The 257,029-nt window shown below is 43.6% G+C and overlaps 1 protein-coding gene across 1 annotated transcript; it reads left to right on the top strand.

The window, feature by feature from the left end:
• Positions 1-28,476: 28,476 nt before the first annotated feature.
• Positions 28,477-241,467, top strand: KCTD16 (potassium channel tetramerization domain containing 16). The gene is made up of 3 exons (XM_016212522.2): positions 28,477-28,886; positions 29,238-30,372; positions 241,013-241,467. The coding sequence occupies exons 2-3, from the start codon at positions 29,541-29,543 to the stop codon at positions 241,465-241,467; spliced, it is 1,287 nt and encodes a 428-aa protein (XP_016068008.1). The 5' UTR covers positions 28,477-28,886; positions 29,238-29,540.
• The last annotated feature ends 15,562 nt before the right edge of the window (positions 241,468-257,029 follow it).

Here is a 257,029-nt window from a genome sequence, read left to right as displayed (position 1 = left end):
TGGAGCCTGTCTCCTGTCCACCAACTAAAGAGCCTCGGCCTCTCTGGACTTACCGTGGCTCGGGCACGTGGAGCGCCCTGTTCCATGACGCCTCAGCCGGCCGCGCTAGGTGCCGGGGAGGCCGTGGGCGCCGCTCACGTGGAGTTGGTGAGGGACAGGGGGAGTGAAACACGTGTAAAGACACATGAAATGGCTCCTCACGTCCTTAGATGCTTCGTAACTGTGTGAAAGGGTGTGATGGTCAGCTGGGAAGAAGGACCGGTAAAGCCACTGTCAAAAGAGTGGCCAGGAGTCAATTAGGGAAGGGAGAAAGGAGGGGCGGAGACTGCAGCCTGCGCAGGGCCTGGGGGGAGGGAAAAGGCCGGGCAAGGGAAGGTGTAAACCCGGGCTGCTCGGCCTGTGCACTGTTAGCATTTCGGTCCAAATGGTTCTTCGTTGCGGAGGCTGCCCTGTGCACTGTGGGGTGTTCAGCAGCCTCTCTGACCTCTGCCCAGTGGATGCCAGTAGCATGGCCTGGCCCACCCGGGCATGACTAAGAGTGTCTCCAGCCCTGGCTGGTTTGGCTCAGTGGTTAGAGCATCCGCCCTGCAACTGAAGGGTCCCGGGTTCGATTCCGGCCCCGGGGCAGTTACCTCTGTTGCAGGTTGGGTCCCCCGTCCTGCTGGATGGCAGCCAGTTGATGTCTCTCTCTCACATGGATGTTTCTCTTTATCTCTCCCCTCCTCCCTTCCACTCTCTCTGAAAAAGCAATGGAAAAAATATCCTCAGGTGAGGATTAAAAAAAAAAATAAAAAAAAAATGCTTCAGCCATTGCAAAATGTCCCGTGGGCAACGTGGGAGTTTGGAAGTGATTGGTCTGGAGGAAGCCACGGTGGCTGGAGCCACAGGCAAGGGCCGGGATCTGGTGTCTCCTTGGATTCTGGTGTTGGCTCTAAAAGAAAAGGGAAACCACTAAAGGTTATGAACTAATGAGCGGCATAGACTGTTTCCTTAAAAAAAAAGTTTGCTCTGGCTGCTGTGTATAATCACTTTCTGAAAGTGGAGGAATCCTAACTGCTTCAGATGCCATAGTATTAACCGATGAGCAGAATTGTCTTCAGGATTTATAGTACTAATATTTATACCGAGAGCCATTGCTTTTGTGTGCAGGGACCAAAATCCTGACAAAAGAAGGTAGGCCACTGCTCTAGGACCAGTTTCCAAAGGAATAATAAAATGTTGGTTAAAATGGAACAATGAAGTAAAAATAGAACAAAAAATACACTCCCCTCTAAACAAAAACAGCCACAGCAATGAGACATAAACCAACATACCAAGGACTCTGCTCTAGAGATGAACAGACAGCTACTCTGAGGTCTTCTACTCCATCAGAGAATTCCTGAAATTACTTATCCAACTATTTAATTTGCCACCTTTTACAAACCATTTTAGAATTTATTGATGTAGATATACAACTCAAGACAGACTGAACATAAATCCTGATTTGCTGGAGATAGACCCATTGTCCTGTTTTATGCATGATTTTTCCAGCATAATTATTAATATTGTCCCTTTTGCACTCAAAAATATCCCAGTTTGATAGATAAGTTATATGATTGTACTATCTAAGCTGAGTTATCAACTTCATAGTTATCAACAATATGCAAGAATCTATCACTTTATCTACTTATGATTGTGATTGTATCGTTGAAAAAAAATCCTAGTCTGTTTCTTCTGATATTTCCATTTTTTTTAATCCAAAAGAGAGATTACTCTCAAATTTGAACTAAGTACAAAAATATGACTATTGAAGTGAAAAAAGAGATATTACTCTCAAATTTGAACTAAGTACAAAAATATGACCATTAAAGTGAAATAAGTCAGACAGAAAGACAAATGCCGTAAGATTTCACTTATATGCACAATCCAAAGAACAAAATAAATGAACAAACCAAACAGAAACATTCATAGATACAGAGAGTAAACTGATGGTTGACAGAGGGGAGGGTGGTTGGGTGGTTGGGTGAAAAAAGTGATTAAGGAATTAAGTACAAATTGGTAAACAAAATAGTGATGGGCATGTAAAGTACAGCATAGGGAATATAGTCAACAATATTATAATAACTACGTATGGTGCCAGGTGGGTACTTGAAATATCAGGGAGATTACTTTGTAAATTATATGATTGGCTAACCATTATGTTTTCCACTTGAAAATGATATAAATATTGAATATCAACTGCAATTAAAAAATGAAATAAAAAATAATATGAGCATTAATAATTATCTGTTTAGGAATGAATTGTTGGATATAGATATTATTCAAGTTCTGCTCCTGTCTATGAGAGTAATTACCATATTTATTGGACTTTTTTTTCCTCTCCAGCCTCTGCCCCAATTGAGAAGCCAAGCAAGAAAATTGAGTTACATGATTAAATCTTCCATATTGTTTGTTTGACTTTGAAACATAAGCCAAAGTATCCCCCAGAAGCCCCTTGGCGATTTTGAGAACACCAGTAAATTTCACAGCTAGTCAGGTAGGCCTTTCTTTTTGGAAACTTATTTCTTTGATGTTGTACCTCCTCACCCCAGGACAGGTTGCAGTGAGTTATAGTAAAGAAACGAGTATTTGGTAAATGTGCTGACCTCTGTTAGAGTCATTGAGTTGGCTTCATTAGAAATAGAAAACCTCAACTAGGTCAGGAGATGATGGACCATGAAGTGGGTTTGTAACAGCTGTCCAGTCCTTCCCTGGAAGCTAGTATGTCAATTACCAAACTTGTAACAAAAAAAGGGAAAGTAATATCTTTTAATTAGTTTGACAATCATGCTAGTATGCGTACTAACACTTTTATATACTTCACAAACACACAAAAACACTTTTTTTTTTTTTTTTAGGATGGCAGTAGAATTGTATTTAGATATTTTAGAGTTCTATTTTTTCCTCTCTGTTTTATAGTAAATATGTCATGGGGAATTGTGCCAGAAAATTATGGTTTGAACATGGGTAGTTTTCCCCTACTTTCAGCTATATGCACAAGCATCAAATAAAGTAGGGATTGACAGCTGTGAGCGTATCGTGTGAAGTTCCACAATGAAACCTAATAATTATGGTAAGAACCATTGTAAATGCCCCAAATATGTTTCACTACCCTGGGTTGTTAATTTTGTAACCCCATATCCCAAATATGACAAATACATTCCCCCCAAGTTATCCTTTATCCCTTAGAAAAAAGTTTCCTCATCAGATTCTGTTCTGTTATTTCAATTATTTTACTTTGAACAGTTATTGTTGGGAGAAAGACACATTTGCCTGTAGCAAAACTGGATACTTTTGGACAGAACTAGTTTTTAAAAGGCAAATTTAGCTTCAATTTAATAATTATTCTTGGGACTTTGACTTCAATATTGCAAGTGCCTCATGTTGCTGCAAAAAAATATTTTTAATATTTTTTATGATTTTTAAAGCAATACTGTAAGTGTTTTTATTGTACGGATCACAAATATCCTCCTAAATAACAAAGACATTTCTAATATTAGGTGAATGGATGCTGTGGTTTGGAATAAGAATTTCAGTGACAGTTCTGGAAGTTTTATACCTGAAATAACTTAGGAGGGGAGATAATGTAAAAAGTCCAGCATCAGAGGACTGGGCTCTAGTGATGGCAGAGCACCTGTGCCAAAGATGCAGGTGAAGCATCTTTGTTAACATAAGAAACATTCAAACCTGTGAAGAATTTTTGTGAGTTTATTTGAGCCAAACTGTCGACATTTTCTGGGAAGCACAATCTCAGCGGACTGAGATAATGCTCTGGAGAATGGCAGCTTTGCACCTTGTTTCATGTATTACAATCAAAGGGGGAGACGTAAGTGGGTTCCATGAAGTTCACTGGTGATAGATTAGGGAGGTGGGAGAAAGCAAAGCGAGGAAACCTCTGGGATTGGATAAAAAGTAAAATGATAGACACACACTTCTTTTACTCAGGTAGGTGCAGGATAGTTAACAGTAACCAATTAACTCAGTAACGAGAGGATGTATGGTTTCTGCAGAGCAGTGCCTTTGCTTTGAGGGGTCCAGAAAAAGGAAAATTACTTTGACATTCCAACGATATGTTATTGTAGATGCAAAAAGACAGTAGACAGGCTCAGTTAAGGTAAAGATTTCCTTTGTCAGGGAAGATACCTGCCTAGGACATAACTACCCACCATAAACTGATTTTTAATTTAAAAAGTTTTAATTTCAGACCATCCTTTGTGGTTAGTTTAGGTCTCTGAGTTTGCAAGGCTACCTGCCATGCAGGCCTTCCCTGCGTTTATCAGGTTAGCATGTGGTCCCTTTTCGTCCACAATTTGAAATCCGTAACAGCTAACACCTATGCATACTTACACCTCTGCAGAGCCAGGCACTGCTCTAAGCACTTTGCACCTTTTAACTCAATTACTTTTCCTAAAAACCCAATAAGGTAGTCACTACATATTTGACACACGATGAAACTGAGAACAGAGTGGTTAAATAACTTGTCAGACATCATTAGACTGCGAAATAGTAGGCCTGAGTTTTGAGCCCAGACAGTCTGGCTCCCAAGTCCATGTGGTAAACCTCTAGACTGCATTATTATTGTTACATAATGTAAATATGGAAAAAGGCAGTATTTCTAATGAATATACTATCTTACCTAACGTGATTATATTTTTATTGTATATATTATAGATACTAAAATTTAATGAATACACTACTTTACCTAATATGTGTTATATATATTACATATATATTTTATATATGTATACAGACTGAAATTGCAGTTAGACAGTTGGTAATTGTATCTATGTCCCCAAATGTGTACATATTCAAGATGATAAAATTTTATTTTTGTAATCTTCTAATTGGGCACATGTTCACGTTTACCATATATTAGTCCTGTAATTTAGTTGATAATGTATAGTGGTTAAAAGTGCCTGTTTTGGAGCCACGGCCTAGATTTACATCCTACCGCTCATTAGCCTTGGATCTTCAGTAAGTTACTTAAGGTCTTTGTGCCTCACTTTTGTCATGTGTAAGAGCAGGATAATGACAGTATTCAACTCCTGTGGTTGCTAGGAATAGTGTCTCCGATGATGCATGTAAGTCTCAATGCCTAAGTATAAAGAGTTGAATGAGTTCAATGAATGTTTGCAGTTACTATCACTGTGATCTGGATGGAGACAGAAGCAATAGGATTTTGTCAGCTACCAAATGGACTTTTGAAAAACTGTAATGATTGAACTTGAACAAACTATGCATTTCTGAGATCAATTGCACACATTCACTCTGATGCTTCCCTGTAGATTCTGTATTATTCTATTATTTGGCTCTTGGTACCGTGGAGTGTATTAAAAATATGTTTTCTTCATCTCTGTCAAATTTTCCAAATTGGTCTTGTCTGCACTGTGTGTTTTAGTCTCACAAATACCTTTTGATATCAGATACTATTGGTTAAGTACCACTCATATGCTAGAGCAGCTGTAATTAAAAACCATGGACAGTGCTAGTCATATTTCATTCTTCTTGGTGTTTTTATGTTATTTCAAACACTAAGGAAAATGTGTTCATCTTTTCGCTTTATCTTCATTTCTCTTTTCTCTTTCCCCAACACATGGAATTTAATTTATTAGGGGACAGTACGTGAGATGAATTACCTTGTGGAAAATATGTTTATTTGCAAAGAAAGAAAATGGCAGTGTCTAGTCATATAAAACATTGCTGTAGAACTTTTAATATATAATATTTCTGAAAATCATAGAGGAATCAGGTTTTATTAAACTCAGTGAGAGAGAAGCCTAAAAATTACTACAAGTGTAATATATTATACTTCCTTTAGGCAGTTCATCTTTCATATTTTTTCAGTTAGAATTCTTCATGACCCTCTCAGTTACAGACACTTCAAGGTACCACTGCTTATCATTATAGTTTAACTCTTTGCTGTTATAAAGAATCTCATGCTAAACTCTATTTTATTATAAGACAGGATTTCTCAGTCAGGCTAGATATTGTTCTCTGGGAGCTTTAAGCCAGATAAATTTAAATATAAATGTAACGCATTCATGGTTTAACTTTATATCTTGCCTTTTGGAGTACATATGCCAAAGCTACAGAATTCTAATTTTTCATTTTGTTCTGATTTTCACATTGATGTCTTGATAATAATGGTGTTTCACCTGAGATAAGTCACTAGACATGGGAGAGGTGGCCATGTGGGAGCCATGCACCCTAGCTTGTAGTCATGGGTAGTAGCAGCAGCACACCCTTTCAAAAATTATTATTATTATTTTCTTTCATTCTTATCTAAATGTTGGAGGATGCATGTTCCCTGAGCAGAGAATGGTTACTGTTTACGGTTACTGGAGAGAGCAGGTTACTAATATCTTAACCATAATACTTTTCATGTACTTAGATATGGCTTTTTGCTATTAAGATTTACTAATTGTAATACTGATCAAACTCTTCCTTAAATGAGGATAATTTTATTTTAAAATATCAGAGGCATGTGAAATCAAACTTATAATTTTCCTTAAATTCTGCAAATTTAGGCCTGGAAGTCATAGACAAACATATTTTTGCCTTTTGGTTTTGCATTAAGCAGTCAAGATGTTTTTGACTCTCCTACAGTCCAAAATTTGCAGAATTTAATGAAAGTCACAAATCACCTACCGTCTGAGATAATGACTCCCCTCTACCTCCTCGGAAGTAAATATAAACATTTCTTGACTCTTGCTAAGATTTTGTTTTTGAAAGATTAACACCATTTAAAAGAATAGTTGATTTTAGGTTTATAAATATAATTTCTTTCCTGGACTTTCTCTAAAAGCTCTTCCTGTTAACTCCAAAATTGACTTCTGTACTAACCATTGTTAATATATACCCCTTCACACTCCCCTGGAAATTAAATTTCTCAGCTTCACGTTAAAATTGGGAGAGGGCCCTAGGAGATTAGCCTGAATTCAGTAAGATATCTTTAAAGTGAACAAAAATAGACTGGTCTTCACAGACAAATGAGGACAGCAAGCGCCTCAGAAAATGACCCAAACACCTCTTGTTTGACTGACTTCAGGTAATGAGAGTTAAAGAGAGCTAAAGTGGACAGGAACTTGGAGATTATTCATTCCCACCCTCTGATTTTACAAATGAGGATCTGAGGCCAAGAGAAGTGAAGAGATATATTCTAAGACCTAACTTTCACGTGATGCCTTGACGTTTCTGACCCTCACAGGGTCCCAAGATCTAGCCATGAGTTCCTCTGCTCTTGCCAGATGTGCCCCCTACCCATTTGGAAAGGCTTCCTACCAGCCTATGTCCCTGATCAGCCACACCAGCTATACACCCACCTGGTTCTCCATCTAATTGGTTTTACCTTCCTACAAGCTGGTGAAATTATTCAAACAAATCCTATCCCCCCCTAGGGGAACCAGGGGTCACCCCACCCTGCTGATACTACGAAGTCTGCCTTTGTAGTATCTAAGTGCCTCACAGCCCCCGCTTGGTCACTCTGTTCCCTAGTGTCATCTCCATGTGGCTTGTGGTGTCCTCTTCATAGGGGCTGTGAGTGTATGTGGTTCATAAACTGCTACCAATCTCACCCGCCCAGTGTCAGGTGTCCTATGTTCAGCCAATCACTCCTTCAACAGGGTAAACGGAAGGTGTTCAGAACTAGGGGTTTGATCAGTTTTACCAAGATGGCTAGTTCCAGATCCATCATCGTATGTTTTCTGTGACTTTCAGATGGTAGATGACAAAGATGAGGTGATAAATGAGTTCTTGTAACCATGTAATTACTTTGGAAACGCTATTAGGGTATCGGCCATGTTATGTTTACTTTTGTGTCTCAACTCTAGGGCATAGAATAATGTGTTTGTGGCATTTATTCATTTAATAAATATTTATTGAGAATCTACCATGTTCCAGTCACTATATACAACAGTCAAGACTCTTATCTAACCACTGGTGTTTTAGGCTTAAGGAAGTCCTGTTGTCCCATCTCCCCTGCAGTCTGGCTGCAGAGTAGCCATCTTCAGCCATCAGGAAAGGAAAAGGGGGTTAGACTCAAGTTTTGATAGGAGACTGTCAAAAATTTTTTTATGTATTTTAAAACTACCACTTCCCAGTGGGATGCAAGTAGAAAAAAGAATAGCACTTTCTTTTGTAATCAGAAACTGGTACACAGTAGGAGCAATAAAGATGTGTAAGTGAAAGAATGAAAGAAAGAATTCTAAATATGTGTTACATCCTGACTGAGTAGAGGCTGCTTCACGAAGAGTGTGTTGCTCGGTGTTTGTCGTGCTAGACGTGGCCTTCCTGTTGCACGCACCTCGGGATGCTGTTCAATTCCTAATGAAGCATTCTACTTCTCACAAGCCATTTTTCTTCAGAAAAACGTCATCTCTAAGTCAAATGCTTCATTTGGGGAATAAAGCGCATTTGGGTAACTGTTCTGTACAGCTCTTAACTGCCAAGATATAAACGTTTGCTGTGTACTTCTTTTTCTCATGATGCAAAAAGATGACTCCTTTTGTCTCTAGAATTTCACATGGTAGAATGTTCATGCCATGCTCATTCGCCCCCTAGTGGCTTCTTATGTCCTCATTCCATATTTACATTTAATTTCAATTCTTTTGGAACGTAAGAAGGAAAAGTATCACTTTGTCCCCCACTGCCGCATGCATCTCCTTTTACAGATGAGGAAATTGTAGGTCATGTCTGATGTCACACAGGTAGCTAGTATTAGAAATTCAGTATTGCTGTCCCATTTCATTAGGAATGAGCCCCAGGAGGGCAGGCGGGCTTGTGCATTGATGGACAAGATCAGTGCTTGGCAAGTGGAAGGTGCACAGTAAATATTTGAGAAATGATAAAAAGTAAATGAATTAATGGATCAAGACTAGAATGAATATCTATGGATTCCGGACTTCACACTTCCGCTGTGTAGTCTTTCTTATTAATTTCATCATAAATCTTTCACGTAGCACTTGATACTTGATTCCGTTTTACTCGAAAAATATTCCAGCTCCTTGAACTACCTCACCCTTCACTTGTTTGTCATTAGGTTTGTTACATTATCCTTCATTTATTCATTCAATGTTAGTACCAGTTGCATCACTACAGGGCTACAAAAAAGTATTTAAAATTTTTTTACTTAAACATGTTTTATTTGTAATTATAGTAAAATACATGTAAAATATATCATCTTAACTATTTATAAGACTACAATTCAGTACTGTTAAATATATTCACATTGTTGTGCAACCAGTCTCCAGGACTTTTTCACCTTATAAAACTGAAACTGTGGTATTCATTAAATAGCTCACCATTACCCCTTTCCCTAGCCCAGCCACCACCACCCTGCTTTCTATTTCTATACATTTGACTAGATACCTCACATAAGTAGAATGAATCATACAGTGTTTGTCTTCATGTGGCTATCTTATTTCACTTTAACAATGTTTTCAATATTTATTCATGTTATAGCATATGTCAGAATTTCCTGTATTTTGAAGACTGAATTATGTTCCATTGTGTGTATATACCACACTTATCCATTCATCCATCAATGGACACCTGTGTTGTTACCACCTTTTAACTGTGGTGAGTAATGCTGCTGTGAACATAGCATACATGTATCTCATCAAGACCCTGATTTAAATTCTTCTGGCTATATACCCAAAGTGGAATTGCTGGAACACATGTTAACTCTGTTTTTAATTTTTTAGGGAACTGTCATACTGTTTTCCACAGTGGATGCATTTCTATTCCCATCAACAGTGCACAAAGGTTCCACTTTCTCCACATCTTGGCCACCACTTGTTTCTGTTTACTTGATAGCTGTTCTAATGTCTGTGAGGTGATATTTCATTATGGCTTTGATGTGCATTTCCCTAGTGATGAGTGATGTTGAGCATACTTTAATATGCTTGTTGGCAAGTGGAAAGTGTATATCTTCTGTGGAGAAATGTTATTCAAGTCCCTTGATACAAAGAGGCACTTTTATCACTTGTTTTCTCTGTATACAGAAAAATCTCAGCAACATAAGAGTCACTTTCCCTTCTTTTTCTTTGATACACTGTATCACCATTTATTTAATATCTGGATAATAATGAAAAAATAATAACTAAAACTTGCATCACATCTGCACCTTTTATGTGCGGGCATTGTTCTGAGTGCCTTACACATCCTCACTTATTTAATCCTCCAGACATTCCTGTAGGATTGTAAGGTGGATACCATCGACATCCTCAGTTTACGCAAGATGACGTGGAGGCACAAAACAGTAAGTGGCTTGGCCAAAGTCATATGGCCACAGAGCAGTAGAGTCAGGATTTGAACCTGGGCAGTTAGCTTCAGAGACCGCAATTAACTGCACATTATTTTGTCTCTCTGACATCCACTCAATCTTTTTTTATATTACCTACATACGTTTTGTAGTACCTTCCTGGATACTTCTTCTATATAAGTTTGGATTGCAGATAACAAAAAATTACATGCAAATGATTGCATTGTAAGAAGAAATTCATTACTTCCATGAACAGCAAGTCTAGGGCACAGCTAGCTTCAGATAAGTTTGAATTTAGTGGCTCAAACAGTTTTATATCTCTCAATGACTTCAAGTATCCTCAAATCACATCTTTTGGTTCTGACTGAGCCCAATACCCGTCACTGAAATAACCATGGTGGCAGGGAACATGTGTGCTCTGGTAGATCTGCCCAAGTGAGTCATATGCCCACACCTAGAACAAGGGTGACGTCCGTACAACCTGAACCACAGAAACTCAGAGTGGGGAGGGGAGTCCCCATGCAGTATTGCTAGACTCCCATTCACATTTTTTTGGGTACTTTTTTGAAGAGAGGAGACTTTTTATCCCTTTGTAACAAATATGCAAGCAAAATTACTGTTTCTAAGAACTTTTTGCATATAATGGTTTGTGTAATAATAAAAGCTAACATTGAGTTAGTGCCTTCTATATACTGGACACTGTCCGAAGCATTTCATATATATTGCTCAATTATTCCTCACAAGAACTCTGTGGGGGAAATGCTCTCATCGCCCCATTGTACTTAGGAGAACACTGAGGTGCAGAAGTGCCTGGGTGTACCTTGAAGAGAACATGGTAATTTGCCCTCAGAGACCCAATTTAAAAGTGATGCAGCCAAGATTTTCACCCAGGGAGATGGGTTCCAGAGGCTCTTCTCCAAAAATGTCACAAGGGCGGTTGTTTGTCACGTATAGAAACTGAAGCCCATGAAACAAACAGAAGAATTGATCACTGTCTCAGTGATGGTCACTGTCAGGAAGGACCTCGGGGAGCCTCAGTTTAACACCCCACCTTACACTTAATTCTGACTCACACTGGCACCTAACGTTTATAGATAAGGAAAAATATAAATACATAGTTTATTGGTCCAAGTTTGCTCTAGAAACTAATATCGAAAAAAAGAATGGCCAACAGTTCCCCTTCAGAGTCTGAGGGAATGTGATCAAAGGTTAAAGCATTGCCCATGCTGTCAGGCAGGAGTATTCGCCCTCATGCGCACTGAACATCGTGTTTGTCAGAATTTGTAACATTCTAGTTTTGCAGTTAAAAAACTCAGCTGTAAAGAATCAACATTTTTTCACTTCTTAAAAAAAGCAAAAGGAATTTTTGCCTAATTTTCTGAAGCAAGCACCATGCTCTCTCTGCAGTGTCCACTGTTCCTCTTCAAGGTCCTCCCCATAGACAAAGCCTCAAGGGCAATATACTAAAAGTATATCAAGGGTTAATATCTTGAAATAAAATTAAGGTAAGAGATGCTTAAATTTCCCCTTTGAATCACCATACTTTAATGCAGTGATAAAAATATTGCAGAAATTGGCAGCTCTTGTTAATAAATTGGAAGGAGGCAGAGGATCTTTCTAGACCCAATTTTACCACTAGACGTGTGGTATTAGCTTTTCTTGGCTTCACTTGCATCAACTAAAACATGAAACCTGGAGTTCATCCACCCATTCATCAACTCTGTGTGACCCTGTCCTTTCAGTATGTACAGTGTCATTGGGAAAGACAAACCCGACTCATGATCACTCGTCAGATAGTCAGAGGGCCCCTTAGGGCTCTTCAGTGCCTAAATTCCGTGCACACATAAAAAATAATGTATAGAACGCAATTGCCTTATGTGTTTATTAGAAGGATGTGATTAATCTCATTTCACTTCTTACACCAGTGTCTTCCAGACTGTTAGCCATGGATATTGCAAACCACCCATGACAGTTTTCCACCTGTGGATGACATAATGCACTGTCCTGGGTCATTATTGTAACAATAGTTACCACGCACATTGAATGCATTAATTTCAGATAATATTTGTCTTAATTTTCATCCCATTCTTAAAAACTGCTTTTTTCCCTAATGGAGAGATTGCAAAATAATAATACCTTATCCTGAAGCCTAATAGCGTCTTTGATACCGATGTAGTCTCCAAATAAAAGCGAGAGTTTCCAACACGATGGGAGGGAGGTTTTTATTCTCATTGCTTTAGCACAATATCCCTCGTGTTTCCCCTTCCCTTCAGGTTTAAATTTGGTTGACAGAACATAGATAAAGATGTGAGATGAAATGTCTTTCCTGAAATTGATAACCTGAGGGTAGCAAGAACTAGACTTTTTAATTGCTTATTGTTTATTGAATTTCTTTGGCAGTTGATCTTTGGATTGCTTTGTGCACCACAGGCCTGGTTGTTAATTAAATCTTCTGTAAAGGTTCTGATTTAATCTGTGTAAACTATCTTACTGTTTCCACATGTCTCTAAGTTGGGCTGAATGTGTGGGGGAAGGAGGCTTTTTATTGAGAGTGAACCAGTAGCCTTGTTTATAATATTTTTGCCAGCAGCTCTTTGACCTCAGGCTGTGATTTCATGAAAAGGTAGTTGCACAAGCCTGCTTCGGTCGCCACCCCTCACGGATGCGGTTTAGTAGATAGGGTCTTCCTTATGCATGCTGAGTCTAGCTTATGCACACTGCTGGTCTGAGAAATTATGCATCTGCAGCCATTTTTTCACTAGGGTGGGCAAGAGGCTCTGATAATCTGCTCCTTGCCACATCAGCAAGGCTGCTTTGATGTAGAAGAGGCTGGGCAAATGTTTTGGTTGATAATGAACTTGTCCAAACCTTAAGATTTCATCTGGGTTTTTCTGTTGATGTGATCCTTCCCTGTACATTTCCCTTTGTTGCTTCTGAAAAGCTAGTAATATTTGCCTTGGATTACTCCCAGACTTACTGTGATCTAGCAGTAGAGTAATCAAGACAAAATTCTCTTCTGAAATTTACTTTTTTCTTACTCCTTTCAATAGAAGGCCCATGAGAATATAATTAGTTTTAACAGTTCAATTTTTGGTGGACTTTAGAGTTATGCATCTGGAGGTGAGCTTTCTAGTCCTAAACTCTTAACCTCTGAAGGATACTTAACCCAAAGTGGCCAGGCCGATGGGTAGTAGCATCTGTCATCAGGCAGCATCACAAAGGACTGGAACAGAGGTTAGGGTGAAGAAGGGATGGGTGGGAGGGTGTGTGCAGCTTGATGATGTGAAACTGTCCTTTCCAATAAAATATTCATCCCTCATCCCTACTACACACACAGAGGCGTGCGTGCACACACACGCATGTACACACACACACACTACTGAACTATAGCCTTGAAGAGCTAACCCTCCCACACAGAAGTGCCAATAGGAAGATCAAAGGTCAGCTGTACACAACATAACTGAAGGCAAGCGCTGAAGTCATGTCAAGGCTTTATACTCATGTGGGCTTTATACCTGGTGGTCCTGCTCATTTGCAGGTACTTGGGTAAATACTAATGTATGAAAGCATTCACTTGGACTTTTTGGACCTTCTAAATTATGCCAGACTCTATATTGTGCTCAAATCTATTGGATTGACAGCTCTCAGAGTATCTAATGTGTAGCTCTTAATTGACTTGGGGAGCACATACTGTTTTAAAATTTGCATGAACTATGGAATCTCTACAAAATGCACAACAGATACATAGCGTTTTACATACAATTTCAGGGGATTCAGAAATTTTGTGAAGTCCATGCATGGACTAGGTTAAGAACTTGATGTTTGAAGCAAATTATGCTAAGGAATGAGGACTTTGTGGAATACAGTTTTCCTGACAGAGGGACTGTGTTGCCAGCCACCTACACAACATAGGACAGCCTTGGGATTTTCAGGTGGGTTGCCAGGATTTTCTCCCTTCTCTTCCATTGTAATATGGCAGAGTCACCTCATTTAAATTCACCTGGTTGTCACATTCCTCACCCTTTCCTGAGAGTAGTTAAGGTAGCATGCTATCTACTTGTTTTTTCTGCCTTCTCCAGAATGACTGGGAAGGCTTTAGGAGGCCCGTGTCAGGATGAGGCTCACCGACCACAACCTGTAGGACAGATGGGAAATCCACCGGAAAGAGGCTTTGAAAGGTGCTGCAGACTCATTCCTTGTGGTAACCAGGCCCAGAGAGAGTAATGTATTACATAAACACAAAGGAACACATCTGCATTTTGATGACCCCCCCCCCTCCCCACCACAGGCATTTAGCCACTCTTTCCTCTGTGTCTTCTTAACCACACCCTTCAGTTGAGCTATTGACAGAAATCAGTGAGGAGTAGGTCCCTTCTCTGACAAGTGAGAAAGGTGATGGTGGGGGAAGGGTGGATGGGTTCTCTGTTACCTTGTAGAAGTGGCTGCTCAAAAACTTTCAATAACTACTCATTGTTGACAGATTTAAGTTCAAACTCCTCAGCAACTCCCTCCTGCTGTTCCTTCATAGTGCCTTCGGCTCCAGCCAAATTGGATCACTCACTGTTCTTTTCCCAATTCCTAGACACACGTGCACACACACACACACACACACACATTTTCAATTGATTTTTTTCCTTCTACACAGAAGCTTAGCCTCTATTTTTCTAGATTCTACTGCCCATCAAGGTACAATTACAATATTGTATAGTCAGGATATTCCCCCTAATTTCTCTCCCATTCCTCTACCTTAAATCCTGAAGACAGCCAGTTGAGTTCTTTCTCAGGTTCCTCTAAGAATGTTTACCTCTCTTTTGGGTGTGCTCACCAGCCTTTCCCCGAATAGATCTCTCGATAGTCTGTTAAATGGTCTTGAGGACTAGGACTGTTTCTTTCTGTTTTTCTATATACACCAAGCATTCAGCAAATGTCTTTGAGTAAGTCTCTGGGTATATAGATGCATATATTTATTTTTCTAGTGGTACAAAAAAAATCTCTAGGGCCCATCTGTTGAAAATATGTTAAATATAGAGCATTTTTTTCATATGGTCAGTACAGGTGTATTTCTTTCACCATCCATTCTGCATAAGGCAAAACAATTAATACTAATGTAAACATAGATCTGGGCTTGTATTTCTTGAGACCACAGTGAGAAGGGGTCATTTTCTCACAAGGCTTGGCAGGGCGACTCTAGGTGGAAGACCAAGGAGGGAACTCATTGCTAATTTTGTTTGTGGGGTTGAGACTTGACAAGTGAAAAGAAAAAAAGCAATAAACCTGAGACTCACTTCCAGATCCTGCATACGAACAGGGCTACTCTGTGTAACTGTTTCCTTCAAGGCATCAAGCCATGTAAGAGACTGTGATAACACTGCCCCCTTCTGTTACTCTGGGTGGTTAATACTGGTGACTTCTCAGGTCTGGTTTGATGATCCTGACATGAATTTCCAATTTCCAAGAAATGCTTACTTAAGGCAGAAAGAAAAGGAAATTATATGTTCAATGTGAGGTGTGATTTTGTTCTATCAGGTTCTCCATTTTTATAGCTAACTTGACCATTAAATTCTGTTTTAAGGTATTAGTTCACTTGCATTGTAATTGGATATTATGTTTCAGGAAAGGGATAAAGTCAAGGGTCATAACAAAATTAACCAGTTTATTTAGGTGTGTTCTAAGGGGTTACTTAATTTCTTCTAGTTACTAGAACTTCCCTTGGATGTTAAAGCATCAACCAGTGGGCTGATGCAACTGTGGCTTTTTCATACTCCCACTCTGGTGCATGAGCCCAACACGGTTTGACCTCTGTCTGCTTCTCAGACCTGTGCTCCCACCTCTGCTCACTGGGCTCCAACTCCCTGGCTTTCTTGGCTCCTTGAACAAAGCCAGCTTAGTCTTACCTCAGGCATCTGAGCCTTTGTTCTTGCTATTCCATCTGACTAGAACACTCTGTTCCCAGAATGTCACATGGCTGGCTTCTCGCCTCAGCTTACATATCACTTCCTCAAAGAGTCCTAACCTGTCACAGCTCATCTTCTTCTCTTTGTCCCCCTAGCCCCAGCCCAAGATATTCTCTTCATATTACCTGATTCTATTTTATTCAAAGCCCATGTCACTATTTTAAATTATTTTTTTACTTATTTCCAATCTGTGTTCCTTGCCTAGAATGGGAGCTGCATGAGGGCAAGAACCTCGTCTACCTTGTTCATCTCTGGGTCCCTGACATATAGAGCTCACACCTGGCCCATGGTAAATGCTCCGTAATTACTTGTTGAATATATGAATCTGGGTAAAAGGTAAAGAACTGGAGTAGGACAGATGGAAATGGAAGAGAAGAGATACCTGAAAGAATTACGGGAGAGAGAAAGTGGATTGATTTAATTATTAGGCATCAGCTGCCAATGGAAAGGGAGGAGTCAAATGGTGGGTTTTTACGTGGACAGTAGAAAAATGCCGGTGATGCCATTAACTCCGGGAGAACTTGGTGGAATATAATGGATGGGAGTGGCAAATGGATATTTGGCTTTGGACTTAATGACTTGAGTATGAGATGCTGATAGGTCCACGTGAGGATGTTTAACAGGTATATAGAAGCTGGGAAGAGGCCAAAGCCAAACATTTAGATTTTAGAGTCGTTTCCATAATGACGATAGTCTACGGAGACTGAGGCAGGTCAACAAGCTACAGAATGCAGAGGGGAGAAGAGAATTTTAAAAATGTGCAGATTTTTGCCCAAACATTCTTGTGTACTAGAAACCATGCTGTAATAAGTGACATCTAACAAATGGGGAACAAGGGCTAAAGCTTTATGGGGCCAGAGATGATGACATGAGAATTTGGCACGAGAGAGTGTGTTCTACAGACCAGGAATATTGTAACACTGCCATATGGTGCCCTTTGATCTGCCCAGAACATCTCTCAGTAGGAGGCTCTGCATCTCACAGGGAGCCTGTGTAACTTCTCTGGCTAAGGTTAGTGATGAGGCTCTACCCTTTGATCTAGGGTATCTAAAACGGGTTGGGGAAAAATGCATTAAAAAAGCTACATTTGTTGAGCACTCACTATGGTGATGAACTAAGCGCTTAATATACATTCTCTTATTTAGTTCTCACCAAATTTCTATGAAGAACTACAATTATTACCTGTTTTGCAGATGAGAAGCTGTGTCTGGAGAGGTAATGTAACCTTCCCAGCTGGTAAATGATGGCGTTGGGATTCAGTCCCAGAACTGACCATCCCAGAGCCCACCCTTTCACCACGATGCCCTAATGCTTCCCTACACAGGTAATAATCATTTTTAGTATTTAAATTTTGTTTCAGTATTTCTTTGTATGTTTCTTTCCCTTTCTGCCTCCGTGTTGTGGATATTAAGTTAATAAACAGGCAAACTTTATTAGTAGTAATGAAAGGTGACTACAGTTACTCATAGGCTGCCCTTCTGTACTGAACAAAAGTAAGTCTTGTTCTTTTATTAGAGCTCCTCTGTGTTATACAATCACATTAAAGAACTGTGTTACTTGCAGAAAGTCAACTTCCCTAAAGATATCCTTAATTACAGGGCTCTTAGGGCATCTGAAATAGAAATAGTGTTTCGGATCTTCCTCCACGCCCACCCCCAGCCTTAAGTTATACGTATACCCCATTTATCGTGGGAACTTGTTCCTGGAAATGATCACATTGCCTAAATTGGTGCTATAAGGATTATTACACCACGATACGTGGGAGATATGCTACTGGTCGTACTTTGGCAACTGTCCTTGTTTCTCTTCAAGTCTTCTGAAGTTGTGATATGCCTCTGGCCATAGATCTCTTCTCTTTATTCTTCATACTGTTGTTGGTCAATCTTTCTGGCTGCAGTGAGGCTTATGCTGCCCTTCCAATGTCAGAGGATTTCTACCAGGTGACAAGAGTCTGCCGTTATGGGTTTCTTAGGCTCTCCTGGGGGCATTAGCAGCTATTGTGGTGAACGTTGTTTGCTGCCACCCGGTGTCTTCCCTGATCTTCTGTAGAGTCCTCAGCATTATAATTGGTCCTCTATCTTGAACCAGTGTGCTCCCTGGGACACAAGTAATGGCAGAAGGAGGGACCTGGTAGAGTACATTAATGATTGGATGGGCCACTCAAATGGCTCTTAGTTCTCATTGGCTGAGAGCCAGATATGAATTAGCCGCACGAACTAGTCCTGCAATGGGCTTACCTTTATATAGACCTATAAAATATTTCTGAGGTCAACAGAACTCTAATGAGTCAGCTCAGTTTGGGGCAGTTCTAAATGAACTCTAAATGAGTGCTTGACTTCATGTCCAGTAAATGTGTGGTGATGCAGGGCGGCACTTTCTTTAGTCCTTCAATAATTGATTAATGGGCACTTTGTGCTAGGCATGATGTTCCTTAGAGTTTCGAAAAATTGACTTCATTTTGGTTAGCTCTGTACCTCGCTCATAAAGCTTTTCCCACTTCTCTTAATAACAGTCACCACTTTCTTCTGTGCATCACTTACCCATTTCTCGCTCGGACACACAGGGAGTGCTCTACTAGATTATCAGCTCGTTGCAAGTAAGTCTTGTGTCTGATTAATTGTTGCATTCTCTACAGAGTTAACATAGTTCTTTGTACAAACAGATATGTAAATATTTGAGTAAATAAATGATAAGAGACATGGAACAGGAGAGCTGTTTTAAAAGAGCTCAATGCTTCTTTTGTTGTTGTTAATAATTGGGGAAAGACTATGTTGACCAGATGAGCCAGCCGCTCTACAGGTAGACTTTAGGAGGGGGTGGTTATTCTTGTGAAGCGCTGATGTTTCCATGTGGACTTCATCGGTCATGTTCAGTGGGCAGTGACTTTCTCTTTCTTTCCTTATACTTAGAAGCATAATGTCCTTGGGCAAAATGACAGTAAAAATTTGGAGTGCATTTGCTTACTCTCTGTGCACATAAGAAATCCATCACTTCTCCATCCTTAGCCCATTTTCTAATTTTTCATTTCGATTTTATTTAGTATTCTATGTAGGGGTAATATTAGCCTCTGTGTCCAGTACAGTGGCACTTTAACAACATAGATGTATGTAACCACCCTCAAGATCTCATTTAAGTATAGAAAAATTCAAGGGGCTGGTCAAGAGATACCAGGTTGAATCAAGTTTCTATCAGATACATAAATCTTTTGGGGGATCGCCCATCTTTTCCCTGATGAATGACAATCAGATTTATAAGGAAGATATACGACACTGGCTCCATTTCAGACAATTGCCTGATATTTTCTGGCAGCCACTGAACCACATGTTGCAACTGAGCCTATCATTTCCAGAGACCCTCGGGGAATTGTGAGATGTGCTTGAGGCTCAGATCATTGTCTATAACGGTAACATGCAATTTCCTTGGCAGGAGCTGTGAAAATCTGCATTATACAGCAAAAGAGTGATGCTTCCCAAGTCACATTTGAGTTGTGTGCTTTGGTCCCTTAGATCTTGTGCCCAGTATGTGTGTCTGTATAGGTCACTCATTACCAGGCTTTCCAACCCCACACCCTACTCCACACACACTTTTTGGAAAGGATGCAGAGTGACTGATGCATACAATGCCTGGGTTAGAATTGCCTGGTGCTTTGGCAAGATATTTTTTAAGTAAATCATATTTTTTTCCAGCATCTAAGCATTTTAAAAAACCTAGGGCTTTATTATTTCTAGGGAGTCTTATTCCAAAAGCAGTTCATTTCTAAAGCTTCTAAATTCTGGAACATAAAACATGTAAATTATATTACTCATCTTTTTGGATTCATAAAGGGCCAGTTCTATGATGCTGTGATTACAAACACTTTTTTCATCTTTGGAATCTTTCTCCTATTTGGAACCAACATCTCAGGAGTAAAGAAAATTAGACATGCTCCATGAGATTAGATTCTTGTTACACCCACTTAAAATTTCTGGGTACCGTTGTCCCACCTGGTAGCTTGTTCATTTGTTTATTCATGTCATTCATTCATTCATTCATTCATTCATTCATTCATTCATTCATTCATTCATTCATTCATTCATTCACTTGTCTGTCCTAACAGTCCTTTGACAGATTCTTATGGAGCACTTTCTCTGTGCCAGGCACTGAGCTAGGATTGGGGAGATGGTGGTGATCTATAGGAATATGGTGTTGCTCTGGCTCTGTGTGATGCTAAGTCCAAATGTTGGGGACCTACTGAGGATATATATTGCTGAATACATTTCATGTAGTTACCAGGGGGCTTTGAGGGTAGACAGACTGGCTGTAACCTGTTGCTAATTACTCAGCCTGTTGGAGGACCTTTTATTCTTCTCACAATGCCAACCAACAGTTGAGGGTTGTTGTGGGATTAAAAGAGATAATGTATATTAGAATGTCTGGCAGAATTAGTTTTATTTGTTAATTTTATTAAGTTGTTTGGCAACAGACACAGGTGTTTTAAGAAACTAGTGGCAGTGAAATTTGAAAGTGGAAACTGTTTGATCATTCAGTTTTCCAAGGATATTCCTTTTAAGGGTCTTCCACTTTTCCATCTCAGTGAAACTCCACACTGGGTACTTGTGTGACCTCTCTGCAGTGGTGAGTTAAGAAAGGCCGGTTTTTGCAGTCAGTTCATTTCTCTGAGACCTGACCAAATGGAAAGGTCTCTGCTAGCAAGGAGTGCTCCATGTTTCGAGAAATAAACTGAAATCAACTACCATGTATTCTCGACCAACAGCACGTTCCAACATGACCCTGTCAGCTTCTTAACACACCATTTTCTCGGGCCCTTCTGAGGATACACTCTTGCTCCTGCAAGTACATTCAGCAGACATTGAGCACTTTCCAGATGCCAGAACCTGTGCTACCTGGGATACTAAAATGAGTGAAAAACAGTTCCTGCTCCAGAGATTTCTTGCAGATAGCTCAAGAGGCAAGGGAAAAGGGGTCTGAATACCAAGCGTTCAGACATGTCTGCAGTTCCCAGCTCTGGCTTCTCAAGTCCACTGGCAAAACAGTCTAATTTGGTCTTTGCCGTTCTCTCTTCCTGCTGGTCCCCGTGTGTAGCTGCCATCGGCAAGATTCATTCCAACCTACAAGTATGACGTGTTTGGATGTAGTTGTGAAAATGCCATCTACAATCCCTACACCAAGGGACTGCTGCATCACTGTAGAATGGCGTGATAGGTGTGAATGAGTCAGCCTGGTCCTGCACTCCTTCCGCTCATCTTGGAAAGGCATAGGTAGTGTCTCAGGCAGGAGAACAGGTTTCTAAGTGAACTAATGATCTATCTCCAAGGACAGAGGTGCTCAGAGTTCCCAGCATCTCTTTCCTTTCTCCTGTTCCCCTCCCAGCAGGGAGAAGCAGAGGTTCAGACAAAGGGTCTGTCTCCTCACCAGCATGAATGAGGAATGTGGTACCTGCCCTTCCATCTGCTCATTCAAAAAACCCATGCAGTTAGGTGTGGCAGCAAGTGGAGGAAGCAGGACAGAGGAGGCGATGGAGCCGAGCATAAATACAATCACATTGCCCATTACTTATTGAGCCCGTGCTGTGGGCCAAGCACTTCACAGAGCATTATCGATAATCCTACATCAATGCTGCAAAGTGGGCATTTTATTTCTAATAGTATATATATGAGGAGACAATCCTCAGGGAGATAAAGAGATTAGCTCCTGATCATACAGCTGGTAGGTACCTCTTTTAAACCCTGCCCTGCCTGATTTGAAAACCTGCCCCTTTTCATTATAACCAGGATTTTTAAACTCTCTTTCTTGCAAGTTGCTTCTGAGGGTTCAATAAATTTGACTTATACATACATTAAACTATTTGGAAAAAAATAAAAATGCACTCTACAGACCACTGACATATTATTACAATTTTTGACTGATTTTTTAAAAATAAATAGGTGTATTGGAACTTAACACTTAAGCTTATTCTGATTTGATACAGCTTGCCTATTTTGGAATGATGACAAAGGTGTCATTTGAAAAATGGGTTTCCTAGGTCAGAGATAAAAATGCGACAATGACTGGCATACAAGTTACGCTTCTCCTTTACCAAGAGATGCATATATAATATATAGCAAACATAATGGGGACTGTACCAACATGCACAATATAGTATACGTAACAAGCACTAAACAGTGAATAGTGCAACATGGTTAAGCAGGCTGCTAGCAGAAAATCTGTAGGGGGAAGCAGGGTCGATCCTGCTTGTTTTTTATAACCATTCTTGAAATATTGCATGAAATATTCCATTTGCTGGAATCAATTGCTTGATAGTTGGGCACCTGCATTCTATTTTTTTCCTTATTGGCAAATCCATTTTAAGAAACAGAGTCTGGGCCTGGCCAGGTAGCTCAGTTGGTTGGAGCATGTCCCGTACACCAAAAGGCTGTGGTTTGATTTCCAGTCAGGGCACATACCTAGGCTGAGGGTTCGATCCCTAGTTGGGCACGTCTGGGAGGCAACTGATTGATGTTTCTATCTCCCATTGATGTTTCTCTCTCTCAAAAAAACCCAAAATCAATAAAACCATATCCTCAGGTGAGGATAAAAAAAAAAAAAAAGGAATGGAGTCTGTATCTCTGTTGCTTAGGTTTCATATTGATGAGGATCACAGGTTGAAAACACAAACAGGGTGGGCAAAAGCAGGTTTACAGTTGTAAGTAAAACACAGAGTTTATTCTTTATTAATTACTGTATTATGTTCCATATGAACGACCGTAAACCTACTTTTGCCCCATGCTGTATGCCAAGTTGGCTTTTCACATCTTTAACACCAAATTGTTCACTCCTGGCTTTGACCACTTGTTCCAGAAAAGTTTCATTGTTTTGAAGAGAAACCTATAAGGTGACCTCACATCTGTGCCTACTACAGAAATATATATCCCCTACACACACACACACACACACACACACACACACACACACACACACACACACACACAGCCTTAGATCATATTAAACAGTCAATAATGTTACCTTCATACCTGAAGGGCAGTACTTTCTTTGTAGATCAACATATACATTATTAAAAGCTCAGATCTCAAAAGGACAGTTCACTTGGCAGAACTTAATTCTGCAGACTTCCGTTTGGAGGCACGAACAACTCTAGATATTATTTGTGTTTTATGAGAGTAGAGTTCATAAGTATTTTCAGGGAGAGACGGTAAGAGAAATCACTGCACTGAATTTTTGCTATTACCTCAAACTTTGAGGCGGGTCTGAGGCTGCAGTGGCTGACCTCTTTTCTTTTTCAACTTTAAGATTACACAAGTCTAATTCAAATTCTTCCTTGTAAGGCTTTATGTAACAAGAGAGATCGCTGTTTGCTGCCTTGTTGTCTGTTTTTTACCTAACAAATTACTTTCTGTATGTCTCTGAAGACTTGACAGCTGTATTTTTCTTTATTTTGGCATCAGTCACAGTATCTTTATAAGGGGAGACAACTTCGTTTTATAGCTATGGAAGCAGGGGCCACCTGAGGTCAAGGGGTTTGTCTAGATCATATTGGAACTATGTAGGACCAATAGCTGAATACAGCAGCAGGCATCTTTCTGCAAATAAAAGGCAGTGCTCAAAAATCAAGAAGTTTTTCATCTTTGTCTTTCACTGGTAGGATTTTGAGTATGAGTGTATGTGCGTTTGTATGTGAGTGTTTGAGTTCACAGATTGTATAGAATTCAATACAATTTTGAGTACCTAGCGCTGTGTTGGTCATAACACAGGTACTTCATGAATCCATGTGGAATGAACGCAAGGATACCAGCAATGTAACCTCATCTGGCGGAAGACCGTGGCATTTTCATTTTTAACTGATTACTCTGTTTCTCATTTTGCCACCCCATCTCCCTGCCAAAGCCTGAAATCACCCCCATTATTAACAAATACATCTGTAATAAGCAGTGATCTTTAACTCGAGCTGCACAGTGGGAAGAGGAAAGATTTTGGAAGTAGAACTGAATTTCTGTCTTTGGTCATCTTTGGTAACTTCTGCATGCCTCCACTTGAGTCTCCCAGCAAACAATGCAGCTCCTTCTGTCGCTGTCATGAATACTATGGTCTTTATTAAGCATTCACCTAGAGACTGAGGGTGTGCTAGGCGTCTTATACGCATCACAGTATTTAATCTGCACAACACACCTGGAAGTCAGGTCAGCATAATAATCTGCATTTTACCCTGGTGCCAGAGATGTTGACTCTCCTGTTCAGTGTCACACAGCCAGTCAGGCAGAGTTGGAAGAGGGGTAACGACTGTTGTGAGCACTCAATGGCCGGCCTTCCATCAGCAGTAGCTGTTACGATAATGCAGGAGTCCTTGGGGCACCTAGCACAATGAGTGCACAGTATCTTAACGTGAGTAAGTTTATGAAATCAATTCTCTCCCTCCCTCACAAGAAAGACAGGCAGCCTAAAAGCTATCTCTGCTCGAGGGAAGAGGAAACTTAAAGATGGGTTGGGGGTGAGAATGTGGGAAGTGATCACATTGTTCTAAAATTAAAATTGTCCTTTTGAGAATGTACTCTTCAACATTCAGCTACGGGGGTGTGTGACAGTGGGGGACAGGAAACAGGCTAAGACACGTTTTATGAATTCCACAGTTACCCGTGCTGTATCTTGATGTGCTATATAGGCTTGACTATTACTAAGAACAGGATGGAACATTCTTTCTTGCTCTGCCCCTAAGGGAAATCTGTTCTGTGTGTTCAGCCTTCGGGCCAGTGTGGCCTCCTGCACTGTTCCAGCAGCGAGATGCCAGGAGAGAATCCTACACTAGCAGCGTTATCTGCTGACACGAAGGACAGGAATACACTTACAGCCTAGACTTGGCTTCTTGCCTCTTGTTAAGGCACCCAACAGCTGGGCTTACTGACAAGCTCCCTGAGACACACTCGCTTACTCCAGCACTACTCAAATCTCTCTATGTGTTATATTGCTTTGTTTCCTTCAAACCTGTTATCTTTTTAATCTCACTTTTCATTTGTTTACCTCCCAGGCCCTAAAGGAACAAAGTACAGGACAGAGGATGTTAACTAATCTTGCACCCCATCTGCCATCTCTCAAGAAGGTGGGAGAGAGAGGCCAAGACATTCCCAATTTCTTGACGCTTCAGGTAAATTAAAAGTAAGTATGCATAAAGGGAGCTAGAAAAACAGTTGTTTATTTTTTCACAATTTTAAACACATACGTTTTATTGGTTTTTGGAGAGAGAGAGGGAGGGGTATAGAGAAATAGTAACATCAATGAGAGAAACATCATAGATCCGCTGCCTCCTGCATGCCCCTCCTGGGGATTGAGCCCTTGATAAATGAAAATTTTAACACAAAATATAAAGCAATACTGTGAAAAGGATATATGCAATGTTTATTAAAAAATATGAGTTCATGCCCTAGCCAGAGTGGTTCAGTGGTTGGAGTGTCGGCCTGCACACCAGAGGGATGCAGGTTCGATCCCTGCCTCTGGTTGGGGTGCATGAAGGAGGCAACCAATCAATGTGCTTCTCTCACATCTGTTTCTCTCCCTCTCTCTCCTCCCCCATCCCTCCTCCCTTCTGCTCTCTAAAAATCAATGGAAAAAATATCCTTACTATTCAGATGAGGATTAAAATATATATATGAGTTCAGGTTGTGTGGCCCAACAATGGGCCCCCAAGATTAAGGTTGTCTGGTGACTGGTTTATTTTTTCAGTCCTCAGAGTGTGTCTCTGTGAGTGTGTGTGTAATCTCATTTCAAAGAGAAGGTTCACAGTAGAAATTTGCAGACTGCTGGGCATGGGAGTGCCCCACCATGTGGCTCCCTGGTTCCTCCCTTTACAACTCTTCCTGAGAGGCTCTGCTCAACATGGAATGTAAACTTATGCTTGTGTGTTCATTTTCTAGATTTCGTAAGATTCTCCAAGCAGTCCATGCTCTAAAAGAGGTTAAGAACTAGCCTCAGAACATAGCCTAACCTATGAAATCCAGACCAATGATCAGAGCTCCTCATTTTTGAAATCAGAATACTCTTTTTTTAATGTAAAATCTTTTAGCCTTGCAATTTAATTTAATGTTAAAAAGTCTTTTAAGTGACTTGCTGTTTTTTGTATTCAAATGTGTAGTAATCTTGAAATTATTATTTTTAATTTGCCTCTTCTCGATCCCTGTTCTGGCATATGTGAGGTTAACAACAGGACACTGAGTAGACTGAATGGCAGTGGTCCAAACCCCACCCTGCTACTCCAAGGCTGTGCCATCCTGTGGAAATGCTTTCCCTCTCTGGACCTCAGTTTCTCTAAGACGAGATGGTGATTACCACTTCTCAAGTCCCTTGTAGCTTTAAAAGGCTATGGTCTTTCTCTCACCCTCCACTTCCTTTCAGACTGGCTCCAGAATATTTTAATATCCAGTCTCCAAAGCTCTTGTCATAGTGCACTGGCCTACTCTGTTTGAAATAAAACATTTGTTTACTTTAACTACAACCAAACCCAATACTTTATAGGCAAGGATTCAGACTTATTTTTCCCTTGACCTGGTGGCAACTAAATTTTTATTTTGTCATCATGGTGAACAGTGTGTATCTGGTAATAGTCAGGCCGCTACAAAAACTTTAAAATAAAGAAAAAAAATATAACTTTTGGCTCAGGTAACTTTTGCCAGATGCAGATCTGCAGTGATAGTGTAGGGACAGTAGATGGCGATATAAGTGCATCAAATAATAAACATTTCCTTGATTGGTCCAGCATTAAGATCCCAATGATTGAGGCCAGGACAGGTTAATACATTAAAGAAACAAAGTCAAATATACTCAGGTGTTGGAGTGTTAGCTAATACTTTGAATGTGTTCGGTAACCTGATAGTCACTGAAAGAAAAGATTGTTAGACTAGAAATTAATTTATCCTACTGCAGAGTCTATTTTCAAGCTAAGTCTTGAGGGAGACTTGGCAATAAACACATGTATCCCATAAAATGTATCTAATTCATACTTTCCGTTTTTGTTTTTTTGTTAATAGCAATTGTTTGGGATGGAGTGTGGCTCACATATATTATTCATAGTGAAGTACTATATCCTTATTAAGAATGCGCATCCTAAGACCCTGGTGTTTTAAAGAGGAAATGGCAGACTTACTGTAAACTGCCGGCTAGGCCATTATTGACTGGCAGGATCAACTGGAAGCACTTTGTTAGTGGATTAGGTTGCCCTGGAAATGCCTTCCTGAAACTCTAATGATGCACTTAGGGGAGTCCTCTGGGACAGGAGTAAACTCTCTCTCGGCTGGCCTGTCTTCCACCGGAGGCCTCTCGGGAGGCGTGGGCGGGGTGGGCGCACGCCCACGGAGATGCTCAGCGAGGAACGGCCCGGGGAAAGGTTGCGGGTTACAGTTCCTTGCAGGTGAGCCGAGCTGATGGCCCGCAGTAAGTCTGCCGTTTCCTATTTATTTATTTATTTATTTATTTATTTATTTATTTATTTATTTATTTATTTATTTCGGGGGGTGGCAGAGGGATGGAGCAGGAAGGAAGAGGAGGGTGTTTGAGAGAACACGGTTAATACCCTTCGGTTAAAAAACAGCCAGCGCCACTTTATAGTCGGACGCCGGGTCCTTAGGTGTGCAGGCTTTTTTCAGCCAAGCTTTAAAGGGGAAATTTGCCCTTGGGCAGAATCCCCGGGCTGTGCAGAGGGTTCTTTGTAGGTGTTTCAGGTGGAAAGTCACTTGCGTTCCGCCGCCCCGGGCTGGGGTGCTGTCCGGGGATGGTGGCGGCGGCGCGCGTCGGGACCGGAGCCGGCGAGGGGCCGGGGAACTCCGGGCTGCGCGCGTCCCCGCCCCGCCCCGGCGCCCGCAGCCGCGAGCCCGGCCGGCGGCGCCCCAGCGTCCGGGACCTGCCGCCGCGGACGGCGTGGCCGGGCCGCCTCCGCGCGCTCCGAGCCCTATTCCTTTAAGATGATGTAATAGGCATTTCCCTGGATGGTTTCTTGCCTGCGCTGCTGAAACAACAGCAGCCCAACTGCACCGGGAACGGTGGAACCGCCCAGCTCGCCGCCCGCCTGCGCCCGAGAAGCCGGCGCCCGGGACCGGTCGCCCGCAGCTCTGCGCTTCGGCTCCCCCGGCTCCCACCCGCTCCACCCGCTCCACCGGCTCCCACCCGCTCCACCGGCGCCCAACGGTTCCCAACGGCACCCAACGGCACCCAACGGTCCCACCTGGCTAGGAACATGGGAGCCTGTTCGCCCTTGCCCGCAGGTGGGGTGGCTACCTGGGACCCCAGCAGGGCGCCTCCGTCCTTCTGCTGCTGGGCTCACTGAAAAGCGTCCAAGTCCCGGTGCCTCTTGCAACTCTCTTCTGTTTTAAGGATTCTTGCTGAAGGTTTGATTTTTCCGCACCTGGAGACACTTCTGTTGAATATTTTTCTCTGCTGCTCAACCCAATCACCTCTCACCACGGTTTAACTTTTTTGTGACTTGTTTTAACTTGAGATTGGAAATGAGTATGTACATACATACATAGAAATATACACTTATATTAATATATGTAATTATTGTTTTCTAAGAGCACATCTCTCTGGCACTTTTCATTGATAGGCTCAGTGTGGCTGTGCCTTCTGGCTGCTTTGCTAATGGCTATTTCTTCACAGGACTGTTTCCAGCACTCACCAAGGTAAGTTCTGAGCCTTATTGATTTTCCTGTCCAGCTGGGGGGAAAAATCCCCTTTTAGAAGTTGAAAATTGCATATTCCTTTTTAATGCAGAAATACAAATAGAAATGTTTCTAATACTAATTGCTAGAGACAGCAGCGTATGGATGAACCTGTAGACACAGAATAGCTGGAGAGAAGCTATTTCCTGGGAGAAAGGCTGAAATCAGTAGTTCCAGGGCTGCTTATGTAAAATAATCTCCCTCCCTGCATCCCTCCCCGTTGCTCCCCTCCTCCCCCTTCCCCTCCAGCAGCTCTCTCTTTTTCTGACTCATGCTGGGTTTGAGGAAATAATTTTCTCCCTTTTCCTTTAGACAGACCTCTGAGTAACTGGGGACTTGGCCTGCCTTGTCTACTGAGCCTGGGGGAAGATCCAGTGAGAGGAGTTGATTATATTCCATGAAGTAATAGCTCACCACCAGCCAGGGCTTCATCTACTTCACCTGTGGACTCTTCTAAATTTTGCTCTCTTGGGGGAAATACCGGGGTAAGAGGAGGTTTTTAACAAGTTAGCTGCCTTCTTCCTCCCTCCCCTACGAGTCGATGTAAAGGATCAGGCTGTGACTCCTTTGGATCGCACCTTCAAGTCAAAATAGGAGGAGACAAGGAAAGGGACCATGGCTCTGAGTGGAAACTGCAGCCGATACTATCCTCGAGAGCAGGGGGCCGCAGTTCCCAACTCCTTCCCCGAGGTCATGGAGCTGAATGTTGGGGGTCAAGTCTATTTCACTCGCCACTCCACATTAATAAGCATCCCTCATTCCCTCCTGTGGAAAATGTTTTCCCCAAAGAGAGACACGGCGAACGAGCTAGCCAAGGACTCCAAGGGAAGGTTTTTCATTGACAGAGATGGATTCTTGTTCCGTTACATTCTGGACTATCTCAGGGATAGGCAGGTGGTCCTGCCTGATCACTTTCCAGAACGAGGAAGACTGAAAAGGGAAGCCGAGTACTTCCAGCTCCCAGACTTGGTCAGACTCCTGACCCCTGATGAAATCAAGCAAAGCCCGGAGGAATTCTGCCATAGTGACTTCGAAGATGCCTCCCAAGGAAGTGACACGAGAATCTGCCCCCCTTCCTCACTGCTCCCTGCCGACCGCAAGTGGGGTTTCATCACTGTGGGTTACAGGGGGTCCTGCACCATGGGCAGAGAGGGGCAGGCAGATGCCAAGTTTCGGAGAGTTCCCCGGATTTTGGTTTGTGGAAGGATTTCCTTGGCAAAGGAGGTCTTTGGAGAATCTTTGAATGAGAGCAGAGACCCTGACCGAGCCCCGGAGAGATACACCTCCAGATTTTATCTCAAATTCAAGCATCTGGAAAGGGCTTTTGATATGTTGTCTGAGTGTGGATTCCACATGGTGGCCTGTAACTCCTCTGTGACAGCATCTTTCCTCAACCAGTATACAGACGACAAGATCTGGTCAAGCTACACTGAATACGTCTTCTACCGTAAGTGCAAAGGGTAGTTTGTATTGTTCATGTGTATCCAGTCTCTTTACAGATATGTATGGTCTGCATGTTCAGTCAATGTCTAAGGAACATTATTTTGGGATTTTTTTTTTTTTATCTTGAGGTATAGCTAGAGTATTAGAGCTTATAATTCAGCTCTCATGTCTTACCTAAGGCAACTTTTATCTGTTTTCCCAGTGAAGTCACAATATTCAGAGGCCTCAAAAATCACAAGATGCAGATGGTACTGGTATAGGTATCATGTGGAATGAAAAGAGGCATGTATCTGTTTGCGAGACTCTGAACTGTGCAGATAGGGTGATGAGCTGAGCTTGGCTGTTGATCCATGGAGAGTGGATGAGATGTTGCCGTCTGTTCTTTTATCTGGACTTTGGGGTCTATTAAGCTGGTTGCTGAAGATTTGCTTTCATCAGGGGCTTTGAAAACACAAATGGATGTTGCAGTGAATGACGTGGTTTTGGCTAGATGGCAGTATAGACTGACGAAAGACCCCCTTTCTCGCTCCCACCCTCCATTCAAGTCTAAAATTTGCTTTTCTATCATAGGCTTTACAAGTCTGCTATTTGATTCTTTAGTATTTTGTGCTGAGACTTGAGATTCACAGCAGACTTAATTAAGCTGAACTTCATTTAAGACCCACCTAAAAGGGGCTAGATCCTTGGGAATTGCCAATCACCGGCAAACATCTAGACGGCTGAGGTGATAGAATTACTGACATGAAGGGAAACCAGAGGGAAAAAAGGAAAGGGAACGATTGTACTGAAGCTTTTTAACTCTGTTTGCTGGAGGTCAGTCCATTTGCTTAAAGGGCACCTTTTGGTACAGATTGCTTTGTTTTATGAAATGGTATTATTTTAGATACATTAAAGCCATTGACTCCTGAAGGGAGGAAAGTCCATCAGTCTGTAAACTTTTGTGCTTGATTTAATTGCTGATATTCAACAGGCCAGGAAGTCGGGAAGCGAATCCCATGAGGAATGTGGTTCCAGTGCTGACGTTGGATCTCCGCGCTTCTTGTTCTAAAGGCAAAGCAATACACCTAGGGGTTAAAATGCCTGAACTTATTTGAACATGAACACATGAATTTCTTGGACTAATTTCTGCCTACAGTTGTGTTTATTCCTTGGGAGGTGGTGCTGGGACCTTGGTGAAGTGGTTATGGGAAGCCTGGTTGTTCTGTACGGGGTCATCGCGCATTCGGTCTTTAGATGTGTGGAAAGGCCAGCCTATGGAGAAACAGGAAGTCAGCTCTCAGTGCTGGCACACATGATGCAAGTAACAAGCAGGATTTGGTCCGATGACCCTGTCTGTGGCCTTTATCTGTAATCTGTATCTTCCCCTGAGCTGGAGCTCAGGGCCAGACACTGTTTTCTTCCTTCTGGTGAATTTCCCCAAGTGCAGAGATAAGACTCTAGCTTTTAGCCTTCTGTAAAGGAACCTGACATTATCTGTGATTATGTAGAACAAATATCTTCTTCATACTTTTGGGAAAAATGCACCTTAGTGTTCAAATCTAGGTTTGTCATTTTTATCTCTTTCTCCAATTTCTGATATTTGAAATAGCATCTTAAAAAGCTTCACATAAAAACATACTAGCTCTACCCCCAAAAGACCACAATAGATTTCTAATCTTGTACATCTAAATGAGACCCAGAACCCAGATTGCATTTACCTACCAGCTCAGTGACATTTCTGTGTCAAAGACTCATGCATCCAGTACTGTGCCCTCTTTAGGATGCTCTGGACAGGCTCTGTTCTTCTGATTGTAGAATTGCTGCTGCTTTGTTGGGCTGCTGAGAGGCTGCCGAGGAGCAGATTGCTGCCATCCCTCCACGGTCAGACTAGCACACACACACACACAGCAGCTTTATACTGCACAGCGTATATGTTGCATATGATATACTTGCCCTTTGTGCCTAACATCCAGAGTTCACTGTTAACCCTTCCTCTGTCTTAGGACCAATGAGACTGACAGCTGGCTTTCTAGGGTCCACAGCAGCTTCCTTGCAGCTGCTTAGCCATAATTATTTAATTAGAAGCTGCCAACTGTGCCTATATAAGCATTAATTCATCAAGCTGTTGTGCTCTGGTTAATGGGCTGAAACTATGGGAGGTGCTGTAAAGTTGACTGTATGCAATCTTTGGGAGCAAGTACTAGCCCAGCTGAGCCCCATGGAGAGGTACATAGCCCCAGCTACAGTGCACCTGTGGAGCTGAGAGCACAAAGGGCAGGAGCCTCAACCTGCCAGATTCCAAAGGGCAGCACAGATCCCAGGGAGCACCCCTACATCCTCGAAAACCAAGCAGCGCACACACACACACGATGCTCTTTGCAGAGCAACTCAACTTCTTCTTAGGTTAAATTATATATATATATATATACATATTATATACATAATATACATATGTAACACACACACACACACACACACATATATATATATAAAATTAACTCTAAGCAGTCAGACTTTTCTAATAACTGAGGGATAATGCAGAGTCACCTTGCCTGGATCCATATCACAGTAAAAAATAAACAGGGAGAAATTAATACATTGTACATAGTAGTCGACAGTCATGGGGAGCGACCTCTTCTTCCTCTGTTTACCTAATTTCCCACTCCCAGGTTTTCAAAGGGATAATTGGGAGATCAAAATCTCCCTGTATTATTAACAGGCTAGATTCTTGCGTCATTTAATCTTCATATAGACCTAGAATTGATGGTCAGCATCAGGTAGTTTTGACTGAGTGTATAGTTAATGTAGAATTATGAACGATTTAAGTCAACAGGTGTTACCCTGGCCGGTGTGGTTTAGTTGGTCGAGTGTCATCCCATGCACCAAAAAGTCGCTGGTTGGATTCCCAGGCAGGAACATACCTAGGTTTCAGGTTTGATCCCCAGTCGGGAGATGTGCAGGAGGCAACTGATTGATGTTTCTCCCTCACATCAATGTTTCTCTCTCTCCCTCTCCCTTCTTCTTGCTCTAAAATCAATAAAACATACTAAAAAAAAGTCAATAGGTGTCTGTACTGTGTATTTAAGAGGGTGATAAGAAATGTGTTTGCATTGTTTACACACCAAAATATGATATGTGAGATGCTATGGATTATGATTCACATATCAGCAACCTAGAAAATGTGATATAGGAACATAGAAATGCCTATCCTAGGACTGCCTCACAAAGTATTTTAGATACCTCCTTTGTTTTAATTTAAAACAACGAGAATTGTCCCTTTCCTCTTTTCCCACCCAGCTAGCTAAGTAATTACCTCTCTTCTGTTCAGATGTTGTATAGAAGGCAATCTCATAAACATCAGAGAATGCCTTCTCGATTCACCTCTGAATGAAATGGGAGCTAAGTAATTTAGAAAAGAGAAGTCTTGATTTTGAACCAGATACTCAGTAGCCATTCACACCACTTAGGAACAAAATCACAGGTGCCTGGAAATAAATCACCCTCTTGTTTAGCCATATTCCAGTCCCAGAGAGAGTGGGAAGATTGTTCTTGGTTGGAGAGAATTATGCACATTTCCTTAATCCTACTCATGAGTCAGTTACTTCAGACAAATGCTGAAAGCACTCAGATTGAAAGGCATTTTGCTCTCATAAAAGCACGGTAACATGACCACAAGTAGGGAGTTTAATTCATAAGGGTGCTTACTCTAAGTTCTGTGAATTATAGATAGCGACACCAATTCTTCACCTTTTTGAACAAATTGCTTCTTGTAGGTGCATTTTAACCTTTCTTCTCTTTATTTCATTTACTTAAATATAAAGGGTTGTTGCCACAAAACTCTCTAAATTGCTTTACCTGCACAGTAACTATGTTCAAGGCTATTGAATGAGAGGGGTGATGGAGAAAAGTAGATCAGGAAATTATTTCTCACTTAGAATTTAGCAGCATGGCCTTGTATTGGGAAGGAATTTATGGTTCTGGCCACTGTGAATTCCCCAACACTGACTTTAAAAGCTTTAATAAGTGAAATCATATGGTACTTGTCTTACTTTGTCTAACTTATTTCACTTAGCATAATACCCTAGAGATCCATCTATGTTGCTGCAAATGTTAAGATTTCATTCTTTTTTTTATGGCTGAGTAATATTCCATTGTATATATTTACCACAGCCTCTTTAGTCACTCGTCAATTGATGGGCACTTAAGCTGCCTCTGTATCTTAGCTATTGTGAACCACACTGCAATGAAGTAGGATAGAGATGCATGTACCTTTTTGAATTAGTGTTTTGAATTTCTTTAGATAAATACCCAGAAGTGGAATTCTGGGTCATCAGTGTCAACTGTAATGGAAACATTTTTAAAAAGCTTCAATAAGAGGGTGTGTTTTTATAGGAAAACAGGTGGGAATGCATCTATCCTTAAATGATTCTAGCTCTTTTTCTCCTGGTTACTTGAAAAATACCAATTACAACTTCAACTTTTATTGCCCATAGAGATAAGATGGTTGGCACCTTCAAAATGAAGCAACAGAACAGTGTAGCCGAAATTGTGAAGGCGTGGTCTTTACCACTGCTGATACCTTTTCTGTGATGACTTTCTGTCTTATCTACCTAGATGTTCTCATTTCCTCCTGTTTTAGTCATTCCTGCTTTCAAGCTCTTTCTCTCTATGCTCTAATCAAGGCTTATCAGTAAAAATTCTATTCTGTCATTATATTTAGAATACTCTTAAGGCATGGTGTTACTTTTCTCAGGGTTTTTTTATACGTAAGAAATATTTTAATAGTTGTGGATCAGATGACTTTGTATCTGGAAGGTAGCTTTCCTAAGACTTGAAATGTTTTAATTTATAATTTTAAAAAAGAGCACAATTTAAGTGTAAAGCTTCATCTTGAAGTCCATTTAGACTTGTGCTTGGGCAGATATTAGATGGTAATGGTGATGATAAAGGGCAGGGGTGGTGGATGTATTTTCTTCTTATGTGTCTTTAAGATGCTGTGCTCTGAGCATTGGTCTCAATATAACAGTGATATAAGCGTGTTAGTAAAATATTTTATTGTACTGTGTTTTTTTTTTTTTTTCATGCCAAACAAGATGTATTATCCAAGCCCAGTCTCTTATGGAAGGCAATTAAAGCCCTTTCCTCCTAGGTCTGTAGCATCACTGAATGAATTTGGCAACAGGAGAAATGTCTACATGAGGACAGAAAAGGGAGGTCTCTGCAAATGCCCCCAAGTGCCTCGATGTGTTAAAAACAAACAAACACAACTGGAAAGAGAAGACCAGATGCTCCTGGCAATCTAATGAGGTTTGAATCTTATGAAAGGAATTAGAAATGGAAATAGCTGATAATGTGCTATAAAGATCCATTTGGAGCACCTCCAAACACAAACTGTGGAGAGGAGAGACTTGCATAGGAGAGATGCCAGTGCAAAGCCTAGAAAAAAGTTCCTTCAGAGACTGATAGATGAATGCTCAGTTTCTGCATCATAAGTACTTTTGCTCTTTTCCTTTGGTCTTTCCTGTAGCTTTCCTCAAGTATTGGATTTCTTGGCAAGTCAGTTAAAAAATTTTTAGCTCAGAAATCTTTAAATGCATCCAAATGTGGAGACACCCAGCTCTAACAATTACAATTATTATTACAAGACCAATCTTGTTCCACAAATATTGCTACCTACTTTCCTTCCTGTCCGCACTGGGTTATTTTGAAGCAAATTTCATACATCAATCATTTCATTCATCTACAAATACTGTACTCTATGTTTCCAAAATAAAATGAAAAAATAACAATGCAATTATCACATGCAAAATTAATACAGTAAGTCCTCCCTTAACATTGTAGATAGCTTCTGTAACTTCAGGCACAGTGTGTAGGGAAACCAGTTTTACCACAGGCTAGTTGGTATGAAAAGGAGTTAAGTTCCTGTGGGATCTCACCAACATTATAACAAAAGTTATGGTGAAAAAACAATGTTATTCGAGGACTTGCTGTAATCCTTTACTATAGTTTAATATCTAGTTGATGTTCAAACTTTTGGTTTTCTCACAATATTAAAGTTGGCTTGTTTGAGTCAAGACCCAAATGAAGCCCATTCATTACCTTTGGTTACTATTCCTTTTCTCTTTAAGAATTGAAAAAATACTGCATATAATTTATATGTAACAAAGTGGTAGACTATATCTTAGGTACCTTTTAGTCTCTCCCTTTCCCCCTCCTTTTTTCTCCTGACCACTTTTCCAATTTCTTTGAAGAAACCAAGTTATTTGTCATGTTGACTGTCCCTTTTTCGAGGTTGTGCTGATCCATCTCTGTGATTTCTGTGATCTCATGAACACACATTTTTCTGAGTCCTGCGTTTTTTGTGAATTTGTTATATCTGGACTCTAGATTCTAGAGACTTGATCAGATTCAAGTTCATTATTTCTGGCAAGAAATCATGAGTAACGGCAAGTTCACATTTAATTCGCTTTGGCAGATTGAAATGCTGTATGTGATGGAGGCAGGGGAAGGGCATCTTCTTATTGTTAGCTTTTCAATATTTATCATATAGACAAGTAGCAATTGGGATCAACTTATTACCTCCATTGTCCAAGTTGACTCTGATGATATGGCAGGAAAAAAAAGAAACACTTATTTGGCTTTCTAGACCTTCAAGAACTTTCTAATATCCCGCTGCTGGACTGAGATATCATCAGGGTGCAGTGAGCCTACCCACGTGCGCACTGGGTCCCATCCACTGGGGGAGGGGTCATTTGGGTGGGAAAGTTTGCATTCTGGCTACTCTAATTTTGCATTCGTGGGTTCTTTCCACTGTGCTATAGCTCCGTTGAGCTCCTTGTCCATTTTTCACAAATTGTTTCTCTCCCACTGTTCTTCATCTCAGTAAATGGCAATTCAGCCACCCAGTTTCCAGGGAAGAATGAAACCTGGGTGTCATCCCGGGCTCTCCCTTCTCCCTGGTCCCTCTGTCTAATCTGTGACAAGTCCTGTTGGTTCTTCATCTCTCTCAAGCCTGTCCATTTCTTTTCATTGCCACTGATACTACTCCTGCCTAGACCGCCAGCATTGCTTTTCTAGACTACTGCAAAGAAGCTTAAATTTCCCTTCCCACCTCATGCCTAGTGGTGTCCCCTTTGGGTTTGTTCTCCCTACTGCGAAAATGGTGAGATTTCTTATATGAGTCTGACCATGCCTCTCCTCTGCTTCACGCTCTTCACTGCCTCACACTCAATACAAACTCCTTGCCCTGAATCACCGCCCTTCAGGAAATGACCTCTGCTTTCCTCCCCAGAATCTTCTGTCGCCCTCCTGCCCCTTGCATTTTTAAGCTCAGCATCTGCAGTTTCCTTCAATTCCTTTCTTAGTTACTGTAGTTGGATTAGGCACGCCTTACCTTTGCCCCATACTGCCCTAAGTTTCTTTACCATGGCACGAATAATACTGTGTTACACTTGCTTATTTAACTGTCTCTCCAACATGAAGACTAAGCTCTAGGAAGGTAGGAACTGTGTCTGTCATCTTACTACCTGGCGCAGCACCTGGTGCACATGTAGGTAGGTCTTCCATGAGTATTTCTCAAAAGAATGAAAAGTGAGTGCCCACTGCAGAGTTGTTATGGTCGTGAGGCCACTGTTGTGAATATACCATGACATTATCTCTTAGCAAGAACTGAAGAGCAGTGATGCTGTGATGGTGCTTTAAATAATAATCGAGCTATTTTCTAATACCTCTGAGTGCTTCTGGTACTAGCTGAGCACTTTACATACAAATTGAAATTCTCACCAAAAGATGCTCTGCGCTTAGCACTGGCACAGAGATTCTAGGTCAGGGGAACTGAGAAAAACACTTAGAAGCAGCAGAGTCTCCTGTGGTCTTCTTTTAGCTGGTTCACCCAAGCAGGAGACCAATGAAACTGGGATGAGGCCCAGGTTTAACTAATAACCCAGAAGGGACTCAGGATTCAGAAAAATGCTACAAAATTGAGAAAATAGCCCTAATAGGGAAAGAACTCTACCAGAATGCAGTGTGCTGTGAGAATGACCTTAATTTTCTTACTGCTGAAGGATTCCATTTCTTCCTTCCCTCCCTTCCATAAACGTTAACAATCATTTTCTAATGTCAGAGGCAGCATAACATGGTTAAGAGCCTGGGTCTTGGAGCCCAGAGTGCTTGAGGTTGAATTCTTAGCTACTTGATCATTGGTTTATTACTTCCATGCCTCAGTTTTCTCACCTGTAAAATGGAGATGGTGACGTTGCCTCGTAGGGTTGTTATGAAAATCAAGTGGGTTGATATGTGTAGGGTGCTCATGACAGTTCCTGGCACCCAGTCAGTGGAAGTGTTAGTAAATCGTTATGAATGCTGGCAAGGATGAGACACAGGTGGCTCCTCTTACTTACCTGATTCTTTCTAATAAGTCCTCTTGGATACTTTGCCCAGTCTGTTTCAACATGATTCTATGCATGTTGAAACAAACAAACAAAGAAAAACATCTTCAAGTGGCTTTTTAAGAGGAAATTCAAGCTATTTATTTTAATTAAATCTGAATAAACATACATCTTCCTTCCCCCTGGCTATTCCCTAAAGGAAGTCATTAATAGTGACTTTTTCCTTACATGGTTTTCAACTTGTGACTTTTCAGAACCTAGGATAGTATGTGGTAGAATTGAAAATTAAGAATACAATTTAAATAGCATATTCAGTTACTGCAGAATTAGAATAACCTTTTATGAATCACATCCTACAGAGTACTCTCCTTCCTGGTGATGGAGAATGGGTCTGAGTATGCTACTGACAATAGAATCATTAAAATTGTTCCAGGAATGAAAGCAAGACATTTTGCTTCCCACTGAGAGTTGCTGTACTGTAAGGTATTAAAAGGAAATGAGAGAGTTAATGGCGACTGTCCAGGCAGCTAAATAAAGGGTAATGAGGCTCTGGTGATGGTGACTGTTCTGTAAAGGGGACCTTAGAGCAGCAGGGAAATTCTAGTGACTGGGAGATGGGAAGTGGGGCATCTGGATATGAGCGGGTAATAGGGGCATACCCTTAAAAATCAAGGGATTACCCTAGACTTGGAGAACCGTTGCAGAGTACTGAAAATACCCCAAACAGAAACAGAACTGGCCTACACGCAGAACACATCAATCACTGGTCAAGCATCAGGGCTGGAAAAATTTTCCTATGCAAATTTACACTGTAATGCAAATGGAAAGTAGATTTCATTTTCATTGAGTTGCTTTCTAGCTAACTAGGTGAAATGTGTTGTTTTCATTAAACAGAGGGCTACCTGTGTGGAGTTGTACAGTCTGTCAAGCTGCAGTGAAATAGGAAGGTGCTAAGGAAAGCACGCCTTAGAGAAGGAGCAGCTCTGCCTGGCTTTTCTGGAGAGACTCCTGCGGCGTGGGGCAGTAATGACTGACGCTATGATGTGTGATACTTCCAACATTTTAAAGGCCATTTTTAGGTCCCTGGATGCTCAATAATGTAAAATATTTATTTGTTTGAAAAGATCTGGTTGCTTCACACTTACTGAGGACCTGCCTTATTATATTAAAGTACCTTTTTTTAGGGTTGTTTAGTTGAGGTGGATAGAAAATACCATATCTGTATGTGGAGAATTAAGATATTTCCCCACATTTACCAAGTGCTTTAAATTTCTTTTTAAAATTTTCAGTTCCAGTTGACATTCAAGTTATATTAGTGTATAGCATAGTGGTTGGACATAATTTACAAAGTGAACTCCCTCAAAGGTCAGTACCCACCTGACACTATATGTAGTTATTACAACATTATTGATTATATTCCCTGTGCTGTAATTTATACCCCCACGACTATTCTGTAACTGCCAGTTTGCACAACTTAATCCTTTTTACCTTTTTAACCCTCCCACGTGGCAACCATTAGTCTGTTCTCTGTATCTGTGAGTCTCTTTCTGTTTTGTTTGTTCATTTATATTTTGTTTCTTAGATTCCACATGTACATGAAATCAGTGGTATTTGTCTTTCTCTAACTTATTTCACTTAGCATAATATTCTCTAGGTCCATCCATGTTGCAAATGGCACAAATTCATTCTTTTTTTATGGCTGAGTAATAGTCCATTGTATATAAGAACCACATCTTTTTTATCCAGTCATCTATTGATGGACACTTAAGTTGCTTCCATATCTTGGCTACTGTAAATAATGCTGCAGTGAACATAGGGGTGCATGTTGTCTTTTCAAATGAGTGTTTTAGATTTCTTCAGATAAATACCCATAAGTGGGATTGCTGGGTCATATGGTAGTTTTCTTTTTAATTTTTTTGAGGCACCTCCATACTGTTTTCCATAGTGGCTGCACAAGTTTGCAATTCCACCAAAGGTGCAGGAGCATTGCCTTTCAAAGAATCAAGATCTTGATTCACTAAGTCCTTATGCTAATGACTTCCTAGCACTTCTCTAGAGTCAGCCAGGGAAGTAATTCACAACGTGCACAGACTTATTCACTGGAAACTGTCGGCACTTCTAACTTGCCTTCATCTGTAAGACAAATATATATACCTTGTTCTCTAACAGATCTTGACATTCCTTCATCAGAAGGACCTCCTTTCATAGGCAGTTTTAGGTCTAGCCTCAGTTACTTGTCTAGAAATCTGTTTGCTACCTTCTGGCCACGTGAGTAAATGCCAGGCAACACTATGACCTTAATATGCCCTTTGCTTGTGTGTGTTAGGTTCCTACCTCTCTGCAATGGTTGGCTCAAACACTCCTTCTAGAAATATTTGCTGAACATTTACATGCACCTGAGACTGCATGTGGTTGCAGGGTCACCTGTGAACAAGAAGCATGTGGACAATATACTCATGGAGTTTATGGTTTAGGAATAGATTAGACTAGTAAGTGGGAGCTTCAATCTAGTGTGACGGGCAAGTGTAAATTGATATGAAAATAGAGAGGCAGCTCCTAATCTGAACTTGGGGTATCAGAAAATTAAACCAGACTTCATATTAATTCTGAGAGAGGAGAAAATGCTTAAATCTTTAATGCATTTGTTGAGTTTAAGATACTAGCTAGCTGACGAAGTCATAAAAGTTACAGCCTCGGATGACTTAGAAGAGTCTTAAGATCATTAGCGATCATTTCATTTCTTATTTAATGAGATTTCCCCCAGTGATAGCCATGTGATTCAGTTACTCCAGGAACTGATATCTTTCATTTTAAACTCTTCAGATCTCTGTTCCATTCAAACCTTTGTCTTACGAAAGTGCACGTGCAAAATCAGAAGCCAAGCGATAGCCTTAGAAGACCAGTAATTGATTTTAAAGGTACTTTATAATTATGTCTGTAGTCTCGTTTTATAATGATTCTCAAAATAGTGTGTATCATTACTATTTTAACTACGGATTCCTGATTTACCTTGTCAGTCTCACACATAAGTCATTTTCAGTAACTACCACAGTGCCGAACACAGGGGGTGCTTAATAAGCATTTGTTGAATGAGTGCCGAAATTCATAACACTGCATTCTAAAGAAAGAACATGTGAAATGTAAAATGAATGAAATTTGCCCCCAGTTTTACTTGATACTAAGTTTTAACCAGGGACTCACCCTATGAGGGACAGTGAGAATGTGGTTGGATACGCTGACAACGTCAGACCTACCTGGATAAAAATCGCAGTTTTGTCACTTCTTACCTTGGGCAAGTGTCTTAACCTCTTTATAGTGCAGAACATTCACCTGTAAAGGGGGAACAAGGAAGCTGCTCTTGTGGCAGCACCGTGAGGATTAAGCCAAGGTCATGCCATCTTCCAAGCTTGTCTCATCAGTAGCCAGGTGGCACTGCCCCTCTCGGCTCTTTTAGTTCATCTTACAGGTAACTGGAAGGAGAAACTGAGAGCATGTGGATCTGTAAGAGCCGATCTTGACCACTGTGGAAACAAAAGTCAAGCTTCCGCCGCTGGTTTCACTCTGCACTGTTACTATGCACACTCATGCCCTTAGAGAAAGGAAACACAACACCCGTTTCTACAGTTCCGTTGGCATGCTCACCCCCTGTGCCCCTCTTAAAGCACTTGCCCCTCTGTCACCCCCACCTTTTGACAGTTCTTACAAGAGGCCAGTCTGTTTCCAACCCTAAGGCACTACACTTGTGTGCCCTCTTCCCAAACCCTCGCTCCCTCGCTCCTTGTCTTCCTGAGCCCTGCTCGTCCTCAGAAGCAGGCTTTAATGGGCTTCCCTCGGAAAGGCCTCCTCCTACCATACCTGCCCAAGCAGCCAGTCTTTCTGCCTATTCTGTATTCGTCACTGTGCTTCCAGCAGAAATAGCTCTGTTCACATGTGTAATTACTGCTCGACTTACTTTATTCTCGCTCTCTCTCGCTCTCTCTCCCCCTCTTCTTCTCCCCAGTAGACTCCAAACTTCATGGGTCCTACTTTGTTGTATTTCTAGCACCTAGTACAGTGCCTGGCACACAGTAGGCACTCAGTGATTTTTTTCTCTATCTTCTCCACCCCACCATGTAAAATTATACTAGTAGGATGGATTCCTTCTCATGGTGAAGGCAGCTGATAATAGGTACAGTTGTGAGTTTACAGTTGTGAGTACGTGAAACAGTTTATTCTTGTATCTTTGTTATTTATTGTATTTTTCATATGAACGACCGTAAACCTACTTTTGCTCCACATGTGTGTGTGTGTGTGTGTGTGTGTGTGTGTGCAGGTGTAGACAAATAATCCCTGACTAGTATAGTAGAAATGAATGAGGGGAAAAAAGAAAAAGGACTTAAACCCTGAGAGGGAGGGTAAAAGGCACAGATAAGAGTGGGGGACTGACTGTCGTGAGTCACTTAACACCTTCAACCCTCTGGGGTCTCAGTTGGATAGCAGGAATAGTGGACCTGTTTAATTAATTGCCTCATAGGACACTGAGTAGCAAATGATAGGACATGTAAAGTGACTCTGTTGCTTGATTAGATGTCTGCTATTAAGGCAGATTTTATCTTAGCTTGAGAGAACTTCTAGAGAACGTCTCAAGGAAAGGTTAACTGCACCCAAGAAGAGAGAGACTAAATCTGCTTATTTAGAAAGTTGTTCAAGCATTTAGATACCAATGGTCACAATGAGCAAACAGGTTTTAATGGGACTGCAGCACCAGCACTATTACATTTAAGGTTGAGCAGCATATAGTCAAAGAGTTGTTGAGTGTATTTTGGTCTTCTCCAATTGTGTAATGATCATCCACTTATGGTCTCAAGGTCCTGGCCAATGGATACCAACAACTCCCTGATTGGAGCCTCATGAGCTGTAATTCTGGGTGGGAGCTTGAAGCACATCTTTTATGCTAGAGAGGGCGCCAACTTGAGTTATAAAATCAAAGCGTCCTGGATGGCGAGGGGAATCTCATGATTTCATGACTGTTTCCTCTCTTTGAGTCTCCAGGCTTTATACATACTCTTTAAAATGGTGGTGTGTTACTTGTGGAGGGGATGGGTGTGAGCGAGACCTTCCTCCATACGCCCCGTTCTCCCTTTGTTCTGGTGGCCCTTAGGACAGTTCCAGGAAACATAGGGCTGAGTGTCACTGTTTGGAAAATCCTAACCCAGACATCCTAATCAAATGGCAAATTTACGTCTTTTGAAAAATTGCCTTTCTGTGTTTTTGGCCAGGTCCTTAGCTTTGTATGCCTTTCCATTTCTTCATTTTCATGTGACTTACATTTAGTACTCAGTATAAGTCTCAGTGAAGGATGAACTGGAGAAAAGCAATTGTGAGAAAAAGTAATGAGCAAAAATTAATTTTGCTTCCGTCTTTGGTATGTTACAGAGAAAGTCACCTTAATTATCCACTTTCCTTTTTTTTTGGTAACAACAAGCAATGGGAGTTATTGCTATGGAAAGAAAGCATGGAAAATGGTCTTTACAACTGACTTTATATTCTTTCTATGTACTAGTTTGGAATTGTTTCCTATACTATGAATAAAGCCTAAGGTTAGTATATTATTCTATTAGATCAATATAATGTATATCTCCTCCACAGAGCTTAAGGGACTGTGGTAAAATTTCTGGTTGGAATGGTTCTTTCTATCCCGACATGAAGAATTAATTGTAAACAGAAAAATCTGTTTTGGGGGTGTTTGCAAATAGCCCCTCATACCAGCTATATTCTTCTATATAAAAACAGTAGGAACACTTTCTTTTTATTATAGCTATATTTTTATATTGTTTACAGCCTGTGATTTGCCTTGGTAATTTGCTTCCTTTTATGGGAAAACAAGTTTTCTTCCAAACAAGCAGATGCAATGTAATCAAATAATTGCTATCTTAATGTGCAGCTGAGGTCCTCCTGAGCAGACAAATAAAACGCAGGTAAGCGGTGGGATGTATTTAAACTCTGAGATGTTAACAGCAGTAATCACTGTTATCCTGTATTAAACTCTTTGTCAGGTATCATGTCAAGTGCTTTCCATTTAATCCTCATGAAACCTCTATAAGAAACTGAGGCTCAGAGAGGTTTCACTTGTTCAAGGTCACTGTTAGTGGCTGCCTCAGAATTTCTGCATGGGGAAAACCTAGTAGTGTTAAGTTTGAGAAAAGTTCATTCATTTATATAAAGAATGTAGTAACCCTGGACTGATGGAGATCAAGGGTGGGTGATAGATGGGGCTGAACTTTAAAAGAACCCCCCCTACCCCACAAACCCAAGCTACTGCTATGTGATCCCCTAATTGGTAACAAGCAGAATTCAAACCCCAGTTGCCCTGACCCCAATTCCGGTGCTCCTGACTGTCCTGTCATACACAGAAATACCAGATGGCAGTGCTATCTTTTCCAGACTGCCAAAAGCAGCTCTTCAAGAGAACTGCTCCCATGATTAAGTGAGATGCCCACACACAGCCTCCAGCAGGGGTGGGATGGCAGAAGGTGCCGGACAGGCCTGATTTCCCATTCTCTCTCCCCTTTAAATTTCAAGCCTTATGAACACGATTTTCCCGTGATACAGCTTAAAAAAAATTAAACCAGATTGGGCTGAAATCTGCAAATCTGTCCTCAGTTACCCACACACAACTTCTGGGATACAATCTCTTCTCCCAGAGACTCCTACACAGCATTATTTTTAAGAATTTGATTTCCTAGGTACCACAGATGCAAAAAGGCACAAGATTTCATAGTACAAAAAGATGTCAAAAGCATTTGAAATGGAATAGGAAAGACCTATCCTTGTCTTCCTTTATGCCACCAAATACCCAAGAAAAGAATAAAGGTAATAAATAATAAAAATTATAAAGATGCATTAGTAGTTTCCAGTTCTAGGATCAGTAGGGAAATGGAGATGAGTGAGGAGGTACCCTTAAACAAGATCAATCCATGTGCCCTGACAAGCATTGGTGGTCCCCAGAAAAAAAGGCACATTTAAGCACAAACCTGGGACTAACACAAAACTCTGTTTAAATAATAAAACATATTGCAAATGAGCTCCTCTTTTAGCAGCTTGCCTAGTTTTACGTTTGGGGAGAGTTACTTAAGAATATAATTTTGGTATAAGTATTTTATGTTACCTTAGAATTATCGTTCCATTATACAACAGCAAGCCAAAAACAAAACTAAGAAGAAACGTGGTTGTTCGTTTTAAAAACAATTGACCCTCTTAACCCCTTTCCCTTTGAAATCTCAATAAAAATCCTAGAACCCTATGCCTGGCTGGTGTGGCTCAGTGGTTGAGCATCCACCCATGCACCAAGAAGTAGCAGGTTCGATTCAAAATGGGGAAAGGATTAAAAAAAGGGGAGCTGGGGGATTCTCCAATGTTTGTGTCATTTGTGTACCAAATGTGTCAAATCTGTCATTCACCAGCATAGATGTATTAAGCGCCTACTAATCCCCAGGGCACTGCACTGTTCCATGTTCCAGGGCGACAGGGATGAAAGTAGCATATGGGACTGCAGTTGAGAATTCAGTTTCAGTTGCTTTATTTGTCAGTGTGAATATGTTTGAAGAATTATTTGAAGATTTTTTTGCATCTTGCCCTTATTGTTTTATAAAAATGAGTAGAGGATAGAAAGTGGAAGTGCTGATATTGATGATAAGAAGCATACATCTCGCCTGGCCGGGCATGGCTCAGCGGTTGAGTGTCGACCCATGATCCAGGCGATCGGGGTTCGATTCCCGGTCAGGGCACATGCCTGGGTTGCAGGCTCGATCCCCAGTCAGGGGCATGCAGGAGGCAGTTGGTCAATGACTCTCTCATCATTGATGTTTCTCTCTCTCTCTCTCCCTCTCCCTTCCTCTCTCCGAAATCAGTACAGATATATTAAAAAAAAAAGAAGCACACATCTCATAAGCTTAGTATAGTTGAGACAAAGATGGAGACCTTTAAGCATGCTGAAAGAGGCAGATTTTTAGCCTCAAGTGGATACCATTGGATTTAAGCCAGTTGAGTGAGTTTTCAATTAGGAAGGGAAAAAAAGATCATAGTTAAATGAAAGGTATGAAATATAAGAACTCTAGTTTGAAGATACTGTCTAAGATGGGAGGTGTAATTAGGCATATTATTATTTTTTCTTATTAGAAAGTGCCCATCAGTGTAGGTCCACAGTGTGATATATGCAACCAGCTTTTTATACATGACTTAAGGGATGTGTTATGTATGAATATATGGGACACTTCTATCATATGGGAATGATAAGGGTATTGGAAAAAACAGAAGAGGAAATACTTAATTCAGTGGGATGGTTGGGGAGTGTCTTTCCCCAGATGGCAATTCTTAAGCAAAGTATAAAGACTGAGGCGTTTACCAGGCAGACAGTACAAAGAATAGTGTAATGGCGGCAGGACACGCAGGCGCTGGGCATGGGAATGAGGCTGAGCGTGGCTTGTTTTCTGAAGGTCGAAGTTGGCACTTCAGGTCAGGGAGCAGTCAGTCAAAAGCTCTGTCTAGAGAGCGAAGTAGAGAGCAGATGGGGAAGGGCCATAGATGACATGCTAAGCTCCTGGACTTCATCCTAGATGGTGGGAGATCTGTAGGCACCTAGTACCCACACAACATTCTCATCGATGTCTTCCTTCTGTTTTCATTGCTGATTTAGCGTTATCTAAATTCACACCACTGTCGTTCGATGCTTACGTAACACCTTGTGATATCTGATTTGTGGTTTACTTCTCTGGGCCCATTTTCATAAATTTCCTCCTTTCAGTTATATGGCTTACTGAGTCTCTCTTCATTTATTCATTCATTCATTCATTCATTCATTCATTCATTCATTCATTCATTCATTCATTTTAAAATATGTCTTTATTGATTTCAGAGAGAGGAAGGGAGAGGGAGAGAGAGCGATAGAAACATCAATGATGAGAGAGTCATTGATCGGCTTTCTCCCTACATGCCCCCCACTGGGGATCAAGCCCGAAACCTGGGCATGTGCCCTAACTGGGAATCCAACCTCGATTTCCTGGATCATAGGTTGATGCTCGACTGCTGAGCCACGCGGGCCAGGCTTCATTCATTTATTTGATAAATACGTATGGAGTACCTGCTTTCTACTAGGTATGTTCTAAGTACTAGGGATTCAGGTTGAACAAAGTGTCTGCTCTCATGAAGCTTATATTTTAGAAGGGGATATAGGTTCATTGGCAAATTCACATACAGATTATATGTTATCTTAAATTGCTGTTTCATACTAACATCGTAATTCCTTTCTAGCCAGGATTTAATCTAGTAATCGAGTTCATAGTATTTATTTCTACTCTGTGGGTTAGAGGAGCCAAAATAGTATATGCTTAAATCACTATCCATAAATAAATACTGCTTATAGAATTTGTATAGGCTGAACTAGACAGAAGTTGACCAAGTCACTTCCTATCCTCTTACCTTTCCTCCTTACCGCTGTCAAGAGTGTTCCAGAAATAGAAGCACCACAGGAGGAAAAGACAAAGGTTTTCCATCATATCTAATTCTTCATTAAGAGAGGGGACTAATCTCATGTCTCAAATGTTCTTGCCACTTGATGGTTTGCCAAAGGAGAGACTATTATTTACTTCTTCGCAAACTCAGATATATGGTCCATTTTCTTATATTCATATATGAATTTTCTCAAGTTCATGTTTGGAATTTCAGATAATCTAATGTTTAAATAACAAAGTTTCTGCTGATGAAAATAGCAATAGTAATAGCTAAGATACAGGGCTGGGCAAAAGTAGGTTTACAGTTATCCATATGGAAAATAATACAATAATTAATAATAATGCAAGAATAAGCTTTGTGTTTCATGGACTCACAGCTGTAAACCTACTTTTCCCCAGCCTGTATTCTGAGCACTTATTTGCTAACTATATTAGATCCACTATCTGAACTCTCAAAATAATGGCCTCAAAGTGGCTAAGCAACTTGTCCCAGGTCACACTGCTAGTAAAAAGCAAAGCTGGGCTTCAGACCTGAGCTATGGGTTTCTAGAACCTGGGCTCTCAATCTCTGTGTGATATGTGACTATGTTGTCAGAAGGCCAAAGTGCCAAACAGTCTTTTCTTTCTGGCAAATAAACACCTTTTGATGTAATCTAAAGTAGATTAGTCCCTAAGGTAGGTTCAGCAGCCTTTAGAGTGACACTTGTCAATAGAAACACTAAGTGAGCCATGTATACAATTTTAAATTTTCTAGTTGCCACATGAAAAAAAATTAATTTGAATAAAGTATTTTATTGTACCCAATATATGAAGAATATTATCATTTCAGTATATTTCTAAATATTTTTCATTGCTTCAGTTTTAAAATTTAAGATCATTAAAACTAAATCAAATTGAAAAATTGAGTCCTTCAGTCACACTTACTATATTTCAGGTGCTCAGTATATTTTATCGTTGTGTTACAGATGTCCCCTGTTTTCTCTGCTTTTTAATGTGAGATTTAAAACATGGAACCTTTGTTTCAGGCAGAGCAGTTTTTCAATCATTGTAGAATTATGTCTTCTGGATTTTAATAAGTACTTTGCAGGTACCTGCCCTATGTCCAGTGTGAGTGGGCCTCCAGTTTCATAAAGGAAGCCATATCAACTGTTAAATAAAGGAAAGTCATGTCAGTTGTGAAAGTTAATTTTTTTTCTTCGTTCTTGTAGACATAGTTGGAGATGAAGGCTGTGATCTTTGTCATTTTCCTTTAATTCCAGGAAACATTCTGATGCTATCATTTTAAATTCATTACCCTATTATGTTAAAATCTTCATTGTGAGGGTTTGATACCATCAAGGTCACCTGTTTCCATCTAGATGTACCACCAACCAGAGTCTAACCTATCAGAGCTTTCTTCCTGAGCCTGGGAAAGAGGAGGAGAGATATCTGAGTGTGCATGTCAGCCCTCCTCACAGCGTTTTTTCTTTTCTCCATCTCACCCCCATTTTGTTTTATTTTATTTTATTTTATTTTAAAGACAAAGAGTTTAGTGATAATAGCTTCAGGTTCTGTCCATCATAGTCCTTTCCCCAAAGGACTGTGCTGTTACATTATTTGCACTTTAAATGGCATCCACTGTCACAGCTGGGTTTACACCCTTTAGAGCTTCCATAAATAGGACAGATGAAGAACATAAAAGAGCCCAGTTTACATAGGAAGATAAGGCAGAATTGCCCAGGTGTTTGGACTGTGCTGACCAGTTTTATCTAGGTGTGATAAGTCCTCTCCAGTCCTGGCAGTCAGTCCTGGGGCAGGGGAAGAATTAAAAAGCACTAATGAGTCCTCTTCATTAATTTCCTCAGTATCTGCTCTGCACCTAGGAAACCATAGTGTTTATTAGACAAAAGCCTCTAAGGATTAAAACACAATTGTAATATTTTCTGCTTAGGCAAAAAATAAATAACAGCAGTAGGAGAGGATCTATGTAAAGAATATAATCTTCAATTATTGTATTTTGCTTTTGTACAGAAGCGTTTGCATTCGCAGTCATCTGATGCCAAACAGGTGCCCTATTAGCAGCCAAGTTTCAGTAATGGGGAGGAAATGAGTTATTTTTGCTTTTGATGTTGCCTTTGAATGTTCCAATTTCAAAAGCGAAGATGAATTGTTCAAACCTCCCTATTTGGTAGACTCTGGCCGTCTATCTCTAAAGCTAGTTCCCCAGCCTCATTCCACAAGAAGTGCAGACTTTCACCCTCTTTTGAAAAGAGTAAACTATAAAAGCTTCACACATTTTTTTAAAGTCAGTCTGTCTAGGTCAAATCGCTGATATTTACTGCGCATTCCTTCTCCATCCAGGATCACAAGTTATTTAAAGACGTACTAAGCCAATGGAGTCATTTGTGACAAGTTCACTCAAACCACAAAGATAGGTGAACACAGTGTTTGTTTAGTAGAAGATCCTGGACCTGGAATCACAAGGCTAGGGTTTCACACCCCCGTTGTGCTACTTACCAGCTTTGTGAGCTAAGGCCGGCCACTGGGCTTTCCTGCAATGAGAGCAGATCCACTAACTCCGCAGGTTTTTGCGTGGCTCAAATAAGATGATATCTATAAGAAAACACTTGGCAAACTAGTATCACTGTACAAAGAAATTGTTAATTTATATGTAAACCATACACATCACAATCACTACCTTTTCTACAGAAAAAAGTTGTCATGATAAAAAATGAGTTACGTAGATGGGCCAGAAACCGATCTCTCCCTAAAAGAACCTCAGCCTTTTCCTCTCTCTCCTAATGAAAACAGAAATACATCACTAACTGTCTCTCTGGATGAAGGCTAAAAGCTGTCCAATAAGCCATAAATAAATAATTGCCGGGAAATATATACAGTAGCCTCCCAGAAGCCGAGTTCCATTTCCACCCTATGAAAGTACACAAGCACACCCAGTTGATGGAATAAAATGTTCTCAGTTTGTGCTTTTAGGTGGCATCATTTTGCATGGGTGGTAATCTTGTTTTTAGGCACAGACTTAGTCTACTAATTCAATGATTTCAACCTTTTAAGAATTCATTCCTCTGAGTTGATAAAAGTCTCATGCTTCCCCTTTCTTTAGAGATTCTAGTACCTCTCCCAAGGGCGTGTCTTCCTTGTCCAGCTAAAAGAAGCTGAAGTCCTCTATCTCTTGATTAGCCCAGAGAGCTTTTCATAGAATTTCTTGAGCTCTTGACTTCCATGTGGTTTTTTGTTGTTTGTTTTTAACTAGAGCAGGAGCTGTCGAATCTGTCTGATGAGTCAAACCCTCATTCTACTACTTATTCCTTAATTGACCTTATGCATACAACTTACTTAAAACTCTTGATGCCTCAGTTTCCTCATCTGTAAAATGGAAACGATGACAGTATCTACTTTATGGTGTTGCTGAGAAGGTTAAATGAAATTATGACTCTAAAGTGCTTAATGAAAGACCTGGCTCATAGTAAGCCCCCAAGAAATATTACCTTTTATTTTTGTTACTATTATAGAAATGAGAATTTTTTTAGCTTTTTAGTTGGAAAATTATAGTATAATATTCTGTATTCCTTATTAAACTTCAGGCAGGTTTTTGAGATTCACTATTCAAATTTATCTCTATGGGAATGAGGCTCATGCCCTTTGCAAGTATTTTAATATCTGATTCTTATTGTAAAAGGCACAAAACCCACCATAAGAATTTAAGTAACTTGAGAGTATAAACATCCTCATTTTTTTCTCTTTACCAAAAAATCTTCTAATACTTTAGAAATACTGACCCAATACTTACTGACCATGATAATTCTGTCATTGTCAGTGTATGGAGAGTAGATTCAGAAAAATGGTGTAGATCTTAGCAATGACTCTGTTATAGTATTGACATAATTGGACAACAAAACATTTGCCTATTTTATGCTGAAGATGTGTAAAACCCTTTCTTTGCCCGTGAGGTGTTAATGCTGTAGTGGAGACACAAACACAAATAATTATCTGATCATTTATAAGTGTTATAGCTGAAGCACAATGAAAATGCTGAGAGATAAACCAATTCTGACTTTTGGTTTAAGTCAGGAAACGCTCTGAAGAAGAGGCAGCATTTGAGTTGAGTCTTTGAAGATGAGTGGGTTTGGGCTGCTAGATTGATTCTGGAAGGGGGAGGATCACCCAGGTAGAAGGAACAGCTTGTGCAAAGGCATAGAACTTTGAAAGGATGGTTCCATGGAATTTTATGGAATTAGTGGTTAGTCTGATATGTCCAGAACAAAGGATGGTAGAGAGCATGTTGTTAATTATACTTACCTAGAAATCATAACATAGCTCTCCCATAGTGATGTGGAGATAATATGAATAACTCATATTTTGTGAAATAGGGCTTAAGATTATGAAAGATACCATGTTAGAGAAACTTGCTTCTAGGATAGTAAGATAGGCAGGAAAATTTAGGAAAGGCACCAGGGTATGTAGCTTGAAGAGCACATGACTTTATTTGGTAAGGAAGGGAAGTCTTTGGCTGCTGGAACTCTAGTGGAAGCATCAAGGATGGTATAAACATTGGTCTGGGAGAAAGGAGATTGTTGCTTAACCTTGTGGGCCCCAGTTTCTTCATTTATAAAGTAAAGGCTTTGAACTAGGTGATCTTAAAAGTCTCAAAATTTAAGAATTTATCATATTGGCAGTAGCTATCTCAGTACTGGACTGTGTTTTGATGGCTTGCCTGCTCCCCACTGAAAAATACTCTGTGGCTAATACATGACAGTAGGTCAGGCGGATAGGTATCAGTGACTAGCCCTAGGTGGATGGAAATACAGTTAAATCTCTACTTTGATTCTCTGCCTTCACTGTGCCTCCTCATCACTCCTAGGTTCCAGGGTATTCTGATCCCTACCTAGAATGTTTCTCCTACTCTGAAATTCTGGTAGCCTGTGGCTTTGCCAGTTACATGCCTCTATTTGGTCTTAATCAAGGTGAACATAAAGCACTAAAGTAATTTCCAGCCAAGCTGGTTTGGCTCGAGTTTCTCATCCTATTAAAGAATGGTCAGTATTTAGATCATGTGCCACAAGACTGCTATGCGTGCTATCATAATTGTGATTTGGCATAGTTGAGACAGCATTAACTTCCAGTTGAGCAGATGGTACGAGGATTTAAACTTATGCTTATCAGATACAGATGGTCCAAACAGTAAACTTTTCTCTTGGTTATTTATATTTATAGCAGATTAAATATAAATGACTTTGCATCATTTTTATTTTGTGACCCTTGTCTTTTTAGTGATTTCAAATGGTTTCTCTTGTGGACCAAGTCTTTACTTTTTAATTAATACATATTTTTCTTCAATGTTGGCCAAGGTTGTCTCCCCTAAACATATTCTAATTGTTTTCTATTTTTTCTGGAATGGGGAAAAACAGTCCATGCTGTTCATTACACTGGAAGAAAAAGCTCTGTGGTTGTTAAGAGTTCCTGATCATGTGCCCCCTCCCTCCTTCACCCCCTGTGAAGGTTGTCAGTAGCACAGTAGAACTTAGCACCCAGGATCTGGAAGGACCCGTGCTCGCTCTAGAGACAAGAAAACAAAACAGCATCAGAGTAACTGAGGAATCTATCTGAGGTCACATGAAGTGTGTGGAGGAGTCAAGGCCAGAACAGAACCGTGCCTTCAAATTCCTGTTTGGTGCTCTTTCAGACACCACACAGCTTCCAGAACCACTCTGGTTGCTTAGTATCAGATACAGTTGTTAGCAACTGGCATTTTCCTCACATGGGGAAATTGATGCCATCACTATGGATAAGAGATTCTCTGCCAGCATTCTGAAAAATGATGTTTTCAAACGTTTAATGGTTCTGATTTTGAAGGTGGGACTTGTACAACCAGATGGCTATGGATTGAAAGAAGGAGATGTTGAGATGAAGGAGGTGGGAGCAATAATGTTGATTTAAAACATAGGATAACGAGAGAAGTAGGGATGCTTCAGCTAAAAAAGACTCAGGAGGGAAAATAGTTCACATAGATTTCTACCGTCTTCTTGAAGATTTTCTTCAATGACAAAAGACTTCTGTGACACTGAGGAATCTATTTCAGTATTTCACCGCCCTGAGAGTCAGTGAGCTCCTCTTACTATCATTTAGGAGTATTAGTTTCTTTTAGTGTGGTAACTTAAGTCAAAGGTTATCATTTCGATTCTTTGGAGGAGGTGAGAGTTGCCTAGGGGGTGTGGCATAGTCAGGATTGACTGGTCAGGATTAAGGGCTTTATCTGGAGAGTGTGATAGTAACCAGGCTTCATCTCGTGCTTCTTCGTGGTCACCTGGTCTCGATTCATCTCAGTGGTAGGCTTTATTTCTTCCCCAGTGCATTAATTTCCCAACAGCCATGCACTCTCGGGAAGAATTGGGTTATAAGATGCTAATGTCTGGAAAAGGGATGGTGTAGTTTGCATCCATCCAGAACGATTAATTTGAGCTCTTTTGGCATATCTGTCAGCATCATTTTTTTTACTTGTCCCCATTCCTCTGCTGCCTCGTGAGTGCCTTCTTGGTGCTAGTTACTAGGGACTCAGCTAGGGCAAGACAGATACTTGCCTGCATGGGGCTTACAGTCCAGGGCATGATCCGTACAAGTAGGGAGATGATTAAAATCCTTCATAATTACACAGTGCGATGACGGGAGAAAGCATGCGGGGCTGAGGGAACACACAGGACAGGGGAGGCCTGTGAGAAACTTAATAAGTGCCTACTGAATAATGTAAGAATCCAAAATTGCAATTTACTAATTGTGTGATTTTGGGCAAGTCTGGGCCTTGGCTGTCTTACCTGCAAGACGACTACTTATACTTTCCAGACAGCCTCTAAGAGTTTTTATGAGAACCAATTAAAACAATACACTTAAGAAACCATAATGCAATATAAAGGAATTGTTAAAAGAAATCATGTGCTGTGCCTGGTGTTGTGTGTGGTCATGGTGTCTGAATGTGGAAGTTATTAAGAATTTGGGGTTAATTTCCAGAGAGAATGGATTTCAGCCAAAGAAATGTGTCTATGGAAGTCCCAGAGAGACTATCGTGAAGTGTCTATTTTGTAAGACAAGAACACATGAAATAGAGACCCCAGAGACAGGAGTGAAGAATCTGGTTTGCATATGGAGAGAAGAAGATTCTGAAAGGCTATTACTTCTTTTATAGATGGATTTGAAGGATACATATGCCTCTTCTGGTCCTGTTTTGACAGGCCTCTCACGTTCCAGTGATCAAATTCATGGGGTCACCAGATTCCCCTAGAAAATTTTAAAATAGCATAATCATAGACCGCCTTGCTTTTCTGAATGCCTACTATGTGCTCAACATTGATGCCAAGGAAAACATAAGAAGAAACAATGTGGTCTTTACCATCAAGTGTCTTATAGTCTAACTGATGGAACATGACTGCCACACATAAAATGATAGCAAATGATAACTACACAATACATAAATTTCATGCAAATTTTGGGGTTAGAGAACTTATCATAGGTTTATAAAGGCATTGAGATTCCGTTGGCACTTGAAGGATGGATAAGATTTGGATAAGGCTGAGTGGCATGGGGGAATTATTGTTTCCAAGGAGAAGGAAGGCATACACTTTGGAAGTTGGTAGCATCAATAATGCCAGTTTCTGTGATAATATTAATGGCGTCCCTTTATTAAGTGCTTTCTAGATGCTAGACATGTGCTAAGATTATCTTTACATGTATTACTCCATTTAATCCTCAGGACAATCCTATGAAGTTGGTACTATTCGCTTCCCTTTTTTACATAAGAAAAAAATTGAGTTAGAGATTAAGTAATGTGTCGTTAGACACGTAGCTAATAACTGGTAAAGTCAGGTTTTAAACTAAGCTATAGCGGATTCTGAAGTCCAGGTTATTAACTACCATATTATGTCACTTTTGGACTATGTACATCAGAGGGTTTCAAATGAGTAACTCCCATCTACTGGGGAATTAGCAGTTTTGAAACTTCCCAAGTATCTCTTTTAAATTATTTCCTCCCTCCCTTCCTCCCTTCCTTCCTCATAATGTTGTTCTGTGTACTTTTATCAGTTAATTTTTTAAAATTTGAGATAAGTCTAATAGAAGAGTTGAAAAAATAGTACAAAGACCCACGTATCCTTCATGTAGCCTCTCTGCATGCTAGCATTTTACATAACCATAGAACACTTACTAAGTGTTACTAAAACTAAGATGATAACCTAGTACAATACTGTTAGCTGAAGTACAGGGCTTACTTGGATTTCACCAGTTTTTTCATTAAGATCCTTTTTCTGTTAAAAGACCCAATGCAGGACCCTACATTGCACTGAGTAGTCACATCTTTGAAGTATCCTCAGGTCTATGACAGTGCCTCCGGCTTCCCTTGTCTTTCAGGACCTTGACCCTTCTGAAGAGTATTGGCCAGTAGTTTTGACTAATGCTTCTCTACTTGATATTTGACATATTTTTAATGATTAGATCGAGATTATGCATTATTGGGAAGGGTACCAGAGAGGTGATGTGTCCTTGTCAGTGCTTCATATCAAGGGGCACGTGATGGCAATATGTGGCTTGAAAATGTCCCTCAGGGCTGCTGGGTTGTTTAGGCCAGTGAGGAGATAAAAGAGGAAATGTGTCTCTAAAGAGAACAAGAGTGGGGTTGGGCACAGGGGTTGGGAGTGGGAGGCAATGAGCTCTCCTCCCTGCATCTCATCCGCCCGCTTCCCAGCTGCTGCAGTGCAGGGCAGGACAGGCGCCTCTGTCAAGTCATTCATGGCGCCTCAGCTCCCCTCCTAACTCTGAAATCACTCTGAAGGGTGTCAGCTTCTGCCTGAGCCTGGCTTTCTGCTCCCGTAGCCTAGGGATAGTGATAGTGGAAAGAAGGGCGCTCAGTGAGTAAACAGGCTCCAAATAATGTGCTTCCTCTCTGCCCTTATTCGTGCTCTCAAAACACTGTTCCGAAGCATTAAGAGATGGGGTTGAAAGCCCGACACGACAAATTTCACTGCGGTTGAGGTGGAAAGTTTATATTGAAGGCACTCATCATATCTGGGATCATCAGGCTATTACAGTATAACCATTCCTCACAGAGCCTTTATATTTTACACATAATGTGGATGGAAAATTGCAATTCAATTAATAATTAAAGATACAATATTAATTCCTTAATCACTGATTTTGGTGGATATTTTATTCAGAAGGCAAATAAAGCTTGTGTGTGAACAAAAATGAAAGAATTGTGAGTATAAAGACTTTATTGCTAGTGCTCCCCTTTGAACACAGTGATTTTCTGGTTACCTGATCTGAAATGAATCGTAAGTCAGTGGTCTAAGAGGACGCAGGTAATAATTCAAGGCGCCATGCTTTGCCTACAAAGCATACATATCTGAATATTTGCATTACTGTTGCTGAATGAATGGTTTTAAGTAGCTGTGAAATATTAACTCATGTTCTTTTAGGTATGATTGAAATATTACATTCAATTTTTACTCCCCAGGAAGAAACCCCACAAATTCTCATGTTTTATGAAATATTAAAAAATTCTTATGTCAGTGTCTTGCTTCATTTAACTGGTGCCAGGTCTGTGCTATGACATGGCAACCAAGTTGCAGTTCAGAATTTAAGATTTCCATTCTGTTCTTGGGAGGAACAGTACACAACTCCACCCCACTCTCTCTACTTTTTCTAAAAGTTGTTTATAAATTGAAATTTATAAATTCAGAAGTAGAGCTGGAAACCTCAAGAGTTTGTTTTTTTGTTTTTTAAAGGGAAGGTTGTTTTTGTAATGTGTTTTATGTTTGCAAGCTTGGTGTTATAAGTATTAAGAGATAGTAAAGCAGGATTCATTGCTTGGGCTTCTAAGATCAGGAACTCCTCACTTATCTAGGGACCATGGACTGATATTCTGGTTTACAGAGGTCATATTAATCTTATCTATAAAAAATATATAGTTCTTAGTAGGTTGTTTTTTTAAAATAGAAAATGATCAGTATTTCAACATCATAAAATTATTACTATTTTTGGATAATACAAATCATAGACAAATATATACTTTTTCCTTCCTGGATAATGAATTTGCCAACTTCCCAACTAATAGGCTGTTATTGTCACATATTTTAATTCTACGTGTATTTTAAATTTCACCAGATGTTACAATAATTTTATATAGTCAGTATTTATTAATGAACCAATATTGATAATTATTACCTAACATCCACTCAGATTCCCTTAGTTTTTACCTGGTGTCCTTTTACCGTTCTATGATCCCACCCAGGATACCATATTACATTTAGTTGTCCTGTGTCCTTAGGTGCCTCTTGGCTTATGTTTTTCTCATGATTAGGCTAGAGCTGTGGGCTTTGAGAGGAAAACCACAGAGGTAAAGTGACATTTTTATCATGTCATATCACTCTATCAGCAGGACTTACCACTTCTGATGTTGACCTTGATCATTTGACTGAGGTAGTGGTTGCCAGGTTTCTCTACTGTAAAGTTACTCCTTTCCCCCTTTCCACACTGTACTCTGGGAAGAAGTCACTATGCACGGCCCACACTATGGAGGGGGAGTTATGTTTCTCTTTAAGGGCAGAATATCTACATAAATTATTTGGAATTATTCTGTACTGGAGTTTTGTCTCTTCTTTCCCATTTATTTTGTTATTCAATCATTTATTTATGTTGTGGACATTTATTTTATACTTTGAGTTATAATGCAATTTATTTTGATGCTGAAGTTGTTCCAGCTTTGCAATTAGGAGCTTTTTCAGTTGACTTCTTGTGTTATTTTGATATAATACCATCATTGCAAGTTTGTTGTTCTTGTGCTTTTTTTAAAGTACCTCCTTATTTTCTGGTACTGCAAGATCCTCCTCCTTGCTTATTTTGAATATTTTCTGCTCCAGTCCTAGGATCAGCCATTTCTCTGAGGAACCCTGGTTTCTTTTATTGGATAATGGTATTAGAAATCAAGATCTGGATGCTAGGTATGCTCACTGCTGCTGGTGACATTGCTTCCAGTCTCTCTCATCTGACAGAGCAAGAACATACATGTGTATTTACTAACTTGTGTATATGTACTTATCTATAAAAAGTCTATGTATCTATAAACAGTATATGTATAAATATCAAACAGTTAGTGTAACCATCTGTTTCTATAGTAAGCTAAATCTGAGTTCATACTAGTGTCTCTACTATTAACCCATGGATTGCTTTAGTTTGCTCCCTTGCTTATCTGTAAACTCCCTCTTCAACAGTGAGAAACCTGTTCCAGCTGTCTGCATTTATTTACGTAATTGTTCAATTCCAGTGTGCATGTATAGCAAATTCAGAATTGTTAACATGTGTCCTGTGGGACACAACTTTACCATCCAAAGAACAGTGCTTATGTACAGTTTCTTTTGCTTTCAGTCTTACAGACTCCATTCATTTCCAAAGTTACTTAGATCAGCATCTTTTCCCTCCACCCTCTTCAGTGTTTTTTTTTCTTCAATATACATTTGCAAAATGATAGGATTGTTTTGTTCTCTATTTAAAAAAAAAAAATCCTTTTGTTTAGTCATGTTTTATTCTGGACATTTTTTTCAGACCTATGTTCCAGTTCATTAACTCTCTTTTCAACTGGGTTTGCCGTACTATTAAAAATCATAGGGGTCTTCATTTTGATTATTATATTTTTCAGTTATGTGTTTTTCAACTTGTGTTTTTAATAGTTTCCAGTTTCCTATCAAAACTTTCAGTTACGCCTATTATCTCTTTGAACCTATTAAACATATTCTGTGTCTCATGACTTTCTTATTTGCATCCTATGTGAGTTTGCCTACATTGTATTTTTTCCTTTCCATTTGTGATCCCTTTGTCTTATTTCTTCTGCTTCGTTGAATTTTTAGTGAATTCCAGAAATTATATTTGAAAAACATGTCAGGTAAAGTGATGTCTAAGATGGTCTTCCTTCAGAGAGAATGTATTTTTGCTTCTAGCAGGAAGCTAGGGCCACTAGAAATCCTGGGTAACTCTACCCTAAATTCAAGGATTGAGATGATTCGAAGCAGGACTTCTGCATTGTAAATATTTATTTATTTATACTCTATAGCTCTCTTGGGGATACACAAAGCAATGCATGAGGAGTTGCCAGGGCTTCCCTTCCTTGGTGTACTCAGGCCTCCTGTTTTTGTCTTTCTAACTCAACACTCTCAAAATCTCTGCTCAGCTTCTCAGTCATCTCTTTTGAGATTGGTGCCCAGTGATTTCTGTAAAAACAGGTGGTTGGTTCAAATGATCCATAAGACCCTTGAGTACAGGGCACTGAGTTGTGCTTAGACATAGTTCCTACCTATTTCTATTTTAGTCTTCAGACTAAGTGTACATAGGAAACATTGAGTGTCAATTGGGTAGTGGAGTGCTAAAGTGCATTGTATAGAATAGAAGAGTCTGTGTTGTTAGTGCTTATACAGTATAAAAAGCACAAAGCAGGTATATAAAGGGAAAATTGGTGAAGGTTGCTAAGCCATGGAATTGGAATGATTGAGTTGTGTGATTATTTTCCCCATTTTTGCATTTCCATATCAGAGTAGGAATAGGATAATAGTTGAAAATGAGAAAACAAAAATACAATAAAGAGAATAAGAGAAACTAATAATCAGACAGGAAGACAGAAGGGAGCATAAGGAAAGAATGAAAGAAAAGTAGAAAAAGAAAAAAGAAAAAGAACAAAAAAGTTATGCCAATGGATTGAGAGGAGCGAGAGAGATATAGCCCAGGCAGGGAGGAAGTCTGGTGAGAGATTTGGGGGAAACTATAGAGGAAAGCAGTAAACTTGCTTATAATGATAAAGTCCCAGTCGTTAAGCAGGGATATCAAGAAAGTCTTGATATTAGAAGCAAGGATAAAACAAAACAAAGCAAATAACCAAAACAAAACTAAAAACAAGCTAAGCAAGACAAAATTCTTTTATAAAAAGGAGAAAAAAAAATTTAGTTAAAAAAAATAAAAATATATATATTATTATAAAATTTAAAAAAGAAGAAAAAACAAGTTTTCTCACCTTTCTCTTCTTCCTAAGGAAAAAAGGGAAAAAATAAACCCACAAACAAAAAACAAAAAAACCCAAAAACCAAACCAAACCAAACCAAACAAAAAAAAAACAGCAGAAAAAAAGAGTAGTCAATCAGTCAATCAGGTGAGTCTCTTCTGGGCAGCTTATGTTGTCTGAGGGTCACTGTTTTGTGTGCTGATTTCAGTTCGCCTGGGAGGTGCTTGTGTATCAGCCAATGTGAGGAGCTGTCTAGGTTTGGCTCTGGTGTCCTTTGGTAGATGGTTGATCTGAGGCTCTCCGTGGACCACCTCCTCTTGTCAGCTATTTTGCAACCTTGTAGTTGCCTGGTCTTGCTCCAGAGTCTTCTGTAGAGTCTTTAGGGTGCAGGGTGGCTAGTGTAGCTCAGGGTATCACTCCCCTTAGAGGTGTCGCTGTCAGGCGCTCACTCTGCGGGAGTCAGTCTCTGCTCCACAGCCAGCTCCTCAGTCCCTACCCTGTCCTCTGATTCTAGTTCCCCAGGCTCTGGCCTACTGCAGCTTCAGATTGATTTCAGCCTGTTGCCTTTTCTGTATGGGCCGTTTTAGCAGCCTGGGCTCAGTGGGTTCGATTAAAAACACATTCTGGTGAGCCCTTTGCCTGCCCAGCCCCCAGCAGGGGTTTTCAGCGTTTCCTCCAGTTCCCAAACCACAGTCCCTGAGAGTCTTATTCTTGTAAAGTCCTCCTGTGAGCTGCTCTCCCTTCCCTCTCAGGACTCAGCTTCAGATTCTTATCAGTAAATTGAGTGAAATGTAGAAACGAATGTGAAAGCTCATTGAAGCTGAAAAATCCTGTGTGAATTATACATTATTAGTATCTTGGGGGGGGGGGGGCATGTCATCAGATTGTGGGCCATGGAGATAATAAGATTAGAAAGCTCTGATATGGGAAGATAATGATAATAGTCTGTTAAATGCTGATTGAGACCCTCAAAAACCCAAATTGTGATTTTTTTGTCTATTTATTTTAATATTTATTCATCCATTTACTTATTTTATAAATAATTACTGAGTGTCTTAAGTGGGCGTGGCACTGTGCTGGATGCTGAGGATTGGAGAGCAAATATGCACACAATCTTTCTCCTTGTACAGTTTAGTGAGTGAGAAAAATTTAAAGAATCAAATTAATAAAGGTAAATTCACAACAATGAGAGATACTTTGGAGGAGAGGACTGTGTTATTATAAGAGTACATATGGAGGGGATGGAGTGTTTGGCCTGTTGAGTGAGGTCAGGGAAAACGTCCTCAAGGAAGTGATGGTTACTGGTTGCTGTGGGACTTGAAGTATAGGAATTAGCACGATACATGGAGTAGGAGGTAAGAGTATTCCAGGCCAAGGGACTCCCATCTGAGAACGTCCTAAGGCGAGAGGAAGAAAGTCGTGGTCAAAGTTCTTTACCTTAAAGAAGTCCGGAATGTCTGGAAGACAGGAAGCAAAGAGGAAGTGGGGCATCAGATGGGTTGAGAGCCATGCAGGGCCCAGGCTATGTGGCCACAGTAAAGGTTCTGGCCTTCATCCCAAGGACAATGGGGAAGCCACTGAAGGGGAATGACATAGTGATGAGGACACTGCATCCCAGAGATCAGCTGATATTTGGGCAGATTTGCTCTTCATCAGGGTAGTTTGCTCTTCATGTCTGCTAGTTGAATCCTCATTTTCTATCATGTTTACAGAGAAGAGTACAGTAAAACCTTGATATAACGGACTAATTTGGGGAGGGGGGTGTCCATTAAAGCAAAAAGTCCATTATATAATAAAGTAGGTTTTCCAAATGTGTATGTTAAAAAATCGACAAATTAGTTAGTTTACCTGTTTTTACTTATGCAGACATGTTTGTGTAATTAAAATTAAGTATGTATGAAAAGTTTAATTTTACAGAAAAGTTTTCTATGTTACAGTAATTTTGAATTTTTACTGAATAGGTCTAGTAAATATGTTCATTCACCTGTTAGCATGAGAAAACAAATGCACACGGCTGGGGTGTGGCCTAGTGCACATGGGAACATTGGGCAGCAGGAGTTAAAACTGCTCCAAAAAATCACACCACTGGACAGTAGAACCAATACTGCATGAGATGCAGTGTGATCACGTGCTAATCATTCCCTGAATATTGCGTACGGTGGCGGTGACTCTTGGATTTAAACATGTAGACTATAGTTGTAGATATATAATATTTATTTATCTTGGCGAAATTACAGTGTTTTCTCCAACATATGGCCTATTCACTCAAATTTGTTAGAAACAGTGAATTAATAATAAAAATAACCTGTTAATTTAATTATAAGCAAATCTTGGTTGAAAGCATTTTAAAATTAACAGGGTATTAATTTTCACATATGACAGACCGTAAAATTTTCCCAGGAAACCTGAAGTCTGTTAAATCAAGGTGGGCAAAATCTAGGGTTCGCTGTACCTTACTGTTAGTTCCTCACTGCAAGAGGCATTTGTAAGTTTATGCCTAGAAGGGCGCTATCAGAAAGGCGCTGCATACAGTTCCAAGGAGCATTAAGAAGTCGTCAGACTGTGTCCATTTACTCAATGAATAAACAGTGGGTATTTTGCAGAAGTCTTTCGGATAAAAACAAGCCAGCTTTGAGTTACATTCATTAAGTATTCATTGAAAATACACTATCTAAACAACTGGATTCCTACCTCTACCAGAGACTGTGTGATCATTCAGATTGCAGCCCTCCTGTCATCTCCTCGGAAAGTTTTTACTGTAACCATTAACCACTATCTTCATAGGTCCTCTTAACTTCGGAAATTTTTCATTCATTTACACATTCATTGATTTCCTCCTGCCTCCTTCTCCACAAGTTTTCTTATCTGACTGGTTTGCCACTATTTTCAGCACCTAATACAGTGTCTGCCACATAGTGAGGTGGAGAGAGAAAACCCCATTCTTTCTTATAATGAAATGGGTTGTTCTGTTGGCTACAAGTTTGCCTTCATTGATGAGTGCATTTTATATTGTAGACCTTATAAATAGTGAAGTATTTCACGTGGGATTTCATATTAATACAAAATCAATAGGTCAGACCATACCCATTTTACATATGAAAATGAGACTCAGGGGCCAGGTGACTTCTTGGTGCTTACTCTGCTTTTAAGTGAGTTTGATCTGACCTTTGTGGACCCTGAGAAAGAAGGTACCTATCAAGAAAGGCTCCTGGTGGCTTAACTGGGCTCAAATTAAAAAAAAACCAAAAAACCCCAACAAGCTTAGCAATCATTTCTACAAAGGGGGCTCTCACACAAACTGCACCTCAGGGAGAAGCCTGCACTGAACTGCCTGCCTGCACTGAGCTGCTGCCATCTGAGCCGCCCTTATAGAGGAGCTCGGGGAATCCTGTTTCAACCAACAGGACTGAGGCTTTCCCCGTCCAATCAGAGCTGCGCAGCTCCAACCAACCAGAGCGGCTCTATTCTCTGCCTTTTCGACCAATCAAACTGAGGATTTGGAGTCATTATTTGTATGAGGACAGCCCAATCAGGGAGCTGGGTAGGGACTTATGTCTGTATAAGTCTATATAAGTCAGCTTCCCTCTGGCTCCAAGAGTGCACTTTCCCTTTCCATCAAAGGCTGAATATTGCATTTCCTGGCTGGAGTTAAAACACTGAGATGAAACACTAAAGAGCCGAGTGGAGCAGACCAGTGCATGGGCAGAGCACATCAGACCAGAACCACCATGGAGCAGAGCTGCCTAGCCAGAGAAGTGGCCTGGCCCCAGGGCACTGCGCCCCAGGGCCTCCTGGTGCTATGGCTGCCTAACAGCAGTGTTGTTTTCACAGCCATGCAGTCACAGTTGAGCTGTTTCACAGGCATGCTATGTCACAATTAAGCAGTTCCAGAGCTGTGCTGTTTTCACAGCCATGTTATGTCACATTGAGCTGTTCCACAGCCATGCTGTTTTTACAGCTGTGCTATGTCACAACTGAGCTGTTTGCACAGAATAGTTTCCTTCTTTACTGCACCCAAAATTGGGGATTTCTGTTGGTGTTGAATTGACTTCAGTGCCACCTGTTGACATTCTGTGGCGATGAGGATGGGACTCTGAAGCAGTGACCTAATGTCCTCACACTGTTCAGAACCCAACTCATCTGGCACCTGAACAAACTCCTTATGTTCAAGTTATTTCCCCAGAGGCCCTAGAGGATCTCAGGCAAGTCCTCTCAGATCCAAGATCTCCCACACTTATAGTTGAGGTCTTGGAGACTTTATTCATTCAGGTAGGAGACCCTTATCTGGTGACCTCAATTCACACGTTTGGACTGAGAAGGGACCCTTCATATAATTTCGGTTTGGTGCCTAGGAGGGGTATCTCTCAGTCATGTTTGGCACCAGAGAGCATATCCTCTAGGTTAAGACTAGGCCTTGTCCATAAGGTTTGTGAAGACGCACACACTAATGGGCACTGGGAGGTGGGGGGCACCACCCATAAAGAAGAGCACAGGTGGCTAACCCATGCTCTAAATTTTCACATGCTGATCAGCCATGGCTTGGGACTTTGGCTGATTACATGTACCAAAACTATGGTCCAGAGAATTATAATTGGCAAGGCCTCTGGACAAAGATCACACAAGATGATCTCAAGCTTTGTTGGCCAAGATGGGGCTCCTTTGCTACTCCAAAGCTTTTTTATTTGCACTCTTGATTGAAATAAAGAAATATTGTACCTCCCGGAAACAATGGGAAACTTTTTTTTAAGCTGGTAACTTGAGAGCTCTAAATAAAATCAAGAGGCTACTATCACCTCCCTTAGGAAAAATATAATTCTAAATTGGGTAAATGCCTCATAAGTTAAAAAGGAGACCAGCACTCAAGAAACTAGAACATACGGGAGATCACTGGAAGACTTTTCCTCTGACACTAGTGCCTGTGGCTCAAAAGCCATGTTAACTAAATAAAACCTTGGAAGATCCCTCACTTTCCAGGCACCCCACTTTTGCCTGCCACCCTGCCTACGCTCTACCTATATTTTCCCCTCCTATCCCTGTCCCCAGATGGGCAGCAGCCATCTGATGCTCAGGCTGCACCTCTGGAGCCATTTTTCAGTTTTCCCCCAGGAAACTCTTGCCCCTCTTAAGACTCAGGTCTTTGAGGGCCTTTCTCTTTACTTTTGGAGCTTCCAACTTTTTGTGAACACTTGCTTTCTACTTCTTTTGTTCACGTTTGTTGATAAGCCCATCTTAATGAGAAACTTTAAAGGAGAGAATCTCAAATCTCAGAAACAATGGATTGTATTCTTTGATTCTTAAAAAAATCTTTAAAGGAATTTTTACAGCATGCAAAAACTTTGACTATCTGAGCAGAACTTCAACTTAGTCCAGCTGCCAGAAAACATATTTGGATCCATAATTTTTCTTTTGGGTTTTTGTATTGTGCTATCTGTGTCTGTGTATGTCTGTTATAGATATGGTCTATTTCTATCATGAGATGGTGCTTCCAAAAATGATTCGTAAATTCAAATTTAGATTGTAAAAGGGCCCTATTCAATGGGCTTAAAACAAATGAGGGCTCATACAAATTGGAGAAATAACAGAAGCTAATGCAATTACTTTTGAAGTGCACATGATCTAGGGTTGACCTTTAGTAAATAAAAATGAGCTTGAGGATGTTGGTTTAATTAAGGACATGCAGCTGCCCACCACTCCCTAGCTTTGGAGCTAACAGACCAGATGGGAAGCCAGGGTAATAAGTTTGGAGCCTTAATGTGTCATTTTACAAGGCTAGAAGGGCGTAAGATGCCTCAGATGAAGATCCAGACATTTTGATAAAGCCGGATTAGGATGTTAGGGTGATTGAAAATGATTGCTTATAGAGAGTGTTTGCTAAAAGAATATATGAGCAATAGAAATACATTTTTATTGATGGAAAAGAAAGTAATTTTATCCTAAAGTAAATGATTGTCCTAAAATAAAAAATGAAAAAACAAAAGGCAAAAGGTTTATGAAAGGTGCAGAAAATTTGTGTATGTTGCAGAAGGCTCATGGAAAAGGAATCTTGAAAAAGAAATGTTATGTATGGCCAGACTAAGGTTGGAATGGATTCATTTAATTTAAGTGCACTGATCTAGAATTGGAATTTGGGTTTCTCTTTCTGTTAAAAGGACAAAAAGTTTCTTTTTCTATACTGTTGGTATGCACTTAATAGGAAATTATAAAGGGAGTGTGAACGTGCGCTCTGTATCCTCAGGTCTTTGATTGCTTAGGCAAACCAAACCTTAGTATTGAAAGCTGAACTTTACTTCTCACCATTAAACTTTCTGTAATTCCTTGTGAAGTTTTTAAGTGAACGATTAAATGCATAACTAAAATAAGGGAAGCTCTCTTTACAAAAGGGGAAAATAAAACTAATTCGACCTATTTGGTGTTTGTAAAGTGGATTTCAGTCCAGTTGCTCCACCCTCAAGGAGAAAATGTGTTGGTGATGATCCATATGTATTCTCATTGGGTAGGACAGCAGCCATAGCAGTTAGTAAAATACTTCTAGAAAGGATTTTGCTGCTTGGAAAATCCCCACAGAGTCCCATAGGGATCAGGGAACCCATTTCACTGGACAAATTCTGCACCAGGTGTGCAAAGCTTGGCTGATATTACAGCATTTCCATGGCACTGGTTTTATGGAACAAACTGAAAAGATATGTGAAATTCAGTTGGTAAAACTTGTTAAATCTTTTCATTTGCTTTGGCCTAAAGTCTTTCCCTTGGTATTGCTTAAGATCAACTCCTTTTGGTATACATCCATGGTCCCCTTCTGAAATTGTTACCGGAAAGCCTATCCTGTGAGGTTTTATCAGAGATATATGCAAACTTGCCTTATTAAGGAGACCTTTTAACTCATTGCTAAGAACTTACAGAGGCTCTTGAAATTAATGGAAGCTCATAGGGCAATCTTTTCACAGTGCACTTGCAGGAGACGAAGACAAGCATCATGGCCTACAACCTGGATACATGGTCCATCAAAAATACAGCTCCACAAGGACTCCCTCCAGCCTCGCTGGAGTGGACCATACTGGATATTGTTAACTAATCCCTGAGTTGCCAGGTCGAAAGGTACTGATCCATGGATTTATGTTTTTCATTTTAAAAGACCCCTATATTGTACCTCATTGACCTGGTTGAACACCCCAGTGTATGGGAGACCTCAAATTGCAGTTATCCAGAGCTTGGTTTGCCCTGACAGTTTTACATTCAATGTCTTGTCTTTAAGTCTGTATTTACCTTGCTGAAAAAAGATCAGAAAATGTTCTATTTTGTTGGTATTATTTCTTAAGTAACTATTAATGCCATTTTTATAAATGGATACCATTAACTCATAGCCTGGCAGCTTCTTTTGAAATTTTCTCTTCTCCTTTCTGAGTTTATTCTAATCTCACTGTAACTTATAAACATCTGACTAGAATTGATGAAATGACCCCCGTTTGGGTCCCAATCAGCTCAGCAACAGAGACTGTCATGCTTAGGAGCTAAGTGTCACTGACGTAAGGTAAAGAGTAACAAACCAAAGTGTTGTAGGGGGAAAGCTCGCAGGCAAATCCCTGTAAAGATCCCCGTTACACAAAGCTGAGATTTTAGGAGGGAAATGTTCAAGGAAAGTAATTGCTAGAATAGTAACTTGTAAGTACGATTAAGACACGGGATGCACTGAAAGTAGGGAGCTTTCTTAGGTTAGTTTGAATATAATGTGCCAGAGGCTCCTCCTATGTCCTCAAGCCTGCCTGCTCCCTCTGTGCCTCCATAGAGGGTAGAATTTGCTCAACATATTACCACACCCTTTGTACCTCTGCAGAAATCCTTTCACCCAGAGATTTCATAGTGTTTTTATAAATGTAAATTAACAAGTCTCATCATCACTTCTCTCCACAGAGATGGTTCATTTAAGTGACACAGAAATTTACCTAAATGGCCTACCCAGGGTCACCTGAGAAGTCCTTTGTGTCATCTGGAAATGGATATTCAAAGTGTAAAAATACCTTGCAGTCTCATTGCAGATCCAAAGTCACTGCATCCTTTGGCAAGTCCCACTGGAGGGACGAATCATCTTTAATCTTTACAGCAAGGCTCCTAGCAGTTGGCCTTTCCTCAGCCTCACTGAGCACCCACATACCTGGAGACCCAGACTCCAGCCCTCCTCTGGCCTATCTTATCTGCCCCAAAGGCTGTGAGGGCAGAACATGTATTTTTTTTAAAGATTTTTTTTTTATGAATCACTTTGATTAAATAAGCAGTTGACAATATTTTCTTTTATCCCCCCAAACTCTCCTATTAATCGAGTGAACAAATATTAAAGTTACTTTGTTGCCACTCACCATGCTAGACACAGGAAACACTAGTCATGCTCCTCCCTTCATGGGAAGGACAGACAGCAACAGGAATCAGCCACACTGTGGCCGGTGCTATGAAAACCACAAACCGATGGGCTGCGTGGGCATGGGTGGGTCAGGGAAGCCCTCTCTAAGCAGGTGGTATTGGAACTGAGGCCGGGAGCACGAGAATAAGTCTGACTTTTTAAAATTTTATATATATTTTTTGCATCTTGCAGGTTTTCATTTGTAACAGTGAAAATCTTTAATATCCCACATAAACAAAAGGATCATGAAACCAAAAAATGAGAAAAACCACTGTGGCTTATGCCCAGCCATGATTGGTCCATTTCTTGTTCTGACCTCATAAGACTCCATTGTGATGGAATCACAACCACTCCCCAGCCGCGATTGGTCCATTTCTTTCTCCGACCCCACAAGGCACCATTGTGATGGAATCACAACCACTCCCCAGCCGCGATTGGTCTATTTCTTGCTCTGACCTCATAAGGCGCCACTGTGATGGAATCACAACCACTCCCCAGCCGTGATTGGTCCATTTCTTGCACTGACTTCATGAGGCGCCACTGAGATGGAATCGCAAACCACTCCTATGAAAGGCCCTGGCTGGGCTGAGGTTTTTGTTTGTAGCCAGGAAGCTGATTTGTGGTGACCTGTTGGACTTGGACTAGTTAGCTTGTTTTCTCCAGTTTTCCTTTTTCTTATTTTTTACTTTTTTCTTTTTATTTTTTAAATTTTATTTTTTTGTTTTTTGTCTTTTCATTTTTATTTTATTTAAAAATTTTTTTTCTCATTCTTTTTTTTGGTGTGTGTTCTTATTTTGAAGTTGCCATGGCTAATGACCTTGCAGCCATCCTTGCCAACGAGGGGCGCCGTATTGGCGATTATCTCCTCTTGAAAGCCATCGGCAAGGGCTCTTTAGCCGAGGTGAGGTTGGCCTGGCACTTGCTGACCAGGGCAGAGGTGGCTGTCAAAGTCATTAATTGCTAGGGCGTCTCTAGATTTTTTAACCACTTAAATCATCCATATATTAGTTATTTCAGGTGATTGCCACCCAGGACAAATTGGATTTTTTTATGGAGTACATGAGCAGATGGCACTTGTTTGATTATCTGGAGAACTGTGGACTAGGGCCACGTAACTGAGGAATGTTTCATCATTCCTCGGATGCCGGAGTCATGTTCCATCAGCTGGTATCAGCAGTACAGTACTGCCACCAGAGGAGCATCGTCCACAGGGACCTGAAGCCAGAGAACATAGTTATAGGTAGTGAGCTCAACATCGAAGTAGTAGACTCTGGCTTCAGTAAGGAATTGACAGATGAGAAACTGAGCACTTTCTGTGGCACCGGCTGCTCTATGGCCCCAGAGATGTTGTGGCGTGAAGCCTATGACACACACAAAGTTGATATATGGATCCTGAGGGTAGTTTTGTACAGGATGGTGATAGGGGTTGTGCCATTTGTGGGACACAACTTTGGGAAACTAAAGGAGATATTGAGGGTACAGTTCCATGTACTATATGTCAATGGAAGGTTAAAAACTTTTAAAAAAATGAATGACCCTCGACCTCAGCAAAAGACTAACCCTGGCAGATATAATGAAGGACCCCTGGCTCAATAAGGGTCAGGAGGAGTAACTGAGGTTGTACAGTGAGCCACCTGGGGGTGACACAGACCCCCAGGTAACAGACATAATGAAGAACCTGGGATTTAAGCAGCATGGGATCCAGGACTGAGTAACAGAAAGAAAATGTAATAATTTTATGGGGATGTACATGATTCTAGATACCACGGAAACCAAGATGAAGGGCTGCACCATCAGGGTAAGGCCTCACCCCTCCCCTGACCCTGACAGCAGTGCTTCCTCAAGCCAAAAGGTTGTTCAGCCATTTGGCTAGAAGACCAAAGAGCCTGCCATTCCCCCATGCTACCTGTGATCAAGAATGACTGTTCCCCCACCCAGCCTAGTGTTCAGGACCACCACTCCTCCACTGAGCCTACTAGAGTCCAGGATCGCCCCCCCAGCCAAGCCCCCCCCAGCGTGGCCCCTGGGGACTCCCCTGCCACCCACAGCAGCAACAGAGGTGGAGCCCCAGAGGGAGCCACCTATAAAAACTGCCTATAAGCTGGGCAGCCTGATGGTGGGACCCCAGCCTCTCCCTCTGGCCACAGCCAGGACTGGCAGGAGTGGCTAGGAGGGTCTTCAGGTTTTTTGTAAGATGCATATGCTGCAGGCCATCCACAAACAAGCAGCATGTCAAAAAGACGAGAGCCAATCCAATATAATTTTTTAAAATCATGGATGGCCAAGGATTCTGGGGAGGTCAAGCAGCACTCTTTGCATTTTAAATTTTGAAGATGCTGAGCTCCAGGGAGGCTGCCCACCTGGTGCAGAAGATGAGCCAGAGGTTGAATGCAACAGTTGTGGGTGAGAGCGGTGCCAGAAATACACACTGTGTATGCAAGGTGAGAGGACTTGGTTCAATGGATGACCGTACGGGAGTCACATCAGACGGGTATCGGGCATCCCCATGGCCTTCAGAAGCATCTCATCCAAAATAACCTGCTGAGCTTGGAGGACCTGCCTGGAGCCCCTGGAGGTCAAGAGGAGAGACGGCGCTCGCTCTGGGTCCACCCCTCGGCCCCCACCTGACGAAACTTCAGAGACTGGACTTTTTCCTGGGTCCCTTCCCTCCCCTGCTCCTTAGCGCCCATGTTTGTGGGGGTTCCTATTAAAGTCTTTGGTTCTATCAATTTTGTAATAAACGATACTCCAGGAAGATGTACTGGATGCTGTTTTCATCCCCTGCACAGAAGTGGGCTGTGCATTCTCCAGCCTGAATAGTCCTTGGGCTTTATGACGGGACCTGCAACGGTGCCAAATGTGATTCCGCAGGGAAAAGGCCAGCACCCAGCATGCCGGCCGGTTCCAGACACCGGGGCACAGCAGTGGGTGTAGCAGGCAGGGGTCTCCATTCTGATGGCCTGGGTGCTCCATGACCTCAGCAGGAATCCTCTCTGCTCACCTCTTGGCTTCGCTCACTTCCCCCTGTGCTGGTGTCATTCCTGGGGGCTTTCCCTGTGTACAAGCCAGACTTTTAAAGTACTGGGGGAACAGTGTTCCGGGCAGAGGGAACAGCAAAGCTCAAGAAAAGACAGCAAGTGGGAAAGAACTTGGCGTTTTTCAAGGTGGCCAAAGCGTAGTGAGCTAGCCAGAGGACAGCAGGAGCTGCGGCTGCAGACCAAGGCAGAGCTTGTGGCCAGGGGAAGGAGGGTGGAAGTTTATTCTGAGAACAGTGATCAGCGCATGGAGGGTTTTAAGCAAGGAAGTAATATCCGATTGGTGATTTAAAACTGGTAATTGTGGAGAGTATTCTTCCTCTGCAAACATTTTTCTCTCTACATATTTCAAGATTCACCAGGTAGGACAGGGTTTGCTATAATCACTGAAGAAATGTGATTCGGAAACTTTATGTGTTTTTCCCACTTGAATTCTTACCACACCAGTTCCCTGAACATGTAGGAATGCAAATTAAAACTGTTTTAAAAGGGAAAGAACTTTTGGAGCGTCTGTGGTGCTGATTCATTGTTTTTTGTTGTTTTACTTTTTTATTGAATTAATTGGGGTGACAGTTAATAAAATTATACAGGTTTCAGGTGTACAGTTCTATAATACATCACCTATATATTGTATTGTGTGTTCACCACACAGTCAAGTCCCCATCACCATTTATTCCCCCCATGCCACCTTCTACCTCTCCCCACCCCCTTTCCCTCTGGTAATCTTTGTACTGTTGTTTTTTTGCCTAACAGTTAGATGAGTGGATAAAAAAGATGTACGTTTACACAATGGAATACTGCTTGGCCATAAAAAAGAAGGAAATCTTACCCTTTGCAACAACATGGAGGGACCTGGAGAGTATTATGCTAAGTGAAATAAGCCAGTGAGAGAAAGACAAGTACCATATGATCTCACTCATGTGTGGAATCTAACGAACAAAATAAAATAGAAATAGACTCATAGAGAACAGACTGACAGCTTTCAGAGCGGAATGGGGTTGAGGGGTTGGGTGAAAAAGGTGAAGGGATTAAGAAAAAAAAACCCAAACTGATTCATTGTACTGACATCACTGATCAGCTGATCTTGCCCTTTTCACTGAGGAACCTGCCGTGTTCCTCTGATTCTTCTGTCCTCCTTCCCTGTGACCGCAACAGCATATGGTGTAGACCTATGTGTGACCCTCATCACTTGCGTTGTCCCTAAGTGGTTCCCTTCTCCTCCTCGCCCTGATCTTCCCTCCCTGAGTCCTTTGGAGGCTGGGAGCTGTCGTTATCCCAGAGGCAGGCCGAGAGCAGGCGCTCAGAAGATGGACAGGTGAGCGACCCACCGGGTGACTATATAGTGGACTGTCCCAAATCAGGACACATGGGAGTGTAAAAGGGAATGTCATTAATGACTATGCTGGGACGACAGTGTAAAGTTGGGCTGGGCTTTAACAGGGATGTATGGTCACCTGGGTCATCACTGTAAAGAATTATGAACAAAACAACTGTGAAGCCTGCCGTTCTGGAGATCTTTCAGGAGGACTGGTACTCACTCCACTTGCCTGAACTAGTTCAGACCAATGGTCTCCAGAGCTTGGGAGACACAGACGGGTTTGGAAGTAGCCAGGGCGACAAGATTAAGTGATGGAGTCACTTTCACAGCCTAATTCCCTTTTCAGTTCTACATTAGCGTTTCTGATTATCACAGAGAAACCCTTGCTCAGTGCTGGATTATCTTTAACCCCCTCAAACTCCCACTAATCTTCCTTTTTAAGTGACAAGTGAACACACCTCAGGATCAGGACCTTTGAATAAGAAATGGTATTTGGCTGGAATTTAATATTTTTATGTTAATTATATTTATTTTTGCTTTCCTTTCCTTGATGCCAAATTATGATCATTGTCTGGATAGGACTGAGATAATAGAATTTCATTTTCAATTAATCTTTTGAAGTAACAATGATAAGATTTAAAATATATATGATAAAGGTCAGACACAGATTTTGGCAAAAAGCATGAAGTTGATGTGCAAATAACTGAAGTTGGGGAAACTAGATGAAATGATTCCCAGCCTGTTTCTAAGCCTTGACGGTCCACGTTTTTTTGGTAAAACATTCACATGAAGTTAATTTAAGATAATTTAGGAAAATAAGTCATGCTTATTATATATTTTATTTCTTTTAAAAATATTTTTCTCACTATAAAGATTACACATGCATATTGTTGGAATATTATCCTGGAAAATTAATGGCAAAAAGAGTTAAAAAGTAAAAACAGCCCGGCCAGCATGGCTCAGTGGTCGAGCGTCGACTATGAGTGAGGAGGTTACAGTTTGATTTCCGGTCGGGGGTGTGCAGGGGGCGGCTGGTCAGTGACTCTCTCATCATTGATGTTTCTCTTTCTTTCCCTCTACCTTCCTCTCTCTGAAATCAATAAAAACATATTTTTAGAAAAAGTAAAAACAAAAAATAGATTAACACAATTCAGGGGAAAAAATTCAGTATCTGAGGTTTTTTATTAATTTTAGTAATTTTGAATTTCAAAACGTTAATACGTATGTAAATCTGAATTTACATGAAAGAAAAACAGTGTGGCTTTACTTATTAAAAACAGTTAACACTAGAGTGGCTTTAAGGATCAAACCTTCCCTTGTGCACTTAAAAGCTTAATTGGCTCAGAATTTATATACATGTACTATTTAGCCCCATACTCAGTAAGTTAAGACACATCTCTACTAAATAAAATTTCATACAATTTCCATCAGTTATAATGAGATGAGTGAAGCTTCCTTTGGGAAACTGTGCATTTAAAGCCCTGCTTTTCTTACCTGCAGGGACACACTTTCCAGCTCTTTGCACACCTGCCTTTCTGCTGGGGAAGGGTGAAAGCGTAGCGGGTTGAGCTGTGTTCAGATTTGCAGGAGGAGGAAACAGCGTTGGTTCTATCGCCCTACCACGCCAACAGGTGTAGGCAGATAATTATTTGCTTATAAAAACGGTACGGGTGTGGAAAATACCTATTTACATTGTTTTCCAAAGCAGAACGTCAGCGCAGGATGACATTATGACCTTAATCACAAACCCGCGAGATGGTTAGAAAACAGCGACAGTAACAACCTCTGCACACCAAGATAGCAGCCTGCTGTTCCAGTGAGACCAGCACGCTCTTCTCCCTCCCTCAGGATTTCTCTGTTCAGGAGAAAATCGCTTCGCTTTGAGGTTACAAGGTGAGAGAGGCTGGGATTATGTGATCTTTTAGAGCCCTTTGTCAGGAAACAGTGAAGCTAAGGGGGTAACCCATGATCTTGAAACAGACTCCTGTTCATGCGCAGCAGCTCCGCTCAGCCTGCTCACCAACCACTTACACACGCGCCTGCACGAGGACTAGGATTCCGTGAAGCTGGCTGTGGCCTCTGTGCCTTAAACCGGGCTTGGTTCTTAGAAGACTCTTTAAGGCTGTGGAGTGAATGAGCCGTCATCGCCATCGCTACTGTTTCTAAGCACCCGGGATGTGTCTGATGCTGTGACCCCTGTTCCAGGTCCGGTAGTTAGTCTCGCCCGTATTGTCTCACCGAGGAGACAGGCTCGGGAGCGTTAAGCAACGTGTCAGGTTCGCACAGGGATGGGACTAGGACTCAAAGCTACGTGTGTCTGAGGCCAGTGCTTCAGTTTTTTTCTCCTACAGAATGCAAAAGAGTTAAATGACTTCATGAAGGGCTTCATATATAAAAAGGGAAAACTCCAGTAGTGCAAATTCAGATCCTTTTGTGTGGTCTGATGATGGTAACATTACTTAAAAGAACAAACAGAAAACAAGAAAGAATCCATATGGGTTCTTGGGACTGTGAAAAAGTTTTTTCTGAATGAGTTGCCTCCAAAGTGTTGGGGAGAAGAGCCTGGTGAGTGACAGACATTAACACTTTGGCTCTGCTTAGAAAATGATAATACACAGGTATGTGTATGCGTATGTGTATACGGATGTGTATGTGTATAGTTTATGTTTATGTATATGTATGTGTATGTGTTTATGTATATGTACACACATGTGTATGTGTATACGTCGTATGTGTATGTGTATATGTTTATATGTATATGTACACACATGTGTATGTGTATATGCTTATGTGCCTGCGTCCACTGTCGTAAATCTCCTTTTGTCACTGTCTAACTTGTCTTCACCCATTTGGCAGCTGGGGCAGGCACTAGGGGCCCAGAGAGACATGGACTGGGTCCCTCCTTCCATCCTCTGCCCGTATTCAGCAGCTGGGCTGCCTGGTGAGGACGGTGGGCAGCTGTAGCCAAAGAGAGCCCAGAATGTCGGCAAAGGGGAGCAGAGGGTGACACCCAACAGCCTCCAGGAGAGGCGACATCAGAAAGGCTCGTTGACCAGAGTTTGCAGTCTCCTGAAGCTGTATAAATAATTCACTTGGGAACGGCGTGATTGCTTTGAAAGCCTGAGAATCTAATGGGTGTGTGTTTTTTTTTTAAAATTCTTAATGAAAAACATGAAGGCTTTGACCGGACACCCCTCTCCACCCTCAATATGGTTTTCTTCCTTCTCTCTCTCTCCCTCTCCCTCTCCTTTCCTCTCTGAAATCAGTAAAGATATATTTTTTAAAAAAAGAAGAAAAAATAATCAGTAAGACACAGATGAGCTTGTCGTAATTGCCCACCTAGTGTGTAAGATTTCCGCTTCGGTGTCATGCTAACAGGCAGCGTGCACATTAATCGTGAATTTCCCCCACAGCATTTAACCCACTGACCTGTGTTTCCTGAGGTCCATATCTTACATATCATAATTGTAAAGTCTGTTTCTCAATAGTTACAAGTGAAACAGGCCAGGAAGCGTGGATACTTTGTGAAACTCCATCATCACTCCCACAGAGAGAGACTCTAAGTGTTTGCCAAAGATGGCAGCTTTTCAGAGAAGATGGACAGAGCTGACTGAATGACAGGAGCGCGGGCTCGGGGCGGGCGGCCTGGGCTGACTCTAAGCGACACGGCGGATGAGCCGCGGGGCGCTGGGCGCCTCCGGCACCCTTTCTGTGCTTCAGCTTCCGTGCTGCTTAACTGGGGGTGCAGCCGTTCCTGCCTGGCCTGCCCGCTGTGGGGACTAAGTAAGTTGGCAAATGGAAGGCGCTTTAAAATGCTGGCTGCCCTGGGTTCGCCGGGTTGTCCGACACACTTGCTGTGCGAGGCTCCGCTGCCTGCAGACGGCGTGCGGCGGGTGTTAGCTGGCGGATGGGCGCTTCCTGACGTTTCTCCCCGGAGCTGTGACGGTGTGTAGCTCTGTGTTCCTGTCTGCTTTCCATCGCCGTAGGGTGTACTTAAGGGGGTGGTGCTGTCGTCCCCCCCCCGAGCATCCTTGCTTTGCCACGCAAGACCCCCACCGAGGATGGGCATGGCCAGCAGAGCAGGCAAAACAGAGGCAGTTTGTCAAACTAGGCGCCATGCGTTCCCTGGTGTGACAGATTTATAGTGATCGACTTGAGCTGACAGGACTTGGAGTTTTTACTTTTCTGCTTGTTAACAGATATATCTCTGAATTGTTGAAAGGTAAACGGAGGGCTATTCAAATTTTTCAGAGTTTATTTGAGCTAAAATCAATTTGAATCAGGCAGCATCCAGCCTAGCAGATAGAAAGGAGCACCGAGGAGCTGTGCAAAAAGCCCTTCATAGGCAAAAGGGGTCCAGAACAGGGGCGTATACCGGGCAAAAGGCGGGTTGGTTCTGGCAAGGCTCCTTTCCTGTAGGGGAGGGCCGGGGCCTGCCGGGCACGTTACCTGACTAGGGCTGATCAGGCGATTCCTGGCTGACTGGTGTAAGATTTCGCTTCTGAGAGACAAACTGTAATTAAATCTCCGTTTAGTGATGTGGGGCTTAGCATAAGCGACTCCATTTTTGGCCTGTTGTCTTGTTTTTTAATGATGCAGAAGCACTATTTGCAAAATAAGCTCATCTGGAGGCTTCTAAAGGGAATTTATTTCAACAGGAAGAGGCGTTACTTATTTAAAACCACATGGGCATTTTAAGGAGAAAGGTTACAGGATATTTCAAGATAGAATTCTGAATTTTCTCCCCCCTCCTCCTCTCCCCGTTCACCTGGTCTTCCTGCCCATTCTTTTCAATTCTTTCTCTCTCCCTCCCTCCCCTTACTCTCTCCTTTTTCTGCCCCATTCTCTTTCCCTTTCCCTCACAGAGCTCAGAGTGTAGCCCTCGTGGGCAATCGTCAGTGAGCCAAGGTGTGTGGGAATAGGTAATTTGGCTAGGTTAAGGGTGGCTATAGAATGGGGCAGTTAATAGTTGGAAAAGTAGGGAGGCGATTGATTCAGGGAGGCTTGAAATGCCAGGCCCACGCTCAGGAACCCAGAGTCTCTGAGGGTGAGGGGCAGGGGCAGTGAGAGGTGTCCTATCCCTTATGGTTCTGAACGGGAGGTGGCGACCTCATCAGTATTTCTCCAGAATCCACAAAAACGGATGCATCCATTCAAAGCCCTGGTTACTCTTGTAAAAGTAGTAATTGAAAAGGGTGGATAGAAACGTTCACTCTACGCTTTGTGGGGACTTGACCTGTCTCTGAGTTTGGCCTTCAAACTTCAGCAGAGAAGAAACAGGGTGGGGCGCTGGCAAGGAGCGGCAAAGAGAATTCTACCTTCCCCTCCCTCCTTCGGGGACCTTTCTTATCACTAGCCGACCCTTGTGCACTCACTTCTCCTCTTGGATTTCTCTACTGGTGGTTTCAGTTCTACCTTTAAGGCCTCGTGGATCAGAAGGTTTCCTTTTTCTGTCAGACTTTCTGTTTTACAAGGAACTTTCAATCAAGTCCAACAAAGCCAAGGTGCTTCTGAAAGCCAGCTCTGTTTAACTTGTACCCAGGCAATTATAATTTCCTCAACAGTGGCCATTCCTCTGGTAATGTGTATTCGCACTAAAAAAAGATATTTGAAATTCTTTAACAGTATATTAAAATGCAAATCGCTCTTCCTGTTAAAGATTTCTGGGAGTTCTGTGACAACACATTTAAATGCAAATTGCCGAAGTGTAGATGCTAAAATTAAAACTGAAAACATAATATACCTCCATGGAGGGGTTGATGCCCTTAACAGCCGAGAGGAAAACCGTGGTCCAGGCCCCTTGCATTTGTAATCACACAGTCAGTCAGTGACCAGGTCTGCACAACCATCGAGGGAAATATCCCCACCTCCCAACCACTCCTCTTGCATCTGCACTGAATTCTGCAGGATGGATCTGAGCAGGGTGGACTCACTGCAGCCTGAAACCAGCACAGGTTCGCTCTTCCTTCCTCACGTGTCATCTTGCTGCACAGAAAGGGGAAGGCAAAGCTCTTGACCCGCAGTATTATTCCCTTTGTGACTCTGTCTTGCCCTATTTACAGTCTTTCTGAGATTTCTTCCCTTTTTCCTGATCTCTCTAGAACTTGATTTTTACAGGAAACATTCCCATGGCAACGACATAAGCCTATGGTTTCCTAATTCTCCTTTTGTGACACTGCAGGGCCCTTCTCATTATTCCAAAGGATATCATAAGATCCCCAAGCAAAATTAGTTTTAATTCACTCTAAATTTGAAAGTAAATATGTGTCGTTCTGTGGTTTGGGGCACTGGGTGGTGGAGGACATGGGTTGGGAGTCGGGGGTGGTGGGAGGGAAATTAAGTAGTGATTTGCTCAAAAGACTTGAACAGTTAATGTTAGAGATCATTTCCGGACTGGGCAGTTGCTTAAGAACAATGTAGGACGTACTCCTAATTCCTGAAACGTAGTTCACAGATTAATATTGCAAAACAGCCTGGGCCACAAGGAGAGCCCTTCTTGGCAGGGCCGACCATTCCATCTAATGACCTTGCTTTCCCAGACGATGTGCTTTTAGGGCCTTTCTCCGTGGCCATGGGAAAATTTCCTGATAGAATAGGTCTCTGATACTCTTCATTATATTCTCTGTTTAAAAGTAATGTTTCATTATACAAATAATACATGAATACATTTTCCTCCAAGAACTCCTTTGTCCTAAACCCAGTCTTCTCCTCTTCTCTTGAAACTCAATTTTCGTTGCAAATTGAGTGTGTACCCTTCAAAACAACTCTAATATATATACAGGTGGGGCAAAGGTAGGTTTACAGTTGTTCGTCTGGAAAATAATACAATGATTCATAAATAATAACACAAGAACAAACCCTGGGTTTCATGTACTCACAACAGTAAACCTCCTTTATCCTGTATGTATCTATTGATGACATATGGAACGATTGTGTGTCTTTTTAAAAAAGGAAATGACATTCTCCAATATGATTTTTGCCTCTCTCAGTGTTGATGTTTGCAGCTTTAATTTATTTATTTGCTTTTAGTATTACTTTATGTGACTATATCACACTTTGTTTAGCCAGCCCCTTAATGACAGACATTTAGATTACTTATAATTTTCCACCATTTACAAATAATGACAGGGGATATGTTTGCATGTGGTTCACATTAGGGTAGATAGAAATGGAATTACTAGGACCCTGATTTGTCAAAGAATTTGCCCCTTTCTCTTAGCCCTCTGTATCTGTCAGAGACCTAGACGTGGTTCTTTTTGACTAGTAGGTTGTGGTTTTCTGGAAGGAGAGATTTTATTCTCTGTTGAAACTCTATTCCATGTATCTGTGTAATTAAAAATTATAATATTGCAAGAAGCGGCATCACAAGGACAGACATACCCTGTGCTTTGTCCGCAGTGCAGATGACCGGGCGTGAAGCAGGGCCCCGAGTGATAGAGCTGACATTTGCTCAGTGGTGCTGCACATCCATAGATTCTCTGTTCTTCCCCGAGGGTGAAAAGCTCACTATATAGTTTTCCCCTAAGTGTTTTATTTCTCTTTGGGAACTTTGCTGAAGGGCAGAAATAATAATTTGCAAATTGTATAATTCTTTGTGTTCTTTGGCGGGTCTCATAGCCTGGAAGTATTGGATTATCTGGTTAATTCAGGCAGCGTGGATAGCTCAGAGACGAAGACGATGGTGATGATGACGCTCATCCCCCATTGGGCTCATCAGACCCTTGCTGAGGAGACAAGCACCACACACTAACTGCTGAATGACTGCCTTGTGTAGAGGCCCTGCTACCCTCGGAGAACACACAGGCATTTGCACGGTGTAACATCAGTCGCAGACAGCTAGGCTTGGGAAAACCTTAGACCAATACCCTCATATTGCATCTAGAAAACTGGATCTTAGGGGTGAGAGATCCTGTCCAAGGTCACTTAGCAAGATAGTGTCAGGGCCAACATTATAAACCAGATTTTTTAAAAGTTACTTTTTAAGTTTTACTTATAGTAAAATTCACTTTTTCCCCTTTTTAAGAAGTATACAGTCCTATGAGTTGTTTTGTATCCTTGCCTGAGGACATGTTTCCATTGGTTTTAAGGAGAGAGGAAGGGGTGGGGAGAGAGAGAGAGAAAGAGAGAGAGGTGAGAGAGGAATATTGATCAGGGATCAAACCTGCCACCTTTTTGGTGTATGGGCTGATGCTCCAACTGAGCCACACTGACCATTGCAGTTCTGTGAATTTTGACAAATTCATCAACATTATCAGGATATATAACAGTTCCATCACTCCAAAAAATTACATGCTGTGCCTTTGTAGTCCAATCCAACCTCCATTCCTAACCTCTGGCAACTACGGACCTCTGAAATAGTAGTTTCCAGGATTCCATATAAATGGGAGCGCACAGCATTTAACCTTTTAAGCCTGAATGTCATCCTGTTATATGGACACACCACAGTTTGAATTGGTCATTCACCCCTTGAAGGACAGTTGGGTTGTTCCTCGCTTTCAGTGATTACAAATAGTGCTGTTCTATATATCTGCACAAGTTTTTGTGTGAACATAAGATTGTATTTCTCTAGGGTAAATAACTACAGGTAGGGTTGTTGGGTCATATTGTAGGTATATATTTACTGTTATCAGAAACAGCCCAACTGCCAGCCGTTGTGATTGTGCTATTCTGCGGTCCCCCTGAACAAGAGATCCAGTTACCTGCATCTTTGCCGGCGCTTGTTACTGTTAGTGTTCAGATTTTCACCATTTGAATAGGTTTGTAGTGGTTTTCATGTTGCATTTGCCGAATTCTAATCAATGTAATAGATAATCACTAGCATAGATCATAACCCAGAGATATCAGAAACCAAAATAGAGAATTAAAATTTCTTGACGGGAATAGAAGAGGGTCCTAGAGACTTGTTTTCTGAAGATCCTGTCTCGGTGGGGCATGAAACTGTATGTCCCCGAACAAATGAAGAACAAATAAGAGCTTTGATTACGTGGGGATATAAATCAACTAGGTTGTATCAGAAAGGACTCTTGGTTATGTATCAGGAAGAAACCCAACACTCTTTGGCTTAAGCTCAAGAGAAGTGTATTTGAAAATTCAGGGGTGATGTGGCGCAAGAAGCGGCTGGGTCCAGTTACTCAAGTTTGCAGCCAGGCATCTGCCCTCCTCCTTTTCACGGCTTCCACAGCTTAGTGCTGGCCTCCTTCTTGGGTGGGTTCTTCCCATGATGTGACAGGGTCACTAGTAATTCCAGATTTAGAGTCCTTTGTTGAAGCAACTCCAGCAAATAGAATATCCTTCCCCAAATTGTAACTGAAAGTTGAGGATTCCCATTGATTGGCCTGGCCTGGGCTTCACTCCGGTCTCTGAGCCAGTGACTGTCATCCTGAACGTCCAGCCTCAGGCCTGGGGCCAGGAGTAGGCTCAGCCCCGGGCGCAGCCAGTCCCGCAGGAAGTTTGAGGTCCTGCGACCGTGAGAAGGCCTGGATCTTGGGAAGGCGAAACCGGAGCTGCCCGCTGCGTGGGCGACGCCAAAGAAGGGTGGGAGCTGCGCAAAGAAACGTTTCTGCTTCACAGGGTGGCTCAGAGGCCTGTTTGTGCGAGGGGGCAGCTCAAAGGCCGCTTGCTGCCACCGTAAGGGGAACGGTTCTCTTGGGTCCAGGGCAGTGAGTGGATGTGCTGAGTTTTTGTAGTCGCTGATTTTAGTACTGACGGGTAGAGTCAGTGCCATTCCCCGGTGACGCCGAGTGGCATATACAAAAGACAGGCCAGGCCTCTTTTTTTCTCCGCTAATTGCTACCTGCTATAGTTTGTTATTTATATAAAAAAAATAAGGAACAGATTTCAAGCTTAAAGGATTGCTTTTCAATCCTTTGTATCAGATGCAGTTTTTAATGTCAGAACCTCTAGAGCCAAGGGGGTGAAAATCCCTAAGTAAAAGCAGAACGTGGTGGAAGAAAGGAATTTGAGACGTGAAGAGGGCAGGCATTTCTAAAGTTATGGTTGTTCCTTCCCTTCCCTTCCACAGCTCTCACCATAGACTGGTTTCCTCAGGTTTCAGGGCTCAGTGTCACAGCCAGAACCCACCCCTGGGGGCTCCTCTGAGATACCCCATCGCTGAAGTGCCACCACTGGTGAGCACAGAGCCGAGAAGCCGGGAGAAGACACTGCTTCTCAGAAGACTGAGTCTCACCCTGTCAAAGGGGGTTTGTTTGGAGGGAGGTGTGAAAACAAAACCATCTCCACAGGAGTCACATGTAGCTGCTGCTGAAGCAGCTGCTGCACAAAAGGAACGTGTCCAGGGAAACAAGAAAGAGACCTGAGCCTTAGGGGAATCTCCCAGCCCACTGCAAACACCGGGGTGACCCGTTAGCACTGGAGAGAATCTGAGAGCCTAAAATTGGTCTTGGCACCTTTGTTACGGATAAGAAGAGGAGCCATAAGGACACAAATACTTGAGCAATCTCTTCAGTCTGCCATGTGGAGTAGTTGGTACAGATGAAGCTGGTGTGCACAACTTTCTTAATGTTCTCTCCTTCCATCACTTCTGCCCTTCCCCTTTTCTCTTTGGCTTTCCCTCCCCTTGCTGCTCCCGTTTCCCCATCTCTGGCCTCTGTAGAGTCAAGGGGCCTCAGTATGATTTGCATGCTGCAAATATCAGCTTTGGAGCTCAGTGACTTTGAGTGTTTTGTTTTTCTGAACACAGCTCAAATAAACCATGGGTTTTTCACTGGGGTCTACTCAGAACACTTTTACGATGCACACGCTCCCTGTGCTGTTTTACCCTGAAAGATAAAACTATGGATCATGAAAGAAGCACTTCTATTGCAATTCAAAACTGCACTCTACTCGGTTGTCTGTTTTGCAAACATAGGGCTATGGTTTCAAATGACAGGACTTTGGAGTTGATATTCTGATGACCTGACATAACGGCAAACCTTTTATTAAAGGACCAACCCCTTTGTAGGTTTTTGCCCATGTCTTCAAACCTCAGAATACCAGATAGAATGATTTTTAGATGCACAGAATTTGTGTGTTTCAGCCACAGGCCTGAGTGGGAAACGTGTGCTTATAATAGTAGCTGTCATACTAATCCCTCTCCCCACACCCCCTTCAAGCCTTCTGCTAATGGTGATGATAGGTGACTTTTTTTTTTTTTTTTTCCCGTTAAAGGATTTAAATCATTGGCATCATCAGTTGATGTTTCTGGCAGGAACGTTTTTGACTTTGTTTTGAATCATTGCCAATTGCCAGGCCTAATTTAATCTGAAAGCTGGAGGTTTGAGAGGTTTTTTGTTTGTTTTGTTTTTAGTAGATGTCTTTATTTCTTTATGTCTCTGATGCTTTGAGAGCATAGTCAAACATCATACACATCACAAGTGTGTAAGTGAAGATATGCCTTTTCTCTCTAAAAAATTAAACATCTTTAGATCTTTTTTTCAATTGAGTGAGTTGTAGGTACAGGTGTGAGTCCAGACAAGCCCATAGATTCCCCAGCTGAGACATCATCACAATTTTTACTGTTCCTATGGGGAACTGGCCGACTTGTACTTAATCCATAAAAGTGTATGTCCAATTTCAAAGGGCTGTAAGATTTGTGATGGAAAACAAATCACTTAATAAATAATATACCCTTCTACCTCTTATGCTGCAAGCCTTCGATTGAGCTGCACAATTTAACAAGTCAATAAATAATTATAAACACCTACCACGACCCAGCCACTGTGAGAGATGCTGGTGCTGAGATGAGTGAGACATTGTCCCCAAGGATAGGGGCTAGTGGAGGGGAAGCATGCTATTGCTAGTGGACGTCTGCATGGTGCCTTAGAGTTTTTCATTTAATTTTACTCTAAAATACAGTTTTGTGAGGAGGAATGATGCCTTTATTTCCAATCTTGATATTAAGAATATCTGCAACATCCTCCCGTGTAGGTTGAGTTACCTAGACTTGAATGGCTGGCGATTTGCTCAGCACGGCCGACAGATCTCCCTCCTGTGATGATCGTGGGGGACGGCAGTAGTAGCAGTGATGATAAGAATATGACAGAGCCTTGCCGAGCACTCACTGTGTACCAGGTGTGATTCTAAAAATATTTTACAGTTTACCTCGATTTGTCCTTTTGTGTTAGTCTAAGTCCTCTCGGAGCAGATGCCGAGACAGGATTAGACTTGCAAGCGTTGTGTTAGTGGGGATACCTGGAGGGAAGGTGCATGGGGGGGCAGAAGAGGAGGGAAGCTCTGCCACCTTCCCTGGGAGGGGAGGGAAGGGAGGCAGGGGGCGGCCGCTAGGCCGCCATCAACCTGGCGAAGGCTAGCAAGATGGGCAGGAGTCCTTGACTCGGTACCTTCTAGAAGCGGGCCTGCCTTCCCATCTTCCTGTGTCCCCCGGGCAGGGGAAGCCTGTGCGAGGGGGGCATGGGTGCAAATGCTGCCGTGGACTTCGGGGTGCAGCTGCCGGGGCCCTTGGTCAGCCGACCACTTCCGTTCCCTGTGGTCGGAGGGCTGTGGGTGCATTCTCGCAGCCACCATACCTTCCAGGCCCATGCTGCAGATGGCAAAACCAAGGCGCCAGACAGGCTACGTAATTTGCCTGAGCTGAACAACGAGCCAGGATTGTAACTCGTGCGGTCCGGGGTGGTATTGTGTGCTTTTAATTACCAGATCATTCCCCAAGGTATACTCTGATAGTGTTTGACACTATTGAAACAGAAGCCTTTACAGCGATATACAAACTGTAAAGCACCACATGGGGATCTGTAGTGGCGCTTCTTAGACTGGAGCCTGCACACCATCCCCCTGCGCCTGAAGGTGCCCCCTGCGGATGCTGGCTTGGGGGAGTTGCAGGGTTCACATTTTAAGGGCCATCCCTAGTGATCTTTCCAAAGGGTCTTTGAATGACTTTCACAACCACCCCCTAGAGAAAGAGTCCTGGGCTTAGAGATGATAAAAAGCTCTTTATGTTCTGACTGTGTCCATTCCTAGTTGCAAAACCTTGGACACCTTACTTCATTCCGTTAAACTCGGTTCATAGCGATGGTCGCAGCCGCAGTTGACTAAATAGGGGTCACCAGGTCTTTGTGGGTTCGCGTTGGACCAGATGTGGAAGCACTGCTTGATAATCTGGGGGCATTGTCCAAACACCCATCCTAAGGATGCCTGCGGGCGGCAGTGCCCTCGGCGGTGGCATCACTCTGATTGTGTCACCAGATGGTTGGGGGCCTGGCCATATGTGGGAGTGCTATGTGCCTCAGATTTGAGCATCTTTGATATCTGCCCCTGAATCCAGGTGAGGTACAGAGGAGTGCCTTTAAAGTAGTCAATAAATCAAAGAATTCATTTCTCTTCTAGCTCTGAAGTAAGTCGCACTATGTCTTTAGAAAGCATCCTAGTTATGTGAGTGGTTTGAAAATGGGATCCTTGAAAAGGCATCTCCTTGGTGCATTTCCCCCCTTTATTCATGGCATTAAAACTGGCCCCTTTAAAAAATTAACAGTGAGAGTAAGTCGAGGTGCTGCGGAAGATGAAGAAAGTTTTCATCTATGCTTGTCCCTTCCTTCAGCTTACTGTGGGGACCAGAACCTGCCAGAACCTGCATTTCACTGCGCTTCACTCTGGGATAGCTAATATTTCTGTATCCCATACAAGCAAATTGCAGGGATCAGCTCGAATGTCCGCCTGCTAAGGGTTTGAGAGGACTGAGGTTTAAAGCTCTGAGCTGCCTGTCGTTAACATTTTCACCTGTCTGGAAGGATTGCTTCTCACTGGCCCTACCTTACCCTTCCTTTGTCTGCCCTGGGAAAGGCCACTCGGTTGAAGAGGGCTTGCCTCTCGTCTGAGAGTGGGCGCTCCATACACATTCCCTCTACCGATTGTCCCCTCTACCTTATGATCTTGAGCCAGGGCTCTTGGGGAAGGAAAAGGCCACTTGGCCTTCCTGCTACCCAGCCTCTTTCTCTGCAACTTGAGGGTAATAATACAGGCCCTGTCTATTGCAATAAGGATCAGACAGATAGAGGCAACCCCTTCTTAAGACCCAGTTGGGTATTGGATTATGATTATGCATTATACTATCTTTAATACTGAGCCCTGTTTCCAATAGGCTAAATCTGCTAAATTAAACTTTTGTTTCTGGAAATGTATTTGCGCCATAAAATTAAGAGAGGAATTAAAAGTAAAATGAAAAGAAAGTTCAAATGGAAACTTTGAATATTTATTGAGCATTAAAGGTCTTAACAATAAAGCCCTGGCCGGTGTGGCTCAGCTGGTTAAACATCACCCCACCCCACGCACCAAGAGGTCACTGGTTCCATTCCCAGTCAGGGCACATGCCAAGGTTTGGGGCTCAATCCCCAGTAGGGAGTATACAGGAGGCAGCGGATCCATGTTTCTCTCTCATCAATGTTTCTTTTTCTCTCTCCATCTCCCTTTCTCTCTCTCTCAAAAAAAAAAAAAAAAAAAAAAATCAATTAAAAAAAATATTTTAAGAAATTTTAACAATAAAAACCCCTATCACAAACATTCCTTTGGGGAAATTTGTCTGCATTAACTAAATGATGAAATATTCTAAAATCCATTAAGATTATTATTATTTTTTGTACCCGAATTTCTCTTTTACAATCATAGCTTGCTCACCCTGAACATGATTCTGATTACGTCGGTGGGCCTGAGTGCTTCTCAGATATGAACAGTAAATGTCCAGGCAGAAGCAGTTTCCATAGAACTTCTTTCGCAAAGATCCCTTGCTCTTCTTTATCAATAAGATCTTTCCTTCTGATTACCCAGCAATGATAATATAAAGAGATGTCAAATTTTCTCTTTGGGCAACGTAACATTACCGAGATGTTTGCTTCCAAAAGAGGCCTGTTTTTAATTTCCTGTAAATGCCTCTTGAGAAGGGCAGTTTTTACTGGCAGCGATTTCCGCTCATGTCCCTGGAAATTTGGTCCTTGAAGTGTTTGCGTCCTTGCACGCAGCTTCCCTTGAACTCTGACCTCATGCCAAGCAATCATCCTTCTGTGCAGACAGAGCCACGAAGATTTCAAAGGCGTTACATTAATTTATTTATAACCATGTTGGTTCAGAAGTGTTTAATGTGCATTACAGAAATGTAACAATATAGGGCATTAGAATAATTCAAAACATCAAAAGCTGGTCAATGAAGACTTTTGAGAGAAGAAAGGTATTAGGTTTAACCCCCAAAGTAGCCGTATGCAGGTTAGCACAGGGAGGAGGAGTGGGCCTCAGGGCCGAGGGAGCGGGGTGAGCGAGCAAGTGGGATTAAGCTGGGCTGCCTGAGACCCCGACGGCTTCTGGGTGGGCACTCTGATGTTTATGGTCTCTCCGAAACCAAGAGCTCATCTTCACCTGGGGGGGTGGGCACTTAAAGGAATGAAATTTTCTTTTCCAATTACTGCACATTTTATCATTTAGACTATTAAGGGTCTTTTAAAATATCTTATTTTTATTGAGATACAATAGACATAGAGTATTGTGTGCATTTGAAGTATATGCCGTGTTGGCTTGGTGCATTTATATAGTGCGTTATGGTTACTGTAGTGGCGTTGTAGCACCAGCTAATGCCTTTATCACATCGTGTAATTATCAGTTCTTTTTTTGTGTTGAGAACAATTAAGATCTACTCTCTTAGCAACTTTGAACTTTAGAGTATTGTTGACTATATTCGCTATGCTGTGCATTAGGCTCCAGAATTTATGAATCCCTCGTCCCTCCCGAGCACCCTAAGTTCCTGCCATGCCAATGCCCCTCAGCTCCAGCCTGCGCCACCCTTACCTGCTCAGATAGCTGACCCCTGTGACATCGTCCTCAGCTCTCCCTGACTCAGTTTATGGTTCTTTCCTTGTGCTTCCGGAGAATCTCTTTAGAACCCAGGAAGCACTGATAACATGACACCCGGCGTATTGTTCTGTGATTTGTTTAAAGATCTATTCCTTCCAGTAGGCTGTGCGACCTTTAAACACGGGTTTTATGTCTTCAATGTCATGCCTTATATATGGTAAGTAGTTGCTTGCTAGATATTTTAATTGAATTGCACTGAGCACGACGTCTTAAAAATAAGATATAGTGTTTTAGAGAGGCATGTTTTGTCTAGTTGCAGGGGCTCCTGTGGGTGTATCTTAAAACCATTAGGCCAGGGACTCTAAAGATGAAATAAAACTCAGGGAATATGGGAACCTGATTGGCAAAAATTTTCATTACCATCTGAAATTTAATACTTATTTTAGCTATGAATTACACCTAGCACTGTCATATTAGCAGTATCGTTGACTTTGGCATATGTAGAAATTACAAATATTTTTGTATTGTATCAGTTACTTTAGATTCTTGAAATGTTGTCAAAGGCCCTTCTTCAAAGTTCAAGCAACTACTAGACTGCTACTAGAGCTTACTATTTAATGCATCAATGAAGGTGCTCACATATTTCTATGTAGATTTAAAAGATTATTGTAAACATTTTCCCATATAATTATAATTCTTGTATTTTATTTTATGCATTTAAAAACCTTACTATGAGAAGAGGTTCACGGGCTCTTCATCAGCTTGCTGAAGGGATATTGGGCACCCAATGAGCAGAGCACTTGGATTGTAAGCTCACTGAGGGCAGGACCTGTGAGGGATGTTGGCAGTGTCCCTGCCAGCCCAGCCCAGGGCAGTGGTATTTGGGGATATGGTGAGTATGTCCTTGCTGTGGTCATGAATTTGAGATTGGAGGCCTGGGTAACTCAGGATACTATCGAGCAGGTCTTGGCTTGATGAAATCCTCCTTTTAGAAGACTGGGGCTGGTTGTTCTGTTTAGGATGGGTTGGGGGGTCATTCTCACTCAGAAATCTATTGGAGCCCGGTATGAGCTGAGGAGCCCAAAGTGGTGGCCATTAGGATTTGAGATGAGATACGCATGGCCTACATAAGAAGTGAGATGGAAGAAACCATGAGGGATGAACCTTGGGAGTGCTGTGTGGGGTGGGAAAGGGCGAGAGTTAAATTTGATGCTACTGTGTGTGAGCTAACGAGAACCTTACAGGCTTTGAGGATGGTTTGGAGTTTCAGTGTGAAGCTAGGAATTTGGAAGGTATTGGTATAGAAATTTATCAATTTCCTACCTCTCAGGAGCCACCAGGTGCACATATTTTAGCAGAGGGCTGTGTGGCCCTGGAAGGGCCAGTGTTCATCAGGAGCCAAGAGCCCAGGTTGGCCACAAAGTGTGATGCATAAAACTCCTTGGCCTTTTTGAGCAGGAGCTTGGTGATGTTGAAGGCCTTGCCCCATACACATTGCTGCTGGACTCACTGGGATCTTGACTATTTCTCTTTACTGGCCACGCTTCCCACAGCTCTCACAGCGGCCAAATCCTACTCTTGTTTTGACTGAGGCTGCTCTCTGGCTGATCTCTTGAGTTCCTCCCTCTCTTGCCTTCACTTTTCTCCAAGGGTTTCCTCTCTCCGCTAGATAGGTTTGGGCTCTTTTGCAGCATGTCTAATTTTACAATCTTGTACTAATTCTTTCAGGCTTTAATTTTTTTTTTTTTTTTTTTTTTTACCATACTATGGAAAGCCTCAAACCTCCACAATTAGCTGCTCCCCTAATTTGTTCCTTTTGTCAATGTTTAAGGAACCATACAGATGCCTGTTATTTAATGTACCTCCTGTCATTTAATGGTTCATGTTTACTGTTTGTGTCACTTTGTTACTGTGGCTAGTCTACAAATTTATATCTCTGTTTGTAAGGGTTTGCTCTCACAAAGACGCCTTGCAGCTTCATTCTTATGTGTCATTATAGTCTCTGGCCCCATCCATTGCTGGCATTTAATTTGAAGTACCTGATAATTCTGACTGAAACCTGACCTATCTATGGAGACCTTCAGAAGCATTCATATTAAGCAGGAAAGGCAGTAACCTACTTAGTAGACTGCATCTGGAATACCAATTCCCCTTGGGTCCCTGCCAATTTCAATGATGAACCACCCACAAAAGCATAGTTTAATAAAACAAAATATCCATTTCATTTCATTAGTCAGTTTTATGGAATTAAACAAGAAGCCAATTACATTTTGCATATAATGTTAAATGTTTTTTAGGAGATTATCTAGTAATTTAACTAGAATATAAACCCTGCATCCTCTTAAATTAAAACTGTGGTGTTTTTTAAATGAGTACCAGTGTCATATCTTATTTTGCTTTTGCTGACGCTGAAATGAAAGTAACGACAGAATAACTGGAAACAGATCATCATGAATTTTTAAACAGCTATTGACTTACTTTTAGTTGATACCTATCAAAGGCATGCTGATAGCTCCATAATTCAGTGCAACTTGCTTTTTGTAAGACTATATTTTTAGAGCGGTTTAAGGTTCACCGCAAAATTGAGCAGAAAGTAGAGAGATGTCCCATATGTCCCCTGCCGCCACACGTGTGTAACCTCCCCATTATCAGCGTCTCCCACCAGAGTCATACATTTGTTACAACTGATGGACCTACGGCCTCATCACCGGAAGTCCACAGTTTACTCTTGGGGCTGTGTATGTCATGCACTGGTAAGTGTGCAATGTCACGAACCCATAATTGTGGCATTACGGGTTATTGTCCCTGCCCGGCACGCCTCTGTGTTTCACCCCTTCACCCCTCCCTCCCCCGGCCCGGCAGCCAGTGGCCTTTTTACTGTCTTCATCATTTTATCTTTTCCAGAATGTTGTATAGTTGGAACCGTATCTGGAGCTTTTTCAGATTGGCTGCTTTCACTTAGTAAATATGCATTTAAGATTCCTCCGTGTCTTTTCACGGCTTGCTAGCTTCCCCTCCCTCCCTCCCTCTCTCTCCCTCTCTCTCTTTCTCTCTCTCTGTCCCTCTCTCAGCTCTAAATAATATTCCATTGTCTGGGTGTGTCACGGTTTATTCATCTACTGAAGGACATCTTGATTGCTTCCAAGTTTTGGCAATTATGAATAAAGCTTCTGTAAACATCTGTGCGAAACTTTTTATGTGGATGTAAGTGTTCACCTCCTTTGGGTAAATATCAAGGAGCGCAACGGCTGGTAAGAATAGGTTTAGTTTGTAAGAAACCACCAAACTGTATCCTAAAGGGGCTGTACCACCCTGGCCAGTTTGGCTCCGCGGTTAGAGCATCAGCCTGCGGACTGAAGGGTCCCGGGTTTGATTCCAGCCAAGGTCATGGCCCTCGGTTGCGGGCTCGATCCCTGGCCCCGGGTGCGTGTGGGAGGCAGCCAATCAATGTGTGTCTCTCCCATCGATGTTTCTCGCTCCCTCGCTCTCTCCCTCCCTCTCTCCTTCCCTTCCACCCTCTGAGGAGCAACGGAAACAGTGTCCTCGGGTGGCCGTGCCATGGTGCATTCCCACCAGCAGTGAATGAGTCTCTTGCCCCACGTCTTCACCAGCATGTGGTGGTGTCACTGGCCTGGGCTTTGGCCTTTCGAATGGGTGTGCAGTGGTATCCCATTGTTGCTCTCCTTTGCCTCTCCCTGATGACAGAGGATGTGGAGCAGCGTTTCATGTGCTCATTTGCCATCGGTATATCTTCTTTCGTCAAGCACCTGTTGAGGCCTTTGGCCCGTTTGTTAAGCTGCTCGTTGAAGGGTTCTCTGCGGATCCTGGGTAACAGCCCTTTATCAGATGTGTCTTTTGCAAATATGTTCTCCCAGCCTGTGGCTTGTCTTCTCACTTTCTTGATGTTGTCTTTTGCAGAGCAGAAGCTTTTAATTTTAATGAAGTCCAGCAGCTTATCAATTATTTCACGACGCATCTTCCTTTTTAACTAGATGTCTAAGCTGTGTATTTTGCAAGATGCCTAGAGATGTTTATGGACACACCCCAGATGCCTAACTCTCTGGGTATGCGTGGGCATGTTGGCACATCAACATTATTTTTTCTTATGGGGGAATTTTTTTTTTTTTTTTTTTTTTTTACATTATCAGATTCTCTGACTCAAATTTGGCAAACCCATCCACAGTTAATAGAATTTCTCATAAATATGCTTGTTCCTGACCAGAGTCTTAAGGGTCATTAGCTGGGGGGGAATCCTTCAGGAAGGGAACCTTTCCTCATTCCTCCTATGTGGAGTCTTCAGCCCTGTGTTCTTTTTGAATTGAACAAGTAGATTTAGGCGGCAAAATAGTGGAGGTAGAGCATGGGCTTTGGAGTTGGCAGAACTGGGCTCTCATCACTGCTTCACTCTTTGTGATGTACACACGCTAACTTTACCTCCACACCGCAGGCTCTTTTATTTGTAGTGTTCAGTCCTCACCCAACTACCAGCTGTCGGGCATGTGCTATATAGCCAGCACTACGTAAACTGCTGGGGACAGGCATGGTTTTTGAATTGATGGAACTCACATGTAAATGGAGGATAATTTAGTGCCTATCATATACATTTATGCAAATTGACTGATATTAGCCAAGGGAGTACTATATAGCAAGGGTTTGATGAGTGGCTGGTATTTTTAAAACTATGATTATTTTTAGCTTATAAGTCTCCTGACCAGCCACTGCTGTCTTGTTCCAGTGCCTAGCATGCTTAGCACATATCAGGCGTTCGCCACAGGTAAGGTTCATCAGAGGCAAACTCCAAGATAAGAATTGTGTGCAAATAATTAAGGAAGTTCTCCCAGGAGAAGCTGCTAAGGAATTGGGGAAAGCAGCAGCAGAAGGTAGAAGAAGCCAAGGAAGGGTGGGATTCAGGCAAGTTCCAGTGGAGGTGACCTGATGCTTCAGGAAACTCTGGGGGGTAAGTCAGAGGAATCCCAACCCAGGACAGGAGACGTGACAACCATTGTAGCTGTCCATCATTGACTAAGAGCACCAGGGGGACTGTAGTGGGCAGAGTAAGGGGCCCCAAAGATTTCCAATATATTTCCTTCCATGGCAAAGGGAACTTTGCAGGTGTAATTAGAGGTATGAACTTTCAGGTTAGGAAATTATCCTGGATTATCCAGGTTGTCCTGATCTAGTCATGTGAGCCCTTAAAAGTGGAGATCCCTTCCCACTAAGGTGAGAGAGAGATGTAATGACAGAAGAAGAGTCAGACAGAAGTGATACTGTTGACTTTGAAAATACAAAAGAGGGGCATCGACCAAGGAATGTAGAGGCCTTGAGAAGCCGAAAGAGGCAAGAAAATGTTTCTCCTCCAGAACCTCTAGAAGTGGGTGCAGCCTGTCAACACCCAGTGAGAACTGTCTGATTCGTAACCTACAGAACTATGAAGTAATGTGTTTGTGTTATTTTAAGCCACTAAGTTTGTGGTGGTTTGTCATAGCAGCAATGGGAAACTAATATGGGGACATAAACTCCTAGGCAAGTCAGGCTCTCTTCTTTCTGCTCCTATGTGCCAAGTCACTCCAGTCACCTATGGGAGGTTCTCCAGAGAATAGTTGCAGGTACAGGAATTAGAGGCAAAAGCACACCAGAGTAGAATGAACCATGAAATGGTAAAAGGGACCCCAGAAGATCTGGGGAACCAACAGTGCTTATTTGTTAACTGCATGGATGTATGGATGGTTGGATGGAAGGGTGATGACAAATTTATGTAAACTACTGGAGCAGAGAGGTTGTACAAGAAATGGCTTCTTGACACAGGCATGTTGGCAGCTCCCATTTAAACAGAGTATTTGGCAATCAAAACATTCTTCTACATTTAATGCCTTCCCTTGTTTTCAGGTTCTCCAAAGGGCCAGTGGATTAGAAAAGTAAAACCCTTCTATAGACACAATAAAAACAAGCAAACTTTAAAGATAGGCCTGTGCTACAGAAATCCCCCAGAAAATTCAACAATTCTCTGGAGAATTTCGTTGCATTCTAAGTACCTGACTTGTGAACTGCTGTAACTAACCAGCTGGAGAATTTGCCATCCTCTGGAGCATTTGGCAGAAAAACAAATTGACCTAGAAATGGAAAAAGAGCGGCCTTTAGAAGCCAATGTTTTGGGAAGTCAAGTTTAAGAAAAATAGCCTAAAGGAATATTTCCCATTTTTCTATGGTTATCCTTCCTCCCTATTTTCTTTCTCCCACTTTTTGTTCCTAGGCAAGACTTCTTATGGCTAAACTAGAATTACACACACACACACACACACACACACACACACACACACACACATATGTTCAGAGAAAGACAGCTGATTGGAATATCAACCAACAGAAATGAATTTGCTAATGTCTTGAATTTTGGAACATTATTTTCTTAATTTTACATGATTTCAGATCACCTACACCCAAGAGATGCTTTAAATCTCTTCAGATTGGGAATGAGAGTATGGGAGCCGGCCTGGGAGATGCTTCTAGAAGAGCCGGATCAGTTCTCTCACTCTAGCTCCCCCTTTATCGTTTGAGTGCCTTTCTTCCTGCCCTCCCCCTCTTTAGTAATGCTTTCACTGCTGGAAGAGGAGTAGACCTGCACCACGACGGGTGTGCCCTTTAGAATGAGATGCTGCATCAATGAGAAGGCTTTGGGCTGCAAGTAAGAGATAATACAACCCAAACAGGCTTAAACAGTAAGGGATTTATTACATCTAAGAGGTGACAGGGCAGGTCCAGGATTGGGTCAGTGATGCAGCTGAGGACCCAGGTGCTTCCCATATTTCCATTGACCATGGTAGAGATAACTGGTCTTAGTCCCAAGTGAACTGCAGACATTCAGACATTATATCCAGATAAACTATATATGTTGAAGATGAATTTTACTTTATTGAATTTCCTGTAATATGGAATGAAAACCTTTCACGATGCTCCCACACTATCCCAGCTTACTTCTCTTTGGACCACATTGGCCTGGATTAGATCACATACCATGTCCAAGAAGCAAAGGCTTGGGAGTTGAATGTTTGTAACAGTTATTTTCCGCCGTTCCAGTGGGAGGCCAGCCTGCCCACAAGGAGGGAGGTGGAAGGGTGGTGATGGCTGTTGGACACACGACCCTGGGTGCAGTTACTTGATTGTGGTGATAGGGAAATGAGATAATGCTGGTAAGTGCTGAGTGTGAGCGTGAGTGTGAGTGTGACTGTGGTGCCTACAAGTGCACCCACTTTCGAGATGCCTTCTGGGTCATTGAATCCTTGCGAAATAGTTTTCTATTGTGTTAGCATTTTTATTTTTTAAAAACTTTAAAAACATTTAATTTTTTTCACTTTAAATGTATTTTATTTTTACATATATTCCTATTCAGTGACTTAACTAAAATATAAAATATTCAATTTGGCAGTAACATCCTGAGAGAAGGTATTTGTCATTCATTTATAACCATAAAAATTAATTTTTAAATTATAATTTTTCATTGAAATGGAGAATGGTTTTTAAAACAATAATCATGAAATCATCTACAGTACTGTCAAGTGTCTCCTACTAACTTTAACATTTAAAGAAATCGATGAGACAGGACCCTCAGGTCATTTTGAACTTTTTCCGGAAGTCAATCAAACTTCAAGAAATGTCTTTGCTTCCTGCGCATGACCATTTCCTTCTTGCAGTACTCATAATTATTTTAATTATTTTCAGAAAAATTAAGTGTCTTGTGTATAAATGTTTGCTTCCTCTCTTCCACTCTGAGCTACAGATTTTTCTTGTCATCAACAAAGTAGTCTTTTTTTATTTTAAATATATCTTTATTGATTTCAGAGAGAGGAAAGGAGAGGGAGAGAGAGAGAGAAACATCAGTGATGAGAGAGTCATTGATCAGCTGCAGCCCGCAACCCGGGCATGTGCCCTGACCAAGAATCGAACCCTGATTGCCTGGATCCTAGGTCGACGCTTAACCACTGAGCCACACCCGGCCGGGCAACAAAGTAGTCTTGACTGAAGATCAGTGAAAACGTCAGTATTTTTTCTGGTGTAAAAAATTCCTAAAGGCAACTGATACTCTTGTAGACAGATTTGCTGAGCTTCTCTTGCTTTAGAATAAATTTGTAAAGGGATACAGCACAGCTCAGTGTAGAAAGATTATGTTGGCATAAGGAAATGTCTTTATTTATTTATTATTATTTTTTAAATACACCTTTATTGATTTCAGAGAGAGGAAAGGAGAGGGGGAGAGAGAGATAGAAACATCAATGATGAGAGAGTCATTGATCGAGCCCACAACCCGGGCATGTGCCCTGACCAGGAATCGAACCCCGATCGCCTGGATCCTAGGTCGACGATCAACCGCTGAGCCACGCCCAGCCGGGCATGTCTTTATTTTTTGAAGAACAGACTAGACTACAAAAGCCTATCACTATATTTTTTAACCAAGAAAATACCTGCATCCTATTTAATGACAGTAATAATAACACTCATCAGTAATTTCAGAAATACAAAGTTGTCCTGAATTAAGACAAACATGTTAAAACAAAGTCTAAAGAAGTAATTACCTAGAGGCTGACACATTGCTACCTTAATGGTCCTCATATATTCTCTCTTATAGAATCAATATAATAAAAATTGTCAAACATAAATATTTGAATTTATCTAAAAGATGCATATTATTTATGGTAAATGAATATTTTGCTCATTTTTCAAACAGTTCTATTTTTTCCATTGAACTCTTTTCTTACTGATATTGGGGGGAAATAGTCTTTTTATACAAATCATTATATATTTATGTTAGGCCTACAACCTTGTGTATACATTAACTTTGATGTATTTTTTTTTTCTGAAATTACAAATCAGTATGAAGAAATTAACTATTGACATTGAGAACCACATGATGTTTATATTGATATGAACCACATTATTATGAAATATACAAAATAAAAACTAGGGTATATGAAACTATTCTTTGAAGCCCCAACAACAAAACCTAATTTAAAGCAACCATAATGCAGAGCATTTTTAAACAAACACTTTTACAGTGCTTGAAAGTCATCCAGATAGTTTTCTTGCTATTCAGTTTTCTTATTTCATAATTTCAAACCCATACATAAATACATGTTAAGTCCTTAGAAATGATATCGAACTGATCCTAAATCCCTTTCTTTATTCCTTCCCCTCCCCTTCCCTTCCCCCCCTTCCCCTCTCCCCTCCCCCTCCCACTTCCCTTCCCCCTTCCTCCCTCCCCTTCTCCCTTCCTCCCTTCCCTTCCCCCTTTTCCTCTTCCCTTTCCCCCTCCCCTTCCCCCTCCCCTTCCCCTTCCTCCTTTCTCCCCCTTTCCTCTTCCCCCCTTTTCCTCTCCCCCCCTTTCCTCTCTCCCCCTTTCCTCTCCCCCCTTTCCTCTTCTCCCTCCCCTTCCTTTCCCCCTCCCCTTCCCTTCCATCTTCATAAGAGAAAAGAAAGGAAATGTGTCTTGCTTTCCTAGGGAACTAGGTAATTTCTCCCCCTTTGTGTAGATATCTAATCAACTTAACTCCTGGTCACTATCTATTTAGAAGATAATTTTCCATGAGATAAGCTTCTTAACTATATAACATCAGGTTGGTGAAAACAATTGGAAAAATGACCTGAAATCTGAATTTTTTTCTCAGTCTTCCTTATGTAAGTCCAAATATCTTAAATATATGTTTCATGATGCAAAGTGCTGACTAAATGTCTTCTGGGGCAAGAGGAAAGAATAGATACAAGTGGTCTGTTTTCTAGTCAGCGCTCTCTCTCAGAGCTCTAAGATTTACGTGAAGGCATTAAAGGGAAGGAAGCAGGAAGTCATAGCCGTTGACTGTGGTGAACTAGATACCAAGCACTGAGTTTCTACAGGATTGTATTTAGTCCACCTCGGCGTAGAGTGTAATGTCGGTCCCAAGCATAGCTCCCCTCTTTCCTGTAAGAGGATTCTGCACCCCAGCCTGTAGTCATGCAACTTCAGGTGTCTTCTTGCATGAGGCCTACACTCTCCTGTCCCACTGACACCCAGGCTGGCCGTGTCACTTGCTCTGGCCAGTGACATATGACCCGTGTGCTAGCGTGCGAGTTCTAGGGAGCTTCAGGAAGCGTTGTGTGTTTCTGCATCTCTCTTTTCCTCTGCGGTGAAGATGTATCCCAGATAGGAGCGGCCCTTCACTTGTTTTTACACAACTCACATAGGTTAAGGAGCGTGCTTCACTTTGCCACTGTGGTTAAGCTGAGCTGCACGTTCTTCATCTGTTAGAAGTTAGGTGAGATGATATTTTAAGGTCTCCTCTTGCTCTAAAATTCCATGATTATATGTAAAGTGCACCAGGTCCAGTGAATCCCTACTTGCTTATGTTCCAAACATAGCTATATTTGTGCATGTGTCTTCCCAGGTGCTCTTTATGGTGTAAATGTCTCTGAAGACCAACATAGGTCATTTTTAGACATCAATAAAGTGGAAGGAGAGCATGGAAAATTAAATAAAAACCTTTGCTACATTATGAACATTGCAATATAATTTAAATTAATAGTATCTAATTTTTATACAAACTTTTACATGTAGACTACCTTCTTAATATAGTTTAATTTTTCTGTGATTTTTTTTCTTAATCCCTTCACCTTTTTCACCCAACCCTGCAACCCCCCTCCCCTCTGACAGCTGTGGGTCTGTTCTCTATCTATGAGTCTGTTTCTATTTTGTTTGTTATTTTGTTCATTAGATCCCATATGTAAGTGAAATCATATGGTACTTGTTTTTCTCTGACTGGCTTATTTCACTTAGTATAATGCTCTTCACGTCCATCCATACTGTCTCAATGGGTAAGATTTTCTTCTTTTTTGTGGCTGAGTAGTGTTCCACTGTGTAAATATACCACAGCTGTTTTATCTACCTGTCTACTAATGGACACTTGGGCTGCTTCCAAATCTTAGCTATTGTAAATAATGCTGCAGTGAACACAGGGGTGCATATGTTCTTTTGAAAGAATGTTTTGAGTTTCCTCAGATAAATTTCTAGAAGTTGAATCACTGCGTCATAAGGCAGTTCCATTTTTAATTTTTTAAAAAAATATATCTTTATTGATTTCAGAGAGAGGAAAGGAGAGGGAGAGAGAGAGACAGAAACATCAATGATGAGAGAGTCATTGATCGGCTGCAGCCTGCAACCCGGGCACGTGCCCTGACTGGGAATCAAATCCCAATCGCCTGGATCCTAGGTCGACGCTCAACCGCTGAGCCACGCCCGGCCGGGCCCATTTTTAATTTTTTGAGGTAACTACATACTGTTTTTCATGGTAGCTGAAGTCCCATCAACAGTACAAGAGGATTCTCTTGGCCCATTTTTAAATAGGGTTGTTTGGGGTTTTTATGGTGTTGAGTTTTATAAGTTCTTTATAAATTTTGGATATGAACGCCTTATCAGATGTATCACTGGTGAATATGTTCTCCCATTTGGTGCATTGTCTTTTCATTTTGTTGATGGTTGCCTTTGCTGTGCAAAATATTTTTAGTTTGGTGTAGTCCCATGTGTATATTTTTTCTTTTGTTTCCACTTCCTGAGAGATATATCAGAATAAATATTGCTAAGAGGAATGTCTGAGATTTTACTGCCTATGTTTTCTTCTAGACTTTTTATTCCTACTAACATTTAAGTCTTTAATCCATTTCGAGTATATTCTTATTTTTAGTGTAAAGAGGTGTTCTAGTTTTATTTATTTCCACGTATCTGCCCAATTTTCCCAACACAATTTATTGAATAGACTCTCTTTACCTCATTGCATGTTCTTGCCTCCTTTGTCAAATATTAATTGACCATAAAGGCGTAGGTTTATTTCTGGGCTCTCTATTCTGTTCCATTGATCCATATGTCCATTTTTATGCCAATATCATGCTGCTTTGATTCCTATGGCCTTGTAGTATAGTTTTATATCAGGTAGCACGATTCGTCCAATTCTGTTCCCCTTTCTCAGGATTGCTGTGGCTATTTGAGGTCTTTTGTGGTTCCATATAAAGTTTTGGAATATTTGTCCTAGTTCTGTGAAATATCCCATTGGTATCTTGATAGGAGTGGTATTCAGTCTATAGATTGCTTTGAGTAATGTGGACATTTTAATGATATCAGTTCTTCCTGTCCATGAACATGGTATATGCTTCCACTTATTTGTGTATCATCATCAATTCCTTTCTTCAGTGTCTTATAATTTTCTGAGTACAGGCCTTTTATATCCTTGGTTAAATTTATTCCTAGGTATTTTATTTGTGATGCAATTATTTTCATAGTTTCCCTTTCTTATAGTTTAGTATTGGTGTTTAAAAATGCAAGTGGCCCTGGCCGGATGGCTCAGGATATGTTTTTATTTATTTTTAGAGAGAGAGGAAAACGTCGATCAGTTGCTTCCCGTAGGTGCCCTGACTGGGAATCGATCCCACAACTTAGGTATGTGCCCTGACTGGGAATTGAACCCACAACCTTTTTGGTGTATGGGATGACACTCCAACCAATTGAGCCACCTGGCCAGGGGCCTGACTGGCTCTTTTGTCTAGGCCTGTGTCCTTTTTTCATGTTGGTGAGCATCCGTATGACCATTGCTTTCAACTCTGTATCTGATAAGTAGCTTGCCTCTATTTCATGTCCTTATTTTTCTGGAGAATTCTCCTGTTCTTTTGTTTGGAGCATGTTTCTTTGACTTTCCATTTTGGGTGCCTCTTTGTATTTTTTATATATTAGATAGATCTGCTATGATACCGAGTTATTGTGGGGTAACCTTATGTAGTAGGTGTCCTGAGGGACCCAGTGGTACAGGCTCCTTGATCTCCTGAGCTGGGGTGTCCCTTGTGTGTGTTATGTGGGCCCTCCTGTTGTAATTGAGTTGTGATTGCTATTGGCCTATTTGTACATGGGATTGGCCCTCAGGCTGGTTGACTGTGAAGCTTAGCCCCAACCATGGCATGTGAGCTGCTGTGCAGGTGCTGACCACATGAAGGGTAATTTGCCTCAGCAGAGGCTGGTGCCTGCCGAGATCTCCCTTTGGATATGCCGCTTGAAGCTTATTGGCTCCTGCTATGATGTTGTCTGAAGCTGGCCACTGGGTGTGTTGGTTCTGGGCCTCTTGGCAGGGATTCTGGTATAGGCTAATATCAGACACTAGCTGTTACTAGCCCTGGACAACCTGTTTGGAGCTAAAAGCAATCCAGTTTGTGGCTGCCTCTGCTGGGCCTGGGTGCATGTGGGAAGGACCAAGCTGCACACCAAGGACAGTTTGTAGAAGCACCAGGCCTGGGGGCAGGCCAGCAATAGTCCCAAGGTACCCTGAGACCCACTTCCACCTGCCTCTGCCTGTTAGGCTCAGTCACTGAAAGAGCCTCTGGCAGTACTCAAGTTGCATGAGGTAGGTTCTCAGTGAGTCACCAGGTAGGGGCAAGTGCTATTCACCAGACTGACACAGGTTCAAACTCCGTGCCAGTGCTGGGCCTGAGGCCACACAGCCAATGTTTCAGGTACACCAAGTCCAGCTTCCCCCGCTGGGTGCTCATATACCTTCGTGTTGGGTCTGGGTCTCAGAGAGTCGTCAGGGTGAGGCCAGCAGAGTTTTTTGGGATAAATGCCCAGAAGTAGAATTGTCTCACAGTGGATTTGTTTCTCTTTTGCCGCCTGCCTGACTGTACCAGCTGCCCTCTAGGTTTGAGAGGAGAATTAGTTACATCCACCATTAGTTTTATCACTTTATTTTTTGTGTATTGTCTGAATAAAGTGCTCAGACAGACACGTAATTGCAGAAACAAGTCAGCTATTACCCTGTGCTTGGGGGGCAATATTGCTGATCATGCCTTTGAGAGGTATTCCACTCAATAAAACTGGAGGCTGGCTAGGAAGTCCAGGTCCCTTTATGTCAGATACATTATATAATCTGCTTTTTATTTTAATGTGAAAACTTGGTGCTTACCTTTTACTGCTTTAGGACAATTAGATCTTAAACAGAGAGATGTGTATCTGAGTCTCCTTTGGGACCTCCACTGGCTTCCTTTGAAGGCCAAGGCTCTGTCCTTCAGAGTTGGACGTTGGCTCATTGGAAAGCAGTGGGCCTGTGAGGGCAAGGGAATGGCTTTTATTTGCTTTCTGTACAACAAGGTAGAAGGAGAATCCCATCGCTGGCTGTGGGTTAGCAGGGAGAAGGCCCGGAAGAGAAGTCTGGTCACGAGACCACGGTCACACAGCAGCGCACAGTGACAGAAGGCACAGGGGCATGGGGATGGGGAAATGCTGGGCAAACGGGGGCGTTTTCAGATTTTTATTCACCCGGGGCTGTGCCTGCTTGAAAGTGCCTTTTCACGGGAGGAATTGGGGCAGTTCTGTGTACCGAAGTGAAACAGGTTGGTTGTGTTTTATATTGAGTTCAGGCAATGTTGATAAAAACAGTAGCCAAAAAATGGTATACTAAGCATTTCACATAAATTATATTATGTAATTTTTATAAAAGCCTCTGATGTTGACATTACTATAATACTATTATTCTCATTTTACTGATTAGATAAGAGGATTAGGGAGGTTCTGTAGCTTGTTTGAAGCCACACGGCTGATCCTGACCACGACACTGTGTGCCCTCCCTGACGCTCAGTTAGGATAGATCCACACCTGTGTGGAGAGCGACACTGGAAAATGTGTAATCAAATACGATGTCCTCCTTTCAAGAAATTCATTTTCTAGGACCAGAGCATTCACATGTCAGTGGGTTATCTGATGCGTTAGAATCCTCTACTGAAAGTAAAAAGTGTCCTGTTTTTTTCAACTGTACAAATATTGAGGGTGGTAAATTTTGTTTCTTACAACCACATCGCTTGGCCTTCCATTTCGGATTTGTGCGTGTTCTGGGATTAGAATAATAGAAAGAGACAGAGGGTTTTGGGAGAACTTAAATGGGAAGGAAAAGTATTTGCAACTAAGCATAATACAAGAATTAGAATTTCATTTTTTACGACAAAAAATACAATGACATGTATTTATCTGTCTCGCAAGAAAAATGAGAAACCTATAAAGCTGGTATTGTCAGCACGAAATTAAGTTTTATTGTACATGGAGAAATGAAGGGATGCCACCTGGTCAGCAATCATTCGTGGCAGCCCGTGAGCCAATCAGTACAGAGCCTTTCGTGATCAATATGACGGCAGTGCTTCTAAGCCAGTCGAGCCTGGTGCCTGTGGTTGACTTTAGTGAACCATCGGCCACACTCAGCCGTGTCCTGAGCCCATTCTCGCATTGTCACAGAACAGTCGCAGCCTCCCAATGGAAGAACATTGAATCAAAGAAGATATGGGTTCATTCATTCGGAAAGTGTCGGGAAGCACGCCTGTTGGGTTCCCGATGTAGTTGGTTCCTCCTTTGCCGAAGCAGCCTAGGTATTTCACGTCTGGCATCACAGAACACCCCTTTCACTGTCACCCTGTGTGTCCCTTTTCTCGGATCATTTCCTGTCCTGAACGCTGTTGCTAAGTTTTACAGTGTAGCAGTTATACTATTTAACAGGGCACAGATTACTTTGTACCGTTTCCCTGAGAGAATGTAGCAGGCAGCATCTTGTCATGCACGCTGTATTTTGCGATGTGATTTATTATATATATGTGATACGTAAGTTATTGACTTTCTACCTTCAGTCATGTAGTGAATACTTATTGATAATTCAATCCATGGCAGACATCATGGTAATTACAGGGGATGTGAGAGGAAAGAGATATATCCCACTCTGGGGGGCCCGACATGGGTGTGCTCTCAAACCCAGGATGGTGAAAGGCGTAGCTATCTGGGCTCATCGTTAATATGCGGCGTGTCTGGGTGCAGCAGAATCTCCCCGGAGCATTTTACACTGTGAGATACTCCGTCTCAAACCCTGAACAGAAGTGTGCTAGGATAAGAGGAGAACCATATACCAAGTGGAATACCTAGCAGGCACAGAGCAAGGACAAACCATGCTCCAGAAATGGGGGCGAGTTGGACCAGGGTGCATGGTGACGAGGGAAGGCTGTGAAGAGCAAGGAAGACAGAATCAGGCAGATGGCGAAGGGTCTTGAAAGCAATGCGAGAAGGGGCGGAATTTTTTTCTGAAGAATTTTAAGCAGAGAGATGATTTGATCAGAGCTCCATGGAGACTGAACTGACAGGGAGTGAGATCAGAGGTAAGATCAGTTGTAGGTTATTTAAATAGGTAAGAAGAGAGACGGTGAATTCTTAAACTGGACGAGAGTGTGTGTCTTGACTCTAACCTCCTTGTGGGGCTATTAGGCAGAAGTTATGTTCTGCTTGTATCTTTCTTTGTTTCTAGCACAATTCTACGTACATAATACATGCTTGGAAAATCCCTGCCTATGAGTAGATTAGGAATCCATCTCTGCTTAAAAAAAATTTACATGTACAGTACAGTCCTGACCCAGTGAACAGGACGTCTTTACTAAGCTCTGTCACTTTTAGCAACATAGAACGTGCCCATTCATGAATCGCTCAGTGAATAAGAAAGTATCTTGATGCTTCCCCTTGGCAACAAAGTGCCCAGAAACTTGCCATCAAGAACATTTTTTTTTTTTAATCTTTAATGTAGCAGCTTTTGAAGTTTTAGATACTTTTAGGGTTCATAGAGATGAAAACAATAAATCTCAAAATCATTTCTTTATTTCACTTTTCGCTTTATTTGATTTTATTGTTGGCATCTCTAATAATAATGATAGGTTTCATTTACTGAACACCGACACTTCCAAGCACTCACTTAATCTTGACACAAATGCTGTGTGGTATATTTATTACTCATTTTAAAAATGAGGGAGGTGGGGCACAGACCGCTTCAGTGGCTTGTCTAAGAGCACACGGCTAGAGGCAGAAGAGCCACCAACGCAGGCTTCCTGACCCCAAAGCACACTCCTCACCACACAAAACGTGAAGAGACAGGCAGCCTTAGTGTGACAGGGGTCAAGGGCCGGGACCCCACCAGCACCGTCGTGGTGGCAGTGTGGATTTGGAAGGACTCTGGGGGCGTGAGGAAGAAGGAAAAGGTGCAGAGGGAGAAGGGGCGTGGGGGACAGAAAGAGGAATGGGTTCAGAGCAAGAATGTGGCCGTCAGAGGCCGCGTGCCGAGGATGCCCCGAGTGCAAGGCGGCTTATGCGGGGAGTGGAAGGGGGCCCTCGGTGCCGAAGATGCGCACGCAGGGTGGAAACGTGTTTGTGGGTCTCAGCTTTACTTACCCCAGGCTATTTCTGGGCCTGTTAACAAATTCATAAGTCTTCCCCCACTGGCTTGTCTTTCTGGTTAGAATCGGCTCACACGACTCTAGCTTCCTGTGTACTTATTATGACACTTCAAATACGGTGTCAAGGAAAGAATAACTTTACTGTAGGACAGCCTGTTTTTCTGATTCTGGGTCTGAGGTTCTCATATCTAGTAAAAGCAATTACCCCGGTGTAGAAAATCTGTTCTAAAATGACGTGAGGTTAGGCCGCAGCTGCGTGGGAAGGGGAGCGTTTCTGTGTGCGATACAGGCTGAATGATTACAAAGCTCGCCCGCCGCGCTCTTCTGCATCGTCCTGTCTCTTTTCATTCGGGTCCCTTTGGGCTGGCCCTGACCAGTGGGAAAGAAACGCTGTCGATGGATGAGCAGTGGCATATGGTGGGCTGTGGAAACATTTCCATATTGTAGAGGGGAACTCTCATCACCTCCGTGGATCACTCATCTGGCTCCCCGCTGTCCTGTTTTGTTTAATATTCGGGCATATGACTGGCATCATTGGAGCGTTCGTGCCTCTTTCACAGGGCATATGGTTGCTGGTCGTTAGCATCCTGATGGACTTTTCCGGGAGAGCAAACCTCGGACTGCAGGCCAACTTTCTCTCCACAGCAGGGGGCTGGCTTTCTGGGATGGATCCATTTTTTTCCGCAGGTGGCACTGGAACTATATTTCAGATGCAAGCTCTCCAGGCTTCCACTGACTTGGTCACCTGCCCTTGAGATGTATGTTAAATCCATCATGATTTGTTAAAATCTCAGCACATTTGGGGGTGGTATGATGTCTTTTTATTATTATTATTATTAAATGGCGCTGGAAAAATTAGAAAGCCACATGCAGAAGAATGAAACTAGACTGTTATTTGTTACCATACACAAAAATTAACTCAAAGTGGATCAAAGACCTGAAACAAAAACAGAACTTTTAAGATTCTCTGGGACCTCCGGGTAAGGAGGGGTTATTCAAAGACAGAAATAGAGCTCTGGGCCTCTGTGTGGCCTTTGTGAGGTTAATGGGAAAGGCCCAAGCTTGGGCCTCTTGTAAAATAAGCTTCAGCTCTAGCAGGTTTGGCTCAGTGCTTAGTGTCGGCCCGAGGACTGACGGGTCTCAGGTTCGATTCTAGTCAAGGGCGTGCACCTTGGCTGCAGGCTCGATCCCCGGCCCTGGTCTGGGGCATGTGTGGGAGGCAACCAAAAAGTAGGGAAAAAAATATCCTTAGGTGAGGATTAAAAAATAAATAAATAAAAGTTTCAAAAGTGATGGAGCCTTTTTTGCTCTTCGGTGGTCACCAAAATCAGTTGGAAAATACCCCAAACTCTTCATGACTTCACTCTTCTACTTTCTTGGCCATTAGAATGAGCAGATAAGCATGCTGACGGAAGGGCTGGGCTGGATGGGAAATGAGCTCCGGCTGGGGTTCAAGATCTCCATGAAGTAGCTCTGGGGCCCCGGGAAGTCATTTCAACTCTCCAGCTCCCACCTTCTGTGTTAGGTGAGTTGGTTGGACTTGGAGTCTAACCTCAGATGCCTTTAGAGGCCTGGAAACATAAGACAAAAGGCAGAGCGAGGCAATTGGAGGCTGCAGGCCACCTGGCATGAAGGCATTACAGCCCTAAGGACGCTTAAGAATATCCCACCACAGAACGTACACCGATGGGCGGTAACTGGCCCATAGCTGTCAGTTTACCACTCCCAGGCGATGTAACCTATCCCCCCTTTTTATTTTTGGTCTACATTTTTCTGGTCTTCAAAAGAAAAATAAAAGAGGAAATGAAAGACCTAAATTAAATGCCTCACAGTAAAAAAGTAACAAAGCAAATTATGTGAGGACAAAAACGGACTTAGTTTAGGCAGAACAAAAGAAGACCAGGGTGTCACAGCTAAATATAAGCTGAAAGTGAATAGCTTTCACTTTGCATGGTGTCCCACCCAAAATTCTTATGTTGAAGTCCTGACAGTGTGAGTGTTACTGTTGTGGGGGAGGGAAAGGGCACAGGACCTTGACAGGCAGCCTGAAGAACATGTTGCACAGAGTCAGTAAGTAATTTTTCCACTGCTCAGCTTTGGTCTGACCTTCACGATGGGAGTGTCCAGATGTGGTCAACGACCCTTAAAAGGGATATGAGAAAGCAAAGAAGCAGCCAGGGCTCAAAAGAACAAAAAACGTTTCTTCTGAGGAAAGGCTAAAGGAATTTGAGCTGCCCAGCCTGGAGCGGGGAAGGGAAGAACCTGGGTTAATTGCTCTTCATGGAGAGGGTGTGTTTTCATGTTGAGAAGGGGGGTCATGAACTAGAGGAAAGGCAGGGGGTTAATCTGGTTTTCCTGATGGGCAGGAGCAACCCGTCAGCAGTCAGTCTGGGATTGTCTGGATCAGCATCACCATCCTTCCCAACACCACGACCACCATGACCACCACCTCGTGGCTGCCTCCCTTAACCACAGCAGATGGATCTCACAGAGCAAGAAGGCCAAAGGTTCTCTTGAGGTACTAGGACAGAAACCTCTAAGACACCCTAAATATCTTTTTTTTTTTTTTTTCCCTGAGCTCTGCTTTTCTGGGCTAGTAGACCTCATTTTTAACTCCTGGTCACCTACTCTGTCTGGTTCACCTGGCATGCGTGAAACTCTGCATTTAGAGCTCCTGAGAGCAGGAGCCATCTCTTAATTCCAATCCCAAGTTCCCAGGGGGGAGATTGTTATGTTTCTCTTGGGGCAAGGGGTTCACCTTCATTTTTTTTTCATTTTTATTTTTTATTTTTTATGTATCTTTATTGGTTTCAGAGAGAGAAAAGGAGAGAGAGAGACAGAAACATCAATGATGAGAGAGTCATTAATCGGCTAGCCTGCAACTTGGGCATGTGCCCTGACCGGGAATCGAACCCCGATCGCCTTGATTCTAGGTCGATTCTCAACCTCTGAGCCATGCCTGGCCGGGCTCACCTTCATTTAATAAACTGTACCTCAAGGTAGGGCAAGAATGACTTGGTAGAAAGACCTACCAGCATAGGTGGTGTTATGGGATGCCTGGTGTCCCACCCAAAATTCTTATGTTGAAGTCCTAAGCCCCAACACCTCAGAATATAATTCTCTTTAGGGCTTTTAAAGAGATAATTAAGGTAAAATGAGGTTGGTAGGGCGGGCCCTAATCTGATCCCATTGGTGTCCTTACAAGGAGAGGAGATTTGAGCACACAGTGAGAAACTAGGGGCACATGTGCACCAAGGAAAGAATGTCTGAGGACGTAGAAAGAAGGTGGCCACCTACAAGCCAAGGAGAGAGGCCTCAGGAGAAAACAAAGCTGCTCACACCTTAATCATTGACTTTTGGATTCTAGAACTGTGAGACAATAAATTTCTGTCATTTAAGCCATCTAGTTAGTAGTGTTTTGTTATAGCAGCCCTAGCAAACTAATACAGGTGGTCAGTGTAGTTCTGCAAGAAATAAAATTTATTGTAAGCCAAAACAGACATCCCAAGAAATCTTCTGTGTCGCTATAATCACCTACATCAACCGTAGGTAATGATTATAGAGTCATGTGTAGCTACAGTCCGCCCCTTGCTGGGAGTTTATAACTGGATTCAAGTGTTGCACTCTCCTAAGCCTGGAGCAGAGAGTGCAGCAAGCAGCTCATCCTTGCTTCTAAAGCATTGTGAGTACTTGGTTGGGCCAGAAACTTCTGGGAAGGGGAAGTCATAGCAGTTTGTGCTTTTGCAGCCCTGGCTGCTCTGATAGGAGTTCCCACTAGAGCCACCCCCCCTGCCCCCACCTAGAACCCCAGGTACTTCAAGTCTTATCTACCCTCTGTGCTTCCCCACCTCTGACTGCCGCTGCTCCAGGTGGAGTAAGTCCACACTGTATGCCCGTGATTGCTACTGGGACTGACTTTGCCATGCAGTGGGTTGTCAGATTCCTCACAGATATGAGCTTTGAGGACCAAGTGACTTTCCCTTGGCCTGAATTGCTCACATTACTTCCTCAATTCGCTGCTTGACTTGGGCTATGGGGACCTACCTTGGGTTTGCCTGGTGGTTTAGGGCAATTGTTAGCATTAATGAATCTCACCTGCAACTCCACTTCCCCTCAGGATTTTGCTAACACACCTTTCAGAAGGCCCCAAAATATGATTGGACACTCCAGCTGTTATTTATGGAGGTCAGAGTTTCTCCCTTCTGGGAATTTCCTTGCTGTGTTGTAGGCAAACCTATTCAATTACATAGATATTCTTAACACATACCAGAGCCAAAGAAAAACTCTGTCTTCTCTGATCTCATCTAGGCAGGTAATTCCTTTACCATGAAATGCCTGATGGCTTTTTACTTCTTACAGAATAAGCCCTTAGTGTGGGACCCAGAGGTTTCTAATCAGACTTCAGCCCCTCTTTCTGGCCATATCCACACTCACACACCAGCCTCACAAGTCTGCTTGTGTTGCTCAATCATTACTTCTCATGCCTTTTTAAAAAATTAAATTTATTGGGGCGACAATGGTTAATTAGATTATATAGGTTTCAAATGCACGTTTCTAAGATACACCATCTGTATATTACATTGTGTGCCCATCACCCAAAGTCAGATCATCTCTTGTCACCATGGATTTGACCCCCTTGACCCTTTACTGCCCCCCTGCCCTGCTTCTCTCTGGTAGCCACCGCACTCTTGTCTGTGTCTATGAGTTTTTGTTTGTTTTTATTGTTGTTTGTTTCATTTGTTGCTTTCAGTTTTATATCCTACATATGAGTGAAATCATATGGTTCTTAACTTTTTCTGCCTGGCTTATTTCACTTAACATGATATTCTCAAGCTCCATGCCTATTGTCACAAATGGCAGCATTTCACCTTTTCTTACGGCTGAGTATTATTCCATTGTTTATGTGTACCACGTCCCCTTTATCCAGCTGTCTAGTGAAGGACACTTTGGTTTTCCCCATGTCCTGGCCACCGTGGATAATGCTGTCCATGCCTTTGCTTGTGCTATTTTCTCCGCACGCAAGGTGCCCTTTCCTCCCTTCACCATCTCTGGAAATTCTGTCCATCTTTGGAATCCTCCACTAAACTCCTTGAGAATGGTGGCAGCATCTTGTATCCTATAGATCTAACCCCCCAGCATCCACCCAGTACTTTTAGAATAATAATTATTTATTGAGAATTTCTTATGTGCCAAACTGTGTGCGAACTGCCCAGTCTGCATTATTTTATTTTATAGGCAATATCCTTTTAAACGAAGCCCCTACGACTTAGAGAGGTTGAGTAACTTCCCCAAGATTACGCTGTTTGCCTGTGGTGGGGGCAGAATCGGAACCCAGCTCTCCTATTTCTCAACACTGGTATATAAGGCCAACTTTCAGCACTCAATATATTAATGCTGAAGAGATTTGAATGAAATAGCCTTTCCATTTTAAGAACTTATTTATGTTAAGGTGAGTTCACGGGACAGCCCCAGCCATGAGTGTTGGTGCTGCGGCTACTGACTTCCTTCTGTACTTCCCAGCTGGGAAGGTCGCCTACCAGACATTCGGGGATGTGGAGAGCCCCAGAGACCATTGGGGATCAAGGTGCATTGCTGATCTTGGCCTAGTCATGCTGTGGCTGAACAGAGGTGATGTATTGGATGCATTTGCCATGCTAAGGAGGGAACCGCTGTGTGTTAACCAGCACACTAGTCGTGCTGACAGGTGGTCTGCCTGCCTGGGCTCTTACACAGACTCTTCCTGTCCCACAGAGCCACTGCTGTGCACCTATTAGCTTGAAAGGATAATATATGATATAGGTTACATGGGGAACCAGGGCAGCATTAGTAATGGCTAGAGGCAGCAGTTAGATTCTCTGACATTTTAATTACCTTTGTTCTGCTTGCCCAGGACATTGACCTCTTTCTTTCTATCATAGAAGCCCACCCCCAGGCCTGTGCCATTTAAAATACATGCTCCCATTCTGGTCCCGCACTTGAGATGGTTCTCATTTATAGCTTCACATACAGTGCGCCAAGAATGGCCACCGCCAACCGGTCAGGTAAGCGTGGATGCTGGAAATGTGCTGTCCCTCGGTGCTATTTCTGTTGACTCAGTGGGCAGGTTCTAATTTGAACCAGGCAGAATTTAGCCTGCCTGAGGCTGGTGGGCAGGTGTTTATTCTTGTGACTGGGCCACTCGAATCACTGGGGCATCCAGATAGTCCAGGCTGGTGTCGCCTCAAAAGGAAACTCAACTTCCATTTGCTGGGGGCCTGGGCTCTTGGTGAATCCCATCTTGCACTGATCTGACTGACAATGTCCTCACCTATCATTTGTGGAGAAATATAACTATCTAATGATATTGATACCTGTATACCTATATCTATCTATCATCTATCTATCTATCTATCTATCTATCTATCTATCTATCTATCTATCTATCTATCTATCTATCATCTATCTATCTATCATCTATCTATCTATCTATCTATCTATCTATCTATCTATCTATCTATCTATCTATCTATCATCTATCTATCTATCATCTATCATCTCTATCATCTATTGTGTTGAGGTCCATTCAACTCAATGGGAAAACCTAGTCAGACACAAAGATAAATAAACCTGCCTCTATCCTCAGTTTTGGGGGTGGGCTAGGGTGAGAGAAAAACAACAACTTGATATAGAAGAAAAGTAGTGAAAGCAAACAAGGACAGAGTGTCACAGCCTCTCCCACCTCCCTTTAGTTTTTAATAGGAAAGGGAATTAAGTGTTTGGCACTACCCGGCACTGGGCAGTGTTCACATGGGGGTCACTGGGTCCTGACACAAGGCCTTTGACAGAGGCCTTATTGCCCTTTTTTCTCAGGAGGGAAGACTTAGAGCCAGAGTAGGTAACAGGCCAAAGTCACAGAGATTGTTAATGCCGTTGGGATCTAACATGGGCTTATCTGATCCCTGTGCTCGCCTCTGCCTGCTGTGATGAACTGTCGCATTTCTCAACACATTTCATGCTGCCTCTTCTCTGAAACTAACGAGTTAGTCACGAGAGGCGGTGAAATGTTGGAAGGAATCAATACATTCTGCTCCGTGGCTGTGTTTAAGGGATGGTTCTGTGCCAGCTGCCCAAAGCGCTTCATATACTCTTAGAGCACCCCCATCTGAAACTTGTGATCAATACATCCTACAACTCCAGGAGGGAAGATACTCGCTGGTAGTAACATCCTCTTGACTGGACACCTAGTGCGTTTATATCTCCTCTGCGTTTTTTCAGACAGAAAAGATAATAGAGGTTTGAAGCCAAGCCGATTGCTTATGAAGCCCAGGAGGTTTAATGTGGGTTGACACGTTCCTGGCATATTTTGAATGAAGTTGTTAATTCATTTTGAACCAACATTTTGAATGGTCGTTAACATTGGAGTCTTCCGCCCCTTGTTAGACTGGGATGTGGGCCAGGTCAATTTGTAATCCTGATGACAGAGGCTTGAGACCAGACAAACTTCTGTTACTGTTTTTGGGCCAAAATATTAGTACTTAATCCTCTAAAGGTCTGGCTACAGATGGCAGAATAGACCTCCAAGGCATATCCGGGAGGCTACACATCTGTTTAGCCAATCCGCAAAGCTGTGGCTTTTTAAATAACTCACATGCTGACCCTAAGTTCAAGAGCCTCCAAGGAACCCCTTAGAGAAATGGCAATTTTGGGGTGTGGTTCGTGGAAGATGGAAGACACAGTTATCAGGGAGAGTTTGTCTCCTTGGGAACTTACCAGAGACATGGAAGCAGAAGAAGAGTGGGAGGAGAGAGGACAGGAAACTTTGTGTACAGTGCAGCTTAATTTATTTTTAGTTCTGCATGGTATCATTGTGTATATTTAAGAAATAATTTGTGAAATCTTTTCTGGTCTTTTATGAAATTTTTTCTTCCTTCCCAAATGTCCTTTGTCTTAAGCCAGCAGAAACACACGTTTTGTTTTTAAACAATACTTGTCATCTTATGATTAAAAGTGAATGTTAAAGTCTGACTCATAGGCCCCATCTCTCCAATATACAGAGGAGATGCATGAACTTAGAGTCAAGCTCATTGATTTGGCTTATTTTTTTCCATTTCCCATTTTATGTGGCTGTGAGGAGTTAATGCTGAATTGGTTGGTGAAAATTGTAAATTACCAAAACTTAAAGGCACTCAGGAGGAAAGACTTCAGGGTTTCTTTCCCCTTCCTTGCTCCTGCCTCCACATAATGCCCATTAGTGGGAGAGTGCACTCTGCACAGTGCCAAGGCGCATACATCCTCACAGGACTGCAGTTGTGGCGTCTTGATCTTTTTAAATAGCAGTGTAGGGTGCATTGTGATTGATTTCCTGATATCCATTGGAGGTTGACCTTTCCCAAATCAGTCACATAATGTCATCTTCCTTGCTATTGATTGGTTTGAATGTGGGCAGGCCAGGGCAGTTTGGTCTTCTGAGACTCGCCTGAGGCTCTTGAGATGCCAGTCTCTCAGAGACTTAGTCTCCCCATCTGTAAAGTGGAGACAGTTGTAGTTTCTAACTCACTGATTGTTGTAAAGGCTGCTGAGTTATTAGTAAATACCTGGCACATAGTAAGCACTCAGTAAAAGGATTATTGTCCTTCATATTTTTCCCATCTTTTCATCCAGACGTCCAGACATTCTACTTCTAGGAAGTATGTTGAAAACATATTTAGAGGTGCATGGGAAAGAGATATGGATAAGATATTCACCATGGAATTACTTGTAATCCAGACCCTAAATATCCAAGAATTGTCCAAAAATGATTAATAATGAAAGCTTCACTCCAAGAAATACTTTGAAGGCATTAAAAGTTATGTACTACAATTTTATTTAGTGAAATTAAAAGCAGTTTACATTATTTCATAAAGAACAGGTTGTGTTTCAAAGATAGAGATGGAAACAACTGCAAATACACATATAAATATGGGTGTATGGAGACGGGCAGGGTGGCCACCCAAAGTGGCAGAGGGTGTTTTTAAAAATGATAGCCTTAAAAACTATGCAAGGAATACAGATTTAGCTACATTTTAAAAACAAAACAATACAGATATGAGAAAAGTAGAATCACTTCTAATAGTACAAAGTATTAACAAAAATGCAGGAAGAATGACTTTTAAATCTTAAAAGATGATTTCTCTGTTTTCTGTTAATAAGCATTTTCAAATCTTTCTGCTAGGAACATGCACAGCTTATATAACCTTTAAAGCTCCCAGACGTATATGTTGTTAAAACCATTTGCCGCAGATTTCTGCTGAGACCCCAGTGCCGGTTCATTGGGCAAATGTTTATCAAGAGCCTGCTGGCAGCCAGGCACTCGGCTGGGTGGCTCACAGAAACATGTGCAGGCTGCTCTCTCTGAGCTCAGGCTATCTGATCGACCCACAGCAAGGCGAAGGGAAGTACATTTGACTTGGTTGTTTGTGTTAACAGGGTTGGGAACTTTTGCTTCCACATGTGGCCCGTCCCTGTGCACAGTGGCTGAGCCAAAGGCTGCTGGACGGATGCTTAGCCTCATCAGTGGTGTCCATCAGCCTCCGTGGTTCCCACTCGTCACCCTGATTAAACATATACAATCGAAGTAAACATGAAAGCGACTTCTAATGCAGCTTCAAGGTAGTCCCCTAAGCTCCCTGTCCAGTCAGATTGCTGTCCCTCAGCTTCATCCATTCAGAGATTCAGGAGCTGCCCCTTCCTGTGGGAGGAAGCCAAGGCCACTCTTAGTTCAGTTTGCTCACTGCATCTAAAAGCCCTCAGGATGGAATACCGTTCGCAGTCTCAGTTTTTAGAATAGGCACATCGGAGGAGAGAAGAAGAGAAAGTTCTCTGTCTTGATCTTGTTCTTAGATAATGCATGTGGGCCAGTGCTAGAGGAGCCTGCGCTGGGAGCCTGCACCGGACCTCACTGTAAAAACACGGTGGCAACTCTCTGATGGGAAGTGACAAGGCGAAGGAGACTTGATTAGATTCTTAAGAAAAGCTGTCACACTTATCCGTCCTAAGCAGTCTTTAAAGGAAGTTTTTAATAACTCTCCTTCTGCCAGTGGCCTTAAGTTGAAAAGTGAGTAGGGGAGGTAAGAGCTGGTAATGAGTCAGGCTGGACACGTGAAAGGGTGAAGGGAAAAGGTACTGAAAGCAGGGCCTGGAGCTCTGGCCCGTCTGCAGGGCCTGTTTAGGACCCTGAGAAAACTGACAACGCCTGATTTTGAATTGGTGGTGGAAGTGAGTGGGAATATTTGGGGTTTCATTTTATATGGCTTTGATGAGATGCGAGATGAGTAGAAAACTAAAAGCGGAAATGTCAAATATACTAACATTAAAAGGGACATTGGCATTAATGGGCCAGATTCCTATACATCCATCTGCTGCTAGACGTAACCATTCATAAATCTCAACTTTTGCCAACAGAAAATTTCTGCCAAACTCCGACTTTTGGCAGTGTCGTAAGTTATGGGTGTGCAGTGTCACTGTGGTGGTCTTGGGGCCCCTGTCACATGAATGAGCCTTAGATTGTCACCTGGGATGGGACGTGAAAATACTAAACCCACCATAAGGTTTTCTTACCAGATAGTAGATCAGAATTTAGAGAGTGCAACTATAGTTTCGTTTATTCTTTTATTTTTTAATTACAGGGGACATTCAATATTATATTAGTTTAGGTGTACAGCATAGTGGTTAAACTTTTATATAACTTAAGAAGTGATCCCCTCTATAAGTCTAGTCCTTGCCTGGCACCTGCATAGTTATAGCTATAGTTTCTTTTTAAAATTATGAAACAGGAGCAGCTGCTTCAGATTTACAGATGCTTTTACTTTAATTTAATGGCACCCACAGTGTAGTTAAATTTTATAAACAGCACTACCCTCCCCTGTTTGGAGACCAGAGAGTGATGGCTGCCTCCCTTATGATTGTGATATCCTCAGAGTGGCGAGCTGAAAACTTATGGGATGAAATTGACCCATGTGGATAGTCAATCTGGAATATTCGGAGCCTCCAGAAGTATTTTATCCCTCAATAGTAGTTGTCGCAGTAGTAGAAATAATAAACATGTATTGAGCCTGCAGAATGTCAGTTATTTTCCCACTGAAGGTCCCTGGGCGTAGCGCTCGGTATGTGTTAACTTCTTTGGTCCTCACAGTAACGCATTGAGGTCCATGCTCTTACGATTTCTGCATTTTACAGACCAGACACTGAGGTTTAAAGATATCAGTTAATTTGTTTACAACCATACAGAGCTAAACAGGGGATTTGACTTAGGAAGCCTAACGTGAGACACGAGGTAAACACGCCCTTACAGGAATCGCACAAGGGACTGGAGCTGTCTCAATAATTTTCCTTTCCCTGGGAACAAAAGAGATTTGCAATTAGCAGGTTTAATGACCGATGGTGGCAATTGGGGCAAATACTATCGTCAGACCCCGAAGTATTTGGGTGGCAGTGCAAGTATTTTGTTCTTTTTTGTGTGTTTGATGGGGATACATGAATTCCTTGGAACATTGGGAAATGCTCAACCACAGCAAATTGGGATAAAAGATAACCGTCCTGGGAGGAGTGAAAGCTTGGGCTGAGGACGTTTCTTGCACAAGTCTGGGGCTGTGCTCTCTCTGCTGTTGAGTCTAAATGCTTGATGAAGAGCCACAAAGTGTCACTCTACTGGCTTAGGGGCGGTTGGTCAGGAAGCCCCAAAGCAAAGCTCGCTGAAGATGACCTTGGACTCTGAGCGCGCCTGTGCCCACGTCTTGGTTTTCATCCAGCTAGTATCCTGTTAGGCATAGTGGGGCGGGGGAGGCAGGAGAAATGCCAGGGTTATGTGTGGAAAAAAAGAAAAAAAACCTGGCTATGTGCTTTGCTTAGTTGTGCGTCTTTTAAAAATAGAGGAGGTATTGTTTTATTTGAATACACAAAGCTTTTCTGTTATATTTATTTGCTGAACTGTCCTTAACACGTGCATGCACACACACACACATGCACACACACACTGAAAACGAGAACATTGAAACCTTGGAAAATTCATGCTGAAAAACTGATGGGCTAATGGAAAGAACCAAACCAGACTCTGATTTCACTAAAGCTTCAGTGGGGATCTGTGGTCCACAAAGGAGAAGTATGGGAAGTAGAAATGGGAGCTCCTTGCAGCCTCATCCCAAATATGATGATGATTGTAATAAAAATCAGAATAACCTTAGTCAGTGCTATGGCCAAGCTGTGCTTTTAGGCTCTGTAGCTTCAGCAGATATACCCCTTGCCATGCTTCTGTGAGATGGGTGCTACTGTTCCCCAGTTTAGTGCAGGAGGGAACCGAAGGGTGAAAGGTTAAAGTAACCCGAACGCCGCACAGGCAGGCAGGAGTGAACGCACGAAATTATCAAAGCCTGTGCTCTAGTTCCTGTGTTAAACTGGGTCGTTAAACATTAAAGAAAGAAATCATAAAAGAAAAACTATGCACAATTTAATATTTTATTTTAACTTAGGTATGCATCATTTAGACATTGCTGTGAGAACAAGGCCATGGCTAAGTATGGCTACACCAGTGGCCTTCGCCTTCCTTGAATAAACCACGCCCATCATATAGTTTCAACTATTGTGCCTTACGGTGCGCGGTCAGCTCTTCAGTGTGTTTTTTAGATCGTCGTCTTTACGGAGGCTCCCCAAAGCGATTAATTTAGTTGTCATAGAAGAAGCAACTTTTTTCTTTTTGTTCTTGTATTTTGCTAGTTTGTATAGTTTTGAAAGAAACTGGGTCATTGCAACAGGATGTATAAAACTGGCCTTAACAAGTTTGGGGACAAAAGCCACTGATTTTTTAAAAATTTAAATATTTTAATTTGAAAAATTACAGTTTACAGTCAATATTATTCTGTGTTAGTTTCAGATGTACAGCCAAGTGGTTAGAAAATCATGCGCTTTACGGCGTGATCTCCCTCGCTGCTTCAAGTACCCACCTGGCCCCATACATATTTATCACGATATTATGACTATATTCCCGGTGCCGTACATCCCTGTGGCCGTTCGGTAACTGCCAATTTGTGCTTCTTAATCCCTTCACCTTTTACACCCAGCCCCCAAACCCTCTCCCCTCTGACAACAGAAACAAACAATATAACAGGTGAGGCCGAGAGTGCCTGCCCCGGTCATCAGCCTGAATTCCTAAACAGAGCCTGTGGGTAAGAGACTTCTTTGCAGTGCTATCACGCATGCTGAGGCGCCCTGCTGAAGGCACCCGCTGAGGGGACTCTCTTTCCCATGCCCCAGGCGTCTAAGCGGGTGTGCTTATCAAAGCGTTTACCCATCTCTTTTTCATTTTTTTCATCTTTTGTAAGTTCCTATACCTCTCTAATTTCAATTCATCTTGGCAACCAAGTCTTCAAAACATGAACATTGAACAGTACAGTGAATTCCCCAAGAATTTCTAAAGCCACCCCTTTGAGACTGGCTGACACTAGAAAAGTGAAACAGAACTGGAGAAATTAATAGCATAAATCCAGAATTGAGAGCTGCCCTTCCCCCACCCTCTGACACCCCCCCCCCCCCCCCCCCCCCAGAGAAAGCCCAAACTTATCAGCAGGGCCTAGAAGGCCCCATATGGTCTGGCCTCTGCCTCTCCGTTTAGCCAAACAGCCCACCCTGCTTGATCCTGCCGAGCTGTTTCTAAGGTCAGTTCCTCTGCCCTGGTTCCTTCTTGGAAAGTGCACCCTCACTTCTCCTCCACTGCCCCCCCCAAGGCAATCCCTTCAATTCCCAGCCGCCTGTGCTCCTCTCTCTCTGCTCCCTTCCCCCTGACACGGAGGGCCCCTTCACTCTGACTTCACCGCCTGCCCCACTGCACCTGGCATTTCTGTCTTAGCACTCGTCACCCCCGTTTCCCTGTGTGTCACTCCTACGGTGTGAGCCGCAGGAGGGCAGCGATGGGGCTTCATTCATTTGTGTTTCCCCAGAGCCTATCCCCCGCGTGGCAAATAACGCTGCCCAGCGAATACTTGAATGAATGGACAGATGGCCTGGGGAAGGGTGCGGGTCTCCCACGGCGCTGAGCCCCGAAGGCATGGGTGTTCTCTGCTGCGAGGCGGTCCCCTTACTGGCTGTAAGGCTTGCTTTCACCCCTGAGTGGGGGGATTGAAGGAGGCTTCTGGCAGCGCCACCCTCTTCAAAACCTGTCTGGCCTCCAACGAGGGACCCGAGGCGCAGTCCTGAGTGGCCTGCCCTCGCCTTTGTTAGCGCCTTTCCTTGCAGCGAGGGGCTGGGAGGAGAGTTTCTGTGCACGTTGCCACAGACTTCCACCTCACTGGGCTGATGGGGGTGGTGCTTCGTTCCCAGTATGTGGCCGGCAAGACTAGGATCTGATGCAGTAAGGGGACTGTCTGTGCGACAGCCAGGTGACGCCCAAGTGTATGGGTTTATTTCATTAGGAGTAATGTATTCTCAGCAGAGCCTGGGCTGCGTGCATAATGTGATTCTTGGGGTGCCGCAGCAGGCGCTCTGTTAGAGTGAGGTAATTGCATTACCCGGCCACTTGGAGATTCACTGAGGGGCACCCCGCGCTCTCCCATCAGCCGGGAGAATCCTGCTCACGCTCAGCACCATTTCCCTGCGGCCGCCTCTCCATCAGGCCAGGCAGATGTCTCGCTGGCCTCACTGAGAGCTGGGCCCTAAATGCTTCTTATCAACAGCCTTGGCCTGCCCTCTGTGGTTGCAGAATTGCTTGACGGAGGGAGAAAAGCTCTTTGAGGACAGAGAGACTGTCTTCACAGTCTCCAAAGTGAGATGTGCCCACTACTGATGATTTTAGGTGGTTCACAGATAAACATGCACCTTGTTAATTGAAAGATGTTTAAAGTGTATTAGAAAAAATTAAACTAGCACATGAAGCCTGCGATTTCAAGATCTGATGCTTAGAGAGGGGCCAAAGGAGGTATTGAGGTAAATCAATTTAAAAAATTTAAATTTCAAGGTAGCTAGGACAGTGAATAGTGAAAGTTTTTATCACACACACAAAAAAATAGTCGCCCCTTATCAGCTGTTTAGCTTTCTACGGTTTCACGGTCCACAATTTTACATGGGAAATTCCAGAAATAAACAATTTTAAATTGCACACCCTTCTGGTACCATGGTGACACCTCGAGCTGTAGGCTCCATCCTTCCAGGACGCCAATCATCCCTTTGTCCAGTGTCTCCACACTGTGTACATTGCCTGCCTGTTAGTCGCCTCGTATCCGTCTCCATGATCACATCTACTGTCCTGGTATCACAGTGCTTGTGTTCAACTCACTCTTATTTTACTGAATAATGGCCCCCAAATGTAAGAGTAGTGATGCCGGTGATTTGGGTATGCCCAAGAGATGCCACAAAGTGCTTCTTTTAAAAGAATAAATAAGTGGAACAACAAATCGACCTCTCTCTTTCTCTCTCTCTCCCTTCCTCTATCTCTAAAATCAATAAATTTTTAAAAGGGTGAAAGTTTTCTACTTAATATAAAAAGAAAAAAACTGTTTCTGAGGTTGCTAAGATCTACGGTGAGAATGAATCTTCTATGAGATTTATGAGATTGTGAAGAAAAAAGGAATTCGTGCTAGTTCTGCTGTCTTGCCTCAGACTTCAGAAGTGATGGCCACAGTGCATGATAAGTTCTTAGTTGAGATGGAAGAGGCATTAAATTTGTGGGTTGAAGACATGGCATTATTACAGTGCCATGGCCCTCCTCCTGGTGCTGTGAGAAGGTCGTTAACAGCCTAACGCTACATCGCATTGCCGGCATCCTTCACTTCGCTTCATCTCATCACGTAGGCAGTGTGTCATCTCATGTCACCACGAACAGAAGGGTGACTACAGAAAACTCAGATATTTAGAGAAAGACCACATTCACTTAACTTTTATTATTATTTGTTATAATTATTTTGTTTTATTATTATTTATTGTTGTTAATTTCTTTCTGTGCATATAGATTGTTTTTAAAGTTTTATATATTTTTATTTATATTTATTGTTGAGATTATTACAGATATCTCCCATTTATCATAAGTCTGTATGTATGTATGTATAGGAAAAAATAGTATATATAAGGTTCTGTACTATCCTTGGTTTCAGGCGTCCACTTGGGGTCTTAGGGTGTATGCCCTGTGGATAAGGGGGCTTCTGTATGTGTGGAGATGGATGTTAACTGGATGTATTTTGGTGACCATTTTGCAATATATATAAATATAGAATCATTGCATTGTATATTTGAAACAATTATAACGTCATCTCAATTATATCTCAATAAAAAAAGAAAAATCCAAGAAAGTATCACTAAAAATTATTTGAGGAAATGGCTAAAATAATTAATGTGATATTCCAATAACTAAAGTGTGGAAATACTGCGATATAGTACAGTTTCTGATACATAGTAGGTGCTTAGTAGATATTTACTGGAATGAATGAATGAATAATAAAATTGGTAATAGTAAGTAAATTTATTATATGCTTGTTTTGTGTCAGTCACTGGGCCAGAAGTGTTAATACAGTTTGCCATTTGATTGCGACTTGTAATTTGTCATTTTATCTTTATTTTATGAAGGAACTAGTGCATAGAAGATAACTTATGCAAAGTCACACAGCTAGTGGTGGTAGGTCCACTCTTTGTGTCTCCAAGCCCCAAGTGTACTTCCACGCATCCCTAGAGAATAGATGCTAAAAGATAAACTGGAGTTTTTGTTTCCAGTTCCACCTGCATTTCCTAAGGTGGTAAAAGTACTCCAGCACGTTTGAGGTCAGCTCAGCTAGTTCTGTTGCAATGCCAGGATTGTGCATTCGATAAATTATGTCAGTGCTTTCCTGTTTGAACAGCATGTATTTTGTGAAGTCTTCTAAGTCCCTGAACAAGCCTGACTTTTAGTGCCTTCTGTCTTCTCCTCCGGAGCGCCTGTTCAGCTCTGCTGTCCATGTGAGGAATGCCACGTCAGGGCTTCAGAAAGGGGCGTCATCGTATGCTGACCAAACTCTGTCTCAAACAGCTTTCATGGCAGTGCTGACGCTGCTTTGGACAGCTGTGTTGCTCGACTCAAAAAGTGGCTCTGAAGGTCACCAAGTCAATGTCAAAGGTGCATGTGAAGACTAAGAGTGAAATAAGAGTGTTTTTCAAATTATTATACTATTTTCTGTTGGTGATTTTACATATTAATGTATATTTATTTTTTTTCTCTTTTGTTTTTATTTTATTTATTTTTTCCAATACGGTTGACATTCAATATTATATTATTTCAGGTGTACAGCACAGTGGTTAGACAGATAATGTATGAAGTGGTCCCCCAATAAGTCTGGTACCCACCTGGCACCATACATAGTTACATATATATATATATATATACTTAAGTATTATAAGTTGCTACTAGGTCTACTTCACTCTAATACTAAACAATTATACACTAAGTTTGACCAAGACCTTCCTTCCCCACCGTTTGTTTTATATTTATAGTGTGTCTGTGCTGTGTCAGGCACAATGGCCTATTAGACAGGGCGGTGGGAATGGGCTAAATATTGATTAAGTCTCACAACCTCATAAATACAACCTGGATTCATTCTCGAAAGCCATTCTCAGATCTTTGGGGACTCTCAGGATACCAGTAGCTTCTAAATTGCTGCAATTGGAAACTTTTAAACTTGAAGACTATACACATTTTCTGAGTGGTCCCCACTCTGTGAAATCAGAAGGCTGAAAGAGAAAAGGCACTTGGAAGAAGAATACATCATAGAGTTTTCTTAAAATTATAAATTGTTCCTCACATGTATGATTTCTTTGGTGTGACTCACTTACTGCCTAGGACATGAGTGTTACAGTTTGGAATAATTTCAAAGCTGAGTGACATTTCATCAAAGCTGAAAATGGTTATTTTTCTCTTCATTTGCTTTTCACTTTTTCCATGCTGGTTTCATGGGAGAGAAGGGTCAGACCTTAAGTAGATAATGGGAATCATGGGCATTTCATTTATAAAACCAATGCCAATTCCTAACGAAAATCCCCTACCGTATTGGGGAAAAACCAGTGATCTCACCATTGTTCGCTAAGACTGGAAGGGACCTCTGAAACCCTTTTTTCTTAAATTCCTCAAAGTGTGGGTTATGGATCACCAACTTCAAAATCACCTGGGTGTGTTAAAAAACACCCCTCTGGTCTCTACTCTAGATCGTCTGAATTAGTGTCTCCAAGGGAAACCAGAGAACATAGATTTCTCACAACCTCCCTAGGTGGTCCTTATGAACACTAGAATTTGGCAATCACTTTATTCTAATCTACTCACAGTACATAGGAACTGAGGCTGGATACAGTGAATAACATCAGTGGCAAACTAGACAATAAATAACAAATCACCCCCTTCCTGGCTACTGACAACCACCTAGGTGCGCTGCGGTTTTAAAATTCATTTGACATGCATCTTTCTGCCTCAGCTGTGTAGTTATGTAACTTAATTACTTCTTAGTTTGATCTGAGGCTTTATTCTATTAGATAAGATGTGTTAATTACTCCGATGGCAATGTGTGGTAATAGCGGCTCAGGTTACATGAATAATTTCGAGATCATGAGTAATATGCAACACCTCTGAGTCTGAGCCATTACTAATTTGTTTTGCTAGTGCTAGAGTGTTTAAAATTCAGTTTCCAGCAAGTCTTCTCGGAGAAAAAAGGAATAATACATGTATTGAGACACCTCCTCTTTATTGTGCTCTTAACTCTGTCCTTACTACACAATTAGCTGTATCGTGCACCTAATTAGTGAGGTAAAAATCCAATTTCATTTTATTTTTAAAAATGCTGGTAAATCAAAGCAAAGTGTTTGCTGATAAAGGAGTAGGAGCAATATAAATCTTGTGCAGTTGTATCAGTTAGAGTGAATCTCAAGGGTAAGAATAATTCTGTAAGTAGAATTTTTTATTAGCCCGCATTCCTGAGCGGACTTAAGGTCACATTTCCTCGCCTGAGGAAACCCCAGCCTTCTCACTTGCATGAGTAGGCAGCTGATACCTTGGCAGGAGAGAAGGTAGTGAGCACCTGTTCTATCTGTGCGTCTAGAATCCGCTCCTTTTTTCTGGTAGTAGCGCTCTGATGCAAAACCAGCATTTTCCTTCGTCTAGGCATAGCTGGACAGTCAGCCCAGGGCTGACCAATGAGCCTAGTCCCTCCTCTTGTGAACTGTGATTGGCTCAAAGAGAGTGTGTGATGTAAGTTGGTCCATTCTGAGCTCATCCCAGGACTTTCCAGAGCAACTGAGAGAGAGATGTACTGAGAACATGGGGCATAAGTTTTGAGAAACTGACACCCATCTTGCCACCTAAAAGGAAAGTCTATCATGATTGAAAAAAAGAGGGGAGGGGCATGAGACCAGTTCCTGGTGACAGAATTTAAGTCCCTAAACCCAGCCAAGCTTAAAGTTACCTACTATAGTGTTATTTTTCACTGTGCAATCAAAATGATTTCGCTTAAACCTTTGTGAGGTTGGTTTCTATCACTTGCATCAACAATAAAAAGGCAGTATTTAAAAAAAAATCTTCTGAACTCATGAGTTTCCAGGAATGGGAATGTGTTTGCAGCACTGAGTCTTGCATGTATCCTCTGGTCTTCACTGTGCCCAATGGAACAGGTTAGTAGCTGGCCTGTGTAAGGGTTTGGGTTCCATACAATGAATTATTCAAATCAGAATATTTCCCCCATATTTTAGTATTATGGAAAACTTTGAACCTATATAAAAGTAAACAGAATTGTATAATTAACCCATGAATCCATCTATAACCAAGGTCCAAAACCATCAATACATTGGCCAATCCTGCCTTGGTCATATTCCATCAACTTCTCCCATCTCCAGTATTATGTTGAAGTGAATCCTAGACATCATTTCATTGGAGAAAATTCTGAGAGGGCAAGAGAAGGGACTATTATGACAGGAAAAGAAGAAGACTATCTCAAAGAGACTGAGATTGATTGTCTGGAACAGATTGAAAATAAATGGGTTAGAATCTGTAACCTTAATACTATAACCAACTGAGACAGTGGGCCAACTGGAGTGCTAAAGAGCCTTGAGACCTTTTCTATTAGCCTTTTTTGGTTATATAAATACTTTATTGGGTACCATCTAAGTCTGGGCCCTCCAAGAAACAGATGCCAGAACAGGATAAAATGTGTAAGAATTTTATTAGAGAAACATCCCCATGGGAGAAAATGGGGAGAATGCCCAGAAAACAGGCTGGGATAACAGTTAGACTATGATGCAAGTCTGACCCCCAGGGAAGGACAGAGGAGGAAGGAGTGGGTAGAAGTGTCCTGGATTTTGCGAGGCTGTCAGGGAGTCCTCAAGTCAAAGTCAGTGTGAGAGAAGTTCCGTGTCTCCTAGGAGTTGGTCTTACCTACTATGCCTGCTGCTCTCGGTCTTGGGAAGCAGCCCACGGAAGCTGCCTCTTACTCTGTTTGGGCTGCTATGAAAAATAGCCGTAGACTGGGTGGCTTATAAACAACAGACATTTATTTCTCACAGGTGAGGAGGCTGAGAAGTCCAAGGGCAAGACTCTGGCAGATTTGGTGTATGGTGAGGTCCTGCACCCTGATCCATAGATGGCCCTCTTCTTGCTGTGTCCTCACATGGTGGAAGGGGTGAGGGAGCATTCTGGGGTCTCTTGTATAAGGTCACTAATCCCATTCATGAGGGCTCTGTCCTCATGACATAATTATCTCCCAAAGTTCACACCCCCAGTAGCATCATAATGGGGATTAGGTTTCAATATATGAATTTGGGGGTGGGTGGGTACACGAACATTCATTCTGTAGCACAGTGATGGATTTCAGGAGTTCTGAGTGCAGCAGCTGAGGCCTTTGGTCAGTTCTGCTCCCTGTAGTTGGAAGTCTGTGAGGCATATTTTTATGCCCCCCAAACATACCAAGATTTTTTCTAAATATTACCTATGTAATGTAACATAGTGATTAAAGCATGCGCCTGAGTATCGGAGCAGCCCTATTAAAATCTCAGCTCTATGGCGTAGCAGCTATGTGGATACGGACAAGCCACTTGAGTTCAGTGTACCTTATACAGGAGATGGGGACTTACTCATGGGTTGTTGTAGAGACTTGAGATAAACTACACTAGGTGCTTAGCAGTACTAAGTTCTCAGTAATTGTTAGCAATGATGATGATGATAACAGACGTGATGAAGACTATGAACAGGCTTATTTATAGACCTTTAGCCGTAGGCTCATATTTTTAGAGACTGTCTGAACAGTGGATCTAAAATGACTAATTTATATCACTTAGGAGTTTGGGCCCAGTCTTTAGTGGGGTCTCGTTTTCTTTTGGTCCATCAAGGCACCCTTCTCTGCGCCATCCCTGAGCCTGCACTCAGCCTTGCCTCCACCTGGATTACTTTCCCCACTCCCCTCCTCTCCTTTATCCACTTGCTTCCTACCCATCTTCCTGGTTTCAGTTTAAGAATAAATTAATTAGTCAAGACACCTCTGACCCCACGGTCTCACCAAGGTTCTTTTTTAATATAGCCTCCAAGAATCGTGCTCCTGACATTGCCTGCCTTTTACAGCTAGGACTTCTGTTAGTGATTCACGTTCATTCCTATTTGATCAGTGGTTGTCTTTCCCATGTGAGAGCAAGGATCACGTCTGATTTTGCTTTCAATTTAAATCCAGTGCCTAGCACAGCACTAGCTTGGAACACAGTAACGTTTGTTAGCTAATGAATAATTTGTATCTGCTCCTCAGAAATAATAAGGTTCTTGTCAGTTAATTGTTTGTGTCTGATTCATAGGAGACTGAGCCGTGAAACTCGCTTGGCAGCATGTTAACGTAAAAGGGAGGACGTTTTTGACTAATTCTCTAGGCAAGGGACTTCGTGTCCTACTTGTATTTTTATTTTTGTCATTCAACGTTGTTTATTTTTGTTTTGGTAAGAACACTTGCCACGAGAGCTACCCTCTTAAGTTTCAAATGCACAATGCAGTATTGTTGACTGTAGGCACAGTGTTGTCCAGCAGATCTCTAGGACTTACCTTGTATAACTGAAACTCTACGCCTGTTGAAAACTCCTTTCATCCCAGGCCCCAGCCTCTGGCAATCACCACTGACTACTTTAAATACCTCAAATTAGTAGAATCATGTAGTATTTTTCCTTCTGTAACTGGTTTATTTCACTTAGCGTAATGTCCTCCATATTCATCCGTGATGTCTCCTATGGCAGGAATTCTTTCATTTTTAAAATATGTTTTTATTGATTTCAGAGAGAGGAAGGGAGAAGGAGAGAGAGAGACAGAAACATCAATGATGAGAGAGAGTCATTGATCGGCTGCCTTCTGGACCCCCCTCCCCCGATGGGGATCAAGTCCGAAACCCTGGTGTGTGCCCTGACCGGGAATGGAACCGTGACCTCCAGGTTCATGGGTCGATGCTCAACCACTGAGCAGTGCTGGCTGGGCAGGATTTCTTTCTTTTCAAGGCTGAATAATAATTCCATTGTATCTATATACATTTTTCTTTCGCTGATGGACATTTGGGGTGTTTGCATATCCTGGCTTTTGTGAATAATGCTGCAGTGAGTGTGGGAATGAAGCGACTTCAAGTTATAGGGCTGCCTCACTAATGGTTTATAGCTATGTGCTCGTGTAGTATAGTATGTAAGGCCTCACTACCATTGAAATGAAAGTGGCTGTGTTTGGGAATTCAGGATGCTAGGTTAAAGCTTTAATTTTCTTCTCCAGATTAGTGACAAGCAAGTTCTGTGTGACTTGTTTCTCCCCGGCTTCCAAAGCCAGTCTCTTCCCATGGGTTGAAATTTGGGACTACTCTGTAGAGAAATGGTCACAGGAGACAACGCTGTCTTCTCTCTCAACCGCCCCTCCCACCGCCTACATTTGCTGCATTGTAACTAAATAGGACCACAGGCTCCAGCCAGTTCTCTGAGCAGCCTGAGAGTCACTGTGCATGTTTAATTTCTACCTATGAGGCATTCTGATGACTGCATTTACCAGCAGTAACCAGTCAATTGGATTCTTCAAGCACTCACCGAAAAGACTGCATTCGTGTGCTATTTGTGGGTGCAATTGCAGAGTTGTATAGACCTATTTGTTCCCTTTGATAACCTGGGTGAAAAGTGATGGTGATTATACTAAACACACACACAGTTCTTTTCGCCCCCTCCTGCTACAGGCATACCTCATTTTATCGCACATTTCTTTACAGATGTTGAGCTTCACAGATGTTGTGCTTTTTACAATTTAAGGCAAGATTCTCCACCAGCAAAAAGATTAGGGCTAATTTTATAGCAGTACTTGCTTTATTGGGCTGATCTGGAACCGAACCTGCAACATCTCTGAGGCTTGGCTGTGTAATAGTCCTGGCCTCCAGGATCACCCGCCAGGATTTCTGTGATGGGCTCTCCTCCAGCCTTTTTGGCCCCGGGCAACCTGGAGATCTGAGTCCTGCAGTGACTCCTCACTGTTCTAAGCATAGTCCAAGCCCTTCAGCAACCTTCAAAGTTCTTTTATGTTCCTTGGTTCCATCTCCTCATGCTCCCTCCCCATTTCCCTCTTCCTCCCATCTTAGATTCCATGCCTCAGCCACGCTGCATTACAGCTCATGTGCTTTTTCACTTCTGGGCCTTTACATAAACCCTTCTCCTTGACTGGAACACTCCTCGCTTCCTTCTTTTCTCTCTCTCTTCCCTTTCAGACTTGCTATAGATTGTTCTCGAAGTCTGAGCTCGGACATGACAGCCTTTAGGAACCATTTGCTGTCAAAACATCCCAAAGAAGCACCTTGCCCAGGAGCTTCCAGAGCACCCAGTACCTTCCCCTAAGCCCTTGCTACGCTGTCATCTCTTGACCTGCCGGTTTTCCTCTCCTCAGTTGTGAGACCATGAACTTAGGAACTGTGACTGGCTCATTTCCAAATCCCCAGTGTCTGGAACAAGGCTTGACACTCAGTTGGTGTTCAGCAAATGCTTATTCAATAATAAAACAATTTGTGTGGAGACTCTACAATATATGAAAGATTTTATGTGTATTCCATTTCATTTTCATGAAGAAAACTGTGAGAAGGGTATTAATAGTTGATGAGAACAATAAAAGACTCAATAAAAGTTGTTTCTAATATGGTTACATTAATGATATGGTGAAATGTCTTGTTCTGTCAAAGGTCATCCATAAAAGTCATTATATTTTCTAAAATGTTCTGCAGTTGTTAAAAGAAAGACGCCAAATGGTACAAATATGTGACTCCCCCCCCCATCAGTTACCATGGGATATCTTTCTTCAGAAACACCCTCTTGCCCTGGCTCAGTTGGTTGGGTTTCCTCCCAAGCACCAGGAGGTTGTCGGTTGGATTCCAGGTCAAGGGCACATGCCCAGGTTGCCGGCTGGATCCCTGGTAATGGGCATGCAGAAGGCAGCCAATGGATGTTTCCCTCTCACATCAGTGTCTCTCTCTCTCCCTCACCCTTCCTCTCTCTCTAAAAATCAATAAACTATTCTTAAACACACACACACAAAAACAAAACAAAAACATCTCTCTCAGATGGATGCCTATGTCTATGAAAATAAAGCCTAGGAATAAATTGACTTTGAGGGAGTAACAGTAAATATAGAATATCAATGTGATCAGAGATGATGGATGTCAAGGACAGGCAGGAGAAAAATAGAAAATAATTATCTGTTAGAGAAGCAAACACATCTATCTATACTGTAAGGTTTTTAAAATGTTTATAGCCTTTTCTATCAAGTATGTTAGTTTGTGATGAGTTGAAGTGTTTTGCCATCTAGCTGATTGAATCCCACTCAATATGTGTGACCCAAAGCATTTAAATTGAAATGGAAACGCTTGTGTCACAGATCCAACTGGGCCTTGTAACTTACGATGCTTCCTAATTTCAATCCTGCCTGCTATTCACTTCTTGACTATAGGCGACTGCAAGGAGATTTTTTTGGGTGCTTCCAACCCAGACATTCAGCTGGTTTGAAAATCAGCTTGTATTCACACAGAAAAAGGTAGAAAAAATCCATTTTTCTTCATCTGCCTCCAGGGCTTAATTCTTTGTCTTTTGGAGAATAAATTATCCTAAGAAAGAGTTTCGGAAAGGCAGATAACAAAATGTTTTATAAAATCTTTAATTTGGTAATAATAGAGTCTACAAAACAGATTAAGTTGTGCTTGCTTATAATCGAAAGCTTTCCTGTGACAATGTGATGGTCAGCCTTTGGCACTTTGGAATTATTTAGTGTATGGTTAGAGTCAATATCGTTCAGGAGTTCAGAGGGAGGTTTGAAGATGTTTAGGCGTTTTGAGGAAAACTGACCATAATGGAGTGAGGGCGTGAAACCATCCACTGTGGATTTATCTGTGGAAGCAAAAGTATTTAGAGCAGGAAGGGGCAGTTCTGGCCACGGCGGAGATTCTGCCTGTAGGTCTGTGTGTGACGGTGTTTCCTCAGACAGAGCATATAGTAACTTCTAAAGCTGCAGAGCATTGGTGACCTGCAGCTAAGAGCACATGTTCAAGTGACTTACAGGTTTCAGAAGTTGTTTGTTTCCAATCTAGCCCTTCTCCTTGCTTGAGAGTTCAGTAGTTCCCCAGAGATACATCTTCTAGAGCACCTTTGGGACCGTTGCTTCTTCAAGTGTAGTGCAGGCTCGCTCTTAACTGTTGCATGTTTTGGATCACTTTGCTGGGCTCTCCTATCTCTTCTTATTAGAATTCAAGAACCTTTTCTTGTGTTTCCATGACATCAACCGTAGAGCTGTACACACTGGCCGCACTGTATTTTTAAATAATTGTATTTGGTGTTTTTATATACATAGCTCCATCCCTCTCTCTACAGATAACTACTACTAACAGCTTCTTGTGTTTCTTTCCATAAACAGAAATTTTGCATATTGCTGATGGATATGTAACTAAATATAAATGTGAATTTTAAAAAATCGTGTAAAAAGATCACACTTTTGGCAATCTTTTTCACTCTGCATTTCGTTGACTATATTTTGGATATGTTTCTATTAACACATATAGGCCTGCCTCATTGTTTTAAATAGCTATGTAATAATTCCATTTTATAGATGGCCTATAATTTATAATCACCTAGGCTCCCAATTATGGGCACATTGATTTATTGCAGCTTCCTGTTTTTACAAACTCCCCAGTGAGGAATGTCTGCGACTGTGAACTGCGAACTTCTGCGAGTATGTCTTCAGGATATGCCCCAGGGAGATTTCAGGATCAGAGGGCATGGACAATTTAATATTGGCAGATTAACTCCACAGAAATGTTTCGCATCAATTAGTCTCCCACCAGCAGCATCACACTCTATATAAAATGGCTTTCCATTTCTCTGCCCCACCTAGGAGGTGAGAAAATAAGGCCTTGCTTTGCATCTCTCGAGCCCTGAAGCATCTAGCACAGTGCTCGATAAATACTTGCCGAAGGAGGAAGTGAGGGCTGAGAAGTTGTGCTCACGTGTTAGCCTGTGTCACACTGTCGGAGTTAAGTCAGAGGCAATATTAAAGTCACACGTTAACGTGACACTCAGACACGCTGGTAATCCAGGGGGAGGTGTGTATGTGGTTGCGAATTCACCCGGCAGTTACACAGTCCCCACATTAATCCTGGTTAGAGGCTCAGGAAGAGGAAGAGGGGTGATCCCAGGATCAGCCTGTATCTCGTGGGCTTTCTTTGTCTTTGTTTGGTTGTCATTGTTGTTTTAGAGTAGACTGTCCCCAGGGGGGCCAGCAGGTGTGCTGCTGGGTGATTTGAGTGTGTGGATGGAAACAAGCAAGGAGGGGCGAATACTTTCTTCTTTGCCCCAAGCAGGGAGTGTGTACTCCTGCCAGACTAAGGGCTGAAACATCACTTTTCCTCCTGCCATTTCTCATGTGTGTTCCATGGTTGTGAATCCGAAGGGCCCAACAGATAAACTCCAAACCCTTCAGCCCGACCATCAAGGCATCAGGCCTCCAGTGTGTGTCCTGCTGCTCCCAGCTGCTGCCGGGAACTCCCTGCTCCTCCTGACGGCTGGAGACCTGTTGTGGGCTTTGCCAGCCTATTGCCTGATTCTTTGATGCCAATCATTCTAAGTTCAGATTGGCTGCCATAGTGATTTTTAATCTGTACCCATATTTTAGTGACTGATATGTAAATATGCCACCCATCTGTATTGTGGCCTGGAGACCTCCAGTGCTTTCCAAGGCACATTTATTTGAAATAGTATATGTACATCCCACAAATCTGACACCCCTGGGGGGAGACAAGGTGAGTCTTAGAGGTATTTACTACTTTCTTCTGACTGTTCACCAGCTGATGTCTATTTGGCTGATCAGCCCTGCCTGGCTCAGTGAAGGTGTAATGAATGTCTTAGATTAGCCAGTGACTTTGAACTTTAATTTTTATCAGCTTGGCTCACTCACAGAGCACCTCTGTGCCTCTGTAATCTTTAGGATGCCTCCTCTCTGCAGGCTGATAGGATTTATGGACCTAGGGTTGGAAAAGCATAAAAATGAGATGGTCCTTGTGAGAGGCTTGTCTCTTGAGGTTAGAGTTAATGCAGAAGCCCATATTTACCCACTAGCCACATTTACCCAGGACCATAAAAAGTGAATCCACAGCAGAGTGCTGAAGGATGACTCTTGTTCAGAGCCACTGCAGCATCTAACACTGACATTGCAATCAATGAAAACATTTTATTGGCCCTCTTGGGCTTTACTACAGAAAATCGCAAATCTTTATTATGCACCAACACAGCGACAGATTTTGTTGGTGGCCTGAAATCAATCTGTTAAATATATTTGAAGGAGCATGGATATGAGTGAAGTTGGATAGGAATTTTCAGGTGGTGCCAAGAAATAAGCTTCTATAAATAAACAATCAATCAAATAAACAAATACACAGACTTCAGTATTTGCAAAGACCTCACAAGCTTGCAGGATGCTTTGGCATATGGTGTATGTTCAATCCATGAATCCTAGGAATGGGTGCGCATGATTCACTGTAACCCCATTTTAGAGATGAGGGCCTTTGAAGTTCAGAGAAATTGAGTGATGTGAGGCTGAAATTTTTATGAGTGGGTTTGGTGTCTCTCATGTGTATTGTGCTCCATGGCTTCCAGAATTAACAGCAAAGCTATAGTTGCTTCAACTCTGAGTCCACCAAATCCATAGACGTAGGCTGAGCATCTGGAGCGAGAAAGTCACCATTTATAAGATATTATGCTTATTGGAATAATATGGACAATTCACATGGATAGTTCAATCTCTTAAAAACTAGACATCTAGGGCTTTATTTACCCGGATTATGAAAACAGTTGTAACCCTTCCCTCCCATGCTCTGCTCCCTGGCTCATGGTCAGACATAGGAACAGAAAACTTAGTCATAAACTGGGAGCCATTCATAAACAAAGGAATGAATGAAGAGCTGTAGGAGCACAAAGTGAGGAAAATCAGAGAGGACTCAGTAGATGAAACTTAACTTGGGTGTTAAAATAGCCATAGACATTTTCTAAGGCAAAGAAGGAGAGGACGTTCTAGGAAGAAGGGAAACAAAAGCACCGAGTCACACCTAAGGGTTTCTGCTTCGGGCCACATGGAGAGTCCTCACTGGTCACCAAAACTTCCCTGAGTGCTCCTGGAGTTCGTGGTACTGTTTCAGCTGCTTGAGGTGTTGACTGCGATGCTGGCGCGGTCCTGTTGGCACTCTTGCTTTAAGCTATTAGGACTCCTCAAGCTTTCCCATGAGTGAGGCCACAGAGAACAGCAGAATCAGTGGAGCAGGTGTTGTCACCCAGCAGTGTCCTCGGGTGGTGGCCCCAGTGCATGGCTCTCTATCGCCCTTCTGCAATGCGATGATTGCTACTTAAATATGCAAAAAAGGCTTCAAGTCTTCATCGAAGTCCCATGGGAGGGACAGTAGTGTGGGTTGGAAAGCAGGGAGTATGCAGTTTCCCAGAAGGATGGAGAGGTGTCAGCCGCCAGACAGTTACCCTAGATGTGAAGACATGAGGTCCCTTCATTGGCAGTATGATGTTCCTGTCACTCATCGATGCTGGTATCACGTCACTGAGAGCCTGGGACAGCTCTAGCAGCATCCCAAGAGCACTCTGTATTCTCAAGGAGCAGCAGGAAAGGCCCGGAGGTTGCTGCGATGTGCTGAGTGTGGTTACCCTTGAAATGCTTTGGTGTTGTTGAATTGGACTCTTATTTTCAAGCTGAAATTTTTCTGCCTCTTGTGTTCTAGCCAGGAAGCAAGTAAGAAAGCTCCTCTATGCCCCTCACGGTTAGAGAGTAATTCCTATACTCAGAGCACATGCCATCCTGACCTGACTGCTGAGACTATAGGAGGATGCCAGGAATTTCTAGAGGAAGCTAATATGTACTTAAAAATAAAGGAGAGGGCCTTTTTGTAAAAGACAGCAAGTTGAGTACGCAGGATTTCCCCTTTCTGTTTCTTATCAATCACCCCTAAAACGACAAAAGTGGAATAAAATGTTACAAAACTACAAGGGCAAAGAGAATGGCCCAGAAGGTGGCGCTAGAGGAGAAATGTCAACAGCACCTGGGGACTTAGAAAGTGCAGGGACAAGTGATAACTTAGAGGAGAGAAAGCTGAGCCTGCGTGGAGGGGAAAGACAAGAAGAAGCTGAGTCCCTGACCCTGGAAAGGCCACAGAGACTGAAAATTCCAGGCTGCTGAGGACATCAGAAGGGACAGGGCTGAAAACAGGCACATAAGGAGCACTTAGGTGACCTGGTAAATCACCCACCATGTGTAGCCAAATGACCCAGTCTCCCTGCCCTGGCAGGTGCAGGGACAGTTGTCTTCAGATAACTGAACCAGGGAGGCTTTGGACTCGGAGGCGGCAATGCTGAAATACTATACTGAAAACAGGGAGTTAAGTTAAAATCTACACATTGACTCACAGGACCCTCAACTTAGTATCTCCCAGGACTCTAAATATAAATAGCTTGGCAAGAAATCGGAAGATTCCTCTCTAAAGAAACCAATGTGCCCAACAAGGAGTGGGGGACACTGCAATACTAACCCTTGACATTCCCCAAAGAAACAGCCAGGTCTCCATCTGATCATGTGACTGGAGAACCTGTGAGTAAATCTCATATAATGCTGCGCTCTTGTCCCTAACGAAGAGGTTTTTAAAATAATTGCATTATGTGCTTTAGGACCCCCAGGATGAGACAGTTAATATTAGCACATTCCAGTAATCTACTCTGTAGCATTGGAATCACTGGGCGGTTCTGCCAAAGGAGCTTCTGCTTATGACACCCCCCATTGAAAGCTCTTGAAAAATAATATATATTTACTATACGGATGTGGCTTTTCTTCTCTTCTCACCACTTGGTCCCTGGTGTATCAGCTATGTATTGTCACAATAATGCTTCATAAGAAACCACCTCAGATCTCATGACTTAAAACCATAAGCCTTAAGTAGCTTGAGAGTGCAGGTTGGCTAGGTGGTTATTGTGGTCTTGGCTGGGCTCCCTCCGCTTATTTGTGTGGTCAGCTGCAGGTAGGCCTGGCAGCTCTGCTTTTTTTGCCTGTGGTCCCTGCGAGTCCCTGCTGTCTGGCGGTTAGCTGGAGGTTGGCCGGTCTCGGGTGGTTCAGGTTGGGATGGTGGAAGGCGACTCACTTCTGCTTCATGTGTCTCATCCTCCTGCAGTCTAGTTTGGGCATGTTCGTGGCAGAGCAGAGGTGCCAGGGTGAGAGGAAGCCTCAGTGTGTAAGTGATTTTCATACCTCTACTCACATCATGTTTGCTTAATGTCCCAGTGGCCAAGGCATGCCTTGCGGCCCAGTCCAGAGTCAAGGGCAGGTGAAGAATTGGGTCTGCCACGTCTGGTGCCACCAAATCCTGTCATCTCTTCTTTGTGTAGTGCCTTCACTCGGCAGTTTTGAGTGTAGATTTTGGGAGTTGGCCTTACCCAACAGTTTACTCTTAGCTTAAAGGACCTCGAGCTATATACTTTTGTAAGTTTACTTAAGTATACAACTCAGCATGAAACCAGAACACATTTGCCACAGAGAGCCACTGACATAAAAAGGAATCCCTTAGAGGTTGAAGGGAACCGGTTTGTACAATAGACTTCCCGTTCTTTGAAGTGTGGTTTTGAAGGATTTAATCAACATGGGACTGAATTGACAAATTCCCATTCAGAGTTGAAGTAATAGAATCACTTTGGAGCTTCCTCTGATCCATCTTCAAAGCGCAAACTCTTAGACCACATATAGGGTGGTGTCCTGGTGGAGTAGATATTCAGCACTTGGTTTCAGGGCTGAGCTGGGTGACCTTGAAAAATCACTTGACTGCTTCCTTTTCTGAGGAAGTGTGGTGATTATCCTTTCTATTTTTATTAGTTATTTATTTTAGTTTTTTTTTTTAATTTATTTTTTATTGTTGACAGTTTTACAGATGTCTCCCATTTTCCTTCCCTTGGCCCCCCTCCACCCAGCCCCTGCCCCACCCCAGGGCTTCACCCCACTATTGTTGTCTGTGTCCATGGGCTATGCATGTATATATATAAGTTCTTTGGTTAATCTCTTTCCATCCTATCTCATAGACTTAATGATTAAATGACACAAATGGGTAATGACAGTTATCTAAGTGTATAAAATTCTAGACCAATTAAAAATGGTTGTATTATCATGATGGCAAAAACTTGAACTTATCCTACAACAGCATTAACAACAAAAATAATAGCCTTCTCTTGCTGACTGTGTGTTAAGTGCTAGGCACGATCATAAGCGCTTTACCCCTATAATTTTATTTAATCTTTTTGTTGTTGATGTTAACCCTGGCCTGAGGATATTGTTCCATTGATTTTTTTAGAGAGAGAGTGGAAAGGAGGAGAAGGAGAGAGAGAGAGAGAAACATCAATGTGAGAGAGACACATTGGTTGCCTCCTGCATGGTCGGGGGCCAGGGATCTAGCCTGCAACCAAGGTATGTGTCCCTGACCCGAATCGAACCCTCAACCCTTGAGTCCAAGGGCCAACACTCTAACCACTGAGCCAAACCAGCGAGGGCTATTTAATCTTAATGGGAACGCTATTATCCCTGTTTTACAGAAAAGTGAATTTTAGAAATGTCCAATAACCTACCCAGTTTCACATGGTATTGAAGGGAGCAGAAGGAAAGGAATCTGGCAGGCGGATTCCAGAGCCGGTCCCCTTAATTGCTCTTCTCGTGCTGAACATGGTGGCAATCTTGTGCAATCGTGAACCTCTGCACTCTCCAGAGTGTTCACCCCAGAACTAATTCCCACCATGCAGCAGTTTGCATTAAGTAGACATGATGGTACTATTATTAATCTTTATTAAGCATTTACTGTGCATGAAGAATGCTGACCTCACTCTGGCATACTGCTAAAAGCAAGGGGATTAGAATACAGATGAGGAGGGAGACTTAAAAAATATGTGGCCCATACCTAAGAAAGTAAATACCTCACAGCCGGCATGGGGGGAGGCAGGGGAGTGGCGCTATTGAGAGGAGACCTGAGGGCTGTGCATGTGAAAAGGACTTTTACTTGTTTGTCCAACAATCATGTATTGAAAGTCTGCGAGGAAGGCTCAGGGGATTAAGAAATGAGTAGGGCGGGCCTTGCCCTAAAGGAGCTCAGGTCTAATGAAGGCCACACACACACACACACACACACACACACACACACACGATGGAGCATGGCAAAGGGTTCTAATGGAGACTTCCACAGTGTGACTGACTGATTGACTTTGATTTGGGTATGATGGGTGGGGAAAGGCTCTGAGTCCAGGGACGGCTCATGGAAGAGGTGACAGTTGAGCTGAGTCATAAAGAACGGGGAGGAGCCCCTCAGAAAGAGCCATAAAGTAGGAAAGGCTATTCTACTGCATGCACAGGCCACAGCAGGTGCAGGGCAGAGCTGCAGGGTGAAGGCACACACGGTGGAGACAGAACGTACAAGGCAGCAGGGCCAGATCCTAAAGGGCCACGTGGAGAGAAAGAGAGACGTTGCTTAGGAAATGGGAGGCATCGATTTTAGGGAATTAAAAAAACCCATCGTTAAAATGGTAAAACACTTCAGTACCCAAGGTTTGCCTCTGCTTTCCAAAGGACTAGCAGAGACCCAGGGCGAGGCTGCCACTTGTCCCAGGCCACCATCTCCTGGGAGACCGCATGGCACCGGCAGGTGACAGGATCCAGGCGGACAGACTGTCTTGTGCACCGGCCCTCGCCAAGGCAGAGCTGCTGCTAATCTGGGCCTGAGAACTCTCATTCTTCCTCCCCTTTGCCGGGGCCGAAGAAGCGAGCCCCTGGCACAGCCGCGACCCCACGCCCTGGCACCGGTGACAGCAGTGTGGGCAGTGAGCAAGGCGTGACGGTGTGTGCGAGCCGAGCCCCAGCCCACGCTGGGCACAGTCTGCTGCTCCGAGACCGGGACCAGTTGTGGAAGGAGGAGGCAGCTGGGAAGCCAAGAGGAACATCTGCATTTTCATGCTGTGAGCTAGGAAGCAAGCTGCCACCGTGCGTTTCCTCTGGTGTCACCTGGCGCGGCTGTCAGCCGAGCCTGCTTCAGGAGCCTCCCTGCGCCTGGTCCCTGACCGAGGACCCGGAGGTCATCACTGTTATGCGCTGGTTACATCCAAGCCATTCTTTTAAGGCTCTGGGATTTCCCACCTTTTTTTATATTATTACTAAGGAAGTTGTTAGGTGTCAACAGTAGGCACTTGTAAACCTGTTTCTGTGATTTCTTCTGGATGAAAAAGGCAAACTGCTGTACCAACGTCGCAAGGAAGAAAGGGCTTGTTCACATGCTGTGGACCCACCGCACCCACGTGCTCCCTCCTTCCCTCTGAAGCCTGCCCCTTACCCTGCACACAGCACGCTCACACACAAGCCCCCCCCCCAGACATGTGCCGTATATTTCCAGAACTCCATGCAAGGCTGCTGAGACCTGGGGGTTCAGTTAAATCAAACTCGGGACAGAAGTGGGGGTGTCAATATTAATATTAATACACACAGTAATCATTATTGTATATATAACCTTGTGGCTTGTTTAATTCAGAGAATGTTCATAAGCATTTCTCAAGTGTCTTCATTGCCTTCATGGTTGCTGTCTTAGTGACTCCTGCACAATATTGCGTTGGCTGATGTAGTATGATTCACTTTACTTATAGTCTAATTTTGGGCATTTCAATTTCAAATATTTGTGGTTCTAAGCAAGGCTCTAATGGATATCTTTGCATTGTTTGTTGCAAAATGATTTCTCCAGGGTAAGTGTCTAGAGTAGAGTTATTATCTATGAAATTAAATCCATTTAAAACTTTATAGTTCCTAATACCAGTTGTTTTCATGGTGCTTTCCAAAACAGATCGTACAAACTTTTACATCACTAGGAGTGTGACCATACCAGTTTCTCCAGAATTCTCCCAGTAGTGTGCTTTGATTTTAAGATTTTGGGTTTTGTTCTACAAATCTATTAGGTGTAAAATAGTAGAGCAAAGTTGCCTTAATTTGAAATTTCATGAGTAGTAGGAAGCGTGAATATTTTCCCAAGCCTACATCCACACTTTCTCTTATGGACATGGTTTCTTTACATCTTTTGTGCGTTTGGTGTCTGTGGATTTTTCTCATGAAGCTTAATGAGTTGTTAAATGATATAGATATTAACCACTTGGATGTCAGGTTAGACATCTGTGCCCTGTAATGATTTGCTTTCCTGAAATGTCCTTTTCCCAAATCTTGCAAGACTTGTCCCTTATCATCAGTGGGCTCTCTCTCAGGCATTTCTGACCTCCCTGTATGAGCTTCAGACTAGGCGAGTCCAGAGCTCCGGAGCCAGGCGAGCTGAGCCTAGATCTTGGCTCGACCACTTACTCTGTGCCTGTGGGGAGATGTGAAACGAGGGTAATAATAGTAATTTCTACTCAGTGGGACTGCTGTGAGGGTTAGAAGGATTGATAGAAGGAAAGTGCTTAGAACTGTGCCCGGCCGAAAGCAGGAGCTATGTAAATGTAGTAGTAGCCTTATTTCAGGAGTATGAGTCTCAGGGGAAAACAAGACCCGAGTTTCTAATGGGTGGAGACAAGATAAGTAAACTGGGACCCTCTTCCCAGTTTCCCCTAGTCCTGTCCTTGCTGGTCATGGGCCCACTTTATACTTTAATGATCACTGACCAAGAATCTTCTCTATCAGGTCACTGTGATAAATTGCTGCATCCAGAGGGGAAATGCTTTAAAAAAACGTGCCCTCCAATGGCTTTAAGTCAAGAGATAAGGTATCAACATACATGTTAAGTAATAGCATGTAAATAATAGTGGGGAGAGCACGGACTTTGCAGACTGGTCAGCCTGAGTTCAAATCTAGTCTCTATTATAGACTAGCTGTGTAGCCTTGAGCAAGTTGCTTGACTTTTCTGAGCAGGTTACCAGACCTTGTCAGTGATCAGGAGAATTAAATAAGTAGAAATATATATAATGTACATGGCACATAGAAGGCATTCAGTAAGTTACAATAATTAGTATTGAAAAGAAGGTAGGAGTGATTCTTTTTGGGATGAGTGGGATTTCTGTTATGTCCAGAGAAAAGGAAAATTTTATGCATCAGAGAACCAGTGAATTTGAACCGGTCCTTAAGTGACAGACTTAAGAGCTGGAGAGAGACCTTTATTTTGGGGTCGCACGACATGAACCAAGACTTCTTCATAGGGACATGCAAGCACGTGGGGGGACCATAGGATATAAACCATCCACTTCAAGTGAAGTCCAAGGCTGAGGTTTAGGAGTGATGGAAAAATGAGCTGAAAAATCAGGCTTGGGCTTTTATGGTGAAGCCTACAGGGGGGCTTTCTGAGTTGCATTGAGATGATCCTGATCCCCTTCACTGATATTAGGGCTTTGGAACCAGGGCAGAGAGGCACTTGGAGAGCACAGAACAATCTGTTAACAAGAGAGAGGCTAGCACTGTGCTCTACCATCTATTGAAGAGAGGTCATCCCCATTCATCTGTTCCCTGGGGCTTGAGACAGAGCTGTTCCGGAGGAATTCTTCGACAGGGCCACAGAGCCGCGGTGAGCCACCTCGATTAGCATCGTGTCTGATCAGTCCAATCACCCACTGTTTAGGGAGCACTTGCTCTGTACTGGGTACTCCTTCTAGTCCATTATTTGCATCACCGCGTGTAATCTTCTGTTACCCTAAAAGCATGTGCTCATTTTATTCTCATTTTACACATGAGGAAACTGAATCCAGGAGAGTTTATAGAACTAGTAAGTGCTGAGACCAAATTTGAACCCAGGACTGCCTGTCTCCCAAACCACTGCTCTTTGCAGTCTCTGGCATTAGCTTCATGCTATCTCTTTGCACAACTACTGTTCAATCCCTGCCTCTCTCCTTCCTCCCCTCCTTCCCCCAGTGCATGGCATTTCCTTCCTCCCGACCTCTCCCCTCCTTCTCTGCCCCTCGCCCAAGCTCTGGCTCGTGCACTCAGTCTCTCGAGGCTTTTGGAGCACCGTGAGCCAAGCATTCTGCTGAGTGGTGCTGTTTCTCTGTGATTATTTCCCCGCCATGCCCGATGCAGTGCTGGCAGAACGGACTCAGTGGATGCTCGGTGCTCTTACGTGCGGACTTGAAGAAATGCCGATGTCTTAGGGGACACTCCCGCGGATGGGAGCACTGTGCCTGCTTTCCTCCCCTTCCTCGCCCTGCTTCTCTGGCCCCTTCCCTTCTCCCACAGCTATTTGTCACACGAGTGTTCTGTCCCAAACACTGTGCAAGAGACACAGGTAAAAGCACAGCGAGGTGGAGACAATTCCTACGCTTCTGACCCGCTGTCAGGCTGCACCGCGCGTCTCCTGGGCCTCTGCTCAACACGTATCACTCAACAGTTAGTAAGGTGATGCTCTTGCTGATGCTGTTTATAAAAACCCCAAACAGAACCAAACTATTGGACAGGAAGGGCAGCAAGAAAGATTGAAGGAAGCCGGGTTGCGGCGGGGGCGGGGAGGGAGTGCTGGGTCATTTCCCTTCATTCCCTTCCATCCACTGACTAGGCATTCCGAAGCAGGGCCGGGGGTTCCTATTGTCAAGCCTACAAATCTGCATCTAAGAGGCAGAATCAGCGTGGGGAGCCTGGCGGGGACCTGGGAGCTGCACGAGCTGCTCTGGGGCATGCAGTGTGCAGCCTGGGTGTGTCCAGATTTCCCCCGAGTGACGGGATGGCTCCTGGGAATGGCTAACACTCTTTTGTGAATGGACAGCGCTCTTTTTGCCTCTGAGCAGATAGGTTAGGGGGACTGAGGGATAACAGGACATCATCCTGAGCAACATACCGTTGCTTACTCAGGAGAAGCAGTAGTTTCCAAATCAGACACACACATCAGGGGCCGTTCTGTTAGGCACTGGGCAGTGGACTCCTCACGCCTGCCCTTAGGCCACCCACGGGCCACTGTCTGTTGTGACCTGAGGGCACAGCAGTCCTGTTTTCTCGACAGAGATCTGAACATCTGCACTGAGCAGCCTCTGTGTTAGATGGAGTGGATTCATTTCCTTACAAACTAAAAGCACCTGCAAAAGAGTCTGTACATTGTTGATCTTTAATTTCAAAAAGCAGGACAGCTTGCGTAAGTCCACCCACGACTAACTGGCAGATCTAATGCGTTAGGAGAGGGGCCGTCTGAGGCTCGCAGTAGGACACAGAGCATGAGTTTTAGGGATCGGGGTATTTCCACTCTCCTGTAGCATAGGCTCAGATATTTATTAAGTGAACAAGCTTTGCATGCCTAGCCCCGTGGAGATGCCAGTGCTATTCTCTCATTCTCTGCCACCCAGTAATGGCGCACATTTGTGTAACAATGGGATCCATAAATTGGTTTCATGCACTTTATATGTAAGTGATTTCGCAGAAATTTTCCAGTCGTGTATTATTGCCTTTACCTTCCTTTCAGCAATCTCCTGGGAACGTCTGAAATATGGGACTGGCCACAAAGTTATATTACGGCAAGAAGTTTAATTAGCAGAAAATGCAATATAACACACATCACACCTTAATTTTTAAAGGCTGTATGCAGCCTGATATGGAGAATTTCTGGGTGATTTCAGTCTGCAAGCCCATTTCCCTCAACCACATTATCTTTGTTGTATTCTTACCCAGGATGGATGTAAGATCTTGGGGTTACCTTTGCCCTCATTCATTCATTTGTACAGAAAATATTTCCTGAGTGCCTATCTGTGCCAGTCTCTGTCTTGGGCATTGAGAATACAGCAGTGGGTGATATAGGTGTGGGCACTGCTCTGAAACTTACATTCTAGATCGGTACCATCCAAAGAAGTTTCTGATGGTGGAAATGTAATGTGACCAGATTGGATTAGATTAGGGAAGGATTTGTTGTCTAATACAGTAGCCACTAGCCACATGTGGCCACTGAGCACTTGAAACATGGTTAGTGCCATTGAGGAGCTGAACTTGGAGAATTATTTAATTTCAGCATATTTAAATTTAAATATCTACACAGGGCTAGTGGCCCTGGTCTGTTACAGAGAGGTGGTATTCAGGATAATTTAGAACATGCTCTATTATTTTAAAATTTTTAAACTGATATTAAAACACAAAATTTTAAAAATTCCCACAGAATGTTCTTAGATCTCCAAGTTCAATTTTTGGTGGATTCCTTGAGAAATATTGATTTGAGTTTGTAGGTTTACCCTGGTCTCCAATCCTACTCAGAGAAGGCAGACCCGGTCTCCATCACCCTGCCAGTACCTCTCAGCCCCACTATCTCATGCAGTGTCCAGAGGTTAGAAGTGAGAGTAGCCTGCTGCAGGGGCTGGTAGCTCCTGTGGGAGACGTGAAGACTGGGGGCTGCAGGTGGAGCCCTCTCAGTGTTTTGCTTTCAAAGCTGGGCGAGGACTTCATCCTGCCCATGGGAGGCTGTGGTTCACAGGAAGAGTGATCATGGGCTGTCCCATCAGTCTGGGCCAGCAGAATCTGACTGTGGTCCTGCTTATGGGCCCAGAGAATTAGACTAATTAACATTTCTGTACTTCACTCTAATTCTTTCATGCACATTGAAACTCAAACACCCTGGGAGGAAGGAACCGTCATTCACTCGGAGAAGATGGTGCTGTGTGCTGTTTACACATGTGGCCTCTGTATTTTGACTTCCTGGAGCTAAACTCTGGCTGTAGCTCTTAGGGAGCTGTGTGACCTTGGGTAAGCTTGTTTCTGTGCCTCAGTTTCTCATTTGTAAAGTGGGGATAGTCATGGTTCTTACCACAGAGTTGTTCAGTATTAAATGAAGATTATAAGTGGTTGGCAAATAATAGCTGTTACTACTGCCTCTGAAAAGGTTATGATTATTATTGTCAAACAATGGTCGTTGGTGCCAATTCAATGCCCACAGAAATCCCCAATTTGGGGTGCAGTGGTGAAGAACGAAACTTTAGTGTGAAACAGCTCAACTGTGATACAGTGTGGCAGTGGAAACAGCATGGCTGAGGCAGCCCAGGGCCAGGCCGCTCGCAGGCTGGACAGCTCTGCTGTGCTCCTTGCAGGTCTGCTGTGCCAGTCTGCTCTGGCCCGGGCTGGTCCACTGCCACCCTGCTGGAGACATCTGGGTGTCTCAGCCCAGCCAGGAGAGGGCAGTTCCCAGTCTTCCACGGAAATGTGTACTCTCAGAGCCAAGGGGACCTGGCTTATATGGACAGAAGCCCCGCTCCTGGTCCCTGATTGGTCTGTCCTCATGCAGATGAAGACTCCAAATCCTCCCAGTTTGATTGGTCGAAAAGGCAGTGTCCTGAGTGGTGAGAATAGAGCCGCTCTGGTTGGTTGGAGCTGCGCAGCTCTGATTGGACGGGGAAAGCCTCAGTCCTGTTGGTTGAAACAGGATTCCCCGAGCTCCTCTATAAGGGCGGCTCAGATGGCAACGGCACAGGGCAGGCAGGTAGCTCAGTGCAGTCCTCTGCTAGGAGTACAGTTTGCATGAGAGGCCCCGTGTAGAAATGGCTGCTAGGCTCTGTATTTTAAAAATCTGAGCCCAGTTAGCCACCAGGAGCCCTTCTTCATAGGTGTCTTCACTCTCAGGGTTCACACTATATAATGTAAGGATGTCACAACTGTTACTTTTTCTGAACCAAGTTAAATTGAACTTAAATCCTCATTTATCAAGATTGCCAAGAATATCAAACATTTGACACTTTTATGGATCTTCTCAACTCTTTGTATTCTAAACTACCCCAGCACTAGTTCAGAAGATGGAGCGAGTCTCCAGTCTGTGCTGTTCGCCACAATTCCCGCTGTATGTCTGCCACACTGAGCGCTGGTCCTTTACCTCCGTTAGCCTCTGCCTTGCACTGGGGTTCTATCACCTCACCCAGGCTTCCATGTGGCCGCCCCACCTGAGCAACCACCTCCTCTCCATCACACTCCGCTGCATTCAAGGGAGGTCCTGGTCTCTGACCATGGAATCCTGAAACCCTGCTCCTGGACCTGCAAACTCACTTCTGTGCAAATTAGTACCTTGGCCTAATCTTGAGCTTCGAAGCCACACAACCTCCAGGGAAGTCCAGCTTTTCCTCCGTGATGGGACTCAGCAGATACTCCAAACAAGCAGCAAAATGCTGAAGTCAGCCCGATTTGTTAGGAAGGTTATCTCAGAAAATTCAAAGCCTTAAGACAAAGCTTGGGATCTCCAGGTTGGACCACAGGCCCTACCAAGACTGTTTTACACCCAGAATAACTCTCACGTTTATGCCCTGGCCCCTATGGGTGTTTCAGTATTTCAAACACTGTTCTAAACCCTCCTCAATAAGGAAAGGCTCGATGAAGGTTTTCTTTAGCTCATGATGCCCCACCCCTCACCAAGACAAGGCCTCGTTTTAATTTTCAAGCCACAAAAAATGGATTGCTTCCCAGGGCAAGGAGTCCAGATCTCCAAGCACAAGGACTGGTGGTGGTTCTGGAGAGAGGAAGGCTAAATATCTTGTTGTTGGGACATCTGCTCTGATGTGGTGAAGGCATAGGACAGGGATACGTATTATAAAGTAGTATTGTAATATTTAATTGTAAATATGCTGGCATTAATTTTTTACAGAAGAGAAGTCGGAGTTATACAAAGTTAGTGATTTGCCCCAAAGTCCTTGGCAAGTAGTAGAGATTTTAACCCATGCTGCGCCGCTGTGTCATGGTAAAGCCCAGGAAATGAAGACTTCTTAATTTTAGCCACTTAGTGCAGAGTTGTTCAACCTTGGTACTCAGAGCTCTGGGTGTGCATTTCTAGGAAAGAAAACTGTACTGTCAGTGTTGGACAATCTATTACCTCGACATCATGGTGTTTTTCTTGTAAGATAAACCTGCACGGATGGCTCAGTTTTTCCGCTTCCTCTTTTTTAAATCTCCTGGTATTTCCGCAAACTGCGAGTGCTTTTGGTTGCCTCTGTCACATGTGGCTGAGACCCTCAGATATTTTCTTTGCTTGTTAGAGAATTCTGAGAGGCATGCAGCTTGCATAAATTTTCCCTGCTAAATACAACTACCCCTCAGTCCAGGTATGAAAGAAAATTAATTGCTAAGAAGCAAGGCAATTGGATTCAAATTTTAAATTAAGGTCTGGACACCACTGAAGAAAATGTGCTTTAAAAATAGGCTACAAAGTGGAAAAGAACATGTGTATCTGATGGGTAATATGATCGACAGCTCGTTGCTCCCTTTCAGGACGTTTTACAGAGACTCCCGTTCTCTGTCTCTGCCCTCATCTCTCCTTTTGCAGTCGTTTGTAAGTATATCTTGGTCCACCTGGGCAAGGCGCAGTACCCCAAGCGATGAGCCAGACGTGGGCCCCTGACTCCAGGGCACCCACTCTGATGGACAGAGGCACTGCGCAGACTGGCCGGCCAGGGTGTAATAGAGCTAACAAACACAAGAGTTCTCATATGATTAATGTGTCATTTGAGCAAAGAAAGGGCCATTTAATACTTTTCCAGGAAGCTGTTCCAAGGAATGGATGCTGGACCTGGCCCTTGGATGATGGGCCCTTACCAGATACAGAAGGAAAGGTAGGGAAGAGATTTCAGGCAGAAAGAGTAAAGTGAACAATTACCTCGAGGCCTGAAAGCGCTTATCAAGTTTGGAGAACAGGCGGTGTTCATTGTGGCTGGAGAGGAGAGTGTGTCCTGATAAAGGGTGATTGATGAGCAGTGACCCTGGGAATGGAGACTAAGGCCTGGTGTGAAGGCTTGTCTAGGCCATGCTGGTGGATTTGTACTTCATTTTGCAGATACTAAGGAGCCAGCAAACATTTGAAAATAAGAGCGATATATGCTCATGTCTACTTCTCAGAACTATAATAACGCCAAGGACAAATAAATGACCTTCGGCTATTGATTCCATCTGTAGCTTGGAGACTGGCATCGAGGACAGGAAGAAGGCAGTCGGGGGAGTGGAAAGGGACTGCAGAGGACAGAAAACTTCCAGGTTCACCCTGAGGACCAGGAGAGGAGATACAGCGGAGGAGGAGGGCTGAGCGAACACCGGGGAGTCGGCGGTGCCAGCGGCCACCCCGGCCACCAGTGCTCTCGTTCCTGCCCCTGCAGTCGGGACACTTGGAACAGCCTTGGATTGTTCCTTTTGTCTCGAGGCCTTCATGCCAGGTTTTCTGTCCCATAGCTGCTTGCTCTTTAGTTTCTGTGGTAGCAAAACCTAGGAAATTGAGCACTGAGTTGTGGATGTAAAAATATACGAAGGAGCAACGTGGTTGTGCCCCGTTTCCGAAGAAACGGAGACACACAATTTTTCATCTGTTGCCACGTCAGCACTCCCTGTGATTTCAGATAAAAAAGGTGGTGCAAAATTATTTTTGAATTATTTTGACACAGGAAATCTGAACACCGGAGTGATTTATGGGACTAAATCACCTGACTTGGTACTAACTGGCTTTTAAGCCCCATCCCCCAGCCTCATATTTTTAATCTCTGAATATCCTCTGCGCCGCGGCTCCCAGCACTCACTTTTGAAGCCAGTGAGCTGTCTGCTTATAAATACTGAATCCACCAGCAAGTCACATTTAATTAGGCTTTGTTCATTCCACTTAGCTTTTAAGAAGGTAACGTGCCTTTTAAGCTGCACAAACCTTGGCAATCTAAATAGGAATAGACCTGACAAAATCTTAATTAGATGTAGACCAGGGGGAATGTTTGCCACCTGCTTCTGCCAAACCTGTAGAAACCCTTGAAAACAGTGTCTGCCCCAAAGGGCCACGCAGACCCTGCTGCGTTCTGGGGGAGCACGTTTGCTTTGGCAGGGCCTTTGAATGAAGCCCTTACCCTGGTCTGCCCCGTGTTATTGTTCCCCTGTTTGGGGAACACTTAGGCTTAATCACAGGTGGACGCAAGCAATCATTTCCAGGTACATTTATACTATTTCTTTGGTCGAGGAGAGGGACTTGTACAATTGGTAAAAGAAGCTTTAGAGGCAGGTGGAAGTCTACAGAATTCCTGCCACTGCTTCACACTAGCTATGGAGCTTAGGATCGTCTTCTATTTCTAAGCCTCTGCTTCTTTATTCACAATTTGGGCTTGACATACTGAACTTATTTTATGTTGTTGTTGTGTCGATTAAATAAGATAGTACATGTAAAGCCCTCAGACCAGTGTCTCACATATTTAAAGAACGATACGGTAATGTACATGTTATTATCATGTATTTGTATCCCTGTGGAGTAAATTTTTTGAGAGCTGAGAGAAAGTCCTCCAGCTCCAGCATTTCTTGGTCCTGCTCTTTTACCACTGGAGAGCTTCCCTGTGTCTAAGGAAGCAGCATTTAATAATCCTGAGTAATATGCAAGCACATGCAAATTATGGATTTCTATAGGTAATGCACATTCCCGTGACCTAGTTTATTTTATTCCACATTATATGGAGTAAAAGTAAGGGGCTTTAAACTTATCTACACTGGTGGTTGTTTAAGGGGAAATAATCTTAAAGAAGGTATTTGCTTCTTGAAAAGAATGTAAGCAGTTTAGAGGTATATACAGGCTGTATCTCCCTCTTTTAATTTTATTTTTCAATTACTCTTTGCATTCAATATTATTTTGTATTGGTTTCAGGTGTACAGCATAGTGGTCAGACAAGTATGTACTGAGCAAAGCGGTTTCCCAGATATCTGCAGTTACACAGGCTGTGTCTTCTTGACTCGAACTCACCCCCAATTGCGAGACCTATCGTGTATTTATTATAAGGATTTGGGGAGGGAGGGAGCAAAGAAATACTCGGTTAGATGCATATTTGATTATATGGTGACTTCTGATTTCATAAGTATTAAAATGTAGAGAAAAGGCAACTTATAATTGAAAAAATAGGGTAGTTAAAAAATAAATACCTCGTATATTAGTTTTGCTAAATAAAGATAACCATTATTAGCCATATTACTTGGAATATATTTTTAAGCTCTTTAAAATATGTGCATAGTATATGCTCACACACATGAACACATGTATATGCACGGTTTTATTTTATAAAAACATGTATTATATATATGCTGTATATGATGTCTACTTAGAAATACTACATGTATTTAGTATATATAAAAATATGTACCATAAACACCATTCTGGAACTTCAAAAAATAATTCCATACCTTGCTTTTATCACAATATATCATAGACTTTTTATCGATGTTATTACATATAGATCTACCCAATTATAAGAACTGCTACTGATTTGTCTATTATATATGTATGCAGTTATTAATTTTATCATTCCCGCATTGATATTGTTCAACAAATCTTAAGCTTTTATTATCATGGACTCTTCTGAGAATCTTATTATAGCTATGGATCCTTTCAAGCATCCAAGATTTGCATGCACCTTCAGGGCCTCTATAGTACCTCTGGAGTTCACCCCCAGCTCCTTTCCACCCCACCCATATATGGCCAAGTCAGACCCTTGAAGCCTTTAAACTCAGCAAAAATGATCTGCCGTATGTAATCACACATAAAAACAATTATAAACTGTAAAATGCATACTTGAATATATGTTGAAATTAAATTATTTTAGTTCTAGAGGTTATGACCGAAAAATTCAGAATATAGTCACTGAAGCAGAATGATGTCATTTATGGGGACCTCTGCTTTGCTGGGTCTGAAGCATATGTCCAGCCTATCTGTTGGTTAATATAAAAATAAATTGTACCCGTGAACCAGAAAGCAAAGTGAGTTGCTAAGCGAATTTCATATAAGATTTACAAATCAGTACACACTCTCCCACTTTAGGGTATAACTTCCAAATTTTCTCTTAAAGCACTGTGTATTTGAAGGTGTTGTAGTTAATAATAGCTAACATTTATTGAGGACTCAACATAGTCTAGGGGCTTTATTAAGTACTTTACCTGCCTTGTCCTGTTTGGTCTCTACAAAACTGCCAGGTCATGGGTGATTTTATCAACTGAATTACATAGATGAGGGGACTTAATTTATAGAGATTAAGTGAATTTCCCAATGCCACACATCTAGAAAGTTCTGGAGTCAGAAGACAAACCTTCTTCTGTGTGTATGGCCTGCCCTCTTTCCATTCTATAGGTTGGATGTCCACTCTCAGGTGACAGCAATGTTGACATGTTTTTTGAGATCTAGTTCTCCAGCTACCTGCTGTTCATGAGGCCTTAAATTTGCAGAGCAAAGCAGAAATATAAACTACATCAGAAAAGAAAAATATGTTTATGTTTTTTTAAATTTATGTTCTCGCTATTAATTTCAGAGGCATGTAGAAGAACGTTCAGGAGATGGCCATTTGCATTTGAGGAATATCAAACCTCCTGACTCTCAAACTTATTTAAAAAAAAAAAAAATCTTTATTGATTTCAGAAAGAAGAAGGGAGAGGGAGAGAGAGAGAGAGAAACATCAATGATGAGAGAGTCATTGATCGGCTGCCTCCTGCACGCCCCCGACTGGGGATGGAGCCCACAACCCGGGAATCGAACCGTGATCTCCTGGATCCTAGGTCGATGCTCAGTGGCTGAGCCCCGCCCTGCCGAGCTCAAACTTAATTTTTATGTTAGGAAATGTGAAGAGTCCGGAGGAGGGATACCCATTGGGAGGAGACAGGTGGTGGGCTTGATGGCTTAGCAAGAAGAACTGCTTAGCATGGGGCATCTCTCACCCTCTGCACCTTGGTTTCTTTCCATAAAATAGTAGTTGAGGATAGAATCCAGTATGCACTTACCGTTACCAAATAAATGTGCCCTCCTACCTATCTTTTCTCTTTTTTCTGACCTCTCATTTCCTGTGGTTCCTGACAATTGGTCCTTTCTAACCCTTCTCCTCTCTGCCTCTTCCTCTCTTAGACCCCAGAAAGGCCCTTGTGCAGGCCTGTCTCGGGGACATGTGAGGCCTATACCACACTGATTTCTGACTTCATGTTTCTTTCTTTTCTCTCTAGCTATTCCCCTTGCCTAGAATGCCCTTCCTGTTCTGTTCTCTTTATTAAAATCTTATCTATTTTATATATCAGCTTAAGTCGAGTAAGGTCAGCCCATTTGGGAGGAATATCTCTGTGGCTCCTGAGACATTGAAAGGAGAAATGTTAGCCCTTGTTGACCTCCCTCTGGGGAGCCTGTAGAACACAATTAAATCCTCAGCTCTTCTGTGTTTATGGTGCTCTTGTTTCATACGTGAGTGTCCTTTTCCTAAGAAGATTGCAACAATTTTAATGCAGGAAAAATGTCTTATATCTGTATAATTCCCACATAATTTAACATGCTTAGAATCGATTACAGTCTTACTCAATGAAATATGTATATGCTGTGGTTTGAATGTGTGCCCACAAAATTCATATGTGGAAATCCTAAGTCCCAAAGGTATTAGTAGGTGGGGGCCTTTGAAAGGTGATTAGGTTATGAGGGTGGAACCTCATGGAGGGATTAGTGCTCTTACAAGAGGGTCTCCAGAGACATTTCTAGTCCCTTCCACCAGGTGTCCAGCGGGGTAGAACTCCCTCACCTGACCATGCCGGCAACTCCCTCTCATCTCAGGTTTGCTCCAGAATGTTGTCTTAGACGATGTAGGGTCAGAGTTGATGGCATTTCTTGAAATTTGGAATCTTCTGGGACAGATTGTAACAGGGGAGAAAATGATAAAATAAAACACTTGCCTGGCTGGGCATGGCTCAGCAGTTGGACATTGACCTAGGATCCAGGAGATTGCGGTTTGATTCCCGGTCAGGGCACATGGCCGGATTGTGGACTTGATCCCCAGTTGGGGGCATGCAGGAGGCAGCCGATCAATGACTCTCTCATCACTGATGTTTCTGTCTCTCTCTCTCTCTCTGCCTTCTTCTCTCGGAAATCAATAAAGACGTATTTAAAAAAACAAAACACCCCCTTCCCCCCCACTATATCCATCCTATTTATTGAATATGTCTGGTATCAGGCATTGAATAAATAAGCTATAACCAATTTATACTCTGCCTCTCCCTCGGAAGCTCACAGCTCAGTGGATGTTGCCGTAGCTGATGGAACGGGATTGCCCGAAGGATTTCACAAGGAGGTGGCACTGGAGCTGGGCCTTGAAGACCAAGCATGAGAATGTTAGGTGGGAAGGAAGCAAAGGAAAATGATTTAGCTTTAAGTTTCCAAGTCACCCACAGTTCTCTATATTCCCCTTTGTCTAGTATCCTGGGAAATATATTTTTCCTTCTCTTTTTAGCTAAAGTCCTACTTGTGAAAGTGCTCCCAGGACCTCTGCTCAGAAGCCCCCAGGGCACTTGTGAAAATGCAGTGTCTCAGGCTCCACCCCAGACCTACTGAGATAGAACCTATAGGGGTTAGGCACAGGCATTTAATTTCATAATAAACGGAGACACAGAGCTGGTGAGTTTAAGATGCTTCCACTTTTTGAATATCCTGGCACATTGAAATTGAAGAAATGCCACAAGAGGGGAACCAAATGTGATTTTTAATATGCTTGCTTTAGTGCATTAATTATTTTAATACATTCAAAAATTTGTAATTCTATGAATGTGTGAGTGTGATATAGATGTGAATGTAGATCACCTCCGTGGGTGATAGCACACATAGTTGACATTTGAGACCCTTTGTAAATGTGGAACCCTGGGGCAAATGACACTCCAAGCCCCTGCCCCCTCCCCCATTAGCCCTATTAACAAATTCCTCAGGGATATTTTATACAGCTCGGCTAGTGCTAATCTGAACACCTACTTCTGGAACTTGCGGTATAGTTGTCCGCCCTCAGTATACAGAAGAAACTGAGGCTCAGAAAGCTCAGAAAGAGAGCTGTATAGCTATCTGTACCTCTATACACATATCCCTGTCCATATCCACGTCTGCATTTATATCTATAGATCTATACCTGTATACATACCTGCACCTACATCTATGGCACACACATCTTAATAGAATCACAAAATTGTAGGGCTCACAGGACCTTTGAGGTCGTCTGTCCGTTTGGTCATTTTCCAAGTGCGAGCACACTGTGCTGAGGGTGCGGAGCGGGCCTGACAAGTAGACCCACCGAGAAGCTGCGCTTGGCCTGGTGCGCAGTGATCGTCCCCGTGTCTGTGGGATCGCTTAGACCTGGCTCAGCCTGCCCGAATGTTTCTCCCAGTTTAGGTTACAAGTTCTCCTCGTTACAGACACTTCAGGTGTTTTCTGCAGAATCATTTCCGCTCAGCACCTGTCTGACGGTGGCACGAGGTGGGAGAGCCTGGGAACTCTTCAGTGGGGCCAGATTCTGCGAAGTCGGTGTCTTTAGCTCTCTTGTGATGAGAACGGTCACATCTGTGGTGAATTAAGAGCGCTGATAGGGTCAAAGGAGGGAGCTTTGTAGTTTTTATACTGCAGGTTTCACTTTTTATTGAACTCCAGCTTGCTGTGTGCTGTGTGCTGTGTGCTGGTGAGCTGTGCCTGGCTGTTCCTTATTTGAGATTCTCATGTTCCTACTTCTAGAAGAGTGTTCTCAACTGGGGCCACTTGGCGATGCGTAGAGACATTTTTGGTTGTCATAGCTGGTGTTGGGGTGCTCCTGGCGTATAGCTTGTAGAGGCTGGGATACTGCTAAATGTCCTACATAGCAAAGGATAGCCCCCAATGGCAAAGTGCTATTTGCCCAAGATGTCAATAGTGCCAGGGTGGAGAAATCCCACTCTAGAACCAGGGCTTTTCATCTGGGATTCCTATATTCTACAGTCTTGGAGTCTGTGGGTGGAGTTCAAGGGGTTTATGACACCCTCCCCAAAAAATTGTGCAAAATTTTGTATGTATATTGTCTAAAGAAAGTTTATGATTTCTATCAGATTCTCAAGTTCCTTAAAGGTTACGAGTCAAAACTTCTGTCCCTGTCATTTCCCACACCAAGAATGTTTCTTCACTGCTTTTTGTCCAGTCAGGCCTCGCTCACCTTTATTGAAAACTTATTTAGCATTGCCCTGTAAATGTGTCCAGAGGAGTAGGGCAGCTATCTGTCCTAGAGGCTTGGGACCTGCAGGCCTAATTATTAATAACATCCCCATTCACTCTCGAATGTGTCTAGTTCTGGTTTGGATTATAAGTTATAAGGTCCCTAGTCACATGTATTGTGTCTATTTCAAGTCTCCTCATGATTTCAGGAATTTCTTACTGTTGAAGCATAAACTCTAGTTTCTTTTTTCAAAAAAATCCATGCATGAAAAATATACAAATATGTAGAACCCTTTATTCCTGACTCCCACATCGGGCTATGTAATCCTTTTGGGAGGTAGGAGGAGGAAAGACTATATGACAAGTGTCACCATTCCATTAAATATTTTACTCATATTTCTATACTAAAAGCAGATAACATTTAGAAATCTCAATATGGATAGAAAACACTTGCCAAATTAGGGTGTGTTCTCATCACAGTGTTTGGCCTATACAGCTAAAAAAATTCTGTAATAAATTTAAAATACGCATAAAACGTGGTCCCAAAGAAGCACATTTTATATAATTTATTTTAATTATGAGGCTGGCATTGGTGTGTGTGTGTGTGTGTGTGTGTGCGTGCGCATGCACACGTGCTTGCACGTGTGTGTTACATATTTATCTAGAACTTGCTTTTGGGCAAATCAATCAACATTTTACTGAATCCAAGAAGTAAATTCTGTAAAATGAAGTAGTAGGAATAAATCTCCTCTAAAACCCCTTCTCGAATTCCATGTCTGTTCAGTCATTCGTCTTCCCAGAGTGGCTGAGCATCAGCTCCCAGCCATGTCTTGTACATGATCCTGCAGGTTCAGAAATAAGAATTACCCTTTCAGCCCATTAGGGAAGGAGGACAAGTGCACATCCAGGCTGCTATGGGAATGTGGAAGTGAAAGCACAGCCCAGCCAGCGGGAGAGGAAGGTGATCCAGACCAGGAGAGGAAAATGCGCTCATTGACCCCTTGGATGTAGCAGTGAGTTCCCGTGGGAGGGCCAAGCTCCTCCCCTGGATTAGAAACCCTCATTGGGCAGGAAATGACTTCTTCCCTTGGGTTTCTGGCATAAGAGTGGCGGAGGGTAGTGACTTAAGGCACAGGCTTTGCTATTCCATCAGGGTTTGATCCCAGCTCTAGGAGCTACTATATCATGTTGGGCAAGAGAGTTCACTTTGTTAAGGCACAGTTTCCTCATCTGTGGATTATGAGTGATAATAGCATTATTACCAATTATTTACTAGGATTATTTAATCAGGATTGAATAAAGTGATGTGTGTAAAGCACCCGGTGCTGGTAAATATTTATTAATAAGGTTAGTACTGGCGGGTGTGGTTGGGCGTGGGCTTCCCTGTTGGATGAGCATGGGCTGTTAATGCCTGCCTGGCAAACCTGACTACAAATCCCAGCCTGCCACTCACTAAGTGTGTGATACTGGGAAAGGGATTTCGTCAGTCCCAGCCTCAGAATCCTTATTAGTTAAATGAGAATAATAATCTCCCCCTCCCCCCCACAGAAATCTTGCAAAGATTAAAAAATATGGTGCATGCGGGGAGATTGGCACTCAGGAAGAGTTTCTTTAGAAGTCTCTGCTTTCTTTATTCCTTTCATTCTTTGATTGACATTGCTTCTTTACTGGAAGCTTCTATAGAGCCCCTCATTCACTCATTTACTTACTTATTCATTAAAAAAATGTCTGTTGTGTACTAAGCTGAGCCCAGCCCTCAAGGCTGGCCTTCAAGGAGAAGAGCACCAATGTCTTACCTGATTTATCTCGTCACCATCTTTCTGCTGTGGTGGCCCCAGTATTGGTGGCCTCGGCCCTCTATCTACCTCGGCACCTGTGTTCTCTGCCCTTGTCTCTTCCTGCTCCTTTGTGACAGGCTCTTCTCCACGAGATGAACACTTGACAAGTCAGCGTGATCTCTGCTCCAAGGACACAGGGGCGAACAGTAAAGGAGAGAGTTTTCAGAGAGCGGCGGCCTCTGGCGAAGGACTGTGGCCGAGGGAAGGGCATGTTGCTAAGTTGCCCACTCTCATTTCATCCCCACCTCACCTGTGCATGTCAGGATCTGTCCCTCAGTGTGACACCTCTCAGAGAGCATCGGTAACTGCTGGGAGAGCCGTTTTCTCAACCTTTGTCATCTGCCTCCTCCAAGCTCTTTCTTGCTCAATTCATTCTATTCAATTGTTTGTACAATTGAATTGTGTGTAGTAGCCCAGGTATAATGCAGTTTGATAGGCTTTATTTAGTTTGGTGGTGACAGACTTATTTTATGCAATTCAGACTTTTGTAAAATCTAGTTCTATAAAGGGAAATTTTTAAAAATCCCTTAGAGGGTTGCATCTCTAAACTCTTTGTCCTCAGATACCTGATTCCCTATGGTCACTTTTGGAACCCAAATAATATCTTGAGATCATAAACAACACATTTATGGTCCAAAATCAAGTTCAAGCCTCTGCTCTGCTTTTGGAGCCAGGCATCTTGTGTGCGGGGCTTCTGTGCAGGTGAGGCTGCGGGGCCCTTCCACGCCTCTGTACCTGCAATTCCTGAGTCTAAGCCACTGATGCCAAGTTACCATAAAAATACACATGCTAAAAAGGAGGGTAAGAAACACATTTTTTAAAAAATATGTTTTTATTGATTTCAGAAAGAGGAAGGGAGAGGGAGAGAGATAGGAACATCAATGATGAGAGTCATGGATCGGCTGCCTCCTGCACGCCCCCTGCTGGGGATCGAGCCCGCAACCCGGGCATGTGCCCTGACCGGGAATCGAACTGCAATCTCCTGGATCCTAGGTCGAGCCACGCCGGCCGGGCTAGAAACACATTTTTACTTCTCAGTTTTTATTTTCTCTCTGCCCTGTGAGTGTACTTGGATGCGACTGAGAACTGATGGGAAGCGCCGTGTGCACGCTGTAGTCCATTGGCTTCCAGAAAGCCACGCAGAGCCACGTGCGCAACTCCAGAGGTTACCACCCAGCGGTCGATCATGTGGCATTTTACTGTATGGGGCTCTGAAGAATAAAGAGGGACTTACAATTTTTTTTTTTTTAATCCTCACTGGAGGCTATGTTTTTCCATTGATTTGTAGAGAGAGTAGAAGGGAGGGGTGGAGAGAGGAGAGACACATCAGTGTGTGAGACACATCGAGGGGCTGTGAGAGACACATTAACCAGACACATCAGTTGGTTGCCTCCCTCATGCCCCCAGACTGGGGCTGGGGACGAGCTGCAACCAAGGTACATGCCCTTGACCGGAATCGAACCCGGGACCCTTCAGTCCGCAGGCTGACGCTCTAAGCACTGAGCAAAACCGTCTAGGGCAAGAGGGCCTTATTAATATGTAACTACACTATCATTACATGCTTATGCTCTATAGAACACACAATCAGAGCTACACTGACTATATAATTCATCGTTGGTCAGCGCGGTTAAGGCTATTCAGATAACCATGTACTATAATTATGTAGTAATTGCTATTCTTTGAGTAAAAGAAGTAACCAATAAAGTGAAAACTGGCAAGTAATTGCTTTATAATTATTTTTGGGAAGGAACTGTTACAAGGAAAAAAACTGGAGATAAACAGATGTGTCTTGCGTCTGATAGGCGATGCTGGCTTGCTGTCAGAAGCCCCGCAGTCAGATCAAGACAAATTTCATGCTGTTTTTATTTACGTTTTTTTTTTTTCCTTATTTACTTTAAGCAATCTCGACAGTAGAATAATTTCCATAGAGTAAATCCTACTTGTGGCTCTTCTAGTGATTATCATTGGCAGTTGATTTCAAAACTGGGTGCAAGTTAACTCAGAACAGAGCAAAAACCTTCTTCCTATAATTTTTCTGCATCTCCCTTAGTTGTTTTCTTGATGATAAGCTGTCATTACCACAAATGTGGCAGAGAGCTTATCAGACCTGGGAGCATTTCCATTTGCTATTTTTAATAATTGTGATGACGACTCTTTTTATACCCAGACTTCCTTCTTGTGAGATATTCTTTCTAGAAGAGGGTTTTAAAAATCATCCTTGGAGATATTCTGATTTGCAGTAGCTGCTACTTTGTTTGATACTGGAGGGGTGGAGATAGAAAAAGCATTCATTTACTCAAGCAAGTCTTCTAAACTGTCTCTGTTCTACAAAAGTGCAATTTCTTTATTTAATATTTATTTATTTAATCACTACTTCTAATTAGATCAATAGAGGACTTCTTTTGTTGTCCTGAAGTTGGTTTAAAAAACAAAAAACAAGAACAGCTCAGTGGTTACAGGGTGCCTGCCTGTGTACTGAAAGGTCCCAGGTTCGATTCCAGTCAAGGGCACATACCTCTGTTGCAGGCCCCAGTTGGGTTGCGTGCAGGAGGCAACCCATCGATGTGTCTGTCTCACATCGATGTCTCTCTCTCTCTCCCCCCCTTCCACTCTCTCTGAAAAGCAATGGAAAAAATATCCTCAGGTGAGGATTGAAAAATAAAATTAATTAATTAATTAAAAGGATAGCTGTAAACTAATTAAACCCACGTTGGCAGAACATTTCTTTTCCACTTGTCTCTTGTTCCCATTTGAAATTCAGGTAACATACTTTGCATGTATCTTCAGGAACTAAACCAGTAAGGATCGATGCTTTTTATTACTTGCTTGAGGTTACTCCAGCCTGTTATTTTCCTGAAAAGATCTTGGTGTTGCAGGTAACGTAAAATGCAGTGGGATGTGAATAGCAATTAGAACAGTGGAATTTCTCAGGATGTAAATGAGTGTGTTGTCTGCACCAAGTTTCAATCAATGGACATACCAGGAAAGGATTAGTCTGTGGAGCAGGTGAAACCGTATCAGACAGCTTATTTTAAAAAAATTATTTACTTATTTGCTCTTTGTTATAAAGACCAAAGGGTATTCTCAGTTTACTGTTGATTAAAACAGACTGGTGAAGAAATGTAGGGATATTATCCTGCCATTGGCTATTGACCTTTGATTGTTGATACAAACATTATTGCTGCAGGGAAACCTAAGAAACCGGTAGCAAAGTTGGCCTTTGGAAAGGGATCATGGCATTGGGGTGAGAGGAAGTATACTTTTTAATTAATGTATTTATTTTTACATATACATGTTTTACCTACTCAGAATATGTATGTACATCCACATTTATATTTACATAGATTAGAAGAGTACCTGATACTAATAAATGTTCAGTGCTGTTGCAATTTGTTATCTAAAAGCTGGCCCATGACAGAAACTATGATAACACCTACGATCTCAAGTACCCTACCAAAGACTTTCCTCTTAAAATCACTAATGCTCAGAAAGATCATCTTCGTAGTCCTGGTGAGCTGCAGATCCCATGTAGGAGTGTAAGGATGTCAAACGGCCTGACCACTGTTGTTTTGTGCCAGATGTTACTTCAGCAAGTCTTCTCTTCCCTGACATTCCTTGCTGCCATTACTTGCTGTAAATGGAGCATGTGGTTGTGAAATGTTTCCTTGAATTCCAGTAACTTCTAAGAGAGCGAACTGGGTGAGTAAAGGATTTGGAGTCCTTGCACCTGGAGTAAGGAGCAAGCTCTATTTGTGGGCAATCTGTGAAGCTTTAAGATGCCTTTGTCCTCTTCTGAGGAAGGAGCCTGAAGGAGCTCTTTAGTGAGTCATCTCAGGGGTCCACACTGTGTGTCCTAAAGGAAACCAGTCCTGCTACCTGAGTCATAAGTGCCTGAGCAGGGGGGAAAGCCAATGGCCATATGTGAACTGACCTGTCACCTAACAGCTCCTCAGCAGAAGCCTCTGGCCTGATCAGGTGGGTGGTGGCAATCAGATGCAGACCCTCCCCTGCAGGAGGTGGGATTGCTCAGCAAACATCTATATGGGGAGAGAGAGGATCCTTTGTGTTCTGGATTGCTGAGCAAACCCCGTGGGCAGTGTCTACTCCCGCGGTTGCTGCTTCTCTGAGGGTTGTCCCCTGCTCCCTACCTTCACACACACACTTGGGCCTGGCAACCATGTCCATCCTGTGTGACGTGGCTCCCCTGCTTATGGCTGATTAGAACAGAGATGGATCACTGACTTAAACTACATCCCTTGAATTTAGAACTTGAACTTAGAAGCCCTAGTCAAGTTGGTCACTTGAACCGTGGGCAGATAAACTCTGGATCTAGGGGAGGGGTGAGGATGGGGCTGGGCAAAAATGGCAGATTTGCCAAGAGTAAAGAATGACGCAGGTCCACAAAGATGAGTGAGCGTGCAGGAGTGTTGCGAGGATTTTTCTCAGGCTTTCCTGTTTCTTGTTCCAGTCCTTGGTTATGGGTTACGCGAGTCCTGCGCACCTTTACTATTATTTCTTAAAACATATTTTGTTTCTGTTATATCAGGAGGATTTCCATTCTTGTACCAGGAAAGCCATGACTAAGAGATCTGGCTTCCACGATGACCACTGCTGTGCATCTCAGTCTCGGAAATGCAGAGACCCAGAGTAGCCGTGTGCGCTCCAAGGAGGCCGCGATTTATAGCACCAGTGTTTCCTGCCATAAATCCCCATTGAGGAAAGTAATCTGTGTCATTTTCACTACTCCCTGGAATCTTTTTATGTCCCCAGATGTTAAACCCTCTAACACATTCTGGCATCTGTAGAATGGGAATAATAATGAAGCCTCTGCTACTCGGAGCTGTTGTAAAGATCAAAGTGAAGGATTATTGTTATGTTTTTAATCTCTGTGCATTATCGGCAGTGAGAGGACATAAATCATGCTCCTTTGTCGAGCTGACCTGTGAGCAGTTATTAATAAGAATGATAATGGTAGGCAGAATTTTGACCTTTCCCCCGGCGTTACGCTCATAAATATCTTGTTTCATGGCAAAGGGAATTTGCAGATGTCATTAAAGTTGGATTATTCACATGGGCCCAATTATGTGAGCTCTTAACAGTGGAAGAGGAAGGCAGAGGGGGGCTGCGGGGGACCCGTGGAGCCCTGCCGCTCTCTGAGTGGGGGGGCTCGGGAGAAAGAAGTGTGCCTTCCGGGGGCAGAAAGTGGCCACGGCTGACAGCTGGCAAGAAAATGGGGACCTCAGAACCCACAGTCACAAGGAACTGAATTCTGCCAACCACCCAAATGAACTTGGGAGCAGATCCTCTCCCAGAGCCTCCAAATAGAAACTCAGTGCAGCCGACGCTTCGATTCGGCCCAGTAAGACCCTGACTAGCAGGCCTCCTTGAGCGCCTTGTGCCTGGATGTCTGAGCCATGCGAACTGCGGGATAGGAAGTCGGTGTTTTAAGTCACTGTGTCTCTGATGACAGGTTATGGCAGCGATAGGAAACTAACACGCTGTGCACCAAGCTCGGTGCCAAGCGCTTCCCAGTCATCCCACCAAATCAGCGAGGGGCCAGGAAGCAGAGACTCCTGTGTCTCTCGGTGACAGATGAGGAAGGTAAGGCTCAGAGAGGTTAAGCAACTGGCTTAGAACAACACAGTTCAGTAGTTGGTGGAGCCAGCCTTTGAAGCCAGGTTTGTCTGCGAGGGGCCCAAACCCCAGGTGTTTCCCAGCAGGAACTGAGAGCTGCCCATCCTCCTGGGGACACGTGAGCCCCGGGACCAGGGACCTGCCTCACATGGCCCTCTCTGCTTGCTGCTTGCTGCTTGCTGGGCCGGGAAGGCAGAGGAGCCAGTCAGCAGCTCGGCACCTGCAGGAAGGGGCCGGGCGCCCCTCAGGGCCCATTTAGCCTCTCAGTCCGCGGCGGGCACTCATCCGGGGGCCTGGCTCCCGCCCCGCTTGGCATCCTGAGCGCAGTGTCATAGTCAAGGCTCTGAAGCATGAAATGGGGTTTTGTGCTGAAGCCTGAGAGACGCGGTGCGTGGAGTTTGCTTTGGCTATTTTCCCCATGCTGTTTGTTTTCTGAGATGAAATAGGGGCACGTGTGAAAAAGGTCTCCCAGGTCCTCTGTAGGGCAGGGCAGCCGGTGGTGCTGGCAGGGGCACAAGGAGAGGAAGCTAGGCCGGCTCGCTGGCGGAGCCCAGCGTATAGTCGGCATTCAGTGTGCGACTGTCACTCTTGGTATTATCACACGACTGTTATTTTATGATTATCTCAGGGGTGTGGAGAAAAGCTCCCGGCCCCCTAATGTCTAGAGTCACAATTAAAGGATCTTTCCACTCCCTTCTTTTAAGATTAATGTCCTGCAAAATGTTTCCTTATGTTTGTCACCCATCCCCTGACACCTCTGAAATACACATTGTTGTGAGCAAATAGCAAGTAGCTTAAAAGGTGTTGGGAGTTTTCATTTGATCTAAATCTAATGCCCCTGGAAAAAGACATTGTCATTCATACTCTAATGAAGCATCTCGCAGGTGTCAAGGGCACACCATGGGGGTGCGAGAAGTGGTTTTAGGTGATCACAGATGGACATATGATTTCAATAGTTATGTTTTAAAGTGAATTAGAAGTAAATACACATAGGACATTAAGTGCATGATTTCTAATGAGGCTCAGGTTGGAAGTAAGTAAAAACTGTGTGTCTGTTGAATAGAAAACATTACGAAGATAATTATACAGAGCAGACAAACACAGGGAGACAATGTGGGGGACAGGTGGCTGGGAATCTCTGCTTTAGTGTGATTCTCCTCAGTTCATCAGATGAGTTCCAAAGGGGACATTAAGAGAAAAGAGAGACAGAGAGCCTGGCCCTGCGAGGGATACAAAGAGGACAGGTTGGAGGTGCGGTCAAGGCCACTAGGACTGGCCATAGAGGCCATAAACAGCCCCTGACAGAGATTTGAGACCATTCACGTCAAATGTGGCTCTCTTCAATTTTTTTTCCTGGTTCTACCCAGACTGAAGGAAAAATGAGTGGGATTCCTATTGGCCTAAGAGAGTGACTGTGGCTTTCCAAATTGCTTTACCTGCGAGCAGGCTGTGCACTGAAAGATTCATTTATTTGATTTGTGATGGCAAAATAGTCTTCGGCTCCGTTTGATGGAACACTAGTCTTTACCGAATTTGGTGCCAGGGGAGACCTGATTAACCTCATCATTTCATAGACCAGAAACCTGGTACGTAGAGGAGTTAACTGATTTCTCCAAGGCCTGGCAGGTAGCTGGTGTGGAAGCTCAGAGCACTGTCCCTGCCTCGTGACTCTTCCTCCAGTGCCCTACCCTGGCGCTGATGTTGTCAGAGGCAGGAACGGAGTTAGCCCCAGGCCCCACGCGCCCTGGTGGGGAGCAGACATGGGGTGGGCTTCCAGGCCTGGCTCTCTCCGCACAGTCTCATGCCTTTGCGTGTGTGCTGCTCCATCATCCTTGTCTTCAACACCAGTACAAACTGTTCCCTATTTTATATTTTTAAATAGTTGAAAAGCCATTTGCAGAGAATGTGCTCAGAGTAGGCGGCGCTCGTCCCACAACCCTCTTAGTTACTATTCTGCGTTTCAGCCCCAGAAAAACTTTGTTTGAAGGGTGTCTGGTATGATATTTGGGAGGACGTTTTTAAGAAAGTCCATAAGCCAGGGAACCTGACCTAGTGTGTGACTGAGTCCTGTTAGAAACAGCACTCTTTCTGCTACACTTTCCCCGACGGTTGCCTTTCCCATATGCAAGGGGCTTGGAGTCCTTCAGCTCGCAGGAACAGTGGTTCACACAGGGAAGGATCTGCTGCCAGCCCTTCGGCATTCATTTGGAGAATAGGTGTTACACAAATTCTTATTTATGGGAATATAAATTGTATTTATAAGGCAGTAAAGATCGAAGGTGAATTGGCTAATGACCTGTAACAGCTCCCTTGCTTACTGATATTACCTGCATTATGCTTCAGAAACAAATATCTTTCCAAGAAAATACAAATGCTGCTGAAAAGCTATAGGGGATTTTCCTGTTCTTTCAGCCATCTATCACAGCCTTAATAATAAAAATGGGGACTTCATTTCCTCACGGGTGCCTTCATTTTAGGAAGAAAGAGTATTCTACCAGAGTCGAGTGTGCCCGTGACTGCCCTGCCCCCTCTCTCCCTCCCCTTCGGTGATGCGAATTTCTAAGTTCCCCTTTTGCATTTAAGGCAGTTTGCAGTGGTTTCAGCCACCTGCAACCCCAAATTCCCGCCTCACTCTGGCTTGATAAGATGGACATACTAACCTTATATCTGTCTACTCTTCAGTCGAACTCTCTCTACTGTTCAGTGGCTTTAGGCTTTCGAGATATTTCTGGAAATGCACTTTTTCCAACCTTGTTCTGAAACGATGCTTCAGTGGCACAGCCCCCGTTTTGCCATTTCTGCTGTGACCAAGAGGCATATCGTTCAAGACTGTTTTGGGACTTGAGAGTCAAACACTAAATTGTCATGCGACTTTGCCCAAGTGACAGCCTCTCGGGCCTTCTGTTTCTCTCAAGATGAGAATGTATCAATTGCTCCTCCCTCGTACCTCCCAGGAAGGTTCTGGAATGGCCCGTGTCTCCAGACACCACGCGCTGCAGCCCGAAGCTGCTGGTTCTGTGTCGCCGCGCAGAAACGGTTAGTGAACGCTGCGGGAATGGAAACGTTCTGTAAGTTCCGTGGCGTTGACGGCCGTGGAAAAGCTGGAAGGAGGCTAACAGTGTGGGAGGAATTGGAATTCACCTTGGAGGCTGTCATCACTTAGGTCTAAGAAATACTTGATCAAAGACATTTCTTACTCTTGTCATGCATGCCTTTTACAGGATAGCTGCTAGGCAAGAGCCATCGCTTACTATTAATGAATAATTAACGTTCTGCTTAATAACCCAAAGCCTCCCCTTCTCTCCTCCCACTAGCTGTCAGTGGGTCCTCACCTTATGCTCTGTTTAATAACATGCCTCCTCACGTTCTCACTCCATTATCAAAGCAAGGAGCAGTAAAGGACAGTGGATTGGACACATATGTCTCACTAACAGGTTAAGCATTAGGCCAGAGCCTTATATGTTGGACACGAACAAGAAAGGCCATGAGGTTGCTCATTCATTCATTCATTCATTCATTCATTCATTCATTCACTCCAGTGTAGAAGCTAACGTCTTAGAGTGAGACTGTCTCAGTTTCTATGCAATTTCTAAATGGGTAAATTTGGGAAATTTATTTAACCCCTTTGTGTTTTGTTTTTTTAAATCTATGAACTGCAAATAATATTAGCACCTATCTTATAGGATTTTTGTAAGGAGTCAGTTGGAAAGTGTTTATACTATGCCTATTACAGAGTAAGCCTCCAATAAAAGTTAGCCATTCATTCATTTATTAATCCCTTTGGCAACCATTCTTTGGTTGCCTGTTTGTCCCAGTCACTGTGCCTTGTGCTGGGGGATACAGAAATAAGTAGAATGCAGTGTTTTCCATAGGAGTTCACTGGTTGGATCCAGGTGGGGCTGCAGATCCACACGTGGTTAATTACAGTACAGTGGCAGATGCGCTAGTCCACAGCTGCAGGCGTGGTGCAGGAGGAGGGCTGAGAGAGGTGAGGCACTGAGGAGCCTAACTCGGTGAGTCTTTGCAGAAAAGGCGACATATATGCCAAACCCTGAAGGGTGAGAGGTGTCCTTGGATAGACAAGGTGGGCCTGCCAGGCACAGAAACTGCACGGTCAAGGGCTTGGCACTGTGAAGACAAGTTCTGTGTCATTGTAACAATTGGACCCAAAAGGTTGGGGTGGGGGATAGTAAGGAGAAAGAAAGATTGCAAGTACAGATCATGGAACTCTGTGCCAGGCCCTTTGGGGGGCTTCTGGCCCAGAATGAGGAGCCTGCGAAGGTTTGAAAGGAGGAAGATCCCAGCTTCATCATTTTGCCTCCGAGAAGGGCAGTTGGGTGAACACATTACAGTCAGCGAACCCTGCTAGAGGGGTATTACATTAGCCTGGGGAAGAAACGATCAGGCGGCCTGCTCTAAATTTATTAACAAGGGGAACAGAGAACAAGGAATAGATTCGAGAGAAACAGGGTATAAAATGGGAGAATTCGGTGACTGATGAGATGTGGCATGTGGAGAGGAATTAAAAACAACCCTGTTGCTCTGGCTTAGGCAGCTGGGTAGGTGGTTGTGTCATTAACCAAAACAGGGGAAAACTGGAGACAGAACTGGGTTAGGGAGAGAAATGGAGATGCCTATGTTAAATTCTGTGGTCCTCCTGACTCTTGAGTTTGCCTTTATTTCTCCCATGAAACAGACTCTTGGTGCTTTGGGTAGTGATGTGATGGAAACAGAAGGACCATAACAGCATGAAGGGTGGTGGAAGAGACCAAGATGAGTGGCAGTACTGCAAGCCTAGACGTCATGGGCTAAGTCAGATCTTTGTGGGCAAATAAAACCTTTCTTTTGTCCAAGAAAAAAATCTCCCTGGGTTTTCAGATGGTTAAAGTAATAAATGCTCATTGTAAAAAGAAAAATAAGCCAACAGCATGGAAGGAAAGGAAGGTCATCCTGAAATCCCACCATCTAAAAATAAACACACTGATCAATTTGGTGTATATTCTTCCAAGCTGCTCAAGAAGAGATACTCACTTTCCACATGTATGCTGCTGCTTATTATTTTTTACATAATATATCATCTCAGCATATAGGTCAATATTTGCAGACCTTTCTCATTATTTTTAATGGGTGCTTAAAATCCTGTTGTGTAAATATCCCTAGGAAATATTCCCAGAGGTAGAGTTGCTGGCTCAGGCATTTACAGATGGCGAATCAAGCCTTCCTGTTTGGTGTGTATCTGATCATTGGTAAAGTAAGATTAGTTAGCCCACTGATTGCACTGCTAATTGAGAGAATGCATGTATGAGTTTCCTATTGCTGCTATAACAAATTACCACAAAATTAGTGGCTTAAAACAGCACAAACTTATTTTACAGTTCCGGAGGTCAGAAGTCCAAAATGAGTTTTAAGGAGTTAAAATTAGGGTGTCAGCTTGGTTGGTTCCTTTCGGAGGCTCCCGGGAAAAATCTGTTTCTTGCCTCTTCTAGCTTCCAGATACTTTCAATGTTCTTTGCCTCCTCACTCCAATCTCTTTTTTCAGTCATCAGACCACATTTTTCCTCTTGCTTTTTTCTTATGTGGACCTTTATGGTTATATGTAGGGTCCACTTGGATAATCCAGGAGAATAGCCCCATCTCAAGATTCTTAACTTAATCACATTTATGAAGAAGTCCCTTTTGTTATGCAAAGTAACATATTCACAGGTTTTGGAGATTAGTTTGTGGGCATGATGAGCGGGGGGCATTATTCAGCCAACCACACGACAAATATTTCAAAAACAAAGTGCTAGAATTCTAGTAAGAAATTATTGAGATTGGAAGCATCATCTAAATTGGGACCTGTACCATTCTGATGCTTTGAATGATGTCTGATGCATCCTTCTAGGTACTCTGGGCCATGATGGAGACTATGAGACAACTTCTGCCTCTGAAGACATTAAAATCTAAGATTTTTAGGGGGAAGGAAAAAGAGGGGTTGGATAGCAAGGCTAATATTGGAAATGGTAGAAAGATTCACATGATAAAATACTATCATCTGTTAAATGTGATGCAGATTATATGGAAGGGAAAAGGTAAAATAATTCAGATTTCTTTATGGGCCTCACTTCTCTTCCTAGAATGAGATTTCACACCAGAACCTTCAGTTTTTCATTTCTTCCTAATGGAAGTAGAATATGCCTGTGTGTGGTAGAAAGGAAAGCAGAAAAGTACTGGATGATAACCCTTTGAGTCATTTCTTTCAATGGCCTCTGGCCAGTCTTGTGGTCTTTATGCTCTCCCGAGAAACAAAAATAGCTTTGTTCATTTTTGATAATGTTCTACTCAGCTAATGTGAATGATATGCCTGCAATCCTCATTACCACAACCTCTTTTCTGTACTAGGCTTTTCACTGGAGACAGGTTTACTTGGACTCTACTGTCTTAGCTTCTACCCAACAGAAAACATATGGAAGACTCTTTCTCAGGGGTTTTCACCTTGAGACTGCTCTTGTCTCCTGGTCCATACTGATTTCTGTGTTGCTCCCCAGCAATAAGGCATGTATTGCAATACACTACCTCTTAGGTCAGTTGTGTAGCAAACATCAGTGCTGCTTTGTCCCAGACAGGAGCATTGACTATACCCATGGGCCAGCCATGGTCTTCTTAGAGAAAGCCTTCCTTCAGAATCCCTTCATCTACCTCATGAAATGTGACTTCTGCCCAGTCCATGGTCTTCTTGACCAGCTCTTTGAGAAGATTGCCACAATCTGCGGCTAGGAACCCAACATGGTTGGACAAGCACATGATCTCTGGCAAGCATCTTGCCTTCTTGATACCTACACCAGTCTGCTCATAGTCTCTGGCAGAGTATAATTCCTCCTTTCTCCATTACAATGGAATTCCAGCAGAATGACTGGAGCCTACAATCGCACGTCTCTCTGTAGATAAGTGGGGAAATTCTCACCCCTGTAAGCACATGCGATAAAAAGTTAGATGCTTGACTTGGACTGCCTGTCTTTCTCCATTTCCATGATCGGGGCACAGGTGACAATGCCACGCTGAGCCTTCAGAAGAGGACAACATCCCAGGTGATGGTGGGACTACCAGATGGGTGGAACCTGGGTACTGGAGAAGTTCATGAACCTGCTGTTGTGTGAGAAAGAAAATCCTTTTTTCAGCAAGTGTATTTTTGTGGCTTTTTGTTATGGAGAACTTTGTCTTAGTGCTCCCATCTGAAAATGGAGAAGTGGAACCCCAAGAGATGCTTAGTAGGGCCAATATCCTAGGGCTGCCACTTCAAGCCCTTTTGCTTAGCCACAGCTTCTTTATTCCGACTCATTTCTACTCCGTTTCCCTTTCTCTTTTTATAAGTTCTTTTTCCTTCCTTGGGACATCTGGATCCTAATACTCTTCATTTATGATTTAGCTTCCTGCTGGTAGATAGCTAACCGATTACAGATATGTTTCCATTTTACACCGCATGTGTAGAAGGTGCAGTCTTTATCAAAAAGAAATATACTGAGTACATGTGTAATGATGTGGATAAAAGCTTATAATCTTGGTAGCTGGTCTAGCGATTCTTTTATAGTGAGAGATAGGCTTTGCTGAGAAAATGCTTTGATAAGACCTCCCCAAGGGAGAAATGAGCCTCTGGGTTCAAGGTGAGTCTGGCACCCAGATTTCATGCAGAAGGATGCAACTGTGTGATAATAAAGTGAGGGGACAGAGGAGAGGACCCTGGTTCATACAGGGACAAGGACCGGTGAGGTTAGTTATGGGCCCTGATTTACAGAGAATCCAGAGATTCTCGGCGGAAGAATTGTGCGCCACAGCTCTTTCTCCAAGTGAAATGCAGTATGTAGTAGGATGTGCCTCCTTCCTGGGGGTCCTACTTTTCACGTAAATCTTGCAATATTCTTGGCCTGTTTGCCTTTCTAGGAGAAGCCAGTTAAAAGGCTGAGTTGTATGTTAAGGTTGGTGACATGTTGAAAGTTATAAATGGGGAATTATCATCTCGTTGGCTATTGTCCCTAACAAAGCAAAGGTGAGAGGGGACCGATGTTGCAGTGTGATCACAGGGCTATGCTCCTGTGCTGTCCATAACTGAGCAGTCTGTTAGCCACTCAAGCTCCCAGAATACCCAGCAGAATATCCTTTATTGGAAACTTGAGTGCATATACCCGCCCCTTCAGATGTGGGATAAGGCTGGATGAGGTGGGGGGGTTTAGGGAGTGGTTTCTCTACCTTCTTCCATTTATTTCCTACCCCACTTCCTCCAAGAGGCTTCAGTCTTAGCTCTCCAATGTTGGACATCCTTCATGGAGTATTTAAGGAGAAATACCTCCTATTGAATTTCTACTCTTCCCTGGGTTCTTTGATTATCTTAACCATAACATCCTCAAATTGAGTGTTTATGGAGATCCTGGAAATAACACACATGATTGAAGTGACTGGATGTCATACTATGAGGAATGGTGACGACTGTGACAAACTGGTGACTCTGTATGCTGGCTAAAGGGGACAGCTGAGCCCTGGCCAGTGTGGCTCCGTGATAGAGCATCAGCCTGCGCTCTGAAGGGTCATGGGTTCGATTCCCAGTCAAGGGCACATACCTGGGTTGCAGGTTCATTCCCTGGTCCTGGTCAGAACGTGTGTGGGAAGCAACCAATTGGTGTGTCTCTCTCACAATAATGTTTCTGTCTCTCTCCCCCTCCCTCCCTTCCAATCTCTCAAAAAACCAATGGAAAAAAGTGCCCTCTGGTGAGAATTAACCACAAAAAATAAAATACATAAATAAAAATAAAGGGGACAGCTGATACTCAACTCAGCTGAGTGCTATGAGGCAGGAAAGTGGGTGAATGTAGCCAGATCTCCTGATTTTAACAGAATATGGACATTAGGGACTGCATATGATATTTAGTAATTTTTTTACATTGTATGATTTTAAAAAGGTATCTCTGGGGCAAGAATCAGTCGACGGTTCATCAGTGGATGACCCTTGCTTAAGCCTGTCTTCTCTAAGCTCCTCTAACCTGCCACATACATTTAAGATTTTTCAGGTTGAAGAGGGAGAGGAGAAGCCCTCCCTAAGTGTAGGCCTCTAGGAAGAGTATCTAAAAATCAGTCAACCCTCTCATAGTAGGAAAACAACATCCTGCTGAAAAGCCTTCTGCAGGCTATTGAGCTACAAGTGTCATCTCAGGTTCACTGAGTCCCCAGACTTGGGGGCTGATAGGGACGTGGGAAGGAAACCAGTAAAAACGAAGCCCTCCCTCTAACCACGCCTGCTAAATCTCAGCTCGACGCCAAGGACTTAGTGCAGCTAGCTAGGCAATGGTGCTTCCCATTCTTTTATACCAACTTTGTTTTTCTTCCTTCCATTGAAACTGGATGAAAATATGTGTGTGTGTGTGTGTGTGTGTGTGTGTGTGTGTGTGTGCACGCGCCCATGGAATCGTGACATGGAATCTGCTGGGGGAGGGGGTGTTGGCAATAATCTTGGAGTGGGGAGAACTTAAACTCTCATCTATCCAAATTTCCATGCTTTGTTGGGGATTTTAAGGATGTTTCCATGACTTTCAAAGGATGTGGCCTTCCCTCCTTTGCTCTGCATGAGGTTGGGGTGGCAAGGTATGGTTAGAGCTGTAGGAAAAATCTGTAGTGAAAAGTAATAGAAGAACTTAGAGCTGAGGAATTCCAAACACAGGAGTGAAATGAGACTGATGTGTGTATGGATAAGTCAATATATATTAACAAGTAAAAAATATACCAAATCTAATTTCTTGCTTTGTCAGATCATTGAAAAGTGTTTTACAGGATTTAAATCGATCTTATTATTTTATTTCTCCGATACTACATCTGAGCCATTATGAGCCCTTACTTTACTGAAAGCTTGTGTCTAGCTTATCATGGAGTAGTTTTCATTTCTGTAATAAAGTTAGAGAAATAATTACTTAGCTTCAGATGTGAGCAGATTCTCTAAAAGCAATCTGTAGTGCTTTTTCTTTTTTTTCTTTTTTAACAGCTTTGGAATTCAGCTTTATTGACTGTGATATTTCTGTGCCTTTGTTGCTTTTATGTGTAATTTAAATAAGATGTTTTAAGTGCATTAAAATCACCTCACATGTGCCACCGATGGCAGATTAATTTCATTAGGTTTAGCTCTGGTCAAGGCAGAGAATAGACTTGTGTTTTCCTATCCTTCAAGTAAACAGCTAATGGACCAGGCATAGACGGAGCTGGACCAGGTTATTGGCCTAGTTTCTCAGCTTCGCTGCCGGTAGGCCCCTGATTGCTCTCTCTCAGATGGCTTTTTGTAATGCATTGATCTTAAACTAACATTCATCATAGGAGAAAATGCAAGCATCCATGAAATGCAGTTTTACTGCATTAATTGCAGGCTTTCTCTTAGGTGCCTGGCTGCAAGGCGCATACTTGTTTAGCCCCATAGAGAGAGGGATACACACTTTGGGTATTGCCAGAACTTTCTGTCTTAGTATGTTTGTGCTCAAGAGGAGATTCAGTTCATCAAGAAACGTTCAAGGCAGGTGCAGGCCTTTCACTGCCACTCAGCCTCTCTTCCTCTCTGCCCGTTAGGTTTTCTCATTTTTATGACTGTCCTGTGACCACACTCCTCAGGTGTTTCCACTGATGACAGGAAATCACGGGAAGGAGGCTTTTTTGTTACTTAGCTGTGTTTACACATTGGTATGGACTTTGAGGATCGAGGGGATTAGTAAATAAAGACACCTCTCATGACCTAAAGGTGGGCGTAGAGCTATGATAAGATGAGTTCAGTGTTCTGTAAGGAAGCTTTGCGACCATCAGGGCCATGAGAACACAGCTGCATTCCTAAACGAGGCTTTGGAAGATGCTTTTGGAGGGTATCTTTAATACATCATCATGACGGATTAGAGACAAGGAAGTCATTAGGGGGATTTGGGGCTTGCCACAGTCCTAAATATAGTGATTTTATTTTCAAAGATAACGCCATTGACAGTTCTTTAGGTAGATTTTTTTTTCATACAGGTATGACAGAAAATACCAGTGTGGGACTGTTTACTGTTTCTTTTAATGTTCCACAAAGATAGCCCCTGTACAATGTACCATGCGAGATTATGCAAGCTTTCCTCCCTTGGTTAGTGTCTGATCCTGAGAATTTTAGCTAGAGTGGATCAGTGGTTATAGTTTCAAACCCTCATCACTGCCTTGAGAAATATGCCAAGGAAGCTCATTCAAATAAAAAACTGTAGGTAAAAAATAAACCAACCATCCAAGTGTTTCTAACACTTATATGGACTATATCATGAAAGTAGACTATATGCTTAATTTTTCCCATCTTCCTCATGTGCAAACTCTCTGCCCCAGCAACATGCCAGTCTCATGCAGACAGGCATTTGCGAGTGTGGTGTCCCCTGCCTAGAATGCCACTCACCATAACACAGAATTCGCCTTGAGAAGGCAGCTCAGGCGTCAGCAACTCCAGGAAGCCTTCCCGGATCCCATGCCCCTCCTCTCTGGCATCATACTTAGGCTCCTCTTAGTGAGCGTACAATACTCAGTTGTTCAATAAACATGTGCTGAATGAACGAACATTTAATAGCTATATAGCCTTTCTCCCACGTTAGCCTACGAGCACCAAGAAAATTGGAAATTTATTTTATTCATACCCACATGTCCAGCACCATGCCCAACATATAGTAGGTACGCAGTAGCCAAAGGGTGAACGAATAAATGTTTATTCTTAAGGAGGCAAAGTCTGTATTCAAAGCATGTTGTATCCACTGCAAGATCCTCGATGCTCATGTCTTTTACTTCCCGATTTTGTTCCGCCGTTTTCTGGAGGTGCGCTGAGCTGTTCAAGCTGCAGTCTATTTGGATCAAGAGAATGAGACTTTGACAGTGAAGTCACCCCTGAATGCCGCACTGCTCCGTCCAACTCGTGCCTATCTTGCACGCTTCCATGCATTATTTCCTTTCTGCTCCGAGCTCTCGAAATGCTCAGTAGGGAGCAGCAGGTAGTTTCTGCCTGGACTCTGATAAACTGGCCTTGGCACTTGACCTCTGCCCTCCCCTTCCCTCCTGTTAGCTCTGCAGAGAAGCGGCTGCCTTCCAACTCGCTTTCCCCGGATAAATGGGGCAGTTTCACCTTCCCTGGCGTCTCACAGATAAGTTTGGGAAAGGGCCGAAGAAACCACAGCTGAGGAGAACCTGGGGACTCTCTTAAATGATAAATGAGGGTTTAGAAAATTTCCTGCCTGAGCGGTAAACTGCACTTGCTGAGCAAGTTGAGGAGCTGCCACCTTGACCTTCCTTCTCAGCTCCTTTTCCTTTAAATATTCAGATCAACCTTTTCGGTGGGATGGATTCTTTGTTTTTCTCCCCAGCATTTTCTCATGCCACTGAGCCGCATCATGTGTTAATAAGCTTTTTACCGGGCTAAATTGCTTTGTTTCTGGAGCTGATTCGAAAGCAAAACGGCCCTAGAGGGTGAAGGGGGAAAAGAAAGAAACATTCTGAAGTAATTAGAATGCTTATAGCAGCTGAAAACATTGCTTTCCTAAAACTGCATTATTTTTCTCAGGAGATATATATTTTTTGCTTTACAATAGCCCACGAGGCTCCAGGACCAGAGCTTGCAAAGCAAATGGTAGCTGGTAGTTTTTCATGACAGAGCTGAATGAGCGGCATCCATTAGAAACTTTCAGATGCATTATTGTGACCACACTAGGGATACTGCTCAGCATATATTTCGTTGCAATTACAGCATCTGCCCTCGAGACCATTTGAGCCAGAGGCTTAGCAGTAATTCTGATGGGATTGAAATGCTTGCTTAAAAACCAACCTTATGATAAATATATGTAAAAACCTATGCATTAAAAATGGTGAGTTGTAGATATCTCTTTGGTCAGTAAAACCGATATAGTAAATGTGGCAGCTGTGAATGACACTTATGAAAAGATGATTTCCCCTAATGAAATATTAGCCCTCCTGCAGCAGAATAAATAGCATGTGTGTTTTTTTTTCCAGGGAAAAACTGGGCTTGCTTTTCAGGCTGAGTAGAAGCCAGTGAAGTGAGTGTGTCTGGCTCTGCACCTTCTTGCTCTCTCCATGCCGGTCAGGGAGCACATGATGACTCATTTCCAAAGGCATTCAGACCTCTGCAGAACGGGGCCGTCAGTGCCTTGTAATGCACATATACATTTTACATACCTTTCAGCACCCTTGCAGGTTTGAAAAGGCAGTAAAGAGGCAAAAGTTAGATTTCAGAACTGGAGGCTGAGGAATGGGGTGGGAAAGAAGATTGGCCAGCCCATGCTCGAAATTCTTTCTCTCTTGTTTCCATCAAAGAGCAGCTGGAAACAGCTACTAGCTGCATTAGTATTAAAGGCATTAATACCTCACAAAGATGTTTTCAACATAAATGTATTTTCAATGTAACTTTAAAATTAAATATCACGTGGCATGTAAACCTTTCAATGCATATTACCCCCTTTGCTAGCATCTTAGGGCAACATATAGTGAACATAATTTAACCTTTTTCTGATGACTTGTGGTGAGTTTTACAAGCATGAAATAGACATCGCTCATGTTTGCAGTGTTATTTATTTAGTGTAGAGATTAAACGCTACTAAACAAATGGACTTTTATGATAATCATGGCCAGTTTTTAGGGCTGTATTTCTGGCTTCCAGCCTTTGTTTTTTAATCATGGTCACTTGATTACTCTTTAGTTTTAGGATGGATAATAGATAATGGGGTGCGTAAACTAAGATGGCATGTCAAGTGAGAGTCAGTGTAACTGCAGGCTGAACCCTTTCGTGGAGCAGTGTAGACATTCTGTGGCGTCTGCTTTGGCTGTCCAGAAGCCCATTCTCTTTTGGACTCATTGCTGGAAGCCTGACATTCTCGTAAGCGGGGCACCGTAGCTGGTGTTTTGGCTGAAGGGGACCATGTCTGCAGCTGGGAGTAAACAGTCTGCATACGCATGAATCGTGATTCCCTTCACAGGCCACTGTGAAATAATAGTAAATGAGCTTAAGACGCTCTGCCTTGATCATAGCGGTCACTAAAGAGAAATGCTCATTGAGGCGATAACCTTTCAATAAAATATAAAGCACACGAATCCAGAAAAGTATTTTCATGTACTCCAGGTGCTGATGACTCCAGTGAAGACAGATTGCGTAATATCAACAAATCCTCGATAACAGCAGTGTCATCAGGAACATGGCGTTTATTTGTTACTTAATTTTCCATTTTTAGTTTTAAATAGTCTTCAGTAATGCGTTTGGAGTCAAGCCACAGGGACTTGTTTTTTGTTTCCTTCACATGCTCTTGTACGCTTTCTGGGTGCAGCATCCTGTTCTTATTTGGAATGTTATCCCACCTTCACTGACAGTGGGTGGAATGGGCCAAATAAAATAATCTTTTTTCCATATTAAATCTCTATTTTTCCTCCAAACACCTGCTTCAGGCCAGTTCATTACTAAGGAATGATTTTCTTTGCTTCCCAACCTCATGGTGGGAAATACGGCACCAGGGGCTCTCGCGTTCACCCATTACTTGTCCAGCCACTCAGAAGAGACTAAAATAAGCCTTGACCCCAATCCCAAGTTTTTAAGAATATAAATCTCTGGGACAAATTTGCAAGAATGTCAAGCTCTGAACCAGACATGTTCTATGAGTAGTGCTCAAATAGCTCAGAAATGTTGCTCCCACTCAAATCATATAAGGGTATGTGTGTGGGTGGTGGGGACAGGTTCCCTCCAGAAAGGGAAGGTGGTTTCCCACAAATAGAGTGTCTGTTACTTCCTATGTGTACCTAATAGGGCCTAATAGTAGTGTTTATTTTAAAAAGGCATCAAGGTGGCCTTTAAAAAGTTTCACATGCCATCTACTCGTCATTAAAAATACTATCGGTGGAGGGTGAGGCCGAGCTGTTAGTAATCATCGTTTGAGATTTCAGAGGTTGTTCTCATAAGGTTTTCAGATCACCTAGCTGCCACTGAGAGATGGTACCTCCGGGAATGTGTATAGACAGAAACTGATAAAATGGGTACGTCGACTGGATTGCAGAGAGACTCAGTCAAGAACAAGGCGAATACTTTTTAATCTCTCCTCTTATACAGAGTCGGGCAGCTGTTGACTTTCCCTCTCAGTTGATTGTGGAAGGCCCTCTGTAGTGAACTGAGTGTGTCTAGGGTGGGTACCTCACATATTCTGAATATTCGGTTCCACCACTGAAACATCCCAGCGGCACAGTAACCAATTACAGTCAACCCCAAATGCCTTCATGAAGTTAGTGGCAGGAGGAGTTTCTTGAGTTTATAGACATTTCTGGAGCTTCCTAGGCGTTGTAAAAAGACTAATGATTGGTGATGTGAGACTGATGCATCTCTTCCTGTTCTTAGGTAGGTATTGGCCACTTTGTGGTAGTGCTGGGGTACTGTGGTCACATTTGTTCTTTCATTACACGACTTCTTACTATGGACTCTATTTGCTCATATGACTGTGTAGTCTATTATAAATGCTCAATACATATTTACTAAACTAATGAATATGTGTGTTTACAAAGGACAGGGGTCATACTTTTCTTATACATCCTAAGTTTATTAGCTTAATACAGTGCGTATAAATGATGATCAGTTAGTACATAGTGGATGAAGGAAGGAAGGAAAATAGACACATTCTAAAGTGTTTTGGACACTTTATTTGGAAATAAAAAGTTGCTGTTCCTTAAAGGATTAGAACTAATCATGGGAACTCAGATTGTATCCATTTGAATGAATCAATGAGCATGCAAGTACTAGGTAAGCTTAAAGAGATATTACTGTTATCACAAAAAACAACTCCAGGCTCACCAGACTAAAATAGTTGACATCTGTAGAACCCTTTACCAATTGCAAAGCACTTTCATGGATGGTCTCCCTATTACTTTTCTCAGCAACCTCATGAGGATGCTGTTTTGTTACCTCGTTTTATAGATGAAGAAGGTTCATTGAGAGAACATAATTGGTTGGAGGTCACATACTTAATAGTGAAGTCAAAGTTCAGACTCTGTTTCTGAATCAAAGTCTAAACTTCTTTCTCCACATTAAAATAGCTATTCCAGGGTAGTAATCTTCTGTTTTAATGAGTCATGGTGCTTGTTACTTATTCAAAGTATACAGATAGAATTGACTCTTCTTTGCTTCATCAGAAAGGAAATTAATCAAGCCACAGGTTTTGGAGTTGTGTGTGACCCATGGGCTAGGCACAGCTGTCTCTGGTGAGAGCTGAGGGTTAAAGAGCTCAGGAGAATTTCTGTCACTCCCATGAATGACTTTGTAGGTGTAGCTTTCAAAGTGGATTTTTTTACTATTCAAAATATGACCTAATAAAAGCTTTGTCACTAGGTGGACACAACCCTTAGTTCCAGCCCATAGGTGTAGGTGCTTTAGCAATAACTCTATATATTAGAAATTTATTAGTGACCCCTTTCATTTTATTTAACCAATCAGCAGTTCTATTGTCATAGAGGTTTTAGCAACTTACCCAGGGACATAGGCTAGTACACAGCAAAGCTAGCATTTCTCTCTCCATTCATTTTCCTCACCTTTTTAGGTCAAATATATAGAATACATTTTTTTAAATTTATCTTTATTGTTGAAAGTATTACAGGTGTCCCATTTTCCCCCTCATTGACTTCCTCCACCTCTCTCTCACCCCCTCCCCAAGCCTTCACCCCATTATTGACTGTGTCCATGGGTTATTCATATATGCATATAACTTCTTTGGTTAATCTCTTCCCACCCTCCACCCCCTTCCCTCTTCCCTCTGAAATATGACCGTCTGTTGCATGCGTCAGTGTCTCTGGATGTATTTAGTTTGTCAGGTTCTTTTGTTCATTAGCTTCTTCTTAAAGAAGACCCTTCAACATTTCATGTAATACTGGTTTGGTGGTGATGAACTCCCTTAGCTCTTTCTTATCTGTGAAGCTCTTTATCTGACCTTCAGTTCTAAATGATAGCTTTGCTGGGAAGAGTAATCTTGGCTGTAGGTTCTTGCTTTTCATCACTGAATATTTCTTGCCCCTCCCTTCTGGCCTGCAAAATTTCCGTTGAGAAATCAGCTGTCAGTCATATGGGTGCTCCCTTGTAGGAAACTAACTGCTTTTCTCCTGCTGCTTTTAAGATTCTCTCTTTGCCTTTAACCTTTGGCATTTTAATTATGATGTGTCTTGCTGTAGGCCTCTTTGGGTTCCATTTATTTGGGACTCTGTGCTTCCTGGACTTATAAGTCTATTTCTTTCACTAGGTAGGGTAAATTTTCTCTCATTATTTTTTCAAATAGGTTTTCAATTTCTTGTTCTCTTTCCTCTCCTTCTGGCACCCCCATGATGCAAATAGTGGGCCTCTTGAAGTTGTCCCAGAGACTCCTTACACTGTCTTCATACTTCTGGATTCTTTTTTCTTTTTGCTCTTCTGGTTGGGTGTTTTTGCTTCCTCATATTGCAGATTGCTGATTTGATTCTCAGCGTCCTCTACTCTACTGTTGATTCCCTGTGAATTATTCTTCATTTCAGCTCGTGCAACCTTCATTTCTGACTGGTTCTTTTTTATGTCATTGATGATCTCACTAGTTTCCTTAAAAGTCTTACTAAGATCCTTGACATTCTCATTAAGTCCCTTGAGCATCCTTATAACCATTGTTTTGAGCTCTGTATCTAGCACCTTGCTTGTCTCCATTTCATTTAATTCTTTTTCTGGAGATTTCTTCTGTTCTTTCCTTTGTGACATGTTTCTTTGCCTCCACATTTTGGCTGCTTCTTTGTGTTTGTTTCTATGTATTAGGTAGAGCTGCTATGTCTCCTGGAATTTGTAGAGTGGCTTTGTGTAGTAGGTATCCTGTAGGGTTTTCCAGTGGCTCAGCCTCCCCAGTCACCTGAGCTGGGCCTTCTAGGTGCTCCCCTGTGTGGGCTGTGTGCACTGTCCTGTTGTAGTTGAGCCTTGGTTTCTATTGGTGTCACTGGGAGGAATTGAAACCCAGGCCAGTGGGTTGTGAGGACCAGCTGCAACTACAGCTGAAGAGCAGCTGTGCTGGAGACACCCCTATGGAGCAGGGTTTACTTCAGTAGGGCTTTGGTGTTCACTGAGTCTGCCCCTTGAGTGTGTCACTAGTGGATATGGTAGGGTTGTAATCCAGCATGGTTGGCGCTGATCACCAGGTGCACTGTCTCTAGGGCCTCCTGGGAGGTGCAGAGTCAGCTTCTGCCTGTGCCTTGCCCAGGGCCACCCAGTTTGAGCTACACAGAAAACAATAGATGGCTGCTACTTGTGCTGGGCTTGGCATTGTCCAGGAGAGGCCAAGCTATGAGCCAATGCAGCTGCCGCTAGCGCCAGGCCTGGGGCCATTTATCAAGCTGTATGGGTCATGCTGCTGCTTGTTTGAGAGATTTTAGGAAAGTCCTAAGCATGAGGCTCGAGAGGCCACTTGCACAGAAAAGCCCCTGGAAATGGCCTGGATGAGCTGCAGGTGGGGAGGGCTGGGGCCTCCGGGAATCACGGGGCGGGGCCAAAGGTGAGAGTCAGGTGCTGGCGACTCAAATATGGCGCCTGCCTGCCCGCTGTGTGCGGGGAGGACTCGCCAAAGGAGCCATGGCCTCCGCCAGCCCTTCTGCCTGGGAGGAAGCCGCCCCTCCACCTCTCGCCCCGATTCCAGGCAGGTTAGTTCCTCCCCGAGTGTCCCGGGTCCTTTCAGGCTGCTGCCCGGCGCTGGGCTCAGAGGGAGCACGTCTGAGGGAGTCCGTGCGCGGGCCCTTCGAGGGGAGTTGCTGGGGCTCCCGCAGCCTCCACGACCCTCAGCAACAGTCCCTGCTGGTTTCACAGCCCGGAGTTGTGGGACGTTTCTTCTGGGACTGGAACCCTGGGCTGGGGGCCTGCTGTGGGGCTGGGACCCCTCCCTCTTCTAGGAAACGTGCCCCCCTCCTCCCCCCTGCTGAGATGTCCTCCTGGGTGTGGGCCCAGGATCACGTCTCCAAGATTCAGCCCTGATCCGCCCAAGTCTCCACCCCTCCTCGCAGTCTCATTGCTCCTTTAGCTCCCTGGTTGTGGGGCTTCTGTTCAGCCAGATTTCAGGAGGCTCTGAGTGAGGGTGGGTCTGTATTTTAGTTGTAATTTTGATGTGGTTGCAGGAGGCGGCGGCAACCTGGTTACTCTGTGTAGAACACGTTAGTTATTATTAATCAGAAAAACAAGCCAGATTTCAACTTTAGAGCAAGTTTTCTCTCAAAATAAGTAAACTTCTTTTTATCATTGCTCTCCTTTTCTTACCAATCTTTACCTTTCCTTTATGAATTCACTCTGAACACTGTCCTAGAGTTAATCCGCGTTGTTGAGGTGCTCAGCGTCAAGGTTAGGCCTTGAGAGTAGAGCACCAGAGAACACCCTCCAGTTGTGCAGAAGGGAATGCCAGCCCCAGAGCTGTGGCTTATGTGGTCTCACCGTCTGTGCAGGCCACAGGGAGCTCTTCCTTTACATGTCAGCCTCCGAGACGTAGAGAACAATGGAATTATTTCCAGGCGACTTATTTAGCCTCTTACTTTGTCTCTTCTTCCCAGCCCTGCTGAGAGACAGAAACAAGGAGGAAATACTTGGTCACTCCCCAAATAATTATTGAACACCTATAATGTTTGAGGTGCATTGTTCAAGACGCAGAGAATACGTCTGAATCGAACAAAGACCTTGTTCCCATAAAATTCTCATTCTGGTAGATTAAATATATAAATAGATTTAAATACATATATATATGCCTATATATGTTTGAGAATGTGTGTGTGTGAGAGAGGGAGAGGGAGAGGGAGAGAGAGAGAGTTTATGAGGGGTAGTAAATGCTTTAGAGAAAAATGAACAGCTAGGTAAAAATACTGAGAAATAATGGATGTATATGAGTATTCTGTACAGGGTGTTATGTGGGTGTTCTATACGGGTGGTATGTGGGTATCCTGTACAGGGTGGCATGTGCGTATGTGGGTGTTCTGTACAGAGTGTATGTGGGTATGTGGGTGTCCTGTACAGGGTGGCATGTGCGTATGTGGGTGTTCTGTATAGGGTGGCCCTCTTTGAGAGCTACTGGAATTTACCCTCTGAGGGTAGCTTCCTTCCCTCCTTCCCAGTAGGCAAATGGGGAAGGTTGCCTATTGTAGACTAAGTTGGTCTCAGGGTAGATGGACATTTCTTCTCTGTGAGCAAGTCATTAGAAATTAGTGATTTCCAAAGGCAGAACCCGTCCTGCAAGGAACAGCCAGGAAGATTGTACGAAGGATGTGCAGAGTGTGATATACAGGCGTGCAGATAAAAATGCTCTTGATTGTATCCAGCTGCCCTTTCTGTTGTTTATGAAAGCTTCAGGTTCAGAAGGGATATGGCCCTTTCCTTGTTAGAGAGAAATAAAAGTTGCTTTCTCCTTCCTCTAAAGGTCTTGGTTATTGCCAGAGCAGTGACCTAATTAAAAGTGGATTCCAGCATGTGGACTCTCTCTGAATGTGCGCTGGCTTCTATGGAGCCTCTTGAGGATATTCATTACCCAATCTCAGATTTAAAAATTCTTTGTCAAAACTAATGAGCCTTATCACTTATCTCTGAAGCAAGTGGCTACACTCAGTTAATATTTTATGCAGCTCTTTTATGTGGCTGTGAACGGAACTATAGCCACTCTAACTATTTAGAATCTTTTTCTGAGTGTGATGAGCTTGCTTGGCTATCTGCTCAGTCAGGCGCATTTCCTTGTTTGTAGTTCAGCCCTGCTAAGAGTGACTGTAAATCTCCTCTTTCAGAGCACGGAGCAGCAGGCACTGGGGGCACTGTGCGGCAGGAGCTAGAAATGGTGATGTGTTCGAGGGGAAAGGGGAAAGTTGGAGCTGGAGCCCATGGGGAGAGGGAGAAAGAAAGAGAGGGTGCAGCTCTGATTGGTGTTGGAAGGATCCGGGCATGGGGGTTGGGCACGGAGCTCAATTTTGCAGTGGCTGAAAAATCAGCCACTAAATAAATTCATTAGTAAAACTCAAACGGCCTATAAGAAGTGTTCTCAAACCAGGTCAAGTTGCTTGGTCACACGCAGGACACCCTCCTTTCTCTTTCCCCTTCCCTCTCCCTTCTTTTGTTTCTTCTTTTTGTTCCAAGGTGGGTGGTGCCTTTATGAGCTTCCTCCCACCCCTGCTCCCAACCATGACTGTGCACTTCTTCCCTCCCCCCTCCTCCCGTGGGATTCTACCCAGACCTACCCTGCACTCCTGTAATTTTTACTCTCATTAAAACATAAGCCTCCTGACCTGACTCTATTCCCAGCTAACGTGGTATATTTCATCATGTATAGTCTCTCGCATACAGTAGGTGCTCAAAATACATGCCTTGAATAGATGTGGTCATAGCTTAATATGTAACCCCCACCAAACACCGCAGGGATTTAATAAAGACTCCTCAGAAACTTGCCTTCTAAGTGGAGTGGTCAAGGTCCTTAGGGATGTCAGAGAGGGATATATTTATAAAGCTGAACCCCTGAAGTTCTTTTGCCTAGTCAGTGCCTTAGGGCAAGGATTCTGAAATGCATAGTAAGACTGAAGGTCATCCCTTGCATATCTATTCAGAATCTGGCCCAGGTGTTATATTAATAATTTTTCTTTCATTAACACTGTCCCCATATGAATACTTCTAAGGCTGATCTTCTTGAATCAAGAGACAGGGCAGCATGTGGAAAGGGAAGCAGATGTACAGTCACAGGTGTGTCCACCCTCTGCCCCTGCCTCTTACTGGCCATGTGAGGCTGGGCAAGTCTCTTCATTTCCCTCGGCGTCTGTTTTCTCACTGTAAGATGGTGACTCCGTTAACTGACCTACCTGCTGTGGATCTGAAGGACCATTTGTCATCCTGGACGTGAATCTTCTTTCCAAACGCTGCATTGTTGACAAACACATAAAGGCATGTTTAATTCTGACATTTGGATTTTCACTTTAAATCTCAGATTCGTGGCTTTCTGCTACACACATTTCACTGGGTTGTTGATCTATATTAGACATTAGCAATAGAATTGTGTCAAATTTACTTACCCATGTGGTACTTGAGCACCTACCATATGGCAGGCAGTGTGCTAAGGGCTATGTCTAGATTGTAAAACCAACGAACACACACATTGTGCTTTCCCTTGGGCAATTTACAGAGGGAGAGATATATTAAATAAATAACTGTATAATTATAAATTTATAATTAGAGTCATGTAAGTTGCTATGAAGAAAGAAAAGATCCATGAGAGAGAGATGATGGAGAGGGAGAGCCTGGTGCTGAAGGAGCAGGTAGGAGCAAGCTAGGCCCCGGGTGGCAAGGATGCCAACAGCGCCTGGACAGAGCCTCAGGACCCAGAAATCTTCAAGTTAAGACCAATGTGTTAAGAGTGAGGCAGGTAGTGGAAAGTCCTTGGACTGGACCAAATACTGGGTGGAAGGATGAGGCCACAGACTTAGGGCTCAGATAGCCCAAAGCCCTGTAACCCATGGTCGAGATGCTTGAGCTCACTTTTAGTTCAGTGCAAAGCCACTGAGGGTATTGAGGCAGGAAACTGATAGGATTCCTAGATTTATGTTAAAAAGAAAAGAAAACTTCAGTCTCTCTGGATGCTGTGTGAGCAGGTTAGAGGTGGACCTGTGTGGAAACAGGCGGACGGGCTAAAAGTTTATTGCAGTAGCCCCGGCAAGAAGTGGGGTGACTGTGGTTGTCGTCGGTGCGGTTTGCTACATGTTTCTAGCTCTCCTTTGTCGGGGACACTAGGATTTCATCCCTCAATGCCTCTTAAAGTTAGGCAGGAACTTTTTAAAACTTACTTTGCTCAATGAAACTGAGAGGTAACTGGTGCCACTTCTGGCAGAAAGTTTAAGAAGAAATGTGCGATTTACCGCGTCCCCCGTCTTCCTCCCTGATGCTCACGGAAACGCATAGCCACGTGAGGCTTCCGTCCGCGCCAGCCCCCGCGTGGGTGACAACGCTCCCGCTGCCGACCGCACTGGACACAGTGTGAGCAGGGCGTCCCTTTGTTGGGTACTGAACCCTCGAGATTTGGGGGTGGTTTGTTGCCGCGACGGAAAGTGTCTGGACTGGTACTCTGCTTATACATAAGCATAATATTTAATTTTCAAATAAACTTTCCAGTTTTACAAACATGCAGATACTATAAGGAATTGCTCTTTTGAATTCTATGGGTAGAATTACAGCTGATCTTTGTTGCACTTGTTTTATACCGTATTCTAATTCAGAGCGATATTCTCATAATATTAACCAGTGATATATATATCTCAGTAGCCTGGCCATTTAGGGATTCCCTTTTCAGGACTTTTGTAATCATTTTGGTTATCTCCTTCTACTCATTATGATTTGTATGTCATTCCAAACAGAGGTGGAGTTGAACAGTCAAATGTATGGGAAGTTTAAATTGTTATATTCTCTAATATGATTTTTAAACTGGTGATTCATTTGTATGTTTCTCTATGTGAACATTATTAAGACACTTGTGAGATGCTTTTCTATTCCTCTGTAATTTCTACGACACCAAGGGAATAATTTGGGGGATTCATATATCTGTTCTTAGTTTCCTGTGCCCATTCAATCTATGGGTGTATATGTGTGTGTGTGTGTGTGTGTTGTGTGTACACACACACAACACATATACACACACATATTTATGCATGTATATGTTTGTACATATATTTAAAATATATATGCCATATATATATATATCTATAGTTAGATATGCATATATAAAAGCCAAGTTGGTTTTTCCCTGCCACCTGCATGCCTCGTCCTTCCCCACTCCCCCATCGTGCTAAAGGATTGAGTAGGCTGCGTGTTTAAAGCATTTTCTAGCAACCTGCATTTCGGGGTTGCAATGGTTTGTAGGCTGCAGCAAGAACAGGAAGAGTTAATTGCCGCCTTTATTTTGTTGGGAGAGGCAGCTTTCATTTCACATTGATTTTCTGCCTTCTCCCTGCCAATTTGCGACAGCTTGTTTCGCAGCCCCACATTTGTTTAAAGCTCTCTAACAGACTGATTCTATTTTTTCCCCAGGATTTTTTTTTTTTTTTTAACTTAGGAGAACATGTCTTTGCACGTGGTTGGGAACCCAGATAAGCCTCTCTCTCTGCAGACCGTGATTGGCAGCTCCCCCTGTCGTGCAGATGTGAAATGGGGAAAGCTGATTTTCCCATCGACTTTCTAGTTGCTATTACTATTTGTCATTTCACATTGGTGCTCATTACAGCCATCTTCTTGCCAGATGGAAATCTGCCTACTCACTGGGTGTCTATTTTCTGCCACTCATGGATCATGACAATGTCAGACAATATGTCAGTAAACTCCTTTAATATCCTTTTTTACGCTGGATAGATTGGTGACATTATGTAAAATACTTGGCACTGGCAAGCAACTACCTTCATGTTACACGTGAGCAAATGAAGGCAAGTCCAGAAAATCCAGGTTCCTTGAGAAAAGTTGCCCATGGTACCAGAAGAGCTGCAGCATTCTGCAGTCATAGCTGTTCTCTGAAAACTGACCTGGATTGACTAATGGCCCATGCGGACTGCTCAAGTGTTGACATGTGCCCAGCTAACACTGGAATGTCCTTCCTGAAGAGATGATCAGTCTCAGCGGGAACTCAGGCTTGGCTTAAACCAGGGTCTCACGGTGTGGTCCTGGACCAGAAGCATCAGCACCACCTGGAAACCTATTAGGTATGCAGATTCTCGGGCCCCACCCCAGTCCCACGCGATCAGAATCCCTGGGGTTGGGGCCAGGTGATTCTGATACCTGCTAAAAAGTCTCACTTAAACTAACATAAATATTGGAGAATCAGTGCCATCATGAGAGTTTTATTTAATTCTGTTGATAACCCAGATAGTTGTCCCAGTTAGTTAGTTATTTTTCCCCGGCCCAGGCATGGGGAGGGCATGTTTCTGTATCTGACATAGTGACCCAAATCACTTCTGAAATGTAATCAAAATGCAAGTTTATTTTTGTTTTCCAAGATCCCTTTAAAATTTATTCACTGAAAAAAGGTCTTCCTTGCCTTGAGCAGAAAGCTCCTGGAGGCCTTCTCAGGGCATTCTGAGCCAGTAAATGTCTTCTGGATGCTTTAAGGGGAAACAGGTTTCAGTGCCGTTGTTAGGTCCTCTGTCCACCCCAGCCGGACTGGCTGCATTGGGAACCTCTGGTGGGTAAATTCCTTCTTTCCCACTCATAGCCCCCAGACTCAGTACTTGCATTCCTTGTTTACATCCTTACATTCTGGAAATTCCTTCCACAATCATCTCCCTGTTGGGGTTCTGGTGTCCTCCCACAGTAGTTCTTTTGGGCAGAATTCTACTTCCAGGCTGACTTTCTCTTCCCAACCTGGTCCTAATCTGGACCACGGGAAACCTTCAAGCTTCTTTGCCTAAGAGCAGTGGTCAAGCAGACTGACCGCAATGCAGCAGCCACTCTTGAGTGGGCTGTGCTGCCTGAGATGTCTGTCAGCCTCTAGATCAGGCTCTGTCAGCCTCTAGATCCAGTGCTGCTAAACTATGGCCCATGGGCCCACTTTGGCCTGCTGTCTGTTTTTTCAAATGAAGTTTTATTAGAACATAGCTTCGCCCTTTTGCTTATGAATGTCTGTGGTTGCCTTTGCACTGTGACATGAAAGAGACTTTGTGGATCATAAAACCTAAAATATTTACAATCTGAATCTGCAGAAAAACTTTACCAACCTTTGTTTTAGATTTCTGGGGGCGGAAGAGAGGGGAAAGGGAGGAAGGGAGCAGGAGGAGGTAATGGTAAGTCAGATCCCAGTCTACTTTTCATCTCCAACTCCAGGGACTTATCAAGCTCTCTAAGTCATCTCCTTGAAGCACCCCTACCTCTCCCTATCCAAGAAATCCCTCTAGAAATCCTCTCTTTAATTTCCAGCTCCAAACACCTTTATTACCTTGGTGTAAGTGGGGAGTCCAAGAGTCATAAAGCTGGTTTGGGCCACCCATTTTGAAAACACACAACTTTGGTTTGCTACTTCATTTTGGTGCCTGATACTTAATCACCTGAGGTGTTTGGCCAAAACTCATGATTTAAATTCAATGACATTTGTGTTTAGATAGTTAAATAAAACTCATTATGACTGGATCTTGATTTGGAGAGATGTGGGAAGCCAGTCGTGTAAAACTTAGCTGATAATTTCTCTTGTAGCTGATCATTGAGGGTCAGAGACTTAGTTTAGAGAGTTAAGCATAGAAACTTTCTGAGATTAGTTGCAGATGACTTGCCCAAATAATACATTTTAGTCACTTCTCAAATCTACATCAGGCTTTCCGATCAAAACTAACATTACAAATGAAAAATCCAGGCATCGCTCTGCCTCTGTCAGACAGGCTCAGGATTGGTTTCGTGCTGATCAGTGTTCCTACACGTCGAAGAAAAATCAGCCTGCTTTCCAGCCTCCAGGATATAAACTGACTTGAAACATTTTCCGGTCAATTATTTTATTATTTATGTATTTTCTTAGCATTGTTGGGTTCATTTGATAGAAGTGTTTGTCGGTATTACTTTGGAAACGATGGGAACAGGGACAAATGACCCATGACAAAGGATCGGCCCCCGTGCGATAGGGAGAGCATGTCTCAGATGCTCCTTGAGATGACTGAAAAAATAAAGTGACCACGTTGGATGGAACATGTCGCCCTCACTCTAGCAACTGGGTTCATCACCGAGCAGGTGAGCTGGTTTGATGAATAAGTAATGAAAATAGCTGAACCATGGAACTGTGGGTTTGATTATTTTTTGCTCTGAATACTCAAATCCAGTGACTATGTGGTGAACTCACTGTGCTGGGGGCCTTGCCAGAGTGGGTATCCCACAGCAAAACTTACCAACTGTATTTTCCCAGTTTTATTTTACAGTAGTGACTGGGTATTGTGCTAATTTATTTCTCGTTTTTGCTTTAAATAATTTTTTATTTTCCAATTACAGTTGAAATGCAATATTCTGTTAGTGTCAGGTACACACCCCAGTGATTAGACATTATATAACTTACGAAGTGATCAGCCCGATATATCTGGTTCCGCCCGGCCCCAATGCTGCTGACTGCGCCTCCCTATGCTGTGCTGTGCGTCTCCGTGACTGTTCTGTGAAGGCCCATCTGCTCTTCCCCCCCTTCACCTTTTCACCCATCCCCCAAGCCCGCTCCCCTCTGGCACCCATCAAGGGGTTCTCTATCTATGAGTCTGTTTCTGCTCTGCTTGTTTATTTTGATTTTTAGATTCAACTGTTGCTCATTTATAACTTTAAAAAATGTTCAGAAATGTGTTTACTAGTACTTTTCATAGTTGCAGTGGAATGGAGCTAGCATATGAAGTAGCAAAGAGAGCTGCCTGCATCTGTTATGTATTCTTTATAACTTTTTTTATTAAATCCTGATTTTCCTCAGTGTCCTTCCATTTCTGTCCAGTCTGATTTTTCTTAGCCTGAGATGTTGATGAGCTCATGCTAATTTGAATAGCCAGAGTACAGGGCAGATTGTTACAGGAAAGTGAGAATTCTCTTTACTTCATGACTAATTCCCCATTAAGTCCTCTCAACATGAGCTCTAAAAATATTAGTTATCTTATAACCCCCAAGTTGTTTTTTCACATTTATTCACAAGTTTTGAAGCTTGACTAGATGTGAAAATGCCTCCTTCTATAAAAAGGTCTAGAGTAGTTAATACAAATGAGCTCCCGGTATAAATGCTTCTGAATATATTACACACAGTTATATAAATTCACCCCAGAGAGAGACTCTAGTATAGATTTACCTGTTTTAACTTTGTATTTGTACTATTTTTTTCAGAATATTTTTATTATTTCAAGATCTAGGAAAGGTCTGCTGTATAAAACCACCACGTTTTCTGTTGTTTTATTTCAGTATCTCCTTGCATTTCTGTTCTATACACCATAGTATTTTTAAAACCTTTGCTGGAAGAGGGAAACAGGAGCTTGTCACTGGGTTCCTGCCATCCAGCAGCTCCCTGCGTCTGTGGACAGGGGAGGGGAGAGAGGGCAGCGAGCTGGCTGGCGGGGCGGGGCAGGTGGGGAGCCGTGTCCCTGAAGTGTGGGCTGAACTCAGCGGAGCGCGGGGCCTTGTGCCTGGTGCCTGGTGCCTGGTGCCTGGTGCCTGGTGCCTGGTGCCTGGTGCCTGGAGCCTGGAGCCTGGTGCCTGGAGCCTGGAGCCTGGAGCCTGGAGCCTGGTGCCTGGAGCCTGGAGCCTGGTGCCTGGTGCCTGGAGCCTGGAGCCTGGAGCCTGGAGCCTGGAGCCTGGTCCCTGGTGCCTGGTGCCTGGAGCCTGGTCCCTGGTGCCTGGTGCCTGGTGCCTGGAGCCTGGAGCCTGGAGCCTGGTGCCTGGTGCCTGGTGCCTGGAGCCTGGAGCCTGGAGCCTGGAGCCTAGTCCCTGGTGCCTGGAGCCTGGCGGGGATGCGGGACCGCAGCCCCGAGGCCCTGTGCTGGGTGGAGCACCGGCAGGGCGAGCTGCCTTCCCTCCAGGGCGCCACCCAGCCAGGGGGCGTCCCTGCGGTGTCACTGTGCCGCGTGTGGCCCCCTCACCCCCGTTTTCTCATTCCCCCTTCTAAGCAGCTTGCCATGCCCTGGGAATTTTTACTCCTGGATTTTCTTTTCTTTTTTCTTGCTTTTTATTTTGTAGAACCTAGCATTAGTGCAAAATCAGAAAATCACTTTTTTTTTTTTTTTTTAACCACAGTAATTAGGTTTGTCTGGCTTTCGTGCTTTGTTCTCTCTAATCGTTTCTGGACAGCAGGCGTTCCCAGCGAGCAGAGCGGCTGCGCCTTACCCTTCTGGGGGCTGCCACGGAATCGCCAGGACACTTGCTGAGGTGCAGCCATCTGAGCGATGAAGGTGCTCAGATGTGATCCCCGTGCTGGCGGTCGTGCTGACACGGGGACGTCTGTTTCACGGGCAGCCACCCGGCCGGGAGGTGCACTTAGGGCGCCTTCCCTAGCCTGACCGAGGGACCAGGCGAACAAACAGCATTGCCCAGGGAGAGGCGGGTTCCCGCTGAGGGCAGCTCTCGCCGTGCTCTTAGGTCTGTCCTTCCCGTCCTCTGTCCTTCTGGCACCGAGGGGTGCTTCTGTGAGTCGTAAACGCAGCAGAGGGCAAGGTCTAGGACTCATAACACCTCTGATGACAGGCGAGAGCACTAAGGAACCTGGGCTGCCAGGACGCCTGCTTTGAACTCTGTAACTCTGAGTTCCAATCCTTTATTGTTTCAGCTTTCCCTTTAACGTAGGTTCCCCTTTCCCCCCTGCATAAAGCCATCGCCATAAAGGGACACAGCTGTGATCCCAGGGTCTCGTCGCTCAATAATTTAACTTCCTAGATATATTGGTTGTTTTCTGCGCATGATACAAACTCGCCCGTGGTTTAGAACAAGAGGCAGAGGCGCTGTGTGTTTGCTTCAAGCAGGGGAAGGAGGCCTGGCCAGAGTTCTCGTGGGGGCAGGTGCCCCTGGATCTTGCAGGGATCTAGGGAGAATGCTGGGGCGGCCTCCCTGAGAGAAGCTCGCACGCACTGGCCTCATGTAGGGGTGACATCCCCGCTGGTTTGGAACGAAAAAGGGATCCAGAGCCCGAGAGGGAGGGCGGGGGCGGCCAGCTGGAGCTGGCACCATTAGGAAGAGTTCCAGAGCGCCATGCTGGCAGCAGAACCCCTGTCCTGGGCAGGGCTGCAGGGACCCTCCCGCCCCATGAGCCCGCATGGAACACATCAGCGTGTCTGTCTAGTTTCACTGTTGGTCACAGGGCTTTGGGCGAATAGACATGTAGAATGATTAGCAGTCGATTTTAACGTGAGACAGAACATTACACCTGGAGGGAGCCTTAGAAATCGTTCATTCAACACCGCCCCTGTGCCAGGTGCTGTTTCAGGCGCTGGGGGGTCAATGAGTGAGCAAAGGGATGAGTGCTTGGTCAGAGTTTGGAAAGGGGAGTGGGGGTCATATCCTGAGGCCCTGTCTGCCACGGTAAAGATCAAGCGTGAGTCCCTCCCATTTAAAGGTTAAGGAGCTCAAGTTCAAAGAGGCGAACGCCTTGACCAAGGTGGTCAGTGACAGAGTGGCTGTGATTGCTGCTCTGACCTCTGTGTCACACGCTCGCCCCTGCCATGTGTGGGGTTCACTTAAACTCTTTATAGTACATTGATTCACTGATTCTCCTGTCATAGTGGGGGGGCTAAAGCACCAACCATGTGGAAATTTCACAGAAATATGGCTAAGAAATACCAGGAGTGAGAGCACTCCCAGAAGAGGGGGGAGCACTGCAGGCTGGCATCGCCTTCTTACCTCTGCCTGGGGTGGGATTATACTTATTCACACGTTAGACCAAAACACACAAAGCGCACACAGATACAAGCACAAACACACACACCAGTGTGTGCGAAAGGAGGTAAAGTGAGCCCAATCATACTTTTAATTTGTTTCCACCTAACGCCAACCTAGCTGGTGGTCCCTGGGGAAACTGGCCGGTAGCCCATCAACAGCACTGAGAAGTGGGAGCAGGCAGGACTTCCTGGGCGCTCTGCAGACTGGTAAGTGTTTCCCATGTTAGCATCACTCAGGTTCAGCAAAAATGTTCCCAACTTCCCTTTACCATCCATCCATCTATTCATCTGTTTAGTCAATCTTGGACAATTATTAAGGAATAACTTCTGTGCAGAACATCTGGCTGAGCTCTATGATGCTCCACAAGGCAGTCACGGCTTCCCAGATGTTGAATCTGTGTGTCACAGATGTAGAAATGAGCTTAACACAGCAGATATATGACAGAAACAGGGTCTGGATCTAAGCATATCTGACTCGTGTTTCATTCACTTATCAAGTATTTCTGGAACATTTATACCCCAGAGACTGTGTCAGGTCCTGAAAGCAGAAGTAAGACATCAGACATGGTGCCCTGATGGAGCTTGCAGTCTTTGATGGACAGCCTTCCAGTGTCTCAGAAAGAGCCCAAAGAAATGGGAAGAGGGGATGATTTTCTCTTATTGAGTTTTTGGAAGAACAGTTCAGTTTGGTGCACAAGCCAGAATTCCCTGGCACATGAGGTGCCCAAGGCTGTTACTCTCCTTCTGCCAGTTGGAAACTGGCACCATTAACTGTCCATTGGCTTTAGAAGAGGCTTTGATGGACTGATTGATTATTTCACAATACTATTTGTGGCAGGAAGATGTTTACTTGGCCTCTCTTTCACCACCTCCCCTTGGTTGGCCAGATGAACAATGGCTGTTTGTTTTGTAGGGAGAAAAATGACAAGTGTGGCACTTTTGCAACATTTGTAAGCCAGGCTTTATGTCCATTGCTCAGGGAGGTTATTGATCTGACTGCAGATGGGTAGGAGAAGAGTATGGCTTAGTGGTAAAGAAATACAGGTCTCGGAGTTAGATTGATCTGAGATCAAATTCCGACTACAATGTTTACTGGCTATTTAATGTCCCTTGACCTCAATTGCCTCAGCTTTTTATTCAGAATGACTAAGTATCTACTGCAAAGGGTTGTTTTGAAGAGTTCTTGAGATCATCTTTCAAGAGGGCTTCACTGAGTAGTGTGACCTAGTTGGTGCAGGTTTATGTCATGATTTGTGGGTTTGAATTCTACCAATCACTCATTTTTCTTTTGTTAAGGGATCCATGTCCCTAAGTATTAGTGAAAAACAAAATATAAAATTTTACTTTTTAAAATTACCTAGTATATCCATTTCCTATTCCTGCTGTAACAAATTACCACAAACTCAGTGGCTTAAAACAACACAGATTTATTCTACTACAGTTCTGGAGGCCATAAGTCTTACATGCATCTTAAGAGGCTAAAATAAAGATATCGTCAGAGCCGATTCTTTCTGGAGGCCCCTAGGAAGAATCCATTCCTTGCCTCTTCCAGCCTTTGGGGCTGCCTGCATTCCTTGGCTTATGGCTGCATCACTCCAATATCTGCCTTTGTGGTCAAAGAGAGAGAGAGAGAAAAGCATCGATGTGAGAGAGCCACTTCTATTGGTTGCCTCCTGCACCAGGGCTGGGGAATTAGCCTGCCACTGAGGTACATGCCCCTGACTGGAATCAAACCTGGGACCCTTCAGTCCCTGGGCCAGTGCTCTAACCACTGAGCAAAACCAGCTAAGGCTCTGTCTGCCTTTTATAAAAACCCCTGGGGTTACATCGGGATAATCCAGGATAATCTTCCTATTGCAAGCTCCCTAATCACATCTCCAAAGTCTTTTTTACTATGTACTGTGGGTTAAATTGTCTCTTATAAAGGTACGTTGAAGGCCTAAACCCTGTTACCAGTGAATGTGACCTTATTTGGAAATAGGGTCTTTCCAGATGGGATCAAGTTGAAACTCATTTCCAGATGAGGGTGGGCCCTAATCCAATGACTGGAGTATGACAAGAGAAATGTTGACACAGATGCACAGAGGAGAGCGCCATACAGAGACACAGGCAGAGTGACATACAGGGAGAGCACTCCTTGACAACATAGGCAGAGACTGGGGTGATGGGTCTACAAACCAACAAAAGTCAAGGAAGCTGAGCGAGGGGGACAGAACAAATTCTCCCTCTGAGACCCCAAGAAGGGACCACCCTGCCGACGCCTTGATTTTGGATGTCTGACCTCCGGAACGGTGAGAGAGTAATTTCTGCCGTCTTAAGCTACCAGTTTGTGGTAGTTTGACATGGCGGCCCTAGGAAATTAATACACTATGTAAGATAACATATTCACAGATTCTGGGGACTAGGGCATAGGCTTATTTGGGGGACCATTATTAAGCCCCTCTACCATACGTATTTATTCATCTTCCTTCCCCTCCCCTCCCTTCCAACTCGGGGCCCTCTGGTAAGACGTACCAAACGTAAGTTGTGGTTCTGGAAATAAGGCTGTTCAAGGCTTCCTAAATCCCACTCTGACTCTAAGCTGGTAACATTAGGGTCCGTGGACCCCACCGTGTGCCTGTGTAATGAGCTCGAATGGTATGAGGCTGGGTGGGCCTGGGAGGCAGGCCTTGTGCATCCCCCGGGACCTTACTGCTTGGGGTGCACCCTGGAAGTTCGGGGAGTAGAACCCAGTCTTTAATACACGGCACTCTCCCCCATCATTTAAACACGAAGCCTGAAAGATGTCTCATCCCTGCTGGATCCATGTAGTAACAACACCTCCTTATGGGGAAAAAGTGTAGGAGGGAGGGCAAAGGAGGTTAGGAACTTTCTATGGAACAGCTTCCTCAGCCACTGCAAGGAGGGAAACAGTGCTGTTCCCTGTGGGCCGATATGGAAGCAGAGAGAAATGGGGAGAGGCCCCCCACTTCCGCCAGCAGTAGGAAGCATCTAATAAATAACTATCAAGTAATGTCGATATTATTATCATCATCGTAGTAGCAACTATATTCTGCTTTCCCCACGCTCTCTGGCCGTCCTCCCGTTACAGTGAACACTTGCCCCCGTTCATTTGGGAATCTATACGATCTGGTTGGTAAGCACCCTGATGATGGGGGTGCCCCTCCACCTGGCATCCCCCTTTCTGTCTGTGTCACAGGATCCTAAGACCATGATACCTCTGAGGTGGCAGAGAGGGACGTGCTTTGGAGAGAGAAAAGCAGAAATGTACCATTACAGAGGAACACCGAGTAGGCAACACCCGCGGCCGTTCAGGGCAGGGGACCTGTTATCACGGCGTGACCACTGCGCCAGAGAGGTTTCCTTGATATTCATTGTGTCGGTGGAGAAACTTACGCCAGGGACAAAGCTAGGGATGTTTTTCTGGTCCCTGGACCCGATCACCAGAGCCGGGTGCAGACTGGTTCACAGGCTGAACTCTCCACTTCAGGGGATGCAGACTGGCCGGAACACAGGGTATTGTCAGCACACCCAGCCGTTTGGCTTCTATTTTATGTCAGAAATGAGTTCAGCCAGATCTGTCCTGTGTTATAAGTAGAGTTTGGAAATGAATAGTATTACTAATAATAATACTTAGTTGGTATTTATTAAGTCCTTTAGGGTAACGGTGCTCCCTTAAACACTTTATACATTATTATTCTTCTCATGGGGAAGCTGCGGTTAAGTAATTTGCCTAAATTATCACCATCATCAGATATAAAGTATCAAAGCCAGGATCTGAACCTACGATTTTCTAACTCCGCAGGCCAAGCTTTAAACCACCTTACTACCGTTGCCTCTGGAAATTAGTAGTGCATGTTAAATAAAACCCATTTGGTGTGGGTACTTCCTCTATAAAGTGTAGTTTGGAAATCATGGTAAAATCAACAGTAAGTTTAGGCGTGGTTTCCTACAGACCATATTCTGCTGCGTATTGGGGTGAATTGAGGCCAGTGAGAATGTTGTGAGCCGAGAAGACTGTCCTCAGACCCTGCGATGTTTGGAAAATTACTTTCCAGGATTAATCCCTGCTGGCACAGCGGGAATCTCATCCCAATGTTCCGTCCTCCGTAGAGATGGAGACCTGCCAGGAGCAGTTTCCACAAAATGAGCCCTCACTGTGCCCGAAGTCACCTCTTTGGGCCCCTGTCTTAGTTTCTTTCTATGTAACACACGAGAGACCTCATCCTGCCAAGGTGGGGACTTAGGTTCTCTGCTTTTCACAGCTCGCCAGGTAGCTCTGAACTCCAAGCTCCAGGACCAAGCTCTCTAGCAAACATCCCATCTGTGGGCAGAGGCTTCCCTGATGCTGCTGGTTTTGTTGGCCTTCTGTTGGCAAACAGTTCTGTTTTTCACGCAATCCGTTGGGATGGCAGAAGGGGCCAGTGGGGATCTCCAGCAGAAAGGCTCGAAACCCCCAAAACAATAGGGCTCTCTGCTCAGGCTGTGAGTCTTATTTCTCCCTGATAGCCATTTGGAAGCTACTGGTGGTACTAAACTCCATGGGAAATCCTACTTACATCCGAGTTTCCGAGGGAGTGAATGAAAACCAAGCTGATCTGGATTCCATTTATTGGGAGGATTTGCTGAAAAGTCAGAAAATTATTGATATCTGTTTCATTCTGGTGAAATATGGGAGCTGGTTGTTCCTAACGATGTTGTAAGTACCCTGCACACAAGGCTATTTGCATTAGCAAATAGCCCGGCTATCGTGGCCCTGGTACCTAACCACAGTGGAAGTCACTTAGGCAAGGAGAAAGCACCCGGGGTCCCCAGCGCTACTGCAGCCTGAAAAAAGGAAACCCGGAGCGGCACAGGGCGTTTCAGTTTGGACAAAGGTTGTTCTAGCCCTCCGCTGCGGCTGAGAGGCAGTGATTGATGTTTTCCCATCGCGAGGCACAGTCGGTGAGTTTCTTACTTTGTCTCAAGTTTATTGTCACCGAAAGACATTAGTTTGTTACGCTATGCCAAGAAAGAAAAAAAATAAGTCCCTAAAGGTCAGATAGTTATTTATGACTTGAACTGAGGAAAGAATTCAAAAATCAACTCCATAGTAGGGCATCTTTTGAATGCCTCCCCAATGATCTCTTCTAAAAATGTCCATTTTTAAGCGACGGTGTTTGTACCCTAGTTGTCAAAAGGCAAGATTCCCCCCACCCTTCCATAGTATCCTGGGTCCAGACGCACTAGTTATGGTTCGTCTCATTGCATAATAGCACATACATCACATGGGTGCAAATCATCAAGCAGGCGCCTGTTTCACAAAACCTGGCCGACAACACTCATCCAGCAGCACCCAGTGGAGGGGCAAGTACAGTTTGATGGTGACTGAGGGTGAAGGCTCTGAGACACAGGGGCAGAGGACTTAGCTGGGGACGTGATGTGCCAACCAACACAAGCTTCCCTTGGAGCTTTCCTTTACCTGCCACCTACCCCTCTGTGGAACTCTGTGGCAGGGAAACGGGTTGGTCACGCTCAAACCTGAGACTTCTCAGGACCTGGAGGCTGAAATGATCTCATTCCTGATCCACTTCCAAGTGACCGATCACTCTTTATTATTAAACACTATTTGACTGTCTCATAACAGGATTTTTAGCTGATCTTTTTAAAAAAATGTTTTTTATTGATTTGAGAGAGCGGACTCCCCCAGCCCGGGGACCAAACCCTCAAACCGGGCATGTGCGCTGACCGGGAATTGAACCAGTGACCTTTTGGTGCGCGGATGACACTCAACCAACTGAGCCACATTGGCCAGGGCTTCTAGCTGATCTTTAAAGGGAGAACTTGGTTCCCTTGGCCCTGGGGTTAGGAAGAACGCTTTTGGCAAAGCTGATGAAGGGCCCTTGCGTAGGCATTTCACTGTTCAGTTCATGCCTTTGATAGGAGGGGTAGGGGGAGGGAGGTGGGTGGGAAAATGTGTATGTAGTAGGGTTATCAGAGTTTCTAAACTTTTCATCCTGGGAATTTTTTTTCTATTCCACCAACCAAATTTTGGATCGAAAATATTAGAATAGATAGAGCAGAAAATATTTTCACATAGGGCTTCTTTAGAAAGTCATCACTTAAACTCCTTAAGCTCATGTCTAATATAAGCTGGAAGTTTGGGGCCTTGAGTAACCAGGTATGTTGAAGGGAAGGTATCAAGATCTCAGCTACATTTTCCCACGTTGCTCTTCAGCCCATTGGCTCGCTAGGGTAAAGCACAAAGCCAGGAGAATGGCTGATGTCGGAATAATCTTTGTCAATGATCACTGTCTCTGCGTATTGCTGGCAGAGAGAACCCTCACCAGAACCCTATTTTGGATACTATAGTTGGATACTGTAACTTGGTTGAATTTGCAAGGCCTAGCTCACTGTACAGTTTAAGCACCTGTGCTCCAGTCAGATTGCTCCCAGAAAGCACTGTCACATAAGTATATTTATGCATGACTACAAAACTTCCTCTTGTTTCTGGAAAATAAATTAGAAACGAATCCTGTCGCTTTTGCTATATTAATTCTTAAAATTTCACCCTGTTTGTGTATCAGTTTAACAGGAATGCCTGGGTAAATCAAAGACACTGTGCCTTGGTGAAGAAGGCCTTGGAGGTAAAGATCTATCAGATACCACTCCGCCTCGGAGCTCCCCACCGCACTTAGAATACGTCCACACTGCTTACCCAGGCTCCTGGGCCCTGCCTGGCGTGGCCCCTGCCTGTGGCTCCAGCCTCATCTTAGAGGATTATTCTCATTACTCCTCACACCCCACCATTCTCACCCCCTTCCTTTTATTCCAGTGCTCCAACCTTCTTCCACTTTATTGCACCCAGGTCGTCACATGGCTCACACTTTTTTGAAATTTAGGTCAAATACCACCTCTTCTGAGAAGCCTTCCCCGATCACTTTATATAGCATCAAGCTCTCTATTGTATCTTTTTTTGGTAATTCCTTTTTTACCTGTTTACTGCCTATCTTCCCTCGCCAGAATACGTGCTTGATGAGGACGGGTCCTTACTTTTCATTAACCCTTATATTCCCAATGATGGGCACATATACCTGCTTAATCAGTCCTACTGAATAGTCGAGTGAACTGGGTGCCCAAGATCTATGTCCGGTTCCATCTCTCCCACTGTTAAGCTGTGTTAATTCCTAGAACTTTCTAGGCCTCAGCTTTACTTCTGTAAAATGAAGGAACTTGAACTGGATTTCTAAGGTTAATTTCACGTCTGACTTGAAGTTTTTACATTGTTTGTGCTTCACTGAATGAATCCTGTTTCATCACTTTATGGGCATAAAAGGCTATTTCCATACAAGTGTATCATATTTACATCTGCAAACTCAGTTCCCACTGACTGAGTCTTTGACGTAGTTTTTGTTGTTAGACCTCACCCTAGGTTATTTTTTCCATTGCTTTTCAGAGAGCGGAAGGGAGGCGGGTTGGGGGAGATGAAGAGAGACAGAGAGAGAAACATCGATGTGAGAGAGACACATTGACTGGTTGCCGACTGGCTGCCTCCCACACGTGCCCCAACTGGGCATGAGGAGCAAACCTGCAACCCAGGTGCACGCCCTTGACCGGGAATCGACCCAGCGCGCGGCCGACACTCTAACCACTGAGCCACACGGGCCAGGGCTTGACATCGTTTTTGGGACAACTGTGTCACCTGTGACACCCATCACTCATTCACAGGCATTCTTTGAGAATCAGCCACAGGGTTAGGCTCCGGGATTACAGCAACGGGCAAGACCTCCTCTGTTCTCTAGGTTCTCACGTGCTCGAGAAGCCAGCAATTGCAACAGGCGGTCTCATTCTGCGATGGGGAGTGTTTTATGATGGCCCAGTGGCAGAACACCTAACACAGCTCTGAGACATTAGGGAAGCTCCTGCGACGCTGTGACAGTCCAAACAAGACCAGAAGGGCAGTGTCGCCCAGGTGAGGCGAGGAGGGCCGTCCATGGAGAGGCGCTAACGTGAGAAGGCCTCTAGGGGAGAGAACACGAGATGTTTCCAGTGGGCTCCGCATGAGGCGGCTGAGGCTGAGCGTCGCTGTGCACGGGGCTGGGGCAAAGCAAGGGGGAGGTCAGCTTAGGTTGCTGGGCTCTCTGGTTCCTGAAGAAGGAAGCCTCCGTTAGTGTCTTCTCAGACACAAGGTCCAGAATAGGACCGAGGGTTTGGTTTGTGCAGCCATTAAGTTATTTCTTTTCCGCACATTAGCCTTGCCATTTCATTCGACTCTCGTGATGATCCCTTTCTTATTTAACTGGGCTAATTCCACAGGACTGTTTGCTGAGAATTTCCATCCCCCCCCCCCCCCCCCCATGGACTATAGAGAATAACACTAGATAATACTAGTGGATTTTCAAACTTTGCCAATTCCCAGTAACAGCCTCATGTGTTTATGCATTAGTTGGTGACATTCAGTCCTTACCCTGCTTGGTCTGATGTGTCCAGTTCCCCGGGCTCTCAGCCCACGTTGTCACGGTACCGGGGGTTGAGCACGAGGCAATATACTGTTAGGAAAATAGCATTTTTGAGATTTTTTTCTCTGAAGAAACTTGATTGTGCCTGTGAACACAAAAGAAGTTATCTTGCTCTAATTTGTAAATTCTGATAACTTGAAATTTTGTTCTTAAGGCATAAGTACAGCTCTGCTCCGGACTGGATATTTGGAGACTGTGCACTCCTCCCCATATGTTATAGTACCTCATATAATATGACTGTTTTGGGAGAGAATCTTTAAAGAGGTGATTAAGGCTGAATGAGGTCATGCAGGTGGACCTCTGTCCTGTATAACTGGCGCCCTTAGAGGAGGAGATTAGGGTACAGACGTGTGGAGGAAAGCCCTTGAGGAGGCAAAGGGAGACACAGCCATAGAAGCCAGGGAGAGGCCTCAGAAGAAACAGTCCTGCCGACACCTTGATCTGGGACTTCAGCCTCTGGAGCTGTGAGGAAATAAAATTCTGTTGGCTAAGCCACCCAGATTGTGGTACTTGGTTACAGCAGTCCTCACAAGCTAATATAAGCTCTGTCCTTTTGTTTTGTTTTGTTCTGTTTTGTTAATCCTCACTTGAGGATATTTTTTTCCATTGCTTTTCAGATAGAGTGGGAGGGAGGGAGGGAGGGGGAGAAGAGAAAGAGAGAGAAAGAGAAAGATCGAGGTGAGAGAGAGAGAGATTGGTTGCCTCCCGCACACACCCCAACTGGGGCAGGAGAACCAGCAACCTAGGTACATGCCCTTGACCGGCCGTCAAACTCTCTACCCTGCAGTCCAAGGGCTGACTCCCTAACCATTGAGCCAAACCGGCCAGGGCACTATTCCATTTTTTAAATAAATAAATTGAAGATTACTTATAATTCACTCATTTATGAACTAGGCCTAGTATTTCTTTTATTGATTTGGGGAAAATATTTATGGGTATTTTTCAGGACTGAAGTATTAGTGGTTGCTGTCAAGAATGCTATCAGATTCCTCTGATAAGTCTACAAGACCTTTGGGGGTAGGAAATAAGGGAATATACAAAGAATTAAAACAAGTGAATCCGTTATCAGGTATTTATTATATTGTGGTATTTATTATAATAACAGTGGTCAGTCATCCCATTTTAGGGGCATGATCATGATGGAGAACTGAAATTATACCATAGGCTTTGGAATGAAAATACAGTTTATAGTTTACAAAATGTGTAAGTACTCTTGTGAATGGCCAGGCATCCGTGGTTTAACCAGTTGAATGAGCACTGATGTAGATATCTGGAGAGCCAGGTTCTGGTTTGAGGTCTGTCACAGGACTGTGGAACCTTGGGCACTCTACTTGGTCTTGGTGGCTCTCACAGTCTTCATCTGTGAGCTCATGGATTGTTCTAGATGGCCTTGTAGGCCTGTTCTATCCTCAACATGCAGTGTAAGAGTGTGTCCCCAGTGGGTAAATGTGGTTGAAAAACATTTCACACCTATTCAACTTTTTGGTGGGTTTAAAAGCAATTCATCTAGTTACAATTATAGAAGTCAATTCGTAAAAAATAAAAACTTAGTTCTGCTTCCAAACTTTTGAGGTATAGTAGCGGCAATGTAAACTGTGACTTCTTCAGTGTCACCTCCAGTTATTTCACCCATATTTTCCTCTCCATGGGGTCAGTGTTGTGTAGTATTGTGAAGCAAATCTGTCTTCTGATTGACAATATAAAAATGCTGCAACCCTCAGAATCCAAATGGGTTGTCATGGCAACTGGTGACATTTCTATCCTGCTGCGTTACCCGGAGTACATGGCCTGTGTGTCCCTGCAAACTGTTTCATGTTATTTTTACAGTGGGAAAGCTGGAGCCAGTAATGGTGTGAAGGTAGGAAGTTCTCCAACTGAAATTGTCACTTTACAGGCTTCATTCACTTGGTCAGGGACAATGCCCCCTTAATTACTGAATCCCTAAAGCTCATATTAAAGTAGGCATTTAATACATGATTTTTATATAAATGAATGAATGAATGAATATCAGAATCTTGGTGGAACATGACCTCCAGCATGAAAGACGTAGCCAATTTATCTTTGGAAAGTTTTCTTTATAATAGTTCAGCAGACATTTGGGGATTTGCTGACTAGCATTTACTTCCACCTCAATTTTCTTCCGCAGTATCACTCTCTCTTCAACTCTTTGTCAGTGGGTTTTGTGTTGAAGCTACTTTTCCAACAGCTGCAAGAATGGGAAAGTGACTTAGGCCTGGCCAATTAGAGCATTATGCCCTTGTGGCCACAGTAACTGGTTCAGGTATAGACATGTGAGCAGTTATGTCAGACACTGCTGAGAGACAGAGGCACACCTTGCCTTTTTCCTGGTCTTCAATCTGAATGTGGGTTGGTCCCAAGCCGTGGACAGCCACACTGCCATCCCTGGGGCTTGAGGATGGTGTCATTGTGAAGCAGAGCGGAGCCAAGGATGTGGAGGACTTGGACCTGGTGGCATTGTTTGAGACACTCCTAAAGTTAGGCCTATCTTTGGATTTATCAATTTGATGAATCAATAAATTTCTTTGTTGTTTAAGATACTTGGGGTTGCATTTTCTGTCACTTGCAACAGAAAACATGTCCATAGAAATAGGCCCACAGCAAGCTTTGCAGAATAGTGGAAAGAATCCTGGTCCATAGAACAATTTTTGACTGTTTAATTATTCTCTGAGAATGGGTCCAATTACACTAGGCTGTCTATTTCTCATGCTTATTAAAAGGATCAAACTTGAAAATATATTTTTGGTCCTGGGTGCATAGCTCAGCTGGTTAGAGTGTCATCCCAATACACCAAGGTTGTGGGTTTGATTCCCCCGGTGAGGGCACATGCAAGAATTAACTGATAAATGCATAAATGAGTGGAACAACAAATCTCTCTCTCTCCCCACTCCCCATCTCCCTCTCCCATCCCCACTCTATCTCTAAAAATCAATTAATTTTTTTAAAAAAAAGAAAATATATTTTTGAAGTTTGTTGTAAAATGTAAAATTCCTCTACCGCTGTTAGCTATTAAAATTTTGACAGTTATGCATAGGACAGAGCGAGGTGACAAGGGCATTCCAGTCAGAGGGTACCGTAGATGCACGGGCTTGGTGGTGGCCAAGAGCATGGTGTTTCTGGGAGTCTTAGTGCCTGACCTGGCTGCGAGAGGTGAGGAGTGGTCAGCGCTGCGGCTTGGATGCAGGGCCGAGGCCAGTTGGTGATCTGGTATTTTATTCTAAGAAGTACAGACTCCATTCTGTAGACATGAGGAGCCTCCAAAGGGTTTTAGGCAGAACCATATCTTGATCAGATTTGTTACTTAGTTTGTGGCTACAGATGGCAGATGGGCTGGAGAGGACACGGTTGGCAGGACCCTGCTGCGGTAACCTAGCGAAAGAGTCCACAGCTGGGACTAAGGCAACAGTAATGGGGTAGGCAGGAAAGAAGCAGATTATGGGGATACTTAGGAAGTGGCTGTCACAAAACTTGGGGACTGATTGGATCTGGGGGACAAGGGAGAGGAGGACTCAAAGATGGCTCCAAAGTGACTTCTTAAAGTAAGTGTGTGTGTGTTTTAGGTACCAGGGTTAACAGGGCAGCTGTAGTTGTCTTGTGGGGACTGGGGACTGAGAACTGAGTCCATACTCGGGTGTCCTGCGGAGGGGGAACTAACTGCCTTTAGTTTCCATCTTGGGGAGGCTCCACACTTCAAGAGCCCGATGCATCATATATGGGTGTATCTATGGGTGATGCTTAAAGACTGATAAAAACCCAAAGGAAGAAAATGCCTCGCTTAAGGCAGCCTAACATACCCTGGGAGGCGATATCCCTGGGGCCTTATCAAAAGGGAGAGACTGGGGCAAAATAGCTGTCCTGTGCTCACTGATAACCCTCGCGGTCACCACTCGAGGCACCGATTTGGATCCCGTCTGAATGGGAATTTCATGCTTGGTGTAAGTCATCTCAGAGCCTATGGAAGGAATGTGGGCAGAGGAAATGAGATCTGTGTAATCTGCTTTGGCTTCTGTTCTGTTCTATCACCTCAGGCATCTCTGCTCCTTCTCACCTGAGTGGCTTTAAGCTCTGCTTTGCTATTCTGGTTTCTCAGCCCATTTCCAGTTGTGTGGCAGGCCACGAGCGCAAGCCTAGGCAAGTCTTGATCACTTATATTTTAATTGGAAAATCTTGTTCAGCAGGCGCATAAAAGCATGTTTTGTTGTTAACTCCAAATGATTTAATATGGATGCTTCCTGACTTAGGTTCTCAAAATCAGACAGACTGTTTGATCTCAGAGTGAAATCAAATGATTCTCCCAAACCCTGCTTCTCCCTGCATGGAGGTGATTTATGACGGGTATTGAGAGGGTGTTGTTTCTCTGAGCCCAATCTTGTATTTACACTTGAGCTGTGTGTGAATCTGTTGGCCTAGTTGGGCACCTGTGTTCACGGGCTGACTTATAAGGGGGTTGTTGTGTGTTGGCTGAAGGAGTAGGAGGATTTTTTAGGTGCCCAGGGCCTGGCTGAGACAGAGTGACATGCCATGAGTACTCCACCTGGCCTCTTAGACTGGGTTTGGATGCCAGTGGAATAAGAGGGTGAGCCGGAGCTGGAGGATTTGTTTTCAAAGGCTTAAGTGAGAGTATGACAGAGAGACGCAGAGATGGTCACTGTCTCTGTCATCGTTGCACAGACGTTACTCTTGCAACTGGAAGCTTTGGGAACGTCCAGAGCAGACATGCATGTGCAAACAAAGCATGGACACTGCTTGTAGGAATGATAAAGATGAGAAATATGAGTAGACTTGTTCTTGAGCCCACCTGAGTGAACGCTGGGGATCGCCGGGAAGTAACTGAGAGAGACTCTGGTAGCAGGACCTGAAGTCTTCCAAAATAAGAGGACAAACTTGAATAGGGTTTGGGTAATCTTACCGCATTTGTAGTGAAAAGCTCGTGGGGCCTGGGATGCTGAGTTAGCCATAAAAGCCCTAGGCAGGAAAACATTTGTCTACATGAGCCATGAAACTTTAATCAAAAACCTGCAGTGAGTCCTCTGGTAGAATTTCAATCAATGTCCCTTGTCTACTTATCACATTCTCTAATTCTTAAATGTCATCTAAAATCTCTGCTTTCTGAGGAACAAAGCAGAGAATGTGAGACTAGAACCAAATTGTCTGGCTAAACTCTGGGCCGCTTTGTATGTAAAATCCAAAAGTACCATTAACTTGGCTAAACTGAGAATCCCCAAGGCCTTGGGCTAGTATTTGTGAAAGAAAAGCCAGGACTAGGCTCTTTGAGCTGTTGCTTTCCAACTAAACGTTTCTGTTTGATCGCGTGTTGATTTGGGAATCTATGTGGTGTACCATGTACTCATCTTCCCACTTAGGCAGCTTGAAAGTTAGAATATCCACATTTTAAAGACCTCAAATACATCCACAAATGGAAGTATTTATGCTCCCCTATTTCCGTGAAAAATACAACAGGCTGTACTGGAAAATGTTGGCAGGTGCTATTCTTATTGCTTGGCACAGGTCCATCTCAGCTCTGTCTCCAGATAGTACAGCTCTATGTGTTCAATTTGAATGTCTGGTTGGGAAAATGAGTGATGCTATTGAACAACATCAAAAGTCACATTCACCCATCAGCTTTGTCTACTGAATGAACGATAAACGAGTTTATGTAATGGGGAGAGAAAAGAAGACAAGTCAATACCCAACACCAGGGGATTTATTAAGGAGGCTGTGATATTCCATAGAATACCATTTAAAACGAAGACATGTTTAAGAAGAATATCTAACGACATGGGAAGATACTAATAGTGTCACTTGAAGTGAAAGCTGGATACAAACATGAATACGTACCCCCATATGTGACGCTCCCGGTCCTTGATTAAGGCGGTCCACGCTGCATTTATAGGTGGAGTAGGTCTTCTCTTCCTTAGACTGTATGGAGGGATGCCAACTTAGTTGGCAGTATCCCCCGAGGTTCTGTACCCCAAGTACAGCTTCCTCGATGAGAGCTTGCACGGCTACCTCTTCGGAATGAAGACCATTTGAAATGGATAACATAATGGCCAGCCATCCTTTCCCATCGACTGTCTGTTGCTCAGCATTTAGAAAACAGTTCTGGACACCAATATCCTGCTTGTCTTCCTGGTGCCAGCGCTTGTATAACAGCCAATTACAAGGCATTTGTCATTGTTTTTATACCATAACTCAGTAATTTTATTTAGACAGGGGCATTTTCTAGTGATAAATCTAGGTAGATTACCAAGTCAGAATACATTTATTAAAACACCAATTAGATCCCGCTCCCTCATCCATCACAAGACCTTTAATTCTTGCGTGGTTTCGGTGGGGCGCTCTCAGAAGCGTGTGTGCCGGAGTGAATGACTTAAATCAACCTGGCATTTTACAAGGATTGCCTTACTCAGACTTCCAAGGCAAGCCATTCTTTATGTACTCTATGAATAATAAGCGCTGTTGTTTTCAAGCCTTGCTACTCCGTTGTTGGGATACAGCAGGGGAAAGAGCAAGTCAAGGAGGCTGAAGCCAAAAGGTGATTATTTCCCAAAGGGAGGCAATCTCCCAAGGTGCCTGTGGAGCGGGAACCAGGGCGCCGGTGACATGGGCGCAGCGGCGAGGTTCTGGAAGAAGAGGTGGGCCGGCTGGGGGAGCAGATGCCGTTTCCTAAATGATTGCTTTGGCTGTTCTTAAGCTGAACACAGTGTCTCTTTCCTCCTCTCTCCCCACTTTCGTTTTCTGCCAACATCAGTTGACAAAAATGATATTTCTTGTTTCTTGGGAAGTCTTCCTGGGGTTGGGAATTTTGCTGCGCGCTCCATGCCACTGACACGTGCGGGGAACATCTGCAGCAGGGGCAGTGAAGAGCTTCTCCTGCAGGGAGGAGCGGGAAGGATGGATGGGCAGGAAGGGAGCTAAGCTCTGAAGTGAAGATGTAAAAAATGGAGCAGGCCGACTTGGAAGGAAAGACTCTTTCTTCGATCTTTATTGAGCATTTATTTGGGGCAAGGGGTGTGTTTGTCAAGAAGTTTTGGCTGAAAGCGTCAAAAATCCAACGTGAGCAAGCTGATGCAAACGATAGAGTGCACTGGAAGGATACTGGCGTCTCTAAAGAGAAAAGAAAGCTGGGGCCCCAAAGCTTCCTTTCCTTCTGCAACTTCCTTGCAGCCATAGGAGATTCCCCCTGAGCAAAAAGGGAGCGTGTCCTCAGGCAGGGAGTTAACACCAGTTATTTGAGTGATCCAAGATGCGGAATTTTCTCTGGCAGCTCAACTTAATCTTGTGCGGGACTCCAGCCCAGCTCGGGTCACCCAACTCCCTTTAACCGGTCACATGGCAGAGGGGGAAGGTAGGCTACGGTTGGCCAGATGGGAGTCATACACCCACCTTTGGCTGCCGGCAGGGTACCATGATTGACAGTCACTATGAGAACCATGTTTTGAAGACCTGTTATGAGAAAAGGTGGGAGTGGGGGTAGGGGTGATAGCTGGCAGATGAGTTTTCCCTGAGCACTGACAACCCAAGAGAACTAGAATGAGGGATACAGAGATGGATAAAACAGACAGGGATGTTCATGGCCCTCAAGGACCGGACGGCCTGTTGGGGAACTAAGACGTGTCTGCAAATACCTTTAACATTCAGAGATCAAAGCCAAAAACGAGAGAAAAAAAATAAGAGAGAAAGGAGAAATGGAAAAACAGCAAATACAATTTGAAATGCACAAGCTCAGCTAGCCTGCGTGATATCTCAGGGGACACGGCCCTTGTGTTGTTTTGTTTGTTTATTTGTTTAACAAGGAAAATGTCAACATCAAAGGCCTCAGTTTCCTTTTTAAATTTGCTAACGTGCTTTTCTTCCAGCTATAGTTCGTTTCATTTGGTATTCCATAGGCATAAACCGTGTTTTCTTAAAATAAAGAGATGGCAACTTTGGAATGGGAATTGTTGACAAACCAAGGTGGAGACCACCCGGGCTGGAATGATAAGGGGAGGGGTGGGTGGAAGAGCAGGCCTCTGTGCTTGTCAGTTTGGCTGCTGCAGAAGCATTTCACTGGGAATCAAAAGGGTTGGCTTCTGCGTCAGGCTCTGATACCAAGTTGCTCTGTGGCCTCAGGCAAGTCATTTCACTTCTCTAGACCTCAAGTCACCTGGCCTCTCAAGTGAGAGAGGTTGAATTAAGCCAGGGATGATGGCCAATGGTTTCCTCCTATGTGCCAGTTCTGATCAATTAGCAGTGAGAAGGTTGTGCTTGGATTCAGTGAGAAAGACCAAGCAGTGAGACAGGTTAACTCGTTAAGCCATCGTCTGTAGTTAGCCCTTTAGTGGCACTGGTTTGCTAGGATTTTTCCATTTAACAGAGGAGGCATTTTTCACCCTGGGGAAAATTGTGAGGAAACTGCTCCAGACTCCCATTCCTCCAACTGGAGTCTTTGTCTTAACTGGTAACATCTCTGGAATGAGTTTTCTGCATGTTGCTTTCCCAGTGTTCATTTTATGGTGGTTTGCAGCTGTTTTTTTTGATGCATAGACCTCCCTGAGAATCTAATAATGGCCATGGGCATCCTACAAAACCCATAAATATCCCATATTTTAAATAAAATGTTCGGGATTTTATAGTCCTCCTGAAGACCAAACATGTAGCCCCAAGGAAGCTCTCCAGGACCAAGGATATCAAATGCATGTGTTACTTTATTAGCATGTCAAGACATTTCTAATTATAAATCATGAAATTAGAAAGAAATCTCATTATGTATTTAAGTGAAGTTGCCTCTGTCAAAACTAAGTAGCAGCCCACCTGCATATACATATGACATGGTTAGTTCATTCACTAGAAAGAAATTCAGGAAAATGTTTGCTTCTTTGAATGACTGGTTGTTTCCCTTAAGTATGATAGCAATTGAGTTAGGTAGTCAGTCACTTTAGAGAGGTAAAGGGACTTGCTCTATTTATTTATTATTTATTTATTGACTTTATTGGGGTGGCATTGGTTAATAAAGTTCTACAGGTTTCGGGTGTATACAATTCTACAACACGTCATCTGTGTATTGCATTGTGTGTTCACCGCCCCGAGTCAAGTCTCCTTCCATCACCACTTATCCCCGACACCCCCTTCTACCTGCCCCTGCCCAGATTTCCCTCTGCCAGTCCCCAGACTGTTGTTTGTGTCCCTGAGTCTTTTTTGTTGTTCTTTGCTTGATCCCTTCGCCCTTCTCGCCCAGCCCCCAGTCCCTCCCCTCTGGCTTTAGTTTCTTCACAAGTACAATGAGGTGGTTGGATGAATGACTCCTTAAGGTTGGTGTCAGTTCTCACACTTTTAATGTTCTCGGGCATGTGACGTAATTCACCGGAGCCCCATCTACTAGTGGAATGGAGTTCAGCTCTTTAACCCAGTTGGTGTTAGTAAGCGGTGGCTCTTCAACCTTAGGGGAGCACAATCCATCTGGCATGTTAAAATGCAGGAGTCAGGTCCAGGTTACAAAATTTTTTTTAATTCTCCCCCAAGGACATGTTTTTTCATTGATTTTTAGAGAGAGGAAGGGATTGAAACCCTGACCGGCTGCCTCCCATACACACCCCGACGGGGATCCAACCCGCAACCTAGGCATGTGCCAGGACCAGGAATCGAACCCGCCACCTTTTTTGGTGTGTGGGTCGACGCTCCAACCACCTGAGCCACCCAGCCAGGGCCAGACTGCAAAATTCTGAATCCCCGAGCCTATGAGAGGAGTTGAGAAATACACAGTTTTAAAACACTGTCCTGGTGGTCCTGATGCAGAAGGCCCCGGGTCACACTTGCAGAAACCCTGCATACAGGCCTGTCGTGCGAGGCGGCTGGCTGGTCTTGTTTTTATCCGCCACGATACCTTGCACAAGACAGATACTTAATATGCGCTCGTGAACTTCAGTTACTCCTGCTCAAGTGAGTCACTGGGAAAATCGCCGGGGCTCAGGAGCGTTTTGCAGCGCCTTGCACACCATAATAGATGAAGCAATGAAAAATGTTAGCACCAAGCCATATGTCTTAGGAATCACGGAGAAATTTTCTATATGATGTTTTTTCAATATGTGGATCATTTTAAGCTGCTCATTTTCTAGTGCTGTGAAAGGAGCCACGTACGTTCTATAAAAATGAAATAGATGTGGTAACTTCTTTCCTTTTTTATTATTCTAATGCATCTTGCAAATAGATGTTTTTGATAATATGTACATTTAGATCATCTTAGTGCCATTTCATCAGTGTTTGAAATTACTCTGGTTTTCATTTAAAGGTAAAACCAATTTCACCTTTTTTTAAAAAAAATCTTTCTAAAATCTGAGTAGGAAGGTTTTCAGATGAATCTCAGAATAAAGGTGAATGGACTCACCGTGTGCTCCGCTTCTTTTATGTGCTGGGAACATTGACAATGCTCTGCAGACACTTACAGACGTTGTGCCGGCTCAGCTCACCACAGCCCCTGGAAGAAGCGGCTGCTGATTAGATTCCACACAGAGGCGAGATCATATGGTGCTTGTCTTTCTCTGGCCGGCTTATTTCACTCAGCATAATAAGCTCCAGGTCCCTCCATATAATTTAACAAACGAGATAGACACAGAAGCACAGATACAGAGAACAGACTGACAGCTGTCAGAGGGGAGGGGCGTTGGGGGCTGGGTGAAAAAAGCTGAAGGGATTACCAGGCAGACAGGGACCACGGCATGGTGATAGCCAGAGGGGGAGAGGGGCGCGGGGGAGGTGGAAGTGGGCAAAGGGGGGTACATGGGGACTGGAAGAGACTTGACTTTGGGTGGCGAGCACATGATGCAGTATGCAGGTGACGTTTTAGTGAGTCGTACACTTGAAATCTGTATGGTTTTATTAACCAGTGTAATCCCAATAAGTTAAATTTAAAAAAAAACAATTGCTATACCCTTTTTATAAGTGAAGACACAGATTGAGAGAAGTGAAGGTGATTGATTGTTCAGAGTCACCCAGCTGGTAGTCAATAGGACTAGAAATTGTTTTTGCCTAACAGTTTATTTATTTTTACTTATTTATTTTTTGTTAATCCTTACCTGAGGATATTTTTTTCCATTGATTTTTAGAGAGAGTGGGGGGGATGGAAAGAAAGAGAGAGAGAGAGGAAATCATTGATGTGAGAGAGACACATCGATTGGCCGCCTCCCACATGCTGCCTGACCAAGGCCCTGGATCGAACCTGGAACCCAGTATGTGCCCTTGACCGGGAGTCAAACCCAAGACACTTCCGTACAAGGGCCGACACTCTAACCACTGAGCCACACTGGCCAGGGCTTACCTAACATTTTAATGACCCCTTTCCAGCTCATAGGACATCAGGACTTACTGAAATGATTCCTTTGGGAAAAATGTCAAATATCAGTGACGCTCATTTGTCAGTGGTCCATGTGGACCAGAGAGAATGATTCCTATTGGATCAGATTTATGCCCAGTAGCAAAGCCTAAAAGCCTCATTATATAAACATAGATTAAGCTCTTGGATATTTGGAGAAAAGAACTACATTGCTAATAAGACCCTTCATTTTATCCAAACAAATTGTCCTCTGCTAATCTAATTTTATTAGATCTTCTCAGTGAGGCCCAATTTTTCTTGGCTTACCTCAGCTTTCCTTTTGTACCACATTTTATCTTCTGATTATATGCTAATATGTGTGTGCACGCGTACAGTTAATCTTCACAGTTTGACATAGGAGATAGACATTATAGCCATAAGTATTCCTATTTTACTCATGAAAAACAGATTTGTAGAGAGATCAAATGATTGGTTCCAGGCCAAACCATATTAAATGGAAGAACCAGGATTTGTCCCCGTGTCTGCCTGACTTTGAAGCCTGTTCTCATAGCTCCTCACCATCTACAGCAGGCGCCACGACCTCAGATGCCCACAGGAGCAGAGCAGCCAGGAAGGGAGTGTGGCAGGTCGCAAGTCAAAACAGGAGGTGCCTTGGCTCCCTTGGCCACTCTCTGATCTCCCACTTTGCAGAGGGACCTGGGTACAGAGAACTATTTCTGTGCTGTTAGAGGATAATAGGTCAGGCGCAGTGATGAAGTACAGCCGATGTCCATCCCCGGTGTTGGAAAGCAGTAGCCGGTGCAGCGACTGCAGACTGTAGTGAGCTGGGCCGTTGATAGGAGCAGCCGTTGCTCCCCTTGAGCCAACTGCTGCACGAGAGCACATTGGTCCGGAGGGACCAGGTTTTCTGAGTTTTCAAGACAAGCTTCAATTTTCATGTAACATCTAATTTTTAAAAATTGGCTATGGTTTTTAAAAAAAGTTTATTTCGAAGAGTCAGCTAAAAAATATGCTTGCAGGCCAAAGGAAGGTTCTAGACCACTTGTTTTCCACCTCTGTCGTTATTGCCTACTTGACATTTAAAAATAAGTAGAAAACTAGCATATGAAGTAGCATCCAGCTGTTCTGCTTTCCCAGGTGGGCTGTGATAGGCTCCTCCTGCTTCATCGCATCGCCCTTAAAACTGTGTCTTTCCTGCTCTGCAGGAACAGCGTGTTGGTGCGGGTTACTCTGTAAGTCTGCGCAGTTGCAGCTGCTGTTGTGAAGAGCCTGTCAGCGGGAGCGGCTGTGTCTGGGTGTCCTGGTGGCATCTGCTGAGACGCCGGCCCAGGAAGAATGGGGGAAGTGGCTCTTGCCACACGCCAACCCCCAGGGCACGGAGCCCTGGGCTCCACCGATCTGTGAAGTTATTTCCCACAGCACAACCTAAGTGCTTCCTTCAGTGAAACGCCACCCACTGAGCCAGTCTGCCGGGCTGGGAGGTTACTCACCTGGGACGGTCAGCTTATCCCTGAGGTTGTTAAAGAAATGCTTACTGTCCCTACACAGTGGAGCTTAAAGGGCGAGCTCTCACCACGAGGGCATCTCCACCTTTATGGGTGATCTTCTCTTATTTTAAAACCTGAAACCCACTCCCTAGCTAATAAGTGATTGCCCGTTAGTTGATATTAGAAGTAGTCATGTATTTAGGGCTGACACAGGATTTGATAGTTAAATGCATTGTATTTCGCGGGGGCCACGACAATATCGATAAACGTAATATTCAGCACGGGGATGTTAAATGAGGGGAGGCTGCGCAGCCCCTGGAGCACTTGCTGAAGTGAATTATGGCAACCCTCCGAGAGGCCGGGGGAGGAGGCGTCAAGGCCCGCTGGCTCCATGCTTCATCTCGTTTCCTTAAACCTGCTTCCCAGGGTGTGACGTAATGCTGCACATCACACCCCTTTGGATATGGGACAGGATGTCGGTTGCGGCTGGACGAGCCTAATAATGTTTTGGAGGAATCACCCAAAGCCAACGTCCTCATTCTAGCTGGAGGGATTAGGCTATTAGCCCGACCAGTACCAAAAGTACATGTCACGGCACAGTCGCCTCATAGTGGCAGTTACTCTTAAATAGGTCACACGAAACACTTTGTCCTGCATATTTAATGTAGCGCATGTCGTGGGATGCGGCCGAGCAAAGGAGGCTCTAGTCTGAATGTCAGCACATGTTTCCTCGTGATGAAGGCTATAGGACTGTGGGACCGTCCTTCTGGGTAGTAAGGGGAGCTGAGCTGTTTCTGTCGCTTCAAAGCCGCACAGGGAAGCACGCGAAGACGGAGCTGAGAAATACGCTGTGGGGGTTAGGGGGCAGGTAGCCGGAGGTCGGTATAAGAGAATCAGTGGGTCTGTAGTTTTTTGGGTTTCTTAAAAAAGATTTTCATAGTATTTTTTCTTTCTTCCTTACTTTTTAAATTTTAGCTTCATGAAAATGGTAGCTCATTGAAGAAAAATGAACATATGGAACTGTATAAAGGAGAAACTGATAGTTGGCCCCTCGCCCTCTCCATCCTATTGAGCAGGTCCAACCTTGGTTAATGTATTTTACTTCTCTGTAACCTGCTTCATCTCTTTATCTGTAAGTCAAGGATAACAATAGTATCACCCTCCTAGGTTTGTTGTGAGGTTTAAATGAATTAATGTATGAAAAGGACTTACAGAAATGTGACTCCAGATTAACGTATCTGTGTGTCTATTGATTTAATCTATCTACTATGATATTATTTCTGATTTGTTTTTCCCCACACCGTCTCATTCTTTTAAAGTCTATTTTATCTTCCAAAATATGAATATACTATAATTATCAGTCGCCTTTTGATGGATATTTATATTATTACTATTATTGGGCTATTACAAATTCTGCAATAAATATTCATATACACATACCCCTCTATATTATCAGAAATGGGATTGCTAGATCAAAGGATCTATATTTAATTTTGACAACTATTGCTGATTACCTTTCAAAACATTGAGTTGATTCACACTTGTGTTAGTAGTGTCAGAGAGTTCCCTTCACCCACACTTTTGTCCGCATCAATGGAGGTGATTTTGTTGGGTGGCGGCTGTTGCTTTGTGCAATGGTGTGCTCATGAGTACTCTGTGGACTGTGTGTGTTATAGTTTTATTTTGACTCTACTCCCTGGCACATAGCTTTCAGCCATTCGAACACCCAAAGGGCAAGGAGCATCTGTGTTTGTAGGAGGATATCCGTAGAGAGGCTCCATCAGTTCCCCATGGACACTGCTTTGGGTTTAACTGGATGACCTGCTGTGCAGATGTGACTCTAAAGTGGAAGCTGTCCAAGTCTTGGCTCCTTTCTTCCTCTCTGTTGGGCTAAAGCTGAAGTCCTGAGGGACTTGAATGAATGTTCACACCCTGGGCCCCAGGCAGACCTGGTGAGGTGGCCATGGAGTGGACTAGCCGCCATCGATTAGGATTATCTGGAATATCTCTCGTACTGCTCTGCCATAGTGTTGAGCACACTCCTCTTAGGGTTTAATTTTTAGGAACCCTTTGAAAACTGTGCACTTTATTTTAACCCTTTGTCATCATTTAATAAGGTTATTGATTATGGCATAGGGAAATTGTATCATGGAAAGAAAACTGATCTTGGGGTCAGACCTAGATTTTCCTCTCAGGGCAGCAGGTAATTAACACACTGGAGGTTTGGGTCCAAATCCTGCTCTGCTGACTACTTCCTAGGTGCTACTGGGAAACATATTTAACTCCTTAAAGATTTAGTTTATTCCTGTGTAAAATGGTCATAATAATATTTCCTACCGGTACGGATCAAGGCTCTTTACTGTAAGTAGTAAAAATGGACTCTGCATGTTTTAAGTAAAAGGGTGTTTATTGTCAAGATATCAGGATTTCTCTGATAAACAAGAGACTATAGATTTTTGTTCTGGAAAACGGGAGTTTAGGTCTTTGGCAGGCTGGGCTGGAATTTTCCAGCCGCTGCCCTTGTGACTAAATTCTTATATGTCATTTGTATTTATACCATTTCCTCAAGGTTTAAATGTCTGAGAGGGAGTAGTCAGCTGGCCAAGCCGGAGTTAAGTCCCAGGCTGCCAGGGACCAGGAGAGGAGGAGCTGTCTCGTTTGGCCTCCACTGCGAAGCATGATGCTGCCTCCGGCAAGGCCGCGAAGGAAGAGGGTTGGAGGTCCCGATAGTGTGGATTTGGGCGTCAGGTGCCCTGGGTCAAGCCCTGACCCCACTACTTACCCCAGCTGTGCTTCATGGGTAAAATGGGAATGGTTATGACACCCGTTCGGGTTATTCTGAGAACTGAATGAGTTTCATACAGTTCTTAGAACATTATCTGCCCTCTGATAAGCACACTAGACATTATCTCCAAATATTATTAATTTCCCCAGATAGGAAGGAGTTATTACTGCATAGTCAAATACAAACACAAATACAAAAACTAACAAACCACCTGTCCCACCGATATCAACACTCATACAGTAAGCATTTAATACGGACAGTTGTTTTTCTTATTGCCATTCATGAATTCCAGCCCAAACTCCATCTGGGCTATTATTTCTTTCTTCATCTGTAAAATGCGAGTGCGGGCCACATGCCTCTTAAGGTATCTGGCAATCCTAAAATGCTCTGAATGGGATTCAGGAGAAGGCCGAGGCTCGCTGCTGGGGAAAGGTAGGAATGGCCTAGAGCTTTGCTGCCCAGTGAGATAGGCACCCACCACACGTGGCTTTGAGCCCTTGAAAGGCGGCCAGTCGAAACAGGTGTGCTGTACACAATAGATTTCAAATACTTTGTACAAATAGAAGGAATATATTCTAATAATTTTAAAAAAATATTGTTCACATGTTGAAATGATATTTTACATGTACATGCTATATATGGTTAAATAAAATATATTATTAATATTAATTGCACTCATTTCTTTTAACTTTTAAAAACGTGGGTACTAGAATATCTTAAATTACATACATAGCTCACATTTTATTTCTCTTGGCCAGTAGTAGACTAGAGCAGCTACATAGCTGAGTAAAGTTTGATTCCTGTATTAGTCAAGATATTTTCATTATCAGTTGATAGAAATACAACTCAGCCTACTCTAAACCAACCAACCAACCAACCAACCAACCAACCAACCAACCAACCAAACCCAGTAATTGAAATGCAATGGCTCACACATAAAAGTACAGGAATTGCCTATTTTCAGACTTGACTGGACCCAAGAACTAAATTGACGGAGGACTGACTCTGTGCAGCATCCGTCTCCTTGCTGTGTTTTCCGCCGCGGCCCCTCCCAGCAAGCGCTCACGCCCTGGAAGCCGCAGCAGTCAGCAGCCTTGTGTCTCCTAGCCCAGGAGTGAAGAGATGGGCTCATGCCCTCAGGTCCCCTGCGTCTGGCTTGGGCCCCGTGCCCGTGCCTGCACCAGCCCCTGAGACGTGGCACATTAGGCACTGCTCATCCAGGCCCGGGCCAGCGGGCGCCCCCTGGAGCGCAGCAGGAGGCAGCCACTGGAACCCGGTGGACTGAGAATGAGAGTCATGGAGAAAACATTTCTGTTACCAGACCAAGTGAGGATGACTGCTGGGCAGGGCGGATCCATAATCAGAGTCTGTCAGGGGGAGAAAGAATCCTTTTTACCTTCGTTTTTTTAAATCTCACGCTCACCTGAGTCGCAAACCTGTGTTCTTTCTCACACACTTCCTCCGGTTGGTCACCAAATCCTATTAATTTGCCTTTTAGACCGGTCACTTCATATATGGATACATCAGCGTCCCCTGCCTCGCACACCAGCCTCCTGCCTGTCCTGCCTGGTTCTAATCTCTTTTGGCTGAAATCCAAAATCTGTTCTCCGCACTACTTCTGGAGTCATTATTTATTTAATAAAAAGTTAAAGCTCCTCCGAAGTAGAAGGCTATACAAAACAAAATGTTTGACATTGAATTATTCTAAAGCTAACATTTTTGGAGCCACAACAAGGTCAAGAAATAGAACACTGCCAGACACCCCAGGAGCCCCTTCCATGCGCCCCAATCCAATACGGCCCCCTTTGTCCCCCGTAAGTAACCACCACCCTTTCATTCTAAACATTTCCTCCACATTTTTACAGTATTCCTCCATCACTTTCTCTGCCTTACAGTTAGTCTATTGGGAACTCAGGCTGTTTGAACGGTGGAGTTTCTCAGAGTTTGGATGTGGCTGAAGGCAAGTGCATCGTGTCATTCAGCGTGTCCCTCTGTCCTCTGTATTTTCTGCAAAATGGCAATGGGTCCAGAGACTGGATCTCTCTTGGGGGGAGATTCTTTGGCTAGATTATGGCCACACATATCTGGTTGCCTCTTATTTGGTGCCTGTATCTATTAATTTATTGTAATTTGTAAAATAATGTCATGCTAATTCTATTACTTTATTTTGAATTATTGTATCATTTGTTGTTAACCCTTTATTGAGATGTAACTCACGTATCATGCAAGTTACAAAACGTACAATACAATGTTTAAAAATATATCTACTTATTTGTGAAACTGTTACCACAATTTGATTTTAGATCATTTTGTCTTCCCCTAAATGAAACCCTGTACCCATTAGGAGTTACTTAATATCCCACCCCAGCCTACCCTCAAGTCTTAGGCAACCACTAATCTACTTTGTGTCTATAGATTTGCCTGTTCTGAACATTTCATATAAATGGAATCATACAATATGTGTTCTCTCGTACATAATTTCTTTCACTTAGCATACTGTTTTTAAGGTTCATTGATATTGGAGCATGTATCGGTACTTCCTTCCTTTTTAATAATGAATAACATTCCATGGTATGGATATACTGTATTTTATTTATTTGTTCATTAGCTAATGGATATTTGGGTAGTTTTTGCTTTGGGGTTATAATGAATAGTGCTGCTATGAACATTCATGTGCACAGTTTTCAGTTTACATGTGTTTTAATTTCTCATGAGTACACACCTATGAGTGGATTTGCTGTATTATATAGTAACTCTGTTTAACATTTTGAGGAACTGCCAAACCGTTTTTCCAAACTGGAAAAACGTATATTTTATAAAACATATTTTATATATTTCCATCTCTAATATATAAGGGTTCCAATTTTCCAATTTCTCCACATCCTTGCCAATGCTTATTATCTGATTTTTTATTACAGCCATCCTACTAGGTGTTAAGAAACATCTCATTGTAGTTGTTATTTGTATTTCTCTAATGACTGATAATGTTGAGCTTTTTTTTGATGTGTTATTGATTATGTGTAGATCTTCTTTGGAGGAATGTCTGTTCAGATACTCTGTCCATTTTATAATTGGAGTATTTATCCTTCTATTGAATTTTCTATTCTAGATTTAAGAACCTAATCAGATATATAATTTGCCAATATTTTATCTAATTCTATGAGTTATTTTTTGTGTTGATTTTTTACTTTCTCAGTAGTATCATTTGTAGCACAGATTTAGTGCTAGAAGAAATGGGTAGTCTTTGCTGTAGAGCTGCATACATGCTTGATTCAGAACTTAAAGAAGCTTAAGAAGGATATTTGACAGGAATTGAAGGCGTTTTAGGGGTTGGCTGATGCCAGAAACTAACAAGGTGAACTAGAAGATAGCACACAACTGCATGGTCAGGCTGAAGCAGTACATGGAGTTCTACATTGACATTCTCAGAATAATGGCTTCTGTTTCACTTCTGCTTTCCAAATCTTACACAAATGTCTTCTATAAACACTTCTAACCTAGAACAATACAGGGAAGGACATTCTGGAAAACACAATTTTAGCTTCACTATATTGACACAGTAATAAATTCCCACTTCAAAAAATATATTTAGTATTAACCACAGGTCCTTATCTTGATGCCTCTGTAGTCACTTTGGTTAGGTTAATTTTGTTCAGTTATAGACTTGCCAGAAAGCTCTCAAAAGAAGTATATTCCCTTAGTTCTTACAGCTGATAACAGTTTGTGACATTCATACCTATAAGTTAGTTTGGCTAGATATAAAATCCTTAATTTATACCTTCTTTCCTTGAATATCCTAAATATCATATTCCATTTTCTTCTAGCATAAAATATTGCTGTCAAAAAGGCTAATGATAATTTAATATTCTTTCTTTAATAAGCCACATGCTTGTTCTTTTCCTGAAAGCCATATATACATATATTAAATAATTAAATGTTCCTGATTTATAATTTTTAGTATTTTCTCTGTTCCCTTGCTTCAGTTTTCCTCTGTAGGGATGCCTATTATCTGTTAGTTGAATTTTGTTTTTTTGCCTGTCTTTGATATTTGTCACTTTCTCCAGAACCCTTTTATCTCTTATTTTATTTTTATAAGTATAAAAGCACTCAGGGTACTTTTAACAACCCTGATGCCCAGATTATACCCTAGACCAATTAAATTAGAAATTCTGAGGGTGGGACCAGGCATCCATTATTTTTAAAACTTCCCAGGTAGTTCCAGTGTTTGAGAATCATTGACTGGAAGGCTCTTGACAATCTGACCTGGCTCTTGTCTATTTCTACATCTTTCCATGTTGATATCCCCTGATAAGCCCACAAATAAACCATGCCTCAGTCATATCAAACTACTTGTAGCATTAAAATTCATTACCCTGTTCTTCTCTGGTCTGTTTGCATATGCAGTTCTCTCTGCCTAGAATTACTCTTCCCCCTAAAACGACTGGTCACCTGGCAATCACCATATAACTTGTAGGTAGAAGATCTAAAGATTATTATAAGTATCTGGTTTTAACATAGCAAATGAAATGGCCAATTTGTTGTAAATTTAGGGTTTTTTTCCTCTGTACTGTTCCCAGTTGAATGCTAACTGTGAGAATATGAGCCAGTTCTTGAAGGTGAGCCTTCAGCAATCTCTGCTTATCTTTGTGAATTTCTGGAGATAAAGTTTGGGTCTTTGGAAAGTTTATTGAGAAGAATGAATTGCTGACAAGGACTTCAATAAGGTATTTGCTTCTCTAGGTGATGATTTATATTCATAACACTGAGGCTGAAGTTGGAAATTAGACCTGCCACTTTAAAATATGCTTGGCCTGGCTCTCGTATTGTGAGGAGTGGATTCTTATCAGCGGTTGCATTAAAACGGCATCAGAGACAAGAGCGAGCGTATTTTTAAAATGACAGCTCTAAGAAACCTTCCTGTTTTAGATTAAATCGTGATTCCAGAAGGCTAAGCCCTGGATTAAAGATTTTGATTTGCCTCCATATTGTCTTAATCAAATCTCCTTTTCTTAATGCTTCCACCCTTAGGAGAAATGAGAAACCACTTATTCCTAATGGCTTTCATTGTATCATATTAGATCCCAGTAGACACCAAACAGCTCTTCTTGTTTTGAAATAAGATAAATTTTTGGTATACAACCAGTGAACCACCATGAGGCTGTTAAAAATAATGCCATAGGTTCATCTTTGCAATTTGGAAAGATGATGATACAGAGTCTGGAATCATTCATACCATAATAGTCAAACAGTTACCCTGGGATGGAAATACAGGTGGTTTGGTTTCTTTCAACGTTTTAATCTGATATTTTTTGTTTTCTTATAATATCTGTATGTATACATACATTTAAAGAAGTTAGATATAGTTAGAGGGTTTTCCTCTGACATAGTTGAGGTTGGTTGCCTTTTTTAAGACTATTTGAAGGGTTTGTAGACTCTACCACTCTTTATATATTTCTCATCTGAATGGCAGAAACTAAAGAGTCTCAGCCTGGGAAATGGGGGGGTGGGTGGGTAGGGAAGAGATTCACCAAAGAACTTATATGCATATATGCATAACCAATGGACGTAGACAACAGGGCGGTGAAGGCCTGGGGAGGGTCCCAGAGTGGGGCGGAGGGAGAGGGTCAATGAGGAAAACGGGGGGACATCTGTAATACTTTCAACAATAAATATAAATTTTTTAAAAAGAATCTTAGCCTGCTTCCTTTCATTCCTTAGTTCTGTAGAGGTCTCAAATTATAATTCCCAATTAAAGGAGAGAGAAGATTTTGTTTTTGAGCCGAATGGTCAATTTATTAAAATTGTTTTCACTCTCCCACCTACATGTGGGATAGCTGGACAGGAGGACACAGGAAATGCCAGCTGTGAGTCTGTGTCTGGTTCTGTGCGGTGGGGTCAGGTCACCCACAGGGCTCAGCTGTGCCTTTGCGGGGGCCATTCTCTCAGCACACCAAGAGAGAACAGCTAAGAGGGAGATACTAATTACATGTTGGAAAGGACAACCCGGCGCAACAACAAGGAATCGAAACTCCAGTCTCACTTTTTTCTGGAAGCTCTATTAAAATCAAACTTTAATCACAACTTGTGAAATAGAACACAGGCAGTTGGGAGCTGCTAAAATATTAACACATCTATTGAAACAGAAACTCGGGCGCTTTATTATCCTCATGACCAGCTCTGGGATTTCATAATTAAGTCTTTCAGTTTGATTTATGTAGACTCTAAGCAAACTTTCAAAGGCAGTTTGAGGGGCTTTGTACCTAGGACAGGGAGGCATTGCGTTTCCCGGGGTTCATCACAGCAGTGCCCTGGCTAAGAGGCACGTATCCTGAGAAACTTCCCTCGTGCGTCTTTGCTCATTAACTGTTAGAAGGACCTCAGACATCTCCCTTAGCAGTGTGAATATTCAGAAGGGAGGGAGCTGGGGAAACATTATACTTGGGAGCGAAACATTGTGAGTCGCAGCGTATTAATTTCTCTTGGACTTTGTTCTCTTTGGTGATACAAATGGACTTTTACATCTTACCTCCCATCGGAGCCCTTAGCTGGTTCTAATCATTTCCCCACTGGGCAGAGTGAGTGGGAAGATTTACCCTTTCCACACTTAGACACGCTATTCCCTTCACCCTGCAAGATGTCCTGAGAAGTATTCGATCTAGCATAATCCTGAGATCCAGCATGTGCCAAATTCTCAGAGAATCTGAACTTGACCATACTATGTAAAATCTGACCCATCTCAAGGAGCAGGATCGTTGTGACTCGAGAAAGAAATCTAAGGACAGTACAGACTTAATGGGGGCAGTTTATCCAGTGACAGACAATCTTTGTTCCGGGCAGAGGAGGGAGGAAGATGAATTGCAGAGAGGTGAGTTGGGCATGTGGGTTGGCCCTGGCGGTGGAGCGGGTGAGCCAGGAGCTGTCGCGGCCTAAGAGGTTAGCAGCAGGGTGAAGGAAGGGGGGCTGCATCTAGGTAGGCCTGGCAATGTTTACACGGAGCAGTTAATCCCTGAAGCGGAGGCCTTGGCAGCCTGTGATCTTTAAGAAAGGGCCTGGCGTAGAAGGAGAGCGCAGCCGCCTGAGAATGCCTGAGCCTGGCTGCGGTCCTCCGGGCACAGTGGTCTCGGTGTCCTGGGTCCATGCCTGATTCTCCCACGACAGAGTCACAGAAGGGAGACTTGTGGCCCGCATTGGAAGTGCTAAAACTGCTAACTTGATTCAAAGATAAACTGGAAGCCATCGCCACGTCTCATACTATGCCATATTATAATTTTACCAACCTGGCATGATTTTCTACCCATGGCAATAAATATATAATACACATATCCTCAAGTAATAGGAACAGGAGTATGGCCTTGGAGCTTAACCCTTTCTCTACGTGTATCTAGAAAGGCACATGTAATTCTTTATACGTCGTCACTACCTTAAATTCTGTATCTATGTTCACTCTTTTTAATTCTTTCTATAGTTCCACTCCCACACACAAACAGGAAAGTACGACTTTGTTGAGGTTTTGATTGAGTTTTTGACCTTTAACACTAACATTTTAACTTAAAAAGAAAATACAAGCCTGTTTTTCTATTAACTAAAATTAACTTATGGCTGAAAACACAGCCTGTCACATACTTTGTTGGGTGTTTCTTTTTTCTGACGTGGCCTATTGCTATGTTCCTTTCCACTCATTCCCTTCCTCCTTCCCACTCCCGCCCTTCATGCACAGTGTATCCCAGGGTAGACTCCTTTGGGGGGCATATTGCAATTCAATTTGACTATCAAACTTTTCTTGCCCATTTCTCATTCAGTTGAGGAAGGTAAGCAGCCATGGCCTCAGGTCCACCATTCATTTTCCTCAATGTGTGTCAATGTCTTCATTTAGGTGAATTCATTTCTTGACTGATAAGTTTATAGCTGGGTAGGTCTTGGCTTTTGAATTCATTTTGGCAACACTGTTGTTGGGACACCACCACATCTCTTTTTCCCCCTGGTGGATGTAAACACAAAGAAAACACAGCTTCTTATAATGACTGTCAAGGTGAGTATTTCAAAAGATAGACACTTTGAAACTACCTTTCCCCTCAATAGTCTCTTACAAACCTTATGCTATACAGACTGTTTTTATTCAAAAGTGTATTTAAGGACCCAAGAGGAGGGGGAAATGCGTAGATTTTCTGAGTATAACATGCACAAAGCAATAGATGAAAAGTGTAGTGTGAGCTCCAAGCGAGGTAGTGGAGGAAGCAAATGGAGCTCTGCTCAGGTGACGTTCAAACTGGGAGTGAAAGGGCCGTGGTCACTGGACCGCAGTGATGTGGCGCGTAATGACGTCTCATTGATAAGCTCGTAGGAGTACAGTGGAGCTGAAAAATTCCTATTGTCTAGTGACATTGTAGCTGTCATAACGTGGCATTTGTGGTGACAGCCATGTGCAGTGTTTATAGAGCCTCCAGTAGTGTCCCGTAATGTCCGAGGCCTTCGCACTCGCTCACCACTCCCTGACTCACCCAGAGCAACTTCCAGTCCTGCAATCCCACTCATGCTAAGTGCCCTATGCCCATGTGCCAGTTCTTTATCTTTTACACTGTATTTTTGCTGTACTTTCTTTGTTTAAATACGTTTAGATACACAAATACTTACCATTGTTACAACTGCCTGTAGTATTCTGTTCAGAAACTTGCTGTACAGCCTTGGAGCCTGGGAGCAATAGGCTGTACCCCATATTCTAGGTGTGTAGCAGGCTGGACCGTCTAGGTTTGTGTAAGTCTGTGATGTCCACATAAGGATGAAATCGCCTTACAGTATGTTTCTCAGAACATATCGCTGCCATGAAGCGACACATGGCTGTATATGTATTTAAACGTAATGGGTACTCAGTGAATCTGTGATCAGGGAGCCTAGTTGGTTAAAAGATGTTTCACTTATTTGCTCACTCAAACGACCATGATGGGGTGGCCCTCATATGCTGAATACTTTGCTTTATTGTGGGGATAGAAGATGAATAAGTGTGGTGCCTGCCGGTACGGGGCCTGGAGTCTGAGGCAGGAGCCATCGCAGTGACAACTCAATGCCGTAAGAGAAGGTGGCCCAGGTGAAGTGGGAGGGCAGATGAAGGGTCCATAACTTACCCCCAGGGGCATTTGGGGCCAGGCATGGTAGAAATCAGGAAGCTTTCTAGAGAATGTACAACCAAGCTGACTCTTCGTTGGTAAATTATCCCGGCAAGGGGAAGAGGGGATGGAAAAGGCTGGTCAGATGGGCTTCTGTTTGGTAGAGTAGCGCAGGGCCAAGCCTAGTGATGGGACAAAAGCTACTAGTGTACATATGATTTATTCTCTCCACACGAGAAAACAGAGTAAGGAACAGTTCATAATAATTAATAATAATACATTAAAATGATTAATTGATGACAATGAGAAAATAATACATTAATAATATGTTGTTAGTAATAATAATAACTGGTAGCAACAGTGACGAATACTTTTATCTCAGGGGCCCAGCACCAAGCAGAGCCCTTTGCATTTCCTTCTCAGACAACCCCATGGGGAAGAACTGGATTTATAAACAGAAAGCTTCTCTAATACCGAACTCAGACAGGACCTGCCGCCACTGCCCCCGTTTTGCAGGTGAGCAAACTGAGGCTCAGCAACTCGCTCAAGTCACACACGTGATGCGTAGAAGCGCGATTCACCCTGAGCTTTGTCTGACGTCAGGGCCCAAGCTCTCCCCCGCCGCGGGAAAGAAACTGCCTTTCTCGGTGCTGCCCCTTGATTTACGCAGCACCTGCACCGCGCCACACGTGAGTTATTGGTATTTGATAAAACACGTGGAGACTTCTTTATCTGTTCCAAGAACCTGCTGTGCAGAGCCTGCTGTTCTGTAGATAAAGAAGCCTGCCCCATCCCGTGATGTTTACTAACTACTCCTTGGCTGTGCTGTTGAGAGAGAGAGGGGAAGAAAGGGGGGAGGGGGGCAAATGTCTTAGATCCTAATGGCACTTGGTTTACTGAGCATCTACTAATGCAGCTTCAGGGGCTGGGCTGTAACCGAAACCTGTTAGAAACTCTGTCCCTTGAATATAAACCTAACGTACAAACCAAAGGAATGACATAAAGCTGAACATACTGCGAACCTGTTAATTTTCAATAGTGTTTGAACGTCAGGCTGGGCTCCTGTTCCTAAGGACCCAGCAGAATCCAGGGCTGTCTCCTTGCATCCCAGCGCGTCTGCCCCTCTGTTCTCTCCCGGCTGCAGAGCACAGTCAGGTGTCCAGATGTGACGGGATGGTGGAGACGAGAGTGGAGGGGCACGTGGGAAGGCAGTAATTAACCGAGTGCACATTTATCATCCTCGGTCACTGTTTACCAACAGCGTAATGATGCCTGACTGTAGGATTCAGTTCCAGGCTCCTGGTCTGTGAAGTCAATCAAACAACCCCAGCAGGTGCAGATCAGCAGAAGGACTAACCTTAAGGGTCCTGAGGCGCAGGACAGAGCCAGGGACGGCGAGAGCATCTTCTGTCGAAAACCGATTGACTGGTGAGGATTTGAAAAAAATCAGTATTTTCCGATGCCTCCATCATGGACGTAACTATGGCATAATGGGAACCAGACTTATAAACAGAAAAATTCTCTAATACTGAGCTTAGGCAAATCCAGTTTATTTGTAAGCTGAGAATAAGGAATCCCCCTCACTGTCCCTGCCATCTCCTGCCTGGGCTCTGGAATCACCTCCTACCTGGCCTCCCTGCCTCCAAACTCCCTCATCTGTAACCTGTTCTCTGGAGGACAGCCAGAGTGAGCTTGCAGTAAAGACGAATTCAGCCACGTAATCCCTTTGTTAAAATCACCCTCCTCAATGCCCTGGTATAAAAATAACTCCTAAGTGGAGCTTCTGAGGCCCTGCGAGATTTGGCCACTGCCTCTGTCTCCACCATCATCTTCCACCACCCTCCTCCCTTAGCACGTTCAAGCCACGAAGGCCTTCTTTCCGTTCCTTGCACGTGCCGTCTTATTCCTGCCTCAGGGCCTTTGCATGTGGTGCTCCTTTTGCTGATCTTCACAGGCTGGCTCCTTTTGGGTATTAGGTTCCCACTCAAATGCCAGCGTCTCTAGAGATGCCATCTGACCACTCTATCTATCGCTTGCAACCCTCTAACTCACTCCATTGTATCATCTCGTTTTATTTTCTTTGCAGCCATCACCACTACCTAAAATTTTATTATCTTTTACTTGTTTATTGTTTATCTTTCTTACTGGAATGAAAGATCCCTGTAGCCAGCTGTGTACCCATTGCCTGGGAACCATCAAGCAATGTTGAGTGAGTAGCTGTGAGGATCAAGTGAGGTATAATGAGTGGAAATGGTTCTATAATCTACTAAGTGCTGTACAAACACTGGGTTTCATCATTTCGTCTCTCCTGAGTCATGGCTCTTATCAAACCTTTGTCAAAGCGGCATGAGCACCATTCTCAGCCAAGAACTCTCAAATGGCAGCTTACTTTCCGGAAACTTATAATTTAATGAAAGAAAAAATTAGCACAAAGAATAAAATAAAATTTTTGATGAAAAATTTTAAGACATTCTGTATTCATTTTGCTGAGGTCAGCTTTCTGTTGTGTGCCATGCAACTCTTTACAACTGTACGGATGCACCTATGTCACATAGAATTATTGAAACAAAGGGATTTTTATAGAATCAGAGGAGAAGCGTGGGAAAAAAGGAACTTGAAATAGTGTTTATGAGGAGAGACACAAGGATTTATCAATTTGGATAGGCCTCTATAGGCCCGAAAGAATTCCCAAATTTAACTCATTTCCTTCATCCCTCCCCCCTCATAACCTCTCCCTCTTCCTGGCACCTTTTTATGTACCTATTAACCATTTGTATTCTCTAGAAAAGTGTATATTCAGTTCCTCTGCCCATTTTTAAATCAGATTATTTGTGTTGCTATTGAGTTATATGAGTTCTTTATATATTTGGGGTATTAACCTCTTATCAGATTCATGATTTGCAGATATTTTCCCTCATTCTGTAGGTTGCTTTTCCATTTCGTTGTTTCTTTTGCTGTATACAAGCTTTTTAGTTTTGTGTAGCTCCACTTAATTGATTTTTGTTTTTGTTGCTTGTGCTATTGATGTCATATGGTTAATAATATGAAGGCGGGCTTTGGGCTGACTGTCTAATGAAAGAAAAGCAAATGAAACAAGGAATTACCTATATCAAGGTGGCCTTTTAAATATTCCACATGCTGTGATTAATATTAATGTTGTCGTTTGGATATCAAAAGTAATCAATTCTCTTTTAAAAACCCATTATTCAATGAGCATTGGATATATTCTAGGTACTGTGATCATGCTGTGGATCAATATTATTTAATCCTCACACTCCTACCAGAGAAGTATTGTTATTCCTAACATTTTCAGGTGAAGAAACTGAAAGTCACCAGCAGATCTGAGTCTTATTTTTGTTTAACTCTAAACCCCAAGTTTTTTGTTTTTTAGATTTTTTTATTGATTTTTAGAGAGAGTGAGGAAGGGAGAGGGAGAGGGAGAGAATCATCAATGTGATCGCTAAACCTTGATCGGCTGCCTACAGGGCACTGAGCCCACAGCCTGGGTGTGTGTTCTGACCAGGAATCGAACCGGCAGCCCTTCGGTGCAAGGGAAGACACCCAACCAACTGAGCCACATGGGCCAGGGCTAAACCCCAATTTTTGAACCGGTAGGCAGACTGCCTGACTCTTTGTGGAAATTCTGGAGTCAGCTGCCCCAGTTTGCATCACAGCTGGTCCCTTAACCTCTCTGTTCCTCAGTTTGCTCTTCTGTAAAATATGAATGACGGGCGAGTCACTTCGTAGGGATGTTGTAAATCTCAAACGAGATTCTGCAAGGCAGGTGCAGAATGACACCGGGCATAGAGTTACCACTCTATTTAATGTTGCCTATTATTATTAAGCGGTATTCACAGAGGCTGTGGGCATGTGGGGAAAATCCTCGATTAGAGTAAGCGTTGTCTCATTTTGAAATCCTAATTTAAAAGAATAGTAATTAGCCAGTGACCTCTTAGCAGAGATTCAGGCAGAACTGCTAAGTTCTGTAAATCTGTCTGTCCCGTTATCATCTGAAATAGCCTGGCGCAAATGAGACATTCTTGGTATTTTATTAAAGGTGAGAGGGCAACTCAATTTCCTTTATCTCCTTTCACTGGCCTTTTTCTGAAACTTACCATGAATGGAACAGTTGGGTCTCTGCCCTACAAGCTCCTTCCAAATGGGCATCATTGCCCTGGAACAGCGCGGTGCAGTGATGCAACAGCCATTCATCGTGGGGTCAGATCTACCAAAAGTCAAATCCTAGTTTCACCTCTTACTAGCTTTGTGCCTCGTGGGCAAATTAGTAAAAAATTAAGATGTTCAATTTCCTCACCAGTAAAATAGGAATAATACTTACCTTAGAGCAGTGGTTCTCAACTGGAGGCGATTTTGCCCCCCAGGGGACATCTGGCAATATCCAGAGACGGTTTTAGTTGTCTTGTCTGAGGAGGGGAGGTGCTACTGGCAACTATTTGGCTAGAGGTCAGGGTGGCTGCTGCGTGTCTTACAATGCACAGGACAGTCCCCCCAACAGAGGATTACTCGGCCCAAATGTCAATGGCGCCAATGTTGAGAAACTCTGCCTTAGAGAGTTGCTGTTAGAGTAAAAAAATGTTTGTAAAGCACTTAGCACCGCACATGGCACGGGGTAGGTACTCATAGTCCGTGAATGTCATTTGCGAGGCTTTGCCCACTAATGCGAGTTCTCAGGCTTTCTCTGTCAGCCCCAAGCATTTTGATCAACGAATTCGCACAGATGCCAGACCCATTCTTCCATGGTGGGCACCTGCTGCTTACAGGAAGGCCTTCTAGATGTTGATTGTCAGTACTCTGTGATGGAATGTCAGTCAGCCGGGACGCTGGGGACGTTTGGGCCTCCCTAGGGGGTAGGAATTAGGTGTTGCAATTCCTTTCCTCTCTTCACTGGTTCAATGAGATGATGCAAGGAAAATGCCCAGTCCTGTGTTGGCGTCTGGTGAGTGCCAATGCAGGCAGGTGTTATCATCACTGTGGCCACTTGGGCACTTTCTGTCTCTCTCTGCCCGTCTCTCACTCCATAAGCCGCATGGTCATACTGGAGGAACCTGCTTTCTCCAGACCGCTCTGTTCTGTGTTTGTCTCCACTGTGCTCAACAGTGGACTCTTCCTGAGAGCTTTTATTTTCCCCAGATGTTGGACTGTTCATACGTGAAACCCTCTCTGGTTGGGTATGATTTATCTGCCTTTTGCCCACATGGCTCTGCACCTTCCCATCTGTGTCCTTGGCATGGTCCCAGATAGGGCTTGAAACGCAGAGTTGGGCTCTGGCTCTATTAGGCCCCCTTCTCTCTCCCCAGTGTGAAAGCAGGGTGCTCTGGGGCCTCTCGGCTTCTGTTCGTTCACGTCGCATACCATGCCTCCGTCTGGCCAGCTCACAGCGGCATCTGCACAGTCATCCTGGCTGGGCTTCTCACGGCCCAGCTTCTCACCGTCCACGGTTTCCTGGTTAACCTTGCCGCCCTTCAAAGTAGTTTATCATTCATGTTTTCAGACAGTTCTTTTATTTTCTCTGTGGTTATCATAAAATTCACAGGGTTCTCTAGCTCTTGAACAGTTGCTCTGGGTTAATTTGGCTTTTTCTTTTTTAACCAGGAGGATCACTAGGAGTTCAGGTTTTTAGGTTTGCATTTACCAATAAACTGTAGATTGTTGTGTTGTGATCCCCCCCCCCCTTTGAGGTAGTACCACGTACTGATTGGTTGATGAAAATTCATTAAGCAGTATTCACAAATATTATATCTTAATGAACTGGCAAAGGGCTTCTTTCCCTAAGTGCACATCTCAGACACTGCTGACCACCCTGGGGCAGCCCCGCAGGACTGAGGACTGAGGACTGATGGAGGGATGTGACACGCCCTACACATCAGGAGCCCCAGCGACCTTCATCCTTCATTTCATCATTTTCAGTTCTCGCCAGTGGGGTGGGGGAAGGGAGCTGAATCAACACTTTAACCCTCCAAGCCTATTAGTGTTTTAAAATATCTCCGATAGAACATTCTCATGATCTCGAGTAAGGTTTCCATGAAAAAGAACAGAGGCTTTGCATTAAAAGGGACCTGGAGTTGAATTCATAATTTGCCACCTGTCAACTTTATAATTTTGGATTCGATAATTAACTACTTTGGGCTATAGCTTCCTTCTCTGTAAAAAGGAAAGATTAGCAGACACCCAGTAGGGTTACTTTGAAGATTATATTAGTTAAATTGTGAGCACAGATAACAGGCACATAGGAGGTCCTCAAAAAAAGTGGTCTCTATTCTTATGCAAAGTTCCTGGTTTTAGAGGGACAGCTGTCACCTTACTCATCATTGGAATCAGAGTCTACGACAGGTGGCAGGAGAACCTTAGCACATCTCTTGAGGGCGTTAGTCAGATTTGTTGGTACTAGTGTAGCAAAGAGGCTGGCATTCCAGAGAAGAAGCAGGTCGCTCTAAATTAGCAGAGTAACAGCGCTTGCCCCCTAGAGCACTGGCCAGCATTCGCGACAAAATCGAACAAGTGCTCAGAGAATGACAGGCAGATTAGCGAGATATTACGTGTGTTCATGCGCATTTGATGAAGTGTTTAAAACTCTTACTGTAAGTAACACAAAATTAACTCTCACTGGATTAAGCGAGAAGAGAGTTTCTTGGCTTATAAATTCTAAGCCTAGAGATGGGGCCCATGGAAGACCCTGACTGTCTCTCTGCCTCGCCTGTCTTGCTTGGCTCGCTGCTGCGTGAACGTCCCCCAGCTGGTAGGGAGCTCGGCCCCTGGGCTCACAGCCTCCTCGCTGAGCAACCCCTGCAGCCTAGAGCCCATGTTACCCGTATGTTTCAGAACCACAGTCGCAAAGAGGACCCTGATTCATGCAGCTTGGGTCTCATGCCCAGGCCTAAGCCATCCACTTTGGTCGGGAGGTGACAGTTCCGATACGGGCCACGTGTCCTCCCCTCGTGCCTAGGCATGGCACCGTGCCCGACAGACCCTTCAGGGCACCTGGGGTAAAGAAGGGGCAGCTCCCTAAAGGGAAAGAAGGGAGCTCTAGTCATGACACGCACAGTTCACTCGAAGAGAAAAAGACTCCTAGATACTGACGGAGGGGAGTTGCAGGGGGACTTGTTGTTTGGGGGACTCGCTCAAGTGCATGAGCCATGGGTGAAGAGATCTGACAGAGGGAGCGGCCAAGGTGAAGTGACAGGGTAGGAAAAGGGACAGGCCACGGAACTTCCCCGTGAAATGGGCCAGTGAGAACCTCTGAGCAGGAGTAATCAGTAGGACCTTCGCCGAGGAATGCTGAGGCTAAAAGGAAACGCAGCAGAGAGGGAGGAAGCAAGAAAGGGCCGAAGGGGTCCTGGGAAACAAAATAGGGGCGTCATCAAGAAGCACGTGAGAGAGCAAGGCGCTGGCCCAGGGAGCCAAAATTCACCATCCGGCTTCCAGAGCAGCGCCACGTGAAAATCCCGAGCTAGGACGGCACGTCTGAACCCCAGCACGCGGGCGGGTCGTGTGGACGGAGACCGGGGTCAAGGGTCAGGAAAGTGAATTTTTACTTAAGTTGTGTAATGCCTTTAGGGATTTTTTTATACATATCAGTAAATAGTTATGAGTGGGGGGTCGATGAAAACGATACATATATGTACATAAATATATAGGGTGGGGCAAAATGAGGTTTACAGTTGTTCGTATGGAAAATAATACAGTAATTAATAAATAATAATAGAAGAATAAACTCTGTGTTTTGCGTAAGCGCAACTGCAAGCCTACTTTTGCCCCACCCTGTTTGTGTGTGCATATATGTGCGATTTCTCAATTCTGGATAGGCCCCTGGATTTTGCTATTATCTCTGTCCGTCAGCGTGTTTTGGTCACATGCATAGGAAACGTCCAGTGATGTGCTGAAATATTTCCCATTCCCATGACCTTCGTGCCAGATTTTCTGATCTTTTTTTCCCCGGTGGGTGAGCACTGTCTTTCACACACACTCTAAACGGAAACTCACTGTCTACACACATCGTTTGTTTGTTCTGCCATTCAAATGTCCTGCAGATATTTCCTGAGCACCTACTATGTGCCCTGGAATCCTGACCTTTTTGTGCCCTGGAGTGTGCATAAGAATTCAGAAGGGGACAAACACAGGCCTTAACAAACAAACAAATAAGCCATGACTACACATGGTGGTGTTGTGAAGGACACGGGCTAGAGGTTGGGACTAGCTTAAAATGGGTTGGAGGTTAAGACTCCTCTGAGAAAGTGACATTGAAGCCCAGCTCTTGGGGACTGAAACAGAGCTAAATGGGCGAGAATCAGAAGACTAAGTGTTGTTGGCAGCAGGAAGAGCAAATGCAAAACCCTAAGGTATAAAAGAGGGCGGCAGGGCAGGATGAGGCGATGATTTTCTTTCATTCCTATTTCCCAACCCCTCCACTGGAGCATCTTTCTTATCTTTTGCATCTCAGGCAGGGTGAGTGCGCAGTTAATAAGCCGTCGCCTCTCAGCTCCAAAGCCACCCCTGTCTGCTGGGCTGCTGGGTGGGATTCACGCAGCTAACCACACTCTTCCCCTGTCCAGGTGGCCTCCTGTTCGCTTCTACCCATGGGGGGCGCTAGAGGAAGAGCATGACTGAGGCCAGGAAAGACTCCTTGTCTGCCCTCTGCTCATCGGCTCCAACCCAGCTCTTATTTACCCGAAAAGCAATTGGACCCAGTTTCCAATTTTGTTTTTTCCTGTAAACCCCAGAGCCAGGCCCTTCAGAGGTTGCAACACCCGCAGGCAGAGTCCCCAACGCAGATGCCTGGTCCCACCTCCAGATACCTGTTCCAGTTTCTGGGTTCTAATCACCCATCCTTGTCTGTCTCCGCAGCCCTGAGAGTGGTAGCTGTCTCCTGCCGTCGCTCTCTTGGTCTCTCCAGTGTCACCGTTTTGCATCTTCACTCCTCCAGCGTCTGTTTTTCCAGTGCCTTATATTAAATTCTCCCTGTTAAGACACCAGACAGAGTCTCTGTTTTCCTGGCTGGTCCTGGATGGTTGAACTGTTTCAGACTTAGCCAAACTTGCCCCCTCTTAACGAGGAGCCCCAGCGGGGCCCACGCAAGGCCAAACGTCCGCGACGGGAAAAGGCCAACCACGAGCAAGAAATGATGATTGTCAAGCTTGAGATGTGTTTCTTCTCAGAAGCTTGCACAGCCTGCCTGCTCCCAATCTGCACTCTGCAGTATCTTTTCCAAGGTTAGCAGAATTATAAAAACATCACTTTGGCCGTTATTGACTTTTCAACCGGGATACTAAGAAAGTCTTTTAGCAGCCCCAATAAATTAAATCTGGCCACCTCGCTCCCAGACGGGCAGGCTCCTACATCATTGACAGGGGAGCCGGGGGAGAGCCGTCTTCCCGGCTGCTGCTGTAAATGACGTGCATTGTGTTCCCAGCCGTTAGCAGGTAGAGAACTTAAGGTGCAGGGAGAGTGCAGAGTGGTCTCTTTTAAAAATGCATAAGCACTTTGTGAGTTTGCTCGGTCACGTTTCGCTCAGCCCTGTTTGAATTTTCCATAGGGGAGAAACACTGTATAGTCTTCCATCTTTTATTTCTTCTTTATCAGTAAGGACGTGCACAGTTAGGGGTGTCATGGGAAGGGGCCAAGTCCGATCATACATCCTGCTTGATGGGTCCTCAGTTTTTCCAAGTTGTAAAATGTTGGAAGATTTGGGCTTTGAGGACGTGGGGCAGTTGGGTTTCTTGCCCCTCCCCATTTAATCCAAACTACAAATTCCTCCCAGCTCTGGATTTACGTTGAATTGATGTGCCTTCAAGTAGATTTTTGTCTTGGAAGACTCATCCACTTGTGAGCTTGTGAGGACTGTACTGCAGAGACTCCTTCCTTCCAAACGGTGCCCGATCCCACTGTGCCAGACGCTGTACCTGCCTGTGGTGGTTTTCACTCCTATGCCAAAGTCAGGGGTGACTAAATGCCCATCAGTGTCCTTCCTAACATGATGCTCCAACCACACCTAAGAATTCGTTTTGGAGGCATAATAATCATATCTAACAAGCTCCTGATTTGCTTTGTTTTTGTAGATAAGTGTCTGGCTTATGGTAGAACAAATAAGCACCAATGAATGAATGGAAGGCTTATTGGGTGCCACAAGCCAGGAAACACCTTTGTGTTAACTATCTCACTTAGTTTTCCTAAAACCCCTATGAGGAAGATACTATTAATCTTATTTTTCAGATGAGGAACCTGAGTAAAGTAATTTATCTGAGCTGACAAATTGTGAGTCCTGACTCTGGAGCCTGAACTCCGCCCTGCTGTGTTATCAACTTGATACAATTCAATATATGTGTTTGGCTCATTCATTCATTCATTCATTCACACATCAAACATTTAGCAAACCTCCATTATGTGCCAGATACCAAAGGTGATATAATATCCAACAAATTCAGCCGTAGTTTATTTTAAAATAAGGTAGAGCTATTAGTCCCTTTGATGAGCAACTAGTTAACAAAGCCCAAAGGGGAATAAATTATTTGCCTTTTTGATATCAATAAATGAGCCTTTTGTTGGAATGAAATGGTGCTCCCCCACGTCTGGCTAGTCAGCTGTGTCCTGTTTTCCCCTCGGGTGCAGTTGTTATAGTCAGTGCTGAAACCTCAGGCGGCTGGGAGCCCAGGGCTGGGAGCGCAGGTCAGTGGGCTGCAGGGCGAAGGGTCAGTGCCCATAGGCTGTTACCTTCTGGTCTAAACCTCTCCTGTGGCTAAGTTCTTGGAAAGGAGGTAGACAGACAGTGCTTCCAGGAAAGAAATGGATAGTTATCTTCTCACGTTTGACTTTTTTCCAGTTTCACTCTGACTCGTCACACAGCACGCCCAGCCAGCCTGCATGAATCCCGTCTCCTTCCTTGATTTCAGCATAAGAGACCAGCGGCCGTCCTGGGAGTGATCTCGCCCAAACGCTAAAACATTCAAGTGTCCTCATGAAATTGTGAAGCATGTGGTAGGATAACAGGCTGCGCTGAAATTAAGTTGTCCAGTTTCCTCAGCTTTAAAGCGATGGAAAGCGCCCAGAGTAAGGGGAAGGTGATGCTTCCGCTTGCCTGGAAGCTGGGGGACCCCGGCTGGCGCTGAAATCCCGGCCGCCTCGGCAGCTCAGGGAGGAGGCAGGTGCCCGGCGCCCGGTCCTTGGCCTGGACACGCTCGGAGGGCCGCGTGCAGCTTTCCACGTGGACACTCGGGCTCCCGCACGCCACTCAGTTTGTGTCGCAAGCGGCTTTTAGAAAAGCCTCAGGCTCCCCTCCGAGGGCACCCCCATGGGGTGACTTCACCGGCATCTCCTGGGCAGGAAAACCCAGGGCTGGCATCTCAATGGTTCCCAGGCTTGTGCCCAAACACCTTGTCTTCTTGTTTCAGCCTAACAGGCAGGCACATCACAGCATTTATTTCTTTCCCTCCTTCCCCTTCTTTCTTCTTTCTTTTATTTTTTAAGGTTAAGTTCAGTTTTCTCCAGAAGGATCAAACTAGATCAACTCTGGGTTGATGTGATTACGTTTCCTTGACCCAGGTCACCGGAGCTGTTCCCGCGTGGAGCGGTGTCAGGATGGGGTGGCGGGGCCTGGAGAGGCAGAGCGGAGTCCCCCGCAGGGAAAGGCGACCTCAGAGCCCGGCTGGGGGACAGTGGCGTTTCCCCGGCACCCGCTGGCTCGGGTGGAACGGTCTCTGCTGCCCCGCAGACACTTATTTGTAACAGCCCAGGACAACTAGGACGTTAGTGCTGTGGCGGTGCCTTTTGCCCGGTTGGATTGTTGCATTTCACTTAATGGGTATATGAATACAGTGATTATTCGGTCATATTTTAAACAGTGGTTTGAAAGAGCGAGTTGACGTTAGAGAGACTCCCAGACTTGTGATTTACGGGGACTTTTTGTTTTGCTCCCTCAGGAAAACTGGATCAGGATGAGTTGCTATAAATTTTTAAATCATTTAGGTATGTAGAGGACAGGCATTGTTACTTTCCTTAGTTACAGGACATAACTTTTCTTATAGTTTCCACTCTAGGTTTCCTCTGCCATGACCATATTTGAAAATGGCAATGAAGTGGAATCTTATTATAAAGCAACCCATTATTTATGAGGTTAAGATACAGGGCACATCAAAATTGGGTCTCCTATAAAACACGTAAAGTTGCTACATTACCCTTGTCCCCAATATTAGTATCATAAAGGGGCTTCCTTTCCCCTTGATTTTTACGGCTTAATGCAGTGAACCATATGAAGTGCCCAGCGCGTAATATATGATCAGCACGTAGTATCGGGTACATGACTCCAGGAAGACTGACTCTAGTGTGAGGCTGGGAGCAGTGACTGATACACTTAGGAAATTGCTTTGTGCCGTATCATGGATTTTCTAGTTCAGGGAGCCACCAACTGTGTATCTGAAAAATGACTCTGCCTCCAAATAAAAAGTCCAGACAGGACTGGCTTCAGGTACGGCTAGACCCAGGCACTTCAAAGTCATTATGCGGATACAGCCTTTCACTGAATTTGTACACTGTTCCTTGGGATTGTAACAATGGAGAAATCTCTGTACCCACCTCAGAGAGCTCAGGATATAGTAGCTGAGGTGCAGAAGGTAAAAGAGAGTTCTAATGAACGTGCTCTGTGCAATAACAGGGACGCTTACAAAATAAAAACCATAATCCAGAGGGAAAAATGTCAGCTGTTTCTGGGGAGTGGTAAACAAGGACTTCAGTGTGAAGTCAAACCTCGAGCATTGTTTTGAAGGAGAAGCAGGAATTTCACAGACAGGCAAACTGAAGAAGGATGGTTAGTTGCCTTGGCTGTGGTATCTGGGGGATCTGTATTCGAATCCTACCTCTGCCACTTACAAATTGTTCAAACTACGGGAAGCTGCCTAAACGCACCAGCCCTAGTTTCCTCGCCTGAGCTCACAGCCTCGCCGTGAGGCTCGACGAGCTGACGATGCACGCAGCTTGTGTTGGGGGCCGGCACAGAGAAAGCCCCCCTGACTGACGGCTGTCACCTCACTTGTGTGGACTCGCCCACCGGACCTGCCAGCGGTCGTGTGGGGCTCTGAGTAGGGCTCGCCATCGGCCGCAGTGACACCCGCTGGCGTTGAGTGCTTACTGTGAACCACATTCTGCATTCAGAACTCCCTTTGACTTGCCTAATTCGGGGGAGTGGGGAAATCATTGTCTTCATCTCACAGATGAGGAAACTGAAGCTGTGAGGGTTTAAGGGGTCTGCCAACGTAACCGGCTTGGTAAGTGGTGCAGCTGAGCACCCCTACCCGGGGTACCTGACTCCAGTGCTGTGGCTTAAGCAGTTTACTCTATCCCCTCTTACACAGCAGGCCATGGCCAACCTCCTCTCCTCCACGGACTTGTCTTCTGGGGGCCCCGGTTGCAGCCCATCCTGAGCCACCCCACTTCTTCTAAAGCCGTGTGTGTGTGTGTGTGTGTGTGTGTGTGTGTGTGTTCCCGTGCAATGCTGCTACCCCGGGCATTAATCACTTGGGTCCTGTGCTTCCTTGCAGGTGAGCCTTCTAGGTGGTCATCCTCGCACTGCGATTGCTGCTGCAAGAATGGCAAGGGTGACAAAGAAGGGGAGAGTGGCACCTCCTGCAATGACCTCTCCACCTCCAGCTGCGACAGCCAGTCTGAGGCCAGCTCTCCCCAGGAGACGGTCATCTGCGGGCCCGTGACGCGCCAGACCAACATCCAGACTCTGGACCGTCCCATCAAGAAGGGCCCCGTGCAGCTGATCCAGCAGTCGGAGATGCGGAGGAAAAGCGACCTGCTCCGGACTCTCACCTCTGGCTCCAGGGAGTCGAACATGAGCAGCAAAAAAAAAGCTGTGAAGGAAAAGCTCTCGATCGAGGAGGAGCTGGAGAAATGCATCCAGGATTTCCTCAAGATCAAAATCCCAGAGCGGTTCCCCGAGAGGAAGCATCCTTGGCAGTCGGAACTGTTACGAAAGTACCACCTATAGGGCAGGGCTGGGGGTGGGAGAGGAGCCAAACCGCCCGAGCGCCTGGAATCGGCCTCCTGAAGGAAATTCACATTTGCAAAGAGCAGCAACTAACAGTACACGTTTGCTAGAACACGATGCCCGTTGGTATACTACTTACTGCCTACTGACCTAACCCACCTTAACGCGTAGACCCACAGGGTAGATTTCCTTCCAGGTGTGGCGTATGAGAAAGCCTCTTTTTCCTATTTGGGAGTTTGTTTGTTAATTTGGTCCCACGCGCTGAGCATACACAACGCGACCCAGCTCTGCGAGAGGAGCTGAGAGGCCTCGGGAGTCGTTTATCCCAAACTGGCTTTTCTCTCATCTACCTCCGTCCTGTGGACAAGAATATGGTAGAAAGAGATCTGGCCTAATGGCAGAGGTGTTTGTTTTTTTTAAAAAAAAAAAATTTCCTTTTCTGTTTGTTTGTGGGGGGAGGGGGGATGGCAGATTTGTACGACTTTTCACTCAAATCTATCACGCGCCAGTTTATAGTGACTGTATGCGTGCGGATTTGTGCGACCCAAGGACAGGGAGGTGTGTACGTGCACACACAGCGCCCAGGGCCCGGCCTGCACAGCCGCTGGTGCACCCCACTCCCCGCAGCACCGGCCCGGGCCCCTCCGGCAGAGGAGCCTCTGCTATTTCCTTAAAACCCTCCTGGGAAGATTCCCCAGCCTCTCTTGGCAACACTTTCTAACTCGGAATAACCCTCATCATGAAGACATCGTCTCCTTTATTTCGAAATTAACACCCTCAGGCTCCATTTTGATGCGTTGCTCTTTCTCTGCAATCAGAGAGGGTGAGAAGAGCTAACCAGACATTTTTTGTATTAAACAAACATTCAGACCCTCAGAAATCACTACCGGACGGCCCACGCCGGCCTCCCCTGCCCGGGGCTGAGCACCCCCTCTCCTCACTGCCCCTGCGTCCACGGCGTGGCCTTCCCGCTTGACCCGCCTGGAACCCTCTGCGGCCCCACGTGGGTGCGGAAGCGAGAACGCCACGCAGGCCGCACTGGAATTCGGGTCCAGCCTTTTGTTTAAGAGGGAATTTTATTCTAAACACCTAAAATTACTCATCCAGTCTTAAACCTACAGCCCTGCATTGTCACTTGCTTGTAGCCAGTTGTGTTTGCTTAGGGATTGTGGGATTTGGCTGCGTCCGTACCAGAGCTGGCTGTCATTTCTCTCACGTCTGAACAGCCCAGCTAGATAACTGGAGCTCCAAAGCTGAGGCTTTCTAAACTGTCTTTCTTTATGACACCCTTGACCTTTATAGACACAGCCAAAAAGAAACTGTTAATAGCCAACCAGCCAGGTGACTCTATTCTATTGATGTACCAATAGCTCTTCCACAGACTTGTGGTAAATGAGGATTCAGGAGACCAGGTTTTATTTCTAGCATTCCTCATGCATCACTGAAAAATAATTTGTCAATCATTAATTTTGTGCCAAGTACCCCTACATTTTTATTGTGTGTTTGTGTGTGTGTGTATGTATGTATCACAGGTAATAAAGGCAACGGGATGATGTCTGTAGGAGGGAAAACAGTGACCAAATGCTCCTTTGAAAAATATTTCATTAATGCAGCTTTATTATGTAAGCGGTTCTGTCTTGGTTCCTGTTATTAGTGCCCGTTAGTATAGGGATATCTTTCTGAAATTTTGTAATTCTTGCCTTTACACCTGTGTGGCAGACTCAGCCAATGTTTTCTTGTCGTGATGATTTGAATAGAGCTTGAAGTTTCACTTAGGTAAAGAAGAAAGTTTATTGGGGAGTTGAGTTGTCAAGGGAATTATAATTTATGAATTTAAGTGGTTTTATTTTATGTGTTACTATATTAGCAGACATTTGCTCTTAACTACTACATAGCTTTGTAAAGCCTACCAATCCATCTTCATTCTTTTCAGTGTTTCTTAACACCACATCAAAATACCATCCTACTAATAATAGGAGGTCCTGCAAGGAATCACAGAACTGGGTAGGTCAAGAAAAAGTTGAATTTGATGAAGAAATCCTCAAACTTACTTTGGTCAAATGATTCTTGCGACCCTACCGGAAGCGCTATCAAAGATTGGAGCTTAAATAAAATGGCCAAAGTCCCAACTTTCTTAAATTTCAGATCTGACTTTCATGGCGCCAAGGTAGAAACACACGAGTAAGGACTGGAGAACTAGTACCATGACAGTCACCCCACTACTTTGATTACATACTTTAAATAGGAAATGAAACACTTCCAAGGAAATATTCACGGCGTCATTTCTGTTCCTCGATCTGTCATGACTTTTTTCTGCTTAGGCACTCTTTACACCCCCCAGTGAACAGAACTAATGGTAGGAAACCTGTGCAACAACATTTTCATCTGGGTCAGCTCTAGACTGACACCCACCCCATATAGTCCAGATAAACTAAGACAGCAATATTTCATTTGCTTGGCTGTTGTTATAGAGATGGATATAGACCTGGTCAGGAAAAAACTCTCAGGAGGCACTGAGTAAATGGAAATCTTCAGTCCTGGTTTGAGTGGAGTTATCAAGTGATATCTGTGCAGCCTGAAACCCTGGAAATGAGTTCTGGGTAACTGAGTTATGAGACTAAATTCTCTAGTGGCCCTGGTAGTCACTGTGATTCAGGCCTGTTTCCTGAACTTAAAATTGTTTTAAGAACTTTTAGTTCAGTTCTGGACAGAACAATATCTGTGGCTCGCCTCTTGAATATTGGTTATGACAAGGGCCATGAGCTGCTGTTATCAAGAAACTAATAGCATCCAATGGGCCAATTGAATGAGGAGTCATCTGTGTAGAGCCCCAACTTGAGTCGCCTCCTGGGAAATCCTGCAGAGCTAAAACCCAATAAACTTGAGGGGGGCATTCCCTACAGGTATGTGGCTCTCCTGAAGTCAGAAACGTATTTATAAAGCCTTCCTACCCGCCATCAAAAGGGGAGTGATCTGCGTTCATCAAAAAAAAAAAAGGAGGGGGAAGACAGGAAAATGGAACTTAGCTCATGGCGGTAGGTAGTGTGCTATCCCCCTGCTGGGAAGAAATTGCACTGAGATTGGCCATAAAACAACAAAGCGAGGTGGCTTCCAGAAGGTGCAGTGGTGTTATCCTTTGCAGCTGTAGGCACGGTTACCTTACTGGAAGTGCACTCATGGCGAATTAAAATAAAAGGGAGCAATGCACAGATCCAAAGTGTCCCCTTTGCTCTTTACTCCTCAGGAGCTATGTTTACCCCCAACCGATTCATTGGGGTAGACACATTTGTTCAAGGGAGTTTCTCACCTTTCCGTTGGCCTGGTTAGATTTCGAGCCTTCTTTATCCACAGGCACAGAGGCGTGTTTTTCATTCGGGGTCCTCCTAGTTGCCACTGATTGAGCTTCTGGATTACTTTTGCTTTTCTGGGTTTTAAATTCTTCTCTGATTTTCCTTTGTCTGTGCCAAGCAAAACACGCTCCAGTGAGAGAAAATCAAAGGCGTACGCGGGTGTTTTGCAAAATTGCTTGATGCCATCTCCCGTAATGGGAGCCAAACTTTGATTCCCATTTATTTTCCTTTGCTACAGTTTCAACCTTCCAACTCTGTCATTCCCGCGTGAGTGCTGGTATTCCTGCCATGCCCTGGGAGATGCCCTGCCCTGGAATCTGACTAAGCTTGGTCTTCTCTGTGATCTTTACAGAAATTAGTAAGACTTTCTGTGAACTTTTAGGTGGAATTCTTAGTCACCTCCACCTCCCATAGCGGTTTTCAAAGGAAAAACCAAGGCAGTTACTCCTACCCACCCCCCGTGACTCTGTGGCAGATAAATGTTTTTTTTCAATTTGCATGCCGGGTTATAGGTTTAGCATGGACCATTTCTCTTTTTAATGTCTTGATATTGTTGGTACCTTGCCTACTCGATGGCCTACTCTTCCAATTCATTTATTTTCTTTTATATTGTCAAAATAAAACGCTAGAGGAAGAATCAGAGTGGGCGTTCTGTGTTCTGAGCTGCAGTGGAGTTAGATGTCATTTGTGCAGGACTGTACATTGATTAATATCCGCAGAGAAACTAGACCAAATGAAACCTGCTGGGATGAGTTTGATTTATATTGCTTTCAGCGTTCTGATTTTCCATGAAATGGTTATTGCTCCCCACCCCTCCTAAAAGAAAAGTCTTAAACTTGAATAATCATGGCGCGGTGATGCGACCACAGGGCTTGTTTGTTTTAAACATCTGTTTTCCTCACCTTGCTGTATGCCTTGGACTGGAGGTTCTTTTCCCAGCGACCTCCATCGCAAACTTTTTAGCAATGTTTTTCAATACTCAGAGTGCACAAAATTTGTGTGTAGCACTTGTTAAAGTGCAGATTCCTCCGCCCTAACCCCAGAGTCTGAGTCAGAAACTTCAAGTCATGCCAAGGAATCTGCATTTGGGGCTAGCAATCTTAATGATTTGGACCGGGTGGTCTGTGGACCTTACTTTGAGAAACTCTGCTGTTTTAGAGACCATACAGGGGTCCACCTTTCTCTCACTTCCTAGTGGTACTTCCTTTCCGCTACAAATAAGACAAAGCATGGTTACCTTATACCTTAAGAGAAAAGGCCCGCAGGAGACCATCCCAGGACCAGGGTAGTGTAGGTTTCCATGATTCTTTTGGCCTTTCGTCTGTCTTTCATCCATAACCTCTTCTCCATTTTGCGTGTGCTTGTGCCTTTTACTTATTTTTTCACCAAACTAAAAGCCTGTATTAATATAGTTTTGTCCCTGGGCAGAGGGGAGCACATCTCTGAGTGAGATGTATCCTAATGATGCCCAGCAGGGAATGAGAATGGTGACCTCACCCAAGGAGAGTTGTTCATCTCCAGGCCCTGATGCAGCCGGAGTCAGAGGAACCTGAGAGGAATCTGTCATTTAACTGCGCGTAAGGCCCCGAGGGTGGGCTCATTAACTTCACATACAGACATCACCAAAATTAATGTAGAATGATCAGTGAGTTTAGCTGTATTCCACCAGTGAAATCCTGCGTCATTCAACTGCTAAGTTTGTCCAATTTGACTCAAGCAGGACTATGAAGCTCTCAGAGAGTTGAAGATCCTGATCCCCAACAGTAGCAAAAACTTCAAGCAAAGCCCTGAGGGAGAGTAAATATAAAAGAAAGAAATAAGGGGCGGGTTCAAAGTAGTGGTCATATTCCAGGTTTAATGGCACAAAGTTCTATAACTTTCTGGTCACTCCGACCAGGGGAGATGGCTGTACTATGATTATTTATTTAATTTTATTTTAAATATGTCTTTATTGATTTCAGAGAGAGGAAGGGAGAGGGAGAGAGAGAGAAACATCAATGATGAGAGAGTCATGGATCGGCTGCCTCCTGCACACCCCTCACTGGGGATCGAGCCCGCAACCCGGGCACGTGCTTTGCCCGGGAATCGAACCTCGGCTTCTCGGTTCGTGGGTCTACACTCAACCACTGAGCACACTGGCTGGGCAAAATACTATGATTATTTAGATAGAAAAATTTTGGAGGGTTTCTACGGTCCCATTGGTTGTGTCCGTATACAGAATAACTGGAGAGGTATCATTTTCTCATATTCATTTGCTACAAGAATTAAGAGAACAAATGGCTTAAATTCATGCTTGTCAAGATCATCAGTGAATATTTCAGTACAGCTGCTGCCCAAGGAAAGTGGACAATGGTTAATGAAACTAATGAACTGGAGCTGCTAATTAAGATGATCTGGCCAAGATTTTTTAAAATGTTAAATTTTATTCTGCTTGCCTTTTCTATTCTACTCCCCAAGTGGAATCCTTTTAATGCTCCAGCTTCCTAACCTTTAAAAAAGTGCCCCTCTTGTTTGTGGACAAATTGTTTTGTTTATTGGGTAAAGAATTTTTAGTTTTTTAACTGTCACCCTGGCTTTATTTACTTTGAAAAGGCTAAAGAAAAATGTGCCCTGGCCCAGCGATGGGTCGAGGGGTTTGTCCTGGGGCAGGGGGTGGTGATTTTACTGTTAATCAGCCTCCTAAAAGCTCTTACAGGCCAACGGGAGGATTCAGGAGGATTCAGGACGTCTCCTTTCTCAGGCGACCTCTTCCATCTTGTCAGTTTATTCTTAGCTTTGACCTTTAAGCTAATTTACCTGCATTTGCACAATAAACGTCAACACTGCTTCAGGCTGTCTCCCAGCTAATGTGGCCTCCATCCATCCGGAGTGGGAGCAGGACCGATGCAGGGGATGGAGAAGGGCTCCTTTCTCATTGCGTCGGTGTGTGTGTGTGTGTGTGTGTGAGTGTGCACACACATGTGCAATTTTTAGGTCGGTGTTGAGTCAGTGGCTAATGTCCATGGTAATACTACCCGAGTGCCTGGAAGAAGCCTCTGCTTACAGAGTTTAGCAGGTTTTAATTGAGCACAATAGTTTGCACTGAGGGTGTCAGTCCTCGAGAACATTGAGTAAAGCTGATCTCCTGATGTGAAATTCAAAGACAGGTTTCTGGGTAAAAGTCAAACTCGTTTTCATTCATATAGTTAACCAGTGGTGTCTTACCCGGAAGGAAGGAAGGAAGGAAGGAAGGGAGGGAGGGAGGGAGGGAGGGAGGGAGGGAGGGAGGGAGGGAGGGAGGGAGGGAAAAAGAAAAATAATGCCTTGAAATCATAAATATACTGAGTATTCCCATGGTCATTCGGTGTTTCTCAGTTGCAGCCGGTGGTCAGTGGTTTGGCCTTGTACGCGAGGGAAACAATTCCAGGAGACGCTCTTTGATTTGAGTGGGTTTTGTGTGTTGAAGGCAGCGACTCTCACACGGGGTGATTTTGCATCCCGGGGGACTTTTGGCAATGCCTGGGGACATTTTTGATTGTCATGACTTGAGAGGTGCTACAGGCATCAAATGAATAAAGACCAGGAATGCTGCTGAATATCCCACCGTGCACAGGGCAGCCCCCACAACAGAGAACTATTCAGCCCCAAGTGTCAATAAGCACTGAGGCTGAGAAACCACCAGTTAGCGACTGGCTCAGATTTTTCAAGACATTCTTTCGATGGAGACGAAGACCTCTGCGTCAGGAGACAGGGTGAAATAGAATAATTAATTAGTACCACCTTAAGTCTGTATGGGGTTTATTTGCAGCTAAAAGCAATGATCTCTTTAGGAGATGGGATGCTGAGATTTAGAGGGAGAAATGGGTCATTTTTCCAGGGCTCCATTAGCGATGGGCAGGCCTGTGGTCTACGTCTCTGTCTTCATCTCAGGTCTCTTTCTCCTCCAGTGCAGTCATGAACCTGTAACAGCTAAATGCGTTTATTATAAAGCAACTCAGGACCATTTTCAGTTCACGTGACCCTATGAGAGGTGTTTTTCAAGCTGGTCAATAGTAGACAAGAAGGTGCTCTCAGAAGAGAAACTGAAAGGGGGGAGCAGGTGTATTTAGAACAGGCCAGTGATTTGCTGCCTTTAACTGCTCCTTGTGGACTTTGAGTTGAGTATCCGCTCACTAAAGATAACTTGGGTCTTGGAAAATATGGTCCTCAGACTCACGCAGGTGGCCCCACACCCTTGTTTTCAAAGATGTGACAAGTCTAAGCACAGGCCCTAGCTACTGAGCCTTATTATGTGTTGTGTATATTCTGATTTTATTAGGACACAAAACACATTTGTGTCTTAAATAATTTGACATTTTTCTTCTAATTTATCATACCAACCTCCCAGTGATGGAATAAAGGTCTGGTCATTCTTTCCCCCTTGTATACAAGGGAAACCAAGGCCCCAGAGGGTTTAGGTTAGCAGCAACTTACTCATTCATTCATTCATTCAATCGACAGGTATACGGTGACCGGGTCACCCTGGTGAGATTCTGCAAACTTGAGATACAGAACTTGAATTCAGATCACCTAAATCCTGGACTAACATTATTTCTTTATGTAGTTCTGATGGATAAACATTCTAGATTTATAGTTTAAATATTGTTATAAGTAATGTACATTAAGGAATTATTATTATATGCTAGAAACCACTAAATGCTTTCTATGTCTTATCTCATTTAATCCTGTAATAACCCAACGAAATAGGCCCTGTTCCTTTCCTCTTTCACAGATGAGGCCGGTGAGGCTCAGGTAGGTAGAACAGCACGTAACGCAACAGTGGCCGACCCAGGTTTTCATCTGAGTTGAGCCATCCGAAGGCTGATGGCTTACCCACCTCACTATATAATCTTTCCCCTTGGTTCTCTGTGTTTCGCCTGTTTCTCGTTCCTTCTACGCTAAGCGAAAGGTAACAAGGGAGAATCCAGTCTGACGCCCTCCTGAAAGTTATTAGCCATTTTAAATTGCAAATGCCACCGGACAGGCACCTCCCTAGGGGATCAAGGAAAGGCAGACCGGAGGGGTGGTGTGGCCTGCCTACCACGGGATGTACTTTACGGCACAAGCCTTATCGGGGGCAGGGATACTGTGTACCAGGCACCTGCTGGGCACCCACGTGGCAAGATCGCCTCCATGCCAGGGGCCTGCAGCTCAGCTGCCCGCTGTGCTGTTTATAGGCCACCCGGGCAGAGCTCATGAGAAGGGACACGGGCGTTTGTGTGAGCGTGTGCGCACATGCACGCATCTCCCACTTTCTACCTTTTGGCTTTTTGAACAGTCTTGGGCTCTGTTCAAGACAGGTCAGGCATCCAAACATGACTGGCCACTCGCAGCGTCTCGTCCTTACAGCTCTAGCTGGAAAAATGAGAGGCAGATGCGGGAAATAAACTGCACTGAGATCCGTGAGTGCGTCTGAGGGGCGTGCGTGTATGGACGTGTGTGTTGCGTGTGTGTGTTCATGTATCAAAGGCTGTGTATATATGTACATATGTTTGTACATCTACCTAAGTGTATATATCTATATATCTATACATATGTATACACACATAAGCAAATCTCAGTTTGGAACTTAGGAATTTTGAGTCTGAGGGGGATGGTGATGATTTATATTTGTTTTTCTAGATAGTTTAATATAGTTATATTTTCCAAAATCCTCTTTAACTATTTTCCAAAATCCTCTTTAACATTTATTTATGGTACAGAAAATATGTATCTGTGGATACAAAACCAAACAAAAGTGCATTTGAGGAAAAGCCAAGCTTGTGTAAACTGGCTTTCTTATTTAAACCATTTGTTGGAACTTCAGACTATGTGTTCTCAAACATGTTCATTCAAACACACACACGCGCGTGCACACACACACCTCACCAAATGAGCGTGAAGATGTTTAGGAAGAACATTAGAACATGTAGGTCTCTGATGACACATACCCAACGGTTATCACGCTGATGGCACTTCACCAGCACTTTGTTCCTTTACTCTCTCCTTACTGACTTTTACTGCATCGTTCATGGGGGGGGGGGTCCCCGTGGCCCTACACAAATCGGAGGTGGGTCTAATCATCTGTTTAGTTATTTTAAAGCTATAGTAAATAATCTATAATATGTACATTGTAAATATATACTAAAGCTCAAGGGCACATTGTAATAACCAAACACTTGCTAGACTCCTGCGTATAACCCCGTGAGCCTGTTTTATGCAGAGGCCGTAATAGTCGCTCAAAGAAGGAACAACATAGTGACGTGAAAGGAATACTAACGATCTGTTTTGGCATCCTGCAGACATAATCAAATGACCAGAATTGGGGTACTCTTAAGGCCACAGCAAGTTATGTTTGCTTTCAGAGCCATGTGCTTTGCATATTTCGAAGACTCTGGAAGTGTTTTCAGGTCACCCGCGCCGGCGGAGCCTCCGTGTGCTCCTTGGGCCCCACGTGGCTGCACCCAGCCCGGCCCTGAGACGCGCAGCCCGCGGGCGCCCAGCCCCGCGCCCAGCCCCGCGCCCAGCCCCGCGCCGGGCCCAGGGAGCTGCGCCCCGCGACCTGCCACCTGCCGGGCTGCTCACGCACCAGGAGCACTTGCGGGCGCGTCCAGTGCGGCCGTTCATTTTCTGCCACAAGCTCCCCGCAGATGTGATCTTAAAAGCACATGCAAGAAAGTTCATTTTGTAGGCATGAAATGTTCTAATTAGACGTAAGGACCCTTGAAGGAGCGGGGGTTCTCCCCGGACATTTTGGAGCAAAGGGTAATGTTTTCCATTATCCCTGGCTTCAAAGTCCTCTAACATTTTCTTTATTTATTTTTAATTCCAAGGAGAATGTTGAATCAGGAGAAGTTCTTAGTTTAGATAAGGACAGATCCTCGTATTTTTGTAACTCTTGGGGGGGGGGGTGGAGATCATTACCCTGTTTCTGATCTAAGAAGTGGATTCATGGATTACTAGAGTGGTATCGTACTTAAAACACACACACACACACACACACACACACACACACACAGCGGGGGGAGCTGCACGTCCGAGAGTCCCACGGAGCTGCTTCAAATGGGTCACCACTTAGATCAGTGACGGCATTCAGCTTGTTTCTCGTATAGGAACTTAGTTAAATCAACAATCTCTGTGTTGCCCGAAGGAATTGAACTAATGATCTCGGTTGAATTCCTGCGCCCCTCATCTGTCAGAAACAGCCGAGCCCTGGGTCAGACCTAAACAAACAAAATAATTGGCCCAAATTAAATCGACATGATCAGATACTATCAACACCGTCCTGGACGCTTCCAAAGACCCTGTTGCTTAGGTTACATAGAGATCTCCACCCAAAACAACGTGCCAGGGATCCCCGAGCTCCTCTCGTGTCCATCCCTCACGCTCCGAATGTGATGTCACCGCAGGTGGAGGAGACTGACACTGAGTGGTGACCTACTGGGGCTTTGCTGGGGTCCCCTTTCTCAAGTCCTCAATCACGTGCTTAAGGACGTGGGTCGGTCAGCTGCACGCTGAGGCACCCCCCCCGAAATTACCTCTTTTCCTTTACAGTGCGGTTCACTTGTACATACGTGTAATGTCCAATTGTTTACAGGTTCTCTCTGTGTGTAATTGTGATAGCAGATTTAGCTCCGACTTCAAAGGAATCTGTTTACCGACTGGTGTGAAAATGAATGTGCTTCTTACAATATAAACATCGTTTATTACGGACTCCCATGAATGCATGTCTACATGTCATCAGTTCCCAGCAGCTGGGTCATCCAGCAAAGTCTGTGAATAGCAAATATACATAAACTACCAGGACTCTGGTTACTCAGTAGCTGTTATTACCTTGGTATGTGACACTGTAGAGCTCAGCCTGCTGTATCTCTTCCCTACCCACTTGTTTTCCCGAGAGAAACACGGTAAAAGCACCACTAATTGTCCCAGCGGAGTTGCACACCATTTCGGCGCTCATTGGTCCCCCCCAAAGGCAGCTGCCTGTTGATGGAACAGTGGCCCTGAGCAACATATAAATATATACATACATATCTATGTATGCAGTGTCTACGATGCTAATTACCACCGTCTATCCTCACTGCCAATGGAACAGGCTGTTTTCTTTGGAATCGTTTGATGGATAGAAACCAATTAATTTGCTACCCACTGCTTTCATGTTCTGTTGTTACAATATGGTAAACGATGCCGGTGCAGTTATCAGTATTGTAAAACTGTGTGGTGAACACTACAAAAGTCATTCTGTGGATATATTTTAAAAGGCAGACAAGAAACTATATTTCAGATTCTCGTGTGAATATACTTACAGACATAGGTAACTATTTTTTATGTGTGTCCAGAAATGACTCCATTTCATATACATTGTAACTTAGCACTGATCACAATAAATACTTTGGTAACATTTAGTTGTTATATAGCTATGCCTGTTTTCAGCGTACGCCAAAGACTGATGATTCAGCGTTAATTCACGCTAACCCAAGAACTTGACGTGAAAGGCAATTGGCACGGCAATTAGTTTATTTCTGGTTTGTTGTGGCAGCTTGCTGGATCCGGGTATAAGAAAGGGGACTTAAGAAGCGGGTGGTTTAAAACTCTTAGAGCGACACTGCAAGGAGCCCAGGCGTTGCTTCTGTCTCTTCTTAACTGGGTGGCTTTACACTATCAAGTTTCTTTAAACCTCAGTTTCCCCGTCTGTAAATAGGAAATAAAAATAATAGATACCTCATAAGGTTCCCGTGAGAATTACATTAGATAACCCAAAGTAAAGCATTTAGTGCAGTATCGAGTACAGTAAATAAAGGCTTAGGAGCCCCTGTCCATTCTTTTTCACTATTATCCAAAACGCACATTTAAAAGAGGAGTTTGGCTTCAACGCTCAGAATATCTTAATGTGTGTGTATCATTTTTCTCTGTAGCCTTGTAGGGCATTGCCTATGGAGCTAAGCATTCGGTGTGTTGTTTAATCAAAAGGGAAAATTATACAGAGAAAAAGAGAAATCTACAGCTTGGAGGAGCTTTAGAAATGACTTAGCCTCTCTCTGCTGTGGGGCATATTTGGCAGAAAACAGGAGGGGAACTGGATGAGTACAGCTTGGGAAGTGTGACCTTTTTACACCCTCTACTTTGTAATTTTAAAGTGTTCCTTAACACGTTTAAAACCCCAGGAGTAACGCAGTCAAGGTGACTTCAAACCTTCTTAACCCAGAATCTCCCAGACTTCTCTCACCAAGGATTCTTCCAGTTCCGAGGTACACATTTTGGGAAATTTAGCCCAATCTCCTCCTTGTGTGAGCCGAGACCCAGAGAGGGGAAGGGAGGGATGCGTCGAAGGTGGGGCGGCCCTGGGTCCAGAGCCCCAGCTACCCACTCAGGCTAAACCTCCCAAACCGCCCTCACGTGGATGACTGGCAGTGGCAATGGCATTGCCCTGAGAAGCGCTCCTAAATTCACCACATCTGCCCTGCACAGACCCAAAGCAAGAGTCCCAGGAGGTACCGAAGGCCGGGCAGGGGCAAGGTGGGGACCCAGTGCAAAGGATCTTCCCTTAGAGCCAGTCACCCCTGAGGTTGCTCAGGGACAGGCCTAGGGCCTGCCTGGGGCTCCCTGAGCTCTCATCAGAGACGGTCGCTGTAGAGACGCAGATGCTGGACCATGCTGTCCCTCAGCCGCCCGAGAAACAAGAGCTTAGGTAGACCGAAGTGGGACAGGGGTTTGCAGGAGAATTTCCTCATGAATTCTCGTGTGGGGAACTATGGGCTTTCCTCCCAAAAACTTGGAAAGAAAACGCCTGTGCTGAGAAACCCCTGTGCTGAGCCTGGAGGGAAAAGGTGTGTGGGGGCCCCACGCAGGAACACACTGTTGGTGGATTGGGAGAAAGGCTCCCCCTTGAGCTCTTTGGAGAGACCCCGGTGGTCGATTTCTTTGCCCATCTTTGCACTGCGGTTCCAAAGAGCCAGTGACTGCCCACAGCCCTCACCCAAAACGCATCAGCCTGACAAAGCGGGTTGAGTAGGATTTGATAGGAAGGGTCACAGCCCTTGGGAGGAGGTTAGTGAAATAGGGGAAACATCTCCTTCTCAGTATTTCTCCCACTTCTATTTTCAACTCAAAGGCAGCCTTGGCACCAATGGCAGCCGCCACTGAGACAGGTCACCATGGTGTTCATTCCAGGAGGGGTGGGTAACAATCCCTAGGCGGGCAGAACACCTTCAGCTTCAGTTAGGCCAGGCTCACCCCGCAAGGCTTAAACATCACAGGTGTCAGCAGCAAAGGCCCAGGAAGGCAGGTTTCCCAAATGCTCAGAGGCCCCGAGAGCCTCAGGGGCACCCAGGGGCTGTGGCTGGGTCTCAGTAACCTGGTCGTGAAAGCATCTGAAAGCAAGTCTGGGCACCAAACGCAGTCTTTGGCTGGCTTCCCCCTTCCTGCTGGCTAACCCTATGCCCTGTCTTTAGGGTAACGAACTAAAACACGGTGTCACCTAAAGGGAGCTGGTGCACTGAATGGGACTGTGAGAAGGCCGGGCTCAGTGTGCTGTCTGGGCTCAGGTACTCCCCGGAGTATGCGAGCCCCCGACACACAGAAGCACAAAGCCACCTGCGCCTCTGACACAAATACCCGCTTCTTGCCCAGTGCGCGGCTCAGCTGCTGAGCATCGACCTAGGATCCGGGACATCACGGTTCGAGTCCCGGTCAGGGCACATGCCCGGGTTGTGGGCTTGATCCCCAGCAGGGGGCGTGCAGGAGGCAGCTGATCAATGACTGTCATCATTGATGTTTCTCTCTCTCCCCCTCTCCCTTCCTCTCTCTGAAATCAATAAAAATATATATTTAAAATAAAAGCACATCTTCCTTCCATGTCTCCTGGCCTTTGCAATTTTATTTGCACTTTTGTGTGTCTGCTTCTCTTTTTTAATTTTCTTTGCTCTTTGCATGTCCGATATACAGAGTAAACATGTTTAATGAACCCCAGCGCCCCTTGTGTGACACCCTGGCCCACCCCACACTTCTCTCTAGGCCTCAGTTTCCTCACCTGATCTGTAAACAAGGATCAGGACATGCTCCTGTGTATTATTTCGCCGTCGCTCTTCTCTGCTGTTTACCTGGCTCTCCCCAGTCTCCCACGTGGGGTGTGGTGGGAGGGGGCAGAGGGGGCTTTGGGCGCTCCCATAGGTTGACCATTTCAGAGTGTCTTTGATGAAGAACAGCTGGTCTCCCTAAGAGAGAGCGAAGGATTAGGAGGCGGTAAGTTGGATGCCGGTGGGTCCTTTTGAACTGTGTTGTTCCAAAGTTGTTGGGAATGGATCCGCCGTGCTCACTCCGCCCTCTGACAATGGGCCCCCAGGGGGTGAAGTAGATGCCCAAGCCCTTTGCCAGGGAATTTCCACAGTGGCCAGGTCAGGGACCCATCCCCTGCCTGACCCGTAGCTTGTGTCTCAGCAGGCCCAGTGCGAACATCCACAGTGTCTCCCACGTGGGTAGATGGGAAGGGGTTGGCCGGGTGGACCAACAGTAACAGAGTGGGAGCTGGAGATGGGAGGGCCACCGCCAGCAGCGAGGTGGGAGGGGCCTTCCTCCCCGGGCCCCTGGGGAGAGTGTGCCCCAGTGCCTGGAAATAATAAAGCTGTTGGGGTTTTTTTGTAGGCAGATGGTTGCTCTACTCTCTCTGCCACGTGACACCAATACATGCAAGAGGGTCTGAGTGTTCCCAGGGAGACGATGAGACCTCGGTTCTTGTCTTCTTGAAGGAAAGATTTCAATCAAGAGACAAAGTGCAGCAAAGCAAGGAAGAATATTGGTCCCAGCAAAAACACACTTGGGACAGTGAGACAGGAAGGGCATAGAAGCAACAGGAGAGCCTACGCTGGCCGCCCTGGCTCCCTGGGAAGCGAGGGAGAGAAGGGGCCTTGGAGACAGGCTCGGGGGGTTAGCCCGGGACTAGCTGCCACTGCCCATTGCTCCCCTGGATGCAAGTCCAGGGGGGACCCTTGGAGGGGAGGAGGGGGAAGGGAACGGCATGGGTGTGCTCCCCGAGGGAGAGCCAGGCTGGCCCTTTGTGTTAGGGGTATTTATCTCTCTCTTGCAGGTGGAAATCTTAGAGGTCTCAGGGGAGGGTCCAATAGAATATTCATCAGCTTCCCAGCTGTGCTCTTTTAAGGTCCTGGTCTCCACCGATTCCCTGGTGCCAGGGCAGGGTCATTAGTCAAGGCAGCTGGTCC

This window comes from Miniopterus natalensis, chromosome 4, assembly GCF_054644295.1.
Source record: "Miniopterus natalensis isolate mMinNat1 chromosome 4, mMinNat1.hap1, whole genome shotgun sequence".
Classification (NCBI taxonomy): Eukaryota; Metazoa; Chordata; class Mammalia; order Chiroptera; family Miniopteridae; genus Miniopterus; species Miniopterus natalensis.
Note: the sequence above shows the minus strand (reverse complement) of the source record. Positions and strands in the feature narration are given on the sequence as shown.

Bases quoted from the DNA above. Each gene is read 5' to 3' on its own strand.
- KCTD16 (XM_016212522.2), top strand. From the start codon at position 29,541: ATGGCTCTGAGTGGAAACTGCAGCCGATACTATCCTCGAGAGCAGGGG. The intron at 30,373-241,012 runs GTAAGTGCAAAG...GCTTCCTTGCAG, and splicing joins CACTGAATACGTCTTCTACC to GTGAGCCTTCTAGGTGGTCA.